This window comes from Arvicanthis niloticus, chromosome 9, assembly GCF_011762505.2.
Source record: "Arvicanthis niloticus isolate mArvNil1 chromosome 9, mArvNil1.pat.X, whole genome shotgun sequence".
Classification (NCBI taxonomy): Eukaryota; Metazoa; Chordata; class Mammalia; order Rodentia; family Muridae; genus Arvicanthis; species Arvicanthis niloticus.
Genome location: NC_047666.1, coordinates 5,333,094 through 5,621,451, shown reverse-complemented (window position 1 = coordinate 5,621,451; position 288,358 = coordinate 5,333,094). Strand labels below are relative to the sequence as shown.

General features: G+C 38.7%; 1 protein-coding gene, 1 non-coding gene and 1 pseudogene across 3 annotated transcripts; 1 reads left to right on the top strand and 2 right to left on the bottom strand.

Annotated features, from left to right (window-relative positions):
• Positions 1 to 75,318: 75,318 nt before the first annotated feature.
• LOC117715904 (U6 spliceosomal RNA) lies at positions 75,319 to 75,425 on the top strand. Its single transcript, XR_004607690.1, has one exon. It is a non-coding gene; the product is annotated as a U6 spliceosomal RNA (small nuclear RNA).
• A 23,527-nt stretch (positions 75,426 to 98,952) lies between these two features.
• Positions 98,953 to 100,394, bottom strand: LOC117715446 (transforming protein RhoA pseudogene; annotated as a pseudogene). The gene has a single exon (XR_013112745.1). The product of XR_013112745.1 is annotated as a transforming protein RhoA pseudogene (transcript).
• A 16,592-nt stretch (positions 100,395 to 116,986) lies between these two features.
• Prdm5 (PR/SET domain 5) lies at positions 116,987 to 275,344 on the bottom strand. The gene is made up of 15 exons (XM_034511827.2): positions 275,139 to 275,344; positions 259,661 to 259,744; positions 217,747 to 217,869; positions 196,768 to 196,939; positions 195,064 to 195,238; positions 193,407 to 193,528; positions 189,874 to 189,953; positions 185,046 to 185,130; positions 183,652 to 183,809; positions 171,554 to 171,647; positions 169,893 to 170,053; positions 167,708 to 167,801; positions 148,051 to 148,136; positions 124,697 to 124,801; positions 116,987 to 117,932 (listed from the first exon to the last, which is right to left on the bottom strand). Exons 1-15 carry the CDS (start codon positions 275,229 to 275,231, stop codon positions 117,768 to 117,770), a joined length of 1,797 nt encoding a protein of 598 aa, XP_034367718.1. The 5' UTR covers positions 275,232 to 275,344; the 3' UTR covers positions 116,987 to 117,767.
• Between the last annotated feature and the right edge of the window lie 13,014 nt (positions 275,345 to 288,358).

The following is a 288,358-nucleotide window of genomic DNA, read 5'->3' as shown; positions in this document are numbered from 1 at the left end:
ATGTATTCATTGCTTCTTTGTCTTGCTTTTCATACATAAATTCATCTTTTAGTCCATACAACATATTTTTAATGAGCTGTCTTGTTCTGATTGTTGTATAAGACATAGATGGACCCTGGTTTATAACCTCTCTACAGATATACATCTTCTGGTAACTTGACTTCAACACATGTTTGCAGAAATCAGAATAATCCTGCCATCAATGCCTATGAATGCACAGTCCTGATGTTGCCAGGAGGCCGACAAATGTGTAGTCCTGACAGAGCTCTGATGTCACTTGTTGCTGATTAAAAGTAAACACAGCCAGAATAGGCTGCACTGCATAAACTGATCCTGAGAAATGTATTCTCTACTGGGAGAACTGTTTTATACGAGAATAATTGGGAATACAGGAATAAGCAGATCTGGTTTGTATTTGAATTGTTGCTCTCAAATAATTACAAATTTTTGCACCACTAGTTGTCTTAGGTGAGAATGTGACAGGACCACATCATTTGTCAAAATTAGTTTTAATTTTGGCAAGAAAGAAAAAGACAAACTCAAATGATCTGGATTTCTGTCTGTTTTCTACTATTTTTTGCAATAACTTTAGATCATTCTTTGAACAACTACAACATGTTGAACATTCTTCTGTATCTGCAGTTTTACTAGAAGCTACAGAAGTCTTGGAGACTTGAGTTTCAATCTACAAACTTTCTATCACTTATCAAGATGAGCCAAATAAGTTCAAGTTTCACAGAAATATAACATATTTCTGTTATTTTATGTAAAATAACAATGATCACATTGATTAATATCTATTGATCACTCACCATGGGCAAGACAATGAATTCGTCATATTTACGTTTATTCCATGTTTATGCCATATTTTAAAAAAATCTTCAATAGATAAATGAGACCAGGAAGTGCTTCCAAAGTTTAGAGCTACACTTTAGAGGAGTGGGGATTCCCCTAACTTTGCCACAAAATAAATTACAAGAGAGATTTTCTTCTCCTTTCAATACGAAAATTTTCAGTAATGTTGCCCAACAGCTCCAGAATGGCTGACATTTCAATTCAAAAATTAAGAAGAGGTAAAAGACAATTCTTAGCTAGATACAGAAACTCTGAAGCAAAACTTTCATTTTTAAATTCATTTCATATTTAAAACTTTCATTGTCCACAGCATATAATAAAATTTCTATTATGACCCACATGCTTGCACATAAACATTTGTATGTGACTGAAACATGTTTTGAATATGTGTCTCAAACATACGACCGTGTGGTCATTTGGGAAATGGTGGTGGAATAGCAAAAGGCACGAAATTCAGGGTGACTCTGGAAAGAACCCTGCGAATCCTTACTCCTTTTAAGTTGTGTTTTCAACCTGTCAGTGTGAAACGATAAGAAAGAAAAGGTAGAAGTGTGCATGAAATGTATGTTAATTTAAGTTATATTTTCAAATTTTCCAGGCTGGATGTATTTGTCATATCTTATCTCTAAGAAATTAGTAAAAACATAGCAAATGTTTCTTATCCTAATAAAGAGTATGATTGTATTTCTCATACATTTTTAATTATTTCTTGGCTCATACAGGTCTTGAAAACGTTAAATTCTGCTTTGGTGTATGCAAGGTCTTCTTGTGTGGCTTCTAACTATGTGCCTGCTTACATTCTGTGCTCAGGCACACTAGTTAACTCTATAAATAGTGACCAGCAGTACCAAAAGGCCTGTGTCCTCTCATGACACGGAGTTATTAACATGGTCATTCAACTCCATCATATCTCAGATCTGAGCTCAGAAGTCAGACAGTTTGTAAACAGTCCTTTGAGTCTTCCCACATCATTCCCATGTGTATATTGTATCATGCCAGCATGTATATAAATATAACACATTTTTTTACTATAAATTTCAAGAGAGGGGCTGGTAAGGATGCTTAGTGGTTAAGAACACTTGCTCTTGCAGACCTGGGTTCAGTTCATTTTACCCACATGCCTGTTTACAACTGTCTATAACTCCAGTTACAGGGGAAACAAAAATGATATCATGCCTTAAAAAGCATAAGGCATGCATGTAGTATATTACATAGATACAAGAAAACTCATATGCATAAAATAAAAGTCAATAAATCTCTAAAAATTTTCAAGAAAAAAAAAAAGAATGGAAGGTGAGCTTTGACCTGCAACACTTTTCTCTGTTATTTCAAAATTAAAAATGATTCTAAAGTTTAAGTATCAACTAAATCTACATATTTTAATAAGAATAAAGTAATGATTTTTTCATCTTATAATACTGTATATACAATAATATAGTATATACAATATTTCAATTTGTGTTGTTATTAAAATATTAAGTATGACAATACATAAATAATGAGATTCATCACAATTCACAATTTTCTGTTTACATTTCTATGCTTAGATTCATTTATTATCAATTTCAGCGAAACATAATGATAGATTGTTTAAAATTGAAAGATCATCTATCAACAAGCATCAGGATCTATATCAAATTGTTTCTCCATAATTACAAAATGAATAATAATGTAATAATTCTTTTATATTGGTCCCCTGCCCTGCCTCACAAATTAGAGTCTGTTGACAGCTGGTATGCACTTCCTGCATCAGTGAGGACTTTCTGTTAATGGCTCATGATTGCTCCTTTCTGGGAGAATTTCCCAGGTCTCATTACATTCTACTTTAAGGGGGATTTTCAGCAAATGTAGAAGCAGTCTGAGAAAGCTGACTAACATGGGTTGTTAAAGTTAGGTGTATTCAACTCTGTACTTTAATTCATCCATCAGAGTTCTGCCAGAGTTCGTACAAGGCTGATTCTATATCCCAACTGATACCACATCATCAACCAGTTTTTCCTATGGCCAACATTTGTTTTCTTATTCCCCATTTTTCTTCAATCACATCCCAAACAACTGACATGTACCCTACTGTCTTCTTCATGCTTTGATTTTCACGATGAGTCAATGCCAAGGATATGTTTTCTACCATTAAAATTTGACTTGGTCATGCTATATTTATTAAAACGTTTGTAGTTGGGTTTATCTTGAATCAGATTCATTTTTGTGTGACACTAAACTGTCTTTGAATGAAGCTATTTTTGATATTCTACATTGATGTCATAGGGTAATTGCTAGTCTGAGAAATAGGAGCCCAACTACCCCTCTTAAGAAACATGCAGTATCTTATAAACAATATTTAAAAGAAATCCACAAAACCAGGCAGATTCATTGTTAGCAAAGTTCAAAGAAAAACAATACCACTACTGCTTAAACAGCAAAACATCTCAAAATGAAAAAGGAAGAAAAAGTCAAGCTCATTCTACCAAGTCACTATCACCCAATATTGCTAAAACAAAATAAGAACAAAACACACACACAAAGCTCTCGGCTAATTTTGTTCATGCACATAGATGTAGGAGTCAGAATATTCTGACCAGCAGCCTGCAATGGCCATGCATACAGTAGACTTTTCCATATTCACTAACCTGGGAATCTGCCTGACACCCAGAGATGAACAAAGACAGCTGTGCAGGACGAACAGTTACAGGACTTGGGTGGAGGGTATAAAGGCATTCCCCACTATTAGAATAAACAAGTCTGCTTTTGCTTCTTGCCTGACTCCTGGAATATGTGTCATTGATTCCAGGGCTTCTTGCTATCTATCTCTGAGGATCATCCCAGGCACTGAGCGCTGGGGTAACATATAGACACAAAACTTCTCCACAAATCATTCGTAACTGAATTCAAGATCATATTAAATTGATTCATTTGACTAGATTGTTTTTTCTCTAGGGAGGGGGATTCCGTCTTATCACAATGAGATGGGCTAATATCAAGAAAACAGCTAACAGATACAGCAAGGGTGTAGGAAAAGAGGAATTTATATTCACTGCGGGTGTGATTTTAAACTCGTGCAGGCACTGTAGAAATCACTATTGCCAGTTTCAGTGAAATAAGAGTAATGTAGAAGAGATAAGAAGGTAATGGAGAAGGACTAAATGAAGTAACCAACTCCTGAGTCGGGAAGAAAACAGAAAGCTAATTGTTATTCTAGTTCTGACTCTGTCATGCATTTTTCATTGCTTTTCCTTTTCACATTGGACAAGTACATAAAATATATTTGATAATGAAAGTGAAAATTCAAATCTAAGCAAAGGGCAATTCTAGCTATAGAAGTTCATTGAGATGTTTAGACTTTGAGCCTGGTTAATTTTGGTGTATGATGCGTTTTATTTGCAACTTCTTGATAATACAGTTTTAATTTTAAAAGAAACCTAAAAATAGATAAACTATATAATCCAGATGTGCCATTCCTGGACATAGAAATTAAAATTTTAAATTTTACCATAGAGACACTTGCACATCGAAATTTATTGCTGTATGATTTCCAGAATCTAAAAATAAAAACAATATAGATTTCCATCAGTGGATAAGTTAACAAAGAATGTTGTATATATGTACAATGGAATTTTATTCATCCACAAAGAAAAATAAAATTACAAATCTTGCAAGCAAATAGGAAAAACTGGAAATTATTATATTAAGTGAAATGATCCAGACCAAGAGAGACAAATTTCATATGTTTTCATGTTTTCTGTCAAGTGTGATCATAGGTTTTAATTTATTAACAACAATTTATAGTACATTTATACTTTTTAGTCCTATGGATTATTGTTGAAGTATAGTAGGTTACAACTGACCTTAAGTATTTCTCTGTCTTATATGGTCTAGTATTGCTGCTGCTGCTACAGAAGTTTGTTTACTCCTGACTGAGTTATGTTATGGGCTAAGCATCCAAGGGTAGGCTGTTTAATAAGATTGCTGCACTAAATACAAAACACACAGTCAAACCAACAGATGAGGAAATTGCAAACAAATGAATACAGAATCTTCAAAAAAGCAAGAAAATGAAATTCTTACCAAGATCATAATTCCTTAACGAATAAACTGAAAGATGTTTAAATTGGTAAAATGACAGAAGATGATTTCAAATTGTTCTACTGAAGATGATCAATAACATGAATGAGATACTTACTAACAGATTGGCCCATTCTCTAGAGGGGAAAGTTGGCCACATGGGAAAAAGTAAGCAACCTGGATGAAAAGGTCAGCAACAAGGCAGAAAGTCGAAGCAAGTAAACAGAATTTTGGAAAAAAAATAGAAACATTGGAAATGAAAATTTTCTTGAACAGAACAACAATGGCTTATGCTCTAAGATCAATCGACAAATGGGACCTCATAAAGTTGCATAGCTTCTGTAAGGCAAAGGACACTGTCAATAGGACAAAACGGCATCCAACACCTTGGGAAAAGATTTTTACCAATCCTACATCCGACAGAGGGCTAATATCCAATATATACAAAGAACTCAAAATGTTAGACTCCAGACAATCAAATAACCCTATTAAAAGATGGAGAACAGAGCTAAACAGAGAATTCTAATTCTCAGCTGAGGAAACTCAAATGGCTGAGAAACACCTAAAGAAGTGTTCAACATCCTTAATCATCAGGTCTAGGTGGGCAGCTTGTATCATTATCAATTGGCTCTAAAATTAATGTGCGGACATCTTATAAATTGAGAATTTATTGACATATAAGTCTGACTAATTAATTATAAGCTTCTAGAATTTTGGTTTACTGAGTTAAGGGAATTTGTGACATCTACCTGTAGGGGGTAGATGACTGTGAAGGTATAGGCAGCTCTGAGGCAGGTGAACCAGAAAAGGGAAGACCACTGACTGAGGCTAGCCTAGAGATGGTGAGACCATGGGCAGAGAGTAGCTTGGAATAGTGCAAGATGCTACCACCTTTTTAAAATATTTCCTGCTATAATCAGGGAAATGTAAATCAAAATGTCCTGAGATTTCACCTCACAGCAGTCAGAATGGCTAAAATTCAGGTGACAGCAGATGCTAGCTGTGGGGAGCCGACAGAAGGCAGATATCATCCTTGCAGCCATCTTGAGTCATATACCCTAATAAGAGATTTGATTACAATAGCCTAAAACAGCTGAGCACACTCTGATAACATCTTGTATTAGATACCCAAGATCTTCCCTTGGGTGTGTGAGACTTAAAGGTGTGTAACTTAAGGGCATGACTTAGAGATCTGATTTAGAGACAAGACCCAAGGGCATGATTTAAGGGCGTGACTTAGAGGCGTGGCTTAGAAGTGAGACATAAAAGGCGAGAGGCAGACAGAGCAAAGCAACAGATTACTTGACAACAGTACAACTTGGAACTAGGAATTAGGTTAGAGAGTACAACTTAGAGTACAACTTGGTAGTAGGAATTAGGCATTAGGCAGTACAACTTGGAACTAGGAATTAGGTTAGACAGTACAACTTACAGTACAACTTGGAGTAGAAATTAGGCATTGAACTAGGGACTAGGAACTCAAGACTTGGGACTTGGACTAGGAAGAGAAACTGAAGAATAAACTGGATTGAATCACACTTTGTCTGGTCTCCATTCTTCAAGTCCATCTTCACTCTCTCTCTTGCTGGACCCACTTGTGGACCGGAGCGGGCCCCAACATTGATAGAGTGGTCCCCAACATTTTTGGCCCCCAAGTGTGGAGCAGCTTAGGCCACAACAGCTAGCGAGGATGTGGAGCAAGAGGAACACTCCTCCATTGCTGTTGGGGTTGCAAGCTAAAACAACCATTCTGGAACTAGGTCTCGTGGTTCATCAGAAAACTGGACACCTGAGGACCCAGCTATACTACTCCTGGGCACATACGCAGATGATGCTCCAACATGTAACAAGGACACATGCTCCATTATGTTCATAGCAGTCTTATTTATAATAACCAGAAGCTGGAAACAACCCAGATGTCCATCAACAGAGGAATGGATACAGAAAATGTGCTACATTTACACAATGGAGTACTACTCATCTATTAAAAACAATGACTTCATAAAATTCACAGGCAAATGGATGGATCTTGAAAATATCATACTGAGTGAGGTAACCCAGTCACAAAAGAACACACAAGGTATGCACTCACTGATAAGTAGATATTAGCCCCAAATCTCAGAACACCCAAGATACAATTCACAAACCATATGAAGCTCAAAAATAAGGAAGACCAAAATGTGGATGATGCTTTGGTGCTTCCTAGAAGGGGGAACAAAATACTCACTCATAGGAGGAAATATGGAGACAAAGTGTGGAGCAGTGACTGAAGGAAAGGCCAACCAGAAACTGCCTCACCTGGGGATCTATCTCATATATGGTCATCAAACCTTGACGCTGTTGAGGATGCTCGGAAGTGCTTGATGACAGGAACCTGATATGGCAGTCTCCTGAGAGGCGCTGCAAGAGTCTGACAAATACAGAGGCAGATGCTCACAGCCAACCATTGGACTGAGCGCAGAGTACCAGATGGAAGAATTGGAGAAGCGACTAAAGGAGTTGAGGAACTTTGCAGCCCTGTGTGTGTGTGTGTGGGGGGGGGCAACACTGTCAATAGGCTAGACTCCCTGGAGCTCCTGAGGACTGGACCACCAACCAAAGAGTACACATGGAGGGACCCGTGGTTCCAGCTGCGTATCTGGCAGAGGATGGCCGTGTTGGACATTAGTGGGAGGAGTGGCCCTTGGTCCTGTGGGGGTTGGATGACCCAGTGTAGAGGAATGCCAGGGTGAGAAAGTGGAAGTGGGTGAGTGTGGTGGGTGAGCACCCTCATAGAGGCAGGGGAAGGGGGATGGGATAGGAGGTTTTCAGAGGGGAGACTTGGAAAAAGGATAACATTTGAAATGTAAATAAAGAAAATATCCAATAAAAAAAAGAAAAAGAAAATCTCAATGCACCAAATGAAAAAATATACTGAAATGGATGAGAAAGAAGTAAACTTGATGAAACGCTGTGTTCAAATGACAAAGGGGAACACTGAGCATGACCACTTGCTTAAAAACTATTACATATGATCAAGAGTCTAAACACAAGAATCCATAGTATAGAAGGAGCTGAGATAAAATTTCCCAAATACAGAGAAATAGACATTCAAATGAAAGAGACATTTGGGAGTCCAAATAATGATGACCAAAGAAAAAATTCTCTATAAAGTCCTATTATCAAGATATCAAGATATCAATAATAAAAAGCAAAAGAAACAGTATTAAAAACTATAAGGAGAAATTCACCTAAAGTCAGAGATATCACTAAGAGATCAGATATGTCATTAGCAACCCTCACAGCCAAGAAAGCATGGAATTATATATTTCAGGCTTTGAAAGCAAATAGCAAACTAAAAATACTGTAATCAGAAAAACTATCTCATGAATTTGATGAAAAAATAAGGGCATTTAAAGACAAACACAAACTAAGACAATTCATGATCAGTACTACAGAACAACCAAAAGTAACAGTGTACACAGAGGAGATAGAGAGACTGTCTCAAGTATGAGAAAGAATAAGTTCCATGGAAGGAATGACTGAACAGAAGAGAGTCACAAGGAATGCAATGATGTCCAGAAAACCTCTAATGATAGTTTGTATCCTCAAACTCCAAGCCAAAATAAATCTTTCCTCCTAAATTTGCTTTTGTCAGGGCTATTGGGATCACATCAACAGAAAAAGTAATTCATAAAATTGGTGTCCAGAAAGGGGCTGATTTTGGTGTAAATTTTATCATATGTGGTTCTTAGGTTTTTGTGGAAGGAATATGGAAGAGTTTGTAGCTGTGGGTTACAAACCCCCAGAGTTCTGCAAGCAAAATGTAGTGGGCTATTTAGGGGAAAGCTTGGAATGTAAGAACGGTAACAAAATATGGACAGTATAAGTTCAGCTTATGAAGTTAGAGGGAAGTACAAGAACTGCCATCTGCAAACTGGGAAAGGAGTTTTTATTATATTAAAGTTTTAACAAAGTACATGGCAGTATTCCACCTGTATGCTGAGGACTTGAGTGGGGTTGAATTTGAATGGAGAGAAAATTTCAAGACAGGATAGTATTTGGATGTGGTACGGATACTCTTCATTCTTTCATCCATCTGAATGGTTAGAGAAATCAAAAAATAAAAGAAGAAAGATGAAAATATAAAGTTTGGTAACTTAAAGACCACAGACACATTGAACCTGACAGAAAAGGTGTGTCACAAAGCAGTTGAAACTGTTGGAGAGATCAGAATCTGTCTTAATTTGTTTTTGCTACTGTAATAAAATACTATGACCAAAACCAACTTGCAATTGCATTAGTTACTTTTTTATTGCCATAAAAATACCATGACTAAGGCACCTTATGCAAAAAAGTTTGATTGGGCTTATGTTTGCAACGGGTTAAGAGTCTGTGATGGTAGAGCAAAGGTATGTCTGGAGCAGCAACTTAGACTGCACATCTATATGCTCTATCAGGAGACAAACAGGTAGACAGACAGACAGAGACTGGGAGACAGAGATACACAGAGAGGACGAAAGAGACAGAGAGACAGAGATAGAGTGTAATGAGTCTTTTGAAATTTTAAAGCCTACACCTGTGGTGCACACCACTCTCATCCTTCAATCCTGTTCCATCAATAGGGGATCAACTTTTCAAACATGTGATCTGATGGTGGGCATTCTCATCTAAATACTGCAGGCAGAGCAGGATTTGCTTCACTTATAGCTTATAGCCCATAATTGAGAAAAGCCAAAGGAGGAACTTGAGGCATAAATATGGAGCCATGAAATTTATGGAGCTCAAGAATACGTGATCTAAAAATATGGTTTTCCCTAGAATCTTTTCTTCAGTGATAATTTGCAATGTTATTGAATCTTGTCATAATCGTTATTTGAGAGACCTAATTTTTCAAAACTCTCTCTCTCTCTCACTCTCTCTCTAGGTTTAAGCTTGGTGACTTTAGCAGGAGTTTTCTAGTATAACTGCTAGAGCCTTTATATTGTCTAAGTTGAGAATAGTGGGTAGCTATTCTTGAACTTGGCATATTGTGCTTCTATGACATCTATCACAGACAATTTATTTTGTTCTAGTTACACACAGTTAATATACAGCATGCTTTATTTGGAACAAATCTACATGTATTTGACATAGAAATCATCACATAGAACTATAGAGTGTTGGCAAGAAAAAGTACATCTATAATTTATAATCCCAAATTTATTTATCAATTGTAAAAAAGACCTACAAGTGAACTTATGAAATGCTCACCAAAAGCACTTAATCCAATAATTTCTCATTCACTTTTATGTCTTAATAATATTCTATTATATGAATATTATTTTATTTCTCTCCAGTATTTGATAAATATTTGTGTTATTGTAACTTTTTGGCTCTTAGAAATATGCTATTGTAAACATTCATGTACACATTTTCTCAGTGTACATTTTCAGTTCTTTGAGAACATGCCTGAGAGGAGAATTGTTGAATAACAGAATAGCAGTGCTTTATATTTTGACCAACCACCATATTCTTTTACAATCTCATCATGTCCTTCAATTTTTAAGGGCTCTGGTTTTCAAACAAAAACATTCAATCATTCTATGAAATCAAACCAGTAAAGGTAAGGAATAGTTCAGAGCATTCTGTTCCATTTACTCTGCAAAGGCATTCTCTGATGTGTGTAATTTTCACCCCTAGTGTTCATATATATTCTCTATTTTCTGTCAGTCTTTACTTCTTCCTCTAACAACCACCTTTTCAATCATGTTAGAATCTTGGTGCAGCCATGCTCTGAAACCATTTCATGATGAATGAGCTCTACTTGTCCCTAAGACCTGCTATGTCACCAGAGATCAAACTGAGAGACCAGATCTTTTGTGTTCAGCCTCCATCTTAGAGAACCTGACCTACCTAAGGGTAAACTCAAGTTAACTAATAGACCAGTTAGCATCAGCTTCCAGGTTACCTCCCAAGATTTAAGTCTAACACCAGTTTCCAGGTTATTCCCCAACAAATCTGTACCTCTAGGTTACAAGCTTGCCCCTGACACTTCACTTCCTAACAACCACCAATCAGGAGGAAAACAGAAGTTAAGTTTATGGTTTAGCTCCAAGCACCAGCCAACAGTGTTAAAGGCCATAATGGCTGCTCAATCAGATGTGTACCAGGCTAGATCCCCCCCCCCCCAATTTCTTGCCTCTATAAATGCTTGCCTGAAATTGGGCTCAGGGGCCCCTCCTTTTCTCTTGCATCAGAGAGAGTAGAGTGGCCCAAACTCAAGCTTGAATAAAGAGTCTGTAAGGCGATTGCATCAGAATCGGCTCCTTGGTAGTCTTTTGGGGGGTTCATGAATGTTTCCTGGCACAACAAAACAATCCTTGATAAATAACCAGCTAGGATAAGCATCATGGCTCTTGTCTCCCCTGCTGTGGCTGGTACATGGTCAGCTATAGTACAAATGCTATAATGATTTTTTTAAAACTTGCTATTATGATTTACAAAGCCTTGACTCCCGGCCCGGAACACTGGTCCCTTCCGGTCTGGGCCAGAGCACTGAGCAGATCTTGGGTGGCAGCTCTGCCCCCAACATCCAAGAACCCAGAGGAAGTGGGGATCCCAGGCGCTTGAACTCAAGCAGTATCTTAGGTAAGCAGACAGCAGGGCCTGCCCTAAACAGGGAGTAACTGGGAATCAAAGGTACCCAGGAAGTCACTCCCGGCCCGGAACACTGGTCCCTTCCGGTCTGGGCCAGAGCACTGAGCAGATCTTGGGTGGCAGCTCTGCCCCCAACATCCAACAACCCAGAGGAAGTGGGGATCCCAGGCGCTTGAACTCAAGCAGTATCTTAGGTAAGCAGACAGCAGGGCCTGCCCTAAACAGGGAGTAACTGGGAATCAAAAGGACCCAGGAAGTCACTCCTGGCCTGGAACACTGGTCCCTTCCGGTCTGGGCCAGAGCACTGAGCAGATCTTGGGTGGCAGCTCTGTCCCCAACCTCCAAGAACCCAGAGGAAGCAGGGATCCCAGGCGCTCTAACTTGGACAGTGTCTTAGAAACTAGTTCTCGGATCTGAGGCCTGGACCAGACCTCTGCCAGGTCTGCTGTTGTGTGGACCCCGGATTCCACCTGAGACATACTGGAAGGTCCACTCAACCCAGAACCACAGAGGAACAAATGAACTCAGAGCGTCAGACAACATATCCTGAGATATTCTAGAGGAGACACTGCGCCCAGAACAGCAGACACCTAGCTGGACTACTACCTTGGAAGCACCATATCCTGAGGCATCATAGAGGTACCACTGTAATCATTGCAGCTGGAAAAGATCACAGAGACATCTGGACTTCTAGGAGATCAGACACAAGCTAGATAACTAGAAAGACAGTCTTCAGTCAGAGACAGCAAGTACAGGCAGCACTAGAGTTAACCAGATGGCAAAACGCAAGCGCAAGAACATAAGCAACAGAAAACAAAGTTACATGGCATCATCAGAACCCAGCTCCCCCATCAGAGCAAGCCCTGAACACCCCATCACACCAGAAAAGCAGGAATCAGAATTAAAATCACTTCTCATGATGATGATAGAGGGCTTTAAGAAAGACATAAATAACACTCTCAAAGAACTTAAGGAGAGCACTGGTAGACAGATAGAAACCCTTAAAGAGGAAACACAAAAATCCCTTAAGGAATTGCAAGAAAATGCAACCAAAAGGGAAAAGGAATTAAACAAAACCATGCAGGATCTAAAAATGGAAGTAGAAACAATAAAGAAATCACAAAGGGACAATACCCTGGAGATAGAAAACCTAAAAAAAAAAAGATCAGGAGTCATAGACACAAGTATCACCAACAAAATACAAGAGATGGAAGAGAGAATCTCATGTGCAGAAGATACCATGGAAAACATTGACACAACTGTCAAAGAAAATGCAAAATACAAAAAGCTACTAACCCAAAATATACAAGAAATCCAAGACACAATGAGAAGGCCAAACCTAAGGATAATAGGTATAGATGAGGGGGAAGACTCCCAACTAAAAGGACCAGTAAATATCCTCAACAAAATTATAGAGGAAAACTTCCCTAACCTAAAGAAAGAGATGTCCATAAATATACAAGAAGCTTACAGAACTCCAAATAGTTTAGACCAGAAAAGAAATACTTCCCGCCATATAATAGTCAAAACATCAAATGTACAAAACAAAGAAAAAATACTAAAAGCAGTAAGGGAAAAAGGCAAAGTAACATATAAAGGCAGACCTATAAGAATTACACCAGACTTCTCACCAGAGACCATAAAAGCCAGAAGATCTTGGGCCGATACAGACCCTAAGAGAACACAAATGCCAGCCCAGACTACTATACCCAGCAAAACTGTCAATCATTATTGATGGAGAAACCAAAATATTCCATGACAAATCCAAATTTACACAGTATCTCAACACAAATCCAGCACTTCAAAGAATAATTGGTGGAAAACTCCAACACAAGGAGGGAAACTACAACCTAGAAAAAGCAAGAAAGTAATCTTCCAAAAACCCCAAAAGAAGATAGTTACACAAACATATCTCCATGGATGTTAGCCCAAAAGCTTGGATTAGTGAAGACTCAACCCACAGACCACTTGAAGCTCATGAAGAAGGAAGACCAAGAGGGGATGCCTCAGTTCTACTTAGAACGAGAAACAAAAATGCTCAAGGGAGCAAATAGGGAAACAAAACATGGAACAGAAACTGAAGGAGGGGCCATCAGGAGATCATTCCACCTGGGTATTCACCCCATCTACAGCCACCTAATCTAAACACTGTTGTGGATGGCTGGAAGTGCATAATATGGGGAACATGATATAGCTGTCTCCTTAGAGGTCAGCCAAAGACTAAAACACTCAGAAGACAATGTTCACAATTAACCACTGATATGATCAGGGGTTTCCCAATGGAGAACTTAGTGAGAGGACTGAAGAAGCAGAAAGGGTTATTGATCCCAGGTGGAAAGCAACAATACCAAACAACCAGAGCCCCCCAGGGTCTAAACCACCAGCCTGGGAACACATAGGGAGGGACCCAAGACTTCAGAGGTATATGTAGGGGAGGATGGCCTTGTCCTTGTTGGATATAGGTGGGAGAGGAGTTTCTTGGTCCCATAAAAAACAATGAACACACAGTGGGGGGGGGAATGTGAGGGCAGGGAGGGGATAGTGAGGGGGGGTAGGTGTGGTCACTGCCTCATAGAAGCATGAGGAGGGAGGATGGGATAGGAGGTTTCTGGGTGGTGGGAGGAAGTAGGCTAAGGGGATAAAATCTGAAACGTAAATACTACAACCAATTTTAACAAGCAAAAAAAAAAAGTCTTCAGAACCAACATCTTTAAAAAAAATGTCAGCCCCCTGGGGGTGGGAAATTTTTTTTTCTTGATACTAAAACTTGTTCTGAGAATTGTATATTGCAGAATACACAGCCTTGGTGTATCTACTCATCAAGCATACTGAGCAGACCTGCCCAAACCTCTGATGTCCTGGAATTCCATCTGGATTCAGTGAAGACACAGCATCAGAGGCTTATCAACTTACTCTTCCTCACACCCCTCTTCTAAAATCTCAACACCCTTAATCAGCTTGAAGAAGTTAAAGAAAAGAAGAGTCAGCGCCCCTATTCCCTGAGCTTGGGGACTAATGTGGTTAATAATGGTCTGTCTTTCTAGGGAAAAGTAGTGGTTTTGTTGGAACAGGGGGGATTAGCTAGGACTTATTGCATAGCCATAACCTATTGGTAGAAATCTGTATAATTATTATCAAGATGAAGTTAAAATTTCTTAAATGGTACAAAATTTACTTTGATCTCAAATTTAAGGTTTTCATTGGTACGAGCCTCTTATTAATATAAAAATGAGATGAATATTGATACGCTCATGGGCATTGTGCCTGTATAACACATTTAGAAATACAATGCCTAGACCCAGCCCTTTTATAACTTTTTTAACTGATTTGGGACAGTTAACCTATGAGTTAAGGGACTATAGCAAATTCATATTTTTGAGTTTATTGTTAGGGTGTTTTCCATATTTTATTTAGAAATAGCTGAGAGGAGTGAACAGACAACAGTCCAGGTTACCTTACATGGATAGTTGGTTTTCAAAACATCAGAAGTCCATAGAACTGACGCTACAAATATTTATATATTAATGTTCATATTGATTAGAGATCTGTCTGCTCCTGACAGCTTCCTGTCGTGGATTCTAAGAAGAAATTGAGCATCCTTGGAGTTACTCCAGTTGTGTGGTAACTGCCACTAGGCAAGAATTGCCTCTCTCCATCTACAGACAAATTACTGTCCAGAAAAGGACACACATGCAGAATAGTCGACTGATTATATCTGCCTAGACAGAGTAATCAGTCCTTAATAATCCTGCATCACTAAGGTTTTTCAGATGATTCTGGGCCAGAAGGCTGAAGATTTGATGCTCCAACGTTGAGTAGTATAGGGGCTTTTCAGGTGTTCAGAGGTCTTTATAAATTGGCTAAGTTTTAAAAGCTATGCTTTGTGCTTCCCACAATTATAGTTAACTCAGTCATTCTGGATTTCTGACAGGGTTGAAAATTTATAGCTATTTACCTTAAGAGAAAAGATTTGAGTGGATGGTCGTCAGCTGACATTCATCCTAAAGCCACGTTCAGAACTAAATGTTTTAGTTAGGATAGATGACAGAGGAGCTGGTTAGTCAACAAAAGGATGGACTGGGTATTAGGACTATCTTGTACCTCACTGATACAAATTGGCATAACTATGCTCTAATTGTATTTTGAGAGAAAAGTTTCATTTTAACAGGAAGGGTGATGTGTAGGAGGAGTACTGAGAGGAAGAAAAGGAGTAAGAAGAGGAGGAGAAGAAGGATAGGAGAAGCTAGGTGATGAAAGAGAGAAAGAGGGGGGAGACAGGGAGGCAGATATTCATGTATCTCCACCAGTCAAAGATAGTTGTTATATCTAGGTTGGTCAGTGGGTTACACCTCTGATTGAACAATTCCAAACTTAAAAAGCTTATGATTAACGTTATTTTTAAAAATGTATAAATGCAAAAAGGAAAAGGGGGCATGGGGTAGGGGTTTTCTAAGGGGGAGGATGGGGAAAGGGGATGGCATCTGAAGTGTAAATAAAATATCTAATAAAAAAATAATAATCCTCAAAAAAATGTGCTATTATGATTTACAAAGCCTGCTTAAAATACTGAACAGAAAAAAAGAGACAGACAGAAAGTGAGCATGCAGCAAGAAGAAAAGGTGGGATGGAGGAGGTGATAATGAAAAAATGATCAATCTCTTTTTCTTGAAGTTAGTTTTTGCTTTCAAGTAATTAAAATATCAGTTAGAGACACTCACCTAATAGTGTAAAGAATATTTCTACTCACTGATTTTAAAAAATCATACAATTTGAACATTTTCACCATTTTTACTGTATACCTCCCCCGGGTTTCCCCTTTCAGAAGAAATGCATGCTATAGAATGGTATAGAAAAGAGAGAAACAGGAAGGTTTGTGCTTGTTTTGTTGCTCCTCTGTTCTCTGTACATATACCTATGTATGTATGCATAGGTGCATTATTTATAACAATTTATGTAATTGAGTCCTACAACAATGTTGCAAGTTATTTGATCATGCTGTGAAGCCCGAGATTGTGATATTTAATGAAAAAAATCTTTTCTACTTTTGTGGCTCAACAATAAGCACACAACTTTATTTTTGTGGGGAGCCGACAGAAGGCAGATATCATCCTTGCAGCCATCTTGGACCATATACCCAGATAAGAGACTTGATTACAATAGCCTCCAACAGCTGAGCACACTCTGATAACATCTTGCTTTAGATACCCAGGATCTTCTCTTGGGTGTGTGAGACTTAAAGGTGTGATTTAGAGCTGAGGCTTAAGGGCGTGACTTAGAGATCAGATTTAGAGACAAGCCCTAAGGGCATGATTAAAGGCATGACTTAGAGGCATGGCTTAGAAGTGAGACATATAAAAGGCAAGAGGCAGACAGAACAGTACAACTAGGAAGAAGACACTTGAACTAGAGAACTCATTACCACTTGGAACTAGGAATTAGGCTAGAGAGTACAACTTAGAGTACAACTTGGAGTAGGAATTAGGCACTCAGAAGAGAACAGGTTATTATTATTAGGTATTAGGCACTTGGCACTTGGAAGAAGAATTAGTCATTAGACATTAGGCACTTAGCACTTGGAAGAAGTAACTTGGAACTTGGAGGCACTAGGGACTAGGAACTAGGGACTAGGAACTCAAGACTTGGGACTTGGACTAGGAAGAGAAACTGAAGAATAAACGGAATTGAATCACACTCTGTCTGGTCTCCATTCTTCTCATCAGTCCTCATTCTCTCTCTTGCTGAACACCAACCCACGGACCTGAGCAGCTTGCGGCAGAGCAGGTTCTAAGAATTTAGCCCCCAAGGCTTTCTGCAGTGCAGGTTCCAACATTGACAGAGCGGTCTGAAACATTTTTTGGCACCCAACGTGGGGCATGAAGAATGAGAGACCCAGTGAAGGACGTTACTGGAAGAAGGATTTACTGAAAATTCAGAAGTGAAAGAAGGTGATCACCGCAGGAATCTGTTGCTTCGAGAAAGGTAAGTCATGTTAATGAAAATGGGGCAAGAAATAAGTCAGCCTTAACTCAACTCTCTGTTTTGATTTTGTTGTTTGCTGCTCACATGTGTTAATTGTCTGTTTTTGTTTCGTTGTTTCAGTGCTGTCTTTCATGTTCAAAACAAAAAGAAACATATTTATCCAAAATTAGAATCTAAAATACAACTAAAGGTTGATGACGATTTGTCAGAGCCAAATTGTGCTGATTTAGAGGAAGAGGCTGCCGAACATTATGACCCGAATGGCCCTCTTCTGGAAGACCCCCACCCTACGCACTTCCACCTCCAAGTGCTCCCCCAATGGAGATTTTGGTAATAGATCCCAGATGGGAGTTACAGCAAAAAAATATCTGTTCTTAAACAACAAATAGAGTTAGAAAAAGAGTATCAGGACTTAATTAATCAGCTACAAAAATTAAGAACAGGAAAGATGTCTCGAGAGGTAAACTGCGAAAATCCCCAGGCTCCTTGCATTCCTCAACCAGGAGTCCAAAGGCAGTCCCTGTAAACTAGCTTAAGATTAGCCACAGATCATCCAGAGAAGGGAGGTGCTGAGGCTTTCCCTGTATCAGAGACCAGAGACAATCAATGGGTTGCTTGAAGACATCACACAGGGTTTAATTTTCAAATTATTAAAGAATTAAAAAATGCAGTATCACAATACGGTGCCACTGCTCCCTTTACTCTTACAATTTTGGAGTCTGCTGCAGAGGAGTGGCTGACTCCTAGTGATTGGAATACGTTAGTGAGAGCAGTTTTTAGTGGTGGTGACTATCTTATTTGGAAATCAGAGTATCATAAGAATTTTAAGGAAACAGCTAGGAGAAACATTCAGGCAGGCAATGGTTGGTCCTTTGATGCCTTAGTAGGAGAAGGGCAATTTGCTTCTAGTGATAACCAGATGCAATATGACCCAGGCTTATTTGCTCAAATTCAAAACGCAGCAATGAAGGCTTAGCGTAAACTCCCGGCAAAAGGAGAGCCTGGTGCATCCTTAACAGCAGTCAGACAAGGACCTGATGAACAATTTTCTGATTTTGTTCATCGATTAATGACAACAGCAGGGAGGATTTTTGGTAATGTAGAGGCAGGTGTAGATTATGTGAAAAAACTTGCATGTGAAAATGCCAATCCTGCCTGCCAAGCAGCCATTAGACCCTACAGGAAAAAGACAGACCTTACAGGGTATATCAGACTCTGTTCTGATATAGGTCCCTCCTAACAACAGGGATCAGCTATGGTGGCTGCCATGCAAGGACAATCAGTAAGAGATTTTTTGGCTAATAGAGACAAAAAGGCTTGTTTTAAATGTAGCAAGCCTAGACACTTTGCAAGAAATTGTGAGGCACAAAATGAGTTAAGCCAGAGACAGCCCAGAAAACAGCCTGGGTTCTGCCCACTTTATAAACATGGAAAGAATTGGGCTAGTGAATGTAGGTCCAAAGAGATGCACAAAGAAACATGCTTTCCCATAATCAGGGAAATGTGAACAGGGGCCAGCTCTAGGCCCTGAACCAACACAAGCCAAAACAGGCTTATGGAGCACTTAGTTTCTTACCAACAAACAACAATCCTTTTCTGAACTTAGTCGAGCAACACCAGGAAGCACAGAATTAGACCTCAGATCTTCTACCTACACGGTATTAACCCTAGAAATGGGACCTGAGGCCTTACCCACCAAAGTGGCTTTATCAGATTTGCAATAGAACTTAGATTAGGCCATAAAGGCTCATAAGTTACATCACCTTAATTCTAAAACTTTAAAAATTATGTTTAAAATTACCAGAGAACAAGCTAGACAAATTGTTAAACAATGTCAATCATGTGTTACACTTTTACCAGTTTCTCATTTGGGCATAAATCCAAAGGGACTGATACCAAACAGTATCTGGCAAATGGATGTTACTCATTATAATGAATTTGGCAATAAAAAATATATACATGTATGTGTAGATACATACAGTGCTTTCATTTATGCAACATTACAATCTGGAGAAACAAGCAAGCATGTGATCAATCATATGCTTGCTGCAATTGCTGTATTGGGTATGCCTAAACAGATAAAGACTGACAATAGCCCAGGTTAAACAAGCTTCAGTTTCCACCAAATCTGTGAAAAATTGGGAATACTACATAAAACGGGTATTCCATATAATCCACAGGGCCAAGGTATGGTAGAAAGGGCACATCGAACCATTAAATGTCAATTTGAGAAAATTAAAAAGGGGGAATGGTACCCTACCAAGGGATCCCCCAGAAATATCCTTCATCACACGCTCTTTGTTTTAAATTTTTTAACTTTGGATTCTGAAGGAAAATCCGCTGCAGATAGATTCTGGCATCCTGATACCAAAAAGAATTTTGCAACAGTCCTCTGGAAAGACCCATTAACTGGAACCTGGAATGGGCCAGATCCAGTGCTTATCTGGGGAAGAGGTTCTGTGTGCATATATTCCCAAACTGCAGATGCCGCACGCTGGCTGCCAGAGAGACTGATTAAACAAATAGACAACAATAACAAATCCAGGGAGGAGAAACCCCCTGAGAAGTGTATTTTTTCTTTGCAGGAAACATGAAGATGCTTCTAAATTGCCTTCAAACTTAAAACAAATCAACCAGCAAACCTGACTTGGGAAGTCCCCAGTGTGGAAGGAGGCATCACCACCCATAACTCCAGGGTGGCTCTATTGAACTCTTAGTTCCCCAACTTATGATTTAGAGGGGAACATTGTTTAGACCCAGGATACCCACTACCATAGTACTATAGTTAATTTTTGGGTTTGAGATTGACTGAAGCAGGAACAGGGATTTCCTTACTTGTTTTGTTAAGATCAAAGCTATGATCAGTTCTGTATTTCTATAGATTTAGATTCTGCTATAACACATTTGTAAACAGAATAGAAGAGGCTTATACTTTTTACTCCTCTGATAGAGGGAGTTATGTATTGCACTTAAAAAAGAGTGTTGCTGTTATACTAACTATTCAGGCATTGTTAAGTCTCTTGTCTCTCGGGTCCATGCTGTTAAACAAACTGATGGCTTTTGTATGCAAATGAAACCCATACAGGTCCATTATTATAGGCTGGAAGTAGAGGATTGTAAAACCTCTGTCATCAAGACTAATGAGGATTATTCCCTAATTTACGCACTAAACCGGATAGTCAATGATGGGTAAGAGAACACTTCAAGACCTTTGCCCCTAAAAACGGAGGCCTCACCATCCTAAGACAGGATGGTTGAAATACAGAGATGCCTTTAGAACATACCTTTAATCCCAAACAGTGAAGGTAAAGTTAGTTTGTAGAAGAGAACACCATATTTAAAAGTGATGTCTAATGAAGTGGCAAAGAGGTGACTCCAAGAAAGATTTGACAGAATAGGATTCCATTCTTCTGTTGAGGGACATCTGGCTTCTTTCCAGCTTCTGGCTATTATAAATAAGTCTGCTATGAACTTAGTTGAGCATGTATCCTTGTTATAGGGTTGGAGCATCTTCTGGGTATATGCCCAGGAGTGTCCTCAGGTAATATGTCCAATTTTCTGAGGAACTGCCAGACTGATTTCCAGAGTGTTGTACATATTTGGATTCTGGGCCAACAATGGAGGAGTGTTCCTCTTTTTCCACATCCTAGCCAGCATCTGCTGTCACCTGAGTTTTTGATTTTAGTTATTCTGACTGGTGTGAGGTGAAATCTCAGGGTTGATTTGATTTGCATTTCCTTGATGACTAAGGATGTTGAGTATTTCTTAAGGTGCTTCTCAGCCATTCGAGTTTCCTCAGTTGTGAATTCTTTGTTTAGCTCTGTACCCTATATTTTAATAGGGTTATTTGGTTGTCTGGAGTATAATTTCTTGAATTTTTTGTATATATTGCATATTAGCCCTCTATTGGATGTAGGGTTGGTAAAAAATCTTTTCCCAATCTGTTGGTTGCCGCTTGTCCTATTAACAGTGTCCTTTGTCTGAAAGAAGCTTTCCAATTTTATGGGGTCCCATTTGTCATTGTTGATCTTAAAGCATAAGCCATTGGTATTTTGTTCAGAAAATTATCCACTGTGCCCATGTGTTTGAGGCTTTTTCCCACTTTCTCTTCTATTAGTTTCAGTGTATCTGGTTTTATGTGAAGGTCCTTGGTCCACTTGGACGTGAGCTTTGTACAAGGAGATAAGAATGGATCAATTTGCATTCTTCTACATGCTGACCTCCAATTGAACCAGCACCATTAGTTGAAAATGCTGTCCTTTTTCCACTGGATGATTTTAACTTTTTTTGTCAAAAATCAAGTGACCATAGGTGTGTAGATTCATTTCTGGATCTTCAATTCTATTCCACTGATCTGCCTGCCTGTCTCTGTACCAATACCATGCAGAAAATATTTAATGTCCTCTCCATGCTTCTGCTGGTTGGGCACCTGAATCTGCACCTGCCCAAGAGCTCTGGATTTATGAATGAAGGACACGCACACACAGCCATTATATTTTAATACGCCTTAACTAACTCAATGGCTGGGCACTTCCAAACCTCCCTGTGCTTAGCACACACTCCATTCTGGTATTCCTGAGTTAACATTTTCTAAACTTATATTTTATGTTTGCTGCACTGTTTACTTCTGTGCAGCCTTCCCATGGGGCCACTACATTTCAGTGGTCTCACCCTCCTGCTCCCTCACAGCACAGTCTATCGTCACCCCTCTCATCGAAGATTCTTCTCTTCCCCTCACTGTGTTCTTTCCCAGGAATCCTCAAAGTCCACCTATGTCTCCCTATCCCTTTTGCAACCTGAAATTCTTCTTCCTGTTCTTCCATGAGAGTGCCCAAGTTCCATCCACTGTTTGGCTGTGGGCAGCTGCATTTGTCTGAGTCAGATGCTATGTCAAGCCTCTCAGAGGACAGCCATGCTAGACTCCTGTCTGCAAGTATAGTTGAATATAATCAATACTGTCAGTGATTCTATTACTGATGCTATGTTGTGCTGTAGACAGAAACCTAGCATGCCTGTCCTCTGAGAGGCTCTACCAGCAGGTGACTGAGACAGATGCAGATACTTACAGCCAAAAATTGGACTGAGGTCAGGGACCTTATGGAAGAGTTAGGGGAAGGACTGAAGGAGATGGCAACCCCATAGGAAGACCAAAAGTGTCAACTAACCTGACCCCTGGGAGCTTCCAGAAACTAAGCCACCAACCAAAGAGTATACTGGTCAGAGTATACTGGTCAGAGGCCCCAGGCACTCATGTAGCAGAGGACTGTCTCATCTGGCCCCAATGTGAAAGGATGTGCCTAGTTCTGTAGAAATTTGATACCCTAGAGAAGAGGGATGCTTGGGGAAGGGAGCACCTTCTCAGAGGCAAAGTGGAGGGGCTCTGGAGTGGAGAACTCTGGGTGGATACTGGGAAGGGGCAACATTTGTGATGTAAATAAATAAAATAATTAATAAAAAATAGTATCATGGATTGGTACTTGCCCATGGTATATGTTTTAAGTTGGGCCAGTTATTGGTTGATCATTCCTTCCATCTCTATTCCCCCCTCCACCCCTGTCCCTTCATTTCCTGTAGACAAGATAAATTTTGGGTCAAAAGTTTTGTGGATGGGATAGAAATCACACACTCAGAATACTGGATTTAGCTAGTACAGAACCACGTTTTTAATTCTGGCTTTTCTTCTTCCCTCAGACGCCATTTTTAGGATTGAAAAGCCTAAAAACAAATTTGGAAAGTAAAGTAAATACTGAGCAATCCCAGAAATGTGCAGAAGTGACTCAGGGTTCCCTGGTCACCTCTGCTAGCTCTGTGGGGCTGAGGCAAATAATGAAACCCAACTCTCCAGATGGTCCCAAGAGCTACCAACTTCTCAGAAAGAAATTTTCAATTCTATGAACTATTTTCTTGTAGGTGCTTTATGGCAGAAAATGACACATGAATATTTTGAATGTAAGTTTGCAACCCACCCCTTTAAACCACCTGTTAACTTGTAGGCTTTGCAGACCCATGCACAATTCTTCAGTTTCAATTTGTCTGACTAAATTTGTAGATTCTAGTGCTGCCCAAGAACTGAGCCCCAAAGGTTTAAGTAGGTGTTTACAGTGGAATACATGTATGCAGATAGCAATCTTTATTGACCTGCCACCTCTTGTTTACCCTGAAGTTTACACACTGGATCTCTTCAATAAAATTCCACAAAGGTCATAGGTCTGATTTCTGTTTTCAAGTAGCCCCATTGCCAAAACTGAGGTAATAGAAAACAAAACAACAACAACAACAACAACAACAACAACAAAAAACAGACAAAAGGCAAAATTATCTGATTAAGAAATTTTATGTAAAGAACAAAGAACATTAAATATGTTTCAGGCCACTTAATATGATGAGGTGTTATGTAACATTGAAGAAAAGTTTGAGGAAACATTGTAGTGTTGGGATCAAAGGGACATAATTACAAAGCTGTGCTTTGCTTTTTGTCTTTTTATAACATGATTTGAATTTAAATATGCATGCTTCATTTATAGCATGATGAGATAGTTTACAATTGAAAACTAAAATCTGATTATTTAGATTACAAAGATGAGTACAGAAAATGTAAGTATATATCACATAAACAATATTTGGATAAGTTTATTAATAAATGTGAGAGTTCTTGTGATTAGATTAACAAAACTTGGAATAAAAAGAGGTTGCTTTTTAAAATTGCCATCTATTTAAAAATGTGCATACATCCCAATGCATATGCTAATTTTATAGTATACTGTGTGGCCTCTTCAGACCATTTGTGAATTTCAATCTAGTTCAAAATGTTTGCTATAGGGTGAGAAGATATTAATGCATAGTATAACATAAAATATGTTTATACTGGAGATTCTCATTTTGAATTTAAAAATGCTTTGGCTGAGTTTTTGTAAATGTCCACATGTTATTCACCATCACGAAAAGAGGTTTCAATTCTGTTTTCAGTCATAAATAGTCTTTTTCCCTCTATTTCAATCCTTTCCTTATTTAGTGCTGAGGAATTAACACAGGGGCTTGTACATGCTAGGAAATCCCCTCTCATGAATTTAGACGTATAGCTTAAAATGTACTACTCTATTATCAAATATCATTTATTTATCTTCACTTTTAAGAGACTGACCCATAATAACGATACTACAAATGCTGCCGGGAATGTCTCTTTAAAGGTATGAAAATAAGGTAAGAGGATAGGGGGTTCTAGGGAGGGGAAATGGGGAAAGGGGATGACATCTGTATTGTAAATAAATAAAATATCCAATTAAAAAAAGAAGAGAAAAAAATTAGGAACATATAAGAGAACTGAGGAAACAAAAATTTCTGTGCCTTACTAATAAGCTAACCAAAAATTGCATAGAAACATTTTAAGTATTTCATTTGTAAAAGCAATAGCCATAATTAAGATGAGATAAAGTTTATTTAGCTTTTTAAAAAAATAATAATGATATGAAAAATGTCCAACAAAGCTTATCAATAGAAATATTATTTCAATACTCAGTATTTATCAATTAATGTCCCTAATGTTTTGAACTTCAATGAGTATAAATATTTCATACTTATCAGATTTCTCTAATGCACAAATTATTCATTCTTCATTTGAAAATAGCTTCTGAGCATTCTAAATAGCAGCAGTTGTGGTACCACACTAAAAATGATGTGTGAAACCTGCATTTTAGAATAACCACATTGTTAAAGGTGAGGAGAGAAAAGCCCCGTAGCTTTGCATTTGGTCTATATATCATCAGTGAGTGTTACTCATAAAGGATTTGCACTCTCTACACACATGTGTCCTTTTCACCGTTAAAATGGATTCAGGTGCTTGGCATGGCTGCCTTGAGACAGGCTTTCTGTAAGTAATTGATGGTGGTGATCTCACTGCTCCATTGAACTTTTATCTGGATGCACTCACATTGCATTTACAAGACACTCATAGATCTACCTGGTCTGCAGAACATGTGGGGAGTACCTGATGAATTATTTTATTCATATAAAGCATTTTCACTTTCTCGAGTGACAAATTGTCTGAAATTAGTTGTTTTTTTTTTTTTTTACACCATGACTGAACATGATGAGAAATTCATCTGGAAGCCACAGCTGTGTGTTACAAGAATTACTGAATCTTTGTTAGTGAGGAAGGCTACTGCCACAACAGAAGAACCAAGAAGAAAGTTATTTTTTTATGGGAGAGAGAAATTGTACTTCTCAAAATTTCCTCCAAAATATAAAAGATTGCCTGTTGACATTTGAAAATCTAAGTTAAAACTCTATCCCAAGTGTATTGTTTCTGTATATTTTGAGCCATTTCATTTTTTTATAAAAACATACTCCTTTATAAGTGCTTCAGTAGTTACCAAATGCAAGAAATGCCATAAGTATTGCATACAGGAGGAATAAAGCCCAGTGCATGCACCATTCACTCAAAACAGGAAATGGGCCTTTGTGAGGATTGAAATGTAGCACATGCATGTACACATGCCACATGACTCCACACACTAGGCACACACTCTGGCAATTACTCCCACCCATTATCCATGGATGACAACTGCATCGAACAAAGCCTGCCAAAGAAACATAATGGATGACTTTTGAAAGATGTCGGCAAGCACAAGAAATGTAAACAAATAAAATGCAACACTAACATCAAATAAAACCTTGTAGTAAAATTTGGAACACCATTGAGAAATAGCAAATAACTTTAGTAATATTTACAGGGGAAATAAGCTTGTGCTTTTGTTGGTCCATTTATGCAATTATTGGGAAGATTTGAACTGACTATTCTTCTCTGAAAAAAAGAAAAGAAAGCGCATTTCTCCTTACTATTAGTAAGACTTGTCATCAAATGAAAGGTCAAGCTAGTATTGAGGTTTTGTGACATGGCATCATATTTCACCATATTGCAAACACTGTGGGCGTGCTGAGGTAGAAGAGTATAATGAAGCTGGACCAATGGCAGCGCAGCAGGGCAGTCGTCACTCAATAGTCACTTCCTAGAACAAAGACTAGAGCTTCAGCTTCAAGCATGAGCATAGAATATGGTGGTTTAAATAATTCGCTTTAGGAAAAAACAAAATAGAGGGTAGAGAAATGACTCAGCAGTTAAGAATGCACACTGTTCTTGTAAAGGACCAGCAGTCAGTTCTCAGAACCCACATAGCAGCTCAGAACTGCCTCTGACTTCAGGTCCCGAGAATCCTACAGACTCTTCTGGCTTTCATGGGTACTGCATGTATATGGTGCACATAAACTCATTCGAAGTTCAAGCATACACATGAAGAAAACAGAAACAACACTTTTAAAAGGCAAAACAAAATGTACAATAATGTATATTTATGAAAGTTCTAGTATAGTTTGCTTTAGTTATTATCATAGTTTAATCAAAATATAATATGAGAAAGCAAATAAATGATAATTTAAATTTGCCCATATAAATGTAAGTGAAGTGCTAATTCTCATCATTAACTCCCTTAAATTTTGTTTCAATATAACAATATAATTATCATGTTGTATTCATTTTTATTAATTTTACTTAAATATTTTAAGGAATTTAATTGGCTACCAGAACATTTCAACACATTGCAATTTTAAATCCATTCTCATGACCTAAAAATCTCTTCTTGTAGAAGTTAGTACATTAGAAAGATTTCAAATTTAATTCAATATAATGTATCATAAAATAAGCACAAACACACAAAATGGTCAGCCCTATAGAAAGCTTAATAATGAGTTAGTTAAATTGTAATATATTTTACTGGAAATTTAAAAGAAAATAATTACAATAAAAATCATAATCTCAAAAATTATTTTTACTCAAATATAATAAGAACATTAAACACAAACCTTCAAGTTTTAAAAAAAAAATGCATCAAGGGATTGGAGAGATGGCCATGTCATTAAGAGCACTGAATGCTCTTCCAGTGGACACTGGTTCAATTTCCAGCACCCACATAATGGCTTACCACCTTTCATCATCCAGTTTCAGGGGACCTGATGCCCTCTTCTGTCCTCCATGGCACTAGGGACAAATGTGGTGAATATATATACATACAGGCAAAACACCCATACACATAAGATAATATAATTTTTGAAGTATTATGATAGTTTTAAAAATCAGAATATTAGATGGCTTTTTAAATTTCAATTCTTTTGGAATCATGGACAGTAAAATAGAGATGAACTCTTCAAGGTGGTCAAAACAATTTCAAACTATTTCTTAAAATAAGGTATATACTATATATAAAAAGGAAATAACAATTTTAGGAGATTTAAAATTTTTTTCTATAGGATAGAAATCCTGAAAATGCAGGAATCTTTTCCCACATATGTTTCCAGTACTGCCTATAGCCACACACTCATCAAATATCCCTCCTGAAACAAACCAGTATGATCACCAGGTGTTCAAAATGAGACATGGAAAAGTATTTCAATAAATCACCTTGAAACAAATTTTAAAGGACTCTCTTGTCAGTTTGGCCCTATATGAGGTATGCATGGTTGGATACAAATAATCAAAATAAAACTTTAAGGATTGAGACTTTTTCAACCAATCACTTTTCTTCTTATCAGGTGTAAATACAACTCATAGAATATGTTAAATCATCATAAGCAAAGTCATGATATTAAAAGCTTCTTATGGTAATTTATATTCTGTCTGCTAAACATTTATTAACATTTAATTACATGATATTTATTAGAAAAGTTTAGCTGGACAGCATTATCTACAGGGCAACCAGGACAGCCAGGGCTACACAGAGAAATCCTGTTTCAAAAAGCAAAGCAAAAAAAGTTTAAAAGTTGTGTTTATAAATAAAAGCAGTGATCTGGAGTCCTTTGTTATATATAAAGGAAATTTGTCAACAGATTTTAGCTTACACAATTTTTTAATTAAATGACACTACACAAAGAAGAGAGATTATACCACAAATGGCATTAGATTGGTCTTAGTAGTTTTTATGATCTGTCCTGTCACTTGTTCCTAAAGTTAGTGTAGAAACACTCATGGTAGCACTGCTGTCTACATGTGTTCACTGTAACATGTGTGTCTTGTCACTCCTTTGGTATACATTTCCCACCTCAAGAACCCTTGGATCAAAAGCAGAATTTATCTTGTAGTTTGCGGGGTCAACAGCCCTTAGCTTCTGGGATCCTGTGTGTGTGTGTGTGTGTGTGTGTGTGTGTGTGTGTGTGTGTGTGTGTGTGTGTGTGTGTGTGTGTGTGTGTGTGTGTGTGTGTACCATGGAATATGTACCTAAGGTTTTATTTTGTAATTACTTATCTTATGAATTAAAAATAAAGTGAAAAAGATGATGTTTTGTCTTCCCAACTCAGCAAGAACTAATATAATACTCAATGATGAATTCCTGTATGGGAGAAATTTAGCACATTTTTAATTCACTCCATTGTAGTTAGAAATGGATCTAGGAAACCCAAGTGAATCTTTCTCAGAAATATCTCTAAAAAACTAAAATGATACATAAATTAAATAAAGAGGATATTTTGTTCCAAAATATCATCGAAATCTATTTGACCACTTTTATTTTTACTAACTATAATCTTTAACAATTTTTCCTGAATACAAAAAATTCAAATCAAAGCCCTTACAATAATTGTAAGGTTTTCTTCTGCTCACCTCCAGCCTGGCCTTAGCGTTTTGAAGATAGAACAGTCCACAAAAAGGAAGCCGAATCCTGTGTGACATAAAAGGGAAGTCTCCCACTCTTTGTATCCCCAACTCAGTTGTTTAATTTACATTTAAAGCCATTGCAGTCTTGGAGCAAACACGAAAAATTTGAGCTGGTAGCTGGTACCTACATAAGGCCTTCAACCTGTGTTCCAGCATCTTTGGTATAAGAAGATGTTATAGGAGTTCAACTAAGATGACAACTCAGACACAGTGTATAGCCAATTGAAAGTCTTTATTCTAACCAGCTGGGACCATAGTCAGTATTATGGGGATCTAGGTGTGGCTTCATGTCCAAACATGAAGGGGGTTTTAAAAACAAGCCGTTTGAAGCAAGGATATTTTAAAAGAAGCTAAGATAGGCAGTTAGCTAGCCTGAGAGGGCATTCTGCACAACAGGCAACTAAGATAAGCAGTGAGCTGGAGGAGTTTCCACACAAACAAGCAGGTTTAACAAAGGCAAAGGTAAGTTAGCTAGGATTTCTTGATCTTTGTTTCCTAGAGCAAAATTGAGTAGTTTTCCATGGAATTCTTCAACCAAAAGGTCAGATTCTAGTTAGACCTGGAATGTTCTCAGCAAGAATACAAGATGGAGGAACCTCTGTACTATCTTGCCCAGTCACAAAAATATTCTGCATGCTATAAAAAGGGGGAAGGGGGAGAAGAAGAATATATATTATATTATATTATATTATATTATATTATATTATATTATCATTGTTTAGTTATTATTCTAGAATTGTCATTTTCTTTTAAATTTGCTTTTGGAGAAATTTGGTTAAATTTGAGGCTTAGAGTCAAATTATTTGTGATCAAAATATATCTGAGCTGAAGTTTACCTCAAATGGAAGAATGTTTATTTACCATGTACAATGACTTAAGTTTCTTATCCACCACTCCAAAGAAGGAAGGCAGTAATAGAGAATAAATAGACAGGGCTTTTAGAGAGAGGGAAGAGAGGGGAAACCAGGAGATAAAGAAGAAGCCAGTCAGTCAACCAGCCAGCCGTACACACACACACTCACACACACACACTCACACACACACACACACACATGCATACACACAGAGGTAGAGTGCGGGGGATGTGGAGATACAGAGACAGACAGAGACAGACAGAGACAGAGATACAGAGACAGGCATAGACAGAGGAAAGCTATATAAACTACTACCCCTATTTCATGGATCAGTTTTTTCTCAGGCAAAACAAGCTGCCTTCTGCTTCAATCCCAGTGCTGAGTCTATCTTGCTGCAATGAAGCAACCACCAACCAACTGATTTCATGTGTGACTACTTAGCTGTCTGGTTTCCTTGCTCTCACTGGATCTGCTCTATTGGTTAGACTAACCAGGCCTTTCCAGAATTGACATATTTCCATTCCCTTGTCAGAGATTTCTTTATAGCTGACCTTTCAGCAGGTGACATGGTCTGAGTGAGAGGACAAATTAAAGATAGAAAAGCTTGGGTCAGAAGGTCTTGCACAAGCTAATAACTTATGCCAAGCAAGTTCATTAAGAAGTACAATATCTTATATACTATCTGTGGGATAGTCAGCAGAAGGGTGTCATAAAATGGAACAAAGTCAGCAAGAACCTAATGTATCAATGAAAGAGAACACAGGTTATCTTAAGGGCATCAGAGACTGAAGTACACAGTGGCCTTGGGAACTCCAAACATGGGAAAAGATGGTTTCTCAGGATTTGAAGCCTCAGCTTTCCCACGGTTCTGGCTCCTCTTCATTGCTGACTATACAGAGCGTATTTCTGGTTTAGAGAAGAAGCTATGTTTCTTCTGCATATATCAGGACCTCAGGAAAAGCCGGAGTTAATTTAGTTCTCAACAGTTCCCTCCTCCCCTTGACTATTGTGAGGACAACGTAGTTACTTGTGTCTGAGTGTTGAAGGGATCCCTATATTCCCTGAGACAACAAATGCTCCCCAGCATTGCTGAAACAACCACCATGTAATGATTTCAATGATAGTATTGAGTCAATTTTGGATAATGTTTAAAGGGGTTGAGTTGCTATAACTTGTTGTGTAAGGAATGTTATCAAAGCAGCTGTGGATGTCATACCAATGACCACTACAATATTGCTAGTTAAACTCTGACCTAAAAATCTTTGCTCCCTAATAAGGGCCTGATGTAGTTCAAGGAGAATCTGCTGTCCAAAATTACCATGCATTTTATCTTAAGATGCATGGGACCCAAAACAAAGGATGGCTATCAAAGCAAGAAAAGCCTCCCAGCAGCAGAGAAGACACACAAATTAAATAGAATAAAATTGGTGCAAGTAATTTGAAGTGTTCCCCATTTTCTTAAATAGAGAGACTCCCAGTCAGTAACAAATATGGAGGGTTAACACAAGCACCAAAACATAATAACATAATAACACAAACAATCCAAACATAAAAATATGTCCATGTCATAGTTGTTCAATTTTTCCAAAAGTCCTATAACTGACTATATTGCCTAGGGCTACAGCCAACAACCAAAGCTTTGGTTAAACAATTCCTTCTGGAGATAATATCACAGGTCAATGAAGGGACCCTAGGAAATTTTCTTTATTCAGACCAGGTACATGCCTCTGGGACAGGGTAACTAACACCTCAAGTTGGACACTCAGAGGAACAGAGTTCTTTAAAATCAGGAACATGCCATCCAAGAGAGAATGCCATTATGAAACTAGGACAGAGTTTTTATAATGGGAAGCATCCATCCAACAGGGTACCTGTGGATGATAAGAAACTGGAAAACTCAAATGATGAATGAATTGATTGATGTCTGAGAAGCGATACCTTATAGGTCACTATAAGAGAGACACATATCCATATTTACCCATCAATGACAGACAAATAGAAATGCTGAGTTATATTCCAGTATAGTTAAAGAAACCAGTATAGTTTGCCACATGGCAAACACCCAGAAGATCAGTTATGGCAGTGTGATATTATGACCATTACAAGATATCTTAATAGCCAAATATTTTTAAATAAATCTTGATTTGACATACATTCGAACCAGTATTTTATAATTGTTGATTTTAGACTTGAAAGTGCTAATCCTCAGATTCACCATAGATAAGCAAGTTCTACAATTTTAAGCCAAAATTGAAGCAAGATTTAATTAAATGCTAACCAGAATAGACTTTGGTCAGGACCACTCTCTGAGATTCGCAACAAGTGATGACTAGACACATGTTGTAGAGGCTTTTTAAGGACAAAACTATTCTTCCACCATATTTTCCCATGTGGCTTTGTTATTTTCCAAAGACTACAACTCACAGCATTCCAGGAAGTTACTTGGCCTTTGGGCAGGTGGGAATTACAGGTTGACTTTTGGTCTTACAAGAAACTTAATATTGTATATGATATTCTAAGTCTGAACCTTGATATATCTTATATACCTTTTATCATTCTCTATGTACCTCAAATAACTCTCCTGGACCTTTAAAACTTATAAAACCTTTATTTATTTATTTTTTATCTTGTGAACATATGTTCATCTAAGTTTTTACATATAAATTCTTTTTTATCTATATATAAATAATATATACATAATTTTATCTATCTATATAAATCCTCCTTTTAAAAATAATTTATATCTTTTTAAAACCAATTAAGTTTTTAATCTTATATATTTATAACATTTTTGTTTTTAATTCCTTCAGACTGTATAATAAAGCTACAACTCATCTTTTGTACTTTTTGTCAAGAATTGGCTTGAATGACCTGTTTATCTCCTCTTACTGTGAAGAAGTATTAAACTTTAACAAAGCTAAAGGAAGAGGACCATAGTTTATCTTAAAGAGAAGAAACCCTGTACTGGATCTTAAAAACTCAGTTTGATTATTAGGACATACTTAAAAGAGACTGAAGAGGTCAAAGATATCTTTAAAATCTTTGAAATGTATATTGTATACATGACATACATACTTTAATGTCATGTATACTCCATCAGGGCTCATGAGTCTGAGATGTCACTTCATCTGTGTTTTGACTATTCTTTCTCTTCATTCTCTTACTGCACCTGTCTGTAAAATGCCACACAGCAGTAGGGTACCTGCCTCAGCTAAACAGATAGGAGTCATTTATAACTTGACACCTGTAGGTGATATCCTGTCTTAAAACATTTACCCACACATTCTGATGTATCTAACCTTACAGATCCTTCTTCACAGAACCAGGATGAGATTAAAGAAAATTCCTAAGCACTTTAACAATTAGTTACAAGATGACAATGCAGAAGCCAATGAAACATCTAAGGGGAAAAAGCTCTTCAAAACTGTTCTGTCTTATACTTTACTTCTGATTCTTTTTTGCCTTTTGCTGCAAGCCATTCTCCTGGCCTAACTTCTCTTATTTATCTAAAAATTGTAGCCATTTTTAATTGTCTCCCATTCTTAGAAGTCCTCATTCTGGCACCAGCTGCAGGGACAAAAAAGGGCATTGGATCCCCTGGCTCTGGAATTACAGGCGGTCGTCTGCCACCACGTGGGTGCTGGCAGTTGAATCTGGGTCCTCTGGAAATGTGATCAGGGTTTTACCTCCTGAGCCATTTCCTCAGCCCCTCTTCTTAAGGTCCAAATGGAAGCTATAATTATTACAATTATCTTTTTATTTATTTTTTCAGTATTTTATTAACAAAGTATACCTCTACCCTACCTATACCCATACGTACGTACACCCACACAAATGGACACACACACACACACACACACACACACACACCTTTCTGAATGGAGTGATACATCCTCTAAACCATGACCACGGTGCATGCTTGGACTGAATCCATCTGTACAAGTGTTCAAATAATAATACAAGAATTCTTCTTTGTTTTCTCTTTGTGAAGTGGTGAAAATGTAAGAGTTTGCAGTAGACATGTTTTGCCATGCTATTGGCTAGCACCTATCAACTTACTAAAAGAAGAAATTGGGTTCTGAGAAAGGACTTGAAGAGAGGAAAGCAACATGGTCTTACCTCAGTTATGATTCGGGTCACCATCTTTTCTCACCCTTAGTTATCTGAGCTAATATTTTCCCTTTCTATTTAGTCAGAATAACACACTAAAGAGATTTTACTAAAAACGATTTCTTATCGGGGTCTGCTTGAAGGGTTTATATTTGTCATTATACTTGAGGCATAAGACATCTTAGTATCACATCTTGGTTGAACATTCTGATCCCTGTAGTATTTAATCCTAAAAATATCCTTATTTTATACCAGTCACATATTAGTTCTTATTTTGTTATCTCATTTATTTATGCAGCTAAATAAAGAAACACTTTTGTGGCACTGTTGTTCAACCATGGAATCAATGGGCTAAGTACCAAGGTGTAAATCTCCAAGCTCAGTGCTGTGATCTAAATTTTATGTTGATTTTTTCCCCCTCGATAAAGTCATAGGCTCTCACAACAGAACTTCTTTATTCACATTACAAGATTTTAGTTAATACTGCAACAGTTCAAAACAATTGCTTTGTGTATTTTTATAATTATTTTTCTTTGATTGACAAAACGTATTCCTAGCTGTGATTCTAAAACTTAGGAGATGTCTTATGGAGATGCTTTTAGTTTTGTGTATGTTGTTAATTATGCAGTCATCCATAAGTCTGTGCGTGAATCCAAAGCTAAGCTGATGTTTTCTTCTAAAAGAAGGTTGAAAGCAGAAAGAGCTGGCAGCGGTACCCACCTAGAGTTTGTTCCAGCACAGTGACATCTTAAAGGCATAATAGTATCCTGGAGCTTTCAGCATACATGGAGAGCCAAGGAACTTTCCTCTGCTTGCTGGGCAAGTCTAGCCTGCTACACAGCTAATCTGGCACACAGCTGAGAAACACCGATTCCCCGGCAGAGCCCACTCCAAAGTGTCTCCAGAAGCTGGAACAAACAGCCTGCTCATTCTGCCTAAAGCAGAAAACCAGCCCACAGTCTGACATTTGAAGTTAAAGACTGCCGTGTAGCTTTCATATCTTTCTCAGATGACTGGAGATGGAACTGTAGACAACCTGTTATTTCTTTTTATTATTATTATTTTATTGGATATTTTATTTACATTTCAGATGTTATCCCCTTACCCCATTTCACCCTGCCCAGGAACCCCCATCCCATCCTCCGTCCTCCTACTTCTATGAGGATGTGCCCCCACCCCCACACACTTCCACCTCCCCACCCTCAAATTCCCTCACACTGGGTGTCCAGCCTTTATGAGACCAAGGCCATCCTTTTCTACATATACAGCTGGAGCCACTTGTTATTTTAATATCTTTTTTTCTTTTCTTTTCTTTCTTTTTTTTTTTTTTTTTTGGAAAAGTTTCCAGTGTTCTTTGGAAAAGTTGTCAAATAACCCTAAGCCTGACTTTATCACCTCTTATCTCAAAAAGAAAATGCAAAATTTCAGCAACTGGGTAAAATGACATGCTAATTTGTAGGTCTAAATATACTTAAAAACAAAAGAGGTTCTGTTGTTTTAAGGTGCCTAATAAACAGAAGAAAGAGTGTCACATAGAATTAACTTCTCAGGCTGGCTAGTCAGAGTCCAGTAGGTTTCCTTCCATATGGGAACAATTGTATTTAATAAGGATACTGATGGGGTGTTTATAGTATCACCAAGGAACTGTGGAGTCCACTTGGCTTGGGATTGTCTATATGACTCCAAGCTAGGCAGCTTGCCAATATTTATTTCAGTTTAATTATCATCTACACTGTGACTTGGGAAACACAGCAAGCTCCAAGGTTTTCTGCAGTGTGGTTCTATTTGCCTTTTGGCTGCTTCCCTAGTAGGCCCTTCAGATACAGCTCCAGGCTTTCACAGGTATGGGTACTTTGAACAGTAAATACTTTGGAGAACTTTCAATAGGTTCAGAAGTCAGTTCTGGCCATCTTTCACAAGAACTTCTCAAAGCCTGTCTGTTAGTAAGACTATGACAATTGAAGTCAATATTTCAGGAGATGTTCTTTTAATATTATTTTCTACATACATTAATGCAACGTGTTTAATGTTTTGGCACAAGAAGGTAAGAAGGCAATCTTTTATTTTATCTGAAGAGTTTTCTAGGTATAAATCAATTTCCAGTCTCCTCAGCTTATTGAGAGGAGATGGCACCTCCAATCCTTCCTCCCACATAGTAGCTATGAACAGAATGGACCTCCCAGGAGGCTGCTGAGTTCTGTTTGTCCAATACAACACAAGTTATTTGCAAAACAAAATCCTCTAGTAATAACAGGGCTAGGCAAGACTCTGAGTTTCTTTAACTTCCTTTTCCCTTTAGATAGTTACCTATTTTGATTCCACAATTCCACAGTGTGATGCTCTTTGTACATGGTCTTTTTCTAACATCCTTTTGTAGCTATTCAGAGTCCCATAGGTTTCCTTCCATATGGGAACAGTTGTATTTAATAAAGATGCTGATGGGGTGTTTACAGTATTACCAAGGAATCAGAAACTGTGGGGTCCATTTGGCTTGAGATCGACTATATGACTCCAGGCTTAGGTAGCTTGCCAATATTTATCTCCATTTAATTATCATCTACTAATTGCCCACACTGAAGGGCTTTGCTCTCTTCTTCCTCCCAAGCATGGCATTAATGACCACATATCAGACAACACTGCCCAGATCAGTTTTCTCAGGTACTTCTTTTAAAACCTTCATGCACATGTGATTCTTTGATACTTGCATTTATTTCACCCTTCACAGAACCAAAGCAGAGATCTCATGGTCCACTACTGTCTCAATAGAACTGTTTTATGGACTTTTCTCCCAGTATAATGACATCACCAATATGTCATATTACTTCAGCCAAATCCCTTATGCTGGTTGAGCCTCAGCTTCAAACCTGTCTGCTTCTTCCGAGACTACTTTGGATCCACTGTCTTATGCATCCACTTGCTCCTTCTCTCTGCTCACTCCTTCATCTACTCTTGCTCTGCTCGTATACAGTTTCGTCTCTTCGAAATGAAAGTTAAAGTTTTTTTCTTTAAACTTAAATTATTTTGTCATTGAATCCTAAATAAAAATTCACCATAGACTACAATATCCTGCATAATTGATCTTCTATACCCCTCTAAATTCATGTAGGACTTACCTGCCCTTGATCACTAGTCTGCCCCCACATTTACCTGCCCATTGTTAGAACATCATTGAATTAGTCACTTTTATTATTACTGTAACAAAGTACTTGGTGTGATGGTTAGTTTTATAACTGGCAGGCAATACCTGCATTTTGTGTTGTTGGTCAAAGAAATCCAAAAGATTACCCAAACAATATAAACTATTGCCATGGTGCCCAGTAACCTGCTAGAACATAAAGATAAGGCCTTACAGCTTGAGACACCACACACACTTCGGTCCCATGACTTAAATAAATAAAGCTAACACTGAACTAGAAGCCTCTTCCTGACGGTAGCTCTCAGAGTGTCAGAGGAGATAGAAAAACTCCTAAGGGAGAAAAGTTATCAACAGTTGTATCCAGTTGTAAAATCGATAACCATAACAGTGGGCTGGCTATAGTGCAACAGTCACACTTGTATCTTGAGGTACCCAATAAGTTTATAAATTGGATCTAAACCTCACTTAGTTGAAGAAAACTCAAGGCTAGTACTGTAAACATAGTCAAAAACTCATGGTTGGCAATGTTATAGGCCCATTAGGAGAACCTACTAATACCATATTCCTAAAGTAGTTTATATAATACCATATTCCTAAACATATAATACCATATTCCTAAAGTACATATAAAGTTATATAAAGTATATACAAAGTATATATAAAGTTATATAATACCATATTCCTAAAGTAATGTAGTTTCCAACTATCTTCCACATATTAATTCTTATATCTTCAAATAAATACAGCCCTCACAAGTCATCAAAGACCCTTCTTTTTACAGCAGATGAAGCCTATTATTAAGAAACACATCTTGCAAAAATGTAGAGAACAAGTGCCTGTGGCGTGCCCACTCCCAAATCAGACAATATACACAATCATCACACCTAAGGTTCATGTATCTCTGTGGAAGAGGGAACAGAAAGACTGTAAGCCTAATGACCAGTACATCTGTTGTGACAGCGTCATCTGGACAAAGCGACAGGGATGCTGATCGCATTGACTATTCATAGTGTGGCTGTCTACACAAGACCTGCAGAGACCACAGCTAGAGCAGCTATTACAATCTACTTCCCTGCCAACAACCCAGTTATAACTTGCCATGTTCCATCTGTGCAGCTCTTAACTCCAATTGGCTAGCTCTCAATGATCATGTTTTCATGACTCACCTACCCCATAGTGCCTTTTCCTCTCTCCACATACCCACTTCCTGCCTCAGACCACACCCCCACCCCAGCCCAGGAACCAAAGCCCCACCTACCTATCTTATGCTCAACTATAGAATGGACATCTTTATTCAACAAATGGTTTTAAATGAAGGAAAAAGGTATGTGAGGATTCTCTCATCCTTGAGGGACAACCAGGCCTTGGGGACCAGTATTTATTATTACAATACTTAGTAAAATACCAAACATCAGCACCTATCATTAACTCATTGGACTTTAATCAAAGAATAAATTTCCAGTTTCTGGTGTTAGTCTCTCTTAAAAGGAAGAAGCTTGACTCTTATCAGATGCCTGACTTTTCTGAGACTGGAAATTCCATCTAGGTAATCTTCAGTGGTTAATTTTCTAATGTGTGAGGAAAGTTTGAGGACTCTGGTTGTAAACTTAGAGTGCATGCCTTCCCATCCACTCTGCCACTGGCCTAAAGTAAGCCGACATTTGACATTAGTACTCCAAAACCTAAACTTTCCCCAGTGTCTGTTTACAACACAGCAGTCTGAAGTCAGGAATGCCCATCTTGGACTTCATACCATTTTCTAGCTATATGATCTGAGCAGAAGTTCAATTAACAAATGGGACCTCGTAGAACTGAGGAGCTTCTGCATGGCGAATGACATCATTATTCATACAAATTGGCAACCTACAGAAAGGAAAAAAAAATTAATCAACTATTCATCTGATAGAGAGCTAATTCCCAAAATATAAAAACTGAAAAAACTGGATAACAAGAAAACAAATAACCAAATTTAAAAATGGGGTGTAGGTCTAAACAAAGAGTTCTCAAAAGAGGTAATTTAAATGGTTGGGAAACAAAGAAATGTTCATCATCCTTAGCCATCAGAGAAATGCAAATCAAAACTCCTTTAAGATTTAATCTTAGACAAATAAGAATGGCTAAGATCAATACAAATTATATCCCATGCTGGTGAGGATGTGGAGTAGTGGGAAGAAAATAGTGGTGTTTCCTCAGAAAGATACGACTTGATCTACCTCATGGTCCAGATATACCATTCTTGGGCATATACCAAAAGGATGCTTGATCCCATCACAGAGACACTCAACCATGTGCATTTCTGCTCTATTCATAATAGCCAGAAACTGAAAACAACATAGAAATCCTTCAACAAAGGAATAGACAAAGAAAATGTGGGACATTTATACAATGGAGTATTATTCAGCCTTTTAAAAAATGAAATCATAAAATTCACAGGTAAACTCATGAAACAACAACAAAAAAATCTTGAGTGAGGTATCCCAGATCCAGAAAAATAAATATGCTTTGCATTTGCTTATATGTGCATATTAGCTGTTAAGTCAATGATAACCAAACTATAATTCATAGAACCACAGAGGTTAATTATAGAGTAAGGGACTTGGGGTGAGGTGCAGTAAATCTCCCTAGGAAAGTGACACAGCATAGAATATGGGAACAAGAATATCAAATAGAGCATCTTTTGGGTATATGCCCAGAAACTGTATAGCTGGGTACTCAGTTTGTATTATGTTCAATTTTCTGATGAACCACCAGACTGATTTCTAGAGTGGCTGTATCAGCTTACCATCCCACCAACAATGGAGAAGTGTTCCTCTTTCTCCATATCCTTGTCAGCATCTGCTGTCACCTGAATTTTTTATCTTAGCCATTCTGACTGTTGTGAGGTGGAATCTCAGGGTCTTTTTGCTTCACATTGCCTTAATGACCAAAGTATGGATGTCTCAGTCCTACTTAGAATGGGGAACACAGTAATCGCAGGAGGGAGAGGATGAGAGGTGAGAGGGACTTGAGAGGAAGAAAAGAGAAAGAAGAAAAAACAAGGGCAGGATCAAGTGTGGGAGGGGAGATGTACAGTGGTGAGGAAATTTAACAGAAGTGGGTATCAGGAATGGGGAACTGGGAGTACCCAAAAGAAAGTCTCAGACCCCAGGAAAGCAAGAGGCTTCAAGGACTCAATGGGGATGACATTAGCTAAAATACCAACAAAGGGGTGAGAGAACCTGTAGAGACAATATCTAGAGGCTAGGCATGGCCCCCGGTTGAGGGATGGGACTACCCAACCTTCTCTAAATTTTAACCCAGAATTGTTCCTGTCTAAAGGAAATACAGGGACAAGGAGTAGAGTAGAGACTGAAGGAAAGGCCATCCAGAGACTGCCCCACCTGGGGATCCATCCCATATGCAGCCTCCAAACCCAGTCACCATTGCCAATACCAAGAAGTGCTTGCTGACAGAAGCCTGAGATGGATGTCTCCTGAGAGGCTCTGCCAGAACCTTAGCAATACAGATGGGGATTCTTGCACCCCACTATTGGACTAAGCAGGGGGATCCCAATGGAGGAGTTAGAGGAAGGACTGAAGAAGATGGAGGGGTTTGCAACCGCATAGGAAGAACAATATCAACCAACCAGGACACACACCCCCTCCACATCCGCAGAACTCCCAGGGACTAAAACACCAACCAAAGAATACACAAGGAGGGACCCATGGCTCCAGCTGCATATGTAGCAGAGGATGGCCTTGTCTGGAATCAATGGGAGGTGAGGCCCTTGATCCTCTGAAAGCTTGATGTTTCAGCATAGGTGAATGCTAGGGCAGTGGGGTGGGTGGGGAAACACCCTCACGGAGGCAGGGGAGGGGTGTATTAGAGGGGTTTTGGAGAGGAAATCTGCAGGGAAATAACATTTGAAATGCAAACAACATAACCAATAAAATATTTAAAAAATAAAGAATATCAAGTGGAGAGAAAAAGGGAAAAGAGAGGGCTAAGTAGGGGAAGAAAGCGGTAAAATTAAGGGCCATTTGAGGGATAGTATAGAAACCCAGTACAGTAGAAACTTCCTAAAATACATATATGAATTCAATCTAAATTGAAATCACCAAATAATGGGGGAGAAAGAGCCCCAGCTGGTCATCTCTTATTACCAAATGAAGCTTCCAGACCTGGGATTAGATTATGTCTAATTGAGTTGTTAACCAGAAATGTTGCTGACCATTCTGTCAATGTTGGGACCCGCACTGCCAAAAGCCTTGGGGGCTAAATTGTTAGAGCCCGCACTGCCCCAAGCAGCTCCAGTTAGCGGGTCTGGGTTCAGCAAGAGAGAGTGAGGACAAACTCAAAGAATAAAGACCAGACAGAGTGTGATTCAATCCCATTTATTCTTCAGTCTCTCTTCTTCTCTCCAGGTCCCAAGTCTTGAGTTCCTAGTCCCTAGTTCCTAGTCCCTAGTGCCTCCAAGTTCCAAGTTACTTCTTCCAAGAGCTAAGTGCCTAATACCTAATAATTCTTCTTCCTCAATGCCTAATTCCTACTCCAAGTTGTACTGTACTCTTCTGTCTGCCTCTTGCCTTTTATACGTCTCACTTCTAAGCCACGCCTCTAAGTCACGCCCTTAAGTCATGCCCTTAGGCCTTGTCTCTAAATCTGATCTCTAAGTCACGCCCTTAAGTCTCAGCTCTAAATCACAGCTTTAAGTCTCACACACCCAAGGGTAGATCCTGGGTATCTAAAGCACGATGTTATCAGAGTGTGCTCAGCTGTTGTAGGCTATTGTAATCAAATCTCTTATCAGGGTATATGGCTCAAGATGGCTGCAAGGATGATAGCCACCTTTTGTCGGCTCCCCACCTGAGAACATGCCCCCATCCAAAACCCATAAGTAATTTCCAACTGATAACCACTTGCAAATGAAAACTGTGTTTACTCCAAAAGAGTCTCATTGTGAAAACAAACTACTCTTGAGACTAGGCAGAATGTCCAGTGGTAGACGGTCAACAGAAAATGAATTCAGTGGCAGCTTTGCAGGGTCCTTGTCTCCTAATGTTGTGTAAGGGCTCCCCAGCCCCATTTTTTCATTGTTTCTATTTTTTACTTTTACTTTTATTTTTCTTTCTCTGTTTTTACTGCACAAGTTCTTTGTGTATATAGTAGAGCTTCCAGTTTAGTGTTTCTATGGGATTCCTCAGTATGAGAATGAATGGTTCTGTCTTATGTGTTTCTTCTGGGCTCTTTTCCTTTTGTTTGTTTGTTTTGCCTAATTCCAACTTGTTAGTCTTGGTTTTATCAGTATGTCATGTTACATTGCATTAGATTGTATTATATATTATTACCTCTTAGAAACCTGTTGGTTTTCTAATGAGAGATGAAAACTGGTTGGATCCAGATGGGTGGGAATGTTTGGAAGAACTGAGAGGAGTAGAGGGAGAATCGGGATACATATATATGTATATAAATAGATTTTTTCCTCATATATATGTATATGCATAAATGAAAATGATCATGGTGTTATGAAAATAACTCCTTATATCAGTCTGCCTTTCATAAAAACAAAGTTTAAAAGCAAGGACTGATTCATGCAGGATTCTTCCTAACTTTCTTTTGTCAGGAGACATCAGCAATTTGCCCATGTGCTTGGTAAAAGGTCTCTTCTATCCCTAAGAAGGAAGGCTGCAATGCAGCCTCTCAGCCCCTAGAATTATCCTTAACAGCCATCTCCGCATTTATGCTGCGGTTTTCTGTTCACTGAACAATGCCCTGATTTTAGTTGAATTTCTCAAAGAATAAAAGGAGAAAATAATCCAGACTCCATGTGTTCTGGAGAGTTACATGTTTCTTTTCTTTTTAGATCTATATTTGGGTGTACAGGTGCCCTTGGAGACCAGAAAAGGGTGTAGGATTCCATGGGGCTGATATCACAGGTGGTTATGAGCCACTGCACGTAGGTGCTGGGAATAGGATTTGGGTGCTCTAGAAGAGCAACAAGTGGTTTTAACCTTTTTACTGCTGAATCATCTCTCTAGACCAGTGGCTTTCAACCTGGGGACCAATATCCCTTTGGAGGTTGCATATCAGATATCCTGGATATCAGATATTCACATCATGATTCATAATGGTAGCAAATTACAGTTAGGAAATAGAAACAAAAAAATTTTATGTTGGGGAACCATCATAACACAAGGGACTTTATTAAAGGGTCACAGCATTAGGAAGGTTGAGAATCACTACTGGTTAGGTTTAATTAGCAACTTGATCAAACCTAGAATCATATGTAAAAGTAGCTTCATTTGTTGAAGTACCTAAATCTGCCTGGTATGTGGACACGCCTGTGGAGAACTGCTAATTGATTGCTGACTGAGGGAGAATACCAACATTGAATGTTATTAGCACCATGTCATGGCCTGGCTGGGTCCTCGACAGTGTAAGAGTAAAGAAAGCAAACTCAAACAAGAAGGAAGTATGGATGTATTTACTCTTTCTTTGCTTTTAAATGTGGATGTGATGTGACTAGCTACTTGAGCTCTTTCCCCAACTTTCCTAAAAACCTGGAATAGAAAAAAAAGGTGGGGGGGGAGACCAAAGAACTAAACTTTCTTCCCTGAGTTGCTTTTAAACAATTTCAATAAACTTAATTATAAAATTCTTGCTCTTGGTTGCCACTCCCAACCGCCCCCCTCCAGTTTTGAAAAATAAGGCCACAGAGCTAAAGTCAGCATGCATTTCAGAAACAGGAGTCATAAGTCACTGAGATGGGCCTGACCCAAATGTCCTCTCTCTGAGCACTAGCTCCCATGTACCAGAAGGTGTCATGCAATCTTTCCAAGAAGGGATGCAACCAACCGTCACACCCAGCTATGCCTTCTATGAGCCATGTCAACAACCAGCATGGTACAGTAAGTTTATGGGTGCAATAGTAGCATACATATCTTAACAGCAATAAACTGCTATTTAATTGGATGTAAGACTTCCTCAACAAGAGGGACTCCCTTCCCAGTACTGAAAACCTAGCTAACTAATCAGTGCTAATGAAATAATGATTATAGATCAAGGAGAATCTACAAACACTAGTTTACTAAACCAGCACAATCCCTAAATACAACAATCTGTAAACATTTGTTCGTATACCACAGATACCTGTAGTCTTCAGCCTTTGTCAAAAAGAAATTTTTCTTTGAAACAAACATGAAACACTACAAAAGAATCATAACCTATCAGTATGCAGACTTGTGAAGCCCAGTCCCAGTGGATATATCTACAAAATACTCCCACACCTAAAGCTCAGGGAACCTTGTGGAAGAGAAAATGGAAATATTGTAAGAGCCAAAGGATCAAGGACTCTGCTATGAGATTGTGTTTCCTAGTACTATCAGAAGCTATAACCATATATTCTCATCAACACTCCCACCCAAACTGAATGAAGCTGAGAGTGGAACAGGTAGCCCTCCCTAGGGAAGAACATACCTATTGGTTGTCCAAACAGCCTGAAAAACATACTTACAAGTAAGATTATATAGGTTATATTTAGGAATATATATCTATATTCAAATGCAACAACAATTGTTTTTTTTTAAGCCCATGAATTTGAACAAGAGCAGGGAGAAATAAATGGGAGAGTTGGGGGAGAGGAAAGAAAGGAAGAAATTTTGTAGCTAAGTTACTATCTCAACAAAATCTTTAAAAATTGTGCATCAGATTTAACCAGATTCAAAGTATATACATCTCAAAGAATTTCAGTACAATTAGAGTAGCCATTTTGAACAGAAGCTGTGTAGCTCTCCATCAAATTTTGCATTTTCACTCATAGATATAATTTTTCATCATCAAAAGCAAAAGATCTATCACAGTTATATTAGAAAATCATTAGCTTTAAATTCCTCTTTTATGACTTGTGCCCATTACCTGCATGTAGTCCTTCTTCATGCTCAAATATTTAACCTTTCTCATTCTCCTTTCTATTTGATATGCTGTTGCAAGACATTTGATAACACTGAATTCTGAGATTGGTTTACTTACCAGAAAAACCTGTTTTTAGTTGTGGTGTGGCTCCTACTTAGCATGCACTTTTAATCCAAGAGCTTTCTGCCTGAATATTGTAAACAAGACTGAAGAAAGTTAACCATAGATCAAGTGGCAAAACAAGCAACCAGGTGACAGGCGGTGAACATAGGACAGTTGACAGGCTGTGAACATAGGACAGTTGACAGGCGGTGAACATAGAACAGTTGACAGGCGGTGAACATAGGATTATTAAGAAAAAAGAAACAGAGTAAGAGACAGTCAGAAGGATGGATAGAGACTCACAGGAAGTAGAAGAGAGGGGCATTCAGTTTGAAAGGGGTTTTTGGAAATGGTTCTTGAGAAGGGCACTCCTTCTGGGACATTGGCTGAGTGCTTTGTCTCCCTCCCTAAGTCAGCATGCTTTCACCCCAGTATCTGGCTCCTGAGTTTTTCAATTGGTAAATTCAATTGGTAAAATTGAATGATTGATATTTTGTTAGAAACTAATATTTTGTTAAGAACAATAATATACTGTACCCACATGTGCATTTGTTTACACAGATACATATATACTATTGACTAGATCCCATTTACCATTTATGAAGAATATGCAGGGTTTTATTTTTTTTCAGAGATTATATGACCTCCACACATTAATAGGACTAATTTTAAGATCTCTGCAAATTTTGTGATTACAATTTTCTTTATGGATGAATTGTATTCAATTTTATATCTCATTATCCTTTCATTCATTGCTGGACAAATAACTTGATTCCTAAACCCTTTAAAATGTTTTTTTAAAATAGAAGTCACCATAGTTTTCTTTTTTTTGAAATTGCCTCAGAGCTCATTGGGATAAGAAACTACTGTTTCTGTTTAGTTTCTTCTCCAGACAACAGTGACAGTGATGTCAGTGCAGCTTTTTTTTAAATTTTTTTATTTTATTTTTAAAATTATTTTTATTGGATATTTATTTACATTTCAAAGGTTATTCCCTTTCCCCGTTCCCGGAAACTCCCTACCCCATTTCCCCTCCTCTGCTTCTATGAAGGTGTTTCCCCACCCACCCACCCACTCTCTCCTTTCCCTACACTGACCCAGGGACTAAATCACCAGTCAATGCAGCTTTGATACAATAACAGCCTTGGCATAAAATTTACATCGTGTTGCCACTCACTGAACTACGGCACCATTCTCTCACATGTTTCTCCTCTCTTATATTCATTTACATAAAAATTTAATCTTATTCAAGGACATTGAGCATATATATCCTTGTACTTAATAATTCTTATTAAAACATATTTTTTCAAAATCTGTGAATGCATGTTTTACAGTATACAAGCCCAACATACAATGCCCCCTCCAAAAAGTTTTTGAAAGCAAGTTGTTAGTTTAAAATATTTCCCTGAAACTCTTCAGGGAGCTATTGAGATTATGCAAAGATAATGAGAATTCTTATGACTTTTTTTTTTTAATGACAACTGTTAAGGTGCTTAAGTGCAATTAAACTCAGCCCGATTGTCTTTCATTTGCCTTTTAATGGAAAAGCCACAGGGTGACCATGTGTTTCCATTGTAAAATTATAGCTCATTCCCTTTAGCACAGTTGAAGGATGTAAAGTGCATGACATCCTCTCCTGAGCACAGGAAATGAACACTCACCTAGGTGATTAGCAAAGTGCTTTACTAGAGGTCGAGAAAAACTACATTTCCATTGAGAATCATGTTTGTGCTTTTTCAGTTGTTTCAGCTCTGAGTTTATGCCCCTTGATACAAATGAGTACAAATTTCAAGTATAAGTGTAGACGAATTAAACACATAGGTAATTAAATGATAAGAGCTAGAGACATGTTATAGGCAGTGGATGTGGAAGGCCTAAAAAAGAAAACCAGGGAGCTGGGGCAATACTGTAGTAGGAAAAGAAAAGCGTGGCTACCACTGTCTTCCAGTCTTAATCATTTACCAGCCCTTGGGCAAACTCAAATTCCTGAGCCCTATGAGCTAATCACAAAATGGAGAGGGTGCATTATGAGCAAACACTCACCAAGAGACATGTCATTTGGAAACGAAGTCACCCTATGAAGCTGACTCCTTTGGGGCATCTTCTGTCCCTTAGCTTTGATGAGATGTACATTCTACCTGAGTGAGTGAGATTCTGTGACTGTGTTGGCTTTAGCTGCAGTATATCACATGCACATCTGTCCTCCTGCACAGGTTCCAGTTCCTTAAAATCATGCCTAGCAGTATGGCAAGGCCTCCTTGCTCCCTAAAACACCATTCCGTGGTTTTTTGTTTTTTGTTTTGTTTGCTGAAACCTTTTGCTGAAAAGGTTTCAAAAAACACTATTCAACTGGGTTATGATATTATCTCCTGTGTGTGTGTGTGTGTGTGCCTGTGTTACTCCCCTCCACTTGGAAAATTCAGTCCAAAGGTCATTGCATAGTACACAATAGGAAGCTATAGAGTCTCTGTTGCTGCCTTGGGATTCCAGGACTTAAAATAACACAAATGGCCCCTTCTGCCCGGTCCTTTCTGCTGGGCAGAAAACTAGCTAGTCTGCTCCTCTGAAGACACCATATCCTGAGTCAACCCAGAAGATCCACTGCACTCAGAATATTTGACTGCTAGCTGCTCTGCTCTCCTGAAGACACCATGTTCTGATCCATCCCATAAGATCTGCTGCACCTAGGGTAACTGACCCCACAGCCTAAGGCATCCCAGGAGATCCACTGCCAACAGGACAACTGGCAACCCAGGAGATCTGCTATATACAAGGCAACCAAGCAACTGATCACCAGTTTGTCTGCTGCCCTGAAAACACACAGCTTGAAGGGATCCCAGGAGCTCCTCTATACACAGGGCAAATGGGCAACAGACACCATAGTCTGAAGACCTCCTGGGGGCTCTGTGGCATGCAGGGAAACTGACCCAACAGACTGAAAGCCTCCTTAGAATTCTGCTGCACACAGGGAAACAGAAACCACATTCAGTAGACACCCCTGGAGAACATCTTCACACAGTACAATAGCCTGACTATTCCTCTGAAGACCCAAAAGTCTGAAGGCCTCTCAGGAGATCTACTGCAGCCAGTGCAACAGATCAGCAGCTTTTCTGCCCGTCTGAAATGACTTCAGTTGGAAGACCCTACAGGTGGTCTGCCACAGTCAGGGCCACAGGCCTATCAGGAGACATGAAGCAACCCAGAAACAAAAGAGGCAGAGTCGAGATGTCACCCAGACCATCAAATACCAGGGACAACCAGATGGCAAGATGAAAGCACAAGACCATAAGCAACAGAAGCCAATATACATGGGCATCAGCAGGACCCAGTTCTCTCACCACAGCAAGTCCTGAATTCACCAACACATCTAAAAATCAGGAAGCTGACCAAAATTCTATCTTATGAAGATAATAGAGTCTTTTAAGGAGGATATAAATAACTCACTGAAAGAAATACAGGAAAACACAATCAAACAGGTGAAGGAATTGAATAAAGTAGTCCAAGACCTAAAGGTGGAAGTAAAAACAATAAAGAAAACACAAATGAAGGCAAACCTAGAAATGGAAAACCTAGGAAAGAGGTCATGAATTACATATGTAAGTATCGCCAACAGAATACAAGAGATAGAAAAATCTCAGGTGTAGAAGATATTGTAGAAGAGATTGATACAAGTGTCAAATAAAATTCAAAACATAAAAAGCTCATAACTCAAAGCATCCAGGAAACTTGGGACACAATGAAAAAACCAAATCTAAGAATAATCTGAATAGAGGAGAATGAAGATTCCCAGCTCAAAGGACCTGAAAATGTCCTCAACAAAATCATAAAAGAAAACATCCCAAACCTAAAGAAAGAGATGTCAACAAAGGTACCAGAAGCTTATAGAACATCAAATAAATGGGACCAGAAAAGAAAATCCTCTCTTCACATAATAATTAAAACACTAAACCCACAGAAAAAGAAAGAATATTAAAGAGCTGCAAGGGAAAAGGACCAGGTAACATACAAAGATAGACCTATCAGAATTACACCAAACTTCTCAACAGAGACTATGCAAGCCAGAAGAGCCTGGTCAGAGGTCATGAGGACTCTAAGAAAACACAAATGCCAGCCCAGACTGCTATACCCAGCAAAACTCTTGTCAATCAACATAGATGGAGAAAATAAAACATTCCAGGACAAAACTAAATTCAAACAGTATCTATTTACCAATCCAGTCCTATAGAGGATCCTAGTAGGAAAAATCCAACACAAGGAAAAACACCAGAGACAAGATATTAAGCATCTCATAACAAAGCCAAAAGGAGAGAACCACAAGCACATAAAGCCACCTACAAAAACAAACATATCAGGAACCAACACTAATCTGTTTTTAATATCTCTCAGTATTAATGGACTCAATTCAACTATGAAAAGACATGAGCTAAGAGATTGGATACACAAACAAGATCCAGCATTTAGCTGCATAGAAGAAACACACCTCAATAACAAAGACAGATACTATCTTAGAGTAAAAGTATGGAAAAAGTTCTCCCAAGCAAACTCCTAAGAAACAAGCTGGAATTGCCATCCTAATATCCAATAAAATAGAACAAACCCACACTTTCTACCAAAAGTTATCAAACATTATAAGGAAGGACAATTAATATTCATCAAAAGGAAAATCCAAGAGAAAGTCTCAATTCTGAATATGTGTGCCCTAAATGTAAGAGCACCCAGAATCATAAAAGAAACTTTACTAAAGCTCAAAACACCCATCAAACACCACACAATAATAGTGGGAGACTTCAACACCCCCTCTAACCAATGGACTGGACACTGAAACAGAAACTAAACAGAGACACAGTGAAACTAATAGAGGTTATGAACCAAATGGACTTAATAGATATCTACAGACCATTTTACCCTAAAACAAAAGAATACATCTTCTTCTCAGCACCTCATGGTACCTTCTCCAAAATTGACCATATAATTGGTCAACCCTCAACCAATAGAAGATTGAAATAATTCCATGCATCACCATGGAGTAAGGCTAGTCTTCAATAACAGCAAAAATGACAGAAAGCCAACATACATGTGGAAACTGAACAACTCTCTACTTAATGATAACTTTGTCAGTGAAGAAATAAAGAAAGAAATGAAAGATTTCCTGGATTTAATGAAAATGTTGACACATCATGGCCAAACTTATGGGACACAAGGAAAATAAATTCATAGCATTAAGTGCCCTGGTTAAAAAAAAAACTGGAAAGATCTTACACTAGCATCTTAACAGCACACCTGAAAGCTCTAGAACAAAACAACAACAACAGCAAAAAGAAGAAGGAGGAGGAGGAGGAGGAGGAGGAGGAGGAGGAGGAGGAGGAGGAGGAGGAGGAGGAGGAAGAGGAAGAGGAAGAGGAAGAGGAAAAGGAAGAAGAAGAAGAAGAAGAAGAAGAAGAAGAAGAAGAAGAAGAAGAAGAAGAAGAAGAAGAAGAAGAAGAAGAAGAAGAAGAAGGAAAGAAGAAAGAAGAAGAAAGAAAGAAAGAAAGAAAGAAAGAAAGAAAGAAAGAAAGAAGAAGAAGAGGAGGAGGAGGAAGGAAGGAAGAAAGAAGAAGAAAGAAAGAAGAAAGAAGAAAGAAGAAGAAGAAGAAGAAGAAAGAGGAGGAGGAGGAAGAAAGAAAGAAGGGAGAAGAGAAGGGAGAAGGGAGAAGGGAGAAGGGAGAAGGGAGAAGGGAGAAGGGAGAAGGGAGAAGGGAGAAGGGAGAAGGGAGAAGGGAGAAGGGAGAAGGGAGAAGGGAGAAGGGAGAAGGGAGAAGGGAGAAGGGAGAAGGGAGAAGGGAGAAGGGAGAAGGGAGAAGGGAGAAGGGAGAAGGGAGAAGGGAGAAGGGAGAAGGGAGAAGGGAGAAGGGAGAAGGGAGAAGGGAGAAGGGAGAAGGGAGAAGGGAGAAGGGAGAAGGGAGAAGGGAGAAGGGAGAAGGGAGAAGGGAGAAGGGAGAAGGGAGAAGGGAGAAGGGAGAAGGGAGAAGGGAGAAGGGAGAAGGAGAAGAAGAAGAAGAAGAAGAAGAAGAAGAAGAAGAAGAAGAAGAAGAAGAAGAAGAAGAAGAAGAAGAAGAAGAAGAAGAAAAGAAAGAAGAAAGAAGAAGCAGCAAACATACCCAAGAGGAGAAGAAGGTAGGAAATAGTCAAACTCAGGGCCAAAATCAACCAAATAGAAACAAAGAGAACAATACAAAGAATCAACAAAACCAAAACCTGGATCTTTGAGAGAATCAACAAGATAGATCAACCCTTAGCCAAACTAACTAAACGGCCCAGAGGCAGTATCCAAATTAACAAAATCAGAAATGAAAAGGAAAAGATAACAACAGAAATGGGGGGAATTTCAAAATATCATCAGATCCTACTACAAAAGCCTATACTCAACAAAACTGGAAAATCTCAATGAAATGGATGGTTTTCTAGATGGATACCACATACCAAAGTTAAATCAAGAGCAAGTAAATGATCTAAACAGGCCCATATCCCATAAAGAAATAGAAGTCATTAACCCCCTCCCTCCCCCCCCCAAAAAAAAAGCTCAGGGCCAGATGGATTTAGTCCAGAATTCTACCAGACCTTTAAAGAAGACCTGATACCAATATTCTTCAAATTATTCCATAAAATAGAAACAGAAAATACACTACCTAATTCATTCTATGAAGCTACAATTACTCTAACGCCTAAACCACACAAGGACTCTACCAAAAAAGAGAACTTCAGACCAATTTTACTTGTAAATATTGATGCAAAAATACTCAATAAAATTCTTGCAAGTTGAATCCAAGAACACACCAAAATCATCATTCACCACAATCAAGTAGGCTTTATCCCAGGGATACAAGGTTGGTTCAATTTATGAAAATCCATTAACGTAATCCACTATATTAAAAGAAAAACTCAAAGAAAAAATCACATGATCATCTCCTCAGATGTAGAAAAAACATTTGACAAAATACAATACCCCTTCATCTTAAAAGGGGAGATCAGGGATTCCAGGCCCATGCCTAAACATAATAAAAGCAACATACAGCAAAAGAACAGCCAATATAAAATTAAATGGAGAGATACTTGAAGTCATCCCAGTAAAATCTGGGACAGGACAAGGATGCCCAATCTCTCCCGTTCTATTCAATATAGTACTCGAAGTGCTAGCTAGAACAATAAGACAACAAAAAGAGATCAAGGGGATACAAATTGGCAAAAAAGAAATAATTTTTTTTTTTATTTTCAGATGATATGAGAGTAGACATAAGTAACCCCAAAAACTTTACCAGAGAACTTCTCCAGCTGATGATAAACAACTTCCGCAAAGTGGCTGGATATAAAATTAACTCAAATAAATTAATAGCCTTCCTTTATACAAATGATAAGCAGGCTGAGAAAGAAATTAAGGAAATAACTCCCTTCACAATAGCACAAATAATACGAAATATCTTCTTGTAACTCTAAACGAGGGAAAGATCTGTATGAAGCTATGGAGTTCTTACAAAAAGAGACCTATCATGACTGCCCTCTGGAAGACCCAACACGCAGCTGAAAGAGTCAGATGCAGATGTTTGCACCCAACCGATGGACAGAAGCTGCTGACCCCTGTGTTTGAATTACAGTTTAGTAATTTCTTTTCTTAGTGGAAAGCTAGAAGAAGCTGAGGAAGAGGGCGACCCTGAAGGAGGACCAGCAGTCTCAATTAACCTGGAACCCCTAGATCTCCCAGATACTGGAACACCAACCAGGCAGTTTACACCAGCTAATATGAGGCCCCCAACCCATATGCAGCAGAGGACTGCCAGGTCTCGATTTAGTCAGAGAAGATGCACGTAACCCTCAAGAGACTGGAATCCCCTAGACGTCTGGTAGGGTAGGACTGGGGGTAGGGACATCCTCATGGAGACAAGGGGGTGGGAGGAAGTATGGGATGTGGAACATTTGTAGGGTGGACAGGGAGGGGACTAAAATCTGAAGGTTTAAATAAATAAATAAATGTAAAAAATAAAATAATAAAATAACACAAATGTATTATTTCACATTTCTAAAGTTCAGAAATTAATATGGAGGGCTAAGGTTATAACTCAGTGGTAGTTTACCTTATGTGCATGAAGCCTTAGTTTCATTCCCAAGAACTGCCTCCACCAAAGCAATAACAAGATTAAACTAGGAGCATAGGATGTGTTTTACTGGGCCAAAGTCAAGATATTAACATGGTGGCATTACTTCCTGCAGCTTCTGAGGAAAGTACACAGAGCACACTCTCTACTTCATTCACAAAAGTCCTGTCCTGCCTCAGGAAGGACACATCAGTGCTGAGTGAAAGAGCTGAGGTCCCCACCCCTTGTGGACTGTTAGAAGTCTCAGTATGGTCTCTCTTACTCTGCATTTGGCACTATGGTCTGACTGGCTTCACCTGCCATGTCCAGCTCCTTCTCAAAGCACAATTCCAGGACTCTGTTCTACTCCTTCATCTTCACTGTCTCTCTAGGAGAATGACACTTGGGTGTGATCAGGTCTCACATCATTTGTTTTTCATCTTTTGGAAATGACTGAAATATCCAGTATCCAAGCTTTGTGCATACGTCTACTTGCTGATTTCAGTTAAGACAGTAAATTGGTCTGTTACTTTTTCACAAATAGGGTCATGTCATTCAGTATTATTCCAATGAAAAATAAATACTGGGCTGATTTAGGGTATATGGCATGATATTTATGTATGCACTGTGGAGTGGCTTTATCAATATAATACCTTACACATTACCTTAAGTACTTCCCATGGTTAGAACCTTTAGAACTTACCTTCACAATTTTCAAGTTTACAACAGATTACTCTTAACTCTATCAAGCATATACAGGCTTCCTTCTCTGACAATATACATCCTTTGACTACATTGTGCCAGTTACTAGAGCCATTACATAGCTCTAGGTAACTGTCATTTACTTTATTTCTGTGTCAGGTCTGTGTGTTGTTTGCTTGTTGAGATTATAATATACATCACATCATTTCCCTCTTATATTTACTTGTTTTAAACCTCCAATTTATGCCTCCTTGGGTATATGTATGTAAGTATGTATGTATATAACACACACAGTGTGTTTGTATAATGTGTGTGTGTTTATAGTATAAACCTGCTCAGTTGTGTATTAAAATAAATAAACCAAACAAGAGAAGTTCACATTACCTAATATGCATGTCTAAAATAGACCACTTATGTTGGTTCTTCAATTGTTCATCTGTCTATATTTTCTTCCAATATACAGCCAAGAGGCTCTTTTGTCTTGACATTTGAAAAACTCCTCCTGAATTAAAAGCTTCTGAAAATAAGAAAGAACTGTTCTTCATCAGAGGTGTTCACGATCAGCATAGGATGGTTGGGGTCATTCGCCATGACCTCAGATGCATCACTCTTAACCTGAATAAATAACTATATGTAAAACACATGAAGTGTGAAATAGTTGATTGCATTATACAAACACAAGTGTTGGAAGTTTTGAGCATTGCTACCTTTGTTAAATTTATACTTAAATTTCAGTAAAATGTAAAGCTACGTACCAGCTTTATCTAAATAATTTATGTAAATTTTAAACAACTGATCACTTAATTTAAATCACATAAAGAAAAGTTATTTTATAAATATATGCACTATTTACTAAATTTTTATTGGATACTTTATTTACATTTCAGATGTTATCCTCTTACCCCATCCCCCCCGAACTCCCTATCCCATCCCCGATCCTCCTGCTTCTATGAGGATGTGCCCCCCACCTAAACCCCCAACTCCCATTTCCCCACCCTCGAATTCCTCCCCACTGGATGTCCAGCCTTCAAGGGACCAAGGATCTCCTTTCCCACCTATGCCCAACAAGGTCATCCTTCCCTACATATACAGGTGGAGTCATAAGTCCCTCCCTATGTGTTCCCAGGCTGGTGGTTTAGACCCTGGAGGCTCTGGTTGGTTGATATTGTTGCTCTCCCCATGGAGACACAAACTCTTTCAGCTCCTTCAGTCTTCTAACTCCTCCATTGGGAACCCCTTGGTCATTTCAGTGGTTAGTTGTGAGCATCTGCCTCTGAATATGTCAGATTCTGGCAAACCTCTAAGGAGACAGCTATATCAGGCACCTGTCAGCATGCACTTCCTGACATCCACATCAGCGTCAACCTTTGGTGACTGCACATGGGATGGATACCCAGGTGGAACAGTCTCCAGACAGCCCCTTCTTCAGTTTCTGTCCCACACTTTGTCTCCATATTTGCTCCCTTGAGTATTTTGTTACTCCTTCTAAGAAGGACCGAAGCACCCACACTTGGTCTTCCTTCTTCATGAGCTTCATGTGGTCTGTGAGTTGAATCTTGGATTTTTCAGGCTTCTGGGCTAATATCCAATTGTCAGTGAGTGAATACCATGTGTGTTCTTTTGTGATTGGGTTACCTCACTCAGGATGATGTTTTCTAGTTCCATCTATTTACTTAAGAATTTCTCAAATTCGTTGTTTTTCATAGCTGAGTAATACTCCATTGTGTAAATGTACCATATTTTTTGTGTCCATTTTTTAAAATTTTTTGTATCCATTGTATTTTAATGTTTTCCTGACATATAATAAATATATGGAAAGTATGCCTTCTATCTCTATAGGTTTGACCAAAATGCACATTTCCCAGTTACCCAGTTACCCAGAAACCTCATGTTTTCCTCAGGGTTGTAGTAGTCACCCAAACAATAGTTATTACCATTGAAATTCTGTCATCTTCCTACATGTATTCCATGCCATCATTTCTTAGACAATATGTTCTCCTCATCAAGGAGTCATTCATGCCCACAGGAGGCCACTCTATAACTGATGCATTCCAGCCAGTGGGATTCAAAGAGACCTTACAGTTTTGACTGTGATCTTAGATTACTCATTTAACAGGAGTAAAGTAAATTCTTCAATGATGAAACCAGAATGTAAGTATTCTAATGCTAAACTCAGTAATCATTCCTCAATATTAGTTGACCTGCCTGATGTCTTCCAAGTTGACATTTATATCCTATCTTTTTTTTTTTTTTTAAGACATGCTGGCCAGTAGTTTGGGATTCTTCTGTTGTATACTCTCATTACTGGGGTTATAGGCATAAATAACCATACTTAACTTATTGATATTTTAATACTGAGGATTGATTCTAGGGCTTCATACATGCTAAGTAAGTACTTTACCACTGAGCTATATCTTCAGTATCATTTAATACATTTTAAATATCGCAGTTGAGCTAAACTTGGAAATTGGAGGCAGAATGATCAAGTTTGAGATCAGTCATAGTGAATTTGGAGGCAATGTGAGCTATATATAATGAGTTTTATGTGTCATTTGGAAGAAACGGTTTTAAGGCTATGTAGTCATGTATTTAAACATTGTAAAAAGTTCAAGATAAAAAATTCCTTACAAGAAAACTAGTATTTTCTTTCAGTTTGACTGTAGTCAATAATGATTGAGCCAGTTGAATAGTAAGTTTTAACAAGTAACTCTGTACACTCTGCACATCTGATTTTCAGTCAACCCAAATCACAAGTTAGAAAATACCACAAGAGGTATCTGCCCATTACCCACTGAAATTGTCTCCAATGTTTTGTTTTAGTGTGAATTTATATTGGCTTTACAATCTGTCCTCTATTTTAATCACCAAATGCTAGCCTCCTTCTGCAAGTCTGCTCAATGAGAAACACAAAGCATTTCTGAGACCTCTGGACTTAGGGCTCCCATCCCATGGGAGATCCCAACTGTTATGGTTGCCAAAGGAAGATAATGATGGGGTAGGAGACAGCACAGAAAATTATGACAGGTTGGCTGTGCCAGCATGCAAAATACACTCAAATGCCTCAGATGCTTCTGAAGCAGCCTTGGAAACACCATCCACTGGATCTCATCTGGAAACCACAACTGCTTCTTATAGAAGATTCAATGGCCAAAGCTGCCAGTGGTAAGTTTCCACACAGCACACAGAGTAAATAAATGCAGATTTTTGCTTTTGGAAAAGTTATCTAACATCGTTGACTCCCAACTGTGGGTAGAAACACACAGTTGTCAGGACTCTCCTGGGAGGACTCCCATTCTTCTATTTCAAGAAATTGCTGCTATTAATATACCCAGCATGGTTAATCAACATGCCCAGAACATCAGAGCAAGCATGACAGACAGAATTCTTCCTTGGAAATAAGTAAAGCATTGTCTATACCCCATGGCTCTTTCCACTCATTTCCATTCTCTGCAGTTCTGCAGATGTTAGAGCTGGAAGGAGCTTCTAGATCATTAAGACGCCCTGTGGCCCTTACTATGCAAGAGAAAGAGGCCACAATGAGTAAAGTCACTTATTCAAATTCATAAAAACTAGAGTAAATCTATAACCAGGACTTGGTTTTCTTGTTGCAATATAGGCATCTATAGTCAGCAAAACAGGGTGGTGTTCTCTACTCCATTCAACTGAGAACTCTACCCTCCCTACTATGATTCTGATCCCATTTACAATAAATAGCTGAATGGTGAAATTCACTTCATGTTGCTCATATCACCTGCACCAGTGTCTCCTGTAATTTAATCTTTATTCTCTACCGGATTGCCAGTAGATCCCAAAGTGATGGTGATACATAATTTCTAACTTTCCTTAAACTCTATTATCCAGAGTGTCCAGTTTCTTCTGGTTCTGATGTAGTCCACAAAACCAGCATCCTGAAGAATGTCCTAAGAGTCTGACAAGAATTCAAGACAGAACTGTGGCGGTTTAAATGAGAATGGGCCCCATAGACTCATATATCTGAACGTTTTGTTCCCAGGTAGTGGACTGCTTAAAAATGAATATGAGGCATCATCTTGTTGAAGCAGGTATGCCTCTACAGGGAGGTTTTAAGATCTTAGTCAAGCCCAGTCTTTCCCTACCTGCTGTCTATAGATCAGACGTAAGCCTTCAGCTGCTGCTCTAGCACCATGACCGCATGTCTGCCTGCTGCCATGATGATAATGGATTAAGCTCCTGAAACCATAAGCAAAGCCCAATTAAGTGCCTTATTTTAAAGGTTACATTGATCTTGTGTCTCTCCACAGTAATAGAAGAGTAACTAAAACAAGGATTAACCACTTTAGAAGTTCTGAAAAATTCTGGTCTTTCTAGAACAATTTTGAAATGGCTCAAAAAAGACAAGACTTCTGGTCAAATTATTTTCCCTAAATTCTATTTTCATTAAATTTTATCATTATTGCTTCAATCCCCCCTTTTTACCTTATATGAGAGTCCATTGTTTGTTTTTCCCAATGCTATCTTGTTCTTTTTTTCTTCCTAGATATTTCCTAGATCATCGTTTTTTGTGTTTTAAACCTCCAATTCTGTTAGTCCTAGCAAGAATCCTCTGTAACTAGGTGCTAGTAGTTGTTTAGCAGATTGCCAGCCTTGTTTCTTGGCATGGGCAGTGAACTAAATCACAGGGAAATACAGAAGACTTAGAAACCAAGAAAAGAAAATTAGCAACTTTATATATTCTGAGTAAGAGAAAACTGAGGCTAGATGTCTCTAAAACAACTCTGGCTTAGAGGGCTCTTGGACTTTCCCTTGCCTTCTTGGTCTTACCTAGATACTCCAGTTGATGTCATAATGATCAGTTATAAGTATCTCTATAATTTAGTCATTCTTTCTTTTCTGTCACTATGAAATAAATAGTCTTTTGGCAGAAATGCCACATGCTGTTTAAGGATACAGTGCTGATGGGCATTCCTACTAGAAGAAAATATTGTTTCAAGTTTATTTCATTATTGTCAGTAGAACAATAATTTGAGCAAACACCCCACAGTTCCAGTGGAGTTTCTGGTGAATGAAATTCTATGCTGGTATTGATTATAGCCCTCACCTCAGATTCAAGGTCATTATGACACACTGAACATTTCTAGTTTTTCAAAAGGCTCCACTATAATTGCAGATAAGGTGACTTGTTACAATGGGTTGTTTACCACACTAGTATGAGAGACCACAGTCAGAGATAAATTTATAAAAGAAACTTAGTATTCATCTTGTGACATTCAGGCAGAATAATTAATTTGGCATGTTTTTAATCTAACTCTATTCAGCAAAACCCTTTAAGCTAGCTTTTGTGATTCCTTTCAACAATAAGTCGGTTTGCATGTAGGCTAATTTTAGAGACAACATTCTTTAGTTCAGTGGATGTCACTCTCTGGTGAGTATTTAAAAAAAAAAAAAAAAAAAGCTGTGTTTTGTTGCTGCAGACAGCCTCTACCCTGAGGTGTAGAGTTGCCACACAGGGCTGAGTACTTCCAGGACATTCAACTTTACTGAACATCTGCTTTTCACAACCTCATTATAAGAAAAAAAAATCTAAGAGACAAAAAAAAAATATTCAAAATCCCCAGGACAGGAAAAATAAAACAAAATATAAAAATAAAACAAAACAAAACAAAAACACCTTTCTTCTCATCCATAAACTAACACCAGATTTCCTTGTGAGCCCACTGGCCACATGAGGGCTTTAAGTTCTTTTCTTGTATCACATCTTTGGTGAAACAGGATTTGGTATGAACGTGTCGTTCAGAAAGTATTCTGTAAAAATCAGTGTTCCAAAAGCAGAGCAGAGAAGGAGCCACCAGGATCAGCCACCAAACTCTTCTCCTTCTCTCAAGGATCAAGCCCTCTGCTTTCTGTCTACCTTGTGTTGCTCTCAGTCTTCAGCCATATAAGGAAAGACGGGAAATAGGGATGCTCAGACAGAAAAAGCTGCAGACAAAACATTGGCTGTCAAGGGAGTGTCAGAGCCAGCCAGAGACAGTGTCCTTCTGCAAATGAGAGGAAAAATGCTTCTCTGTGGACTCTGAGGGACTTGTCTTCTCATCATTTCACAGGTAATGAAAGTACTTTCCTGAAAATAAACGTACACTCCCTGTTCCATTCTGCAAATAGTAAGAGCTTACCCAGGGTTTCTGGGGCTAAACTTTCTTCCAGAAGACAAGCATCAAAACGCTGTCTGAGTTAGTTATGGGGTATGTCTGAGTTACTTGGTATGCATTAGTGAAAATATTCTTCCTTTGCATTTAAATTTGTGGATTCACTGTCCTAACATGCTTTGTTTGGCCGAAATCTAGAACTGCATTGATCAGAAAAGACTCATTCTGCATGATTTAATATCAATCCATTTGCATATAGGTGTTCCTCAATTTACAATGAGACTACATCTAATAAAGCCTTTATATATAAAAATACATTGTAAAAACATTCAATAAAACTCAACCCATCAACATCATAGCTCAGACCAACCTTCCACACATGAGTTCAGATCATGTAAAAAGATCATGGCTAGTCTAAAGAGTTTACACGAATCTTACTATGTAATAAAGTGCTGAATATTTCATGCAATACTGTGCTTACTCACTCACTCATTCAGACTCCCACTTCCTATGGGGCCTGAACTCACCACCTCCTGGATGCATACACCACACATGTACCATTTATACACACACACACACACACACACACACACACACACACACACATATGCATTCACACACACAAAGTAGAAAAAAATCTTAAAAACAACTGAGAAACCTTAAGATGGTGCACCTTGAAGAAGTGGGGAAGACAAACTCACTTAGAAATAACATTTTTATTGGGAAAGTATATCTGGTTGGACATATTGAACCACTGTTGCCAACACCAAAAGAATACAAAACAATTAGCCAGACACTATTTTTTCCTGTTAGAAATGTAAAAATAGAGAAAATTACCATTATATGAGCAGCTATCAAGTAAGTATAGCTGCAAAATCAAAATGATTAAAACAAAAGTAGACAATATATTTATTCTCAAGTGAACTCAAGTAAATTATTGTAGAGACATTCAGAATAGCTGGCTAGCTGAGGCAAAATGATTGAGACACAGCTAAAGGTAGACAGACAAACATGAAAAAGACAAACTCTTTCACTCAACGTCTAATATCGAACTCCAACACTAGACTATCATATTTTCATTTGATCAGCTCACCTATTTTCCTTCAAGATTCATATTTAACAGAAAAAACCTCTGTGCCGTTGCATTCTAAAGCACCTCACTTGTTACACGGCACCTCATCCGCAGGACCATGGCTTCCCTTTCGGTATTAGAGACTACTGAGTAACAGTTGATGATTCAAAGCTGTCCAACATCTGTTTATTATCTGAGTCTTCATACACAGAGCAGCACTGAGAAGAATGGACTACTATTAGCAATAAGACCAAGGGGAAAATAGAGATTCCCAGAGGGTAGAAATCTACCAATCAACAAGAAACAACGCTGCCATTCAAATCTGTGACATCATGACCTGAAGTGTTTCCTCAACACTTAGGGAGCTTTCTCCAGGAATATAGGCAGGGATTGTGAACGAGATAGAAATATGATTGGGTTATGTAAAGCACAGGAACCCTGTGGAGAAATAATAGACTAACAGATACCCTGTGGCCTCATGGTTTCCATAAGCATTTATGACTCTCACTTTCTCATTCTCTCACTGACACTCCCCTCACACCCCATTTTTCTTTTCACTCTTCCTACAGTAAATTCAAATATTTCCAGAGCTGCACTTGTAGGCCACGCAATCTGACAAAGACACTGAAGAATTCTCCTTTATTCCTGGAGGACCGCGCCCCATTTTAAGAGCAGTAATCAGAATTCTGTTCTTGAGGAATTACTGGCATGGTTGATAAAGTTTTAGAGCTCTGGCATCTATATAGTGAGATCTCAAATGTGGTATTAAAATAGCACCGTAGCTTACCTTTTAGGACTTGCCACGTGCATTATACCGTCTGATCTGACCACATCTCACACTTTTACACTTTGCTGTTGCTATTATAATGTCATTATAGATAATATACAATGATATCTTTATTCTACCCATGAGGGTCCAGACATGTAAGTTAAAAAAAAAAATCTGAGAGGATCCAAAAACCTAAAAAAGGTAAATTGTACTGAAATAACCCAGAACAAAGAAGTGAGGAGCTAAAGACCAAGGTGTTGGAGACTGGGAACGTGAGGCCCTAGGAACCTGACATAGATAGGCTCAGAGTCCCAATGCTCAGCTGATTGCTACTAGAAACCAAATGATGAGAAGGATACTGGAGAGCTGGGTTCAGAGCTGTGAGGATCAGATATCCATCAGCTGCCATTGTGGAGACATCCCTACTGTCATCAGTGACGTTCCAGTCATGAAAGAAGTATGAGGTGAGCCAACATGCCAGCTGATCTGTCTAAATCCAGCTCTTAGCCTTCAAACACATAGAGTCTCTGCACACAGCTGCCGAAGTGTTCGCTCCAATAACAAAACACATCTGCCCAATCTTTCCTAAACTACAATCATTTCCAGTTGAGTGGTGTTTGAAATATGGGTTCTTCCCTCTAACGTAGGGGGCTTTCTAGAAGGACCTTTTTCTTCTGTTCCTTTTTCTCTGTTCCTTTAAGAACTGTGTGCTTTTAAAATTGAATGAATTTCTATTTTCAACATCTAATACATCATAAATCTCACCCTCATATTATCCCCAAATTTGTTTTCCAAATTAGCAATACATACATAAAAAATTCTAAAAATATGTCGTTGGTTTTCATTCCTAAAGGGCCATTGCCATCATGAAACACACAGTGTCACAATGAAAATGTATAGTTTCAGAGAAAAGGAGCTATTTTCTTTGCCAATTAAAACTTAAGTGAGGACTAAATGTGTATGAATGTCTGAAGGAATTTAGATGTTAATGCAACCTTGTGACACCTTTTTCTGATTTTTCACAGATTTGCTAGACTAGCTCAAAGGGAAATTTTCAGCAAATCAACAAGGGGTTCTACTTTGGGGTCCTATGTGATGTGTGCTTCCTGTGTAGGGGGCTGACTATATCCCACCACTGAAGCTTCTAAAGTAAGTTTCCCCATTTGCCCTCTGAGTTGCAAAACCAGTTCTCAGCAGGAAAAGAAAAATCGAAAAATCGCTACTTACCCTTGAAAAGTGTCTCTTTTATGTGTGAAAACACAGAGGTGAAAATGTCAAAAATTTCACATTGCTTTGAGCCTGTGAAATCTAAAGGAATGTGAGATTTGCCCATGACCCAGATTGGAGTGATGGGTGCTTCTTCTGTCCATTGGAAGAAATCCTTCTGCTGAGTGTTCAATATCATCTTTCAAGGGCAAAATATTAAAGATGTTCTTTCCTTTCAGATATAAAACTATTCTCATTTTCCTTCAAACAAGAAAAATTCTGAAGTGAAACCATCAATTATAAAAGGCAAATCCTATATGACATCTTATGCCATGCTTAGAACACCTTAACTACAATTTCTTTCTGTAACTTCCAAAACCAACTTCTAAATAATAAGACTCTAAACACAGTATTCTGGATTGAGCTTTAAGTTTTTATTCTGCTAAAAGTGTGTCTACATGTTAATTTGTAACTTAGTTGAGTTCAAGAGCCTTTTTTTTTATTCATTTAACCCATATAGGTGCCTCCTGCCACCTGCTCTATTTAATGTGTCATTTCTAGGACATTGCTAACATTCATTACTCATGGTGAGCACGACACGGGCGATCACTTGTTTGCAGTGACGCGCCGCACATGCCGGCCAGTGCTACCACAAGTCACTTCCCCTCGACTTTTAGTGCACGGTGTCCGGTACAAATTTTGTTTCCTTTTGAAAGTGCAAGATAAGTAACTGTCATTTGGATCGAAGAAATGCTTGCCCAGCTGGTAAGTGTTCCTAGAACTGGGAGGTTTCTATAGATAAGCATGGTCTTAAAAATAATCAGTATAACAAGCCACAGAAAGTAGAACTAACCAGTATCTTATCAAATAAAACTAATCTCAGTTGACTTTTAAACTTTTTGAGATTAAAATCTAAATAATTTTTATTAATGTCTATTAAAGTAGTATTGACTTCTCTCTACACTAATTTTTTTTTTTTTTACTTTGAAGAAAATTGGTATTTAAAACATGAAGTAGTTCTGGACTTTCCAAGCTGGTCCTGCCACCCACCAGCTCACAATCAGAACCTGTGCCTTCTCCAAAGCTAAGCAGAGTTCTTACTACTCCTGCCTTATAATCTCACATGTTACCATGAGCTGTATCAGAATAATGCTTTTTGGTTTATCATGGGAGGCATACCATTTCTTATTGTTCAAAGAGAGCAGATCTTTTAGTGTACCTTTTAGAGTAGTGATATATATATATATATATATTATTAATATGTATATATTAATAAATCTAATGCAAAAGGTACACATAGTCACAGACTGCCACAGTTTGTAGTTTATATAAATAAAGGTCAGAATCTTGTCAGTGTGAACTGGATGACAGCTTTTTGCATTGATGGCTTCTTCATACTTTGTAAGAAATGGTAAGAAATTCAAGCTTAAAATTACTAAAAGAAATAAAAGGCAAAGGAAGTAAGGAAACATTTTAATGTAGACTCAAAAGAACAGTGGAAGCAGAAAGGCTGTTCTTTCTTTATTCTGAAAGGCAGCCCTCCTGCAGAGATTTTTCATTCATTTTTTAGTAATGTCACACCAACAATTTTCTGTTTACTAAATACTCTTTATCCATGAAAAGCTGTTGGGATGCCTTGGGGATGTTTTTTTTGTTAGAAACTCCTATGCTATTCATGCTTCAAGATTCTGCATGCCACCTTCTCAGACAGTACTATTCCAGTTCCTCTTTCACATGAAGCTGGTAATTATCATCTCACTGGAAATTATTGCTTTAAGCATTTGGCAGTTACTACAAAGATAGTTCCTCGGTGTTCAAGTAAAAAATAAAGACTGGTTTATCTATTTCCTAATAACTATGCTGAAATAACATCTTTATTTAATCATTGTAAGGATTTTAAGAATCATGTTTGAAATTGTTCTGTATGCATTTTATATATTCCAAAAATATTTCAGCATACATTTATGTGTGTGTGTGTGTGTGTGTGTGTGTGTGTGTGTGTGTGTGTGCGCGTGTGTGTGCACGCGTGCATGCCCAAGCATGAATATGTGTGTATTCCTATTTTAGAAAAGTTGTTTAGGTCTTTGAAAAAGCAGAAACTATAGTTTCTTATCTTACTCAAGTTTTATTTGTTATTTCTGTGTTTAATCCCTTGAAAATGCTTATCCTACCTCTCTGCCGAATGCTATTCGTTCTTCTAATGGTGTTTAAGTACAATTAAGAAAACAAGAAGCTGTGAAGAAATGGCCATTGCTTTCATGAAACATATTTCCATACCTTTTTGCTTCACACTTCTATCATCCAAATAAGTGTGCAAAACAGTTTTTCTAAACACATTTTTTTTCTCCAGGTTCTCATATATACACGTTTTAAAGTTAGCTATATTCTTAATGTTTATGGAAGTTTAAGTGTTTTAAGGGAAGCAGGGAGAGAATCTTTAGACCGTTACTCTTCCTCCTCTTCTTCAAACACAATACCCTGTCTCATCTCCAGCTCTAGAGCAGATCATCTGCTGCAGTCTCCCCTTTCTCTCTTCCCCCATCTCTAGAAGATCATGCAGCTCATCTCTCACGGCCACTACCACATTATCTTTATCTCATCCTCCAACTCCTGCAGTCATTCCCTGGGAATTCATTGGCCATACTGGTCAGGGAAACAGATATAGGATAGGAACACGTGTAGGTGATTTTCAGATGTACACTCTCGTTCTTTTCTAAATCTAATCCAAAAGTTTCATTCTTCAGTTCTTTAGCAGACTACCACCTGTGTCCTCTCCTCCATATCTGGCCCAATTCTGAGGGAACTAACAAATCATAGTAATATATTCTGCTTCCGTCCCTCCTGTGGAAGCCATCATCCCTGTCACTATAGCTGATCTCCATCCTTAAGAAGAGGTCCCAATACCAAGAAATACACTCTAATGAAAGTCCCCAAAAGCCACACTTGGTAGGATCTCAGAAGCATCCCTTAATTATTAAGCATAGCACATCTACCACACTCCTTTAAGACGCAGAAAGGGCAATAGAAACAAAAGAACATAATGTCTGTGAAAGAAAACAATACCAGATATGAGCACCTAGAACTACGATCTGCTCCAACCCAGATGCCTAGATAGCAGCATAAAAAGAGTCAATAACAGCCAGGACAACATGTCACCACTAAAGCCCAGCAACCCTATGACAGTAGACCCTGAACAATGCAGCATAGCCAAAAGCACAAACAGGAACTTAAAACTAGTCCTTATAAATATGTTTGAGGTCCTTAAAGAGCAAATGAATAAATCCATTAAATAAATATACAAACATGCAAACCAAACCAACAGTGGAATGAGATGAAGAAATCAGGTTAAGACTTATAAGAAAAAAAAAGCAGCTATAAAGAAAACCCAAACTGGATAAAACTTAGAAACATAGACACAAAACTCAAAGACAAGGGGCTCACCAACAAAATACAAGGGGTAGAAGAGAGAATATCAGACATCAAAGACATGATAAAAGAAATGGATACATCCACAACATCAGCTGAAGCTCCCTGCTCCACCAGAGGTCATGCCAGCAGACAGAATTTCCAGGTAAAAGTCCTGCCCACAAATGGACAACACTCAGTGCTTGCCCAGCCTCCTGCCAACTGCCCCTTCTTCTCATCACTATATTTCAGTCCCTAACTCTAGTGGAGGCACTTTGCTAGATAAGAGGCCATGCTGACTACCAGAACCACAGGTAGTCTGTATTTACTGCCCCTATTCAGTGCCCATCCAGCCCACTTGCAATCACCCCACCCTTCTCCATCACCCTATCATGGCTGTCATCTTCAATTGAGGATACCCTTGTTAAACCAAAGGCCACACCCACCTCTAGAACTTCGGTACCCAACTTCCATGGAAAACTTCTGATTAACCAGAAGCTACCCCAGGCACCAAAAGTCTAGCATCCAACTAGAGTGGAGACCCTCTACTCAACTATGAGCCACTCCATCCAGAAAACTAAAAAAGAAAACAGAAAGCAAGGAAGAAAACACCTATTCAACAAAGACAAACTCAGATTTGTCACCTAAGCCTATAATCACCCCAAAACCAGATGTCCAGATTCCAGTTTAAGAACACAATAACAGCTAAGACAGTATGTCACCACCAGAGCCCAGTTCTCCTACTACAACATGTTCTGAATATGCAGTGGACAGTAAAAAACAACAATTTTAAACTAACTTTATTACAATAATAGAAGTACTTAAAGAGGAAATGAATAAATAATATATCACTTAAAGAAGTCAAGGAAAAGACAGAAAGTGGAGGAAAGGAATAAATCCCATAAAGAAAGCAAGGAAAGTAAAACAAACAAACAGTTGAAGGAAATTAATAAAACTTTCAAGAGCTGAAAATAGAAATAGGAGCAAGAAAGTAAACACAAACTGTTGTAGAAATCTTATGTTGTATAAAATACTTAGTCCCAGTTCAGGATTTCTATCCTGTCTTTGACAATTTAGTTCCCAAATAAAAGTTGCACATAATCTTTATATTTATAATAAGCCTCAAGCAGCACATGAACTTGGCAGGTATCCACTTTCTATGCTATTAAAATCTATTTCCTATCAATAACTCCAACTCAAAGAGGTTAATTACACCCATGAAAATACAGGAAATAATCTCACACCAACAAAACCAAAAGAAGACACACACACACACACACACACACACTCATACACAGACACCACCACAACCAAGAACAAAGTAACAGAATTAACAATTGACCATTGATATATCCCAATAGTAATAGACTCAATTTCCCAATAAAAAGACACAGAGTAACAAAATAGATGCCAAAATAAAATCATCTTTCTGCTCCATATAAGAAACACATCTCAACATCAAAGATAGACATTGCCTCAAGAGTAAAGGGCTAGAAAAAAAGATTTTCCAAACAAATGGAACTAAGAAACATGTGGACATTTTAATATCTACCAAAATAGACTTCAAACCAAAATTAATAAAAAAAAAATAAGGAATGACACTTCATACTCATCAAGGGAAATAACCACCTGCTTTTTATTAGAAAATGATGGGATTAAAACTGGATTTGAACAACAGAAAGTCTACACACTCAAGGAAAATGAACAACTCTACTGACTGACCACTGAGTCATAACAGATATTATGAAAGAAATTTCATAATATCCTATAATTTAATGAAAATAAATCAACAACATACTCAAATTTATGGGTTACAATGAAAACAGTGCTAAGAGAAAAATTTCATACCGTTTAAGTGCTTACATAAAGTGTAGCGATCTTATATCAACAATTTAACAGCACACCTGAAAGCTCTAGAACAAAAAGCAAGCTTACCCAAGAGGAATAGAGGGCAGGAAATAAAGTGAGGGCTAAAATCAATAAAATAGAAACAAAAAAGAAGAGAACCAATACAAAGATTCAATGAAACAAACAGTTCTTTGAGAAAATCAACAAGGTAGGCAAGTCCTTATCCAAAATCACTAAGAGACACAGAGAGAATATCCAAACTAACAAAATCAGAAATGAAAAGGGCAACATAACAACAGACAATGAAGAAATCCCAAGAATCATTAGGTCATACTTTATAAACTTATACTCCACAAAATTAGAAAATCTAAAAAAACAAATAGACAATTTTTTGTAGATATTATTTACTAAAGTTAAATTATGATTAAACAATTTAAATAGGCCATAATCCCACAGAAACAGAAGTAGACATTGAAAGTCTTTTAAACACTTGCCTCCCCGAACCCCACCGCCACCCCAAAGAAGACCCAGGGCCAGACAGAGAATGTGTATCTGCCAAGTACTACAAAGGGACATGTGTCTGTCAGGAACTGAAGAAGGATAAAGATCTGTCAAGGCAGAATACTTACCCCATGTTCTCACAGTTTTCCTACATGAACTGAAAACTGAAATATAAAGGGATAAGCATCTACCAAAGCAGAATGCCCAGCCCACACTCACATAAAAGTGCTTCCTAGGTCAGCCACTAACGCTTCCCATTGCTCTTGCAACTTTAAGCCAAATGGTTAAAATTCAAAGTGTTTCCCTTAACATCAAAAACAAGACAAGGTTCTTCACTTTCTCTATACCTATTCCACATGATACCTGATATCTCTGATAGATCAATCTGACAACTAAAGGATATCAAGAGGATACAGATAAAAAAGAATTTAAAGTTTTCTTATTTGCAGATGACATATTTTACACAAAAGAGACTAAAGACTTCAGTAGGAAATACCTGTATCTGATAAACACGGTTAGCAAACTAGCAGGAAAAAAAGTTAATACACAAAAAATCAGCAGCCTTCCTATATACAAATAGTGAAAAGATTGTGAAAGAAATTAATGAAAGAGTACTTTTTTTGCAGTAACCTAAAAAAATGGAATAAACTACACTGGAATAACTCTATTCAACCAAGTGTAAGTCTTAAAAGATAAAAGTATAAGATTTTGGTGTTAGACACTATCTCCTAGAAGAGTTACACACATTAAAGCTCACCAACATGGATGCAGGAATGGAACAAGAATAACAACAATAGATGTTCTGAAATGGACAATGACATAGTATTGTAGCCATAGATCAGTGCCATCACTCACCCTCATCAGAGAACCTTCCCCTTAGAGAAGACGGTAATGGATGCAGAAAACTGCAATTGAGTAATGTGAAAAATGGAAGACTTGGTATCATTCAGAGTTAAATGGGATGATTTCACTGAACTCCTCCATCAAGGCTCAGGGATATATGTGCAAAAGGAGATAAAAAAAATTGAAAGATTGGTATGAGCTTCTTATTGATATAAAAGTAAGATGAATATTGATACTCTCATGGGCATTGTGCCTCTCTAACACATTTAGGAATACAAGGCTTAGACCCAGTCCTTCTTTAACTTTTTTAACTAATTTGGGATGGTTAGCCTATGAGTTAAGGGACTATAGCAAATTCATGGCTTTGAGTTTATTGTTAGGGTGTTTTCCATATTTTATTTAGAAATGGCTGAGAGGAGTTAACAGATAACAGTTCAGGTTACCTTACATGGATAGTTGGTTTTCAAAACGTCAGAAGTCCACAGAATTGGTGTGACAAACATTTCTGTATTAATGTTCATTTTGATTAGAGATCTGTCTGCTCCTGACAGCTTCCTGTACTGAATTCTAAGAAGAAATTGAGCATCTTTGGAGTTACTCCAGTTGTGGTGAGACAGCCACTAGACAAGCCTCTTTCCATCTACAGACAAATTACTGTCCAGAAAAGGACACACTTGCAGAATAGTCGACTGATTATATCTGCCTAGACAGAGTAATCAGCCCTTAATAATCCTGCATCACTAAGGTCTGTCAGATGATCCTTGGCCAGAAGGCTGAAGAACAGATGCTCCAACGTTTTGTAGTAGAGGGAGTGTCGAGGTGTTCAGAGGTCTATATAAATTGGCTAAGTTTTAGAAGCTATGGTTTGTGCTTCCCACAATTATAGTTAACTCAGTAATTCTGGATTTCTGATGGGGTTGAAAACTTATAGTCTCATAGCCAATCCTGGCTATTTACCTTGAGAGAAAAGATTTGAGTGGATGGTCTTCAGCTGACATTCATTTTAAAACCAAGGAAAAAGCCAGGTTCAGAACTAAGTGCTTTAGTTAGGTTAGATGACAGAGGTTCTGGTTATTCAAAAAAATGGTGGACTGGGTATTAGGACTATCTTGTACCTCACTGGTACAAATTGGCATAATTATGCTCTAATTGTATTTTGAGGGAAAAGTTTTATTTTAACAGGAATGGTGATATGTAGGAGGAGCTAAGGGGGAAGGAGTACCGAGAGGAAGAGATGGAGTAAGGAGAGGAGAAGGTGAAGGAAAGGAGAAGCTAGGTGATGAGAGAGAGAAAGAGGGGGGGCATGGAGGCAGATGTTCACATGTCTCCACCAGTCAAAGATAGTTTATATATCTAGGTTCGGTATTGGGTTATGCTTCTTTTGGTTATTGAGCATAACCAAACTTATAAAGCCCTTGATTAACATTTTTAAAAAATTGTATAAAAGCAAAAAGGAAAAGGGGGCATGGGATAGGGGTTTTCTAGGAAGGGGAAATGGGGAAAGGGGATGGCATCTGAAATGTAAATAAAATATAAAATAAAAAGAAAAGAAAAAAAAGAAAAATTGAAAGAACCGGAGGTAGCAGTTGCCTCCAAGGAAACAGCAGCTTTCAGGCACAGCAGGACTGATATGCACAGACAATGTGATGGCACACACAGCACCTGCACAGATTTCAACCAGACAATGTTGCAGTGCTGAAAAAGAATTAGTGGACACAGGGCCCAACTCCAAGTCAATAAGCTATTTATAATTGATGTATACTGGGAGAGGAAAAGTCAATTTTCTCTATGAGAGTTTCTCAAAGTATATTAACTACACTCCAGAGTAGGCCCCAAACCCAGAAGCAGTTGGACAAAGAAAACAGACTTCATGCTTTTTTATGTGCATTTTGTTTTGTTTTATTTATTTATTCAGTTGTTTATTTATTGGTCATGCTGACTTTCTTATTTTTTCTTTTACTATTTTTGTAGTTTTTCTCTTGCTTTCTTTTCCCTTAAATTTAAAAAAGAGAAAACATGGTATTTGATGAGGAGGAGGTAGAAAGGATATGAGAGGAGTTGGGAGAAGAAAAAAAATATGATCAAAATACATGTTTGAAAAAATTTTAAAGAAAAAAATTTTAAAGGCTTTGAAACCAATTTAATCTCTAATGAAAACTCACTGAGAGGGCCAGTGTAATTTTGCAAAGCAAGGGGGAATTTTGTTACATCATAATATTAGCTCTTACATGCTGATATCTTTAACAGTACTCTATAGTTAATATTCTGACATGTTTTACTTTTTTATTACAAACATGCATTGCTTGCTTGAGTGTTAATCTAGGGGTCAATCTTGCTATCTGTCATCACACAAGATGCAAGTGACAGTTCAACAGGAATTTGGAAGAATATTTGTCATTAAAAATCTTAACCAGAAAAAAATATTTTACAGAAACAGAAAATAATCTTAACTTTCATGGAACTGCAAAAAAGAGAAATTTTAACATTAAAAGCAACTTTGAACAAGAAGAAAATATATGGAATCATTCTACTTTCTGTTTTCAAATTACATTTTACTCTAATTTACAAATTACTCTAATAGTAAACAGTGCCCTCTGGAGCGGCTATAAACACACAGAGACCACTGAGAAAAACTAGGAAGCTCAGAAATAAAGCCACATGTCTATAGTCAGTGTTCAAAACAGTTTCAATAGTAAAGCATGCAGGGTCTGTCATCATTCAGGGAAGCCAAGGCAAGAACTCAAGGCAGGAACCTGAAAGCAGGAACTGAAGCAGAAGCCATTGGGGTACACTGCCAACTGGCTTGTTCTTCATGGCTTGCTTTTCATAACTTGGCATCCTGCTTCTTTATATAATCCAGGACCACCTGCCAAATACTGACCCTGCCTACAGTGGGATAGGTCTTCCTACATCAGTGATTAGACAAGAAAATGACTACCAGACTATAGACCAATGTGATAGGCAATTAATCTATTAAGATTTCTTCTTTTCAGATGACTTAAATTTGTGTCAAGTTGACAAAGACAGGCCAACACAAACAGCTAATGTTCCTTTCATTTTCCAAGAATTGGATAATGGGGCAAAGATAGCCTCTTCACTGAGTGTTGTTGAAATACCTGGGCTCCACTTGGAAGAAAACCAAATCAGACTTTAATATTATATCATGAACTAAACTCAACAGAGCATGGTAAATTTCCACTTCAGACCTAAAAGCACCAAGATACTAGAAGAGCAGGGTCTATGACATTCATCTTGACAATTAATTCCTGGCTATGATACTAAAAGCATAGGCAGCACAGAAAAACATAAGTGAGATTCCTTCAAAAGTTAGTTACAGCAATGTAGACAATACCACATGTAAAAAAGCAACGTAGAAAGTAGAAAATATTAAAAACCAAAAGTCTGATAAGAAATTAATAAATGTTTCATGTACCCTAGTAGCGAGAAAAAGGAATAAAATTTTAAAACTAGGAAAATAGCTTGACTAAATATTTCTCCAAAGGAAACATTAAAATGGTCAAAATTTGTCTGAGTTCATCAACAAATAGGGAAGTATATAGTTGTTAAATGATATCTAAGATTTCCCATTGAACCTACACTTGTACCCCAATGTATATGTGTCCAAGCTGATTCTATGACCAAACAACTTATATCTCATAGGAACAAAATATTTATATTTTCATTTGTAACTTTTCATCAGCTATGTGTTATGAAGCAATACATAATTTATAAATCTAATATATTTAAATGCTTATACAGTTAATGAGTTGGTTCTTAATTTTTAATGAAACAACAGAATGGCACTCCTTGTATTCTTGTAACTATTACAGGTTCTAAATAGGGGGGGGGGAGCTAAAAAAATGTCTAGTCTCCTACAACAAAGATGTAGGGCCTTAGGCTGCCCCAGTGCCGATTGCGCACATCCAGCTGCAACCCTTGAGTCTCTGTTGACACTGATTCTGAACTCCACTAGCTGCTGGTAAAGGGGGACATGACCTTAGATAAGCCTGTTCCATATTGAGAACAATCAACAACAGATGGCGATAATGTGCTACCAGGCTAAGGAGAGCCCTGAAGGGAATGTAAGGGGATGAAGTTTTCACTTAAGGACACTTACTTCCAAACCACAAAAAGCATATGTAGTATAGCTGGGAGGAAAGATGCTTCTGATTAGAGAGGTAACACCATCCAGTTTAAGCTCAATTACCAGGAATCACTCTACATCAGCTTCTATATCTACTGTTGCCTTTTTGTCTCACTGACTATTAAGCCACATCCCAGAGCTTTAGATGTACTCAGGATAGCAATTGTGAGGGAAAGGTACCCAATATGTATGGAAGATATCTGGGGAAATTTATACCTTTGAGATCTTGCTATTAGTGTTGAGAATGCACAAGATTTTTTTCTTTGTTCAATTTAATGTTGTTGTGTAACTGAAATCCCATTCAAATACTAGATATTTTAAATGAGAGTTGGGTGGTTTCTTCAAACTTAGATAAGTAAGGGACAGTAGCTAGTACCACTATTCTAAACATCATGCATGAATTATTCCAAGAACCTTTAATTCAAAGTATGGACAGTGTATCAGCATCATCTATCATTCATTGTTCTCACAAAATTTCTAGTGTCTGTGTGTGGTGGCACATACCTGCCATCCCAGTACTTGGTGAGTAGAGTCAAAAGGATTGGGTGTTAGAGAATCACCCGGAATAGCAAACTACTTCAAGGTTAGCCTGAGCTAATGAGTGACAGTGATGATGATCTTGTGTGCACTTGTTTGTATAAGAATATGCATTTAAATACTTGGTCTTCAGTTAGTGATGCCTTTGGGGAAGATTAGGAAGTATGGTCCTTTTGGAGTGTAACATTAGACGTGAACTTTGAGAGTTCAAAGACTCACCTTTTCTACTTTACCCTCTCAGCTTTGTGCTTGTGGTTCAAGATGTAAGCTCTCTGGTTCCTGTTCCTACTGCTATACTTTCTATGCTTCCCTGCCATGACAGACTCATCTCTCTGGGATCATAAGCCCAAAACAAACTTTGTTCCTTCCATAAGTTGCCGTGGTTGTGATGTTTTATCATAGTAATAAAAAATACTATGTAGGATCTTAGATTTTGATTCCCAGTCTTTCTAAAGTCAAATCAGACTAAATACTGACTAAACAGAGATTTCCTTTTCATATAAGTTTTAAGTATATAATAAATAAAATAACTATTTTAAAACAACTTTTTACTGAAAGAAACACATCAGTTTAGTGAAAGTTTAAGTTTGTCATCTTCATTTTCTCTAAAAACATTTCATGACACTTATGTATCTACAGCTATTCTTTCTTTGAAAATATCACATGCAAAGTACATGATCACATTACCAAATATGTCATTCATCTATTGGATATCTATAACTTCAAAACATGTTTTTTAGTCATGAATTGAAACTGTGTTTTTGTGTTTGCTTTGGCAACATACATGCTAAAATTGGAACAACACAAAGAAGATTAGCATGGTCCTTGAATAAGAATGATGTACAGATTAATGAAGAATTTTATATTTTCCACTTTGAATTGCAAAGTAAAACAAATGATGTTAAAAAATGCATCTTTAGAAACTGTTCATAATATTATTTCTGGTATTTGCAGATGTGCAAAAATTATCAAATGGATATTGCTCTTGACATAATCAATAGTGTCTATCAAGTGTCCTCTTGGAAAAAAATAAGGGTCACATCCAGGTGATGATTATTTGTTGTCTGAACTCTCACCAGTGAAGGACATGGCAGGATTCAAAACAAGTATGGCTCTCCTCAAAGTGTCTCAATAGTGATTCAATACTTCTACTCTTGTGGTATCAAAGAGGGTTGTGATCATTTCATTGATGATGTTTTCTGCCTTTTAAAGAGCAACATCTAGTCTCTGCTGAAATATTTTTTCCCCAATATCATGTATCCCATGGATGTATTACCAGAAGGCCACAGTCCATCATGACAGAGAAAGCATGGCATTAGGAACAGGGGTAAGCTAATCATGTTACATTGGCAGTCAAAAAGCAGAGAACCCTATAATGTATATTAGCAGATTCACTGTCACGTACTATATGCCAAATGCTTTGTAATATGGCACTGTAGATACTATCATCATGAAGTAAATGTAAGTGGTCACTCCTTTATCTGAGATGAATTTGTGACTTGTTTTGTATGAAAAACAACAGTAGAGTTGAGTTCTAAGATGGCATATTATTTTATGGAAGGGGAAAAAAAGAATGAAGCCATTATAGGTAATTTTAATAAAGCCACAAATATCAAGAAATAAATATATGTAGAAAAGAGGATAATGATTTCTTAGAAAAGACACAAAATGCACTTATCACAAAATAATAAAATGTGTATGTATAGCCACTTTCCTCAAATATTAATTGAAGAGCAATGACTTTTCAAAATATTTACTTACCCCTGAATTTAAAACTTTCTCTAAATGATACATCACAGGTTAAATATTCACATTACTAAAGTATATTATAAAGTGAACAAAAAAAGCCACAGAGAGGTAAGGCTATAGAAAAACATCACTTGTAACAAAAGACTGGTGGTTAAAATTTTTAAAAGTTCTTTAAAATGCAGAAAGAAGCGAGAAAAAGACAGATTAAAAAAATGAAAAACTCACAGAAAGAGTTAAGAGAGCCAAGTGACCAGAAAGTACATTTTCACATTCTTAATCTCATTAACAAGGTAGAGATTGAAGCCGCAATAAAATACTGTACTACATCCAGTTACCTTCAAAAATAAGAAGGCAGACAAATCCATCTTGCCTGCCTGAAATCAGAGTTCAAATTATCTGCTGATAAATCACTTTGGGGACCTGGTTAAGGCAGAAAATATTCCTTCCCTCTGACCCAGCGGGTCCTTTCTTTGTTGTCTCTTCTGGATCCTATTGCCACCCAGCCTGTCAACATCCAAGACAATTGTGACCTCATTGACCTACAGAGTAACTACAGGGCAAGGAGCAGGAATTTCTGTTGACCCAAGTTTTCCATGTGCTTCTTATGGAACTGTAAGAAAACTGCTTTAGACAGGATAGTTTCTATTTTTTTTAAGTACTATTATTCAAAAGAGTTCAGACTGAAAGACCTTTCAACAAAGGTCATATGGATGATAAATTAGGGAATCCTCACATAGTGGAGTATTCTTTCTTATAATGAAAATGAACCTTAGTTTCATGCACTAACATGAATAAACATCCAGAATGTAATTCTGAGAAGAAATATTTAAAAGAAAATGCATCATTTGAGTCAATTATGGCAAAAGTGAAAGATATCTGGGAAAGTGAATGCAAAATTTCTAAGAAATTTTTATTTGATTTCTAAGAAAGCAAAAAAAATATTATCACAAAACCCTAGGTAGTGTTTAGGTGTCTGGTGTTATCAAAAAATGGTGGCAACAGTTATCTTTATTTAATGGCAATGTTCTGCTTCTTGCCTTAGAAAGGCAATGGAAAGTTATTTCCAAATACTAACCACATTTTTAAACATTCTTATAGACTGACACACATACATAGTATAAACCAAACTTACAAAAAATGTACACACTTCCAAGATCTGTTCATTACCAGGAGTCTAGGGCACTACAATTTTCATTCCAGTGATAACACCACAGAAAAATCTCAATAATGTGCTCAGCTCACCACTATGCAGTCTTCTTTAAATGTTAACTATTATGAATATTAGTATACTACAGATGTTGATTGAATGTTAAAGTTGTATTGGATGGACTGTACAGTCTAACAAATTTTTCTCTACTGAGTACATTTTAAGTACACACACACACACACATATGCATTTATACATAACATAATTACTCATATGGAAAGTACAGTGAAGGTGTCAGTGTTTAACAAGTAGTATTTTGTCAAATAACTTTTTAGTTGTTCTACTTTTTTGTTAATTAAAGATGAGAGTAATTAACAATATCTACAACACACTCTTGTTGTTTTATGGCAATAATATGGTGGGTTTTCCAGCTTAGCTCTGATACACATATGCCATTTATAATTAATGGATAAAAGTTGCCCCTCGGAAATGACTCATGAGACAAGAGGGTAGAGGAGAATAGCATATTAGCTCTGAATTAGAAACTGCCAAATAAGACCTGTCATTAAAAAGCAATGCCAGACCTAAAAATCTAGGTTTACTTCCCAGAATCCACATAAATGTGACTTCACACAATTATCCTCTGATCTCTATATAAGCCAAGACATGTGTACATATATGTGCACATGTCCACACACATAATAATGATTATGATTGATACTTTTTAAAAGTATCTATTATGTCATAGAGTTAATACTGAACATTGAAACACAACATAGACTAATATTACTACTACTTGTTTTATCATAATGCTAAGAAAAGTTGTTCTTTGTAATAAATACTACTCACATCTATATGCTTTTTTGATGCATTAGTGGTATTGGTATCGAGTTAATGTTCATGTCTCGAAATAAACAGCTATTGCAAAGGTTTTTGGTGATGTTTGGAAATGGCCTGTGATATTCAAAAGAAAAGACCATAAAAGGTAAGCCTTGAGTTTCCCCTTCTTGCAAAGATCAAAAGGAAATATGGGGGGGGGATGGGATATCTCTTTGCAAGCTCTAATGTTTATGAGAAACAAGTTTTAGTGTGTATATATCAGAAAGAACTATAAATGCTAATATTTGAAATGTTCTGGCCTAAATCACTCTTAGTTTTTAAAATTTTCAATGGTGGTATTAATAAGAAACATAACTTCTGTTGGAGAAAATGTGACCCAGTGGTATAAAACATGATAAATAGAAACAAGTAAGTTGTATGTTACAATATACTTGAACTGACTGCTAAAATTGTTCTTGAATATATATAGTGCTCATAAAATATTAACTTCCATGCATAAATTACACCTTGAATCTTATAGCTTTTAATATGAAACACAACATTTAAAAATGACAGCATTCAATAACATAATTCACAGTGATTTTTAATCATTCTCATATGCATGAGAAAAATCTGCTGAGAAAAATTACTTTTAGACTCCAATTTTTTGGGGTTAATTTTCTATGAGTAACAACTATTACTTATACAAAAATTACCTCCAAATTTAGCGTAATAAGATGGCTGTTTTATTAGGCCTTTGGATTCTGTGGACAGCAGTTTATACAAGACCTAGGTGGGCTGGCTGGCTTCTAACCACAAACCTCAGTGGGAGGATGTGAAGGCTAGCGGGAGTGGGACTTGGAACCATGTGGAAGGGTTTTCACTCCTGAACTGAGTGACTACTGCTGACTGTCCACTGAAATTACAGCTGGGATGTCAGCTGAAGCATTTACATATGACTCCCTGCTGTGATCTCTTCATGTGAGCTAGTATGGGCTTCTTTGCAAGCATAGCAGTAAATCAAGAGTCCAAAAAGATTCAGGTAAGTCTCTTGTTTTTTTGTGCAGTAACGTGAAAAGTTGCACTTGGTTCAAACCACATAACTTACTGTTTTAACCCTTTTGACAGCATGCAGGGGCAGTCAGATACGGTCTGAGGGAGCTGCTAGGACCGACATCTGAAATGGCTTGTCACACACATAATTGGTCCTAGCAGTCAACTCATAGCCCAGGTGAGCTGTTGTCTGTAACATACTTCAGGCCTTGTAAGCTCAATAGCCATCCTTCCGTGAGAAAATCAAGTAGAGGGTATGAAAATATATGACTTTTTCCAACTCAGCTAGGCTGGCTACCGGACCCCTCAAGCCAGAAGATCTGTAATGAATATATTGCTTTAATATTGCAAGGCCAAATCTACAGATATGATTAAAGAAGGCCCTTGGCATAGAGAGATTGCATTGAGTTAATTATAGGAGTACTGATATGATCACAAAGGTTCTAATAAGAAAAAGGAGAAAAAGGCAAGAGATCAGAGACAGCAGAGGAAAGTGAAATGAAAACAGAGGTCAGAAGGGCAAACCGAACAAAGTTGGGAAGGACCCCTAGAAGCTACGAACTGTGGACTCTGCTTCATCGTCCATCTTCCACGGGGAATACCGAGGTTAGCCCAGGAAATCTAATTTGAACTCTGAAAGGCTAAACTTTAAGCTAACAAATTCATGTTATTTTAAACCACCAACGTTCTGGAAGTTTGTTCCCAGACACAGCTTGAAAATAATATATTAATCTAGCTGCATTTGACTGGTTATTACAAGCCTTAAGATTCAAGGAGAATAATACAGGCCTTGCCTATTGAAGTGAGGAAGGCCCAAGAATTTGTAAGTATATTTTTAATTGTCTTATTAAAATAACATTGATCATGTATAATTTAAAGCCTGTCAATTTAATTATCATCAAATTGTGATATTATAGAACTATTAAAAATAAAATAATTAGCAATGCTATGGACAGCCTGGACTCTTGTATATCAGTGTAATTTTCCTGATATTAAGTCTATGTACCACCTTTCTCAGAGAAGTCACACTACTGGAGTAGTGAGTCTTTAGTGCTTCTTCAAAATAACACACCTGGAAATCTGGATAATCCTTCCAGACAAAACAAAAACAAACAAAAAAACCCTTAAGTTTCTCTAAACCTTAGTTTTTGTTTTTTTTTTAACAGTAAGTAGTTATAAGAATTAGTAACTCAAATTCATGGTGTTTCTGTTAAGATAAAGATGTAAGGTGGGGCACCTGTATAAGGCAGCCTCCGGACAGGATTGATGCCATGTAATCAGTTGTCCAGAATGGGATTTCCTCAGGATAGGCGCCACTTCCAGAGATGTATTCAAGGGAGAGCATTATAATTTTTTTTTCTTTCCAAACATAAATCCAGCCATAAGTCTAACTTTTTCTGGTAATATAGAGGATAATGTGGGCCACTGGATTCAAGGATTGAATTATGGGGTTCAGAGTTGGATGGAGCTGGGAAATTACTCTGGGGGTAAGGGTGCTTGCTCTGCAAAGTTGGTGACATGCATTCAATTTGCAGGATCCATGTAAAAACTGCATGTGGTAGCACATATCTGTGATCCCAGTACTCATGAGGTGGGAGCCATTTTTACCTATTTCTATGAAAGCCTGCCTGTTAGGCAGAGTCAAGGCAGGTCAAGGTCTGCTGGCAAATTTCCCGGCCTGCTGACATCCCAATAAGAGGGGATACACTCAAAGTTCAAGGTGTATATGCATTGTGAGAATAATCAGACATGCAGAGAAGGCTCTGAACAATATTGTTTACAGAGTAGCTGCTATGATAGATGTATCCATGTATGTATAGCAGTGGGCTGACACAGATTTCAAAAAGATCCTGATAGCCTTCCAGATATTTTGGAAAGTTAGTAATGAATTCACCTACATATTCAAGAAATAGCCAATGCATATACAATGCAAATACAATGCATATACAATGCTGTGCAAATCTAATAAACAAACTTTACTTCAGGGAGCAGAACACCTGTTATAACCCAGGAATAGTTGAACCAGCTAATTTGGTGGGAATATTATGCTACCAATGAATTATGCTACCAATGGCTTCATCATGACCTCAAATGAGGTGCTAGATTTGATTAAGATTGATCAATACCTGGGCCCTTCTGCTTGTTGACCTTCTTGAGTTCTGTGGATTGTATCCTAGGTAATTCTGTAATTTTTGGCTAATATCCACTTATTAGTGAGCACATATAATGTATATCCTTATGGGTCTGAGTTACTGCACTCAGGATGACATTTTCTAGTTCCATTCATTTGCCTGCAAAACCTCCTTCTGTCTTTGTTCTTTATAGATGAACAGTATTCCATTGTGTAAATGAACCACATTTTCTGTATCCATTCTACTGCTGTGGAGCATCTGGGTTGTTTCCAGCTTCTGGTTATCACAGGTAAAGCTGCTATGAACATAGTGGAGTATGTGCGCTGTGGTATGGTAGGGCATCTTTTGGGTATATGCCCAAGAGTAGTATAGCTGGGTCTTCAGGTAGATCTATTTCCATTTTTCTGAGGGACCTCCACACTGATTTCCAGAATGGTTGTACAAGTTTTCAATCCCATCAGCAATGGAGGAGTGTTCCTCTTTCTCCACATCCTTGCCAACATGTGTTGTCACCTGAGGTTTTGATCTTAGTCATTCTGAGTGATGTAAATTGGAATCTCTGGGTCATTTTTTATTTGCTTTTTCCTGATGACTAAGGATGTTGAACATTTCTTTAGGTGCTTCTTGGCCATTCCATATTCCTCTGGTGTGGGTTCTGTCTAGCTCTATACCCCATTTTTTTGATTGGATTATTTAGTTTTTTTGAGGTTATCATCCTGAGTTCTTTATATATTGGGATATTAGCCCTATATCTGATGTGGGGTTTGTGAGGATTTTTTCCCAATCTATAGGTTGCAGATTTGTCCTATGCTTCAATCTCACTTGGGAGTGAGAAGGAAACAATCATGGGAGGCAGAGGGAGGGCGGGACTCATGTAGGAGATGGAGGGAAAGGGGAAATGGGATATATGATAAGATATGGAGGGGAACAGGAGAGAAACCCTGAGGGCCAGCAGAATGAATGGCAATATGTAACCTTAGAGATAGGTGGTCAGGGGACCCTCTAGAAAGTACCAGGGACCTTGGAGGTGAGAGACTCTCAGGACTCAAAGGGAGGGACCTTAGATGAAATGCCCAACAGTAGAGAGAGGAAACTGGTAGAATCCACCTCCAGTAGAAAGAAGACAGGGCATCAAGTGGAGGGATGGGCTTGCTATCCCGCAGTCAAAAATTCTGACCCAGAATTGTTCCTGTCTAACAGAGCTACAGAAAAAGAAAAAGAAAAAGAAAACACTGGAGAAGAGCCTGAGGAAAAGGAGTTCCAGTGACAGGTACAAATTGGGGTCCATCTCAAGGGGAGGCTCCAAAGCATTACTGATGCTATGGTTTGCTTACAGATAGGAGCCTTGCATGGCTGTCCTCCAAAAAGCCCAACAAGCAGCTGATTCAGACAGATGCAGATACTTACACCCAACCATTGGACTGAAGTCAGGGACCCTTTTGGTTAAATTAGGAAAAGGCTGGAAGAAGCTGAGGAAGAGGGCAATGTCACGGGAAGATCAGCAGTCTCAACTAACCTGAACCCCTGTCAGATCTCTCGACACTAAGCCACCAACCAGGCAGCATACACAAGCTGGTCTGAGGCTCCTGACATATATACGGCAGAGGACTGCCTAGTCTTGCCCCAGTGACAGAAGACATGCCTAACCCTCAAGAGACGTGAGACCCCAGGGAGGAGGGAGGTCTAGTGCGGGGGTTGGGGGGAGATAGGGGCATTCTCTTGGAGACACGAGTAGAGGAGGAAGGATGAAGAACCTGTGGGAGAGTGGACAGGGAAGGGGCAATGACTGGACTGTAAATAAATAAATAAATAAATACATAAATACATAAATACATAAATAAATGTAATTTTAAAAAATCTGAAGGGTTGAATTTTAGGATCGTTGAACCAGATGTAGCAGCATATACTTGTAGCAAGCAAGTAGTGGATCTTCTGAGCAATGAGAATTTATTCTATTGTGGATAGTATAATAATCACTTTACATAAGTACAGAGTAATCAGATCTCATTGGCACCTAAGGTGTTTCCAGCTGGACCTACTTTCATAATTTTTTGTGTTCAGCTGTCTATATTTGGCTGGTGAGTTACAGTAAGTAGGGTACATACAGACGGTTCCAGTTGATGTTCTACTGAAAGTTATTGCTCTTCTATTTCATGGTTCACTGTTTATAAGTTCAAAAGCATATAGACAAAAATTCTAATCTGTCCTTGCTGTTGTCCCTGGCTTTAAGTGTTAAAATGTGTAATAGTCCTTGATTATTAAATGGGAGTGTGGGTGACAACAAGAGTACTTATGTCTTAGTTACTCACTGTAGTTTGAAATCCTTAAGGTAATTGCTGTAACTGAACAGCCTTCAAGCAACTCCCAGCTCATGATTTTTTCTGCTTAGCCCAGGAAGTGCTGTAACGTCTGGAAGATGGAGAATGTATGGATGTGTGTATGTGAACCTGTATGAGAACCATGCAAAGATTGAGGCACAGACTCAGGACACATCACTTACGGCAGCAACTGACTTTTTATAATTCTGTTCATGAAAGAGATGAAAAAACATGTCACTAATTAATTTACACTTTGGGTGTTACAATATCTCTCTCTCTCTCTCTCTCTCTCTCTCTCTCTCTCTCTCTCTCTCTCTCTCTCTCCCCTAGATGTACAAACTTAATATACATTGATCAAAAATGAAATATGTTGTAAAATTTAAACATAACCCTATGAGCTGGGATAGCTGTATTCCAAATAACAAGTAACATATCCTTTGAATTCACAAAACTTTATTCATTTAATAGTTGGACTATTTGAAGGTAATTCTGTCAAGTAAAATACTTTGGATTCATTTCCTATAAATAAAAACAGTTCTATCATGTGGCCATCCATTACATCAGAAATTAGTATGTTCTGTTTAATTTGTGTCTGTTCTTTCCAGAGTCAGTCTTTTGCACTTCCAATTACCCAGTCTAAGTGTGACATTTAACAGAGTAAAGTGTTGCAGCCATTTGCTGAGAAAGTCAGCTTCTTAAGGTGTACTATTCAGGATATAATGTACTCCAACATTCTCCAACTAAACTAAGTTGTTTAAATTTGTTATCATAGTTAAAATTCAGAATTCCGGATTACAATTTCCTCCAAATACTATTCTAAAATAATGTGCAAATCATTTTTGTAGCAAACAATGAAGTTTCGTATACTTAGTAGAACATGAAATAAGATTATAAATGTGAATATTTTGACAGATTAAAAACTATCCTCAACAACTCATCATTGTAAACTTGGATACATAGAGTCACTCACTATATTATATACATATATGAAATGCATGCATATAACATATATCCATATACCTGCTGGTAATTTAAAGGCCAGGATTAAGAGGCTCATAAAAGTAATAAGAGAATTAGTTTCATATCATATCTACTTAGCAGAATGGTAGTAGGTTCTCTCTTAAGATCTAGAGCCTATCTAGTCACAAGGTCTTAGCCCAACTATAGAGTAAAGTATGAGTGTCATCTTGTAAAGTGTAACTTAAATTCACATAAAGCATAAAGTAGTTGGTTACACCCATGGTGTTAATGCCACTATTGCATTAACAGTCACATCTTACCAGGTCAAATATGGACAACAAAGGGAGGCATGAAGTATCACACTTAAGAGAGGACTATTGTCAACTGATACATGGAGAAAAAAAGTTAGTTTTTTCGAAGAGTGTGGGCTCTTGCAAGTCAACTGTGATCCAGTGGAAAGTCACACATCTTAGGATATTGGACATCATAAATTGCATGTGATCAGTAGGGAAAAAATAAAAAAATAGTTTGGTGGAGAGTGAAGGGACCATCAAACTAGAAGCACTTAGAAAGAGTGAATATATCAGGAACATTATATGGAATTCTCAAAACAACTAATAAAAAGTGAATAAATGAAAAGAAAAAGGAGAAGATCCTAGCAGGAAATATTTTTACGACAACAAAAGCAAATTTATAAACTCAGACTAATAGATGTGTACTTAGTATAAACCAGATAATGAGTACTTTAAAACTTATAATGTATTCATAATATGATTCTACCTTAGGCTCACACCTTGCCAACAAACCCTTAGACCATCTATCAAAGTATATTGACTTTACATTTTCACTTAATTCTAAAACTATTATAAATTTAATTTTCCAAATCATAACAAGTTTCAAGTAGCAAATGCAAGGCTACAACCACCTTAATAATCCACATTATTAAGGTGTGTGAATGAATTATTTCATTTTAAAATATAGTATGCAGATTTTAATACATGATGTTTGAGAAGAAAACAAAAAAATTCAACATTTTAATAATTTCAAAAGTGTATGCATGATTCCTAAAATATTCACTTGTATAATCTCTTAAAAACTGAGAAATTGGCTTATTAGATGGACCTATAGGCATACTAGTAAAACATTTTCTTGGATAATCAATGTGAAAGATCCCAGCCCACGGTGTACAATAACAATCTTGTGTAGGTGGCACTGGGTTATATAAGAAAATAAAGTGAGCAAGCCATAGGGAGAGTGTCAGTAAACAGATTTCCTCCATGACCTCTGATCCAGTTCCTGCTCCTAGGTTTCTGTAGTGAGTTCCTACCCTGTTTTCCTTGAGGATGGACTGCAAATTCAACAAGTAAATCTTTTCTTCCCCAGGTTCCTCATGGTCAGTGTTTACCACAGCTATCAAGGGGCAAACTAGAACAAAGTATTTCAATTTTTAATTATACTACTTCTTCTTTCCACAAAACAAAGAATAAATTAGGAACTGTATTTCCTATTAAGACATGTATTGTCAATAATGACAATATTATTATTGTCATTTAGTAAAGCAATTCATCAGTGGCTGAATATACTTTGTCAAACTATAGTGTTAAGTGATGTCTTTCATGTAGTTTCGGAGCACATTCTTCAGGAAGATGATAATGGAGATGGCATCTGTGATTTATAGTGATGTTTAGTTAAAAATCATCACTGGAAAAATCTAATGAATATAAAAATGAGGAAGAGGGTTCTAATATCTTTAAATTATAAGTAGAAGCCCATTTATTGTGCTCTTCCCTGAAGCCCATCAAGCAAAGCCTTTTGTTTTTTATAAATGCTGATATATTAATATAACTAAATGTGTCTGAATATCTAATGATAATGAGAAATTTTGTACATTTTAAAGAAATATCCACATAAAGAATATTTTTTACTGAGCCACACACTAATTTTATGAGTTTATAAAATAGTCACCTTTTTGTGTATTGCATTACTTCTGCACATTTTTCTTTAATCCAATTTGTTAAATTGGTATAAGAATCATAAAATGCTCTTCAGTTAAGGATTGATTTAGCTGATCCACAAGCTATTATATCCTAGGCCAAGAGTAAATGATGACTTTTCTTTTGGAATTGTTGTACTGTATTTTTCACTAATACAAATCTCTCTATATGTTCATTCGCCTCAGCTGTGGGAATCACAGATATTAAGCCATTGTGACCAGGCAAGACAGCAATCTATACACTAAACACTATAAGCTAGTGTGTAAAGAATCACCCACCTCCAAGGCCCTCACTGTTACTTCCATCTTACAAGGTTCTCTACAGAAATGTCTTTTCTGGTCTTTCTGCAGATATTCATAAAGTGACATGTTCTAGAATCCATGCTTCCTAGCAACTTCCCACAGTAACCTCACTATTTTATAGTAGCTTATTTTTAAAAATTCCACTAATAAGATAAGATCATAATGATCATGTGTCTGTCTATCTATCTATCATGAGATGGTCAGGAAATGGACCAGTCTAGATGGTTTCAAATGCAAGTGCTTTAGTAAGAACTTTCAGATGTTTCTTTTAATGCAGGTGATGAGTGGGCCTGGGAAGTGATGGCTGTGGCGGTTCTTTCGGCAACATGGAGCAAATGACAGAAAGGTCACCACTTGTGATTTTCAGTACAGCATCAATGTGATCGAGTCTTAGGTAGGCACCCCGATGAGGTATACTCACCCGGGACACACACCACAGTCTATGTCTGTGACAGCTTGGAGAACAAAGTCTCATCCTTCTCATCCGTTCTGTATACCCCAAGTGTAGGGCCATCATCTAAACTGTATGAAACTGGTTTTCTACAGTTTTGGAGATTACTATACACAAACAGAGGTTATCCGTCTCCTTCAGCATGAGGTGGGTTTCAAAGGATAAGGTGTGGGTGGATATTCAAACACAATAATTGACCTATCTTCACTATTTTCTTAAGTAACATTTTTTTTTCTCAAAATTCTGAAGGTTAGAAATCTTGTTAAGCTATTGACAAGGTCATCTCTTTTGTGGCTGATGAGAGTCTACTCTGTGCCTTTCACATGGATTCATCATTAGTAGCTCACTTTGATACCCTTGGTCTTGTAAAAGTATCAGCCTAATTTCTGTCCTCATCATTACAAGTGTGTGTATGTGTGTGTGTACATATGCATGTGAATGCCTGCATACACATGTACATATGTCTGTTTATGTATCTGTCTGAGTCTGTCTTTAAATTCCTTCTCTTTATAAGGATACTTGTCACACTGGACTGGATTCTACCCTAAGGATTTTGTTCTAACTTGACCACCTGTGTAAGGACCCTGTCTCAGAACAAGGCTGCATTCTGACATGCTAAGGGTTAGAATTTCAACACAATTAATTTTATAATAGTCACCCAGTATAACCAATGGCTTGTGTTAATACGTTTATTATCACTCGTGATTCCTGTAGCCAGGAACTTAAAAGTGAGCTGAGTGTCCATAGATCTCTGTACACTGAAATCTGAGTTCTCTAGAGTTTACATGCCAGTCAGGAATGCAGGCATTTAAAGGCTTGAATGGGGTTAAAAGACACTCTTTGTGGTAACATGGATACACGGATGCTGCTTGGAAATCTCAGTTTCTCCCCTCTGACCACAAGCTTGTGTCATATCCTGGAAGATATGATGAACCTTCCCTGATTCTGTGTTGACCTGGATACTATACTTTTTTAGCAAAGGTTTACTGGTTCATTAATTGCTACCTATATGCTGTTGTGAGGTTGTGGGGCTGAGAATTCTCATCTATCATCTACACAATTACTAGTGTCATTTTTATAATCTGTCTAACTGCAAAAATCTTCATATGTCTTCACTATGATGAACTAATTTTTGAGGAGGACTTGCCTTATGGGTGCTCCTAAATGACTCTAGAAGTAACTAGTATCTATGATTCAGATCACAGTATACACATGAAACATTTAAAACTCTTCAGGAAATAGGAGGTCCTGTAGTCCTGCGCAATCTTTTCCTGGAAGTTTAATTTAGTGTCAGTGCTATAGGATATTCTATCTGATGAGTTTCAGGGATAAGTGGAGAAAAGTGTTGGTAATATTTACTTATTTACTTTATAAATAAAACTGTATTAATAATACTAACTAAATTCGTCTCAGTCTATGTTTGGAAAAATGGCATGTGAAAGCTGGAATACTTTCTAGTAACAGCTTATAGCTCAATTTTCACATTAAATATTTAACTATTAAATGTAAATATAATATTTACATTTAATATAATTATTTATATTAAATTAATTATGTGAGTTAATTATATACTTATTTATAGATATAAATATTTACATTTAATATAATTATATAAATATATAAATATATAATTATGTAATAGTAACTACATATACTTTAATAGAATTATTACATAGAATGCACATGATATAATTTAGATTCATATAGCATACATATATAATATAATATATCTATTATATATAATTATATATAATATTTATATAATTATATAAATATATAGATATTATATAACATATATGTTATATATAATAGTATTTTAGTATCTATTATATATAACATATATAATAGGTATTTTATAAATAATTGATATTTATTGTATCTATAACACAAATACAAGTGGGTAACATAAACTGACAGATGATCACAGCTTGTAGTTTGTCAGTAAAATATAAATATAGAATATTGTATGCTCATCAACTATACTTCACATTCCTGGGAGAATTCATGATTAATTAAAGAAAGATAAAAATAATCAAAATATGAATAAACGCAGAGAAAAGAGAAATTTTAAAAATATGTAATTATGAGGAAAATAAATGCAAACAACAAAAACAAAGATATTTAAAGGGCAAAAGAGATGAGGGAAATGGTGTCAAGATATTATGTAGACTCAATTACAACAGAAACAGCAAAACTTCACTAGACTGCAAAGTACCAGCTACAGTGTGTTACATACAGCACAGCACAGGAATGACAAGAACAAATAGTAGACTGCCATTACTCTGAGTGTGTATTCATTTACCTATTCAGTCATCTTTTGAACATAAACAAAATCAGGCACTGAAATTTATGTAGAATTAACTGTGGATCAAGGAATAAAGAAACTATTTTCTATTGAGATATATTACACCAATTTTAGATAAAATGTGGGTTAATAAACTTAGTAATAAATAAGATAAACATAGAAATTATTATTGATACATTGGAAAATAGATAAGCTTTCTCATTTGTCTCTTCAAACATTTTACATTGGCAAGAAGAAGATGAAGTGAATCAAATGTCAATCAAATGGCATGACAAATAATAGACTATGTTGTCATGCTCCATGCTGTATGCAAGACCATGGGTTTATTGCAAATCTGAACCACGTTGCAAACAAGTTCACACTGACACATTTGCATCATGTGTGTCTTATTAATGTATCTTTAGGAAGCATGTTCAATAAGCTGTATCTAGCCATACATATTTTTCCCATATGCATATTTGAAATAAAATGCATAAAATCGTAATTCTATAAGCAAAACCCATTTTCTCACAAAAAGGGTTTGCAAACTCTGTGTACCCAGCAAAGAGCCAGATCTGGCTGTGTTGGCAAAAAAAAGATGGGTCTGTGCTGTTGAAATAAACCACATTAGTTAGCACTGTTTAGTTTATGCTGTAAATGTGGGCAGATAGATAATGTGGGTTAGAAACATTATTGCCTCCACAGGCATATGGTAATTATACTCACATTAAAGCCCTCCTGTTCATCACGTACAAACACACACATACACTCATACACACACGTTTGCAGCTGATGAGATACGTCTCTCATGCTGAGCTCATCAGTTCATCTGTCTGTGTGTATCTCCTATCTAGGGGGCTGTCGGAGCTCTTCTCAAATGGCTCTTTTCTCCCTCACCTCACTATATAGAAGACTACAATGTAAACACAAACCTAGAAAAGAAGTGCACCACTTCAGAAAAGCATCGGATGTGAAAAGCTATCGTTCTCCCTGAGGCTGATCTGAATTGGGCCACCTGAGTTTTGGTTTGTCATGGCCGGCCCATGATATGAAGAGTCACAGGTGCACGGAGTTATCAGCCAGAACGCAAACACAGAGCAGAGCACGGTTATCGGCTAGTCCACGAGCTGTTTTAACTTTCTTCTATATGCTACTCTTTGAGCTGTCTTAAATATGCTTTTAAAAAAATCCCCATAGTTGTATAGTTATAGATAATTATTTATATTTGCAGACAAAACACAGAAGGAAGACAACAAAGGAGTAACTTAAATCAATTTTCAAAGACTGGATAGTTGAGGAGTTGTGTTTTCACCATTAGACTCTCAGCTATATTCAGAGGCATACAATTAAAAAATAAAAATTATGCCTCATAGCACCCAATCCACATCCTAGTACAGAAGAAAAGTAAAACTCCATTAAAAAACAGATCACAAAGTTCCTGTATAGTTGAAACTAAACTCTCCTCCAATGTAGATTGCCATGTCTAGAGTCCTGGGTAAGCGCGTCCAATTGTGTTCTGTAAACTCTGTTTGCATTTGATATCCTTGTTTGCCCGTGCCCTGAGTGAGTACATGGCAGCCTGACGGGAAGTCTGGCACCCGTTCTCCCGCACTGCTGCCTGCCCGAGAGGACAATATTTTAATGTGCTGTTTATAATACAAATAATCCCGAGCTTCACATGCTCTCACCAGTGTTTTGGGCTTTTCCGCCTACAGAATCATCTGAAGTCACATTTGGTGTGCTTATTTTGATGTTTGCCTTGATCCCTGTGGGGCTTAAAGAGATTAAGACCTTGTGATAGCCAGATCGTTGGTATTTAATGCTCCATTACTCAGCTTTCTGCAGGGCTCAAAGTCAGTTGGCAGCATAGTTCCCAGGAAGCCAGCCCAGCCCTGATGCTCTCCAGCAGGGAGTGTGTCAGGGTGACCTCAAAATAGGAAACATGTGCTTTCCAGGAAAGGTGATGTGGAAATGTCCATACATTAGACATGCCTTGGTGTTTTTGTTTTGCCTTTAGAGAATTAAAGGCCAGATGATTCTGATGAGCACTGCCAAACACCCTCCTTATTCCATATGCTGGGAATAAATTTTCTGGCATGGTTGGGAGACAAGTCTCTCCCATTTCTGCATGTCACGGGAACAGAAACAGTTACTCTTTTTGTTCTGAAATAATAGTTTAAGGATGTTAGAGTAGCAGCCTTGTTCCATTGTAATGCTCTTCGTCAGGAGTATGGGGCAGGTATGTTTGTTACTAAGGCAGGCAGAATGGCTGCATATAAAATCTGGGGTTCTTGAATCCCTGTGTTCCCCCTTGATAACACAGCCTAATATACCTGCAGAAATACAAGCATCGTCTCATAGAAACTAATACTCAGGAGTAAGCTTAAAACTGGTGGATCTGAGTAAAATGTCTTTTGTATCTAACCAAAGAATTCCATGTCTTGTTGCTGGGGGAAGGAGTTATTTTGTCTCATAATTTAAAAGTTCCATCCAGGTCCTTTGTCTTGTTGATTCTAGCAGAATGTCATGGTGATGGGACTGTATGGTTGACATTGCAGCTGGGGTTACTCACCTCATGATGGACTGGAAGCAGATGTGTGTGGAAAAAGAACAGGAGAGAACAGGGGAATGAAAGGGGATGGAAGGACAGGGGTAGGAAATATGGAGGGTGGGACTAATGGAAGTATAATCTTTGAAGGCATGCCTGCAGTGAACTGCTTCTCGAGGTTGGCCCTAGAGATTTTGTAATGTCTCCAGATAGCCCCAGCATCAATGGACAATGCATTGGTAGAATTCTAAATGACAGGCTAACCAGTAAATAAGACAAAATCTTACATTTCTATCTACCTCTCAAAGCATTTGTTACTTGGTGCTTGCATGTGTGTGTGTGTGTGTGTGTGTGTGTGTGTGTGTCTTCATCTGTGAGTCTATGTATATAGAATACACCTATAACATTATATGTAAACATGTTTTCAGAATAATCTTTGTAATTTATTACAATAGGACGACCACCATGATTTGAAAAGAATGCTTAATTTTGCAGGAGCTTTTTATAAAAACAGAAGTCAGAACTATACTAGTTTTCTGTACATTTTTAATTATCTTTACAGGTACCCTTATTACCAATCACAATAACAATAATTAGTCCCTGAATGCCAAAGTGAGGTAACAACTGACCTTGTGTTAAAACTCGACAGCAAATAAATATACCTTTACGTTATGTATACGGACGTTCTTGAAGCACACCCATCAAATACTTACCATCAAATCCTCTCTTAACAATAAATCCCCCATAGCCCTGAGGGTAACATTAGCTTCAGCACAGGAAACACACCCAGGAGACAGCGGCTACAGGCCCTGCTGCCTTCAGTTCACGTTGTTTGTGCAGTGTAACACTTCTGGTGATGAAGAGAAGCTGGTGTATAACGCCATTGTGCACCACTCTGCAACTTTCCTTACGCCATACCTCAACTGAGTTCACCCACACTCAAACTAACACTACTGACTTTAATAATTGGTTGTATTTGGGAGGGGTTGATTTTGAAAGAAATATAACAATTCTGTGCTAAATTGAATCCTTTAATTTTACGTAGTTTATTAGGTTGTTAAGGTCCTTTGTATGATGTAACTGATTCACATGAATCCTTATTCACGACTCTACTTTATTTCCAAGTTGAAAACGAGAAAATTTTATAATTCCTGAAGTTAGCTATAAACTAACACAAAAAAATCTAAAGTTCTTCTCTATGGACACTGGGAAGCTCAGCAACTCTTAGTAGTTGACTGTATTTAAAAGTCTATTGCAAATGGATATATCTATATTTGAATGTGTCTTTGCCCACTTAGACTTTTGGATGTTTAATCCTCAATTCTTGGTAAGATATGCACATATCCTACTATATCAATATGCTACATATTGCAAAACATACAAAAATGCATCTGAAATGAAGTTGAAGTTGAATATTAAAGTCTTAATTTATTTAAAACAGTGAATTCCTATAATTATGATAGTTTCAAATTTCAACGTTGTTATCTCATTAGCCATCTTGTCGTGTGAGGGCACAGAAGTAAGCACAGAAATAGGAGCAATACGACCATCTTCTATGGTGGTTGCTTTTGCTTGCATTAATAATTTGTTGTTAATTATTTTCTTTTAGAGATTTTCAATGCATGTAGGAGTTATAGTGATCAGAATTAGATAGTGATCTAGCTTTTGGATAGCTATAATGTTTAGCAATATCATTAAGTAGTCCAGATTATGAAAGGTCACATGATATACTCAGTGTGACATCTGACAAATGGACTCATGATTGTGTAAGAAAGCTAATGTCAGTTTCTATGAGGAAGTGAATGACCCATTGATAGAAGTTGTATTGACTCTGTCATGCAATCCCGGGCAAATGTGTTTTAAAATTTGTTCTTGTTCTAAAGATCTGTGTTAGGAAAAGATTTATGCCATATCATGTGTGGGACTTGGAAGTATGTTGAGCTGTGTGCAGGTCCTCATTATTTAAATGAAGCAAACTGCTCAGAGTTTAAATCAACTTTTGTGTGACTGCATAGGCACATTAAAGCTACCTCTAAAATTACAGAAGTAACATGCCCTTCTTTGAACCAGTAAAGGCATGCATACATCATTGCATTTGCCTGAAACACTACTTATTTATACATTTGATGCTTACAAGTCAAGCTTCTAGGAATCTGAATTATGGCATCTATGCACCACAGGTGAATTAGCCCTCATCTTGTACCTGGGAAAAGAACTTGTTACACAGTTTGTGGAAACAGTGTAACACATAGCAGGAAACCATACACTTGATGATTTCTGCAGTGCGTTGTGATGAAGGCTTTGTCCTAAAAACTCTCAAGTTTATCAAGGGCTGTTCTGAGTAGTATCATAACATGCATGAACTTGGTAGTTGTTGAGCAAAACTGAACATTTCTCATTTCATTTAAGTCCCAGATTGTACTTCAGGGGGAAAATCAGTCACTGCTATATTTCACCAGCTGTGACCATGGTTAATTTAAGAAAGCCAAAATGCCGTATGGCTCATGTCACACACTTCTTTACTCTCTGCTATTTTCTTCACAGTGTTGACCAACAAATTTCACTTTTATGTCAACACAGAGGTCAGCATCTCATAATGAGTAGAGAGAGTCAATCTACATGCAGAAAATATGTCAAATTAGTGAATGAAAAAAAGTGATTTGGTAAAGAGGCAAATTGTAAAATATTCATGTGAGCTCTAGCCTCTTCAAAGATACAGAAAATACAGAGTGCCAACCTTAGGCTGGCTCTAACTAATGTCTATGAAAATGATGAATCCTATATATTATCCAGAACCCAAATCATGGATAACAGCTTGACTACTGACAAAATAATGTTTAAAATGCCAACAGAAAGGCAAAATCAACATATGGAGAAGATAGTTTGATCTTTGGTATGGTCTCTCTCTCTCTCTCTCTCTCTCTCTCTCTCTCTCTCTCTCTCTCTCTGTGTGTGTGTGTGTGTGTATTCAAAATGTATGTTTTACACATGTGTAGCAAACCGTCCCATTGTGCAGTGGATGCTGTCTTGGGAATGGTCCTCCAACAGAGGCTGTCTGATATTTCAAGTCATTTAATGCTCATAGTTAACCACTGTGAAACATTGTCACACGGGAAATGCTTTATAAGCCGTCTAAATACTTTAAAAAAAGAAAGTCAGAGGTTTAGTAAAAATAAAATGACAGTGTCATGCTTTGCAGTTGCATCTGTATTCAAACATATAAGCAGACGTGGTAGCTTAGACATACTATAGCTCTGTTAGGTGGGACTTTGTTTGTTTGTTTTTTAGGAAAATAAATACTGATTGCCACACCATCTATGCCAACATACATTTCTCAGAAGTATATGAGGGTTTCTCTTTTCCTACATCCTTACCAGCATTTATTATATTTTCTTGATGATAGCCATTCTTCTTGTGGTAGTATGGCATCTTAGAATAGTTTTAGTTTGGATTTCCTCATAGCTAAGGATTACTGACCACTTCTCCCGTGTATTTCTTGGTTACTTCTGCTGCTTTTCAGAACCATCTCATTAACTTTCTCATTTATGAATTGAATTTTTCTTTGTTCTTCCAGTGTTTACTAAAAATCTAAATATTAAGCCGTTCAAAACCTTAATTGCTGAGAATTTTGTCTTACTCTGTAGGCTAACAACTATTCTTATTGTTTTTTCTGCCATACAGAAACTTTGCAACCATACAATCTCATTTGTAAGTTCCTTACAAGTATTGACTGTGTGATTGGAATATTTCTCAAAAACTTATCTATGCCAGTATCTTGGGAGTGAGCATTTTCTTTAGATTTATCTCTAACACTTTTAGACTTCTTTCCAGAATAAGAGTTATGGATCTAGTTTAATTTTCTATGTTTGAATATCCGGTTTTCCCAAAACAATTTGTTGAAGAGGCTGTTTGGCCAACCTGTGATTTGAGAGTGAACATCCCAATTTCTATTATTTTCTTAAATACCTTTAAAATAGCATTAAAACAGTTTTACAGTTTTCACTAAAGGTCATTCACTTACTGTGGTGGCTTGAATGAGAATGGCCTCATCTGCTTATATGTTTGAATATTTGTTCCCCAGATTGGTAGAAATGTTTGGTAAAGATTAGGTGTGGCCTTGTTGGAAGTAAGTCACTAGAGGTTTCAAAAACTTACACCATTTCAGTTAGCCTTCTCTGCCTCCTGCTTGTGGATCACATGTAAGCTCTCAGCTACTGCCCCATAACCATGCCTTCCTGCCTGCTGCCATGGACTGTAAGCAAGCCCCCAGTTAAATGTTTTCTTTTATAAGTTGCCTGGTCATGATATCTCTTCGCAGTAATATGGAAGTCACTAAGACATAACATTTATTAGAATTATTCCTAGATATTTGATTGCTTCTTTTTTTTTTTTTCTGTTGTGGATTTGTAGTTGTTTTCTTTTGATTGAGAAAGTAGCTATTGGTACAAAAAGGATTGAGATTTAAAGCGTCTGTTTGTAGGTCTGTTGAATGTGGGTGCCTGAGTGCCCACAGATGGAGGTGAGAGGACAGTGTACTGTGGCTAGCTCTTGCCTGCCACCTTGTTGAGACAAGACTTCTTATTCTTTTTGGAACACCGCATAAGCCAGGTTAGCTGGCCCATGAGCTTCTGGCAGATTCTCCTATCTCCTCCTCCTATATAACTATAACCATGTGGAATCTTAGATGCTCACCACTACATCCAGGTTCTTGCTGAAGTTAGCATGCTTACATGCTTTACCCAGTGAGCCGTTCCTGACTTGGAGCTACTGATCTTCGTGTGTTGATTTATGTTCTGCTATTTTACTAAAAGTGCTAACAAATTTATGATGTGTTTCTGGAAGCCATTCAGATATCTTTTTTATTGGATATTTTATTTACATTTCAGATGTTATCCCCTTTCCCCATTCCCCCCCCCCAGGACCCTCCATCTAATCCCCCCTCCTTCTACCTCTATGAGGATGTGCCCCCAACCACCCACCAACTCCCACCTCTCCACCCTCGAAGTCCCCTACACTGGGGCATTCAGTCTTCACTGGACAAAGGCCATCCTCCCCTACATATACAGCTGGAGCCACGCCTCCCTCCCTATGTGCTCTCAGGCTGGTGGTTTAGACCCTGGGAGCTCTGGTTGGTTGGTATTGTTGCTCTCCACATGGGAACACAAACTCTTTCAGCTCCTTCAGTCTTCTAACTCCTCCATTGGGAACCCCATGATCAGTTCAATGGTTAGCTGTGATCATCTGCCTCTGTATACTTCAGGCTCTGGCAGACCTCTAAGGAGACAGCTATATCAGGCTCCCTTCAGCCTGCACTTCCTGGCATCCACATTAGTGTCTGCCTTTGGTGGCTGCATGTGGGATGGATACCCACGTGGAACAGTCTCCAGACGGCCCTTCTTTTAGTTTCTGTCCCACACTTTGTCTCCATATTTGCTCCCATGAGTATTTTGTTACTCCTTCTAAGAGGACCGAAGCACCCACACTTTGGTCTTCCTTCTTCATGAGCTTCATGTGGTCTGTGAGTTGAATCTTGGGTATTGTGAGTTTTTGGACTAATATCCAATTATCAGTGAGTGTGTACCATGTGTGTTCTTTTGTGATTGGGTTACCTCACTCAATGATGACTTGGTCGAAGAAGAAATAAAAAAATTAAAGACTTTTTAGAAGGCACATCATACCAAAACTTATGGGACACAGTAAAAGCAGTGCTCAGAGGAAAACTCATAGCTCTAAGTGCCTACAAAAAGAAACTGGAGGGAGCATACACTAGCAATTTGATAGCACACCTGAAAGCTCTAGAACAAAAAAAAAAAAAAAAAAAAAAAGCAAGTATACACAAGAGGAGTAGACAGCAGGAAATAAACAAACTCAGGGCTGAAATCAACCAAGTAGAAACAAAAAGAACTGTACAAAGTATGAACAAAACCAGAAGCTGGTTCTTTGAGAAAGTCAATAATATAAACCCTTAGCCAGACTAACCAGAGGGCACAGAGACAGTATCCAAATTAATAAAATCAGAACTGAAAAGGGAGACATAACAACAGAAACTGAGGAAATTCAGAAAAATTATCAGATCCTACTACCAAAGCCATTCAGATCTCTTAAGTATAGGATGGTGTTATCTGAAGTAGTCATAAAATGAATTTTTCCTATTTGTATACTTTTTTATTTTTTTGCATTTGACTATTGCTATGAGACTTCAAATATTGTACTTAATAAGAGAGGAAGAGATATACACCCATGTCTCACTCCCTATTTTAGGGAGAATGTATTGTGTGTAATGTTGGCTATAGGTTTGCCATATACAGCCCCCTTCATACATACACAAATATTCACACACACATGCATTCAGAAAACTGCATTTATTCTTTTATGTGGAAAAATTAAGACATAGAAGAACCTTCAGTCACCCGGGAGAAAGAGCCTTAACATCCCGTGCCATCTGTAAGAGCAGGCGGCTCTCCGGAAGGTAATTTGAATAATGTGTAGAGAACAGGTACTATGACTGAGACCCAGACCCTGCAGACCAGGTGAGAGGGGCTATGCCACCTGCATGGATTCATTGCCTTACGTGTGAAACCAGATTCCTATTGACTTAGCCCATTTCTAGAAATGGGTACCAGAACGTGAAAGGCTACAAAGAGGGAATATATGGTTGCAGTTTAACAGAAAAGGGAAAAAATGAAAACTGTAAAAATTAATTTTCCATACGACTTTATTTCCAAATTCTTTCTTTCAACCAGTATACTTGCTGCGGGAATGACAAATATCAGTATCAGAGAATCAAATATACCAAAAATGCTACATGTAGTCTGGGGTAGATCTTCTTAGTTCTGGTAACATACATTAAGTGGCACTATAAGGTAACTATAAGGTAACTAACATGAAACCTCAGAGCTGTTACTCTACCACAGCTGGATGGAGAGAGATTTCAAAGAGAATAAAGATGGCAGTGAAAGTTGTTATGGAGCAAACTCTCAAGTGGTGACTCAACCGCTTCTTCCCAGCTTACAGATGGTAGATTGGCCAGGTCAGAAAGCAGTTACAGTCTAAATGACCAAGTTACCATTTCTCTTTCTAGAGATAATAAATTCTTCAATTAGTGCCTGGTGTCTCAGGTGGAGTGCAGAATGGGCTGTTACAGAAGAGTCAGGACCCTGGCAGGTCAGACTGACTGGATGTCAATAGTAATCACATCACGGTTGCTTTATAAACATTGGTAGCAAGATGACTTCTGATTTGTAATCTCGGACATATAAATAAACAAAAGGGCTAGCAATTACACAATAACATTTGTAAATAGCACTTGAAAATTAACTGTACCAGGGCTGTGTTTGTGCAAAACTTTCAAAAGACAAAGCAACCAGTCTTTTTCTTCACACGGTTCGTTTGCAGAGCAGCCCTTGTGGCCTTTTCAAAGACCTTCCTCACTCCATCTTTGGTCTTTGCCGAACACTCCACATATTCGAAAGCACCAATGCTGTTCCCCAAATCTCGGCCTTGTTCAAATTTCACCGGTTCTTGCTTCCTCTTGGCTAACTCTTGTATTATGTGTGGGTCGTTCCGAAGATCCTTCTTGCTCCCGACCAGGATGATGGGCACGTTGGGACAGAAATGCTTGACTTCTGGAATCCATTTATGTGGGATGTTCCCAAAGCTATCAGGATTGCCAATGGAGAAACATATCAAGAGGACATCAGTGTCCGGATAGGAGAGTGGCCTCAGGCGATCATAATCTTCTTGACCAGCTGTGTCCCACAGGGCCAACTCCACCTGTTTTCCATCCACTTCGATATCAGCCACGTAGTTCTCAAACACTGTAGGCACGTAAACCTCAGGAAACTGGTCCTTGCTGAAGACGATAAGCAAGCACGTTTTTCCACAAGCTCCATCTCCCACGATCACCAGTTTCTTCCGGATGGCAGCCATTGCCTAGGATGTTTCTGCTGCTGTACACAGCACCTAGGACTTCTCAGACCACAGGCTCTCAGACTACACCCAGGTAGACCGATTAGTGCAGAGGACACCTATCCTGAGCCACCACCCCTGAGCCCCAGCTCAGCAGGAGGTGGCAGACTCAAGAGAGAACCAACTGAAGAAGGTGTTGGAAGGCCGGTGGTGGAGGGAGGCGGGATACGCATGCGCCTGAATGCCCACCTTGGCTCGAGCCTGCCAGCCCCACATACCCTCACTCTTTGACAGTTCAACATGGTTGCATGTGAGCGGTCTTTTGCCCTGAATGCAAGGTACTTAAACAACCATCTCACCTATATGAACTTGATGAAAATCTCAAACCACATCGTTTCTATTGCTGGTTTCTTCAAGATATACTGTTCATAAAAAATGCTAAATTTTGTCAAAATTGACCTTTTCAAATTGTTGTGTGGTTTCTCTTCTTAAATCGATTTAAATGCTTTGCCACATTTATTGATTTGCATATATTGAATGGTCCTTGGATCCTTGGAGTAAAAATTCACTTGGCTCACAGATCGTGATAATTCTTTTTAATATGCCCTTGAATTCAATGTGCAAGCATTTTATTGTGCGCGGGGTGGGGGTTGGGGGTGGTGTTTCCATTTGTGTCCACCAAGGAAATTGATGGATGGGTTTCTTCGCTATTCTTTAATCTGGTTTGGGTATCAGTGTACTACTGGTTTCACAGAGTGAGTTTAGCAGTTCTCCTTTCCTGTCTATTCCAAAGAACAGCTGGGGAGGCGTGGCGTTAACTCTTTTAGTGATTTGGAGAAAGTCCGCAGGTAATTCTTCCAGGCCTGGGCTTTTCTTTGTTGGAAGGCTCTTCGTAACTGTTTAAATCACATCCGTCTCCTGCTTCTCTGTAACATGCTTGCTCATACCTTAATTTTGTCAGATTAGTTGTGTAGAGAAACATCCATTTAGGTTAGGTTTTCCATTTTAAAAAAATGTAAGTTTTCTGAGTGATACCCACTGGGAATCCACTGTAAGCATGCCCATTCTCACCTCTAGCTTTATTGGTTTCACATTCTCTTTCTGTAGGCTAATTTTGTTAATGCTTTGTCAATCTTGTTCATCTTTTCAAAGAACCAGTTTCTACTCTCACTGATTCTTTACATTGCTTTTTAACCTCAATTTTATCACTCTTTGCCTCAGTGTCTATTGTATCTTTTCAGGTTTTGGCTTGAGGTTTGGCATCTTTTCCTTTGAGATATTTATGATGTTTTAGTGTAAGTATTCAGCTCTAAACTTCTCTTTTAAAACTTCATTCCTGTATCCTGATAGGTTTAGATTTTATTCTAGTAACTTCTAAATTATTTCTGTAAAACTGAAGTTACCAATAGCTAAGTAACTTAAAAGTGGAAAAGGAATGGGGAGGTGGAGAGAAGAAACAGGGAAGTTTGTGTAATGACACAAGAAAAACAATACAGAGAACACACTAAAGCAAACACAAGAAATAGGAACAAAATAACAAGTAAGATGGTACAAGCAGTGCTTTTTGTCTTTTAAACTTTTGTTTGTGGTGGTGGTGGTGAGGGTGAAGGAGCCATTTTCTTTCCAAATTTCAAATAAGTGAGACCAGGCCAGGACTACATGCAGCTGAGCCTATCCCTTTCTAGGCCTGGCAGAATTTTATATTTATAAAGCCTGGAAATTCAGGAAGTTTCATATTCCATCTCACACTGCCACAGACATCAGAATGTCCCCTTATAGAATATGTGTTCTACCTGTGTAGCTATGGATGTGAGAGATCTTTCCAGGCCTTTAATAGAATCCAGAGCAATAACACTAAAGCAGCCTGTCCTTGAAGAGCAAAGCCCAGAACAGTCTTGTGATCCTGTTTTCTCTGCTGACAGCGTTCTCTGTCCGTGCACACCAGCTGGACTCTTTTCTCTCCTCTCACTAGCATTTCAGCTGCAGACCCTCCAGCCTAGGGATGCTTTGCTCTGCATCCCTGGTTACACATCATACCCAAGTAGATCTGTGTCCATGGATCTGAGTGTGAGTTACACTGGGTCCACATTTGTCCTTTCTTACTCATTTGTTTGGCCAGTGGAGAGGGGAAGGCTTGAGGCTTAAAATCATCAGTGTTCTGACATCTAAGCTCTCATTGTTTCTTCTTGGCTTCCACAAACATAACAGCTCAGCCAACCCTGCCTCTTGCCTCTGACTCAGTTTTTTCTTGTTAAGAATTAACTATGTTTTCCTAATTTATTCTTCCATTAATGGATAATAAATTGGCATCTTCCTGTTGAAAAGAGCGCTGTCTTGAAAAGGTTTAGATATTTCCTCAAGATCTAGTTTCCAATTCTTTTATTTGTTATTGTTTGAATATGTTTTTCTTTGAAATTTATGTGGAATGAAGTTTCTGTTGACAGTATTAAGAGGGGGATATTGAAGAGAGGACTAGGGCATGAAGTCTCTTCCCTGAAAAACAGTGGCAGAACTGTGGAATAGATCTTGCTTTCCTGTACTTCATCACTGATTGGCACTCCATCATAACAGTGCAAGAACATCCTCACAGGTGCCAGTATCTTAAACTTGAAATTCCATATCTCCAAAACCATAAGAAACAAATTGCTGTTCGTCAAAAATTATTTACTGTCAGGTATTTTTCTACAGAACAAAATAGAATCAGATAGCTATATACCATGAAGTGAGATCATGAGCCATGTAGTAATTTTATTTTGCATGGTTTTAAGAATATCTATAAGCTGGGCGGTGGTGGCGCACGCCTTTGATCCCAGCACTTGGGAGGCAGAGGCAGGCGGATTTCTGAGTTTGAGGTCAGCCTGGTCTATAGAGTGAGTTCCAGGACAGCCAGGGCTACACAGAGAAACCCTGTCTCAGAAAAAAAAAAAAAGAATAAATATGAAATTGTCCCGGGTATGTGTATATATATATATATATATATATATATATATATATGACTTTTTCTACTGTACAATAATTTCTAATTTCTTAACATCTTCATCAGCACTTATGTATTATTATTTCTTCTCCTTTTAAATGATGGCAGCCCTAACTGGTGTGACTTAACATCTCACTGTGGTGTTGATTCCTCATAACTAGTAACATTGAACATCTTTTCCTGTGCTGATTAGTCTTTGGATATTTTGTTTGGAGACATGTGTCCTCAAGATCTTTGCCCATTTCTTAGTTGAAGTATTTTCTATTCTTAGTTAAGTTAAGAGCTCTTTATATACAGTGTGGTGTTGACTCCATACTCAGACTGCTGTTTGTCTTTGCTTCCTTTGCTGTATAGATTTGTATTTTGATATAGTTCCATTTGTCTGTTTTTCCTTTGATTGCCTGGACTTTTGATATCAACATCAGAAACAATGTCAACACAAGAAATCATTGCCAATTCCAGTGACAAAAGTTTCCATGTTATTGTTTAGGTGCCATATGTAGGTCTTCAATTTGTTGTGTGATTTTTTTCATTGGGAAACATGAAGCAAGAACCTTCTTACTCCAAATAGGGCCCCACTACAGAAGCAAAGAAATGATCCCAGTTATGAGTAAGATGGTGAAGAAATTAGTTGAATTACAGTTACAAATTGTGGATGAGAGGTTACTATGGAAGCATGAGCCGCTGTATAGAACTACAGAAGCATAGGGAGCTATATCATGGAAGGAAAAAAAAAAGTCCCTCTGACAATAGCAAACTCTTTATTTAGTTTTCATGTGTGCATATTATTAAACACACAATGCTCCGTCTGTATAATGCAACTTGTGTTGACCACTTGATATTGAAGAGATTTGTGTGATCTTCTCCAGGAAGAGTCTGTCTACTCCTCTCTTCATTCCATACTTGCCTGTAGTTCTTTGTGTAAGGTTGAGGCCTCCTGGACATTAACATATTTGCTTTGGTATGCATGTTATTGTTGTTCTTATTCAACTCATGTTTAGACTGTCGTGTTGGTGTTGGTGATGGCTGTAGTAAGAATTTGAGTTTCGTTAAAAACCTAGTTATGTTATGTGAATATGTTTTTGTTTTAATCCCGGGTGTGGAATAAGAGGCTTCTCCACAGCAGGTGATTATAATTTGCCTCTTTCGATAGTAGGGGTGTGATTTTTGCCAACTACAGATAGTTTACTTCTGGGGACTCTGGAGAGGGGAAGTTAATAAGTGGGAGAGCCCTGAGAGGGCCTGTAGAGGGAGGCTGCTGCTACCCATGCGGCTGATGGTTTCTATTGTTCGGTTGTTAGTAGGGTGAGAAGAAGTTGGAGACAATTTGATGATGAAGATTGGATGTGCTACAAAGAATTCAACTTCCCTAATCATCAGGAAGTAATCAAAAGAGGCCTACGTTTCCTTCCCCCCTCTAACCTTCTTTTTCTCCTACCTAGAGTTGAGGGGTTAGAAGGCTTGGGTTGGTTGAAGGGTTGGAAGGGAGGGTGAGATATATAAACCCTGCAAAATAGCCCCAAAATAGTGTCAACAGATGGGTGTAGCTTCTGACATTCTCAAGAGATATAATCTCATAGTAAACTCTTCTGCTCTCATAATCTTTCTGTCCCCTCTTCCATAAAGCTCCCTGGGTGCCATGACTCTGGGTTCCATAACTCTGCAATTTGATTGGATCTGATTTTCTATAATAGTCTCCTTCTATTGAAAACAGATGATTATTTGATGAGGGGTAAGGATGGTACTGATATTTGGGTATAAGAATAAATATTTAAGATTTACTTAATGATTATGCAGGTTTAGTAAAGTGACACTTGTATGTTCTCCTCCAAGATCCATGATTTCATTAGCACTAGCTATTTGGTTAGATTTCTATAACTAGGAATAATTTTCTTTGTGTTGTACAAGGCTGAAGTTCTATTACAGAGTTGTTGGTCCCTGCCTAATATGTGTCCCATTACTGCACCCTTCTGGGTATTATGCAAAGCCAGTCATTGCTGGTTTTCATAGGCAGCATACCATAGCGAGGTAAGACTGTTAGTTGTTTCTTTTTTGAAGCTTTCATGATGCCTTCTGGTACCATGAAAGTTAATCTTCAAGGAAGATGATTTCATGGAAGTTCTAGATCAGAGGTCTCTGGGCCCTGTTTCTGAAGTTTACTGTGTCTTCAGGGACTTAATTTCTACCTCTGAGGTGCAACCAGGGTCAATAGCAGTATCCGATAATGTCTAGGGTGTCTCTTAGACAAACAACTGGCTATAGAGGTGTTGGAGTATATTTTTTAAGCTGGTCTTTGGCTCTTGGCAGGAGCATTGTCAATTCAGATGAAAAAATTTCATGTAAAGTATATATATTTACATACAGATATAAGTATATTATAAATTTTGGACTAATTGTATAAATTAGGGTTCCCTCTGATTTTTTAGACATCCTTACTTTTTTATTGGATATTTTATTTACATTTCAGATGTGATCTCCTTCCTCCATTACCCCCCCACCCAGGTACCCCCTATACCATGCCCCCTCCTCCTGCTTCTATGAGGGTGTGCCCCCACCCACCCATGAATTCCCCCACACTGAGGCATCCAGCCATCACTGGACCAAGGACTTCCTTTCCCACCTATGCCATCCTCCCCTACATATACAACTGGAGCCATGGGTCCCTCCCTATGTGCTCCCAGACTGGTGGTTTAGACCCTGGGAGCTCTGAGATACCCTTACACTTATTCTACTTCTTCTTCTCTCTTCTTCTGTATTCAATTTCCCTCACCAGTTAAAGCGTGCCAGTTTTTTTTTTTCAGTTTCCCCCTCAGATCACATGGACCTTGTTATTTCCTTCTCTATCGCAGAACCCCCAACACACACACACACACACACACACACACACACACACACACACACGATGGTTCCTTCTTACTATCTGGGTTTCTGTAGTTGCTCTAGGATATATACTAATATATGATTATTTGGAGCTAGGGGCTTCAGATGAAAGAAAGCATCCAAAACTTGTCTTTTGGGGTCTGGGTTGCCTCATTCAATACAATCTTTCCTGGTCTTAACCATTTACCTGCAAAGTTTATAATTTCATTTTTTTAACAAGTGAATAATATTTAATGCTATATGTGTCACCTTTCATCACCCATTTTTCAGTTGAAGGATTCAGTTATAGTCTGATTCCATTTTCTAGCTTTCATGAATAGAGCAGAAATGAACATGGCCAAGTGTGGGGAGCCAGACCAACCCAAGACTTTTTCAGAGGCCCTGATGAAAGAAGGAGGGGAATGTTAGTTTTGTGTCTTTATTCAGGAATTGACTTGGCAAGGCCAGTGTAGTGCTTGGAACCATTTTCTCAAAAGAGTGAATGCTACCACTTCTGGGAACCCAAATCCTCTCGTGGGCTGTGGTTATCAGTCCTGGGCAGCTGTGTTTGAGGTATTTTGTATTCTTCTTGCCAACATTGTCTGATTTAGCTCGCTGCTAACTTTGGTGAACACCACAACAACATCATCACCGATGACAAAGGGTAATATAATGCTGTACTTCTTAGTAACCTTGCTTGGCTAAGTCATCATTAAATAAAATCTCCTCGTCTAAGCCAATTTTTGTCATTTTATTTCACATCATGACTATTACTGATGCCCAGTCCTCTTAACATTTGAGACTCTATTCCTGGTCCAGGTCACTATGGATCTCTTTTGTGCCAGTACCATTTTGTTTTATTACTATGGTTCTCTGATATACCTTAGATCTGGAATGTTATTACCTCTTGTGTTGTTCTTTTTATTTAGGATTGCTTTTGCCATGTTTTTTTTGTTGTTTGTTTGGTTTTTGATGTGGTTCTACATAAACATTAGGATAGTTTTTCTATTTTTTGTGAAAGATGAAATGTGAATTTTCACTGAGATTGTATTAGATACATTAATAACCTTTGATAAAACAGTCATTTTAACAATGTTGATGCTTCCAATCTAAGATCATGGCATGATTTTGCAATTTCTAGTGTCTTTTTCTATTTCCTTCTTCAGAGGCTTTAAGTTTCCTTTGTAGAGGTATTTTACTTACTTGGTTTAATTCTGTTTACTTTGAGGGTATTGTGAATAGGAGTTTGTCCATGGTCTCCTCTGTGTGTTTGTTGTTGGTGTATAGAAAAGCTATTGATTTGTACATATTGATTCTGTTTTCTGTCACGTTGATGAATGTATTTATCATTTCCAGAACTTTCCTGGTAGAATTTTGGGTATTTTAAAAATGTATACTATCATATCATTTGCAAATAAAAATAGTTTGACTTCCTTATTTGTCTCTTTAATTTTAATTTCCTTCTTTTACCTTATTGCTTCAAGTAGTTCTTAGGACACACTATTGAAAAGGAGTAGCAATAGTGGACATATCTGTCTTGTTTATTACTTCAGTGGGATTGCTCCTAGTTTTTCTCCATTTAAAATGATGTTGGCTATGGGTTTTTTAACCAGTCATATTTTATCTCTGAGCTGTCTTGTTTCTGGTCCTTAGATACTCAAGAAATGTTGGATATGGGTTCCTTCTCTTAGAGTAAGCCTTAAGTCAAATAAGACATATGTTGGCTACTCCCACAAGTTTTGTGCCACCATATTTTAGGACAAATTACAGGTCAAAGGTTTTTTGGATGAATTGTTTTCAGGTTTCTTTTTCCATAGCCTGCAGAGTACATTTCTTCAAAAAAGAGACATGAATGTAGGGGTGAAGGCTCCATGAGGCAGAGCTGGACTTCTTTATGTTCAGTGAGTTTTGTGGATGTTGTCCTTGGAAATGGGGCCTAATTGTCGATTTGCAGAGAGTAGACATTTTATTTAGTGTCAGCCTGGGTTGATTTCCATGGTGCCACCTTGGGCAACAATTCAATTGAATGTAAACCAGTTCCTATACTGGAAGCTTCACCTGCCTAAAAAATATGGCCACCTGAAATTTCATATCCTGCATCACTAGGAATTCTAATTAGGATCACCTTCATAGTGGGAGTTTCCAGTGCACTAGGCTTCCACACTATACCTTGTATTCTGTTGGTAAAATTTACCTCTGTAGTTCCTGTTCAAATTCCTAATTTTTTTTATTTCATGGATTACCTCAGTTAGTATTTTCTTTATTGCTTCTATTTCCATTTTTCTGCCTGGAAATAGTTTTGTTAGTTTTCTTCAACTGTTCATTTGTATTTCTTGACTTTCTTTAAGGGATTTATTATTTTTCCTCAGTTGTTTGTGTTTTCCTGATTTCTTTAAGGGATTTATTTGTTTCCTCATTAAGGACCTCTATCATCTTCATGTAGTTGGTTGCAAGGTCTTTTTCTCGTGCTTCAGCTGTGTTGGAATATTCCGAGACTGCTCTGGTAGGATAGCCTTTGATGGAGACATTGCCCTGGCCATTACTGATTATGTTCTTATACTGGATTATATTCTTATACTGGATTTGGACTGATTATATAGATCTGGGTGCTGATCTCTGGGTTTATCTTGTTGTATGGGTGTTTTGTTCCTTGGTTGCTGTTTCCTCTTTAGACTTTTGAAGTGTAAGATGAGTGTGTTGCCTAATTTAGACCAGCTCAGGTGGTGTCTTTTCAAGGAATGGTTGTTGGTCCTGGAGGATATGGCACACTGATGAATGGATGAAGGAAGTTTAGAAAGAGAAAGCCTGTGAGATCTCTAGGAGATGTAGGAAGGGGGAAAGGGAGGCTGCGTGAGGTGATCTCTTGTAGCCCTAGGGATGAGACTAAGGGATTGTTTTCACAATTGTTTTGCCTATCCTGAATTTTTGGTGTTTCCATATGAAGCTAAAAATTGTCCTTTCAAAGTCTATGATCGATTGTGTTAGAATTTAAAAGGAGATTGCATTAAATTTGTAGATTGCTTTTGGTAGAATGATCATTTTTATTATATTAATTCCACTGATCCATGAGCATGGGAGATCTTTCCATCTTCTGATACTTTTCTTTCTTCAATGACTTAAATTTTTTTTTTTTTTTGTCATACAAGTGTTTCAGTTGCTTGGTTATAATTACCCCCCAAGATATTTTCTATTATTTGGGGCTATTATAAAAGATGTTTCTTTCTCAGCCACTTGTCATTTTTATATAGGAAGGTTATTGATTTTTCTGAGTTAAGTTTGTATCCAGTTACTTCGCTGAAAGTGTGAACAGCTGTAGAAATTCCCTGGTGGAATTTTTAGGGTCTCATGCATTCTATCATAACTATACTTTTACTTCCTTTTTCCAATTTGTATCCTTTTGATCTCCTTCAATTATCTCATTGCTCTAGCCAAGACTTAAAGTACTTATTGAATAGGTATGAAATGAACAGCCTTGCCTGTTTCTGATTTTTAGTAGAATTACTTTGAATTTCTTTTCATTTAAGTTGATGTTGACTATACATTGCTTGCTGTAAATTGCCTTTATTGTGTTTAGCTATGCCTCTTATATCTCTAATCTCTCCAGTGCTTTTATCATGAAGGATTGGATTTTGTCAGAGGCCTTTTCTGTAGTAAGGCCTTTTCTAGTGAGATGATGATATATATTTTTTGTTTGTTTATATGGTAGATTGCACTTATTGGCTTATGCAGGTGTTATCCATGCATCTCTGCAAAGAAGCCTACTTGGTCATAGTGGATGGTGGATGAGCCTTTTGATGTGTTCTTCCATAGGGTTAGCAAGTATTTTATTGAGTATTTTTGATACACACACACACACACACACACACACACACACACACACACACACACATATATATATATATATATATATATATATATATATATATATATATATATATATATGTTGGTGAGACTTTACAGGTTATTTTCTGATGTCACTAGAAAACACAACTTCACAGCAAAGTCTCTGCTGTCCTTGAACTCACTATATAAACTAAGTTGGCCTGGAACTCACAGAGATTTGCTAGCCTCTTCTTCCTGAGTTCTAGAATTAAAGGCAAGCATCACTACTGCTGACTTTAATCAGTGTCCTTAAATCTAGGAGTGCATTTTATAGGGTGCACCAGAGTTGGTTGAATACATAGTTAGAATAGTAATATCTTCTTGGTTAACTGTTCCCTTGATTACAATGAAGTGTCTCCTTTTTAAAAATCTCTTCTGATTAGATTTAGTTTGAAGTCTATTATATCAGATACTGTGATATCAACAATTCTTTGCTTCCATTTGATTGGAGAATTTTTGTCAGTCTTTTCACTCTAAGGCAGTGTCTATCTTTAAAACCAGGATGTGTTTCTTGCATCCAAAAATTAGAAGGATTTTGTTTCTTGATCTATTAAATAAGCCCTTGTCTTTTGATTGGAGAACTGAGGCCATTGATATTATAGTTATTATAGAAAGGTATCTGTTAATTTTGGTGATTGTGTTATAGATTTTAGTTGTTGCTGTTGTGTTCTCAGAAGTAATTTGTGTTTTAATAATTATTATTTTAATTATGGCTTCATATTTTTTCCACAATCACTTGGCTATGATTTTTATTCTCTTTATCCTACAACGTTACTTCCTATATTTTCTTTAGATTCAGTTTAATGGACGTAAATTCTTTTAGGCTCTGAATATTATGGAAAGTTTCTTTCTTCTTCACTTGGGCTTATTGTATCTGGGAAGCTTTCTTCAAAGATTTTGGGAAAGACTTAGACTATGTCATTTACATTCCTCTCCTTCTTCATTGCTTATAATTCAAGGATTTGGTCTGTTTTCATAGTATCTGAATTTTCCTGTATGTGTCTTTCTAGTGTTTTAAAGTAAATTGTCATGATACCCCCGCCCCCCTTTTAGGTTAGATCCTTTGCTTTGTCATCAAGGTCTGTTATTTTTCCTTCTATTTGATGCTTTCTACTTGTAAGGCTTTCCTTTGAGTTTCCTGTGTGTCCTAAACAGAGTCATAGCTAATGGTGCCTACAAATGATTTCCCTTTTTGCACTTCGGGTATAAACCTGGAGTTCAACTTCTTTGATCCTGATTACCCTGCAGCTGTGGGCATTGATGCTTCAGGTGTCCTGGTTGCCTGAACTTAAAGCAGGCATTATTCGCTAGACCTGTACCTCGAGTCATTTGCATCACAGCAGCAGCTAGCCCTGCATTAGATAAAGGTCCTCCTATTTCCCTACAAATTTTCATATTTAGACCAAACAAAATTTTCTTGTCTTTCTAGCTGTAATTTCAAGAGAAAAGCACCTTGTCACTGGGATTTTTCTAAGAAAGACAACTCTTCTTTATCATAAAAGCCAAAAAGCTGCTGGGCCTTTTAACAGTGGCTTATGCTGACAATCAGCTCCTGGAAAGGTTTTTCCAGCTCAGCTCGACTCTTAGCTACAGGTGTAAGGTAACTTATCAACCTCTGCTGTGCATATTAAGACTGCCTTTCAAACCAAGGTAAACTAGATCAAAGGCTGGATCAAGCAGTTTCAACGATCTTTTTTTTTGAACCTGAAACATAGAACACCATAAAACATAGACCATCAATCATTCAAACAACAATTGGCACACGTGGACATTGGTACACCAAGGACAAGACAATAAACAAAGAAAGCAGAACTAAGGATTTCTCCTGTGGAAGAGAGAAACTCAAGACATCTCCTGAATTTTCTCTTGTTCCTAGGAGAGCTCTGAAACAGCCTTTTCATTCTTTTTTGCTGTCACAACCCAGAGAGAGAACAACTGCTTTTCAAAACCCTTTTTCTCTCTGATATTCAAGATGGTCCATCTACCTTGTCCTAGATCCCTCCCAAGCTTATCCCAGCTTCTAAGTGTCAAGTGACCTGAAACAGCAAACCATGGGGCCACTTTATCAATTTCTTGTAAAAATTTTTTCTAATGTAGAGGACTTTATCCCCAGCCCCTTTGCCTTTAACTGCTCTCTTAGGGCAACAAAAATTGGGTGACTCTGAAGTTCCCATCTTATAAGAAACTTGTCCAAAAACCCGGAACTTTATCGGCTAGTTTCACTTTTGCACTTTATGGTCTCCTCCGAGAGCCTGACTTGTCCCACTTACCTGGGAACTTACCCAGTCGACTGTCCTGAAGCCTCAAGAAGTTCTGAACATGTCCTGAGAGGTTTCGGTGGATCCCGGGTTTCAGCACCACTTGTCTCTACCCACGTCTGACCCATGGAATAAGGCAATGGCAACTGTGTTCTTCTTCAAGTGGTTTATTCAGCTATCCCTGTACAGCGAGCTTCTTCTCTCTCTTCTTCTTCTTTTTCCTCCCCAGCTCCCGCAGCCCCTTATAAGCATTGCCTTAATCCTATCAGCAGCTGCCACGAAGTCACTGGAGATTGGCCATTCTCAATGATGCGAGGTGGGGTGATAGAGTAACCACACCTCTCAGTGCATACAACTCCATATATGGAGTTGTCTTTTCTCTCAAGCAATGCCTATGCCAAGTGCCACCTTGTAATGGCGAGAGCAGAGCCGCTTCCCACACCTACCTACCTTCTTATTTATTATTGATCAATTATTGATCATTCAAATGTTGGTTTTCCTTAAGTACCTTCTCCTTGATTTCATAGAGCTGTTTCTTTGTATATTCTTTAAATGCCTTGAATGCTTTGATGAAGTTTATGATTTTTTTTTTTTAAGTTCTGTGTCCTTGAGTTCACTTAGGTAATTCTCATTGGCAAACATTTCTACCAGACTGGTAGCTTTGGAGAGGAGATACTGGCTTGATATTTCCTATTGTTTGTACTTTTGCAATGAGATTTGGGGATATGAATCCTTTTGTTAGTTCTACCTGACATAGACAGAGCATGTTGGGGCAGAAGAGAGGATTGCAGTTCTATTGAGCCTAGGAGTTAAAAATGGCTCAGCTGAAAGGAAGTCAGTTGGGAAGAGGGGATTGAGTGTGTATCTTAGGATCTATGTCCTGTTCTAAGCCTGAAGTGTAGGGATAAATATACCTGGGTAGAATGGTTGAATATATTATGAGAGGAGTCTACGGGTTGGGTTATAGGCAGTGTGTGCCCTGTTGGAATCCTAGCAATCAGTTGAGGAACAGGCAGGGGTGGCCAGACTAGACCAGGACAGTGGATATAGGGCTCAGACTAGGTTTCATTAGGGTACATGATGGGGAGGGTCAGGCAGACTCACTAGGCTCACTAGTTAAGGATGTGCAGGATTTGGCAGGGTGAAGCAGTTGGATGTGGTGTAGAAGGGCTACACTTTCTCCCCCCCCCCCCTTTTTTATTGGATATAATATATACATTTCGTATTTTATCCACTTACCCCATTCCCCCCACCACCCAGGAACCCCTTATCCCATCCTTCCTCCTCCTGCTTCTATGAAGGTGTGCCCCCACCTACCCCCCACTCCCCTTCCCCACCCTCAGATCCCCCCCCCACTCAGTGTTCAGCCTTCATGGGACCAAAGGTCTACTCTCCCACCTATGCCCAGCAAGGCCATCCTCCCCTACATATACAGCTGGAGTCATGGGTCCATCCCTATGTGCTCCTAGGCTGGTGGTTTAGACCCTGGGGAGCTCTGGTTGGTTGGTATTGTTGCTCTCCTCATGGGGCCGCAAACCCTTTCAGCTCCTACAGTCTTCTCTGTAGTTTCTCCATTGGGAATCCTTGATCAGATCAATGGTTAGCTGTGAGTATCTGCCTCTGGGTATGTCAGACTCTGGGGGACCTCAGAGGGGACAGCCATATCAGGCAGCTGTCAGCATGCACTTCCTGTCATCCATATCAGCGTCTATTTTTGGTGACTGCACATGGGATGAATACCCAGGTGGATTGGTCTCCATACAACCTCTCCTTCAGTTTCTGTCCCACACTTTGTCCCCATATTTGCTCCTTGGGTATTTTGTTATTCCAAGTAAGACCTGGGCATCCACATATGTTCTTCCTTCTTCATGAGCTTCATGTGGTCTGTTAGCTGAATCTTTGTTGTTTCAAACTTTTGGGCTAATATCCGCTTATCAGTGAGTAAATACCATGTGTGTTCTTTTGTGTTTGGGTTACCTCACTCAGGATGATGTTTTCTAGTTCCATCCATTTACCTAAGAATTTCTCGAATTCATTATTTTTAATAGCTGAGTAATATTCCATTGTGTAAATGTACCACATTTTTTTGTATCCATTCCTCTGTTGAAGGACATCTGGGTTCTTTCCAGCTTCTGCCTATTATAAATAAGGCTGCTATGAACATAGTGGAACATATGTCCTTGTTATATGTTGCAGCATTTTCTGGGTATATGCCCAGGAGTGGTATAGCTGGGTCCTCAGGTAGTGCTATGTCCAATTTTCTGAGGAACCGCCAGACTGATTTCCAGAGTGGTTGTACCAGCTTGCAACCCCACCAACAATGGAGGACTGTTCCTCTTTCTCCACATCCTCGCCATACTGAAAATGTAAGCAGAACCTCATGCATGCTAGGCAAGGGCTCTACCACTGAGTTACTTCCTCATCTTTCTACTACTTTCAACTGCAACCAAGGTCTTGCTGTTACCCAGGCTGGAGTGGACCTCACTCTGTAATCTAGGCAGGTCTTGAATGCAGCATCTATTGCTATTCTATTTCAGTTACCCAAGCAGGTGGGATTCTAGGCCTTCCTCTGGGCCCAGCTACAAAATATCACTTTCTAAGGCAACAATCGCTAAAGCATAATGCACGACTTTTAATACTTTAAGTTATGTTATGAGCAATGGGTTTTGTTTTCTCAGAGGTGATGGAATGCTGCTATCTCTTGCCGGTTCTTAGTGATGATCTTTTGTACGACATGGCCCAGAATGGAGGGAAAAATGTATTACCTGCTTTGTCTGTGTGCCAAGAGACCAACATGGTTTAGCTTTAGAGATATTTTCTAGGCCTAAATATACTTGGGTCAACACACTGTACTAGCTTGAGGTCTGGAGGCAATCACAATTGTATTTCAATCAAATATTTTAAAGTATTCAATCAAGTTTACTAAACAAATATCCCAACTAAAGTAAGGTAGAGCAAAATGCTCACATCAAGTCTGGCAGTGTTTGTATATATTTATTGGAGTTTTATAATAAAAATGCTTTTAGGGTTCTGCTATATACATATGCTTCATTTACATACATACAATAAACCTCAGTATCAGTGGGAAGACTTTAGGGTTTCTGAGGCACACACACACTTCAATATACTTCCATGCCTGTGTTGAGTTTTCATAAGCAATATACATGTAGTTTTGTGATTTAAAAAAAAAGTAGAGTATTTCTGGTTCCCATCCTCTCTTTGTAGATTTGTGAGAGTCACAGGGCATGACATCTAATGCACTGTCAACGAGTGATCCATTTCAGATAGACAGATACTGCCCCCCAACACACACACACATAGGTTGTATGATGTAAGTTTTATGAAAGTAGCATTTTAACTACTCTGGGTAAACCCAAGAAGGAATTACCAATGAGCTCAGCTGTTGTTCAGGTATAAACAAAATAGGCTTCTCTACAGCTAATAACAGAGTCAAAGAAGGAAAAGAAAAGAAAGGAAGGGCGGGTGTAGGGGAGAAGAACAGGGAAGGGAAACAAACCAGTGGTTAGGAAATAAATTCAAGATACACAGCTGTTGTGAATGGTAAAACCAAAGGATGGTAAGCATAAAAGGGTATCAGGACTTCCCCAAAGGCTTTTCAATTCTCTTAGCTCCTGGCATGACTTCATAGGAACATGAGTGTTTGGTCCCTTCCCAAGAAAGTTTGAGCCTGAAGCTTTCACCTCAGCAAAGATGAGAAGAGCCCTATAAGCTAGAGCCCTGTCCTTCAGCATCACTGTGCAACCCACAGACTGTGACTACTCATTACTATGTTTAATTTGTCCATTAGCCTAAGGATTTCTCAAGTTTATGCATAATGATTTAAATGTTACCATATACAGGGGCTATTATAGGTGAAACTATTTATTCTATATATCTGTGCTCTATCTGCATGTACACCTGCATGCCATAGAGGGCATGAAATCCCATTATAGATGGTTGACTCTGGTGGTCCCACCATGTCCAGAAGGCCCTGTTTCAGTCTAGTCCTCCCTAATGCTGGGCTCTTTCAAAGTCATCTTAGATAAGTATCTTCAAAGGCTTTAAGTGTCCATAGAGAATCTTTGTGTTTCTTGTGACTCTAAGATTCCCCAAGTTCTTGGGTAACTATTCTCCTTAACTCCTCACTACCAAACGACTTCCTTTTAAATAACTTCCCTCTCTTCAAAAACTGTGCTGAGTAAACAGGACCATGAACTGGACTTCTTTGTATTTTTCTCTTTTAGACCTCTCAGTTATTTTGACATTGTTATTATATCATATCATCATGCCTTGCATCTGGCTGTAAGTTTTGCTGAAACAAACTTAAAGCATAACAATGAGCAGACTCCCCCCCACCCCCGTATTCTGGATTTCTGATTACATGGGATGATTGAGGATAATTCAAAAGTGTTATTACAATCATATCAGTAAAACAAGGCTTTAAGGATGGTTGTGCCTGCATTAACAACGCGCATGCGCCAGGGCCATCTTCACATAACTGGTATGATGAAGGGCATTAACAACGCGCATGCGCCAGGGCCATCTTCACATAACTGGTGTGATGAAGGGCATTAACAACGCGCGTGCCCCAGGCCATGTTCACATAACTGGTGTGATGAAGGGCATTAACAACGCGCGTGTGCCAGGCCATCTTCACATAACTGGTGTGATGAAGGGAAAACAACGCGCGTGCGCCAAGGCATTTTCACATAACTGGTATGATGAAGGGCATTAACAACGCGCATGCGCCAGGGCCATCTTCACATAACTGGTGATGAAGGGAAATGACTCCCCATTTTTAACTGTGTATGTTCACTACTGCTAATTTCTAATAATGGACATTAAAGCTCACAAATATCACTATGATAAAAATAAAATATAGCAGTTATTGTTGTGTCTACTATATAAAGAATTTCTACAGCATGAATACAAGAGTTGGAATGATATGTGAAAAGTGTGTTCTCAGAAATTTATAGAATGAGTAATATTTTAATAGAAACTTTAGTTCTCAACCATCTCTTTATTTTAAGGTAATTGTTAAAAAGGATGAAATCCTTGTCTGTTTATCAAATATTTTCATGCTTGAGAATTTAAAAACACATGGTCTTACTGGTATCTGCAAATAAGTACTTGGCTGTCTTGATTTCTACCTGAATTAGTAAGAACCAGCTGCAATATTTAGTGTTTGCATGTGAGCACCCCTCAGCACACACATGGATAACATGGATAACAACATAACGGCTTAATGGGCATATGTTAATAAACTTCATAAAAGAAAGTCGGGACCCGTAACTCTGTATTTAGATTTTAATCAGTTAGAACACTCTGTAAGCTACAAAGTATTATATTTTTTTTCTATTTGAATTTCTTTTTGGTAAAAGAAGGTTTTTTTTTTTTTGTTTTTTGTTTTTTGTTTTGTTTTTTTACATTTATAGATTCCAAAGCTAGGCACATAAACACTGTGAGATCAATGAATTGGCATTGGCTATTTCTGTTAAGCTGATGAGGCGAGAAGAGTCTGGAATTCTTCTTAGGAGCTCTTCCACACGGCTTGCTTCCGTGCTGGCTTTCTCAGCTGTCGGCTACGCCGTGGATATTGTCCATGTGAACTTTGAGGTAGTCGTTCCTTGTAAACTTCTTATGGCAGAAATGGCACTCTGCCATCGGCCGATTGGGGTTGTGAGTCATCTTGTGTCGGATGAGCATCTTCTTCAGGCTAAAAGCCAAGTCACAGACCTAGAAAAGAACCAGAAACTCCACATATATGATGACAAACCACTCTGTCATATACACAATATACACTATGAAAATTCCTTCTACCAAGCATGTGCTAGTGGGCCTAAGGACAAGCACCGCTCTCAGAATCCATGGAATTTCACACCCAGACAAGGAAGGTAACTGTACTTCCCAGGCATCACGTGCAGTTCATTGCACGGCTCGCACTACCCTCAAGCACTCTTTCCTCTCCATGGCTCTACACTTAAACCATTTCCTAGGAACATACTTTCCTGAGCATAATAAAGTATATTTACAGTTCAGAACAACCCCTTAAGTGCTGTGATTTACAGCCTAGATGACATCTCTTCACAGGGCATAAATACACAAGACATATTTTAACTGTGATGTTTTCAATTCAGTCCAACTTGAGAGGTGACTGGCTATCAAGTCTTCAAGAGTTTAAAGCACTTGTGGTGTGATTGGTTAACAATACTTTAATCATTATAACCACTTGTGGTGTGACTGGTTAACAATGCTATAAGCATTACAACTCAAGGTTATTACCCAGGATTCCACTTCCTTCTCTCTTGTTGTATAATGTTGTTTAACTAAGGCATATAAGCAGTTTATGTCACAGCCTGGCAGCCTGGCTTACCATCTCCACCAAACAACCTGGTAATGAAGAATATACAGTAGCAACATGTTAGTAAGGTGCAGTAGCTTACGTCATACAGCGAAGCCACATTAAATCTGTTTGGAAAATAATATCTACTTCAATAATGCAGAAATAATGTAGAGACAAAAGGTATAATAAATACTGATCACGGAGACACTGAAGAAAGCTGGCGCTCTGCATGAGGCTTGTGAAGTGACTGCAGCAAATGAACACTGTGTAGCCAGCATGGAGGACAGAAGAGTTACTGTCACAGCAACAAGAATCACAGAAAGGAATCAGACCTGAATGTGGTTGGGAGCAGGCAGAGACTAAGGAGGAAGTCACCACAAAGGAGGACTTGAGGCACAGCTATTGGAGGGCTGGTGAGACATGCCTGCCAGGTGCTATTCTCTGCTCAGTTCTTAAAGCAGCCTTTACTTTTCCCACCATGTTCAGCTTAATGACTGATCTGTGTGGTTTCTCTGAATATATCTCTGTATTATCATAAGAAACTTAAGTGCTCAGGTCATTAATCCATAAATATATATGAATTTACAAAAATAAAATGATGATAGATGACAGAAGAAAGGAAGACGGGAAGAAAGATATACATACCTATCCACATATTTATATCTATCATATATCTATATATGTATATATAAGTGTGTGTGTGTGTGTGTATAAGGGGGACTCTTCTGAGCAATATAAATATCTTAAAAACTATGAATAATTTCAAAGAAATTAAAGTGTGTTTTTATGGAACGTACTTTCATGGGAAAGAAGTACCAGACTGTTTTATATGTGTTCTCATTCACATGGCCTACCTCTCTGCTCCCTCCTCTGAACCCAGTGCCGAAGTAAAGAGCTCACACCACTTGTAGTGTCCTCTTACAGATATTACAATCCCTTTCTGTGGTGGAAACTTTCTCTAACCAATGTCACCCTTCACTCCATCCCTTCTCTTTGTGCATCCTCCATCTCCCTCTCCCCAGGATTCCATACCACCTAGCCTATCTATCGCCTCCAAGCATGCTGTTTGCTTTCCAAAATGCTCTTATCCCCATTGCTGACTCCTCATCCTTTAAGCTTAAGTAGATAAATAAACAGAGACACGTAAACACAGATAACTCTTTCCTAATTATTCCTTCGAACTGCTTTGTTTTTGTACCTTCCCTTTTCAATTTTTATCATAAATGGTAATTAGCTATTTTTCAGTGTTTACTTAACATTATATGCCTTACATGATCTCTATAATGTCAGAGGAGGTGTGACCTTGTTCACTTGTCACTTTTATGCCAAGCATGGGTTTCATTATTGTCCAGATGCCTTCTTAGTGATTCCTGCACATTGCTTGATTCAGTTCCCATTCTTGTACCTCTGAGTAGATAACCCCGTTTTCAGGGAGATGTGCAGGTTAACCAGATTCCCAAGCAATTAAAAGTGATTTCTAGAATAAAAGCCAGGCTATCTGCACTCAGCCTGTACCTCTTCCCCAGGACAGATCCTGGTTTGAACTGGAGGTTCTCACTTTAAATTGGGGTATGTGAACCAGCGGTTCTTTTTCCTCTTTGGCTCATACCATTTTAAGGAATAAAAGGGACTTTGATAATATAAATACAGTTTCCAGATATTCTGGCATATTGTTGTGAAGGGAGGGATAGTAACTACAAGTCCATGTCAATAGTCTCTGTGGGAAAATCACAGCAATGGCAACCAGAGAGGATGTAAAGGAAGCTGAGCAAGATGCTGAAGTTACTGGTAATGGCCAAGAGAACTAAGGATGTCTAGAAAATCCACACAGGAGATGGGAGCAGTCCAGCAGACACTGTTCAGTGTGAGGCTGGGCAGAGCATTCGTTGTCCTTGGAGAGCACCTGATGTGACACTTGTGAAATGGACTACGGAGATGTGAACAGATTTGCATTCATTAGCTTAAGTATAGCCATTATAGGACTCTGAGGATGCTCAGGATAAATCAGCTCTATGTCTAGCCATTTAGAGTCACACTGAAAACAAGGGAGAGTTAAAACTTCACAGCAGGGATTCCCAACCCTGTCCCTACTTAGGACCAATTCAAATAACAAAAGTGGTAAGGCTTTATTTTTCACAGTTACTCTAAGATAAAGGTGGACTGATTTTGTTTTAGAATACAGTGAAACAAGATGTTAAAAAGAAAGTACTTTCATACTTGAGAATGGGAAATCTCTATAAACTTCAGTTAAAAATACTTAATGAATCTAATCACCATTCAACTTAGTAATAAAATGACAAAGGATATACTATTTATTAATGGAGTCAGTAGCCTAGGATAAATACTCATAGGGACATTAACTCTGTACCATGTGAGCATACTCAATGGCTGTAAGAGAGAGACTGGGGCAAGCATTAAAAGAGGGGCCACAAGGCAGAGAGGTGGAAGGAAGCACATGACAGTGCTGGAGAAGAATCATCTCCTAGGAGAGGACAAGACTGCAGGAGAAGAAAAGCAAAGCGGAAGTGGGGATGTGCACACACTGTTTACTTGATATTTAGTGTAGGTCATTATAAAAAAGAGTTGAAAAAAAGTTGAAAGCTGGAAATGAACTCTGAGGATCTGAATAATCCTAAAGCAGGGTGGTGATATATCATTAAACTTCCTACCCGGAAGTTGCAGAATCTTTCTAACAGAGTAAGAGGGATGCCATTCGGTCAGCAACCAGAAGATCAAAGCTACCGCCAGGGAGGACTAGGCCATGCTCTTTTCTCAACTAGATTTAAACATGGCTTAAAGACAGTAGTTCACTCATTTAGGTATTCATTCTTAAAAACACTTACAGCATCCTTCTTATATGTGAGGTTTAGTTCTATGCTTGCAAACAGAGAAACCAATACTGAAAAAACAAAACAAACAAACAAAAAAAAAAAAAAAAAGAAAAAGGAAAAAACCTCCTCCTTTCATATACCCATAGTACCTAAAAAAGTAAATAAAGCAGTCAAGATGGCATAGTGCATAGGTTGGCAAACCTAACAACCAGAGTTTGATCCTCAGGACACAGATATTAGAAAGTGAGAGCCAAGTCCCTTCAAATGTGCACACCCCCAGTAATACACAAAGAGACAGTACAGTGCAATCAAACAAATAACTAAAGAAATATGTACTATTTTGGGAAGATACAAGGAACATGGAGGAGACTATGAGGTGAGGACTGAAGGATTTTCATACACATAGTCAAGTGCAACTCCTGGACAGATTACTCTGGATGCCAATTCTTTGCAGATTGTTAGTAGCAAAGATACAAACAGAGATAAGCTTCTTCTGCATCCCAGAGATGGTGGTTGAGCATGCACGTATGGTGAGTCTGTAGAGTCATTACAAAAGCTGAACAGATTTGCTGCTTCATCAGATGATGGATACGAGACAAACAAGAAAGTGGCAACAGTCGGGTAAAGACACATAGTCACGAGTATTGACAGACGAGGGTCATGAAGACAAAGGTCTGCAGTCCAGAAGGCAAGTGGGTTTTATTTTACAGTTTGCTACTCACTTAAAAAAATGAGAACAGCAACAACTCATCAGTCCTATGAAACTTCAAGGCAGTGAATCAAATAAAATAATAATAATAAAGAAAGTCTAGGACTAAAGAATGAATTCTACCAAATATTCAGAGTTATAAGTAATGTCTCTTTCCTATAGTGAGAAGGTCACTTTTAAAATGTATCACTTGGAGTTAGCATAGCCTTGTTACTAAAGCCAGATGAAGACATTAAAATCAAAGGAAAGTAGAGATGAACATTTATGAAATGAGATGCAAGCATCCACAAACACCCACACGTGTGTTCATACGTGCCACACACAAATGAAACAATCACATTTAATGAAACTCTATTGAATGAATTCTAAGCCATGACCAAGTAGGGCTTATTTAAAGATTGCAATGGAGGATCAAATAAGAAAACAAACAGGGCCACGTCGCCTTCCTAGAACAAATAAAAAGACCCAATTTGATGTGAGAGTTAAAGGAACTCCCAGAAAGCTGCCAGTTTTCTAGTTTTCAGTCTAGATTAGAATCCTGAGGAAGTAGGTTCTAACACAGGTAAAGAGATGCTGCACCCACAGGGAAGTTGTCAGCAAGAGTGAAGGCAAGCAGGCAAAACAAAACAAAACAAAGCAAAAACACCAACCAACCAACCAACCAACCAACCAAAAAAACAAACAAACAAAAAACCTTCCTTCTTCAATGTCCCTTTATGTGAGCTGCCATGAAAAAGAGTGGCCCAGATTTAGTGTGAGTCTTCCCACCTCAATGAAGAAAAATCTAAGGATCTAATGAAGAAAAATCCCTCACAGGTGTCCCCAGATGCTTTGATTATAGTTAGTTCTAGATATAATCAAGTTGACAACTAAGATCAGCCATCACAGGACCCACATTCTGGAATGTGGATTCACACAGGTTGCCCTCTGACCTCTACACCTACACCATGACACATAGGTGTCTACACGTTCATACAAATATATAAAATAATTTTCAAAAATACCTCATAAGATCATAATGTCTGAGGTAAATACATTTGATGAGAGAGGGTGTGGGCTCCAGCAGCTAACAGGACTGGGAATTTAGAGAAAGCAATGGATCTGGGAGTTGTGAAGATAGGCACAGAGGAAGAGACAGAGGAGGCTAAGTGTAGGTAGTAGGTCAGGAGAACATGACTATAGAACACTGACAGCCTCTGCTCCATTAAGCAGGGAAATTTAGGAGGCACTGAAAATGTGGATGATAACTGGAGAGTTTTGAAGTCTTAGGAGTGAATGAGGCAGATGTAGACAGAAAAAAAAACACAGACTAGTAAATTAAAGCTTAAAAAGTAACACCATAGAGCAACCCAGAGCAACTCTCAACAAAACTATTCCGGGCACGTCAGAGGTAGGTTGTATATGCTGGAAACAAAGTGTCCATATTCAACAGACCGGTCATTTTAGGCCTGAAACGGTTATTTCTGTGGTTGTACATTCAAGTCACTTAAATTGCTTCTGTCTCTATAAAAGAATCAAGCCAAATGAAATTATTAAACTAGCTCCAGTTCCGGACCATGTTCTATGTGCATGCATTTCTTCCACTACAGGTGGAATTTCTTACAGCGTGCAGAGATGAAGGTATTTTACGTGTAAGAATATACTGCTGCTTTAGCCTACTTGACACTTCATAGGACAGGGAAAGTATCCTGCGTCTGTGAATTTTCTCTCACAGGGACTCCTTGTACCACACGTCCGTCCCTGCTGGAACATGCTGATGGCATTGTGCGCTTCAGTAAACTCGGCATTTATAATGAATTTGTTGTACTGAGGTAGTTCATAAACCACAACTTCAATGTTCTTCTATACTAAATCCCACTGATACTCTTATACATCTACATAAATATATTTTACTTTTTATTTAATCTCTCTCTCTCTCTTTCTCTCTCTCTCTGTGTGTGTGTGTGAGTGAGTGTGTGTGAGTGTGTGAAAAACATGCACCCTGGTGCCTTCTCTAATATTTAGGTTGATCCACTAACATAAACAATAACCATTGGTGATGAAATCATTTTCCCCAATCAATGCTCTTATTAAATTTACCACGAACAGTAGTACTTTTTCCTTTCAAAAACAGTGTAAACAGCAACGTCAACTTATTTTAGTTCAATTCAAGTATCCTAGATCGAAGATGTGCAAAGTAGCTCCGTTTAACCTTAAGGACTCTGTGTGAATATCCTGAAAACTCAGTTTTTACTTAACATCTATGATTAGCTAAATATAGTTTTTATATTCTAATTTTAAAAAGAACTTCAGGCACACATAAATTATATTTCGGTCATATTCATTCTATTGGTTCAACTCTCACTAACTTGTCAAAGACTTGGGTCTAACTGAGTTGCCTCAAACTCTCCCAAATTTATACCCTGGAAGAACAGCTCCATGGAATCAGACACTGAAAGATATCCTGAAGAAAATCACAGTATTTGTTGCTAGAGGCCATGATGAATAGAATATGAATGCAAAGAGTTAGGAGCAGCGCAAGGCACTGACAAGCACACAAATCAAACGCATGCACAGGCAAAGAGAATCCTACAGGTTACCACAGAACACCAGAGAAGAAAAGGAGAACTCAACTCACGTCACACTGAAAAGGCTTCTCTCCTGTGTGCGTTCTCTTGTGTTCATCGAGGCCCCGCTTCTGGCTGAAGGCCTTGCTGCACTCTGAGCACTGGTAGGGCTTCTCCTGCAGGCAAGGGGAAGAGAGCACCAAGAAGGTCAGAGACCTAGTGACTGAGCACTGAGCCTCCAAAGGAAAGGTGACTGCTGATTGGCTGAGTGCTGAAATGGAAGATGCCCTTCTCCAGCTGTGCAGCTTGCTGCAGCAAATGCGCATGGTGAGGTGAGCTGTTTCAAACCCTCACAAGAAATACTAATGACCTTCCCTTCCTCATACAGAGCTCTTTTTATTAAATACAAAAGAATATTTCTATGTGAGACTTTTCTTGTTTTTTTCTCTCCTCTAGGCTCTTAAGTATGTAACTGAAAAGGGAGAAAAGTGCCTAGATTTCCTAGTCACCCTATGCTCCCCTTGAAAAGGATTCTAATCTATAGAACAGCAGGAAAACAGTACGGGAGAATTCCTGATCCAGCAAGTAGTTCCAGCGAACCAGACCCAGCAGCCCTCATCCTACTAACTTCTCATTACTCTTAACCAGCCTTACTGCAAAATCAGCTTTCACTAGTCAAGCACTGATAGACAAGTGACCGGGCTGGATGCTGCAGGGTACCACAGGTCATGGTAGGAGATTTGTGTTCCCGCCTGATCTTTGAGAACTGTGAAGTCTTCATTGTCCCTGGAACATTCCTGGGTATAGGTAGTCTTCTCCTTCTTGTGCAGCAAGAATCCATGCATAGGACCAAAGGTACAAGGGAATTTTAATTTTCTTTTCTTATTCATTTCCCCTTAGGTTCACTGAGGACTGGTTAATACAGTCACACAGAGGCTATCAACAAAGAGCGCTATTATAGTGAAAACTTAGGAAGTCATAAGACACTTAAACCTATGTCAAGTTAATAGACTTGAAGCTGAGTGATCTCTTATCTTCTCAAGGATACAACTGAAGTGATGTAGAGACCCATGTGGCTAAAATAGGTAAGCATATTCAGATATCATCTGCTATGATTTGGAGTAAGTCCTCCATAATTGCCCATATATGAAAGGTTGGGCCCCCATTGGTGCCACTATTTGGGGACAATGGTAGCAGGTAGAAGAAAATTAGGTCACTGGGGCTATTCCTTGTAATGAATTGTGGGGCTCTGCTTTCATCTTCTTTTCTGCTTCCCTAGCCACCATGAGAGGAACTAACTTCACCATGTGCTCCATGTGACAGGATCAGAAGCAGCAGGGTCAGGTGACTAAAAGCCAGAATGCACCGTGTCTTCTTTTAAGCTGACTTTTTTTAAATCTCAGACATTTGTTGTGCTTGTGAATGCATTGTCACTCTTAGGTAGGATCTCATCCACAGCATGCATCTCACAATAATCTCACTGGTTTTCTTCTGTTGTCCACTGTGGGAACTTGACTAGGAACACAATCTGCCACTACGCAGTGTTATGCGAGTTGATTCTAATGTTGTCATGGAGGAATATGTAGAATGAATCACACACTCTGACTCATTAGCTGTATTTAACTAGACATTAATTAACATCAAATGATTAGGTCTAGGTTTATGCTGCGTCTGAATGATTACCCAGTCTAATTGAGAAATAGGTTGTCCTTTGTGACTTGAGAATCAATACTAACTGGAGGCAATCTATTTATCAATTAAATCTGCAATTTGTGAGTGGCAGAATTAATTAGCCATCTAATTATTCTATTCTAATCAAAGCAACATTTGGCAGAGCTCATTCAGAAGGTGGCGTTATGGAGCTTTGTGCCTGGTACCTTGCTTATAGACAGCACAATACCAGTTGTAAGTCCTTGATGCCCTTCTATACAAAGGAGCAGCAACTTAACATGTAAAAACATTTAAACAACTCTCAATGACATCTAGGAAGGATGTGGCAAACAGTTATGTGTTAATAAACCTTGTTGCAAATTCCTTTGAGAAAGAAACTTATTGAGTGCTCTCTCTCTCTCTTACACACACACACACACACACACACACACAAAGTGTGCCTGCATAAACGGTATGTTAGAACATGAAAGTTATCTTTTGTTTCAAATTAATTTCATTTAATTTTATTTTCTAGATTACAGTATTTTATATTTATTAATGCTTTCACTATCTACAGTTTAGGAAAATGATGAATTTTCCTGGACGATCATGTCTTATTACTAATGGGGAGTCTGTGATTATCTGCATGTGCGCACTGTTGCTTGTGTGTAGGTACCCATGTGTGAAGGTCATGTGTGTACTGCTGCTCGTGTGTGAAGGGCTTCTTTGTACACATGTGTGAAGGGCTTCTTTGTTTGTATGCACTGCTGCTCGTGTGTAGGTACACATGTGTGAAGGGCTTCTTTGTACGCACTGTTGCTCGTGTGTAGGTACACGTGTGTGAAGGGCTTCTTTGTTTGTATGCACCGTTGCTTGTGTGTAGGTACACATGTGTGAAGGGCTTCTTTGTCTGTTCTCCACTTTATTTCCTCAGGAAGGGTCCACTGTTATCTGGAGTTCACACACTCAGGCTCGTCTTCTTGCCCAGTCTTCTCCCAACTGCTAGGATTGGAAACTGGCTCCTAGGACTGCCTGATTTTTTATGTGGCTGCTGAGGACCCAAACCTGATCCATACATGTGCATATCAAATGCTTTACATATTGAGTCATCTCCCAGCCCTGATTGTTATTTCTAATTTTTAAAGCTCTGCACATGAGAGGTAGAAAAAGGAGGAACAGGGTCAAGGTCATTCTGAGCTATAAGGAAAGCTGAAGGTTGGCTTGGACTGCTTGAGACTGTGTGAAGATAAAGTAAATAAAAAATTAAATTAACAAATAGTCAAATAAACAAAAAATATTTAAAGTGGCACAAAATATTGCCATGCCAATTATGTCTGCTAGTGAGATGGCTCAACGGGCAAAGGGACTTGCCATTAAGCTGACAACCTGCTTCGTCCCCAGAACACATTCCCACAATGATTCCCACATGTGGTCACACACACACATGCTCAAGAATGCACACATACACACAAATATCAATTGTAAATTCCTCCACCATGAACTTGATGCAGATTTCTTAAACATAAAACATCTATATACACATAGAATTTGAAAATTTTCCCCATTATTTTCAGTAGACTGGCCATTTGTTAACCTTGTAGAGAAACCATTAAAGTTTGTACATAAAAGTAGAATCTTGTAAACTGAAGTTCTGTGTTACACTTTTAAAGGATCTGGAGCAAATTCGGCCTTTTAATTTAATCTGCAAGACATTATATTGATATTCAGGGTAAAATACAGAAGTTACAGTGTGTAGACCACATGTAACCAGGTTGATTCTTTCTACATGGACCACAGCAAGACCCATCTGCCAACCCTTCTGCAGTCAGCTCAGAGGCAAACCTGAATCACTCACATTGGTTTAGGGCAGGCTTCTTCAACTTGGGAACTATTGAAATTTAAGGCCAGGTAATTCTTGGGTGAAGAGACTGTACTCAGTATCCACTAGATGTCAGTAACATACCCATCTCAGCAAATTTCCAGACACTGGCTCAAATCTCAGGAGGAGGGCAAAGCACAGCTTCTATAGAATGCTTTTATGTTTTGTATAGTAAAAGATGGCAGTTGTTGTTTGTTGTAGACTGTTGCAGTGTGGTCCTTTATAAAATACAATAAAAATTCAATAACTGGAGAAAGTATGTGCCTGAACATATGATGATGTTCAGGCACATACAGTGCCAACATGATGTGACTTAACACTCCTCAGCACATTTACACTTATAAGAGGGAGCCACTATAGCTTTGAATTACAAGGACTTAGAATAAAATGCCTTTTCTGATAGAATGCCTATGACTCAATTTGATCATTATCCAGGAACACAAATTCTAAAGCAAATGATGCCTCTATTAGAATATACCCAATGTCTTCAATTTCATACTGCTGGAAGATTCAATAAGGCAAAACTACTTGTGTGATGTGACCAAGGACACACTGGGGATTCATGGCTTGATCCTCTCTATTTTTATAAATCAAAATTTTTCTTATAAAAATTAAAAGACTTAAAACACTGCTTTTGTATTATTGTAAAACTTGAAACAACACAACTCTCCTTCCAAGGTCATGCCTTTTTTATTGAGGAAAATCATTTTGAGTATCAGGAGGATGGACTCTGTAAAACATCAAGCCATGCTAGCTGCTTAGCAATGATTTTATGTTCTAGTGATGGCTTGCTGTCAGCCACAGAAATCATCCTGGTAGGCAGTTGATTTCCAAAATCTGAGCCTGCATGTCTACGGTAAAATATGGAGCCTACAGAGTGTAGACCACATGTAACCAGGTTGACTTTTTCCACCTGGACCACAGCAAGACCTGTCTGACAATTCTTCTGCAGAGGTGTCTGAGGTGTCTGGAGCAAGTCCAGTATGTGTGTCTCCCATGGCACCTCAACCATAGCTTTTGCATGACCTGTAGTATCCTTGACCATTGACCACAGGCCAGCCCTGACCAGTGCTCTTAGCATGGCAGACTCCAGCTCCAGTTTCTATAGAGAGACTGTGTGGTCAAAAGATTACTACTGTGTCCTGTAAAATATCAGGTCTGTGCAGAATCAGAGCTACAATTTAGAGGAGACTTTGTGAGTGTGGCCCTTCTAGTTTCTATTACATACAGCTAATGGGGCAGATCTACAGCCCATAGGACAGCTAGCCATATATCTAACAGCTCCTCTTAATGGCCCCATTTGTGAGAGCACATGTATCACCAGCTGCACACAATCAATGTGTTCTGAGCCTCCCTCTAACAAACAGCCCTGCCGAGCAAGCTCTCACAGATGTTTACAGCTTCTCTCAGTTTTTACTCACCGTCTTATTTTTTATAGCCAGTGTGGTCTTTCAACATATGACAAAACACACCCTTGGACTAGTAAACAAAGCACCTAAAAATTACAACTCATAGGGAACCCTTTGAAAGCTAAGAGAATATTTAAAGCAGGTTTCTACACAGCATGTCTGTAATTGCTTCTGCATTGTAGCTAATGGAAAACACACTTCTTATAAACCAGGAGAATGAACTGCACAACCCACATATAGGAAACTAAAAATAAGCACAGTGAATGGAATCAACGTTTTATATAAAAGTGTTGTAAGGAGACACCTGGTCCCTTCCTGACTCCTTCCTTTTTTAAGGACCATGCAGTAATTTGTAAAACGAGTGGCTAGCCGGGAAGTCCAACTGCATGCACAAGGTATACAAGACCTTATCAGGCATAAGACAGGCAAGGGCCATCCAAACTAGTTCAAAATGAGTTTTTCTAGAGCTTCATGCGTGACATCAGCCAGTCATTGGAGCAGCAAGACAACCAGGAGCAGAGTAAACACTCCCCTCATTCTGTGCTGATTGTAGACCACAGCATTTCACCCAGCCTGATCACTCAGGTTGCCTGGGAATAGTTTTAATGACTACAGATGCCTGGGGCCCACTCCCCAAAAGCCCCACTCACTGAACTAGACATGGCCAGGCACTGACTGTGATGTCAAGTGTAGCCACAGGGGAGAACATCTGCTCCGTGTTTCTCTAAGATGGGCATCCTGAGGGGCTAACTGCAGCAGCATCAATGATGGCGAGGCCTGTTTGTGCCTCCTGCCCTGATACTTCTCTCCCAGTTCACTGCTGGCCTCCCTTCAGGGCCTACTATGTGCTATCTGGCAAGGAGGTGGAATCTCTTAAATATCTCCTTTCCATTAATCTGGTAAGTAATGCTGGTAATTTTCTATGTTAGGCTCAGTTTACAGATGAAGAAATGGTTTAAAAATATGCCAAAGGTCACACTGTCAGGCAGAGAGAACATATTTCACAGGATACAGGATTCAAGGGCACTCTATGACCATGACTGCTGGCTACCTACAAAGCTTCCCTTCCTTCTGTCCCTGTGAGCAGAGCCCGAGTCTGTTGAATGTTCACTTCAAAATTTACTTCACCACCATGAAGGAGGAGAATGATTCCCAGCTCAATTAAGGCAACTGGTGCAGGCTGAGCATCGGCCCATACCTGTTTAAAAGTTGGAATCAACAGAAGATCTCCAAAAATGTTGATGCCTGTAGCCCACCCCCAAAGAGAGGAGGTTTCGTACTGGGGTTGTGTGCCTGGCTTTGGCACTTTTAAAGGACTCTTGATAATTCTAATTAGTAGACATATTTGGGAAAGGCTGAACAAGGTCAAGATTGCACTGGTACTGCTGTTGCAGGTAAGGTTTTACATGGGATCATGAGAAATGACCATGGTCCCGAGTGCGAGGAGATAGTAGACAACAGAACGAAAACACTCATACATTTGAGGAGAATTGTATAAAGGGAGAAACAACAGAAAGTAGAATTCAACACAGTCACCAACTCTCCTATTTAAAAGTCATATCTAACTAGTGTCCAGAGGAAAGAATTAACTCATTCTGCCTGCTTCCAAAACTAACAAGCACAAGTCTGACATGTGATGATGGCAAGTGTAATCCATTTCTCAATAAAACCATACAGTTTATTCAGAGGTCTGTAGGAGAAAAAGATTATGTAAATGCAAGTCCTTACAAAAGAAATACCTAATTCTAAAGAAATAACATACTTCTCCAATGACTCCATTCTGAAAATAATATGAGCACAGTGCAAACTTGCTATTGCACATGTGGTCATTCCCGCGTGACCAGCAGGGTCTCCCAAGCAGCCAAGTCCATGTCAACAGGTAAAAAGAAGCCATCAGCAGTGGACAAAAGTCAGAGGAAGTCATGTCAGTGTGAACTACATCTAGAGCCAACACCCTGCACAGATGGCAGGGAGCTAGGATCAGAAATGCATCTCTTTCAAGGCTCAGAAAATTCTGGGGAGAAAAAAAAAATCCAACTAGCATGTCTGTTTGCACAGGTGAGGACTCAGAGCTGACCTGGTGAAGATTTATTAGATCTGAATTAACTCAAAGTCAAAAAATGATTTGAAAAATATAAAAAGACTTAAAAAATAAGATTACTGTAATAAGTGAAGATGTTTTCATATATCACCTGAAAATAATTAATATTTTTAAAGTCCAAGGGCAACTTTACAACAATTTAAATTCAGAAAATTAATGAGTTCACTTTTTACTGTGTTTACCCAACACTTTGTTTTGGTTAACTATAAGTACATTTGAGCTCACTGTTATTTCACAAATGGGGATTTGTGGAAACGCTCCATCATATTTAGGGATATTATACAAAACTTACCAAGTGGGTGTGTATTTCACTTCTCCTCAACCTTCTAAATTTCGGTTCTGGAAAACAAAGCACTAGCTTTCTTCCAACCTGCTTTAGGTTGTCTCTGTCTCCTTATGAAGGCACTCATTAATGCATTTCAAGAACTACCATAGGTGTGGTCAACTCTGCATATCTGTCCAGGACTAGCCTGAATTTGACACTGACAGTCCTATATTCAAGAAAGTTGTATTTTTCAGTAAAACAGAAGCATAATTATTATATAGCAAGACAATGTCCAGATACCCTCTGAATTCCCCTAAGTCAGGAATGATGGGATGAAGACACATCCCACTTAGAAGGGACTTAATCTAGGGACTGTAGGCATTGTCCCTCAAGTTTCCCTCAAGTGCCACTTGGAAGGATACCATTCTAAATAGAAAGGATTTTGCTAACATAACCCTTCCCATGCTTCGATCCTTCATCCCATTTCAAGACAGTTTCGGTCTGTGATCTCAGTGACAGAAGGAACTTATTTGTCTAGGATCAGCACTCAGGAGATATTTAGTTAACTCTTTCCCCAAAAAATCAAGATGAAGCTTCACAGTCCAACTGACATGGATCCCAGCGCTGGAAGAACAGGGAAAAACCAGAAAAGTGACTTGGGCAGATGAAATATATTTCCTTAGCAGTGGGTGCTTCTGGTTTCTTTTGTTTAAGGATGAACATTTGGCAGAGAGACTATTTATGAACTCGCAGGCTATTAGAAATTGCCTAGCTCTTTCAGAATGTGTTAGGTAGAAGACTGGTTTAAGCCAATGTGTTCATTTTTAGTAAGATAAAAAGGCACAGAAAATCCCATGGGATGGTGCGTCAAATTTGAACTACCCTTTCATACACAGATACGTTGCTTTAGCTCTCAGTGTCTGTTGCTTGGTTTAGAGATACAGTCGCTGCACAAGGAACACTAACACGTAAGAAGAGCTGCCAGTTCGTCATCCCCATCTCCTCGTCCCTGTCCTCTCTCTTTTATTTTGTTTCATTTGATTTTCAAGACAGTGTTTCTCTGTTTAGTCTGGTTGTCTTGGAACTCACCCTGTAAAACATGCTGGCCTCGAACTCAGAGGCCTCTGACTCCCAGGTGCTGGGATGAAAGACATGCATCACCACCACCCAGTCCCTTTCTTTTCATAACTGCAATTCAGATTGGTGTTTTACTAGCACCCAAGTATTCTCATGGCAGGTGGTTATAAACAACACACTCAGCAGAAGATCCAGTTAATATAATTCTGGATATATGTAATATATATTAAAATATAATTTCATACAGAGAAAGAAGCCACAGCGAAGCTCAGGAACTCAGAGAGAATTCAGTGAGCATGTATTTCAAGATGTTATACACCACCAACCCCCAAAACAGGATAACATACCTACAGGTCCCAAATGAGAACTATGAGGGTAATTAGCAGACTCCTGAGACTAGAAGTTCAGGATTACATGAAAAGGAACATTTAGCATTCAGGAGCCTCAGCAAAAGACAGAGGTTGAGATCTCAGTCATGTTTAGCCAATTGGAAAATATTGAACTGAGTACTTTAAAAGTTCAAAATTCTGTCCATGAGTCATATATTAACTGGTGATAAATTGCTCTCCATGTTAAAGACTGTTTTGAGGTGGAAGGACACTTTCTTGGCATTGACATGATCGCTGCTTACATGTGTAAAGACACATGGTTAGACCCTTTAGTCTGTTGCCTCTACAGAGCCAAATAGACACAATAGGTACACTGCATCAAAATGTTAAACTAGACTCACACTGTCAATCGAGAGCCAAGTGTATTCACTCACTAAGGGAGGCAGCAGCAGGCACCGGGCATCACAGGAAGGTGAGAGTACACATGTGCCTATGCTCCTAAATACATGAAGTGTAGCAACAGCGAAGCTTTAGATCTAAGAGATCTAAATGCAACAGAAAGTGGTTTTGGATTCACCTCTACAACACGCGGCCTGTTGTGTATTAACATGTACGGTCGTCAGGAACTTGGGCCATGTCTAGGGTTAAAGCCTACAGAGGTGAGTATGAACAGGTACTTGGTAAATCTCAATGGAGTCCTGATGTTTAAGGAGCTTCTTAAAAGCCCGGCATTTCTGAGCAAAGCAGAAAGGAATCACCTAGGAGTATCTGACTTGGTGATAACTAGTCTTTGGATGAATGGTTTATGTCTCTAGCAATTTGCCCTATGTCAACCACTGACCCAAGGCGAATGACTTCAGATCTGATTACCAATCTCCAGAGTGCTCCCAGCCATCCTGCCCCACACTTTTTGGTTTCCAGAACAGCAAATCAGAAACCAGCAATCTATTCATCTGTTACAATTCAGCATCAAGGACACAAGCAATCAGTCCTATCATAATCACTGTAAATCATAATTCCATAAAAAGTCCTTAGGAAAACAATGTATCTGTCTGATATGACCTAAAAATATAAATAAATAACATTTGGTGATGAAAATCTGTTTGGAAATCTGTCCTTAATTCTTATTCCTATTATCTCCATTTACAATCTTGAAAATACACTGATAAAAGAAATTAAATTACACATGCAGACATCATTGACTCCACATACATTTAACAGTATCAAATCTTCATGATATAAAAAAAGGCTTTCCCTTGTACTCACTCTCCTCTCTGCCTGTGTCTCTCTCTGTCTCTCTTTCTCTCTATCTCTCTCTTTCTGTCTCTCTCTCTTTCTCTCTGTGTAGTGTGTGTGTGTGTACACGGATGTGTGCATGCATTTTTGAGATGGTACCCTACACTACATTTCAGGCCTACATGGAATTGAACTAGCAGCAGTCCTCCTGCCTTAACATCCTGGGTGCTGAGATTACAGATGTGAGTATATGGTGTAAATTATCATCTATTTGCCAGTCAGGCAATGTCTTACCTAATGTTCCAATAGGTTTGCTCTTGGAACTTTGCTCTATGAGCCTTTTACTATATATATCTGAGTATTCTCTAGAGAGGAACAGAGGTCACATGAATACATGACATCTGAACTTCATATTTCCTACTAGGGAGACATGCCATATAGGACACTTATATAGCATATATAATTTTCCTGGAAATTCTCATGAGTATGATTATAAAAGGTAATCTATAACTGAGAACAGAACTGGGTAGACAGACATGTACTTTTCTGAGCATCATATTTATATACTCCTCAGAAGTAGGGGAACCCAAGCCTGCACAGAGATGTGTGAATCTAGGAGCACAGCAGGAAGCAGTCTGCTTGGTAATAAAAGACAACTGGCACAGAGCACACAGATTTGGTCTATGCATCAGACTGGGACTCATGATGAGTCCCTACACCATCAGTCAGGATCAGCAGACCTTACTTCAGCATAGGCTCGGTCAAATGCTGAGTGAATGACTAATGGCTTCCTTTAGAGAGCAAATGAAGACATCCAAATTCACATTTTGAACTGAAACCCAAATAGATGACCTAAATCAGAGGTTCTTAACCTGTGTGTCACATATCAAAGTATCCTCATATCTATATTTATATTATGATTCATAACAGTAGCAAAATTATAGTTATAAAGTAGCAACAAAATAATTTTATGGTTGAAGGGGGTTACCACAACATGAGGTATAGGGTTGCAGCAATAGGAAGGTTGAGAACTTAAATTCTTAAGGTCTCAGTTTTCTTCATGGAACTGGAATAATATCAACAATAAAATCTAGACACTTTCCAAACTCTAAAATATTGGCATGAAAGTGTTTGACAAATGGCTCCAAGAGGTCCTTCAGAGGCTGGGTCACAGGGACATTTTCTGACTTTTATATCAACTTGACCTATGACTTAGTGGTTATGGAGCTGAAGGAGAAACTGACGGTTATTCTAAGAAACTGGATTATATACTACTGAATGGATTGCAGTATAACAGTGTGATAACTGTACAGATGTAATAAAAATTAACATTACAAAGATATATAATCTCTTTCGTTGATGCTGATCACTTCTGGATGACTCTGGATAAACTACATCCTTTCCTGAACCTGAGAGCTTTCAATTTTAACACCTGTGTATAAATTATATAGTATATAGGATACCTGTGCCTCCTCACCGTTACATATGGCTCACAAGAAGACCCCAGGAAGGGTATCTGTATCTTATATTAAACAACTTTTAATTCTAAACTGAATTCTAAACTGAAAAATCCACACAGATTTTGAAAATGTAATTAGATAACTTTGGCGAAAAAAATAAAAGAAAAAAATTATGTATGAGCTTTATTCAGTGTATCATTGCTTTTGAAATCTATTAATGGGTATTTATATAAATAGATATCTTTATTTCAAGAATCCTATGATACTTTGGTAATTAGAGCTCTCTGAATAGAGTAAAAAATAAGTAAAATTCTGTTTGGAAAGAAAATAGTATAGGAAATTATATTATTTTCCTAAGAATAATGTCTATTTCTTTTAAAATTAGCTCTATACTGCCTTTCATAAAACAAAACTCAGACAGCATGGACCACACTTTTCCATTTAATCTTGCAGTGTATTATTAAAGTCTAAAGATAATACAGTGGTAGGAAGGCAGCAATCAGCATAAATGCTAAATATTTATAGAATGTATTTTAGCTAAATCATCAATCTACTCTGCAAGGGTTCTTTGTTCATGTACCAGCTTCATGAGAGCTACTATTGCATCCTTGACACAGCTGGATAAATTACTAGATAGGGACTCTAGAGGGACATGAAGTTGTTCTATGGTACCATGCTACACAGGCCTTTAAAAGGATGAATTTGGGTCAGATCCCGAAGCTGCTGGAGTGTCCCTGAACTGAAGAAACATCTGGAGTAATATATTCCTGATGCCCAAATACAGGCTTTCATGCTTTATAGGCAGCTCGGTACACGCTTAGTGAGTTCCTGCAGTGCACTGGGCAGACAGCTAGGCCTGCTGGAACTGAATAGCAGACCCTTTTTGCTCCAGGATTCTGTAATTTGAGAGAGACAGTGACCTACTGAGGTCAGGTCAGTAAAATGTACAATATACTGTAACCACTCATAGACAAAGTCCTTGGCCAAGGAGTCAGTGATTGGTAAGTAAGGAGGACAGGATTTAACTAAGCGCAGGGCTTTGTTTGTTTATTTTTAAAACGTTATTTCCACATGGGGATGCTAGCAATAAAATGCAGGACATTTAAGTTAGCAAGAAAACTTGCATATGTCTAGAGAGCTGGCGTAGGTTATTAATTTGGCTAATGTAAATATTTATTCTCATCCTTTAATAATAGAAACCTAGACTGTCACTGTGACAAACCAAGAACGACAGGAAGCAATGGTCACAATAGCGAAGACAGGAACCAACTAACTTTAATGTTTCTGATGAAATCTTCAGACTGATCTTGGACCATCTTGAGGTGAGGGTAGGATTTAAGTGGATTAAGAGGAACAACTCCGACGAGGGGAGAGCTACACGTACTTGTGGAAATAAGGATAAGAACTTAGATTGCACTTAGGAATTTCACTGTTTTAATAAAGTAGCAGTGTTTGTTCTTCTCTGTGACCTAGCTAGCCACTGGAACTTGCCTGGATTTATAGTACCAGGGATTTTTTCCATCTTTTTAAAGACCTTAAATCCAATTAGACAGTTGTTTGTTACTGCCAAGATATAAGTACCACTATGCACCTTCTAGGATATCTTTTCATTCTGGTTACTGTTGTGGTTCATAGGGGTCACAGCCTAGTTGGACTATTGATTGTTTTTTTTCCCCCTTGGTAGCTTGCACAGCCCTTTCTGGTATAATGAAAGCTCATCCTCAGGGAGGAGGCTTTTGGATCAGATCCAGTTTAAAATCCTCCTAGTTCTGTGTTCCAGGAGTGTGGTGTCCTCAGCAATGGGGACCTTCAACTTCTGAAAGACAACCAAGTGAAACAGTAATAGCCTACATTGTTTTAGGAGTCTCTAGGACTCCCCTGACTAACAACTCAAATGTAGGTTTTTCATGCCCGGTACTGGGGTTTTTGTTAGATTCCTCTTGGGGGAGGCATGGTCATCCCAAGTGGAATAACTTCATTAAAAATATATAATGTATAGACTTAGAGTTACACAAAGACATGCACACACACATATATATCATGTAACTTTAGGTAAATACAAAATAATATGATTCCTTATAGCTCTTTCAAATAACTTAGTGTTATTTATACCTCTCATCCTTATTTAAAAAGCTTCTTTTGCAGCAATAAGAAATCATTACAGAAAACCATGACTAGTCAAATGCAGAGAACAACTGACCTTGGGGTGTCCATCCCCAGTGGACAGATATACACCACAACATTTATACCTAAGGCTCAGAGAACATCACAGAAAAGAGGGCCAGGAAGTTGTGAGAGTCAGAGGAACAGGAAGTCTTCCACAAGATTTTGTCTTCTAGATATGACAAGGACTCTACACCTATAAATTATCAACAATACAGCTTCTTAAATAAGACTTGAACAATGACAATACTTTGCTGACAGTCCAAAACAGATGGAGAAAACCTCATAGGGCCTCACTCCTAGGTGAAGAGCTACGGCCAATTCATGACTGCCAACACAGGGGAAGCAGTCTTTTAAGTGATCCCTGTGAGCGCTCATCCAGTACCAAGTATTCAGGCCTAACAGCACACAAACAGTAACCCTCAACAGACTTTTAGGGTGCATTTATATATTTATTTGCATATATATGTAATGATAATAATTTTTTAAAAGAAGCCATGAATTGACATGGGGAGGTTGGAGACTGGGACATGGTAGAGAGTGTGAAATTATATAACTTTATTTTAAATTTTAAAGAGGAACAACTCTATTCTTGGTGACAAGATGGAAGTTTGCATGACTGCCAGTTCAATATTAAAAAAAAATCAATGTCACATGACTTATTTTTTTTCTGTTCTTAATACTGCGTACATTGTTCATGTGACTGTTGTAACTTCCTGATTTGACCTCAGACATGTAAGTACTGCTGGGTGCACTATTGACGCATTTAATTGTTAATATCTGTGTATTCATTTTAAAATACACTTGTTTACATCTAACCTTAAATAATATGAGTTATTTATGATTTATATATTCTTGCAATTTTATCTTTTCTAGATTAATAAAGAGTTATAAAGTCTTTAATCTTCAAAGGTCAGGGGGACAAGTTGTCATAGTGTTACTAAATACCCAATACCTTATATTATGGAACCAGATTCCTTATTCCTTCTCAACAGTAACTTTCATCTTTGAGGTAAGTAAATGCAAACTAATATGTGGGGTAAACTCTAAATGAGACATTTAAAAATTACTGTTTGAAATACCAAGCAGCTAGATAATGGTGTACTCTACTGGCTCTCCCTTACACTCTTAGTCAGCTTCAAGTTCAAACAAAGTAATGCCAAAGACAAGCTCACAGACAGCAAGTTTCTTAATATAATCTGTGACAACATGTCACTGACACATTTTCCTTTAAATTCTCACTAAAGTCAGGAACAGGATCAGCTGCCACTTTACATGCTTCCAATGACTTCAGCTTGAACTAATTCATGATCAAATCACAACTTGTTTTAAAAAAATTGTATAAATGCGGTGCACAGGTTGAACTGTATGCCCTCAAAGGCAGGCTTTGAAAGGCTGTATTTCTGGCTTCTAGTACAACTGACAGATGGTGTCCTAGTGAGAGAAACAAAATCATGGAGGGGTACCCTTAGTTTAAGACACAAGCCCCTCACTTCCTTTCTGTCTCCCCACTCACTGGCCATGCTCCCCACTGTGATATCTGGCCTCTTCACAGCCCTACAGCAACAGGGCCACACCACCTCAGGCTCTAGTCTCTCAATCCAGGAGCCAGGAGCACTCTTTCTCCTTTTCAGTTGCTTATCTTAGGGATTTTGTCCCAACAATAAAAAAAACCAAAGTTGCCTCACACCCCCCTATAACTTTGTTCTTGCAGTACCATCAATAACTGCAGCCTTGGAAACTGCGTTAAAGCGGTGTTAGTTTCAACCTGTGACAGCACTTCTGTAATATAAAAAATAATTCAATATACAAAATTTAAGGAGTTCAAGAAAGGGAGAGTTGTTTGGGCTCCACATCTGTTTTTATTTTACAGACTTATTTCTAATGAACAAGGGAACCCTAAGGCTTATAGCTTATCTTATTGCTTCATTCTTTCACTGGGAAACCAATAAAATCTTCTGTGGACTTATAATACTGTGGATTCAATCTTGTCTTCCTGTCTTGGTACAGAAAGCCTCTACAACCCTGCAAAACTTGCCTAACCCCATATACTGTGCTCTATTTCTCCCCAGAACTCCATGCTCTCTCCTCCTTTGGGCTTTCCTTTATCCAACAAAACACTTAGCTTCAGAGCATACAGCTCATGTTCATGTAGCATGGCCTACACAACTTAACATCCCCTCACATAGCACTCAGTTATGTAACGGCCTACCTACCTCTGTGCCTTTTTCTTGAATGCTCATGATCATGGTCTGTGGTCCATTCAGACTTCCTGGCTGCACTCTGCTTGGTCTCCACAGGGTTAAGTTAGCTGATTTGTCTTCCACACTGTTAAGTTCCCATCAAGCACATTGTGTTTTCTATGTGGACTATCCAAATGTCCAAAACAGGTACTTGCCTTGCATCTGGGCATATCTAGATCTGGATTCCTGGCAGTTGAGACTAGGCTGTAAAATCTGGTCCTTTTGATGTTGATGGATATCTATTCAGAGAGTCTCTGTCCTTTTTACAGAAAAAACTTACAATAAGAATAAAATATAAAACCATCTGGCAAGTGTGTATGGAGGAATGAGTGAGCAAACTAAGAATGAAGACATGAAAAAGAATGATATAAAGGTGGAGAGTTGGGCCAACAGAGTGTAGTCAAAAGCACCAGCGATACTGTGAGAGACAGCTGTTAAGAAAACCTGCTAAGAGCTTTAAGGAAAAGTAAATTCGCCTGAGAAAGAGCAGGTAAGGTAATAAGAATAGACAGCTTGCATCATGTTAACTTTATCTTTACATGGTCCTACAGACTTAGCAAATATGGTCAATTTGGGGAAAAGAACGTAGTCATGACTGGCTGAAGCCTACTGGACACATGTGCCTTGGGAAAGAAGGTGTGGAAAGTAATGAGATGGTGGGGAGTCCAGCTTCCTCAGAGGTAGCCACTGAACTGTGAACTATGGGCAGTGAGAAGCTAAGAGGACTGAGTGCCTTTGTTTGTTTTGTAGCAGATTCATGATCCAAGTTGATCTTTTCAAGTATTGCTATGTCTGGGTTAGGTAGACCAGAATTTCTTAAACTGCGCTTCATTACTAGCTCCAGTGAAATGTTAGTATGCTAAATGAATTAGTCTTTTACTCTCTTCTTTGATTATTCACGTTGTACTCCCTCTTTTGCTATTCCAGGCAAATGCTATGTTACGCAGACTACAATAAAATGTATCTTGCACATCTTAAAACTTTTAATATGGTTACATATATTCTCAAACTCCAGGAGTAAGTCAAATCATGGGATGAGACTTTCCCTAGAGATGTTGACAACCCTCTGTCCATTTGCTGTGGCACTACATCATTTCTACTGGTCCCTCAATCTCTTTGAGTTCCAGCCCAGAAAAGCTAAACTATTCTGTTCTTTTCTTCTCATCCCATACATCTATCTCTACCAATCTTTCTCTTTTCTGACCTTTCCTAGATAGCACCTTCCCCTTATATTGTTGACAAGATTTTTCTCAGCATTTCTTGTACCACCTTCACTACCCCTCACCTGATATGACTGTTATAATTCCCCCTAACTTATCCTTCTATATACAACATGTGTCATGGACATTATATTTTTTCAAATCTTAAGAAGATTCAACTGGTAACACATTTGTCAAAGAAGTGTCTTTATGAGTTCCTTGATAGCAACACCTAACTGTTTGAAGTCCATGTTAAATGTTAAACAAAGTTAAATAGAAACTGTCAGAGATGCCCAAGATGAGAAATTTTGCTTTGAGTTATTAAGAAACTGTGAGCTAATCAAAGCTAACTAACCAACTAACTAACTAAAACTAACTAACTAACAAGCAAATCGGAGCCACCATAAGTATTTACAACCTATAACAGATGAATTTTATTCCTATCATATTGCCATTCAAACTTCACTAAATATTCTATAAATACTTGAAATGAAATTCTGTTCACTTTTCATTATTTCTATGTTCAAATTATAACAAAGTCCCGCAAATCCTTCAGTTAAAACATTGGGCATATTTCAGCTGCCACACCAGTCCCCGGGTGCCATTTGACAGATGTGGGGTGGGGAGCAGTAACCCTGACTCTTGCCTTTCTGTGACTGTAGATGTGAGCAGAGTCTTTAGGTTGTAGGCACTAGTATTCACCACTGGTTGTGAAGCACTGGGAGAAGGAGGAAAGGCCACATGGAGTCTAGGAAAAGCTTTTCTCTAAAGGAAAAGATGCTGTTATCCCATTATCTAAACTAAGGCACACAAGTCATAAATGTGTTGCTTGTTATGACTTAACTGACTATATGCATCTTGCTGTGGTGCCTGGGCTTTACAATGGGTTAGGACTGTTGATTGCCTTTCTCTGTTAACAGTTAGCATCTTTCTCAGCTTCCAGCCCGAATCCAACACTAGACCAGGGGAAAAACCAAAGTTAAAGCATGAAGAAAACATCAACTTAAACAGACCCATGACAAATAAAGATACCAAAACAGCCAAAAGCCTTCTGATAAAAAACAAAACAAAACAAACAAACACCCAAACAAAAAAAAATGCCCAGGCGCAGATGGAGTCACTGGACTCTAACAGATTGAAAGATTAAAAGCAGTCCTATGAGTGAAACTTTTAGCTTTACATTCCTACAAAGTTTTCAACAAAGAACTTTACCAATACAGTTTCTAATTACCTATTCTGAATAACATATCCACAGACCCACAGGTAAGTATAACTATCATACCTCATCATAAAAGCTTCTTTTGTTACAGTAAGTCACAACTGTTCAAAATTCTTAGACTGAATGATTTAGGGTGTTCAACCCCATCTGATTCTTCTAGAACACATTCCTTACACCCAAGACTTAGGGAAAATAGTGGGAGATAGCAGAAAGTCTGTAAGAGCCAGAGGACCAGAACAGCTGCTATGAGCGATTATCTTCTAGACATGGCAGAACTACACCCATGAACTCTCCCCAATTTGCTTGCATAATGGCAGTACCAGCTGGCATGCCAACATCAACTTGAGAAATTTCACAAAGCATCACCCTCAGATGATAAGCAATTAATCCTTGTGGAGAGAGGGAGAGCTCTCAGCAGAAGATGCTCCACATCTCTTCTCAGCTTTCAAATCCCATCCAGTAGAGGTCATTGTCTGTAGACGTAATGTTTCAGTACATTGTGTAAAGTTTACCCTTGTGTTACTCAAATGCTAACTTCTGTGCCCTCATATCTTATTACAATCCAGACATAGCTTTGTTATGTTTATTCTTAGATGCTTCGGTCTCAAGGTTGTATAAACATTGCTCCTCATTCATTCGCTACCTTGTCAATAAAAGTCAATGAGCCAATACAGAGCTTTAAAGACAGGAGGTGGGACTTCCGATTCCTGGACGAAGAAAGAGGAAATGAAGGAAGGAGCCAGGAGGAGAGGTCAGAAAACATCAGAAGAGAGCTAGTCAAGAAAGGATGAAAAGATTCAAGCAGAATGAGAATATTGTCTGGGAAGAAGCCTGACTAGTTTAGAGGTTTAGGATAGAATAATAATTGCTTGGTATATGGCTCGTGGCAAGGAGAATTAAGTGGTTAAGAAACACAGCTGCCAGATTAATTCACTATTTCAATTTATATTAAAAATAATTAATTGTACAACTATCTCAGTTCACGACCTTCAGACTGCTGCTTCAGTTCCAATCAAAGCATGACTTCCGGAACTTCCTGAGAGGTAAATCTATGTTACTCTTCTACTCAGAATGAAACTATAAGCATGATCACCTCCTTCAGCTCAGCTTCAGCACCTCCTCAGCCTTTGTGGCCTCAGTGAACAGGCCACTCAAGCCAAACCTGTAGGGAATTCTAACTTTGCTCACCTAGACATGTCTACCTAGCCCACTGTACATGTTTGTCATCCATTTCCTCCACTGGAGTTTCCTTACAATCAAGTCATTATTCCCTTTTTGACTCAAAAGGCTTGCATTTGTTTGCATTTTAAGCTTCTGATGGTTACCACTTCACATGTTCATAAGGATTCGAAGAGGATTCCTTTCCTTAAAAAGATGCTTTTCTGTTTTCAACACGACTCCTGATCCTGCAGGGTCAGGGATACTCTTGTTTTACTAACCTTACCAATCACTCTTCACTCATGATGCCCTAACATCTTTGTTCATTTGGAAGAAACTCGGCTCTTTCCTTCAACACCTACATGATTCATTACCTTGATGCCTTGATAAATATTGGGGTGAGATATATATATATATCATATGCAATACATATACAATTTATATATGTAACACAAATATATATTTTTATATAATAAATATAATAAAATAATGCATATAACATGTACATATATATCATGTGTTATACATAATATATGATACATGATATATGATATATACATGATATATATCTATAATATAATATAATATACATGGTATATATCATGTATCATATATCATATAATGTATAACACATGATATATATGTACATACTATATTGCTTATTTTATTAGATTTATTATTTAAATTATGTATATATACATATATAATGTATATACATATAGTGTGTATATATACATATATATATATATATAATTTAAAGCATCAGATAAATCAGAAATGTGTGCCTCATAGAAATTCTGAGCCACCTATTTCTAATTGGCTCACAAAACCATTTCCAGGCATAAATAATATTCTCTACTATTTTACACACAGCAGCAGCCACTGTGCGTCACAATAAACTCTCTAAATTTCCTTATCCATTGTTGATAGAACAGTCAGTACATGGAGAACAAAGTATGCCCCTATGATGAAGTTAAAATATCTACATATAATAGATCAAAGAATTTAATGAAAAAGTTGGATTATATACTCAGAATATGTTTCTATTATAATGGAATAAAAAGGTACTGAAATGGTGGTGGTGGTGATGGTAAATCTGAAGATGTGAAAGATAAACATAAATATAGAATTGAAACTAAAATGTGCTATGGCACCAGTGTAACAGCATCTTCTCTGAGCTGAGCCAACATAGTGCAAGTAAATCTCAGAAAAATATGCTTGTAGAGATTATCCCTCTACAGCTTCTGTAAAATGTCTTTTGGTTCCTGAGAATAGTTTGACTGTTCTGGGTGATAATCTTAGTATGCTGTATAAAAACTGGATTTGTGTGCAAGGAATATTTATAGTTACTCAATGCTTCAGGATTTTAAAGCAAGGCTGCCTGAGACACCACATGCAGAGAATGAGAAAACAAAGGACCCAAAGAGAAGAGTTAATGTGAGACTCTCTAAACTGGGTGATTCTTTTTAGTCAGTAGTTGAGATTTACTTTCTTTTTGCTGTCAGTACTTGAGAGGAGCACTCAGGCATGCACAGTTCTGCCCCCTGACATCAGTCAGAATGCCTGTTTTAAACTCTAAAACAAGTGAGACACATTTAGTGTTTTTATTATTGGTTTAATTTGGTAATATATAGGAAAGCTTATCAAAATCCAAATATTTAGGAAAAAAACTGTAATTTAATAAAGCCAAGAAAAAAAATGTAGTAGTTGTTACAGCTTGGCTATGAGCTCCAAAGCCTCGTGTGTTGAAGGCAGGGTCCCTGGCTGCCAGTGATGGTAAGGGACTAGATTACATGGATATTAACTTCACAAGAGGGAAAACCCATGGGCGAATTCAAAGTTCAATAAGCTATGGTAGGTGACTTAGGGCATACCTGTGGGGATGAGTCCCCAGCTCCTCCGCTGCCTGCCTCCTCTATTTGGCTGCCATGACATGAAAAGCCTCTTTTATTCCTGTCTCCTTCCACCATGGTGGTATTGCATTGCCTGAAGCTTGAAGTAGCAGACTCAACTAGCCTTGACAGAAACCTATGAGATCAGAAGTGACACTAGTCTTCCCTCTCCTAAATTATGTATCTCAAGTACTGCACCACAGTGATGGACAGACAGGAAGGAGCACGGTAGGTAAGGAAGAAGCTTCTATACGCAGCCTTATGTTGATGAATGTCTGTGCTTTGGTTTTTCACTTTTTCAAAAAGAATCATGGCTCTCAGCTTCTAGGAGGCTTAAATGAGTTACAAGTTAATAAATCTTAAGGCATGAAATCATCACTGAGATGTGTGACTTGGTATGGTTGGTCCAATCTGTACTTACTTGTACTTAACCATTAGTATTTTCAGTAATAACTTATATTAAAGAAATAATGTCACCGAACTCGACATTATTATTTTCTTGAGAGCAACCAAAACAATATACTTTTTCCCCTGTAGCAATTTACAGAGTTTCTTCTATGGTGTGGCCATTCTGTCTCCAATAATCAGTGAAACAATGCAATGTGCACTGTGGTCAACAGCACTTGTTTCTAATATAGACAACCAGAATGCTTTTTGCCTAGATACTAGCATCTTTAATATAAAAAGTAACTTTATTGTTATTGTTGTTGCTGTTACTACTACTATTACTATTTGTGTGTGTGTGTGTGTGTGTGTGTGTGTTCACGGGAGTCCTGTAGCACACATGTATAACATCTCGATGGAGTCAATTTAAGCTTTCTTTCTTTCTTGGGGGAAGGGAGTCTTTAGTTGATTACAGTTTATCAAGGGAAATCAATGCAAAAGCTCAAGGCAGGAACCTGGAAGCAGGAACTAAATCCAGGATCTAGAACTGGCTCCACCTGGCTTGCTTGAGTACCTTTCTCAAACAGCTCAGGCCCATCTGCCTCGGGATTCTTTTTGAAAAAGTGAAAAACCAAAGCACAGACATTCATCAACATAAGGCTGCCTATAGAATGTTCACAGTGGGATTAGTCCTCCTACATTAATCAACAACTGAGAAAGCACTCCATGGTGACAGGCCAATCTGATGGAGGTCATTTCTCAATTGAAATTCCCTTTTCCGAAATATATCTAGGTTTGTGTCAAGTTGACAAAAACAAACCAGCACATCTCTGGATGTAACTTCCTTGGTAAACAATATCAAAAAACTGTTGTTAAATTTTTGCTTTTACAAATGATCAGTTTTCAACATATGGGTCCTGGGAATCCACCTCAAGTCATCCATCTCCTCAGCATGTGCCCATTCCTGCTGAGCCATTTCACAAGTCCTAGAATAATTCTTCAACTGGTTTAGAACTGACATAAGCCTCTTTATTAATGCTCATTGTGAAATAAAGTATCTTGAATAGTATGTATTTAAATTATGTTATAATAAATTATACCTGTTTAATCTTTTACAGCTTACGTTGTATTTTATACTTAGATTTTCTCTCCCCCTCCTCATTCCTTGTGCTAGATCATGTTTCTAGTGCAAGCTGGCCTCCATGTCCCTATGTAGCTAAAAAGAGACTTGAAATCTTTCTTCTCCTGCCACCGTCTCCAGAGTTCTAGGGTTGTAGGCACTTGTGCGGGACAATGAGCAGAGGAATACATGTGAACACAGGACAGCTGGCACACAGCACTTTTAAAACACAGGAGCCCTAAGCCTGCATGTGGAGAAGGTATACATACGAGAGCAACAACAATGCAGTGAGGTTTAGTAACAGCTCAGACAGAAATGACACATTGCATGTGGTTCACCGGGGAGTGTGTTCAGCTACACTCAGCATACCAAGTGTGTTCTCTACAAGAGACATTTTCTAGGACTAAAATATTGGCAGTTTGGCACCTTGCATATTGACTCAAAGTCAAAAATTCTTGATACTTTGGGGTTTGAGTTATTTTCCATTGACTTTTCTTTTACAAGTTTATCTTCAAATTTTATCCTAGTCGTTGACATAACTTCAGTCATAGCACATTTCTCATCTGATAATAAGTATGTTTCCTTTAGAACAGGTGTGGCTTTCTTATGATCAATAGAAATGAGATAGACTATGGTCTTACCCTGGTGTGAGTACGAATGTGCATCTTCAGTCCGTCATTTTTACTGAATCCCTTTTCACAGTATGGGCATTGATAGGGACGCTCACCTACAAACAAAGAAAGTGTCCATGTCAGAGAAGTGTAGGCAGCAGGACCTCCTCCAAGCCGCTGCTCCTCACAGGGGCTCACGGGGGCTCACAGGGGCTCACAGCGGCTCACGGGGGCTCACGGGGGCTCACGGGGGCTCACGGGGGCTCACGGGGGCTCACGGGGGCTCACGGGGGCTCACAGGGGCTCACAGCGGCTCACAGGGGCTCACTGCTACAAAGGTGGAAGAGGCACAGTTGGGCAGGAGAAGCACACACTAGAGTGTTCCCTCTAGCTCAACCTGGCCAACACCCAGAAACCATCAAGTAGCCCAGGGGTTTGCTACATGTCCTTTGAACCCATGAATCCAATTATAGGCACAATCATAAGACCTTGTAAAACTATTCTGTATCCTCATTGTGAAGGCATTTAACTTGCTTTTTAGTAACTTATAAAAGTTTCATATAAATAAAGTTGGATCACATCTGTGGATTTCAGAAAGAGCCGATAAAGCATGTTTAAACAGAATCATTGTTATTTAAGCTACACAACGACTGATCCACACTTTTTGTATATAACCAAATAGTTCTAAATTAAGGCTGTAATTTAGAAAATTGAAAGAATATTTTTCAAGACAAGGAAGACCATGCATGCATATACCCCTCCCCGCAAAAAAACAAAACTGCTATTTGAAAATGATAAAATGTGACAAAGCCTAATATGTAAAAAGAATTCAAGGCTGTATTCATCAAAGCATCATTATTTGCAATAATAACATAGGTCCAAATCACCAGCTTTCTTTATTCTTCCTTGAACAATAGACAAACATGACGAACATTACAAGATGCTAGACACTTGCTATAGTCCAAGATCAGTAAAATAAACTTAACACAAATGTCCTCAGCAACTGTACAATCCTGTCTTTCCTCGCTACAGGACCAAGGCTGTGTAAGAGTCCTCCTCTTTTTTGATTCAACTTGAGCACGACATACTCCATGGCCCCATTAGGGCAGCCACAAGCTCTCTGTTGTTCAGCCTCCTTTTTCTCTGAGTCTCTACTTCACCTCCCCCATCTCTTCACTGCTTCATGAGATGAGACTCAAGACTGACCTAACTTACACTCGGAATGACCATTTGCTGGAAGCTCCAGCAGAGTGGCATTGTCCACTTTAAGGAGATCAGCTTGGGCACTGTTTAATGCACAACCTCATTATACAATAACCTCAGAATGACAGGATCAAAGTAAGGATCAAAGTATGGTTTGACTGGCACCATAAAATGGTTGTAACCATCTATAAGAGAAAGAAAATATAAACAGTATTATCAGCCAAAGCAGGGACAAGTATCTTTAAAGAACTTTCTAACTTTACCAGCTATTGTAAGAGAAATAGACTTTTTACACTACCCAGTACACCAAGAACACTTGAAGTAATAAATATGACTATAGAACATTTCGCCTTTTGTGGCAGAATAAAGATTTACAACTTCTAATTTCACATTAAGATGATAATCATGTTGACTCAATCAGGTCTTTGATTCACTTGGACTTGAGTTTTGTGCAGGGTATTAGATATGGACTTGTATTCTTCAACATAAAACCAAATACAGCGAACCTGATAGAAAAGTAAGTTAGGAATAGCCTTGAACACATTGGGACAGAAGACAACTTCCTGAACAAAACACCAGTAACACAGACATTAAGATCGACAATTAATAAATGGGACCTCGTGAAACTGAAAAGCTTTTGTAAGGCAAAGGACTGTCAATAGGACAAAAAATGGCATCCTGCAGAATGGGAAAGATTGTCACCAACTTCACATCTGAAAGGAGGCTAATTTCAGAAATACATAAATAAGTCAAGAAACTGGACATTAACAAATCAAATAATCCAATCTAGAAATGGGGTACAGATCTAAACAGGGAATTTTCAAATGACCAAGAAGTACTTGAAAAACATTTCAAACTCCTTAACCATGAGGGAAACAAAAATCAAAATGACTATGAGATTCCATCTTACACCTGTCAGAATGGCTAAGATCAAAACACTAGTGATAACTCAAGCCGACAAGGATGTGGAGGGCAAGGGGAACACTGCTCCATTAATGGTGGGAATGAAACTTTGTCGAGCTACTTTGAAAATCAATAAGAAATTGGGAATCCATCTACCACTGCTGAGCATATATCTTAAGGATATGTCATCCTGCCACAAGGACACTTACTCACTATGTTCACAGCAGCTTTATTAATAATAGGCAGAAATTGGAAGCAACTCAGATGTCCCTCAACTGAAGGAAAAAATAAAGAATATATGGTACATTTACCCAATTTAGTATTATCATTCAGCTGTTTAAAAAAAAAAGCAGGCAAATGGAGAGAATGAGAAAATAAATCATCTTGAGTGAGGTAACTCAGACCCAGAAAGACAAACATGATATGTACCCATTTATAAGTGGTTCTTTGCTATAAAGGATAACCATGCTACAATCCACAGACACAGAGAGGCTAAGTAACAAGGAGGGCCCAGGTGAGGATGCATTATTCTTCCTGGGAAGGAGAAATAGAATAGATAGTGCAAGTGGACTGGGGGTGTGTAGGGATGGAACAGGAGGGACCACATGGCAGGGAGAACAGAGGGAGAATAGTAGTGGAAAAGACATCTGGAATTTTGGGGCATTTTGGGTGTAAGGTGGAAACCTGAAGCAATGGAAACTCTCAGGAATCTGAGGGTGACCCTAGTTAAGACTCCTGATAATAGGCAATAATGGGCCTGACCTAGCCATCTCTGATAACCAGGGATGTCTTCGAGGGGAAGTACTGGGACACCACGGCAACCACAAAACTTTCGACCTACAATTTTTTTCTGCCTACAAGATGTGCTCAGTAAAGATGAAACAGAAATTGTAGGAGTAGCTAACCAGTGATTAGTCCAGCTTGAAACCCACTCCTGAAGAGGGAGCCCGCATCTGAGGAGCCAGAGATCTAGGGTAGAAGCAAACATGCCCCACCAAATAATTTGTAATGACATTCTGCTATACTCATAGACAGGAGCTAGAAGAACCATCAGCAGAGAGAATCCATCCAGTAGCCGACAGAAACAGATAGAGACCCACAGTAAGCACGAGGTGGAGCTCAGTGAATCCTGAGGAAGACAGAGAGGAAGGATGACAGGACACAGAGGACACCACAAGAAAACTCAAAAAAATCAACAAACTTAGAATCACAGTGGCTCAGCCAACAGTAAGAAACCCTGCATTGGTCTGACCCAGGATCTCTGCATATATTTTATGGTTGTGTAGTTGATGTTCTTGTGGGAGTCTTAACAGTGGGAGTGAAAATTGTCTCTGATGCTTTTGCCTGCTGTTGGGACCCTTTTCCTCCTATTGGGTTGCTTTTTCCAGCCTTAATATGGGGAGAGGTGCCTAGTCTTACTGCAACTTGACAAGCCATGTTTGGTTGATATCCCTTGGTGGCCTATCCTCTTCTGAAGAAAAATAAAAGAGGAGTGTACTGGGGATGGAGTGGGGTAGGGGGAGGAGGGGAGAAGGAAGCACAACTGTGGTCTGCATGTAATAATAAATGATAGAATAAAAAATTTAAAAAGATAACAATCATGTGCGTATGTTGCTTTCCACATCTACTGGTCCTCTATCTCTCTATACTCACCTGTCTAACATTTGTGTCTCACAAACAACTCAAATTCTGTATCTGTCACTCAAATTTATGATCCTATCGTCTGTTCTCATGTGCTCTGAATACAGCGTCCTGATCACCTGTGTAGATTTACTCAGTCATCAAACAACACCACCCCCACACATCTGCACTGTACAGCAAACCCTAAATAAGATGTTACTTACGCTCGCCAGACAAATGAGCAAAAGTGTGTGCAGCCAAGTGATGTCAGAGGTCCATTTGCTTTATTCTGGTAATTATTTATTATTTTATTGTTGTTGTTGCTATTATCATTGTATGTCTCATAAGAGCATGAATTACTTAAACACGCACAACAAAATTTATAAGGAGAAACTTAAGAACTGTCCAAGATACCTTCCTTTTTACTCAGTTCTGCATAGATCCAGTTTCACGTCATAAGAATGTGGCTTCCTGACTGGGATGCTCCTGGAACATGAGGATAGTCACAGCAATGCACTGATTAGCATTTGCACTAGAATCTGCAGCAGGACCTGGGGTGCAGCAGGAACTGCCATTTATTGAGTTGTGAAGGATTTGACATCCATCCACAGAAGTATAAACACTATTCTAGAGAAACCAGCAGGCATAATGGACATATTCCTGCAGCAGACAAATTCAAATGACTTCAGGTTCTTCCTCATAAAGTCTTACACACAATGTAACAGTTTCTGGTGGTTTTAACTTTTGTTTCTAAGACACTGTCACTCTATGACCATAGAGAGACTGGAACTTACATTCTAGACCACTCTTGCCTCACACTCACAGGCAATTCTCCTGCTCTGCCCTGTGCTAGGATTATAGGCATGAATTGGTATACCCAGATCATATGTAGATTCTGAAAAGTACATTTATTTCAGTTATTTTACTTTATTGATACTAAGGAATGCTGATCTCTTTCCTTCATCTCTTTCTGTTAATAACTGAATTTATTATCAAATCAAAACTAGATGATAGATAAATGACAAAAACAAAAAAGTTGACAGTAGAACAAATAGATTGCTTAGAGGTTAACATTACTTGTAGCTCTTCCAGAGGGCTTGGATTTGATTCACACCACCAGCATGGTGGTTCACAATCATTTGAAACTCCTGTTCCAGGGTACCTGAGATCCATTTCTGAGTGCCACAGGCACCTGGTACGCAATGATACATATACATACACATAATTTTAATTCTAAATATTTAAAGTGGCACACAGATATTTAATAATTTTTCATTCAAACCATTGTGCACCTATTTCTCCTGAGTCAAAACATTCTCCTCTGAAGGGAGGAAGAGGCTAACAAGACTCAGGAAGTGAACCAGTTCATAAGGCTCAGGAAGTCCCTTAGAATTACAGGACTCTCAATGCCCCTCCCCCAGCCCTAAGAGATAACTCTTAGGAGCAGTAACAATTGTTGGGGAGAAACTGTCCTGTCAGCTAAGATGCCAGCATATGATGCAGTAAGCTCTTGTATTGAAACTTTAATGGATTTGATCCATGCTCTAGAGTGAGTTTTACCTTTGATTCCTTAAGGTAACCTTCTACCACATATTTTTTTTAAAGTAAGCCCAGTATGCTCACTGATTCATTAATCACTCATTCATTCATTAGGTAGAACTGTTTCTTTGGGCTGATGTCAGTGTCATGCTTGAGGTAGACAGACACCTATTCACATCTCTACAAGAGAATTAACACAAATTTGTGCAAAAGAACTATCAAAAGAAACGAAGATGACCGTAGTTAGCTTGCCTCAGAAATACGTACTGAAACTTGCTACCAAGAATGATCCATTGTGAGGGGGAAATGTTCAAAGGGCAATTGTGACATAGCTATCTTTCCTCATGTTCAGTGGGATTATGTGCCTCCTTGTCATAGTGCAGTTACACGTTACCTGTCATGGGTACTAAGAAATACAATTAAGTCCAAGCCCTGTGAAAGCAGAAGACCCTTGCAGGGAAATAAGAGGGAAGCTGTCTTCCTCTATATGGTATGGCTAGCATACTTCTTTAACAGGTGGGGTTTTCCTCATGAGGATAGGTACATCTCTCAAATGGCAGATGAACTAGAAAAAGATATTATCATAGCCCATAGTAGGACATCTGGGATAGGAGTTTAAACAAGCTCTGGTGACTACTGAGTGGCCTTTTCTGTGAGTAATAAGAGATGCTTGTGTAGAGATAATTATGACAAGAAAAGGACATGCAGATTCTATCCTCTGCATTAGCTTCTGAGAACATGAAAAGTACAAACTGGGGAAAATGAGACAGCCATGATGCTTGGCCTTTACCTACAGCCAGCAGGAAGGAAGAGATGTGCTCAAAGCCATTCTTGAGATTCTCAGACTGGACAGTGATGTGAAAAGAAAGGTGACGGAAGTGCTGGATGACACAGGTCCATACCCATTAAAGTGAAGAAGGGAAATCCATGTTTCCACATGTAGACAGGGGCTTTAAAAATGGCCCAATAGAGGAAACTATTCTAACTGAGAAATAGTTAGCACCTGACCTGCTCGAATCAGAGAAGATTTTAAATGAGAAATAAGAGAGCAAGTTTGTGACGCTGTGGGACAGATGGACAGAAGAGTCCAGGAGTACCATGGAAATGGAGGAGCTAAGTAACACAACTAGCATTTTCTCCTTAAAAAAAAGCAGCATAACCTGGGGCAATATGAAGGGAACTGAACTTTGAGCCACATGACTTCCAGGGACTGGAAAACAACAGAAGAAGGATGGGCATTAATGATATAAGGGAGAATGGAAGAGTTAAGACTGATAACCAGCTCACTACACCAGATATGTCTGTTCATACACATGAATTACGGAGGTTGAGGACTGGAAAGATAGCTCAGCAATTAAGAGCACTTACTTTCCGTACAGAGGGCCCAGGATCAATTCTCAGCACCTACGTGACTGCTCACAGTGGTCTGTACTCCATCTCTAGGGGATACTACAATGTTTTCTAACCTCCATGAGCATCAGGAACATACACAGGGTGTATACATATATGCAGGCAGAATGCTCATATACTTAAAACTAATTGTTTGTAAGAGACTGAGTCAGCAGGGACCTCAGGACAGGTACAAGGCCTTAGTGGCTATGCTGAGAGCCATGGTGAGCCATGGTTTTATGACGCAGAAGAGGCTCTGGCAGAGCTACATGATTAAACTAGCAATGCATGTAAAGTGCTAATGTAATCAAGACAGGAGAGAAGAGCACTTGAAGACTGATGTGGTAATATCTGTATCAGTTCATCATTCCTAGGGTAAAAAACAGTCAACATCTAAATGTATTAGTCAACTTTTGGAAAGCTTTGCTGCCTGAGTTCATACAAGACAGAAATAACAAAATGGTATAGGCAAAAAAACCAAAAAAACAAAAAACGTTAAGCCAGTCCTAGGGGTCAGCAATTATGCCCTCCAGAGCATGGGCTTTTTCTTCATACAAAGAAAGTAAACTAAGGGTGGAAATTGTTCCCCAAGCTGTGAACCCCTTCAACAGCCAGGTGAAGCCAATGGAGCAACTGTGGTTATGAGGAATAGCATGGAGCTTGTCAGAATCAGAGACCTGACTCAGCAGCAGTGTACCACACTACAGCAGCAAGTATGGCCCTACGCCTTCTTGGGCTGAAGTAGGCCAAGCCCCAGTCAAGTCCTACCAACATCACCAGGGAAAGAGAGATGTACAGTGGCTTTACAGCAGGAGTAGCAGGAGGAGCAGAAGCAGGAGGAGCAGGAGGAGCAGGAGGAGCAGGAGAAGCAGGAGAAGCAGGAGGAGCAGGAGGAGCAGGAGGAGCAGGAGGAGCAGGAGGAGCAGGAGGAGCAGGAGGAGCAGGAGGAGCAGGAGGAGCAGAAGCAGTAGCAGCAACAACAATAACAACAACAGCAGCAGCAGCAGCTGCTCAGAGGAGGACCCTGATAACTGCTGAAAAATGGCTGTGGAATACAGAGCGCTAGATGGAGTAATATCACTTATACCAGGACATACAAACTTACTCTTTGGAGGGAATAATTGATACAAGTAGTGAATCCTTTTGGTGACATATCAGACCTGGCCAACGCTTACTTTTGAAGATTCATTCTTAAAGTACAGTGTCAGGCTTTGATAAACCCTTTGAAAACTAGAGTTTATAGTTTCCAAAGTCAGGTTGTCGCCATTAATCTGCTGTGCTCACTAGTCTCGGTCAACCCTGCCTATTGTTGGTTCAAAGAACAATACTAGCTACTGTCCACATAGTACGAAGCCAAAGACATCTAACAGTTAACAGTTAAATAACAATGATTCTTCTTTGCCTTATGTGTATATTAAAGAAAAATAGCTACTCTTGGGTTTTATTTAAATTGAGAAAATTATTGTAGGGAATATGATTCAAAGGCTTATTTTTGTATGTATAACAAAATATAGTGCTGTGAACAAGTATATATATATACATATATGTACATATATGCATATATATCTTATAAAATAAGATTGTGATCTGAATGTTCAAATCCTTCATTTATAGCTTATAAATGAAGGAATGAAGGAATTAAAACAGAGAAAAGATTATGGTTTTCCAAGACAATACAGTTATTAAAGGATATAATCAGAACTACAACCCAATCAATGCCATTGAAGAGATGATGTGGTTAGTACTCTATATTAAGGGATTTAAACTCAAGTTAACAACAAAATCTGCTTCTGACAACAGAAAAAAGTAAGCAGATCCTTCTGGTTGGAAGATTCAGGCATTCTTTTGGCTATCAAAATTTATCAGAATAAAAAAAAAGCATCGACACATAGGATCAGCTTACTTTTGAAGACAAAAAAACCAGTTATAAAACACACACTGAGTCATTCTCAATGAATGTCAAAGCAAATATAATGTTGGAAGCACTACCCAATCATTTTTCAACTCTAACATTTAATCTGTTAAATGTATGGAATATCTAATAAATTAGAAGAACAGAGCTGAGAGATGAAATGCCACCCTGACAAGTCAGAGCTGCTGGAGTCCATTCTTGACACCTTCCTGTGAATGGAAAAACCTTTTTATTCTTCAGCCAAAGAGTCATGAAAGCCTACGGACCTCCCTGAGCCCTGCCTTGTTAATCTTAGAACGCCCCACTAATCAAATCTGCTATGATGCTGGATCTAACAAGTCAACGGGCACACCTGAAGGAAAAACAGCAAGGCCCTGTGACATTTACTCCTTGAATGATTCAGTCACAAAGACACTATTACTAAAGTAAGCAATAAAATATTAAAGCTAAATATGACCTTCAGCAAGTAAAAGACGTGCACTACATGAATGTAGCCAAACAGATCTTTGTCATAAACAAAAACAAACAAAATCCCTGCACTTTCTTCCTTAGAAGATGTGTTTTGATTTATAGAATCTTATAGAAGATGAATCATTCTTGTTAATGAAGCAAGTAGGATTCTCTGGAAAATAGGGAGAAGAAAGATGTATGTACTCACTAACTTTCCACTCTGAAGTAGTAATAGTAAATGTGGAACAAAACCTCTAAGTGACTGACTTACAAAACCAACAATAGCATTAAAACCAGGGAGTTAATGGAAGGTTAAAAAAAAAAAAAAAGAGGAGAAGGAGGCTGATGAGGAGGAGAGGGGGAGGAGGAGGGGGAGGAGGAAGAGGAGGGGGAAGAGGAGGAGGGGGAGGAAGAGGAGGGGGAGGAAGAAGATGGGAGGAAGAAGAGGAGGGGGAAGAGGAGGAGGGGGAGGAAGAGGAGGGGAGGAAGAGGATGGGAGGAAGAAGAGGAGGGGGAAGAGGAGGAGGGGGAGGAAGAGGAGGGGGAGGAAGAGGAAGGGGAGGAAGAGGAGGGGAGGAGGAGAAGGTGGAGGAGGGGGAGGAGGAGGAGGAAAGGAGCTAATGAATGAGGCTAACTATAATTAGGTATGGAGGAGGCATGACTATTCCCATACAGCATGCTCTGTAGCTCTCCAAGCTTCTATAGAAACGGTCCCTTCATTGTGACTGGTCTGGAGGAAGCAAGAAGTCTTAATGCAGTCCTGGCAAGAGTGCTGCAGGAGCTCAGGGACTGCTCACAACTGCACAGACCTGCACAGCCAGTGCCAAAGCCTGAAATGTTCTGAGCTGTCAAAGTTTCACATGGTTACAGTGAGGGCGATGAATGTAGAGTAGTGTCCCTGGTTACTGATTTGGTTTTATTTCTAGAAATCAGCTTTTGGCATGAAAATCATTAATCTTTTCACCTAGTCGTTTTCCATTTTGAAAATTTTCAACAAGTTTTCTTTAAAATGGTTTTGATGAGCAACACAGCAATGATAGAGCAAATAAGTAGCTGTATCTCAGGAGCCTACACACAGAGGAACGTTTACAAATAGTACCAGCAAGGAATCTAACTTTGGAAGAGTGAAAACCCAGAACTCATTTCTCCGAGGAATCTGGATAAGCTCTAACACTTCCTCGAACTCTGAAGCAGAGTACAGGAACTGCATAAAACAATATGGGGAATTGTTCTTGAGGGATGATTGGAAGAACAGCAGAGAAAGCAGCAAAGGAATCGGCTTCACTACTGCCATGAAAAGAGAGCACCGAGTGTGTAGTTCAGTGGAATGTATACACTTACGACACACAGGAAACTCTGGGATAACCATTGTTGTTCAAACCAAACGTGATGTTAGCAAAGTAGACGAAATACAGGCATGGTACTGATATTACCTAATGATGTAAAATAGATAAAGCTATGTAACAGGGTTGACCAAACATTGTGACCTAAGCTAGAGCTAGTTTTCAGGATCCCAACATGAAGAAAGGGAAGGAACAGGAGGGAGGGATGATAGTAATACAACTTACATGATTGGTAGACTAGACAGTCCACCTAACTGAGTCTCTGTAACTATTACTAACTTAGTCGTAATTTGTAGCACTATATACTAGACAAAGGTCCCTCCATTATTCTCTTTGTGTGTCTTTTTCTACCCTGTGGTAAATCTTGACTTACTAAGTGTTATTATGTAGACCTTAAAAATTAGGGTCTTGGGGTTAGAGAGACATCTCAGTGTTTAAGAGCACGTATTACATAAGCATGAGAACTACAGTTCATTTCTCAATGACTAAATAATAAGCTGACATCTTATGCATCCTCTAACTCCAGCTCTGAGAATCCTGGAACTCTCTTCTGACCTCTATGAAAGCACAGACATGTATACTTGACTACATATGGGCATACACTCAGTTACAGACAGACACAGATACACAGACACACACCCACATGCACGCACGCACACACACACACACACACACACACACACACACACACACACAAATATTTTTTTAAAAAAATTTAGGGTCTTTAAAAGTTTTTTAGTGAAGATATGGATAAAGACATTATTAATGAAATAAAAATGGAGTCAATCTCTGACTGGGCCCAAGTCAATAAAGAATCACTTAGAAAATGAAAGCTGAATAAAATCCTCAGCAGATAAGGTCATTTACTACCTACAAAGACATAAAAGACAAGTTTAAGTTTCATGTGTTTGTAATTTGTTCATTATTGCTTTATATCATCTACAATTATACATAGCTACTAGTTTTATAATATTTGAGCAAACATTTTATTTTTCTGTGTGTGTGTGTGGTTTTTTTTTCTTTTTTTTTCTTTTTTTTCTGGGAAATGTTATTTACATTTCAGATGCCATCCCCTTTCCCCATTTCCCCTCCCTAGAAAACCCCTATCCCATGCCCCCTTTTCCTTTTTGCTTTTATACATTTTTTTTTAAAAATGTTAAGCAAAGGCTTTATAAGTTTGGTAATGCTCAATCAGAAGTGTAACCCACTACCCAACCTAGATATATCAACTATCTTTGACTGGTGGAGACACGTGACCATCTGCCTCCATGTCTCCCCCCTCTTTCTCTCTCTCATCACCTAGATTCTCCTCTCCTTCTTCTCCTTCTCTCCTTACTCCTTCTCTTCCTCTCACCTTAGGTCCTCCTACATATCACCCTTCCTGTTAAAATAAAATGTTCTCTCAAAATACAATTAGAGCATAGTTATACCAATTTGTACCAGAGAAGTACAAGATAGACCTAATACCCAGTCCATCATTTTGTTGACTAACTAGAACCTCTGTCATCTCTCCTAACTAAAATACTTAGTTCTGAACCTGGCTTTTTCCTTGGCTTTAGAATGAATGTCAGCTGAAAACTCAGATTTTTTTCTCTCAAAGTAAATAGCTAGGATTGACTATGAGACTATACGTTTTCAACCCCGTCAGAAATCCAGAATGACTGAGTTAACTGAAATTATGGGAAGCACAAAGCATAGCTTCTAAAACTTAGCCAATTTATAGAGACCGCTGAACACCTGGACAGTCCCTATACTACAGAACGTTGGAGCATCAAATCTTCAGCCTTCTGGCCCAGTATCATCTGACAGACTTTAGTGATGCAGAATTATTAAGGGCTGATTACTCTGTCTAGGCAGATATAATCAGTCGACTATTCTGCAAGTGTGACAGTAATTTGTCTGTAGATGGAAAGAGGCAATTCTTGCCTAGTGGCTGTCTCCCCACAACTGGGGTAACTCCAAAGATGCTCAATTTCTTCTTAGAATTCAATACAGGAAGCTGTCAAGAACAGACAAGTCTCTAATCAAAATGAACATTAATACAGAAATGTTTGTCATGCCAATTCTGTGGATTTATGATGTTTTGAAAACCAACTATCCATGTAAGGTAACCTGGACTGTTGTCTGTTAACTCCTCTCAGCTATTTCTAAATAAAATATAGAAAACGCCCTAACAATAAACTCCAAGCCGTGAATTTGCTATAGTCCCTTAATTCACAGGCTAACCATCTCAAATCAGTTAAAAAAGTTAAAGAAGGACTGGGTCTAAGCCTTGTATTCCTAAATGTGTTATTCAGGTACAATGCCTATGAGAGTATCAATATTCATCTCACTTTTATATCAATAAGAAGTTCGTACCAGTGGAAACCTTAAATTTGACATCAAAGTAAATTTTGTACCATCTAATAAATTATAACTTCATCTTGATAATAATTATACAGATTTCTACCAATAGGTTATGGCTATTTGAGCAAACATTTTAAACATAATGAATTAACTTCTTGAGAAAACTATTAAGGAAGAAAGAAAACTAGTGGCCGAACACCAGCTATGATCCAACTACAATACAACAACAGTCCTTTAATTTTAAACTGATCACAGGTATTTACAAAAAAAAAGTACTTCTGAAGACAGTGATTTATTACCACATTCAAGTAACAGTGTGCACACAAGCAAGGAGCAGAATCTGTTAACACAGAAAGTTCACTCTAGGCACGTAATTAACCTTCTGGCCTAAAGCTTTAAAAAAACCCAAAGAAACTCCTACAATCTCTTTTCTAATTTATGAGCTAATGGGATTTATGTCACAGTGTGTGGGTTCCCCTGCAGAATGAGCTTCAGCTCTCACGGACCCTGAGAAGGTATAAACTCAGTGGAGAAAGGGCTCCAGCACTCCTGCAGACCTGCCGAGTATCATCTCTATGGTCCCCTCATAGGAAAACGCATGATCAGTTACAGAGCAGCCCACCAAATAACAGCCAACAGCTCGCCTTCACTTACAGTGAGCGTGCCCTTCAATCACCCCAGGCCAACACCCATTTGATAGCAAACCTAGTCTGTAGCCTATACATTCTCTCTATCTTCAGTGACCGTGTGTGGCTAAATAAGGAAGACGCCGTGGGAACGGAGGCCCACAGGCTACCATTGCGTTGGAAGATGCCGTGGGAACGGAGGCCCACAGGGTACCATTGAGTTGGGGCTCCTGTGAGTGAATGCCTGCAGAAATATTACACAAAACGCATCCCCATCGCAACGCCCGATCACGCTGTACTACACAGAATTTCACATGCATCTGCAGCTGCTCTTAAAACAGCATCACGCTACTGAGTCTTACCGCCCAGTTTTTCAGTGGAGATAAAGATTTAGAGGGATGGCAGCTGGTTAAAAGGCCACAGACAAGGAATTAAATTGAATCTGAGGTCTCCTGCTTGATGACCCACACTCTGGATATGAACCAGATATTAAATAAGACATTATAACTAATTTTAAAGTGGGAAAGGCTTTTCATACATGGAGTTGTTTGGCCACAGGTGACAGACTGCAGACCTACACATTTCCAGTTAAGATCACTATTCTCAAACAACTGCTATACTAAGAAAAAAATATCACCAAATTGAATGTATACTAAGTTCAAGAATAGCAGTGAAGTAGATGGAATACCTGTGAGTATCAATATTCTCTACCATTTTTGTAACAAGAAAAACAACAAACATAAAAGAAAAAAAAAAAAACTTTAAGCAATCCTAGCCAAAATCAGTCACAGTAAGTTTGGGAATGGTTGGCCAAATACTTACTTTTCCTTTCCTTAACCTGTAACCAGTGGGCACCGCTGCTCTGTCATCGTTCTAGAGTCAGTTTCCCACCAACTGCAGGATAAAGCAATGGGATGACACTGATGGAGAGAGCAGAGGGCATGGATACAGGAGAGGGGCTTGTTGAGAACAGAGAGCTCCATGCTCCTTCCTAACTCTTGGCATATCTCTGAACAAAGAAGGGTCTTGTGTTTATCAATAAATATACCTAAGGTTTTGTTTGTTTTTGTTTTCTTTCACATTGTCAAGGAGTGTCCTCAAGTGTACTTAAATGAGGTATCAGTTAGACATGCTTTTAAGGTGGCGAGAACTTACAGACTTCTAAACAAACTACATTTTTAAAGTATTTTGGAGGTTTCCATGGTTTAATGTCAAGAAAAAATCAGCATCCACAACTCAGTATTCAAATTACGTTTTTAACTGAATTATCTAAATATTTATTTAAAAATCTTAATCAGGAATATAGCTATTTAAAATGAATTTTGTTAAAGTTAACACAGAGAAATTTTAATTATGCTCAGTATGATATCAAACTAATTCTTTATCAGCATTCAACAAAGATACTTATGGAGAATACTAACATATACCAAATTTCAGATTTTGATAAAATTGGAAAAAATAATACAAGCTTGAAAATTCTTTCTTTACTTTTTTTTTGCAAATTCTTGTAAACTGTACAAAGAAATAGAAAACAAATAAAGTGATAATATAAAAAATAAGATATCATTCAATGAGATTTGCCACCTAATATTTAATGAATAAAACTCATTTGACTTTGGAAAAGGCATCTTAATTTTGGTGCCAGTATGACAAGAGAATTTTCAAGACAATGCTTATGATAACTGTGAGGTCAAAGTGGGCTCCCCCAAATGGCAGTCCACAATGTCTTAAATGACAGTGTGGGCTCAGCTCAGGCTGGACTCCTGCTTAAACACAGATGGCTAGTGGGATGAATAAGTTTAAAATCAGTGTCCCTGAGAAACTTGTGGCACAAAATTCCATGTCAGGAAGAGCCACTACTTCCTGTATCTGCCCCTACATCGGACTACATCCAGAAATGGGCATCTGGTTCCCTATTAACATTAGCGTGTTTCAGGAACAGTAAAGGGTAAAGAATTTACTGCCAAGAAAGAGCAGTTGGTGGAGGCAATGTTAACCTGGTTTGTGAAATGGTCTATTATACAGAATGGCCTTGTTGGTTGGGTCCTCATTTGCAGACCTCTTCTAGTTTCTCTCTCTCTCTCTCTCTCTCTCTCTCTCTCTCTCTCTCTCTCTCTCTCTCTCTCTCCTTCCCTCCCCTCCTTCTCTCTCTCTGTATATGCACACAAACACACACACACACTTTTCCTTACATGATTATCAAGAGCTGGAATAGCTGTCTAAAGTTTCTGTTCTCAAAATGCCAAACTAGGGACCTGTACGTTCCCAGGGATCTCTAAGACCATTTCATAGATCAGAAACACCGTCTTATGAAGCTATTTTATCATCTTCCTTTTGACCATGTTGACGTTTAATGAACGGTGCAAAGCTACCCTGGGAAAATTGCAGATTTAGTAATATAGATCTGAGCAATGGTCTCAAAATCTATACCAGCCACTACACTCACCAGAGCCAGACACACTAAAAATAAATGCTGTTTCCACTTGGGAATATATTTTGTGAAATACACAGTGATTGGTCGTATTAACCCTAAACCTAACTGTGGAGGACCGTCTGTTTCAGAAGGGGGTTGGATGGGGAGCAGCGAGGCGCATGATAGTGGTCTCAAGTGGAAGCTTGGGAGACCTGAGCTCCCAGCTTTTTTCATGGAGCATTCTGCTTATATAAAGCAAAAGGACTGACCACAAAGAGTGGACATTGAAAATGGCTATCTGGAGAATATTTTTTTATACTCAAGGAAAGAAAGGAGTCAGAAATGACAGTATAGCAAGCAATATTTCTTACAAACTTTCAGAAGGGAAACAGCAAGCCAAAGGGACTTCTGGATGGGTAGGCCAATGAGCTCTGGATGGCTTTAACAAATGTGGAGATTTGCAGGACTCAAAAAGATGCTTCCCGAATGACCTGCGCATCCTGTTACAGAATCCTTCATGGGTGAAAGGTTCATGCCAAACACAACACAGACTGATAGATTTTAAAGTGACAGACAGAAAAGGGTCACTGATGTGATTTCAGGTTGCATGCGACAGCAATCCTTTTCTCAAAGTCCGCTTCTTGGTTTTCAGTCTACTAGCAGATAATATCCCAAATTATTTTATCAAGACTATTAAAATACTCTGTAGGATTGCTGCATATTCTGCAACCCCAACTACATATCACAGGATGAATGAAGAAACAGATATGAAAATGTTGCTGTCTCCTCAGAAACCAGACAGTCAAGTCAGACAATGTCTTCATTCCCACTAACGGCTTATGGTTGGAAAACATAGTTATTTTCTATAAAAGCATGTCAACCTGGAATGAACTTCCTATAGCGTTTTCAGTAAAATAAATATTTTTACATTTTCTAATAAGACACCTTGCTTAAATTGCTAATGAAGTCAACAGCTGTAGAGAGAAACAAGCACTCCCTAGGGCCCTCCAGAACTGTCAAGCATAAGGTATTGATTGAGGCAGCAGTGTGAGCTCAGTGTGTGCCCAGTAACCAAGCAGCACACTCACAGAACTGTGTGGGTGCCCACTGTGATCAGGCTCCATCTCACTTGGGGTGCTGCTGTTTCACTGAACAGCCCGTAAACAACATGGGATTCTTCACAGCTGGCAAGCTCAAAGGCAACCAGAAATTGCAAAACAGCATAAAAAAAGAGATGAGTGAAATCATATTATTTCACAGAGGAAAATAAAAACAAAGGCAGAGAAAAACATAATTAAGCAAAACCACAAACAGTAGGAGCTCAGCTGCTCTTCTGAGCACAAAGTAGCCCCAGAAGTCAGTGAGCCTGGTGTTAGCTCTTGGGGGTAAGTGGATGCTCCGCTTTTGAGGATGGGACAAAAATCCTGCTTATTCACAAATGGAAGAGAAACCCATCTGAAGATTGGCGCAGTAACCAGCCACCAGCCAGACATCCTCAGCTTTGCCACACTGTACTAGCCACTGCAGGAGGTTATCTCTGAAGAAACATGTCACTCAAAGGAGACAAAGCAGGGTTGGAAATGGGACTCTGAACAGGGTCTTTGTGTTAACAGAAAATATGGTGATAAGAAAATAACCACACAAATAAGCAGTTACACAATTAGTTGCATAAATACACACTTATTTTCTAACTTTTCCTTGTCCTGAATGTTTCTAAAAAAAAAAAAACTATCTACACAAATATATATATTAGCTCACTATGCCTCAATTTGGCCCAGAGTCAGATATATGGTAAACTCCATCCAATGTGAAATGATTACTATTTTTAGAATACTCTTTCACTATATATTTAAATATATCTTTTAATATAATATATTTATAAATAATATATTGTTTATATATTTACTAATCTGTATATATTTAGTTTATATATTTATTTATGCAATATGTACTATACATATTTATACATACTTATATGTTATATATTTATATGTATACATATATAAATATATGTTTGCTTATATATTTATATGTAATTTATTATACTAATAAATATAATATAAATTATATGTAATTTATATTATACATATAAATTTGTATTTATATCTATTTTATATATTTATATATGTATATTATATATTAAATTATATTAATATAGGAATTAATATAGATATAAAGTATCATTAGACAATAGGACGAGCATGACATATGATACTTTGTTACATAAAAATCTTGAATTTCAAAACAACACTTAAAACATTCAAAGTAATGTGTAACATTAGTAATTTAGGCTTCTCTGCTGTTCACTCTTCCTACAAACAAAGTCAGATGAAAGTGCATGAAGTTCACTAGGATAGAGTCATTAAGAATACTCATGTTCTCTTTGACTGGGTCTATCTTTTCTGTGCTGGAACCTCTGCCTTAATGTGTTCTCAACTGTCTACGTCTCTACTTTGAAACACTTGACACCAAGCTTGATTCAGTCCCACAAGCATATCTTTATTATTTACTGTAGGTATATTACTCTAATATGTAGACATAACTCACTTTCCCTAAAAACTCACTGCTCTCCTATTTACAAATAACGCAGGGATACATCTATGCAGACACACAAGCTAGAACATTTTCTCATAGTGGCACAGCAATGTCTACCAAGAATGACTGGCACAGAGAAGGAGGTGTTTTCACTGCCGTCATATGACTGGCACAGAGAAGACAGCTGTTTTCACTGCTGTCATTACTAGACCCAACTCCACATGGCCCCAGTGACACAGTAGCGAGAGATGGCCAAGAACCCCCATGCTCGTTCACACCTTGCTGTCCTAGGGCAATGTGTACAGTGCGGTGGCAAATGAGCTCCAGACATGTGCACTGTGACACCTGTCCCCAATGGCTCTCTTCTGCTCTTTTCCGTTGGCTTCCCTCAGCTTTTCGCCATATTCTAATTGTTTGACCCACCTTGTACTTTGTCCTAAGAGTCTTGCTTTCTCTAGATAACTTCTCAGGCATCCACAGTGTTTACACACAGTGCTTGCTTGTTACTGGTTATGTGTGTCATTTACATGTTGTCAGTGACTATTCTAAGGTTCTAAATTAGATGCAAGTCTTTTAGCTTTGTCCACAAAAGTTTTAAAATATGCTCTAATGTGCCTAATGTCCTTCATGTATCCCTAAAGTCACAGCATCAGTTCTTTGATCTACTTAAACTAATATTTCTTCATCCACAAAACAGTGACTACTCTAGACACTGTGCCATGTGTGGGAAATACAATTTTTAAGTCACATATTATATGGCCTTTGAGTGAGTAGTCAGCTACACAATTCAATTAAATGCATTTTGCTTAATAGGAAGATAATTCATACAACTGTATGATTATTTAGAAAGCAGGATGAGTATAAAAATTATTTTGTCTACCCAATAGAGAAACTGCGGTCAAGTTTTTTTTGAGAATACTTAGGTATTCACCATGCTCCAGTGGTCATATTCTCTTTCACTAGAGAAATTGCAGAAGAAAAGTAAGGAAAATGTTTGGGATGTTTACGAATCATGACATATCACAATCTCCTCATAGCAGGTAAAATAAAACTTGAAAATTTGATCAAAAAGACAGGCATTTTTGAAATTAAGAATGCAGCTTTGGTGTAAGTTATAAGTGACGAGGAGAGGAGGCTTTCAGTCTCCATAAAAGGTGAGGCTGTCAGCACCTGCTCTGCCCAACAAAGTCCTGTACATCACACTTACATTTCAACTGAAAAGTAAGGTCTTTACACCTTAGTATTTTATTCAATTTTAAAGAAAATTGTACAACTGAAATTATTCTCAAGTAAAGAACTGGCTTTGACAACCCTCCCAAGAAGGCTCACTGGTTTGGAAACTCTGGACAGTAGTGTGCTCTGTCCTAAAATTGACTTCCAGTCTTTCAACCCAGGCCACTCCTCATACCTGTGTGGCTCCGGATATGAACTCTCAGGGTCCCACTGCTTGCAAATTTCTGGCCACAATATGGGCAGACTTTCTCTTTCTCTCCTGTGTGTGTCTAAACAGAAATAAAAATGGTTCATAATAAATACATGATAAAAGGCTTTGGTAAAGATGATTAACTACCTCTGACAATAGTAAATCTGTATTTTCCAGGATTATGTTTCATTAAAATGATTTAATGTCACAATGCGACTTTAAACAATTTATCATGGATAATCCCATGGGTTCAAAGACTGCTTAGAAGCATGCATTAGTGTTAATTTGAAAATAATTCTGCAGTTTACTGGTTAAGCCTTTATGTAGTCCTTGTCTAACTAAACATGATTAAGTTATATAAAAGCAGTGCATGGAGCAAAACCACATAATCAAAATGGGGCCAGAGCTGCTCTTGAGTTTTGCCAAGAGACATTTCCTTTGAATCAGTTTCCAAATTCTTTGTGCATATTTTACTCTAAAGGGCAGAATTAATCTCAAGAAAGTCATCTGTAACCTATGGTATGCATGTCAGGATAGATTTTACCACAAAACAGAAAGCATATACATCTAGTTTGACTTTGAAATCCAGTAAGTGTTACTTGGGCATTCAATTGGATAAAGAATTTCTTCCCTCCACATATTTATTTTGCAAGCATAAAATAATCATATCAGAAAAAGTGAAAGACTACCAGAAAAACACACTTTAATGAAATCATACTAGGGCTGGGAAAACAACCCAGTGCTAGGCTGGGAATACAACCCAGTGCTAGGCTGGGAATATAACCCAGTGCTAGGATGCTTGCTTACTACGCAGGAGGCTCTGGGTTCTATCGCCACCAAATAAACAATTAACTAATGAAATTGCAAAACTGCTGACAGCTCTAGAAGGTGGAGTAGACAGAGAACGTTAAGGCCTTAGAGACTCAACAGGAGATTAATTTTTCCACCAACATAAACAAAACAAAATCAAAACCCATCATTCCAGTAAATGAGCAGTCAGAGTAATCTGGGACATATCGGGGATTTTGAAGCTTGGAACAAAGAGAAAAGTTGGGGAGCACTGTCGCAGGGATGAGCAGGAAGCAGTTTCTTCAGTTTTCTGTATGTTCTTTATAAGGTTGCTTTGAGAATATTTTCCAATAGTAGCTCAAAAATTAGTAAAATCAGGTGGTATCTGATACTAGCTGATTATGACCAATTAGTAGTTTTAAGAGTTTCTTAGGGGCTCAGTGACTCCTGCCACAGAAGCGGAGGAAGAGCTGTAGGAGCGAGAAAAGTCAAGAAAACCACAAGTAACCCCACAGAATCATCAGACCTCAGCTCACAGCAGCTCACAGAGACTGATCCCCAAATCGAGGAGCCTGGCTGGCACTGATTTGGTCTTTAGATCAGCATTACAGTTGTATAGCTTGGTGTCTTGAGGGACTCCTAACAGAGGAAGTGACAGGAATGGGGGTAGGGGATGCTGTTTCTGACAATTTTGCCTGTCTTGAGAACCCTTGCTGGGCTGCCTCATCCAGCCTTGACATGATGGGAGGTGCCTAGTCTTACTGTATCTTGATATGCCCCTTTGGTTGAAGTTCCTGAGAGGCCTTCCTTTTTCTGAAGGGAAACAGAGGAGTGGGTGGGGAGGGGAGAGGCTGGGAGGGACTGCGAGGAGAGGAGGGAGGGGAAACAAAGATGGGGAAAGAGTTGCCTAGGAAATTAGTGATAAAGACCTCAATGGACATGTGCAATGGCATTTCCAGATAGATCATGAATCCTTTGACGTAATCCAGTGATGAACTCAAATCTGATGGCCTTATTAGTGGGGAAAGGTAGGAGGTGGGGCCTTGCTCAAGTATGTCTCTAGGGGTTTGTCCTTAGGAATATATTTTGCCCAGGCTCCTCCTGTATTTTCCCTTCATTTATCCTGTCCACAGAAAGGGGAACAGGTTTAGGCTCTACTTGCTTTCACGACTTTGAAATCTTTAGCTTTGCCATTTTAAAGAGATTTAAAATGCATTTATTGTAATGCTGCAAATTTATTTACAGAGAAAACAGGCATTTCTTGGATAGTCAGTATAATCATATATTTGTCATTGTAAGTAAGCATGTCATAAATAAATATAAATTGTCACATGATAGTCATGCCCACAATTCAGTCTGTCTTGCGGAAGTCCCCATTTACCTTCTTGTGACTCCTAAGCACCGAAGGTGTAACAAAGGCCTTATTGCACAGCTCACACCGGTACTTCTTGTGTCTTTCATGGACAACCTGGACATGAACGTTTAACGTGTCCTTCCTTTTAAACGTGGCGTCGCAGTGATGACACTTGAAAGTCCTCTCGCCTTAGAATACAAGTCAACAGTCAAGTTACACCACTAGGTTTCACATTTCATTTTCCCAAGATAATCAGAATTACCTAATTCTGATGTTGCTTCTATCACATTTTCTGTCTTAATTTTATCAGAACTTTTTCAACCTTAACACATACAAGCTAATCAGTATACAAGAAGGAAGCGGACAATTGCTGACGTTTCAGAGCATGGAAAAGTTGTGTAACAATATCCTTCATGTCTTGAAGTTAAACTAGCTGTAATGTTAACACTGTGAAACGAGACCTAGTACTTTGCTCTCTGTGCTTTAGCCAACCTGGTTTTCCTGCTGTCTCTACTCAGGGTCTTCTTCACTCATGCCTGTCTGCACCTTACATTGCTTACTTAGTATTTAAATTTTTGAGGGTGACTTTTTTGGGGCAGATACCACACTGTAGACTTTTTTTTGGCCAGATACCACAGTGTAGCTTCAGAAAGATTCTTCTAGTGTTGCTTATCATCATTGTAGCTACAGAGTACACTGCATAGCCTAGAAGCCACTTCTGTCCCTTCTCTTCTGCTGCTGAGAACCAAGATGATGACATTGAAAGTATCAGATCACTGATGTTACAAATTCCTTGCTGTTACATGAAATAAAATTTTATTTTTCCCAAGAAAAATTTTCTGAGTTTGCCAAAGTATGCCACATGAGTCTTAAAAGGATGAAGAGCCCTTGTCTAAATGCCTATTCTAAAATTCATCCATGTCTTAAGCTATCTAATATAATAAGTCCCCCCTGTGGTGCAACCCACTTTACTCTTTAATTACAAAGTTGTTTATGAGGAAGTGGGAGGTTAGAGCTGTAGTGACCAACCTGCACAGGGAATACAGCCCCATCTTTTCATACAGGAAGCAGCTTCCTTTCTCATGATCACCACCAACATATATAAACATTAAGATCCTATTATTTTTCATATTAGAAACTTAGCTTGAGCAGAGAAACTTTCTTCTAAGTCACCACATTGTACGACCAATCGTCACAGTGCCTTGTATTTGGAATGTAATATTCAAACAGCAGTAGGAGCTTTGCGTTTACAATTTTCTTAAAAGATAGATGTCTGTTTGTAACGTAATAAAACATTTACCTCTGAAAATAAGCACAGAATCAGAAATTTTACATGAAATAGGAAAGGCACCTGCCTATCAGACACCCGGAGGTAATATGGGATCCACTATTTGAATAATTGTCTCCTGTTAGACTCAATGTTTTCAATTTCTCTTTAAGAAGATGCTGAACTAGATGTGCATTGTGACCACTGCACCTGTTAAGCCTCTGAGCTAATAAAACCCTGACTGTGAGACAGCTCCGTGGTTAGAGGCAGATATATTCCCTCAATCATCATAGTTAAAAGTGAATGGAAGGTGATGTTTCAAAACAGTGTTCAAAGTGCGCTTCTGAGATGTCTATTCTTCAACATCTAAGAACACATAGGAAATAACTCTCTGTCCTCAGCTGCCTGGAAGGTGACTTACTGTTGTGGATTAACAGGTGTCTTTGCAGAGAGAAGGGGGTGCGGAACAAGGCTTTACATTCATCACACTGGAAAGGTCTCTCTTCGGAGTGAGTCTGCAGAAGCAAGATACTGACTGAGAAAAGGGAGAATGAGCTCATCACTGCAGAAAGCATCTGGAACATCGTTTCTTCTCACAGCTCCCCGCTACTGAGGAGGGGGAGCATAACCACAATCATTCACAGGGAAAATACTTGTTCTGTCAAACCCTTGAATTCATTAAAAATTTGATAAACAGTGAAGGAAATTGTTATTACTATCCCAAATTGCTAATCTAAACACTATGGAGACTATTCTAGACCTACTTTGTACATTAACATTGCGTATAGTTTGTCTAAAAGACTTAACCTTACATAGCCCTTGTCAGGCTTGATCGTTGTCTGTTCAGTCAAGGGAAATAGTTCAAAGAGGCATACTTTCTACCTTTTCGCTAAAGCTTCACTGAGGCACTGAAAGTGATGTGAATCTTCAGGGCTGCTTTGAATTTAAGTTACAGCAGAGTATGAATTCATGTGGTTAACCTGAGGTAGCACTCGATTTATATCAAGTGTCATGCTCCATATAGTGATTGATGAATTCCAATACCCAAGCTCCTGATTAAAATGCTATTACTGTCACCACTTTAAGATGAAAATAATGAAGACTTGCCCAAGATGTAGGTTTTGTTAAGGTCTATGGTACACAATAAACAGGTATGCACTGAAACAATAACACAGAAGTTGAAGCCATTTTGGAAAAAAAAAAAAACTGTGAATAAAACTCTTACTGTGGATGACAAGATTTAATCTTTTTTATTTTTAGATTTTTTGATTTTATGTATATCTGTGTTCTGCCTGTTTGTGTAGTGCCTGTGCTCCCTGAAGCCTGCAGAGACCAGAATAAAGTATCAGATCTCCTGTAACTGGGATTGTAGTTGGTTATGAACTACCATGTGGGTTCTGCAAAATGAACCCAGGTTTTTCCTGTAGCAACAGAAAGTTCTTTTAACTGCTGAGGCATCTCTCCAACCCCAGATAGCAAAATTTAATAAGGGTCACAAATACATTTTTAAAACCCTTGGAATTCAAACAGTATTCTTTCATTACAAGAACATAAGCTATATATTTGATGGGTTTTATGGTGGAGGCAACTGAAGGATATCACCTTATTCACGTCATATTGAACAGGATTTCACAATTTGATGAGCATTTCAATATTCAAGAGTAAGGAACTTCACGGAGGACTATGCTATGTCATGAATATTATGTCTGTTCCATTGTTAAAATATAAAGGGTGGGGTAAACAAATATTAAAAGTCCAGATGAATTTAACATTTAAATATGTTATCTGGCCACAGGCATTCTAGATGAATTAAAATGGAGTAGGAGAACATTTCTTCCATTATATGACATAAAATAACAATATAAACATGGCATTCTAAACTGGCTATCAGAAGCATGTAGTGTTTACTAAAGGTTCTGATGCAACTAAAGTTGGGCCCATCACTTCCTAAAGTAGGAGAGAAGCTATATAGATTCAGTATTTATTTATCCATCTCTTGCTTTTCTGAGACTGTCTTGCTATGCAGCTCAGGTTGGCCTTGAGCTTGTAACAATGCTTTCTGTGCAAGCTTCACAAATGCTGAGTCTGTAGATACACACCATCACATCTGGCTTCAGGGATTTTTCTAAAGTGAAGAATAAAACACTAAATGTCATAGAAGAAAAATGTGTGTAATTTTTAAATAATTTTTGAGTGGAAAGATTTTCTAAGTATGATGAAAGACTAGATATTCAGATATTTTAAAAAATTTAAATTGCTGTGGTAGTTTGAATATGCTTTGCTTATGGGGAGTTGTACTATTGTGTGAGGCCTTGTTGGAATAGGTATGTCCTTGTTGGAAGAAGTGTGTCACTGTGTAGATGGGCTTTGATGTCTCCTCCTGGCTGCCTATGGAAGACAGTCTCCTTCTGCCTACCTTCAAATCAAGATGTAGAACTCTCAGTTCCTTCTCCAGCACCAAGTCTACCTGCAGGCTGCCATGATTCCTGCTATGATGATAATGGATTAAACCTCTGAAACTGTAAGCTAACCCCAATTAAATGTTTTCCTTTATAAGAGTTGCCTTGGTCATGGTGTCTCTTCACAGCAATAGAAAGTCTAACTAAGATAACTATAAAGACAAAATGTTTTCTAATCACCAAAGAAAATATTTGTGACATCAAATAATATTTGTGACATCAAATAACAGTTTAACATAGCTAATATAAGGTTAATTAAAAATGGAAAATGACAAAAGAAAACTGGTAGAAGACACCTCCGTTGCTGGTTAGTCAACAAAAGGATGGACTGGGTATTAGGACTATCTTGTACCTCACTGGTACAAATTGGCATAATTATGCTCTAATTGTATTTTGAGAGAAAAGTTTCATTTTAACAGGAAGGGTGATGTGTAGAAGGAGTTAAGGTAGGAGGAGTACTGAGAGGAAGAAAAGGAGTAAGAAGAGGAGAAGGAGGAGAGGAGAAGCTAGGTGATGAAAGAGAGAAAGAGGGGGGAGACAGGGAGGCAGATATTCATGTATTTCCACCAGTCAAAGATAGTTGTTATATCTAGGTTGGTCAGTGGGTTACACCTCTGATTGAACAATTCCAAACTTATAACGCTTATGATTAACATTATTTTTAAAAAAAATGTATAAATGCAAAAAGGAAAAGGGGGCATGGGATAGGGGTTTTCTAAGGGGGGGGAATGGGGAAAGGGGATGGCATCTGAAGTGTAAATAAAATATCTAATAAAAAAATAAAAGAAAATAAAAAGACACCTCAGTTGACTTCATTTGCAGGGTGTTTTGTGTCAGGTGCACTGTACAGTGTGCACTATGCTTTTATGGTCAATCCTATTTCAGATTGGAAGGACTCAGGGGGAAGAAAAGCCACAAAAGTTGCTCCCTCACAAGGATTTTATCCTGTGCATATGACAGACACACATACTACATTAGGAAGTGACATGAGCTGCGGAGGAAGATGAAAAGGAGCAGAGTGCTCCAGGGAACAGATTGTCAGTAGTGCTCAAAAGAATTCTAGCTGAGGTGATAGCCGAGTAAAGCCTGCTGTTCTGAGGGAACAATGGACAGAAACCAGGGTGACAGAGATCAGGAGGAAAGGCCAGACGGTTTTACTTTTCCTATGGCCATATAGAAATATCTATGCTCCTTAAAGGGAGAGTAGTAACAGAATAGAGAAAGGTTTTGATCCAAGTGCTGCTTGGTGACTGAGATTGTTGTGGTTGCTTGCAGAAGCACAGGCAATTCAGGTGGACACCTCCCAGAGTCCTCTAGAAGACTTGAGGAGGCTACTGCACCTATAGGAAGGTCCTATAGGAAGCTGTTTGTCTCTTACTTAGCAGTGACTGGAATTTCAGGGCATGCTCACAGAACCCACCGAAGGCCTCCACTAAGAGAATGTGAACAGATAGACAAGTCACATTGGAGTCACGTATGGGTGGTCACAGCTGCTTTGCCTCAAGTTGGCAACAATCACACCTAACCATGATGAAACAGCTATGCTTTGGCCCATGTGGTTGGAAAGATATGGATGAGCAGAGCAGTGGGAAGATGAAGATACAGGCATGGGAGAAGCAAAAAAGAAGATACTAATCACGAGGTCCAAGATGGCCTAAAGAATTTTCAGTTACTTTGAGATATGTTTTTTGGCAAGTGAGTAGCATGTCTAAGACCCTGTTGATGTAAGAAGCTGTAGAAACAAACCAGGCAAGAGGTTAAAGGCTGCAGAGGTTTCCTTGGAGAAGAGAGAAGTACTAGGACAACTGGTATCATATAGGAAAAGAACAAAACAGGTCTTTACATCAACTTGAATATGAAGCAGGAAATGGGAAAGAAGCAAGCATGACGCACAGACCAATAATATGGCAAGTTAAGGAGAACAAGTTTGGGTGTAACACATGGGGTCCAAGTCACTTTAAAGCCATCCCTAGGCAGTAAAATAATTCAAACCTGGATTACAGTATATAGAGTGAATATTACAAGATATCAGTGCTGCAAATGGCATTAATATCTTCTTAATAACAAATTTAAAAAAATTTGTCTTTAATCTCTTATTCATGAGACTGTCACACATGAAGAAAATATATATTATGCAGTGTTTGCCAGAGAAGAAAAGGGAAGGTAAGATAACATAAACTCTGTCCAGGAACATAAACTTTCTGGGTGGCATTTTGGCACAGTCCTGAGACTGCAAATTTGCATACTCCTGGCCTGAGCGATTTCCTTTACAAAATACTTCTGAAAGGTTTAAGAACAAGATGAAAACAATAGAAATGGGCACACTGGAGAGGATAATTGCATTTATATTTATTCGTTTACTTTAGTTTGCTTTATTTAAGAAGGAAAAACTTGCAGAACTTTTATGGTGTCCCACTGTGTAAAGAATACCATTTTGCCATAATCACTTACTCACAAACAACGGAGCCTGGTTGGTTGGTGTAGAAAAGGCCTGCTGAGGTGAGTTTTCATATGAAATCGGGAGAATCTCACAGCATGTTTGCTTTCTTGGCTCTTTCTTTGATATCTGAAGTCTACACAGTGAACTGACACGGATTTTATTATACTACAAGAGCTACTCTGTTTAAAAGCTTTCAGTTTCTACCAGACAATTTCTTTAGCCTTCCAATGACACTATATTCAACCATCAATAATTTTTTTTCAGTATCTTAGACAAAAATAATCACAGATTGGCTAGTAGTAGTAGGACATAGCCAGGAAAGTAAACACTTTCACCAAATACGATCCCGACATACAATCTGTGTTGTTATAATTACAAATACCAGCTGTGAATCCATGTGCTTACTTGACAGGAAGACACCAAGTCATTTAAGAAATGAGTGTGTACAATGTTCACATCATGTAGATAGAGAATTCATGTTCATGATACCTTTTGCAAGTATCAGCTGGAATTAAGCTTCTAAAAAGGTATCATATCATTAAAATTTTTCACTTATTTAATAATTGATCCTTGAGCTCCATAATATTCTTTCTCCAGCTGCCAAGGCACTGATGTCATCAACATCTGCTAATGTGATAGATGAAGTCGCCCTGAATAAATAACATGAATTATCTTTTTAGACACATATATTTTTATGGACAAGGTCCAATTTTTGTTACAGATGTAGAAAACACATAAGACATGTGCTGTACTATCTATACTATCCATTAAAATCCTCAATAATTCCTCAGGAGAGTAGGACAATATCCAGTAAAATACCAAATTCGTATAATTTTAGCCACATAGATCAAATATTAATTTAACTGTAACAGAATAAAATTTTCATCAAGGCCATTTACAGCTAAAATATTAACTTTGACTTTCAATAGTCTACATTGCCTCTTACTAACAGTGCTTATTGCTGGCGTTTTACCTTTGGGACATATACTGTACAAGAACATTAATTAAATCTAACTCATACTCTCTCCTTCTAAAGCGCAGGGACCACTGCAGAAACAATGGAAAGACTGTAAGAGCCAAGGGCAGTAGATGACGATGATAAGGAGAAAATTGTTTTCCAGACACAGTAGGACAGCTGCACATATGAAATCACAGTTACAACAGTTTGTACAAGATCTGCATAAGTTCAAACCAGACAAAATCACAGCAGGGAGGGAGGAGGTAACCATAAGGTCCCACCTAGCTAAGGTGTTACTGGCAGTTGACAGCAGATGGAGAGTGTGTGACCCCTGGTAAGTCACCTGCACTCTAGTGAAAGGCCACATACCCAAGAACATATGGGTAGTATTAATCATTCTTGATGGTTTAGGGAAAACGAAGGACACAAAGTTGAATGTAGGAAAAAGTGAGAGTGGATTCAGGAAGATCTGGGGAAGGGAGCAAATATGATAAAATTACATTATAGGAAATTCTCAAAGAACAAATAAAAGTAAGAAAAATATTAAAACAAATTAAAGATAAAATGTATATAGAGAATTAGAAAAGGGAAGAAATTGTCCGTTACACATACGCAAGCCTCTCATAAGGGCATGCTAACCTTCTGAGCTATATAATAAACCTGAAACTGTAACTATGCTTTACTTAGATGTTTACAAGGTCTGTGGACTAAATCTGAACACCCAGACCTACAACTAGCTTCTTTAAAAGGCTTCCTCTATCTCCTCCTCTTCCTCTTTCCCCTCCTCCTCCTCATTAGGAAATACACTGAAACTAGAGTTATGCCTACAAATTCACAGCTCACTCTACTCAGAAAAGAGTGGGGAAATACAAGAGACATCCTTACAGAATGTCATAGCATTGAGCAGCCAGGCTAATACACTCATCTGTTTATCTTTAGTTTTCTTTCTTATTTTTTTCATCTTTAGTTTTCTACATGCAAAGTTTGTACAAACTTGGGCCAAGGGTATGTCAAGTATTTTACATAAAGAATAAGATTATTTTTTAACTCTGTCAACAAAATCTATTTGGGTTATTAGGATTATATGCTTTCACTTATAGTAATTACCTATTTTTTTTTAGAAAACAATTACTATATATAATAATTAGTTGTCAAGAATCCATAAGACTTGGAAACTCTGTGTGTGTGTGTGTCTCTGTCTCTCTGTCTCTCTTTCTCTTTCTCTGTCTCTTTCTCTGTCTCTGTCTCTCTCTGTCTGTCTCTCTCTCTCTCTCTGTCTCTCTCTGTCTCTCTCTCTTTCTCTGTCTCTGTCTCTTTCTCTGTCTCTGTCTCTGTCTGTCTGTCTCTCTCTCTCTCTCTCTCTCTCTCTGTGTGTGTGTGTGTGTGTTTGTTTGGGTTTTTTTTGGGGGGGTGAGGGTAAATTCAACCTATGATATATACTTGATCACCAAACATTCACAAATGATTCCAGGATTTATTCTCATGAGGTGTCTACTAAAGTAGAAAAAGTTTAAAATTTTACTACAAAAGATATCACTTTCTTCTCTTTTTTCCCAGTGTTTCTCTCTTGTGGTTGTGGAAAGGTTAGGTCACTTAGTCACACAAATGAGAAAAGATGAGAAAGAGTTTCTCAATTAAGGTCCAAGAATAAAAGGACATCACGGACTTCCCAGTGTGCTGTGACCCAAATATTCATCAGAGTAAGGAAAAGTTCAGAAAGATTAGGACATTATGATAAATTAAATAAGCTGTGGAAAAGAATTACCATGTAGAATATTAAAATGTCAGACTCATAAAGGAGAGCATACATGGTGGTTGACAGTAGTGTGGCTGGAAGAAAAGGCAATAAAAGAAGGAGAATAGGGTGATGATGATAAAAGGATGTACAGTTCCAATCACATTGAGTAAGTCCTGGAAACAGACAGTAAGCTGCCTGTAATACTGAACTGTATATACTTAGAATTGCAAAAAGTATAGATTTTTAACTTTTAATTTTTTGTCATAAAAATTACTTATATGTATAACATGATGACATTTTGACATATGGATAAGGTGGTTTATTAACAAACTATCAATTTATATATATTGTCTTTTTTGTTTTGTAGTAAGAATACATAAAATCATAAAGATGGATCTTACATGTTCTTACTACATGAAATAGAAACAGAAAACCATGTTAGGTGAGGGCTATGTTACCATCAGGTGACAGACATGTTGATTAGCTTGACTGTGGTAATTGTTTCTGTATTTGTGGAATTAAAAGATTGCAGTGTACATTGTTAACATGTACAAATTTTGGTAAATGTGCCACCATCATGAAAATAGTTAACTGGAAAGCAAGTTTACACATTGTTATTTCTCCACCCACTGAAGAACAGTGAGCCCCCATGAGGCTCAGTACCTGCTGGACACTATTACTTACAATTCTGCCTTCCCCTCAACTGTGAGCACCAAGCTGCAGTCACCACCATCCTAGGAACTAGAGATGGTTTTGTACAAATGAAAGAATGTGACTATCCTGGGCAGGCCTAAAGAAAAGCTACCTGGCTCAAAAGAGAAGACAGGCAACTGTGGTGCATTTACTGAGTGGCTTTCAGTCCCTACTTAACACATTCCTACAACTGTTTAAAGACTTTTGCTGCTCATGTTAAATTAACTCCTTTTATAAATGAATTTATGATCTTTTAGAGGTATACTTTCCGTTGATGTCCAACAAAAGTTTAGCACAACAAAGTTTGAACTACAGTGTCTTTCAAATGGTTGGACAATGATGCAAGACATATTTATTTTATCAAAACCAATTAGAGACCATCAAGAAGGCTCAGCAGATAAAGGCAGGTGTTACCAAGCCTGAAAGCCTAGAATCAATCTCTGGAACCCAGTTGACAGAAGGAAAAAAGACAACCACACCAAAGCTGTTCCCTGCTCTCTATGTGCAGGCCATGGCATGCACACTCCAATGCAAATAGGCAAATAAATACATGTAATAAACAGTAAGATTAAATGAACAGATTACACGCACAAGTCCATATTTCATTAAATCTCTCTTAACGTTAAGCTTCTATTCATGTCGCTGTAAACAGGATTAAAAGCGAAGAAACTGCACATTGCTCAGAGTCTGACTACAAATGACTAAAACACGACTATAAGAGTCCAACAGAATTTTTCCAGAAGTTGAGACTAGATTCTACAGTTCCATCCCTGGAAAATTACACAAAATACTTTTAATGAGCAGGCACATATTTGACATCAAGAAGCTCACAATGACTTCCTTGGGGCTTTAACAGCTGCTGTGGACTCACTTCTCTCATCAAGCAGATAGGCATCTATCTCACAGAGGAGAAGATCACCAGATACTTTCACCAAAGTTGTGCGCTGGACTAAGTTTGACAGGGAATAATGAGAGAAAGATGATTAATTCACAATTCCTGTCTCCTGTATACTTGGCCAATTATGATTCAAACAACCCAAATCTAACTGGACCCAGAGATGTAGGTCTTATTTTAGCCAGACCTTATAATACAAGTCTGAATCAGATAGAAGGATTACAGGGAAGAGGAGGAAATGAAAACCCTAATAGTGACAGACATACAGAACTGACAATGAACTCGTTAACAATGTCATCCTACGGCACCACAGTCCATCTGAAATGAGATAAGTGGATAAATGAACAAATGCAGAGAGCCAGAGAAATATCTTATTTATTTAAAAAAGTATTTGGATTTGCTAACAATGGAGACCAGACTGACCCTGAATGATTTTCTGATTTTCCTGGCATACTATTATTTTGTAGTTTCCTAACAGACAGTTAATGAGTAATTACGGACCAACAGGTTGACTTAGTTTTTCATATGATTCTTGAATATTTTAGGCATTTTCACAGAACCACACTAACACACACTAGGATCACAATACAGAGATGCATGTGTCAGAGGCAGAAGGACTGCGCATGCCTTCCACTTTCAAAATTCAGCCATCACCATTCTGCCCTCCTTAAGATATCATTATTACTTTCATATGATTTATGGCTGAAAAGGACGAGGGATAGTGCAAAGATCCTCTGCCAAATTCCCATATGGCGTATCACACAAGCCAAACTGTGAAAAACTCATAAATGTGGGGAGATCAGTTTCATCAAAGAAGGGATTTACAGGGTTCCAGAGACTCAACAGGAAACTTGCCAGATACTTTTTACAGTCGTGTAATTCCAAACGAACAACAATGACTACAGCTTGCCCTGATGCAATCCTTCAGTGAAAAGTGAGGGGAGGGAGGAAGACATCAGACAGAGGCACATGAGGCGCTACCAGGCAGCCCTGTTCAGTTTTTTGTATATTCGTCATTTCTTTTTCTTCTTGGACAGAAACTAAAATTGGTATCATGTTTAATGGTTTCACAAGAGATAGCTGTTTCTTGAAAGTCCCCATTTATAATGAAGCCACTACAATACCTACTGCATATTATAGGGATAAGTAAAGAATTCCATTTCAAAATAGTAAAATATTTCCCCTAAAATCAATAAACAAACATTTCTGACATCATATGTGTTTGCACATAAAGTTCTATGATGTTGAGCATTCAGGACAAATTTTCTGAATTTGAACATGAATTATTTACAAAAATAAGCAAGGTAAGAATAAAGCCAACATGCTCCAAAAAAAAAAAGAGTTAAAACAAAGGTACAATGTGAAAAACATAAACAAAATCCAGAGAAACACTAAGACCATATAACCTAAAGAGAAAGGAGCTAAAGACCATCTAAAGAAAAGCAGGTAGCTACTGTCACAGCGGCTAAGAAGAGAAAAGCCTTTGTTACACAGCCTGGACTGGAACCCAGGAACCCACAGTGGGAGGAGAGAACCAAGTAACTCTGACCTCTACATATGCACTTATGATAGCATGCCCTCCAAGTCTAATTATCTGAGTTCCATCCCTGGGACCTACATTGTAGATGGAGAATACCTACTTCTTCAGACTTCAAACTGTACATATCCTACATACATACACACCCTCAAAAGTAGTTTTTAACATTTGAATCCCTACTTTATTTAAATGAGTAGCTTGCCTGTGTACATGCCTATGCACCACAAGTGTGCCTGGTGCCTGAGGAGGCCAGAAGAGGGCATCCAATCCCCTGGAACTGGAGGCATGGCTGGTTGTGAACTGGCTCTGGGAACTGAACTCAAGTCCTCTGGAAGAGCAGCCAGTGCTCTTAACTGCTGAGCCATCATTCCAGCCCTCCTAAAAGCGGTTTAACAGTAACAGGAGAAAGCAAGCATCAAGTTGTTTTAGGTGTGCTTAATGCAAAGCATTGAAGACAAGCTTGAGAAGCAGATTGAGGTGACAGTCCAGAAAACAGAAGACATATATGCACAACAATGTGCACAGCACTTGAAATCTGCATCATAGAAAAGTACAAGAATAAGATAAGAGTTATATTTACAGGTTTGACCTGGTAGGACAGAGTGTAATGAGAAGTCCTAAGTATCAACAGCCTAGTTAGATGAGTTTAAAAGGGATCGAGAGGGAAGAGAATTATCAGGACATTGAAACAAAGAAGGCATGCAGGTAAGGGGATGTGGACCAGTGGACAAGTCCTCGTCAAACATGGGCAAGGCCCTGAGTTTGATTCTTTGCACTGTACAAAAATCAAAAAGGTGGATGGTTGCAAACATTGAAACAGCAGACAGAGATTAACATTTGTAATCTGGTTTCTACATTTATAAAAGAACTAATGGTAGATAGCTATACATTTAAACATTCATGGTTAGGATAAGGAGACGCAATAAAACTATTTCAAGAAAGTAAATTTCCTGGATTTTATCAACTTAGTATCGACAGCACAGAGTCATGGGTATTGTGGGCATCTAGCAGAGAGAGCACAGAGAAGGCTAGGACTTCCTCAAGTGCAGCTGGTGATGGATATGGTGGAGAACTTATCTGTCACTCAAAAGACTCACATGTTGAAGGCATGCTACCACACTGAAAGTGCTTATTGGAGGTAGTGAGATCCTTTAGAAAGTGAGGGTTCACAAAAGATGTCATCATTGAAAAGAATGTCCTCGAAGGAGGCACTGGAGACCTTATCCCCTTTGGCGCCCTAGCCACAGTGATGCAGTGACTTTGCTTTACCTGCATTGCTTTACCTCCAGTATAAAAACAAAAGTTCAAACAACCATGGACTCAAGGCTTTGAACAACGCTCAATAAACCTTTCCACTGAGTAAGCAATTGTATTAGGCCATAGGAAGCTAACACAAAGTCTAAAACACATTCAGAGGAAAGCACAGACCAAGCAAAGTGCACTATAAGAAACCTAGAGAAACGGTGATGGGAACAGAGCATTGAAACACAAAGAGAGAAGAGAATACAAACAGCGACTGTTAACGTCCAGTCCTTGGAGCTGGTTAAAAGCTGAGAATTATTTAATCGACTCAGCCACACAAGGACATTTTCTGTGAGAGAGCAGTTTTCCAAGTGGAGACAAGAAGAGAAGCCAGAGATCAATGGTCTAAGTGAGTGTTAACAAAGTAGACGTAGGATCATCTCCAAGTATCCCAGTCACTTCGTGTGGTAAACCACAGATGTGCCAAATCTGGTAAGAGACCAAGTAAAACACTATCAGAGAGACAGTAAATAACAGATGCCAGTAAGAGTCTTTACCTTCTTGTGGTTCTTGTAAACGTTTCTGTGAGCAAACCCCTTTCCACAGAGCTTACACTGATAGGGTTTGTCCTCACTGTGGATCACTCTGTGGGCACCCACTTGATCAAGTCTCTTGAAGGACTTGTTACAGATCTCACAGTTATAAGGCCGCTTTTCTGGGAAGAATGAGCAGAGACAATATCATACCTATATGAAAGTCAAGGATCAAAAGGAATGCATCCTTTCCTGTACTTTTGTCTTACGCATAAACTAACTGAAGCAGGATCAGACAAGAACAAAAGTGCCTTCCATGTAGCTCATCTGTGTTAGTCATGTGAGTATTCACAAATTGACATGCAAATGCCTTTTCTTTTATAGATATATTTTGACAGTTAAACCTTTGAAATAAAAAAGTTTAAACTCAAAGCATAAGTTCTATTTTTACATGAAAAAAACAAAAGTGTGTATATATCAATCAAGTCCTTAATGCTGAGAGATCTGCCAGTGATAGAAGTAATGAGAGAGCACCAGGCAAGCCCCTTGTAGCAGAGACAAGTGTTTAGAGAGATTATAACATCGACATTTATGAAATAGGCATATAAAGGTAACACCCAAGCAAACAAATGTGCAAATTATAGAAGACCCACCTGAAAGCCAATAGCTTTCAATCATTGACTTTAACTCACTAACACTTAATCTTCCTCCAAACCACACGAATGTGCGAAAACATTTATTTCAATATCTTCAAACTATAGCCTTCCTAAGTTCTTTAAAAGGATGCACTAAGATAAAAATTCTTTTCAGTTCATTTTAGAGTCTTCATAAGAAAAAAAGCCTATTACTTAAAATTGTTTAAATGAACTTATGACTTGAGAAATTTTCCAAAAATATTAATATATTTCTTTATTTTATGAGTATCATTGATAGAATGTAAAAGTATCTAGAAACATAGTAAACACAATAGTTGAATCTCCACTAAATGCCAGGCACTATGCGAGTGTATTATGAACTTATTAATCAGGTGCCAGGGTATCATGCCAAGAATAAAGAAACCAAGCTCTCAAATTAGATGATGATTTTTGAAGGCCTTTGCTTGCCTCAGCCAAACAAACCCAGTTATAGAAAATTAAGAACTTAGAAACCACATGACTAAGCTAAAACTTATAGTGAGGGCTTCTTATTACTCCTCAATTTCTTGAGAAAGATGAAGTAATTCTTTTTTGTTTGTTTTTTGTTTGTTTGTTTTGTTTTTCGAGACAGGGTTTCTCTGTATAGCCCTGGCTATCCTGGAACTCACTCTGTAGACCAGGCTGGCCTCGAACTCAGAAATCCACTTGCCTCTGCCTCCCAAGTGCTGGGATGAAGTAATATTTTGCAATGATTTCAATATACGTAAGAACTATGGAATTCACCTGAATGGGTAATCATGTGGCGTTTCAGCTGATTAGCAGAAATAAACTTTTTCATACATTCTTGACAATCGAATATCTCATGAATCTAAAAAAGAATTAAATTGACAGTTAAACCAAGTTTAAAAACTAATGAACCATAGACAGTCAATGCAAAAATATAAACATGTGGGGAGTTGCTAGTGTTGGGCCAACACTGCCCTAAGTCTGCTTCATGTCCAGTGAAAATGACATGACATATTATCTAGCTAATGTATCCTCAAAACAGTCACAAGACAGCATGCAGTGTATCTGCCTTATTTGTATGTAGTAAATACACAAACTGTAAAAAAAAAAAAAGTTCACAGCCAACATATCAACTTGTTTTATACATAAAATTTAGCGTGGGATGTAAGATACCTGAGATAGAGTTTTCCTTTTACAGCAGGCATTAACACTTCAAATGTAAGAGTACTGAGCAAACTATCAACTGCAGTGCACAGTCAGTATTAACTCTGATCTGAAAACACTGAGTTCACCATGAAGCTTCACAGGGCAGGAGGACCACAATGAAAATGATGGACTATATAAAGTAGCCTGTATATACAATGACTGAGTCTAAAGATCTAACCTTAAACATAGGTGATGTGGCCAACAGTGGTACATTAACAATGGTGTGGTCAGGAAATCGTGGCTGAATGGTTAGATTACAGGATCTCTGACATGAGGTAGGGTTGGATGAATATATGAGATGTGAATGTGAAACTGGTTCACGGTTGTAACTATTCTAACACATGTGTATCTCATGGCATGTTGTATACTTTAAATATAGATGAATAAAATATATTTTTTATAATATATTATTGTATTCAGAGTACAGCTTTAACACACAAGTTAAAATAAATGTTATAATCAGGTACTATATTAGTTCTTTCTATCTCAGACCATAAAATAGTTGATATGGGAAAATAGAATCTCAGTTTATCAGCATGTGGAAGGTACTCAGCTCTAAGAGGAAGACGGCATGAAGCCTGCCTTGAGAAACACTGGCCAGGCAATGAGCAAGGGCTTCAAACTATTGGACTAAGATTCAAAACCGGTTCTGCTGAAGGAACAATAATTAACCTTAGGCAAGCAAATCCTTCTTCAGAGAGCCAAGACTTTGTCTGTTACTGAAGAATAACTAGACGCCACTGAAGGAAGCATCAGCATGACTGAGTCAGTGCATGAGTGGAGGATGACACTGTCTTGGGATCCAAGTAGCCATGGCAGGAAGAGTGAACTGAAGGAGAAAAGCTTGAGGCAGCAAGGCCAACAGATCCAAGTCCTGCCAGCCGGCCTTACTCTATGCCATGTAGTGACAGATCAACGCTTGAAAGCCCTCTTCTAACTGTTTTACTCTTTAGTGAGCCAAACTCACTATGAGAACCTGGAAAGGCATAAAGCAGGCAGTCACTTGCCGACATGAATCATCTGGGGTGTATTAATGCAGAGATCAAGTAATGCCCACTAGGGCGTTAGGGAGCTAGGGGTGGGAGAACAAGGAACACAATCCCAGAGGGCATGTAGGAAGGACATGCAGCCTCTCCCCATCAAACACCTAAGGGAGCATCAGCTAAACACCCAAGTTTAACCAATAAGGACAGGGCATTCAATGTTTATCTAGGGCTAATAAATGCAGATTTATATTCTTAAACACTGTACATAAAAATATGTAATATTTTATTTTTTAATGATGACAAGATAGTGTAAATGATAAATCTTTGCTGTCATATAGAAATGAAGACTTGATTTCTGATATCCAAATTTTATTGATATAGAAAATGTTAAAAATTATTCTATGGATAAAATAATTGTTAAAATATTATGAGGCACTCTTATTTATTCAATATTTTAAAAATATGAGACATTTTTCAAAGTTGAATTAATGGAATAAATAAATGACAGCATTTACAGAACATAAAAGCTTTTTGGAATTAACTATCCTTATTTATAGTGGAAACTTAGGACCATGGGTATTTTTTAAACTTTTAACAAAACTTAACAGACAAGTGACAACCAATAAAATTTAATCATGCCTAATATTAAGAAAACATGTTTTGTTAAATTTACAATTTTCCATGCTTCTTTTCAGGTGATAGTTTACTACTTTAAGTCATAAATGAAACAACTTTAGATAAAAATCATAATATATTTTATCACGACACAAAGTAGTATACTGTAATATAAAAGACTATACTATGCTGTAATTTAGTATTGTCATAAAGCACCATCTGCTGTATAGATCAAATACTACAATTCTATTAGACATTAGAGCTGACCACCTAAAATGATTGACAGTTTGGGAGTTACTATAATCTCCTTTGTATTGACAAGAGCTTTGAAGGGCTGCTCTAGAGTATAGGCAGGTCTACTTGCACTACGAATTTGTTAACATTCTGTTCACAACTTGAAGGCACAGCTGTACCTTCTCCAATCCACCAACAGTTACACTTTTTATTTTCTACCAAGTTATTTATTTTATAAAGAAAGTATCTAAATTAGGAAATAAATGAAAAATAAGGAGTTACTCAGAAAAAAAGATTCCATGACTAAGTTTGTTAAAATAGCCTGTTAAAGTATCTTAAACATCATAATCTAAGATTAAATAAATCCCGACATATGCATTCAAATGAGTGTATAGAAATACGAACATCAACAGACTTAAGATTTTTGCCTCAGACTAAGTCTCTACTCTCCAAGTCCTAGCATTTATAAAAAGGGAGCAACAGGACATTGAGATACTCAGTGGGGAAAGCATGTTCTGTACAAGCATGAAGTACTAAGTTCAATTTCTCGGAACCCACATACAAATTTGTCTGCAACCCCAGAGGTCCTATGATAGCACAATAGGCAGAGAAATGAGATGACTCAGAAACTCAGGAGCCAGATAGTCTGGTGTGTGCAACAGAGAACAAGAATTTCTTTTGGACCAACAATGGAGACTGTCTTCTGGTCTCTACACGTGTGCTGGGAATGTGTGTTCCTGCACTCATGTAAATACACATGCACATGCATGTACATACACAATTTAAGGGATGGAGCTAGAAGTATCTAGACTGATGCTCTACAATTTCAGCACACATACTAAAGTCTGAACACTACTGCGCCTGGCCCCTGTCCAAGAATGACACCCAAATTCAAGAAGCACAGTACATTTTCAAACAGCCCTATGAAGTCACCAGCTGGAAACTGCAAAAACTAAGAGAGTGAGCAGAGAATTCTAATCAATCTAATTTCCCTGTTTAGAGAGGAGAAATGGAGCCCAATTACATGTTACATGGAGAGCTCCTGAAAGAAAAAGAAACAGCCTTTATTTGTAATCTGTTATTTCTCCCAAAGATGATAAGAATTCTCTACATCCAGGAGACAGCTTCACACACGTCAGTATGATACTATTTCATATGTCATAATTTAAATCTATAAACTTGTGGCTAATTGATGAAAAGTGGTAAGAGTTTTAAATCCTGCCAAGTTACTATGCAATAAATCTATATGCATACAAATACGTAAAAGGCATTTTACAAATCACAAGAAAAATAGAATTTTTACACTCATTACACTCTTATAGATACCAAGCCACTGAAAGTTTTGTTCATGTTCTTAGATATACTAAATATCCAACATGTAAAATTAAGAAATATTTTGGACTCTGTCATAACATAAACAAAATCTAAATTTGATTTTGATTCCATTGTATTCATTATCAACTGTTTATTAATTGCTAGACTTGATGCTTAATTTTCACATTAGACTTATATACAAAGCTACAAAGTAGGAAAAATATGGCTGGGGAACCCAGGGTTCCTCCCGCCATGCTGTGGGTAGTCGGCTGGGAACGCTCTGGGTTCCTCCAGCTGGAAGTTGGGCCCCGCTGCTCATTAACTAAAAGCCTCTCCATGGTTCCTCACGGCTCAGCCCCAACACTCGAGGAAGTCCTTGGGTTTCCAAAACCAGTTTATTGACATGGCGGATGGTGGATGGATCTGGATGCATACCCCACAAAACCCAGGGTGGACCTGAGTTAAATAGGGAGGGGAAGAGAGGAAGAGGGGTGAGGGGCTGGGAAGGAATGTTTAATGGGCTCCACACTCTGGCCTTCAGGTACCTCATTAGTATGTAAATCTCTCTAGGGCCTGTTCATCATGCCCTCCATCTGTGTACATGACTGAAGGGTGAAGGCAGAATGGAGATTAGACCTCGTGTTAGGCCCGACACCTAACAGTAATTTTTATACTTAGTGCAAAGTATTAGATACATTTTTTATTAATATAATAATTCATTTCTCCAATGACACTGGGACACACAAGCTATCTATATATATATGCCTTATCACTTTTCTGTAAGAACAGAATAAAGCCAAGAAGAACTGTGAGACATCCAGTGGCGATTGGTCTCATTATCATCACACTAGCTTTAGTCTTCTAACAATCATGTAGCTCTCATTCTGTACCAAACTAAACTACAACATGTTTTCATTTTAATAAAAAAGGCAAAGTCTTCACACAAAAGTGTTTCCAAATCACTGACTTATGTTTCCTGAACAAACACCAATTGAAAACATCCTGAAAGCGTGGTGGGTGCTCTGTGGGAATCAGCTAGACATGACAGCCAGCATTGAGGAATCTGAGCTAGCTATGAACGACACAACTCAGACTCCTCTGCAGCTCACTCCCCTGTACACTGCTCCTGTGTTGTGGCACACATCGTCCCCAGCTAGCTAAGCTGTATCTTAGTATAACATCCACCAAGTGACGGCGGCAGATCATGATGGAAAGAAGGCCTTGCGGCCAATCCACAGGCTCTCACCCACCTTCCTGTGCTCCTGCAGGCTCGACACCGAGGTGCACTTCCTACTGCACACGGAGCATATGAGCTTCCTCTTAGGATCACCTAGGACAGGGAAGAAAGACATCACAGGTTAACTGAGGCTGACCCGGGATCCCTTCGACACAATTTCATGGTCATGATTGAGAAATTTATGCTGTCACAGTCACGTCTTTCTTTTCAAACTTGAAAGTCCCAGCTCATCAGTTTCTACATATATCAAGTCTTCACAATTCCATCTGTTAAAATAGTCTTTAGAGAGAAGGTTTCCGCAAAAAGTTACAACAAAATTTAAATAAATCTAATGTTCATTTTTTTACAGGAAAAATAACATGTTAACTTATAAACTGATTTTTCCCATTTCTTTTACCTTTCATCAAGCAATTTCTTGTTATAATTATTCAGACTATTCCTCAGAACTAAATTCCTGTAGAATGTGAGCCCATACCTTATTAAATAAGTGTTAATGAATAGTATAATGTAAAATCAACCACAATAATAATATTACACTGAAATTTACACTGTTAGAAAACCAAACCAGAACTAAATTTTGTCTTCTTTTACAATGATGATAGAAGCTCATTTCATATTTCAAACTTCACAGTGATTAAAGATCAAAATAGTTTCAAAATGCAATGTCATAACCTTATTTTCTGTACCAACAAAAATTTCCTCAAAATGATATTTTATAATTTTTAAAAAGTTTATTTAAAAACTCTCAAAGTAAATATTTAATATAATGTAGCACACTGTGCCCATCACTTCACTCGAACAAGGGAAACCCTACAGGCATCCTCCCTCTAACTCAACAACAGGCAACCGTGACAGCAGAAGGAATACTACAGTACTGTGTGATCATGTTCCAGAACTATGTTTATGAAAGGGAAACAAACATTTAGAAGTAGAAAGGTAAAAATTTTCATTCTAGTTTTCAAGATAGCAAGACAGTCACACTAACAGGGGGTACATTAAATTATTTAAAGCACTCTAAAGCCTACACAGTCAAGAAAATGTGTTTGTTGGTGACACTAGAGATTCACACAACAAAATGGGCATTATCTTGCATGGACTTGTTCATCAGTCTGTACATACATTGCAGAAAGACTACCAAGAAAAGCAACGTCTCATCTTTTCGAACTTCAGTTAACTGGGACTGGCATAGTTCTTTATGTCCTACTACACCTCTTAGTGAGACCAGGCCCTGGTTTTCCCATAAGGCAGGTGAAAGGAGGGGGGAAGACAGAGAGAGAAGTTGACATCCCCAACATTTTACTCCTGCCTTTGCTTCAGTACCAACCTCCCATCCCTACCATCTCTTCCTCACATTTCTTTCATTTTCAACTGGAAAACTAAATTCATACACAGCAATATAGAAAGAGTTTATGAGAATACAGAAAATGTTAATTCTTATAAATACAATCTTTTTCTTAGCATCCACAGAATCCATAGAATTTTGACTTCCTATATTCAGGATGCATGGTGTATTCACTTTCAGGAGACTTGGGGGTATTATGATAAAGTTGAGTGGTAGGATGGGGCCCTGGGTTAAATCATCAGTACCAGAAAACCAAATCAAACAACACAAAAAAATTACACTAATAATTACAAAAGCAAGCAATGGTCAAGGAAGCCATACAACTTCACTCACCTACAAACCTATCTACCATATGCTACTGCTTCTACAAAAAAAAAGAAGTTTGACCTATTTTAAATATTCTCTTCCCTTCCTTTGCCTCCTACCGGTCGTACCACCTAACGCGACATGTACCTCATCGATCAGTGCAGATGTAACTTGGTTTCCTAGCTCCTTCAGCACCTTTGCGTTTTATACAAAGTCCTCAGCCATACCTTAGTGCTGCTCTGGCTCTAACAGGAAGTACTCTCCCCATCATTCCTACTTTTGTGGAAAAAAGAAGCATAAGAGAGCCTGTGGATTAGAAATGACACCACATGCCAGACCAACTGAGAGCTGTGCATGGAGACTTTTGCTAACATACATCAGTGTTCACATCTTACCACAACCTGCAACATGAGATAATGATGATGAAAAAAACTCTTCATGTATGACTTGTTTCCTGCAAAATCACCACAAATGCCCCAAAGCTGCAACAGTAAGCAACCCAAACAATTACAAGAAGACTCAACAATTATACTAGAAGCACAGCAGGAAGACCATATGCCTAGTGATGAGGACAGAAAAGTTTCCAGAGTTGTAGCATCCATCTGGCTTTTTACTTAGTTCAGCAAAGCTGACTTTAAAACTGACATAAAAGTTTGGTTAAAATACGTTGCAGACAAAGATGGAGAAAATTAAGAGCAGCATTTTAGCCAAAACAGCATTTTAAAAAACTAAAACCTACGAAAGCAAATCTATCAAAAAGTTATGCCTGCTTCTGCCATCATATGAAAGGCACCAGTATATTTTAAATTCAGCAGGGGAAGTCATTTTCCATATACCAGCCATATGTTCTTCAAGAAGAAAGCCACAAAACAATGCTGGGAAGTCTTGATGATTGGCACCCCCTGAAGGTTAGCCTCCAAAGCTTCACCTTCTGTCACCAGAGTGTTGTTCATGGCTCATAGTGAGCAGGCTCAGGCAGTGAGGAAGTGAGGCTCACAGTCACACTCAGGCTAACCTCTGCCACCTTATTATTAGTCAATTATTTTCAGACATCAGAGGTCCTGATGGCAGGTATCAGTCACTCTTTTCACCTAATTGTGAGAATGAACCAAGAAGGAAGAAAAAAGTTTCCTGCCTATACTAAGGCACACTTCTATTCGCTTCCCAGAAGTGAAGGGTAAAAGCGGATGCATGAGAAAAGACATGCAAGAAGGACATGATAGTTTCCTTGAGTCTCAAATTCTCTTACCAAACAGACCGCAAAGAAACAGAAAGGCCTCACAGTGCAAAAGGTAACACAACCCAAAATATATTCACTAACTGGCAAGAAACTATTAAGGACAAAACCATAGGTGACAAGCAAATGTTATATTTGTTTTATTGTTTAGCTAAGGATTACAAGGAGTTAAGGGAATCATCTGCTCAAAATTCAAATATTTTCAACTCCATGGGGGAAAAAAATAAGAATCTTCTCCAGTACAAAAGAAATGCAAGCACTTAAGGCACTGAACGTTCTTGTAAAAATATTAAGGCAGAAGTACATCACTTCGTAGTTTCAAAGTATACCTACAAATGATCAATTTCAACAGTGTATAAAAAAATCAAGTTTATGGACTAAAACAGCGAAGTGATTTAAGAGTATACCCGGGTGACAAGAACAGCTAAGTGTAAGCCTGGTGTACAGTAATAATTAATTGAGACACGGGGAAAATGATCAATGCTGCTGAAATCAACTTGGAAAATTAAGTTTTTGGTGAAACAAGCAAACAAGAAAGATGTGCGTCTGTGTGGCGCACAATGGGAAGCCTGCCCCCCGCCTCGCAAAAGAGAATTAGAAGCAGATCCCATGGCCTGGGGATGGGGGCTGAATTAGTAAGAACTGTGCAATGCCTCCTCACCAGTGTGGACATTTTCCTGGTGCCTTTTCAGGGCATCCTTGCTTTTCAGCCTCTTCCCACAGCTGTCAGCTTTGCACACAAACCTGGCATCCCCTCGGCAAGCCTTCTGGTGCTGCTCAAAACTATAAGACAAGTAGCAAGGGGGCAGAAGAAATGATGAAGACATGCCTGGACACTCAAACATCCCAGAAGGCTTCTGAAACCCATGCCTCCTAGGACATCCTTCCTGCAGGAGTCTGGGAGTCATTTCATGCATTAATTATGTTAATTAATAAGAAAGATGTATCTAAATCCTTCAGTTTACTTAGTATAGTGCTGACTTACTCCAAGTATAAATTATGCACACAAAAATGACCTGCAGAATGTGAAAGCCATTTTATAACCAGACACTAAACCTCAGTGCTGAACTGAAGAGAACTGCAAAGAGAACACTGAATGCTCGATGGAGGATCCTCCAGCTGCTTCTGGCCACTCAGAAAAGAACACCGAGAAGGGTGGGGGAAGAAGCCAGAGTGCCAAAATATGCTCCCATCCTCCTGCCACCCTGCCATGGACTTCCATATTCTTGATGGTACCCTATTTAGCTCCAAATTATAGCTCAAAATCTGACAGAGAATAAATCCATATAAAAGTTGACTAAAATACAAGCTAAAGTTAACATATTAAAAAGTATTATAACTGTCACTTGGCTTTATTTGAAAAAATTTAATAAAATCTCTAAATGTTTAAGCCATCTTTAAAGGTATCAATTTTTTGAAGATTTGTTGCTTGTAAATAAAATTATTTTCAGATTTCATAAGCAAAACTGATGCATATAATATATAGAAATGTCACATCTGTAGATGACAGATACATGATAGGCAGGTAGGTAGGTAGATAGATAGATAGATAGATAGATAGATGATAAAGACAGACAGACAGACAGGAATGAAATGATATACTTTGGAATTAAACATAACAAAACAGAAACATTAAGACATTAAGCCTGGAAGATATTTTACTAATGTAAGATAAAAGTCTTCTAAGTGTGGAAGTTTAGAGTCTCTGATAAAAGTAGAGATAAAAGTAGGAGAATATTCTCCCACTTTTGGTAACTCTGACCATACAAAATGTTAAAATGGAAGCTAATTTTTGCTGCAGACACAAGTGATTAGGATAAGGTAAAGGGTAACTTCCTGTAATTCACCTCACTGCCCCGCTCTGACCCATTATCTTCAAACTATTCTTCCAGTTCACTATGAAACACATGGTGCTTTCTATCCTTCCATTGTTACTACACTGACTTCCTTATCCGTTAAACAGCTTTAAAATAAACTGCAGAGCAAATAAGTGAAACTTGGTAAATAATCTCAAGTACTGGCTAAATTATGCATATGTAAATTTCAGATTAGTAAACCATTAAGCATGATATTCAATGGCAAGTATAAAACACACCTAGAAGGGCTTAGCAGAAATGGTGCTCACCTGTAAGCCTAATGATCAGAGCATTCAAAACTCAGCACGATACACTCAGAAAAGATGAGCTCATAGCCAAGTAGGCTAGCCTCCACTTTCCCACCCATGCATTGGTGCATGCTCACAAACACAGACACACATATCAAACAGAGTGAACAATCTGACTGTCAGTCACACGCTGAACCCCACCAAGCATACGCACTGTCTCTGCAAGGCCTGCCTCACAGGGAATTTCTTCCCGCAGTTCTCGCACTTGAACTCTTTCTCCCCTGTAGGCTTCTGGTGCAAGCTCTGAAGGTGCTCAGTAAGGACTTCCTCACTGGGAAAGCTTGAGTCACACTGTGGACAGGCAACGTCCTCTTCACAGCCAAGATGACCTGTGCAATGTACAACACCGGAGTTCACAAGCCAGGAACTAGCTTGGCCTCTATTTCAATATCAAACTATTTGTGTCTACTACAGGCATTTTTTTTTAATTTTCTCCAACAAACTTTAGCATTGTCCACATTAAACAGAAAACAAAAATGTTATCAGAAAAACTATTTTAAAAATCTTTTTATTATGCTACACAGAAGTATTACAAAATCAAATTCAATCTTCAGTTTCCCTTTTAATGGTAATGTTTCAGATCAGAAATGACAATAAATACTGAACTGCAATGCAAATCTTTTCTTGGAAAATGGATCATCATTATTTTGCTCTGAGCTTTACAAGAAGACCAACAGACATAAACTACTGTGAACTGCCAAACGGGAATTCCACACAGATCTGAAATACGGCACAGCACCGAAAACAGTGAGTGCTGTCTGTACAGGTGCGCTGGGTGAGACACCCTAGTCCATAAGACTGGCAGAGCTCCACCCATATTCTTCAGGATGTCATTAAAGTTACATATCTTTAGATTTAAGATGTATTAAATATAAAAAAAATAAACTAACTGATAATATCACCCTGAAGATGCAGTCAGTGCATACCAAAGCCACAGGTCAGCCTGTGGAGTGCAATGTCTGCCATCAAACTCTCCCATGTGGCTCTTTTTCCCACTCTAACTCCAAGTCATTTACATATTTAAGGTGCCACATTCATATAATTAAATACTACACTGGCAACCATGTGACTGACGTCTTTGTTTCTTTTCCTAGGTATGTTTAACTTCTGTAAATGAGGAAGAAGTCAGACACCAAATGTGCAGGTCCCCCAGCTTGAATATGAACTGCAGACAGAACTGTGAACAAGAAATTTCTGACTGTTTAAAAGTATTCCTTTCAGCCAAATGGAGAAAGATACAGTGTGCTACAACACAGCACTTTCCCTCAAGTTTTCTGCAGGAATCAAACACAGGACCAATAATAATAAATGATTATTTCACACCAGCTGACAACAAACTGGCATCTATCTCCTAGACTACAGGTCTCACCTATGGTCACCTGAAGTTTTTGATCCCCAGAAAAGGACAAATTAGCAATCATACCATCTCCTATGACCAGACTAGAAATAGATTTCCAGAGGTCCAGATTCTCAGAAGATCTTAGAAGACAGATCTCCAGAACACAGCAGAGCTATCCTACAGATCTGGAGTGTACATGTGATGAAATCCTCAGAGCCGGGGTAACCTTACTGGCCACTGTCAGAACCAGTGCAGGAGGAGACAGACCTTCACTGTATGTTACTGTATGTTGTATGACAGCAAGAACCAGAACTGCCCCCCCTTACCTTGGTCATTGTATAGGACACATCTGTTACTTACCCCAAACAATCTTTTCCTGGTATTCAGAGGAGAAGAATAGTTTTGACAAGAACTCTTTTAACAATACCACATCATAACACACAAGTATAATTCAAATAATTCAAGCTACCTTCCTCTTCAATGTCTCTTTCTTCAGATCACCAAACGAAGGTGCAGTACCTTTACTTCCAGCTGCCAACTGTCCCTTAGAGTGGTCAACTTTGCCTTCTCTGGTCATGGTCAGAGCTTGTTGCTCCTCCTCTGCCTCCACATCACTGTCCAGGTAGCCAATCAAAAGCTCTGTATCTGTTTCTATATCATCAACTGCCAAGTAGAAAATATTTTCTCCTTCCTGAAATAAAGTTTAAAAATGCTAAGGCATGATTATCTTCTGATATCACTTTAAGATATATTAATTTAGTATGTGTTATTGACAATATAGCTGCTAGGACTTGAGAATGGAAATGAATGATCAGAGATTCAAGGTGAGGCTCAGATACAACCTAAATTCAAGGCCAGCCTAGGCTACAAGAGACCTTATCTCAAAATACAAACAAGCAAACAAATAAATAAATGCTATAATGAAATAACTAAGGCCCTTGTGCCTATGAAGTTACTATTAATTTTTCTTTATTTCTATGATCTTGATGATGACAAGTATTCAGATATAAAAAGTATGGCACATAAAATACAACTCTACACAAGTTATAAAGATGAATGACGTCATATGAGTTGTATTTATAAATATGTAAGTATGCCTTAATGATTTAGTTCTTATTAATTTTACATATAAAATTAAAAGAGAAATTTTCAAATTCTGACACAAATTAGAGGGTATATATACAAATTTGTTTCAGAAATAATTTCCAAAGAGCTGAACCAAAAATACCAAAGACACTAGACATAGGAGATTTAAGGTACTGACTGAATGATCCTGTATACCTCATCTCTTTGGCCTTGTTTATCCTACAGAAATTACTGAAGGCAAAGGAAAATAAGAAAGGCAACCAGCAGCATACTTTTTTAAAGGAAATTCCAGCAGGCAGGAATCAGTAAGAGCTGAAGTGATAACTACTCTGGAGGCCCTTCAGCCAGTAGCAGACACATAGGAGGAATATTGCAGAACCAAAGAAATTCCCAGAGAATGTTCATTCTTGGAATAACATTGGTTCAAAATGCCTCCCTGAGCCTTGGTCAAATCTTCAAGGAAGCCAGTCCTGGGGCTGCAAGTCTGGCTGTTGCAGAGAGTTGTCCAGAGTGAGTTTCCTCCCATAGCTGGGAGCTTCCCCGAGATAGTTCCTAGTTTGATTGCTGAAGATAAATAAGAATACACAAAATAAATTTATTGAAACTTCTTTCTGGACAAAATGAAGAAAGAGCCAGGAAAATAAGTTCCACTGAAGAGTAGAATTCAATGAAGCACACAGCACAGAGTGAAGCCCTCATTAGTTTGACAATGCGTTATACACTGAAGTTGAAATGCACAGTAAGAAAGAGGAAAAGGAGGAGGGAAGGAGGAGAGAGGGCGTCCAACAGCTGTTTCGATGTACGTGTGCAGTATACACAAGCAGAAACCCTAGGAACTACGGAAAAGTTTACATACATAGCATTGTCAGGAACAGAAAAGCGCTACTCTCTATTGCTTCACTTGAGCTCCCCAACCACCTCTGTAACCCCACTGCTGAGACAAAGCAACTTAAAGAGGGAAGGCTTATTCTGGCAGTTTGAGTCTGATCCATCAGGATCTGGGAAGTCATTGCTTTGGGATCAGGAGGTGGCTGCAGTCAAGAAGCAGAAAGAGAGAGAAACAGAGAGACAGACAGAGACAAACGAGAGAGACAAAGAGACAGAGACAGACGAGAGAGACAGAGAGACAGAGACAGACAGAGACAGAGAGAATACTGTGCTCAGTTCCATTTCTTGTGTTTATTAAGTCTGGGGACCCAGACTGTGAGAAGGTTCCTGCCCACATTCAGAATGCATTTCTCCACGGGACTCTGTTAACGCTCTCTAGAAGGACTCTCACAGACATTTGCAAAGATGCCTTTCTATGCTGTTGAGTATCCTGTCATGTTGACAACAACAATAATAAGCACAGTATTTGGGAAATGTCTCTCTGTTGAATCCTAGCTCACCAGATAGGCTAGGCTGGAACTCGTGACAGTTCTGTCCATGGTTCCCAAGTGCTTATAGGAGTGCACCACTAAGTCCAATTGTCGTTGTTTTTAAGTGTATTTCAAAATTTAAAAATACAAATATATATTTTACTGTTCCCTGAAAAAAATCAGAATGATGATCATTATTCAGCAATAATGAGAGAAAAAAATTCAAAGGTTCAATTTGTGTTTAGTCAGATTTGATGAGACTATGTTTCAGAACAGCCACACCTCCAGAAACAGTTATTTAATCAGTCTACATAGACTACTACTCTTGATGTAACAAGAATAAAGAAACAAAAGGACAGAGTCAGTAGAAGAGACTAAATCAGAACCAGTGCTTCTCATGGTTAGTTTCTCTAAACACTTGAGAACTCCCCTGATGGAAGTCTCAGACACAACCATAAATCTTAGTGCTTATCTGATCAACATCCATGAAAACTAATTGAAACCACTCTCTGACACATCAGTCATTTTGTGATGGTTTGCATAGCAGTAGATAATCTTTAATTTAAAAACATGATAACAGTATATTAAACTATAACTTTGAGGGATGCATGTTTATTGGGAGTCTCTGTAATGAAAGCAGGGTTTAATATTTACTACACTTTTAATAAAAACAATAGGAGCATTTCACAATCTGATGTGCTTGGTTATGTTATAATACAAAGAGAAATGATGTTACGAGGGTAACATGCATCTGTTGAAAAAGTGGGGAAATCCTTCTGTTAATAATTCATACCATTTCCAAGACCTATAGTCTCATCCTCTGCATTTGTGACCATGGTTTTAAGATCACACTCTTAACGCTCTTCCCTGCCAAGGGATACAATGAGGATATTGAATATCTTCCCAAGACCCATGTGTTGAAGGCTCAGTCTGCAACATGTTATGCTACTGAGAGAGGGCGGATCCTTTGGGAGATGAAGGGTAGTCATAGAAAGTTGATTGTGAGTATGTCCTCAAAGAGATCACCTGGATTCTAGACCCTTTCAGTCCCTTCTTTTCCTCCTACAAGGTCCTTACCACATGGTGCCAGATCACAGATAACAGACAAAAGTCAACCAATCAGGAGCTGAAATGGTAAAGCAAACAAACTGAATAGCTACACTGCATTAATTTTTAGTGTCATCATCATTCCTGTAACGTTCTCCATGGTATTTTCCCCTTTCTAAAACTATGTCAGGACCTGCCATGTGACTAGTTTCTAGAACCTGTGGATGTGTTTCCTAAACTATAGATTCACTAACAGCTTTATTATCCCTTGTACTCTAGTGGGAAAGACATAAACAGTGCAGATGGAAGAGCCGGAGAAATTATTCAACAGTCAAGGGCACATACTGCTCTTCCAGAGGACCTCAGTGAGTTCCTCATACATTTGCTGGGCAGCTCACAACCACCTGTATCTCCAGATCTAGATGATCAAATACCCTTGGCCTCCACAGGCACTTGCACACACATAAGCACAGCCTTACACCCAGATAAATATACTTACACACAATAAAAAATAATAAAAATTTATTTTAAAAAGTGAGCATGGCTCACAGGGACTCAGCACTACCTCCCTATTATGAGGAGGCCCATTTTTGACATTCTAGCTCTCATATTTGGTTTTCTTTATTACACTCATTATTTCTGTTGATGACTTAGTTACATGTGCAGAGTCTCTCCTTGCAGAAATCCTTCCAGCTATTTGTATCATGGAAATTCACTTCCTTGGGCCTGAACCATAGTGCTATTATACTGTTTATGGTTGGCCTAAGGCTCTGGGAGATTATCTAGAGATTAGTTCTACAAAACCATATTCTGTTCAAGTATTCCCAAACCATTAGCTTTCACCGGCTTATAGATATGTCATGTAGCACAGAGCTCTTAACTGTTACTCGTCTCTTACATTACTGCTCATTGTGCTTGTGTCTCTTCGCATGTGGCTTGGTTGTATTCCTATTTGATGTCTGGAAAATTGCTTCTGCATTTGGCTGTCTGTAATATCAAAATGTTGCGTCACCCTAAATAATCTGTGTGAAGAGGTAGGTGTTAAGAAGAGAACTTCAAACTGGAGAGATGGCTCAGCATTTAAGAACACTGACTGCTCTTCCAGAGGTCCAGAGTTCAATTCCCAGCAACCACATGGTGACTCATAACCATCTGTAATGGGATTTGATACCCTCTTCTGCTGTGTCTGAAGACAGCTATAGTGTACTCACATACATAAAATAAATAAATAATTCTAAAAAAGAAGAGTTAGGTGTTTAACAACTAGTTTTTAAAGAATTATCAACCCTTACTGTTATGGAGAAATAGAAATGAAGATAGATATTATATAGATATAATCATCTAAACCAAGAGGTCAGTGCTGGCTAGTTTTATACAAATTTGACAAAAGCTGTAGTAACCTGAGAGGAGGGAACCTCAATTAAGAAAATGCCTCTGTAAGATCCGACTGCAGGCGAACCAATACAGCATTTTCTTAACTATTGCTTGATGTGCAAGGGCTCAGTCCATTGAGGGGAGTGTATGCCTGGGCAGGTGGTCTCAGATTCTTTAAGAATGCAGGTTGAGCAATCCATGGGGGAGCAAACCAGTAAGGAGCACTTCTCCATGGCCTCTGCATCAGCTCCTGCCTCCAGGTTTCTGCCCTGTGTGAGTTTCTGTCCTGTCTTTCTTTAATGATGAACAGCAATATGAAAGTGTAAGGCAAACACATACTTTCCTCCCCAAGCTGATTTCTGACGTGGTGTTTATTACAACATTAACCCTTAACTAAGACAATGTTCAGCAGGTCATATATAAATGAGGTCTTTTTTAACGGCAGAGAATCCAAGCATTTTGTAATTTATTTCTGTTTGGCATATATTTTTAAAAAAAATAGTCAAAACATTAAATAATGTATTGCTTTCATAAAAATCATAAGAAAACAAATTAAAGCACTGTTCTGCTGCAAGAGCTGTATATATTCTAAACCACCAAACCATTTCCCTGATATTAATGTTAAATAACATACATTTGAAAGCCAGTGGTTAAGATGTTCATTTTTGTTGGGGACTGCACTGCCCCATGCTTTGGGGCTACTAATTTGCTGTCTACACTGCCCCATGCTTTGGGGCTAAGTGCTCTGGTCAAGAGAGAGGGTGGGAATGGAGGGGCAAGAGACGCCACGAAGAATGGAGACTACAGAGTGTGTAGTCAAGTCTGGTTACTCCTTTATTTCCTCTATTCTCTCATTGACTTCTCCTATTGACTCTATTACAAGGAAATCCTGGGTATTTATAAGCACAAGCAGGAGAACACAGGTGAAGACATTTTACCACGTGCACCATGAAGCTAGGGTCACTAAACAGCAAAACAAGCTATGTGGGATAAACAAGATTTTTGTCAGAGTGTGCTTCAGCTGTTGTAGGCTTTTAAAAAACAAGTCTCTCATCAGGGTATATGGTTCCAGATGGCTGCAAAGTTGATAGCCGCTTTCTGCTTAAAGTCAGCTCCCAACACATTTTATTTTCAAAAGTATCTTAACTAATCAAGGTTGCTTCCAGTTACTACTGTGTCTGTCCCCAAGGTACTCTGTAATAAGCACTCAGGTGTGCTGCATGGAAAGACGCTTACTTAGAGTCTAAAGGCAATTCTGTCTGTCTTGGTACTCCTGGACAGTGTCAATTTGGCAAGTCTTCTTGTCACCCAGGGCCTCTAGTTCAGCTACAAAGCAGTGATGTGGGCATATCTCCTCCTTTATTAGGCTAGAGTCAGTCCCAAGTGGCAGAGGGTCCAGTCAACAAAACAAAAGGAAGAGTATTAATATAATATCGCCTCTCAGATCTTGTCCCACTCAAGAAAGGTTGATATAAATTAACAAAACTATTGAAACAGGATACAATAAGAAACTAGAAAATACAACCTTGTAAGATTAAAAGTCTTCTTTTTAAAAGCCATACACAGTAATTTAAAGCCATCATTTGTTAAAAAAAAATTTAACAGTGACTACCATACTATGACAGTGGTTAGGACCAAATTAACTCAAGATGCCTTCCTGTTGAATTTTTTTCTGATTCTATCACTTACTGAATGGACTCTTTCCTGGAAGTTTGGGAGATAAATGTGACTAGCAGGGCTGGGAATATGGTTCAGTGGACAAGCAGCTGCTGCTCTTTCAGAATGCCCAAATTCTGTTTCCAGCACTTATATTCGGCAGCTTGTAACTTTCTGTAATTCTAGCTCCACAGAATCCAGCCCTCTCTCTCTCTTCTGGCCACCTCAGGCATCCACATACAAAAGGAGCATGTGCACATGCACAAACACACACACACACACACACACACACACACACACACACATACACACAAAAAAATATTAATCCCCACTGTGTGCAAATAAACATAGCACCAGAGGTGGGCACACTGCTTTGGTACTTAAGCAGCATCTGTTTGTGACATAACCTGGTTCTTGTTTACTTGAGAGCAGGCTGCTGTCCACATGTGGACTATATAAGGGATACCACACGATTATACACTTCGCAAAGACACAGTTATTGTATTGAAAAGGCAGGAAGCTGTGAAAATCCACATTATCCAGCTGAAATGACCAGGGGGTAATCCTAATGCAAGAAAAGTCAGCTCCAAAGCAAACCTTAGGGTTACAAATTAGTCATTTGCAGTAGAGTTGGGAAATTTTTGAACTGCTACTTAACTCAATAGCTATTTACATAAAAAGATGAAAGTAAAAAACAGCAAATAAGATATTTACTAGGTACTATCATCTCACTGGAGCCTTCTCTACTAACCCCCTGAAGTCTCAAGCAGCATACAAGCATGATTTCTACAAGATGAAAAACATCAGGAAAACATTTCCATAGGAAAATTAATGACATATATCTACAATATTAATCTAACAAGCAAAATATGTTAAAGATGAGACATAACATTTATGGATGAAGCATTTTACCCTACTCGCTTCTTGCCATGCACTCCAGCAAACTGACACATGGCTCCAAACTCTCTCGGAGTCCCTGCTCCCTAAGCATGTCTGAGCAGATGGCATGCACCGACCATGGGATTCCAATGGTAACAACAGGAGTCCCATCCAAGCAAAAGCTTTGAAAGTCCTCAGTACTGTTCTTCCTGCCAATAAAACACACAGCTGCAAACTTTTCCTTTGGATACCATGTGGGTGAAGCATCCAACCTGGCAGCCATACATACAAACAAGAATAAGGCTTAATTACTATAAACTATGAGAGCTGTTTGGCAGACATGATGGTGATACTGTAATCCCAGCCCTCATGAGGAAGTGGAAAAAATCAAGAATTGAAGACCAGTGTCAGCTATAAAGCAGCACTTATGTGGAAAGACCCAGACATAACCAGAAGTGCTTGAGTCCCAACACTTGGGGCATTGGGGGGTTGGTGGGGAGGCATAATACATTGAAGGGGAAGGAGGGCCTTCTGTCAGAGACCAGCCTGGGCTACACCTGAGACACTGAAGGGGAGAGAGCACCTCCTGTTAGAGGCCAGCCTGGGCTATACCTGAGACACTGAAGGGGAGGGAGCACCTCCTGTTAGAGGCCAGCCTGGGCTACACCTGAGACACTGACAGGAAAGGAGCAATGTCTGTTAGAGGCCAGCCTGAGGTACACGGGACCTTGTTACAAAACAAACAAATTTGAGCTGTCTGTTGCACTGGTCTTCACAGTGAAAATGGGTGACACAATAACAGATAGATTAATAGTTTTCAAAACTTTCAGATCAAAAAGAAACATGTGAAAATACCAAAAATGATGTAAGGCAAGAAAAGGACAAGTTGAGTTTAGAATGATGAAAAGGCAGAGCGACGTTGTTGCACGTTGTTCAAGTGCAAAGAAACCTGCCTCCTTTAGGATCATGGTCGGAGATCAAGCACACAGCAGGGAACAGTTCACCTCATCCTGGGGAACAGATGCAATCTTAAAAATCAAGCCCGTGAACAAAGATTCAGATACATCAGTTGCAGCTCCCTAAGCAAATGCAGACCCCCCCTTCTCTGAGACACACTAGATAAGATTATTCAGAGGCAAAAGCAAGGAAACAATCCACGGCTATGCTTAGAGGAAAATTAAAACACGTAAATAAAACTATAGTCCATCTCTTGATTGCATATAATCTGTCTATAACCAAGAAGCTTTAGGATAAAATAGTGTTCCAGGAATAGGAAGCTCGGGGAGCCATGTCAACTGTATACCAGCCAGGGCAGATAGCTCTGCCCTGTGCACACACTCCAGCATTGGAAACTCTTTTAGCTGACCCCACAGATGGTTCTTGAGTGTGGCTGGAACTCTGGTTAAGTGACATTGGGACATTCATCTCAGGCAGAAGGAGGTTCCCTGGTTATCACATTATGTTCTGACACAGTAGTAAATTTTAATGTGCGAAAATACACTCAGAATAAAAAAAGCTTTGTTCATGAATCAAAATTTTGATAAAGAGATGCATAATTATTTTTAAGTTAAAATAAACTATCTGAAATGTAAACTGCATAGGTTCCCAATGGGGCTAGCTTTGTATAACTGACCAAATATTAGCCAATATCACATCAAGAAAAAGCATTTCAACTACATAATCATGCCAGAGGCCAAGGTATCAAGTCCCAGACTGCTCAAACCTCTCTCTTACTACATCTAAATGTATTCACCTGAATCCTTGGTTTGTGATAAACTCCATTAGGGAAGGGATTACACCTAGATTTATATATAGTATTAGTTCCAATATATTGAGTATTCAACACTGTATTAGAGTTATCAAGGCACCCAATCTCACAACACCCAAAGAACGCTGGAGTCCCAGGAGCTCTAACACACCCAGGATTATAGGTGAGGAGGCCACAACACCCTCCCCAAGCTGGATGTTATTGGGATCTACTGGGACCCAGCAACACAGAAAACCCCTCCTAGCCAGTGGCATGATTTCCTTCTGATCTGAGTCAGGGCCCTGAGCAGACCTTGGGTGCCAACTATGCACCCAGTCCCACAACACCCAAAGGAAGCTGAACTCGAGGAGAACACACCCAGGATCATAGGATCATGGGATCTCAGGAACTTGATCACAACAGGATTTCAGGATCCCAGAAGCAGCCTGAGTCCCAGGAGCTCTTACACCCAGGATCTCAGGAGAACAGGATCACAGAGACATCTGGATTCTGAGGAGTTCTGACACAAGCAAGATAACTGCAAAGACAAGCTCCAGTCAGACATGGTGAGTGCAGGTAGCACTAGAGATAACCAGATGGTAAAAGACAAGCACAAAAATATAAGCAACAGAAACCAAGATTACCTGGCATCATCAGAACCCAGTTCTCCCACCATAACAAGTCCTGGACACCCCAGCACACTGGAAAAGCAGGATTCAGAATTAAAATCACTTCTCATGATGATGATAGAGGACTTTAAGAAAGACATAAATAAGGAGAACATAGGTAAACAGGTAGCAGCCCTTAAAGAGGAAACAATAATCCCTTAAAGAATTACAAAAAACAACAACAACAAAAAAAAAAATCACAACAGGTAAAGGAATTGAAGAAAACCATCCAGGATCTAAAAATGGAAGTAGAAACAATAAAGAAATCACAAAGAGAGGCTACCCTGGAGATAGAAAACCTAGGAAAGAGAGTCATGGATGCAAGTATCACCAACAGAATACAAGAGATAGAAGAGAGAATCTCAGGTGCAGAAGATACCATGGAAAACATTGACACAACTGTTAAAGAAAATGCAAAATGCAAAATGCAAAAAGTTCTTAACACAAAACATCCAGGAAATCCAGGACACATGAGAAGACCAAACCTAAGCATAATAGGTATAGATGAGTGTGAAGATTCCCAACTTAAACGGCCAGTAATATCTTCAACAAAATTATAAAAGGAAACTTCCCTATTCTAAAGAATGAGATGCCCATGAACATACAAGAAGCCTACAGAACTCCAAATAGACTAGACCCAAAAGGAAATTCCTCCTGTCACATACTCATCAAAACACCAAATGCACAAAACAAAGAAAGAATATTAAAAGCTGTAAAGGAAAAATGTCAAGTAACTTATAAAGGCAGACCTATCAGAATTACATCAGATTTCTCACCAGAGACTGTAAAAGCCAGAAGATCCTGATAGATATCATACAGACCCTAGGAGAACACAAAGTCATCCCAGGCTACTATACCCAGCAAAACTCTCAATCACCACAAATGGAGAAACAAAGGTATTCCATGACAAAACCAAATTTACACAATATCTTTCCACAAATCCAGCCCTACAAAAGATAATAGATGGAAAACTCCAACACAAAGAGGAAAACTACACCCTAAAAAAACAGCAAGAAAGTAATCCTCTTCCAACAAACCCAAAAGAAGATAACCACACAAACATAATCCAACCTCTAATAACAAAAATAACAGGAAGCAACAATTACTTTTCCTTGGAGTTACCGAAATACAGGTTTCTCCTTCCTCTGCCTCCTCTGTTCCTGAATTAGTTCTTGAATTAATTTTTCATTGCTGTGGTCAAATTTCTGATAAGAATAACATATGAAGAGTTTATTGGGCTTCTAATTCGAGGTGGCACAGCCAAACATGGCAGAAAGGTACAGAGGCAGAATAGTGGGGCAGCTATTCATATCGCCTCTGCCATCAAAAGACAGAGAACACAGGAAGTAGGAATAGGCTAAGATGCTTTTAAGGAAGGTCTCCACTTGCCTACTTCCTTCACCTAAGCCACAGTTAGGACCTGACTCCAGCTGGGATCAAGGGTTGAAACACTTAGAACTAAGGGCATGTTTTACATACCACTTACCATACCCATCTTTGTTTTGAACTAATAAGACAACAAAAATCAGTAATGCCATTCAGGAAAATAGAAGGAGATACAAAAAAATGGATGGCGACTCAATTTACTGTTTTTAACAAATTCTAAATAATAATATGCAATAGCTGGCTGACAGTAGGCTGTGGCCTAGCTTTTGTGATGCTATAAAGAACAGAGTGTCTCAAGACAGAGGTGGAATGGTGATGGAGGTTGTTGAGAAATCCAGCCAAAGGTGGTAGAAAGTATCCCCTGGCTTTATGACACAGTGTACTGTGACCTAGGAATGCCACCAACTACAGCGTACACTGTGCCATAAAGCGTGGAGAGAACCGCACACTGGAGAGAAGGATGTGGACATAGCAGAAGAAGGGCTGGCAAACAGGCCAGGAGACAAGGGCATCAACAAGCTTCACTTAGACCTAGAGGCAGAGCTCTTTCAAAAAGCAGAGAGTACCATTCTCTAAGCGGGGAAAGGAAGAGCAACAGTTAATGTTTGCACTGTAATGTGACGTGGGATATCATGAGTTCAAGATATATGAGTGTTATTTGTACCCCCTTTCTTAACATTCACAAAATAGAGATATGCATCTTAGGCCATGTTTAAACTGTAGTGTGCTTTCAAACATTAAAACAGACAACTTAATAGTTTTCTATAGCAATGTCATCTTAATGAGCAAATTCCCAAATAGGTAACTTCAATCTCAAACAGCCTCTCAGCTATGGTTTTCCTGTAAGTCATACATATGGAAAAATGGACACCTTTCAATATTGCACATAAAAAGATCTGAAGATTAGCGGGGCAACAGTGCTCTAACTGTTCTGGCATGTGAACATCATTTAATGTAGCTTTAGGTTTGTTTGCAAATCGACTACAGGACTTTTGTTCATTTGTCTGAAACAATAACACTAAAGAAATATATTAGATCTTTGAATGCCCTGATGCAAAATCTGATAATGTGATACATTTTGACAAAAACTTGAAGTACTAGAATTTACGAACAATCACATTTTTGTGCTTGTCTGCTTTGATTACCAAATGACTTTCTGGAAATAAAGCATTATCATGGGAACTCATTTAATGACAGTAAACTAAATCAATTTTTAAAAGCACAAATTTTATTCTTTAACAAAGTTCAAAGTGTTTCAAAGGATGATTCTGTGTCAGCATCATATGCATGACATTAGTCTTTGCATGTATATTATGTGTATTATCAAGCACATACCTATCTATATTGGCTTTTAAAAGCAAGATCTATAAATGTGTATTATATTCCAAAATATGGAAATGACAATGCAATGGAGTTGGGGAAGCTCTCAAAGCACAGCTGGGGAAGAACTGGGATAACCCACCGGACTACCCTACTTTCTGTTCTTGTCATCAAATGGAAACAGAGAGATGCATGAAGACCCATCTCAAGGACCTTAGTGAACCACAGGGAAAGAAGTCAGAATACAATGCTATCATCTTTGTGCAAGCCAGAATGCTAAATAATGTTATCACGTTAAGCTAGTTGAAGAAATTATAGGCATGTCAATCAGACAAATGCCCAATTAATTAAACATAAGACAGCACACAGGGTTGTGACATAAATCAACCAAATGACAGACATAACGCCTTTCTAGACATTTGTGAACATCAACTACAAAGCACCCAGTGAAACAAAAGTCCATGCTCAAATCTTACAATGCCCTTTCCCTGCAGTCCACATAATCCTGATGTCACAAACACAAACCTTTACATCCAAGCCCACAACTAAATAGAAGCTTCTTTACACAAATCTCTGGTCTCAAGCTGTCTTTGTAAATCATGTCAGATTTCAGTGGATAACAGAAATACTCAATGTGAGCCAATTAGGGTTCGAAAGCCAACCACTCTCATCCCTCTGCCTCGTGAATCAGTAGAATGCAGACAGAGTCCCCAGAACATACACTGAGTAAGATAAATCACAAGGCTTCTTTTGAACATTTTGTAATTCCCTGATGAAATGCAGGCCTTCCTGTTACGATCACTTTATGAGAAGAGACACATGTACTAGAGTAGTAGTTTTCGTTTGCATTGAATAGAAACTTCCCTAGAAAACACAATAACCATTAACAAAAAGTAAGTACACCTGTTGGGAGCCGACTTGTAGCAGAAAGTGGCTATCAGCTTTGCAGCCATCTCGAGACCCATATACCCTGACAAGAGACTTGTTTTTCAACAGCCTACAACAGCTGAGCACACTCTGATAAATATCTTGTTTACCCCACATATCTTGCTTTGCTGTTTAGTGCCCCCAGCTGCAAGGCGCACGTGGTATCCACGCCTGCAAGGCATGTGGTGCACGTGCTATCCACGCCATACAGGCCCGTAAGGCACACGTGATATCCACATCTGCAAGGCACGTGGTATCCACCAGCCTACGAGGCACATGGCAAAAGACTATAAATACCCTGGACTTCCCTTCAAGGAGAGAGACAATAGGAGAAACAATAAGAGAGACTTGAAGTGAGACAATAAAGGAGACTTGAGACTTATCAGAACCTCTATCTTGTTTCCATTCTTCATGTTTCTTCCCCTTTACTCCCACTCTCTCTCTTGCTAGACTCTGACCCGCAGACCGGAGCGGCAGAGCCGTCCGGGATATACACCTAATTCTAGTATTCAGCTAGTAAATTCATTCCACTTACTTCATTTACATCTGCTTACTACCTTAGTTAAAATTAATAATAGCTGTACCTCTAATTTTGAAAAATACAACAAAGCCATTTCCTTCTTTATGTTCACACAAAATCAATGTTACCCAGCAGCAAATAGCAAGCAAGCTAATTATAGAGCCTGGATGCTAGTGTCGGTATACACACACACTTACATGAACATGCATAGGACTGTTAGCTTAATTTCCTCTCTGGGAAGTGTACTTATTTGGTTTCAATGCATCTATAATAAATGCCTCTTGTGTTACACTTTATAACAGCTAAGAATTTGTAAACTTCCTCTTTCATTCTTACCACAGCTCTTAAGTGTTACACCGTAGTAAGAACAGTATTTTTCTATACCTAATAACATGTTCACAGGTTCTTAAATACAAATATTCATTACTACATCATTAAATATGATTTACAATCCATACTCCTTCACAGCAAACCTAAACTTCACTGTCTTCATCACAGATCTGAATTATTTCAGATTGCAATAGCTGGTGATCTGTAGAGCATTGGATTTAACGGTTCTACCTTTTGGAGATGGTATTTTCAAAATGAAGTGACCACCTTCTCTCTTCTGACTGAGCTGGTTTGAAGTCTATTTTGTCAAGTAGTAGAACATCACTGTTTGCTGGTTTCTCACTCCATGTGCTTGCTACACTTGAAGTCTATTTTGTCAGGTAGTAGAACTTCAGTGTTTGCTGGGTTTTCTCTATGTGCTTGCTATAACTTTTATTCTCCTCTCACCCTAAAGTTTGTCTTCAATGCAGGCATTTCTTGAAGGCAATGAAGAGATGGATCCTGGTTTTTATTCCAATCTCTTAGCTTCTGTGTTTTATTAAAGAATTGTGGATCTTAAATCCAGAGTTTTTAATTGCAAGGCGTATTTTAAGTCTTGCTGTTTGGTGATTTTCTTCAGTGTCTGGTGCTTTCCTATTCCAGTTTACTTAGTGTTCTCATAACATTTATTCTTCCCTGCATCCTCGTGGACATGGTTGTTTCTGTTTAGTCAGATGGACTCCTCTAGGCATTTTCTGGAGAGCTGGCTGAGATGTAATGAATTCCTTTAACTTGTTTTTTACTTTTCTTCAAGTATGAGATAGTCTTGCTGGGTATAGCACTCTGTATTGACTGTTGTCTTTCAGAGATTAAAATACATCATTAGAAGCCCTTACACGTTTGTCTTTTGATTTCTTTGAATATATTTATAATTGTTCCTGTGAACTATTTTGTTAGGACTATATCTATCTCATTTGCTTGGAACATAATTACCATGAAATCAGTGATTTAGGAAAAATCATGTTTCCTTGATTTTTCATGTTTCTTTTGTTTTAGCACAAGGAGCAGCACAGCTATGCTAGATGTTTTTAATTATACTTTTTCTTTTAGTAGATATATCTGCAGTATTCAAAACCAACCAGGTTACACTAGGGTGTAGTGTCATTTTTTCTGTTATAGAGTCATGTTAGGTACATACCAGGCTCCTGAGAATAGGACACAAATACCTTCTTGCTGGTCCCAATCTCAACTCGCTTGTCATTCTTTCCTAGGCTCCTACATGGCTGTCAGATCCTTAAGGTTTCCTTTGAAATATAGAGGTTGGGTCACAGAGTCTAATCCTGTCTGTGAATGGTTTTTCACAAATCAGTTCATAAATGCTGCCATTTCTGTACTCAGTCTCAGTCATCTGAATGTGAATGCGTGTTGTTCTACACTCTAGGAGGTCTGTGGCGATTTGGGCCACAAATGATGTTTGCATGAGCTGGCAGCCATTCATAGGTTATGTCACAGATGCCTGCTAAACCTCTGGGAAGTTCTTCACAAGCTCAGTTAGTCATAAGTGCTGGCCTTGGCCCTGGACAGCCCTTCCCAAAGCTGGCTGTGAGGTTTGGGACCCACATCTGCTTCCTTGCAATTTATACCTCACTGAGTCTAACATAGGTCTAATTCAATATCTTCCACACACTCTAGACGTACTCAGATTTCTGCTGACCATGTTTTGGTATATAGTTATAGTTCTTTGGCACTTGTGCTGACCAGCTAAAAGTGTCAATCACAGACATTCTAGTGCCACCAAGTCACCTACTTAGCAGGCTTTTTCTTAATGGTATCTCAGGTCTGGTTAAGTATCAAGAACATGTTTTTCTGCTCTTCCCCGTCACTGTCCAAAACCTTTCTTCTGCCCTCTTCCCTATTTCTCTTTAAATATCTGTTTCTTAGAGTACATTGTCAAATTTCTGAATCGGTGTATCTCAAGCATAGTTTTGGTCACTCCATCTCACTGAAACATGGGACTCCTCATATGTGCTAATCCCTGAGTTGTTTTTCCCCTGGTCTGTTTCTAGTTTACTCTGCTATCATCTAGTGATCCTCAGCTGTCTCCTACCTCTTCTAAGAGCTGATATCCAACCTACCTGGTTCATTCCATGGTGGAGTTTGGCGTACCATTCCTGCCTAGCATCTGCCATCTTAACAAGCCTCTACTGTCTTCAAGATGCTACTGTATATTTTTAATCTGCACAAGAATCCAAACAGATATGAATGACAACTGACTTACATGAAAAGGAACAAAGTTTTAAAGATTTTTTTTTTCTGCTAAGAATTCAGAAGCTAAATCATCACAGTCCCTCCAGTGCTCAGGACAGGGCCCAGCATAGAGAGCAGATCCAGGAACCTAGAGCAACCTCTTCAAACAAGAAAGGTGGTGTTCTCTCTATTACTTTCAACCATTTTTCTTTAATCAAATGGCTCTATATTCTGTATTTCTTTCTGATTCAGTCATGCATTTGCTTTTACCATTAATCTTACCCCCATCCTTTCATAAAGTAAATGTTCATCCTACCACCAGCCATGTGAGTGCAGTTGGAGGTACACTGTCCAGACCTACACAAGTCCTCAGTGACTTCAATTAAGAAAGACTTCTCTGGCTGCCTATCTGACTGCAAACTCATCACAGTCCAGGGGTCTCAAACCTGCTTCCTCAACCAAGCTGCTCATGAATTTTACTCTCAGATAATATGCAAAAAAGGTACATGCTTACTGTATCATTCTGTTAACTCTAGAGCAAGCTTGTTACAAACAGGAAGCCAACAGAGACACAGATGAATGCATAGGAGCACTATACACCAAAGCCATTCAAAAACGATTAAAAATCCATACTCTTAAAAAATAACTCCTAGAATCTATGAATTGATGGCACGACATTGGTAACATGTTTTTACTGCTCTGAGAGACGACACACTTGCTGGAACATAGAGCAGCCCTTCGGTGGAGGTAGTGTTAACTATTGTAATGGTTTCTGGTGTCAGAGACATGAAAGGTCTTCTCATTAAAACTTGCCCTCCCCCCCCCAAAAAAAAAGCTCCACCAATAATGTTTTATTCATCACTTTGAATGGCTATTTGCAGAGTCTATAAAACCCTGTGCTTAACATTCTTTTTATTGACATAAGATATCTGTCTTAGGCATACACGCTCTTGTAAAAGGAGCTTCATGTTGCCTAAGGCCAAATTTTGTTCCATTGGCTATCAATGATGTGACAGGCCATGCTCTTTGTACAGAAAGCTATTTCAGAGTGTCTTACGGGAGGCGTTTCTTCATCACTATCTTCTATTAATACCTTTTGTTCTGTGAGGATGAAAAATTTAAGGTCTGTAAATGATATATAAAGGACAATTTTTTTCCCCATCTTTGAGTTAAGGTTATGCCAAATGCCAGAAATGTCTAGGTTAATAGGGCCACTTTCTCAGGAAGAATCTTGACTTTTTTTGTGAGAGATCTGTATGTTAACTACTATTTTTAATGCAAGTGATTTGCATGTGGATAATTACTAATAAAACTGACACTAAGTCCCAGCAACCCCCAACACTTCTCAGGCAACTTAACAGGCTGACTCTGCAACTGCACACAGCTCAGAAGGCAGAGCTGAGCGTCCCTGCTACAGTGGAGTAGGACTCTGAACTGAGGTCAAAGGTGAGTGAACTCGTGCTGCTGTTTGAGCTTAGTGTTTAACACGTCATCATTTAGAACAGCTTCACAGCTCAGCCTTCTGCCTTCTTCATGATATGGATGAGAACCCAAGGCCTCCTTCATGTGCCCAGGCTCCATAAACACCAAGTCACTCTTAGACAATAGCATGTAGCAAACAAACCTGGGGAAAGACAGTCTAGAAATGGGTTGTAAAGTACATGAGATGTACTGCTACCTTGGACATTCCAAAGAATTCAGTTTCTTTTCCAATCAGGATGATAACTCACTATTTTAACTGAGTAGTTTTTAACTAAATACTTGTCTATTTAAAAAAACGGAAAAGGAAAACAACACAAAGCCTAGAAAATACTGACTTGTCTTTTTTTTTTTCAAATACTATACACATGTTTTCATTTAGTGGCACACAGTTAACTCTGCTGGTGTCACCATGATTCAGATGCTTAGGAGTGCTTCTGCACTAACAGACTATCTTTCATATTTAGAACTTTCTAGTCTAAGTTAGAAATGCTTCCAAAGTCTAAACACACACTTACCTGACTTTCTGAAAAGGATCCATGTGGGAAGGGTTATTAGCTTGCTAGATCCTTCTTCAGCAATTCATATTCCTAATCATCATTTCCAAAGCAAATTCACAAATATCAAATAAATCTCAGAACTACAAATAAAACTGAGTCTCCATGAAGGAGTTCCAATCATCTGCCAAAACAGATCTGAAATTCTTAATCCCTTTTCCAAAAAAATTGGACCAAGTATTGACGTTTTCCACCAAGCAAGCCATATAGCCACAAATGTTTCCCATTGACTCTACCCCTGGGGCATACGGCTCAAATAAAAAATTTCCTGAATACCCCAAATTTCAGATGCAATTTGGAATGCAAGTGATTCATAATGTAATGCGGGAAACATTATGCTCTTGTTTTTCCCACTCAGTGTCTCTGGAATGTAGCTCTCAGGAGAGCATCCTAACTAATTAGAGGGTTGGCTTTGTTTTCAGTCAGGAGACCCAACTATTATGCTCTTTGCCCCTTGCTCTAATGTGATTTTGAAGCCTTGGGAATCTGTTACTTCAGCTACTGTTCAAGTGAGAAAAATGCTATCTCAAGGGAGCTAATAGGGTTCCTATGTATACGGTGACAAAAGCAAGGTAATGTGTACCCATTCCATTAAGAAAGGGCCCTACAGAACAGATTTAGATCCTAATTAAATCAAGAGTGAAATTTCACAAATGCTTTTTTCACTTTCTAATCCTGTTCTTACATTGATTCCTTTCTGAAATCATCAGTTATGCTCTGAGGCACCACAACTGCCACCGCTTTCTTCCAGAGACTCCTCCTACCCTCTCAAGGAAAGAAATATAGTTGACATAGGGGAAGAAACATTGTCACTGAGTGTTCCAAGCGAGAGTGATAACTGTGCCTTGGGAAAAGTGATGAGTAAAATCAAGGCGAGCAATGTTCCAAATGTGATAACAAAACACAAGGCACAGTAGAGTAGCATACGGATGGGAAGAGATCAAGATCATCACAACCACAACTAAAGGGATTTCCATTAACTAAAGGGAAACTAAACAAAGTACAGATAGGACATCTTCTACAAGAATTATTGAGCTCTAAGGCTCAGTGCAGAGCTCTGAACAAACAACCTGAAGGTTGAAGCAAATAAGGAAAATAACTGATTCTTAGAAACATCAACCAATAAGAAGACAGTTCTCAAGTAAAGAAACTTTGGAAAAATGTTAAACCCATAGTCCAACAAAAGGAGGCTGTGTATGCATGTTTTTACCATGTATGTCTAAAGCACAGTAAGGAGAAATAGGGGGCTTAAAATAAATTCCACAAATAGTTCCAACAGTAACATTTACAAAGGAAGAAATTGAACATGGCAATGATGCCATGAGACTACTTTGATCAGCAACATGGAAAAAACATAAATATACTTGGAAAATAAATGGATGCTTATACATGAATAAAGATGAATCAGATTCAATTGTGTTTAGATCTTTGTGTAAAGAATAGTCCAAAATGTGGTTTGACAATCCCTCCTATCAAAGATCCCATATTCTCTTAGCTGTTTTAAAAGAGTCGGGTGTGTGTTCCCACACAAAGAGATATATTGTTTTTATAACACTTCTATTAACAGAGAAATCACTTAGTAGAAGATAGAAAATTAAATAGCAGACAACTATATATTTTTTGTTGGGTTAAACTTAACGCTGTGAACTTTCCTCACTATATTTTATTTAGAATTAAGTGCAATCAGTATACTAGTCAATACATTTCTACATTATAAGTTCTATAAACAATTGTCACATTTGGATGAGCAATCTAGAACAGTATAGGCAGTTGGCCCCTGTTCTTCCCTTCCATCCATGTTTATATCAGCCATGGCTCCTTGACTTCTTCTGCATGAGAAGTCTGGATGGTAAGCTTTACACAGAATGAGTCAGTTTTCCACCACCCTGTAGTGTCCCCTTGTTTTCTTGACATCTAATTGATCTTTTATGTATAGGACCACTCTAGACCCGCCTCTTTTCCTTTTGCCTTTATTCTCATTGAACAACTGCTAAGTACAAGTCATAATCTCTACAGGAACCAAATGGTATTTGTGGAGTAGATGAGGGTACAGTCAATCAATTTCCTGAGACATGGTTTCTACTTGTGTCAATCAATTTTATAGGGTTGCTTACCCAGGCAAGTAGCTTGTTAAACTATATGCTGTGTGCTTCTATGAAAATGGTCTTGGATGAAAGTGACATTTAACACAGTGGACTTGAGTAAGGAATATTGACTACCACAATGGGAGTGGGTCTCATTCAATCAGCTGAAGGTCAAACAGAACAGAAAGCTACCCCCTAGATTGTTTAGCATAAGAAAATTATCATCTCTTGAGTTTGTTTAATGTAGACTTCTAGGTTCTACAAGAACTTTTGGTTCTTGAATTCAAATTGAGACATCAGCCCTGCAGATTTTGAATTTGCCAGTGTCCACTATTGCATGAGCCAAATGTTTATAATAGGTCTGCATAGACAGATACTTAAATGTATTCCACTGGATCTGTTTATCTAAAGAAATCTCAAAAGCACATGATCCCCAAAAGCCTCAGTCTGACTGTAGGGTAACACACATGAGCAAGTTGTCTCCATGAGGCCTTTCTCAAAGAATAACCCATAGCAGAGTTAGATGATCCAAAGCAACTAGCAATCCAAACTGCCATCAAAAAACATTCACTGAAGGAAATCGAAGTATTTGAAAGCAAGCTCTGCCAAGCACAGTATCAGACCGTGTAATTCATTCCCCCAAGAATTTCAATAAAGCCAGAGATCTGGTTTTAGCTGACAGTTCAGTTGCCTTTTCCTGAATATGCTGACTAGATGATTTCTTTGTTTTTATGAGTTAGGTACTGTTATGTAAAGCTGATCACAGGGAAATAAATTGAAGACATGAAGTAGAGTTATAAATTAATTCATTACTCTCACTGTGCATTGTACAAATATGAAGCCAACAGGCTCACTTGAATGGCAGCCAGGTTCTTCCGCTCCTGAGATGGTGCCTCGTGAACAAAGCGAAGCCAGTTGGAGTGTCTCGGGTTGGTAGCATCCAAAATATACAGAACTTCTCCCTTGCTCCCACGTACCTAAAACAAAACAAAAAGACTCCAGTTTCCAAAGAAATCCATATTAATTATACTAAATTTACCAAGAGTAGAATATTACATATTTTTCTGAAATATGCACCTTTTGTTGATAAGCACTGAATAAATGTTAAATTAACAGCACTCATGGCTTAAACTTATGTCTAAAAAAGCCTACTATTTAATTTTTCAAATAACTGCATGACTCACAACTGTCCTCAAATAACAGGAACACCTCATGTTTTTTGTGTCCTTTTTGCAGGTGTGTTTGAATACATGGTAACAATCACAATTATTCAGGAGATAATTACAATGCAACCCATCTCATTTCTCTACCAAAGAAAGCAGCACTTCCTCCCAAGTGAGAGGAGTGGAGCCCGATGGTTTCTTCCAATTCTCTTCCATCTGCTTGGTGAATTATCTTCAGAAGAAAGAACTGGCCAATCTAACTAGAGGGAGTTGACAGCTCATGGAACATGTGCTTTCTAGGGGATAAAAGAAATACACTCCATTTTGTCTTCTAACAAATTATCCATGAATTTGTGGGGACAATATTTTTAAATTATTTTATTTTATTTAGCCTCTAGCCGTAAGTCATTGCTGGTCAAACATAATCAATATTTTAACAGGGAAAGAAGTAACAAAGAAAGGAAAGGAAAGCAAAGCAAAAGAAAGGAGGGCACAGGAAGGAATCAGTTCACTGAACAATCTTGAATTCAAGATACTTGGAATCTAGTGTCTCCAAAACTCGTCCATTATTGGTTACTTGACACTGCCCACTTTGATAAGACATAGGCACCAATCTCCACTTGTGTTTATGTATCACTGAAGTACACCAGAGAAGGCATGGAAGGATGGTCAGTACTTCAGAGCCAAAAGACACAGGTTTGGGTCTCAGCACCCACACAGTGCCTCGCAACCATCTGTAACTCAGTATTGGAAGGCCTGACATGCCTTCTGGCCTCTCCAAGCACTGCACACTAGTGATACACAGATACACATGCAAGAATAGCAACCATAAACCAAAAATAAAAACAAATTTTAATCCAGCAGAGACGAATTAAATGAGAGAATGAATGGTTTCACTCCAAACATGCAACCCACATAATACAAATGGAAATTCTAGAAATGCACCTTTACAAACTTGAGGTAAGAAAAAAAATTCAAGGACAACAAATCCACGTGGCAGGTATTTTCATGGTACAGTCACGTATTGCTGCTGAGTTCAACACTTCCCAGGACTAAGATTGTTTCAGTTAACAAGACAGAGGAATACTAAGGCTTTGAACTCACACCTCTTCAGGGTAAACAAAGTGAACAAAATGAGTAATGGGGTAAAGGCCAGGAAAGCCTCTTTGTTGAAGTGGCTTCAACTCAAGTGCTCTAAAGGGGTAAAGGAGTTAAAGAAAGCCTTCAAAGGGAGAAGAGCAAGCAAAAGCAGCAGACCAGCTTTGAGTTCTGAAAATAAGCCTGATGTGCACACGGAACAGGAGAACGTTGAAGAGAGTCCAATGACCACAACTAGGAAAATGATGGACACTGAGATCAGCTGTCAAACTCACACACACACACAAACCAGGAAGCCATTTACAGTCACATGGAGGTACATGCAATGATTTCCACCCACAAATCTCATACAAAGTCAGCAGTTGAGTGCATGGCAAAAGGTGACATTTCAAGATTTCAACATACATTTTACAGGGAAAAAAAATCAGTTAGCCCTTCCCCACTATCTGCTTTTCTCAAAGAGCTGTTCTCTCAAAAGCCACGCAGTTTCCAGCCATCCTTTTACAATGTTTCTAATGAGATTTGTAATGTTCATTAGAGAGAAGAAATTTAATCTTCAATATTTTAAGTGCTAAAAGACAAACTGAGGAAGGTAAAAGCCTCAAGTATTTCTCATATACTTAGGTGTAGAACTATGAGAATTAGTTATACCTCCAATTAAATAACAAACTTGTATTGCAATTGCCCTGCCTCCTTGCTTCAAGCCTCATTGGCCAATCACATTGTTCTTCTTGATCTAAAGCACACAGTATACCTATCACTCAAAGAGCAATTTCATTTAACAATTTTAGGTGTTTGGCAATAAAATCCTTCCCTTCAGGTACCATCATATCTACAGTGGGGGAAAAAAGCTTTGTATTACAAATAGCTGAATTAATCATAGCAAGTAGTCATCCCAGTAGATAACTGGGAAAATTCTATTCTCAAGAGAACTGTAATGTAATTTAAAACCACAACTACTGTTGAAATCCACATGAACTGTCAATGAGGGAGAAGATGTGTTTGTCAATGACCCATAAGTCCCTAGTCAGGAATGTAGGTGGGGCCTGTCGGTGATACCTCCATTTCTCAGTATTGCATACCATGGATTCAGATGTACTTGACATTTGAACTCAATGCAGTTGAGTGCATGGCAAAAGACTTTAACAAAAGTTCCTGAGGCTTACTGAAGCAAGCACATTTAAGGGGGAAAGCTGTTAGTTCTTGATGTATTGTACTAAGTTTTGTCTCAGGGCCTTTGGCTCCAACTATTTTCAGTGTATTGACTAGGATTAACTGTCAACCTGACAGACTCTATAACTATCTGGGAGATGGTTTCGGGCGTGCCTGTGGATGATAATATTGATTACAACAACTGCCGTGGGAACCCCATGCACCTGGGTGGCAGCATTCTGTGACCTGGGGTCCTGGTCAGGAGAAGAGGAGAAGGGCACTGAGCAGCATTTGTCCAGCACTCTGCTACTGACTGTGGCGGCCAAGTGACCAGCTTACTTCCTCCCTGCCACAACGAACTGCACTCTGAGCTGTGGGCCAAACAAAAGCCCTCCCTCCTTATGTTGCTTTCATTAGGGTGTCTTTTCACAGCAGTGGAGAAAGGAAAGAAACGTACACACTCAGTATCAGCATCTTGCTTACATTTCTGGTTCACCAGATGTACACATCTTCCAGCTGAATGTTAACCAAACACAATATTCAATCTTAGGAAAAATGCACAATTTAACATCAAACTGAAACTCTTCAGAAATGTGTTACTTTTCATTAAACATTGTTTTATTAAATTTTTGAATTAACAATAGAATGTTAATGAAAATTAAATAACACTATTATTTATATTCTCATAACAAAAGTAATGGTGAGAAATTACCGTACACTGTACAAATCTTCATATTTCATTACCATAGTCAATGCTCATCTTATTGCTATTACATGCATCACAAATTATTATTAAGTGCCTGGCAGGGTTCTTTACTGAGCCATGCCCTGGCCTGCAGCCTACGGCTCCTATAAAGCTGTTTTGTTACCTTTTGTAAGACTGCATCTTCCTGCCCTTGTCACAGTATATTTGTTTATACACCCTCTGAAGGAGACATACTTCCTCTTTTTAGCACACGCCAATTAAGACAACCCCAGACAGATATCTATTATTCAAGTCTCCATTTAACTATCTTATTTGATAGTGAACCCTGAGATAATGCATTCAAAATATTTGCTATCCAGCAAAGACAGAAAATTCTTCTTAGTATCACATCCTAACATCTCATGAGTTTTGCAGCCAAAGCACAAAATTAATCTCCCAAAGACCATCTCCTTTTATTTGAATTTTGAAGGAAGTGAAACAACTTACTACTGTCCCACTTAAAACCATCTTCTACAAACTGGGCCCCATAATGAAGTCAATGCAAAACCTGGCCGCTTTACATCTCTTTGTGCTTAGCTCTGGGCTGGTGAAAATTGCACCCAGACAGGAATGCTCCTGTTTCCAGCCCTGCTCAGTACTGACTGACACTGCTTTTTAAATGTCCTGGGGAACTGTGTGCATTTCTGCTACCACAGGTATGTATCTTCTTCCAGATTCCAGACTAATGAACCCAAAGGAAAACCACAGCCACTACATCTTCCAGCACAGCTCCTTTTGGAGGCTGACAAAACTTCAGTTCAGTCAGTGAAAAGTTTACCATGTGAGTAGAAAATGTAGCAATCGGGTGGTTAGGGTAAACCAGCGTTCCTTAAAGTTCACATTTTTCCTTGTTACATTAGGTCAGCTCTAGACAGGGAGGTTCTTTATTATTTGGATGTTCACTGTTAAGAGAAGGCTCTGAAAACATTCATTCATCATTACGTCCTTCAGTCACTGCAAATGCTGAAGCTTTTCTAAGTCACTGCCTACATACATGCCAGCAAGTCTCCAAAAAGCAGCACTGGTCAGCCAGACTCTCCACAGAAGCAGCAGTGACATGGTACAAGTGAGCAGCAGCGGCGCACAGATACCCTTGATGAGAGGCTTGATGTCACAGAGCGTGACTTACCAGAGAAGGCATGTGTCTTCTCATGAGGCTCTGCACAACAATGGTTGATCACTAAGACTGACAGCATGCATGTCTTTAATGTATAAAAATGTCATCTTCTAATTTAAATTTCAAGTACTTTTCTGTGATCTTTTTAGCTGAAGGAAGCCATATGCCTTGCCTTCAGAGTTTAATTAGTCAAATGTCAAGATACTTTGTGAGTGCTAAAAGGCAAGAGATATTGGAGTAAGATCACACACACACACACACACACAGAGAGAGAGAGAGAGAGAGACAGAGAGAGAGAGAGAGAGAGAGACAGAGACAGAGACAGGGACACAGAGAGAGACAGAGAGACAGAGGCAGAGACAGAAAGACAGAGACAGACAGACAGAGAGAGAGAGAGAACAGAAATGAGGAGGATCATCACTAGCAAAGTGATGATTTATAGTTCCTAAGCAAAGAGTGTGTTTCTCTTAGCAATTTTTAAAAGATAACAACCTGGGGTGAAGGGATGTTTATAAATACCAAGAGTGTCAGCAGGAATTAGGAATTTAGGAAACTAGAGATGTGGGTTCACACTGTAGCTAAGCACCCTGTTACGGGATCTTAATTCTGTTGTCTCTTTAAAAATAGGTCCAGATGAGTGTGGTATGAGTAGCACATCATAAGCCACCAGGAGTAGCAGTACTGGTTCAGGAAAAGGTGCAGGTTTGGACTGTGTGAGAGTGTGGGAGAGTCAGAACTACAGGACATTGATTCTTACTTTGTGTCAGTTCGGTAAACTGATTTATGATCTGAGATTAGAAACACATCTCTGCCAATCAAATATTACCCAATTACTAGTTCTTATCATTATTTAGTAATGATAATGCTAGGCTAAAATACTAGAAAAGCTGTTTCCCTTATTAGTACAGAACACTCATTGTACCTAACATTGATAAATTTAAGATTTTGGAAAAATTTTAGAACATAGCTTTATTTTTAATTAGCATTTTGAATAGTAGTAAGGACATATGAAACTTTACTTAAGGTCATAAAGTATTGTTTTGGGCACTATATAGTCGATATATTATATGAACTGCATTCATAAAAAAATATCTAGTATATATGCCTGTTAAGCGCACACAGGTCATGAAGTGTAGTGAGGAGAAATACAAACCCCAGAGCACACAGAGCATTGTGAAAAGCCCTAAAAGTGTCTACACACCTAGTAAAACCTCTGATGGGTTCTGGACACAGAGACATGACACAGGTGTAGCTACATCTTTATTCCTAGCAATCCTCAGAGGAGGAGGGCAGATGAAGGCTGGCAGTGTGTCTCTCCTCACCCCACCTGCTCCTTTGCTCCTCAGATCTGGCAATACCTTGTTCTGACATCACTGTAAAGAATCTTACATAAAGAACAATGAGGCTTGGGTCCCAGGAGTCCTCCCAGGAAGTCTTCTCACCTCTTCTTGACCAAGACAAGCCACCAGGATTTCCAGAGCCAGACTGCTCCAGTCTGACCCACCTCACCTCCATCAGGACTGCCACAGCTTTTCTTGACAAGAAACATTCTTGGTTTGAAGGCATGTTCCAACAATGGCCCATTATCAGAATATAAATTATCTTTTCATAACTGAACTTTTCCTATATTCACTTAAAATCTATCCTCAAATCTGTACTTTGCATATTTGTATAACTGTCTATCCCCTCATACCAATGGTTGTTTGAAGACCACCTTCTGTTCTATTCCCAGGCTGGCTTGCCCTCTCACCCCATTCTCTCTACCTTCCTTCCACTTCATTTACAACATAAACTTGGCCACCCACACCTAGGCCCAGCCATATAAAAGAACAATGCTCTACCTGTAGCAAGAGAATGCAAGAATGAGACAGATGCCCAAGACTCAAATTCCATAGTGATGAAAAACTCCTTTTTGTTTAACATTTGTTGTTTTTACTCAACATGTGCTTTGGATTTTACAGTCAAGTTCATTACATGAAAACTGAAACATGCCAGGAAAGAATTCTACTCTGAAGAACAAATAATAGTAATAACGATTAATAGTTATGGAGTGTTTATTACGTGCCAAGCACATAGTAACACAATATAAAAAATATAATCTATTCAGTTCTCAAAACTGCTCTATGAAGGCAGGTCTTCTGAAAACTAAGGGACAAACTGAAAGAATATATTGTAGAGAAAAAAAAAAGCCTTCACAGTTATTCATGGAACTTGCAGCATGCCCATCCAATTATGGCACCACCTTGTTACATTACATTAGTATGTGGACAACCTTGTCACCAGTTTCCAACTACTGCACAGAATTCTAAAAATAACATTTTACAATGGTGATGCATGGAAAACTGTCCTATCATATAAGAATTCCTAAAACTTATGTAAAAGAGCAATTCCTTCTAGGGTCCTGTTATATTTATTTATATTAAAAAAACATTGATACTGAAGACCCCCAAACTTGGGAGACCCTTCCTCAATCAAAAAAGGAAATCATGACCACCCAAGAATCACAAGAAACCATACCTGGATGCAATCAGCAGAGGTTTATTGGGGAGTTGGCTAACCAAGGTCAAAACTGCTTGTCCACACAGGAACAGAATTTTGACAAAAGGCCAGCAAGCTGAGGGTTTTCTTTTATAGGGAAAGGGAGGAATTTTCGCTCGGTTACACATGATTGGTTGTATTTTCGAGCAGTTACACATGATTGGTTGCTTTACAAAGTTTGAACACCAACAAGTTGTAACACTGGAAAGACCAAGGGGGGGCGGGACCCAGAACAGTGGAACATTTCAGAGGAACCTACCCTAAACGATCATTACCAACTATTTCAGGTAAACTATTTTTCACTTCTTCCAGCTATAGCCCCACCTAGATGGCTTTCATCTTTCTCTGAGGTCAGGAATGTGTCTTCCTGCCTTGGACTTTTCCACCCACAGGTGGAGTCTATTCCCTGAGGCTTGAGGAATGTAATCCAATAAGTGTCCTCTGATTCAGCGATAATGTCCTCCACCCAGAATGTGTCCCAGGGCAGTGAAAATCTTACATTCAGTCCCCCTTTCTGGAACTTACATTCACTTACATTCTTTTGCTCAGGTCTAGGTCTAGGGTAAAGAAAAAGCATATATATATATATATATATATATATATATATATATATATATTCTCTTTATAATTTTTCACTCTGCATCCCCCCATTTCTTCCAATGAAAGTTTTTTTAATCATAAAAAATTTAGACCTCGGTATCATCATAATTATCATTTTTGACCTAAAGCTCTATATTGGTGGCACAACACAAAAAGCTGAACAGCACTTACCCTTTCTCTAACAAAAGTTACTAATCTATTTAAAATGCAGGGGCCTATGGTTAAAAGCAAAAGTAAAATCACAAGAGGTCCAGCAAGGGAGGATAATAGGGTTGTCAACCAAGGGGACTTATTGAACCAACTTTCGAACCAACTTTGCTGCGCCTCTCTATCTTTCTGTCTCTGGTCTAACCTTTCTCTGAGTTTACTCAGAGAATCTCTTATCACTCCTGAATGGTCTACATAGAAGCAACATTCTTCCCTTAGAGTAGCACACAAACCTCCTTCCTTAAGAAACAGCAAGTCTAGTCCTCTTCTAATTTGTAGAACAACTTCTAAGAGGGAAGTCAATGACTCTTCTAACTTTGTTACTGACTGTTCCAGGGCTCTCAAATCTACATCAATGGCAGTTCTCAACTGATGAAAATAATGAGGTGTCTGTATCAATGTAGCGGCACCTGTCCCCACTCCCAGGCCCAATATAATGGCTAGAGTCAAGGAAACAGGCTCCCTGCTGAAGCGTCTAGGGTGTATCTCAAACTCACATTCAAGAGTACCTGCGGGGTGTTAGCAAACCCAGGGAACTAGCTGGACAAGTACACAATAATCTTTGTTCTCATCTAAGACAGAAGTAGACATATAAAGGGTTAATCTTGAACTGCAAGCTCACCATTTATCAATCTTAGTCACTAAGTATCTGTTAGCAGGGGTCCTCGGGCTCTATTGGCTGGGGGTCTCAAAAAGTTTCTATTTCTTTCAAACAAACTTTCAAAGTTGTCCTCTGACTTTTACATATTTTGTGGCACATAGTTGTCTATATACACATAAAATCATATATATAATAAAGAGAAATTGCAAAAAGGAACAAATCTATATAACTCAATGTTCCACGCCCCTCCGTGTCCCCTTTCGCCCGTGGAAGAGAGACACGAGAGGCAGAATTCGGGTGGTTACTCCAATGAGGCTTTACTTCTTGTATAAGCAGAAGCGGAAAGACGGAAAGACAGGAAGAGGCACAGCTTAAATACACCCTTGAGTGACGTATTCACTTCTGATTGACTATTCACTCATTACCCATAATACGCCCCGGGATGGGCAGTGACTTTTGGTGTGCTTTTGCCTTTGCATCTGCACAGTTAATTGTTTAATAGTGGGGAGGACACGATGTCTGCGCCATCTTGGAATGGCGGATGTAACCGTGGCTTCCTACATCTCTAGATTCACATTTCGATTTCAATCTTGGAATCACAAGCTGTCATTTAACCTTGGGTGTACAGACCCTAAGTCCCACCCTCTAAGGCAGCATTATCCCTGTGTCTCTAGGGCGAGGATGTTACAGGAGTCAAGGCCTGATCTTTGGCCTTGTACAATAGCAGAGGGTTGTTCAGGCATCTGGATGTTCTCAGGTTGGCATCAGGCACAGGTGTTGGTGGATTTCAACCCTAAACAATCATTACCAACTATTTCAGGTAAACTATTTTTCACTTCTTCTGGCTATAGCCCCACCTAGATGGCTTGCATCTTTCTCTGTGGTCAGAAATGTGTCTTCCTGCCTTGGGCTTTTCCACCCACAGGTGGGGTCTATTCCCTGAGGCTTGAGGAATGTAATCCAGTAAGTATCCTCTGATTCAGGGAATATATATATATATATATATATATATATATATATATATATATAATTGGGATATATATATATATATATATATATATATATATATAATTTTTCACTCTACAATACATCCTCTTAGAGGTGAAGGGGAGGGGAAACCAAGAAGCAGGGTAACATTTGAGATATAAATAAATAAAATGGTTAATCAAAATAAATAGAGAGAATAGACAAAAAACAAACTAAGGATTTTTTGTTTGTTTTTGTAAACTGCAGAACTCTCATATCCTCATAAGGAGCAAAGTTCGAGTAGAAACAGTGCTGAGACAGAGGGCCCCAAGGTGGCTTGACCAATGTCACTAAGGGAGCTAAGTATTGAAACATATCTCTAGCCAGTAGACAGCAGTGAAATGAGAACCACAGCCTTAGAATGTAAGGCAGTAGTACTCAACCTTCCTAATGCTGCAACCTCTAGTAGAGTTCCTAATGTTGTGGTGACCCCCAACCATAAAATTGTTTTATGGTTGCTATGTCATAACTGTATTTTGCTACTGTTATGAATTGTAACCTAAATATCTTTGTTTTCCAATAGTCTTAGATGTGAAAGGGTTGTTCAATACCCAAAAGGGCTATGACCCCCTCCAGGTTCAGAACTGCCTGTCTAGGAGAATCAAACGCAGTCATAATGAACAAGCTTGGACAGAAACAGATGGTCACCAGCTGCAAAAAGAACTCAGGCTTGGAGAGATGGCTCAACAGATAACTTGCTGTGCTTGAAGAAGACACAGATGCAGTTCCCAGCACCCACATGACCACAGCTCACAACTGTCTGTAACTCTAGTTCCATGGGAACCACAGCCTCTTCAATCTTCTATGCAGGCCTTGGGTACTAACATGGTACACACAGTTACATGTAAGTATTCATGCATACACATAAATATACAAATGAATAAATGAATGAATGAATGAATGAATGAATGAATAAATAAATAAGAGCCCAGGCCTGCAAGGTCTTACATCTGGCCTGGCTTGGTGAGAGCTGTAAGCAGAGTTACATGTGGGCTTCTCCTCCTTCAGAACTCTAAAATAACAAAAAGGTAGTTTTTTACAAGCCTCTGCAAATTCATGGTAATTGTTATGCAATAATAGAAAATGAATATCTCATTCCTGGAACCAAGATTTCCGTTTGCTATCCTGGCACTGTATTATAACAACCTCATTATGGCAGCATTAGCATAAAGGAACACTTTTACCTGACAGACACTAGGTCACAATTCTGAAATGGCTTACCCAGATGTTGTGTTAGAGCCTGTGGGCGAGTCTGAAACATTCTACATCCACTCAGCCAGCTACTAGCTGACCTTCAGTTCTGTAAGCTATGGGGCTGAGTTCTTCTCTATCTTGCTTCATTTTATTCCAGCTATTAAATGATGGCAATGACGGCTTGTGGTCTCCAAATGTTTCTGCTTATATAATAATAGTATAAAAGCCTTTAAGAACAACACAGAATGGTTTGATGTAAGAAATGAAAGGAAGGGACAAGGGATGGAAAGAAGAGAGGACTGTTAAGCATTCATTGTTAACTCTTAGAATACAACCAATTCCTCCTATTGTGAAAATAATTAAGTCACAGGCTACACTTCCCATCTCATTAGCTATCTCCAAATACTAAGCGCTTGAGTGGTTGGTGTTTTCCCTACTTACATAAAAGCTGTCTAAGGACTTCTATTTATGTCTAAGGACTACTTACTACTATGGATCTAGTAGTCTCAATAATTCAACAGAAAACAAACTACTGGCTGCAAATGTTATCTACAGCTTTCACCTTATCATTTAATAAAGACTTAAAAATAGAGATGGAGAATGCAAGAGAGAGAAATAGGGAACTTTGTGCTCCAAGAGTACTATGTGATGTTCATTTGAAGTTTTAGAGTATGCTTTTTGAATCTAAGGCTGTCCAGAAGAGAATGTTTTTCATGTTGCAACTTCCTACTCTTTAATACAAGTCACCTAAAATAGCAAAGTGACAAAACACTTTCTTTGTCCAGAGCAATCTCATATCACCAGAGAAAAGGTGGCTTATATGCACACACATGGAAAGCCTAATATGAAACTGGAATGCACAGCAAGCTGTTCTCACTATCTCGCCCTCCACACATATTTACTGCATGTCAGGGAACATCACAGGGTTGTTAGGATGAATACTTCAAGACAAACAGCTTCTAAATGAACCCTATTCTCATGAGAATAGTTACTTCTCTGTCTTCATTAGCGGACCTTCCTGACTCTAACATCTGCTGTCTGACCACACACAGTCACATGATTTGATATTTCTGCAAAAACAGCTACAGATCTTGGGCCTTTGCATCTATGTAAACTGAAGATTTTCCTCTAGAATACTGCAATTGCTTTAAAAAGGTGTTTTTAAAGCTGGATTTTAAAGTGATCTTTAGAAAGGTAGCATACTACATATGCTTAAATATTTGGATTTAATTAATTCCAGAGAGGGTCTACGGACCTAGGGGCTAAGACAAGTAGTTGGACAAGCTAGTAAAGTTCTTTTTCTTCAGCAAGATGAGATAAGCACCTTAGGGTGACTCGGCACAAGGAAGCTTCCGATGCAGTAACCACAGGGCTATCAGAACCACGGTTTCCAAGACTTTCTTCAAAGCACCTATATATTTCCACATCTCTGAGTCCGAGTGTCATGTTCATACATAAAAACAGTCCACGAAGTACTGAAGTGTGCAGTCTCTTCTACACTTAGGAATACATTCCTTTACAGATCACCTACAATAATCAAAGTTGCATACAAACTAGAGAAAATCTGGGAGACCCAAGCAAATGAACACAGCCCTCCCCTGAACTTTGAATCCTCCAAGAGTAAGAAAATATAAGACTCGCCAACTGCAAACAAAAGAACATACATGAATTTCAATCAATCTCTAGAGTTTGGCAGATGGGAAGATATCTTTAAAACTGTGGCTCATTAAATCAAAACTTAAAAAAACAGAAAATACATACATCAAAATATTAATAATCTAAGCTTCTCTAAAAATTCTGCAGAGAACAAAAGTAATTCAGAACAGTCATTTATCATACACTGAAGAAATTACCGGCCAAGTCATTAAATGAAATTTATTCAAGTTCATGATCATTAATCTTCTTTATATGCAAAGCAAACAAAGACTGTCAGGTAGTTTCGAGCAAATGTCGAGCCCTGCATGCCAAGCTTCGACTGTGTGTTGAAAGTATATATGTGTGCTGGTGTTTTGAGTTGCAAAAAATAATATTACTAAGTTTATGAAAAATTCTTTAGACTCACTTTTTAAAAACTTGATGTTTTTATGCACATTGGTGTTTTTGCCTACATGTATCTCTATGGGAGGGCGTCAGATAATCTGGAATTGGAGTTACAGGCAGTTATGAGCTGCAATGTAGATGCTGGTAATCGAACCCGGGTTCTCTGGAAGAGCAGGCAGTGCTCTCAAGCTCTGAGCTGTCTCTCCAGCCCCTAGACCGACTTTTTAATGTAACACATAGATCAGAGCTTCAGTTTTCAACTACACAGGCCAAAAGTAAGCAAGCTCACAACAACTCACACAAAGAAAATCAGCACCGCTCTCAGGGAGAGTTGTTGGTTACAGTTCTTACTTAATTGTCCAGGATAATGGCAAATGGCCTTGATGAACACAAAAGTGCAAAATAACCAGAACACAGACATTACCTGTGCTGCTCATTGTTGGTAACCAACCAACAATGGTCCACACCAAGGGACTGCACAAGTACAGGGAGAGAAGTACTGAGACAAGGGAATGTGCAGAAACCAATAAGGGATGCTCCAACCTCATCTAAGCACAGAGACCAACACTAGTAACAACTGGCCAAAGCTGTGAATGTAAGCAATGAAAAGGAAGTAGTTTTAAAAGAACAAGAGGAGGAAGACAGACAATGTAAGAAACAGGGTGAGGAGAGGAAGATGAATGACGTCAAGTTCCCAGACTGGGGGTTGGGCAGAGCTGGGAGAGAGGAAATGGAAACAAGAGTGTATAAAGCAGGAGAACAAGAGAAGGCGCAGGGCAACTTGCCTCTGCTTTTATTTCCTATGAACATTCCAACTACAACTATGGCCCTAATTGAAAGAAACACATACAGCGAGCTCGTCTCTAAAGCCCCGAATCACTACACAGCTACAAGACTTAAAATAAGCAATAGATACATAAATTCCTTTCATTTAATAAATATTGGAGGCTTGCCACAAAGAAATCAAAGATCAACAATAAGTAGTTACTGCTGTGAAAGAGCTCCAAGCTCTTGAGAAAAGGCAAGGGCAGACATCACGGGTGCTGAAAAGGTAGCCTTCAATGAGGAAAAAGTGGGAAATGAGAAGGCACAGGCCAAGTAAAGACAAAACCAGCAACACAAAGGTGGGCTGGGTTAGATGAACCTCAACACAGGGGTAAGAAGTGCTGAAAGACATGAACAGAGAACACAGGGGCAGGAAATGCCAGGGAACCATGATAGAGAACAGAGGAACAAGAATGAAGAACAGAGGGACAGGAAGTGCCGAGAAACAAAGGGAACAGAGGGACAGGAAGTGCCGAGAAACAAAGGGAACAGAGGGACAGGAAGTGCTGAAAAACAAAGAGAACAGAGGGACAGGGCTTCCACATGGCTCTTGTGCAATATGGAAAAAGAGTACCACCCACCTTTTCATTAGTCAGGAGAATCAAAGATTCTAGATTCTTCCTAAGGGGGAGATTTATTCCATTTAACATCTGGTTAGGCTGTGCCTCTGCAAGCAAAGTCAGCTACTACAATGCATTAGGGTGTTTGTGTATAGAAATCATTTGTCTGTTTTCTCAAACTGGTATTAACAGATGGTGGGGAGGAACAGTCGGTATATGAGTTGCTTTGGCCAGATTCTGCCTGTTGGAGGAGCATCCTTTCTGTGCAGGATCCTGTCACCATCCCAGACTTCGAAGCTGCAGGTTTCATGGGGGATGCTTCTCATTGACAAAAGGTTTTCCTTATGTTGATCAGAAACATGCTTCTCCCATTCCAGTCCCAGTATTCGGTCTGCCTAACAGCTAAATTTCAGCAGTTCTCACATGACATCACAGTGAATCACATGATTATAACTATTGTTGTTTTCTGTTCTTCTTCAAGTCTTCTCGCTGACTGACAGGCCAAAAGCTTCAGATCCTCTCCTTGTGTGGCTCATGCCAGCAATGCCAGCTCTACCAATTTCTAAGTCTAATAACACTCCTACCAACAGGAGACACAGTGCTGGAGCCTGATTCCCATTCACAGACATTCTTCTTCTGTTGTAGTCTGTGTTTTTGTTCTGGCTGCCAAATAATACCCGTAATGATAATATACACATAAGTCAAGTTTACACTGAACTCATTTGCATGCAATCAGTATCAAGTCTATATCCTCCATCCTAACTAGAACCCTACCCATGCTGAATTTCTGCATTTGCATTTGCTCTACTATGCTGGTTATTAAATCTCATAAAGTAAGTAAATATCTTATAATCTATCAGGCCTGTGAGATGACTCAGCAAATAAAGGCACTTGTTGCCAAGCATGATGACTTGAATTCTACTCCTGTAATTCATATGGTGGAAGGAAAGAATCTATGCTTACGAGCTGTCCTCTGATACTCGTTACCTGTACTCATGTAATGTGGCATGCATACACAAATACACAATTTAAAAAAAATGTAATAAAGTTTAAAATTATACACATATTACTCATCCCTCATATCCATTAAGACACTAGAACTAATAACAAGAATAAACAATAAATAGCAGTGTCAGTGAGAAAGGGGAAAGGGAACTTTTAAATACTGTTGATAGGTGGGAAACAACAGAGGTCCCTTAGGAAATCAAAACTAGAACTATTTTCTGTGTATGAACTTAGAAGACTTGGAATCAACTCTTTAGAGAGTCATCTACGAACACGTATTCCTATGCAGCCACAATCTCTATCAGTAGATAACCAGGTGCTGAAGACGTGATGCACACTAACAATGAAATCTCAGCCTTCATTAGGAAATCCTACCACTTGCTACAACACACTGAACCTTGAAACTATGGCTAGAGAAATAAGCTGATTATTAAAACAACAATGAAGATATACTGTCTAAGTTCACTTATTTGAGCTATCTAAGTCACACAAATTAAAAGTAGAAGAGTAGTTACCAATGGAAAAGATTTACTGGTACATAGTGCTAGATTTGCAAGATAAAAAGCCAAGGAGATTTATTCCACAACAACAAATATGCCTTTCTCATTATATTAAACTGTATGTTAAGTATATAGGACTGAGAGATTGAGTCCTAGGTTGGATCCCCAGGAGGAAAAAAAGAAAAAAGAAAGAAAGACAGATGATAGCTAAAACTGTACAATTACTATAGTAAGTTTAGGAAAGGCTTTCTGTAGTATGACTTTAATCCCAGCACTCAAGGGTCAAAGGCAGGCAGAGCTCTGTGAGTTTGAAGACAGTTCTGAGTGCTATTCTGGATCATTTGGGGTCACTAAAGCACTTTCTTCCCTAGTAAAAATTCTGTTAAAAATGTGTTTTAAAAATTAAATAAACAAAAGCATTCCTCATTCTTTTCCCATACTATGTGTTCTGCACTGGTCAATAAATACACAGCAGAGTCCATTGTTAGATACAGACAACACGCACAGGCAACGGAGAGACAGTGACTAGACACATACAACAAAGTCCATTGTTAGATACAGACAATATGCACAGGCAACGGAGAGACAGTGACTAGACACATACAACAAAGTCCATTGTTAGATACAGACAACACGCACAGGCAACGGAGAGACAGTGACTAGACACATACAACAAAGTCCATTGTTAGATACAGACAACACGCACAGGCAACGGAGAGACAGTGACTAGACACATACAACAAAGTCCATTGTTAGATACAGACAATATGCACAGGCAACGGAGAGACAGTGACTAGACACATACAACAAAGTCCATTGTTAGATACAGACAACATGCACAGGCAACGGAGAGACAGTGACTAGACACATACAACAAAGTCCATTGTTAGATACAGACAACACGCACAGGCAACGGAGAGACAGTGACTAGACACATACAACAGACAGGCCACAGACAACAAACTACAGACAGATGAAAGACACAGGGACAAGTGGAGAATTCAAATGTAGGTTTGTTCTAAGTCTAAACTACTCCAAAAGGAAGTCTATTTTGTTCATTTCTTAATGCAAAATCAATGTAGACCCTATCGGTTACCTACAGAATATGGTACCTAAACTCCAAAAAATACACATTCTACTCCGCAGCCCACCCAAGTTTATCTAAAACAGGCCACACTGATGAACACAGTACAAATCTAAAAATATATGTATATAACATTGAAATAATTCCATGTATTCTCTTTGATCACAACTGAAATAAAACTCAAAATTAAGAACAAAAAAATTTCTAGAAATTACACAAACTCACGGAGATTAAACAGCCCACTACTGAATGATGAATCAGTTAAAGAAAAAATTTAAAAAATCTTGGAAATAAAAGAAAATAAAAATTCAACATAGAAAATCCTCTGGGACACATTAAAAGCAGAAATTTTATATTTCTTTAAGTGTCTACATTAAAAAATTCGAAAAGCCACAAATAAATAGCTTAATGGTATATTTCAAGAGTTTGAAAAAAATAAGAACAAACCAAATCCAAATTCAGTAGATGGGAAAATAATAAAAACTAGAGCAGACATAATGAAACAAATATATATATATATATATATATATATATATATATATATATATATATATATTTGTGTGTGTGTGTGTGTGTATGTATGTATGTATGTATGTATGTATGTATTATAAAGACTCAATGAGTCTAAGACCTGGTTCTTTGAAAAATAAATGATTGCCAGCCACTTAGCTGAATTAACCAAAAGAAAGAAGAGACATAAATAATAAAATTAGAGAAAAAAATAAGGAAGCATTATAACAAGACACCAAGAAATTCAGAAACTTTTAAGGGAATAGTTTAAAAACTCTACCTCAATTAAGCCAGAAAACCTAAAAGAAAAGATGAGTTTCTAGACACCTCTGAGCCAACAAAATTGATTGTTGAAGATATCAACAATGTAAAAGACCCATAAAAATAAGAATACTGAAACAGTAATGGTTAGAGTGTATCTCAGCACTTAGCACACACCTTTAATCCCAAACAATAAGGATAATGTTAGTTAGTAGAAAGAAGTACCCATGTTTGAAAATGAAGTGTAATTGAGTGGCAGAAAAAGTGAGGAATCAGAGAAAGATTTGACAGAATTGGATGCACCAAACTCATGAGAAGAGAAAGGGCAGCTATTTAAGAGAGCAGTGCAGAGGAGGAGAGAGAGAGAAAAAGAGAGATGAGGGAGGAAGGGAGGGAGGGAAGGAGGAAGGGAGGGAGGGAGGCAGACAGTTTTACCAGGAAAGTTATACAGAGATAGGTTGCAGAGAATGAACAAGCTAGACACAGGTGAAGATAGAATAAGCCAGAGAATGAGAATGAGCAGAAGATTAGAATGAATTGTCAAAGTTAGTAGGAGACCAAGTTAGTAAAGACTGAGCACAGTAAAAAGTCAGAGGCTGAGAGAAAAGTCAGATTGAATCAGTTACAGTGGAGAGAAGTTTTGAGCCAGAATAGCTGAGTTGAACTAGCTAGCCAGAATTCAGAAAAAAACTAGAAAGGGGTGAGCTCATTCAGCAGTTAAGTCTCAGAGGCTGAAAACATTCTAGGTCTAGATGAGATTGTACAGAGGCTAGAAGCTTCCAGGACTAGACCTATGTTAGCAGACTGAAATGGGAGAAATAATACTTTTACACCTGTAGGACATTTTCTTGATCAGGGATTGATGTGAAAAGGCGTAGCTCATGGTAGGCGGTGCCACCCCTGCACTGGTGGTCCTGGATTCTATGAGAAAGTAAGCTAAGCAAACCATGAGGAGCAACCCAGTAAGCAGCATCCCTCCATGGCCTCTGTATCAGCTCCTGCCTCTAGCTAGGTTCCTGTTTGAGTTTTCCTGCCCTGGCTTCTTTCAGTAATGGACAAAGATGTGGAAGTGTAAGCCAGATAAATTCCTTCCTTCCCAAGACTGTTTTGTTCATGGTGTTTTATCACAACAATGTTGATCCAAAGACAAACTCCTAAAGAACAGAGAAAAACCCAAGTACCATTGTGTTTGATAACACGTGTTAAAATACAAACCCAAAAGCAATGATCCACAAGAAAAAAAATCTGATAACTTAGATTTCATAAGGATTCCATGATAAATACTACAAAGTAAATGAAAAGCCAATCCACATGTTAATAGAATATATTTGCTGCTATCCAAAGACTACAGAAAACTACAATCCAAGTTTTCGAATATTTAAAGATAAGAAGACTGAACAACTGAAATGATATGTAGATAGAAAGCAAGCCTATGAAGAATGCTCAGGATCATGCACCATTCGGGGATTGCAAATTCAAACAAGAGATGCCATACCTCCATCCAACAGATGCTGAGAGGGAAATGGAGTGACAGAGATGTTCATTCACTGCTGGAGGTAACTGAAAATGACACAGTGTCTGCATGACACTTTGGTAGTTTCAAACAAAACTGAATATGCTTTACACTGCAGGTAGCTGGTCATGCTACCTGGCAATTATCCAAATGAGTTGAACGTCTGTGTCTATGCAAAATCCTGCTCACAATAGATAGCAATTCTGTTCATAACAGCCAGTTCAGACATTCAACATGTGAATACACACACTGTGGGATATAATAAGCTAATATTCAGTAACAAAATTAAATGAGGGTAAAAGCCTCAAAATTCAGTAAGTTTAAATATGTAGATTTTAAATGAAATTTATTGTCTAAAATGGCTATATAACTCCAAATATATAGCAATCTAAATTTTTTTAAAAAGTTGGGTGGCTGACAGAGACTGTCAGAAGGAGGATCAGAACTTAATGAAAGCACAGAGTGAAGTCTAAATCCCAGACTGTAGTATAATGTTTCCATACCATCTCTTCAACTGAGACAAATGTTCAAAACTAATGAACGATGTTAGTCAGTAAAGAACTGGGGAAGAGAAAGGGGGACATGGGGATGCTGAAGTACTATAAACAACAACGTAATAACTAAAATACACAAACTAAAGCTTTTCTTTCATTCCTTTTTAAAGATAGGATTTCCAAAAAGCTAAGGCTGGTCTCAAACACACCCAAGTAAATAAAGATGATCTTAAAATTCTGATCTTTCATCTCCCATGCTCATGGATTGGAAGGATTAATATAGTAAAAATGGCTATCTTGCTAAGAGCAATGGACAGATTTAATGCAGCCTCCATCAAAATACTCACTCAATTCTTCACAGAGATAGAAAGAGCAACTCTCAAATTCATTTGGAATAACAAAAAACCCAGGATAGTGAAAACTATTCTCTACAATAAAAGAACTTCTAGGAGAATCACCATCCCTGATTTCAAGCTGCACTACAAAGCAATAGTGAAAAAAAACCTGCATGGTATTGGTACAGAAACAGGCAGGAGGATCAATGGAATAGAATTGAAGACCCAGAAATAAACCCCCATACCTATGGTCACTTGATCTTTGACAAAGGAGCTAAAACCATTCAGTGGAAAAAAGACAGCACTTTTAACAAATGGTGATGGTTCAACTGGAGGTCAGCATGTAGAAAAATGCAAATTGATCCATACTTATCTCCTTGTACAAAGTTCAAGTCTAAGTGGATGAAGGACCTCCACATAAAACCAGCTACACTAAAACTGACAGAAGAGAAAATGGGGGGAAACCTCAAATACATGGGGACAGGGGGCAAGATTCTAAACAGAATACCAATGGCTTATGCTCTAAGATCAAGAATTGACAAATGGGACCTCATAAAGCTGCAAAGCTTCTGTAAAGCAAAGGACACCATCAATAGGACAAAGAGGCAACCAACAGATTGGGAAAAAGATCTTTACCAACTGAGGAAACTCAACTGAGGAAACTCGAGTGGCTGAGAAACACCTAAAGAAGTGTTCAACATCCTTAGTCATCAGGGAAATGCAAATCAAAACAACCCTGAGATTCCAACTCACACTAGTCAGAATGGCTAAGATCAAAAACTCAGGTGACAGCAGATGCTGGTGAGGATGTAGAGAAAGAGGAACACTCCTCCATTGTTGGTAGAGTTCTAAGCTGGTACAGCCACCATGGAAACCAGTCTGGCAGTTCCCCAGAAAATTGGACATAGCATTACCTGAAGATCCAGCTACACCACTCCTGGGCATATACCCAAAAGATGCTCCAACATATAACAAGGACACATGCTCCACTATGTTCATAGCAGCCTTATTTATAATAACCAGAAGCTGGAAAGAACCCAGATGTCCTTCAAGAGGAATGGATACAGAAAATGTGGTACATTTACACAATGGAGTACTAATCAGCTATTAAAAACAATGAGTTCATGAAATTCTTAGGCAAATGGATGAAACTGAAAAATATCATCCTGAGTGAGTTAACCCAATCACAAAAGAGCACACATGGTAAACACTCACTGATAAGTGGATATTAGCCCAAAAGCTCACAATACCTAAGATACAACGCATAGACCACATGAAGCTCAAGAAGATGAAGGAAGACCAAAGTGTGGGTGATTTGGTACTTCTTAGAAGGAATATCAAAATACTCAACCAGAGCTTCCAGGGTCTAAACCTCCAGCCTAGGAACACAAAGGGAAGGACTGATGGCTCCACCTGTATAGGTAGTGGAGGATGGCCTTGTCAGGCATCAGTGGAAGAGGAGGGCCTTGGTCCCTGAAAGTTTGGATTCCCTAGTGCTGGGGAATTCAAGAGCAGGGAAGCAGAAATGGGTGGATGGTGGGGGCACACCCTCATAGAAGTAGGAGGAGGGGAATGGGATAAGGGGTTTTTGGGAGGAATGGGGAGAAGGGATAACATTGAAAGGTAAATAAATAAAATATCCAATTAAAAAAACAGATAATTGGTCTGGCAATTGTAGTCAAGCAGTCGAGACTTTTTGTCAACAATTTATTAGGGAGATTTCATATAATCCTCAAAAACAAGGTGTTGTGGAAGAGGCCCATGAAACTTTAAAAAGATTGGTGAGACACACTGTTGCTGAGACAAAGAATGATGCCGACCTGTGAACTTGCTGAGTGCCCTGACAAGGGTGACTGGGGAGCTGTATTGGACACAAGTTCCTAACCCACTTTGCTTGACTATATCTCAGATGGGACAAACTGCCTTCCCTCAAGTTTTTAGACCTTGTGGATAGAGGATCAAAAAGAGAAATTATAATGTCTCTTGTGTTCTTCTTAAAGCTGCCCAGCTACTAGAACTCAATCATGTATTGGTCTAGAAATCAATCCAATATTGGAAAGAACAGTCTACTTTTGGAAGACTAGATCTGGACATTGTCAGAGACATATTTGGATGTTAGCTGTAGTTCACTATGATGTTTCGATAGCAAGAGGTAAAGCTGGGACAGGATCTGGATTTCAAACAAGGGTTAGTGCATGTTTTAAGGGTCTTTTAATTGTCAAATTAAAATTGGTTTTGTCTCCTCTACAGTATTTACTGTAAGTTGCATTGACTGTATTAAGTTCCAGTTGTGTTACTGTGTTGAAACCTGGCAAGTCTGTTACGGGTGTCTATCAACCAGCTTTTGTGTCACCGCTCTGAGTATTAGAAAACCTTGACTTGCTGAAAAAAGAAGCTTGAAAGTACTGGAAGAAGTGAGTTAGGCTTTAAGCAGAAGCAAGAGAGTAGTGGACTTGATTATTGCTGGTATAACAGCTTTAATTCCATTAATTGCTAGCACCACTGCTTCTGCAATAGCATTGACACAAGGAGTTAAGACAACTATTTTTGTTAACCATGTAGCAAAAAACTGTTACTAATGTATTGAGTATACAAAAGAATTTATACAGGTATCTGAAACAACCAATGACACTCTATAACCCATTCAAATTATCTGAAGGAGGTTCAAGGTTCAAGAGTTAGGAGCCATCCCAAGTGTCATGACAAATATCATTGGAGTAGTGTTACTTTTGAAAGTTACAATGACTGTCATTATAATTTTTTAAAAAAATTTAAAGACACCTGTAGGATATTTGGCATAATCCTAACACCTCTCTGGGTGGGTAAACTTTACATACTGAAATTATGAATTTAAAGAATGTTACTCTGTTGAGCTTTGATGCTGCAGATAATGCAGATAAAATTATTCATGGCCTGAGGTCAGTATTTCCATTTTGGTCAAACCTCAGGAATGGCATATATAGCTTGATCAGGCTAGCCCTTCTTGTCCTGGGAATACTTTTATCCCTGCCCACTGTGTTATAGCTTGTCTCTAACTACATCAACAGGCTGGCAAGCCAAAGATGAGTAAGATTCTGCACAGAGCCTTACCAACCAAAGACAGAAATGCATTGCCTTTGATAATGTATATTTCACGATGGGTAAGGAAGGCATTCTTGTCAGAAGGACCTAAGACAGGCTCAGTCTCGTTAATGAAATAAAAAGGGGAAGAGGTGAAGAGCCTTTGGGGCTGCTTGGCAAGAAGCTGGCATGGGCCAAGGACAAGGAAATGGGCTGCTTTGCAGGAATATGATATTGGCCAAGGACAAGAAAGTAGGCTTCAAGCAGGAATCTGACATTAGGCTAGAACAGAGAAGTAATTTCAGGTTCAGACAGGAATCTAAATTTTAGGCTAGGACAAGGAAGTAGGCTTCAGACATGAAAATGACCTTGGGCTAGAACAGGGAAGTAGGCTCAGATACTTTGGTCATCCTGATAAGCCTTTAGAAACAGTGATCACGTGAGTGTTCACGTAATTGGGTTTAATGCCTTGCTTTTTGACTATTTGTGTTTATTGTATTACGTGTTCCTAGACTATTTGTATCTATTGTATTGCTAGATCCTCAACCTAGAACTGACCTTAATACATGCATGTAATCAAAATGGTATAAAAGCATAAAGAAAGAGGGGGTATGGGATAGGGAATTCTAGGGAGGGAAAATGGGGAAAGGGGATGACTTCTGTATTGTAAATAAATACAATATCCAATAAAAAAATTTTTTTTAAATTTTTAAAATTCTGATCTGTCTCCACCTCTTATGTGCTGAGATTGAAATTCCAGCTGTGCACCACTATTGCCTGTTTATGTTGTACAGGGGCTCTGTGCCTGCTAAGTAAGCACTCTACAAAGAGAACTACATCCCCAGTCCTCAATCTAAGATTAAGTGCTAAAATATATAACTATTTAAAAGTCAAAATACATTTTAAAAGAACTATTAATGTCCAATTCCTTTGTCAATTGCCTGCCCTTCTCTCTACCCCTGCCATGAGCCAGTTCTTAAGAAATAACTCAAGCTGTTCTCTACATCCTGCTCATGCTGCCTAATAGACATGAGAGGTGGGCCACAGGAGCTACTTCAATACATCCACACCAGAGTGAGACAGAAATCACCACCCAAAGAATATGTACACTGCCCAAATGCTTGCAATATTATCTCAACATATAATTATTGGTAAGAAATTGATGAGATGGTCCCTTCTTCACAGTTTATGAAAGCTACATATATAATATACATGTTATATATATATATTATTATATATATACAAATATATATATAATATATAAATACACTAGTGTTTTCAAAGAAATGCTGAATCTCACTTTAGATTTTACAAAATTCATTATTAAAAACTTCATGAGAGATTAAGACTATAGTTTAGGTCTAGAATGCTTACCTATGACACCCAATATGCTGAGCTTGAACTCAGCAGTGGAAAAAATAAGTAAGTAAATAAGAAACAAATAAATGAGAAAACATCATTTTTCCAATAAATAAATCAATTACCACAAATTGACTTGCCCTTAATACACTTGCATCAATAGACAAACTCGAATCAATATAGAAAAATTAATTTAACCCTGAAAATTAATTTAAGCCTGTGTTTTGATTTCAAAAGTATATCTATGCAAGTAAAATATATTTACATGCTTTAGTGTCAAGAAAGTAGCAATAAAATTGAATGCAGAGAAGTAATGTATAAACTGAAAATCAATTATAAGTTTCTTACTACTAAAACATGTGCCATGGTATAGTTTTCATAGCAAGTTATATAACACGAAGATCACCTGCAGATGACTTTTCTTAATAAATGTGCAGGAGTATTATTGATACTTACAGGAAGAAGTTTTTCCTTTCCTTGGAGCTCTAAATTCAGCTCATTTATATGCAATAGAATATTAATAAAAATTTAAATAACACTGAGGCAGGGTGTGTGTGTGTGGTGTTTATATGTATCTGTAAATGTATAGGTATATGAATGTGTATATCAGTATGTGTATATATATGTGTGTATGCATATCTAGTACATACATGTGCCTATATGAGTATATGGTTATGTACCTATGTATCCATGTGTGTGTACAATTCGGTGTGGTTTGTTTATGTGTTGTATATGTTTGGGCATGTGTGTGTATCCAAGTACACATACATAGTATGTGTGTTGTATGCATGTATATGCACGTGTGAACACATACTTATGGACAAGTGTTTGCATGTGTGTATGTGTGTGAGTATATATGTTCATTATATGTGCACTGGTGCTGGGTGCATCTCTACATGTATGTGTAAATGCGTGCATGTGTATACATGTGTGTGCATGTGTGTGTTGACATGCAGATGTGTATGAACTCATGTATACATGTGTAAATGCATGTATATGTACATATGTGTACACGTATATAGCTCTGTTTATGTGTATGTACATGTATGCACACATAATAGTACAGCTAGAACAATCGCTTGGTCAGAAAGAAGAGAAGAAGAGAAGTGGGCAGAAAATGCAGGTGAACATTTAAAACAAAGATAAAGGATACTATAGTGAACATGAAAGAAGCCTTGAGCAGTCCAGTGGCAGCAAGAAAATTTGCCCCTATACTAACCCAAATGAATGCATGAAGAATCTCACAGAAAAGACTTACCCCATGTTAAATGATGTTATGGTTGCCATGAAGCTTATTTAAAAGGTTATAGATAAACAAAAGCCTTTAGACAGTTCTCTAGAATTATTTTTTTTAGATGTGAGCAAAGGACAACATACATCAACCCACACTAGAATATGAGAGAGCAGAATCCAGTCCTGTCTTTATTATTACTGACACTTCATAAATAAGTCAATCCATAAACATACTCTTCAGTTTAGAAACTGTGGCCACAAAGAACTCCAAAATCCACCAAATGTAAATACACAGTTCTTTCCAGGACCCCAACACCATCCCATCCCTTATCTACATACAGTACCTGTCCCTGTTCCCTGCTCAGTACCTAGTCCACGTCACACCTCCCTGCTAGTCCTGGACTAAGAAACTCAATTTCAGCCCCCTCACAACTCCTACTTATGTGCCCTTGATGATTACCTGAGTCAAGGCAGCCCCCACCAATTGATTCCTGAGTCAGTATCTCTTCAAGACATAAAAGAAAAAAAAAGTGTTTAGTCTGTTGCCTATGAAGAGCCTTCACAGTGTGTTTCTTGTAGTTTGAATCTAAAATGTCCTCCAAAAGCTCATAATTTGAACACTTGTCCCTGGCTCTCAGAGCTGTTCAGAGAGGCTACAGAAGTACCAAGAGGAACCTCAAGGATAGCAGAGGGCGGTGGGGGGCGCAACAGTGGTCAGCCTTTAAAGGGCCGATATAGCCCAGCCCTCTCTCTTGTTCCTGGCCAAACATGATGTAAATTGATTGTCCTAACTAGTGTTTCACTATGTGATAAACACCATGACCAAAGGTGTCTTGGAGAAGAAAAACATTAGTTGACTTATACATCCCATAAGAAGTCTGTCATGAAAGAAAGTCAGGTCACAAATGCAAGGCAGGAATCTGAAGGCAGGAATTGAAGCAGAAGCCATTGAAGAATGCTATTTCTCATGGCTTGCTCAGCCTGCTTCCTTATAATAACACTCATGTTCTCCAGTCCAAGGGAAGAGGTGCTCACAGTCCTGGGCACCCCCGAATCAAATCATTAAGACTGTACTTAATCAAGTTTTTTTTTTTTTTTTTTTTTTTTTGCAATGGTAGTGTTTATTTTATTTTATTTTAGGCTGATCAAACCATAATTTTTGCTTTTTTACACAGGGATTATATACACAAAAAGGCAGGATGTGGAACCATTAATTGGGTTACTTCTGCTCAAGGAAGTTTCTAAGGGTAACAGGCAATAACTGGCCTACAGGACATTTACATTACATTCTGGTAAAGAACCCAGCTATGTTCTATACATGTATTAAAAATCAGAATGGTGCTAAATTTTAAAATAATGGACTAGTTAGCTTGCTAGAAGAAATTTTAAGGAACAGCATTCACACTGAGGCACAGCTGTTGGCCACTTTCATGCCAAGTTTTAGTGAAGAATAAATGGTAAAACAGAAAGATCGGAAAACCACAGTCTGTGACAATAAATGTAACTAAAGCTAGGGACAACACAGGTATGTGCAAGCATGTGCGGACACTGATGTCCACATATTCTACTCCCGGTCTGTCCTACATGTGTCCACTCATGTTCACATGCTCCACTTTTTGTCATCTCTAGTCCTACATGTGTCCACTCATGTTCACATGCTCCACTTTTTGTCATCTCCGGCCCAGTTTCCTCCTCACCCTGAAGCAACACTCCGTTTTCTTAGTGAATTTCTCCATGCTCACACTGTTGTACTAGGCAACGTAATATACTTATAAAATAATGTAAGCAGTAATTTTATGTATATATTGTAATGTTTCATAGAAATCATATATATATATATTTCCATAAAATTCAAAATTCTAATGTATGAAGATACATTATAGCCTATGCTGTCTATATAAAATATTCAACTAAAAACTCAAAGATCAGTACATTGAGAGTATTTAAATTTTTTTGAATTATTCATAAACACAAATCAGAGATACATTTCTACATAATACCAAAACCAAAGCACATATGCATGAGTTATACACAGCCTTACTTACAACCTGACATTACATTCACAGCAAGTAAATAAAATGTACTTTTTCAAAGTATAAACCCATGTCTGGGCAGAGTGGCACCTGTCAGTTATCGTAAGACAAGATCACAAGTTTAGACTAGGCTATACGGTGAGCTCAGAGCCAGCTTGGGCTAGTTAGTGAGATCCTGTGTCAAAAAAAAAAAAAAAAAAAAAAAAACTTTAAAATACTGCATTTTATGCAAATCAAAACAACTCTGGGATTCCATTTTTTACCTATCAGAACACCTAAGATCAAAATCTCAAGAGACAGCACATGCTGGCAAGGATGTGGAACAATGGGGACACTCTGCTATTGCTGGTGGGAGTGCAAACTTGTACAATCATTTTGGAAATCAATTTGACGCTTTCTCAGAAAACTGGGAATAGTTCTACCTCAAGAACCAGCTTTGCCACTCCTGGGCATACACCCAAAAGATGCTCACCATCCCACAAAGATACCTGCTCAACTATCTTCATAGCAGCTTTATTTGTAATAACCAAAAACTGGAAAGAACCTAGATGTCCCTCAGCTGAAGAATGAATAAAAAAAAATGTGATATATCTACACAGTGGGATACTATTCAGCTATTAAAAAAAAAACAAAGACAACATGAATTTTGCTGAAAAATGAACAGATCTTGAGAATATCATCCTGAGTGAGGTAATTCAGTACTAAAAGGACATACACAGTATGTATTCACATATAAGTAAACATTAGCTATAAAATACAAGATACCCATGCTACACTCCACAGACCCAACCAAGAAGGCTGGACAGGAAGGAGGGCACAAACAAGGATGTTTGGGCCTCACTTGGAAGGGGGAATGGAATGGTTGTGGAAGGCAGATGGAGGGAGGGAACTGGGTAGAAGAGAGGATTAAAAGAGTGAATTGGGATAGATAGGGGATTTGGCCAGATGGCCATAAGAATGAATGGAAATCCACAACTGCCTGCCAGGGCGGAGGGAGGTAGGGGACATCTCTAGGAAGACAAAGAGACCTGGGATGGGGGAGGTGCCCAAAAATCAATGAGAATGCCCTTAGCTGTGACTCAGCATTGGGAATATGGAACCTGGGAAAGCTGTCTTCTGTGGCCAGGCAGGAACCCCCATGGAGCAATAAGGACACCAAACTTTTCCTGTCTACAAGAACTGCAGGCACAGAGGATGGAGCAGAGACCAGGGAAATGTTACAGCTAGCTTTCTCAAGACTGGTCAATATCTCAATTTTCTTTTAAAAAGAAAGTAATGTGTCATCAGAAAGCAATTTTAAGAGAACAATACCCCATTCCCAAGTAGAGGGGTAGGTGGTTTTTGGTCAATCAAGTGGGTGAGTTGTTAATGATCTAGGTCAAGAAGGAAACAAAGTAAGAGAGGTTAGATTCAAAGATTTATTTTTCTCTTTTTTTTCTATCGTTTCTCTCCTGTCTAATGTTAGGAGAAATGGGGGGGGGGGGAGGTGATGAAAAGAAAAAGGGGAATATAAGAATATGAGATAAAAGAGTAGATTATTGAATATACTTTTAGACCAAAGAACATCAACAACCCAAATATTTTACATTTGTATGGACTTTGTATATAGATAGAAATTTAAGGTTACATTTTGGTACGATAGTGTGTGTGTGTGTGTGTGTGTGTTTCAACCCTTGTTTAAGATACTGTACCTATATAATTCTTTGAAATGCAAAGATAAATTCTAGTCCTTTTGAAAGCTGCTATTGTAAACTGTTTAAGATAAATAAGAAATGCAAGTTAATGGTTAACTCAATCAAACTTATGGTCGTGTTAGATTGTAGTTTAGTTAATTACAGAAAGAAGCTTCATTTAGCTTCCTATAGATGTTTTCCCAGTTAAGCAGATAGTAGATAGCTAAAAACAAACAATTCAGACATACTGTACATAGACAGATGGCCTTCAGAACCCTCAGATCTACAGAATATGGCATTTAAAGATGTTTTATTACTAGAAGACTTTTTCTAGGCAGCACCCATTCTACTAAAGAGAAGATGATGAGCACTGAAGAACCTCCATACGGAGTCGCTTCCATGTGGCAAGCTAGTGACTCGGCAAGGAACTGCCCTTTCTTCAACTCTTGACAGGATTCTGTACAAACTGGACAAACGGGATGCAGGGAAGTTGACTGCCGAGCTTTACAAAGACACGTTAGGCAACTCCTTCATAGTTCCTGCTTCAAAAAAAAACATGTGTTAAATATTCTGGGCCAGATGGCTGAAGATGATGCTCCAAAGATTCAGAGAGCCCTTGGGTGACTGACTGTCCAGGCGCCATCAACCTCTGTCATTTGTATTATTTTGGAAGCTGCTAGCTCTGCACTTCCTACATACTCTGGTAATATTTATTCCTTCTCAGTTCTCTAATGGGGTTAAAGACTAAATAGTTATAATCTCACAGTTAAGGTTAAGTTGTTTAGGATTAAAGAAAATGTTTTAAAGTCTAAAAAGATATTTTTAGGTTAGTAATACAAGTTACCCTAGAAAGTGATTTAGGTACAGCTAGTTGGAGAACAAACCCAAGCTTATGGCCTAGGCATTTATTCATACATCAAAAGCCTTTGGGTCATTATTTGAGAATTGGGGCATTGGTGGAAAAGGCTGCAATTACAGTCTCCAAGTATAATTAGCTGAGTTCCATCCCTGGGACCTACATGGTAGGAGAAAACCTACTTCTTCAAGTTGTCCTTTAAACTATACATATCCTATCCACTCTCCCCCCCCACACACACACCCACATACACAAACATACATACACATACATACACACTCACACACACAAACATACACACACAAAAATACATACACACACAAACATACATACACACACACACAAACATACCTACACACACAAACATACATACATACATACACACATGTGCAGGTTTAAAAAAAACTAAGATAATTTACATATGACAAACACATACGTACACACACAAACATACATACACACACATATACACAAATGTAGGCTTTTTTAAAAAACTAAGAAGATAATTTACATATGACTTTCTCATAATTGTATTGCTATCCAAAGTTACTACAAGAAAATTGTTAAAAAAGCAGAAAGCCTGGCTTCCTAGCCTTCCCTGTTCTCTGCTACTGTCTCAAGGCATGACCACTGACACATACAATTGTTCCTATGATAATGTTGACACCAGCCATTTCCTCACCAAAGACCAAAGCAATAGCATTCATAGTCTTGAGTTTAAAATCCTCCAGATAAACCTCTGTTGCTATGAAGTGGGCTGTTTTCAGTACTTGCTGGGGTAGAACTGCCGCACTGATTATGTTTCCCATAGCCTCTGCAATTGGAATAGTCGGTCTTGAATATGTGGAGCTGTTTGGGGAGGCTTGGATTCTGCATCCTTTTTGGAGAGGTAGGTCATTGAAGGTGAGCACTGAGAGCTTAGAGTCATGCCACTGCTAGTGTTCTCTCTCTCTCTCTCTCTCTCTCTCTCTCTCTCTCTCTCTCTCTCTCTCTCTCTCTCAATGCTAAAAGTTTTAAGATGTGAGAGATCTCAGCTTGTTGCTCCAGCCACCTTGCCTGACTGTTGCCAGCTACTATGACTGTTTGCTGGCATGCTTGCTGCTATGATGGGGATGGAATCTTGTCATATCTTACCTCATCTGGTTTCATAAACTCAAATGCACCCTTCCTTTGATTTTGTTGTTTTATTTTATCAAAGCAATAGAAAAGCTTTGTCGCACGATGGTGCTGCATCCATAAGCTCAAATAGAACCTTCCTTCTACAAGCTTCTCTGGCTGGGTGTTTTATTAAAGTAATATAAAATATAAAAATAATGAATGTGAGAACAAAGCTAATGAATATATCCTCCTAGCACCATGCTCTTTGAAAGCCTATGCTTTTTGTAGTATATAACTAGAAATCTAAAAAACTTTTAGAAAATCTGGTAGCCATTAATTTCATTAAAGTGTTTTGTTTTTACTTCTGTAATAAACACAAAAACTGATACGAATCTCTCAATTTTACTACACTGCTGAAGTGCTTACTTCCATAAATGCAAACATTCATCTGTCAGAGGACTTTTTAAGGATCTGAAGTGCTTTTTCAAGAGCTTTTCTTATGGAGTTAACTAAATTTTTACCGTAATGCCTTAATGTGCTTAGGAAATTACTCAGATAAATCGTGTGTCATGTACTATAAGAACATGAACATAAAATTCTCCATGGTATCCGTCATCAGGGAGACTAAGCCATTACCAAAGAAAAAATGTAATTGGTAAAAACTGAACTTCATCCCTGAGCTGGAGTTGGTTACCAAACATCCCTGCAACAGGATCAACAACTGAGTGTCTTCTTTCACATCATGGACTTTATTATTCAACAAGTTGAAGTTGATTATAATTGTGAACAACTGCATCTGTCAGATAAAATCCTGCCATGCTTTAAGTCGGGACTAGCCTACAATGATCACAGGTGTACTCCTCAAATAAAGAAATCCGTTTTGCTTATTTCAATTCTATTTTACGTTTGGCTGAATGGCCAGGAGTTGGCTGATATACTTAGGTAGGAGCCAATGTGGAAAAGTTGACAAAGGACAGCCTCAGTCTAATCCTTCCAAAAGGAACTAACATTCCCTGGCTTGCCTTTCCAGCTAAAAAACCAGAGTCAAGAAGGATGCCCTACATGAAAACATTTGTGTCACTGGTTCTAGCATTTCAAGGCTTCATAGGTGGTATTTTTCCACTAATGTCTCCAATAAGTGGTTCCATTTGGAACCTAAAAATGTTACCATCTGCAAAAGAAAAGCATTTCATAAAAAACCTTCTTTGCTCCAAACACCTAAAAGGATTTCTATAAACAATAAAAAATAAAAGATTTCAAACAGTTGAAAACATTTTTTTTTTTTTTGCAAAAACTAAAACATATTGGAAAACTGGTACTGAATCAAGTTCCCAACAGCAGAGCAGCTGTAACCAGCAGAAAACAACCATGAAAGAAAAAAAAAACATACAAATAAAATGTCTACTTCAATATCCAACCAGGGAGCATCTTTACAGACTGAGTTCCAGTTCAATCTTCTCTTCATGAAAAGAAAACAAGGATGTCTACAACACAGGCAATCAATAAGTTGTTTTTTTTAACTGCCAAATCACATATTTTCTAAGAATGCTAAGTTAAAAGAACAGATTATATATTTATTCAATGTCTCTATTAGATATTGACTATGAAATAAACATTTATTCAAGTATATTTATGTTTTAGTATATATTGTGAAAAGACCATAGCTAGAAAACAAAACAAGATGTCTCTTCAGGTTGTCATCCCATCTTTGTCCAAGTGCCCTTTCATTAAATGTATCACTGTTTTGGTTATTTGTCCTATTGCTATGATCAAATTTCCTGCCAAAAACAACCGTTTGTTGCTTTTGTTTGGCTCATAGTTCAAGGTTCTATCTAGACTATCATGGTTGGAAAGTGACATCAGTATGAGCCTGAGACAAGTGGTTACATTGTGTCTACTGTCAGGAAACAAAGAAATGACTTTTTTCACTGTCCTTTCCATGAATTAAGTGTCACTTTCTATTAGACTGAGTCTTCCCACCCTGATTAACAGTCAACATAATTTTTCAGAGGCATGTCCAGAGGTTAACCTAATCTAAACAACCCTAAAAGCTTGCCTTCAGCATTATTCAGGTCCTTTCAAGCTAAAAATCATCACTAAGGATCACAACCACACTATACCCAATAACACTCAGAATGAACATTGCAAAGTCACTCTTGATTCTTATCTTTCAACACAGCAGCAGCATCAAGCCCTCTGGATATTGGTTACTTCCAATCACATCTCACTGACTCTGTCACCAAGACCCAAATCCTAAGCACGAGACAATCCATACTGGACAGCAAGCATCAGGATACGGCTCCCTCACCACACTCAGGATAGTGCTGCTCTTACCTCACCACAGCCTGTTTCAGAGGCAGTCACTTCCTGAGGCATGCATCAGACTGCACAATTCTCTAGCTTAATCTCCTTATGACTTTTTTCTCCAGCTGAAGAAACCTTGCAATCTGATTTGTCATTACATCTTCAACCCTCTATAGAAACATACAGGGAAAATTGAGGTGGGACAGGTACAAGTCGAAAATCTTAGCATAGCTGATAAAAGGGGATAGTGTACCTTCCAACACACACCTCAGAGACATTAAAATCAACTATGCTCGCTTACACAGAGACAGAATGTGTGTGGCTTTGCATCTAACAGTATTGGCATCCTCTCTCATCCATAAAGCTAATCAAAGTACCTCATAAAACCAACAAGCCATTTCATGCACAACAGAACTTTTGTTAAGAATGATTTTCTCCATTGTTCTTCCAAGCAAGTAAACCCGTTTGTCTCAATTTTTTTTTGGGGGGGGGGTGGGTTGGTTGATTTTGTTTTACATAATTTTAAAACTTGTTTAATTAATCTGTAAACCTGGTTGCAAACCTCATCCTTTAAACAAAATAACTTTAAAATCCACATAGCCACTATGGAGGCACATAAGAATGTCCTCTTTCTGAATGCCCAAGCATCAGTCTACTTTATGTACTCCCTTATCTTGATAAACTCTCCGGTGCTTCCTCCTGTCTTGAAATTCTTTTCTGAGGCATAGCCAAGGATCTGGCTTTATCTATTGGAGGTCCTGAAGAGTGGGAGGCACAACACTAAACCTCTCTCCCTTCTCCGGCTGCCATCCATCCAGTTATAGCCTGGGACTGATCCAAGGAGAATGGTTGAAAACACGACCTAATTCTTACCACAAGTGGTTCTAATATCAGGATGTAAGAAACACTATAGTGTTCCTACTCTTGTCTGGGGTCTCAGTCACATACTCTGTATAAATTTTCTGGAGACACATAAACTTAAGAGTTATTACCCACTCATTAATAATGTGTGGGGCCATGAAAGGATGGCTTGGTTCTTGGCTGGACGCAGGCCTCTAACTGCGACCCTGATGGGACAAATCAGACGACTTCCCCCACGCGTGCGCACTTCTGCTTTTTTCTGCACAGCGCCTCCCTGAGCCGCCTGGGGTAGAAGACACGCGCGGGACCCCACAACACAACAGAGACTCACGCTCAAGTGCCATCACCCCCCCCCCCGCCACCCGAAATAATGTAGAAATTTTCCTCTTCATATGGCTCCTGAGTGTTCTTGATGGAGTAGAATCAGTGACAGAGAAAAGTTAGCAAGTATGGACCACCCCAGTGTGAAGAGATGTGCTGACCAGAGGATTAGAATACAAAGGCAGTCTACAATAACTGCTATCAATAGCTTTTTGAAAAGCCATCAGTTACAGCATGGGGCTCACATCACCAGTGAGCACCATTATTCTCAAATCTATAATCTGCACAAAAACATCTATAAACCTCAAATATTTAAACAGGAATATTTTGAAAACATTTACATAATAATATATAATAATATAATCGTAATAGTAATAATAACATTTACTCTTTTCTGCAGACTAAACTGAGTACAATTACAGCAGTTTAACACGCTGTATCTTATCATATGTGGGAATCTAGTGGGCGGTAATGATTAACGATTCTGGCAATCCCAATGGCATTGAGCTTAAGAAATTACAAAAAAAAAAAAATTGATCTGAATCTAAGTAAGAGATATTTTTTTCCTATTAATAACACTAGATTTTGGATATTTTACTTAAATCCAGTTTTTACTTGATTCTTAGAGAATCTGAACATGAGTTCTTAATTATCTACAATGGGTTCCTTCCCAAGAGGGACAGACCACCCAAAGTTACTGACCTGTACATGACATCTGCTCTGTGCATATGGGATCACTACTGGATACTCAATTGCATTGTGAGTTGTTCAAAGGATGAAGGGCAAACATGAGCACAGTGAGCATGGGACAGAGAGAAGAGAGGGACACACTGAGACCTCTGTCATCTCAGCACAGATGCGAAGCTTTAGAGGAAATGGTGCTCCCGGAAAAGTTAGAACCAAGTATCAAGTTTTAAGAACACGTTTGACACAACAAAATAATTATGACACAAAATTCCTACAGGCAGGAACAATTGTAGTTTTAGGAAAGGAAGGGGAAACCCATAGCCAGCAGAGCAGATCTATATAAAAGATTCACACAGGGAATACTACTGTGCCTACTTTCGAACTTCTACAAATGGTCAAAAAAGTGCCCAGTAAATGCAAAACTGTGTCAAGGTATGTGCTAGAGAGAGGTAACTGAGCTGTGATGTGAAATACCTGAGAAAGTATCATAGGATTGAATGATGAAGGTTTAAAAACAAAGCATTACTGAGAGCTTTGGCAATAGCACATGGATGTATTTTAGTCTTGAAGATGAGTCTAAGAAAATAAAGTGGAAGGAAATGTAGTTCTAGCTCTAAACCCCCTGGCAAAGGAACTCCTAATTAAGTGGAGAGACGACTACACTACAGACAACTGGGCACATACCACCAAATTGTTCATGGGAAACATCTGTGGTCATACACTGGCTCCAAGCTCGGATCACATGGCTGGCCTAAAGCCTAAGCAATGCAACATCCTCCTGAAGATGTATTTCACTTTAAAATAATGTGGGAAATCCTGCTATTTAGAGGTCATAGTCTTTCAAGTCCCAACAGTTCCCCTGAGCTTAGAACAAAATGGAGGACTCCCTTTCCCAGCAGGGCTTCCTCTTCTTTATCTTATCTGGGGAGCTCAACTCCCACACTCTACTTGAGTAATGGCACAAAAATCCTTGGTGAAATTACAGGTTCAACTTCCTCGAATGCTTCTCCAAGCAAATGAGGTATCCTCTGTATCTTAAGCCTCAGCCAATGAAATTTCACCCTAAGAGGAACCCCTTCCCACTTTCCAAGGTTCATATAGTCCTTTTACACCCTGAATAAAGAATACAAGCTGTTTTGTTGAATACCATCTGAGAGAGCTGTTTCACTGACTGTCCTCTGAAAAAGCTATAACACTGAAATCTTGGGATCCTGGCTAACCCACCAGTTCCTGACTTTGATATATCCTTCCCCACCTGGTATATGGCAATGCCTGGATACCCCAGGAAAGAAGTGGAAAACAGAATCGGAGTAAAAAACTGAAGTCATCAGAAAGCATTACGGAGAAACAGAAGTTCAAATCCTGGTGGCCAATACATGAAAATACTGACATTCTATGAAATGCGCAGAAACAGTGGGCCTCTTATATCCTAAGGTGTATTATCAGAGGGAGGAAGAGCTCCCAGCAATGGCAACATTCCCAATAGCTCACAAGATTCCTTTGAGTACTGTCCATAGTCAGAAGCTGATATGTATCAGTAGGCACAATGGCTAATGCCTCCAAAGTTTTGATGTAAAATGGCCATCAGGAGTTCCTGTCTTGTCTATGAAAATCAATTTCACCATAAACACAATACAAATATGAACTGAGAAAGAACTGTGCCTCATCCTGTCTTGTTAGAACATCATTTCCAGATACTATGCTCCTGGCTCATATGGAATAGCTACAGTCTAAGTAGGATGAGTCATCTAGGAACAGCATGGCTATAAACGATGGAGAGAAAGGGCATATTAGACATATTTTCAATAACTGGTTGATTTGAGCCCCAGAACAAGGTATTCTTCTTGTCTCCCTTTGAAAATACTTAAAGGTTCCAGGAAAGACCCAATTGGGAGGCTAGTCATTCTCCTTTCTCTCTGCTCTTTCTGGATCCTGGTATTGCCAACATTAAATGAGTAAAAGGGTTTACCAAGTATAATTGCAGGCTATGAAGCAGCTTATGTACCATAATAATGGACAGGATTAGACCAGGGAGAGTAGGAAATCTATACAGTTTAAAAGGTGTTCTCTGTTTGTGTTTTTGTTTGTTTGCTTATTTTGTTTTTTAATATTCCCTCAGAAAACCAACCACTGACAAACTTTCTTATTTCTGCCAACAGCACAACTGGACAAAGCAGAAACCAGCTGATAACAAATGAATACCAGATGAGAGAGAAGAAAGCGAGGAGGGGAGAATACATGAGAAGGAAGAGCAAGGGATGGGAGGGGTAAGGAGGAAAGAGAAGGGAAAGGAAGAAAAGACAAAAGAAGAGAAAGGAAGAAAAGAAGAGAGGGGAAGGTAGGGAAGGGGAGTGGAGTGGAGGGAAGAAAAGGGAGGGGAGGGGAAGGGAGAGGAAGAGAGGAGAGGAGAGGAGAGGAGAGGAGAGGAGAGGAGAGGAGAGGAGAGGAGAGGAGAGGAGAGGAGAGGAGAGGAGAGGAGAAAGAGGAAAGGGGAAAGGTGAGGGAGAGTTTGAATAGAGGTAGCATTCATACATACATAATGCCAATCTCAGAAGCAATGTGTTATTAATCCCAGTGTTAAGTGTGGGATACCTCTACAGGAGTTGAAAGACAGAAAGTCCCGTGGACCCTTAAAAGAGCCTGCTGATAAAGACACATCCATCTTGGTTGCAAAAAACAGCAAACAATGCTGGAATTGTACTGGCAGCTTCCTTCCACCTGTTAGCCTTTATAGTGACAGACGTTGCTTTGCTGGCAGTTTAAGAAATTTCCATTAGTGTTAAATCAAACTTTAATGAATCAGCAGAGATTTGTGGCTGTTAGAGACAGCTAAAAAGAAATGACAGCAGAATGTTTGGCCTTAAATGGGATATGTAAATCAGTTCCCAAGGCATACTGGGAAAAAGGGGCAGAAAGAATGTAGCCAATGGGAAACAGGCCTTAGGAGCATGTCGATGCTGGGGCAGTCGTGTATTCACAGCAGCTATAGTGCATAGAGTCTGCACAAGACAGCCCATCAAAATTCAGTGACATATAGGGGAAAGGCTCATGGGCTCATGCCTATCTAGGATTAACTAAGAGTTGGTGAGAGCTTTCAGGTGAGAGAAGTCATTGTGAGAGTGATATGGCCACTGGTTAGCTATTTCTTCTTCAGTGCATAGTTCCAAGACCCATTCCCACACAGGCAGCCATGGTTAAAGATATGAAGGTATGCATTACAATCAATTCAAGCTTATCCCTGACTCGCTTACAAATAAATGAGACTCAGTCTATGGTTATTTTATTTGGTTTTGACAATTACTGGGCGATCACACCTAATCTACTCCTCGAACTTCAGGCCTCTTCAGCGACCTACCCCATACTTGCTGTTTCTCAAGGCCATTTCCTCAGGGTTCCTCTCTGCTGATTGCAGCTTCCTCACTCTCAAGTTCTTCCTTCTCCCTCCAGGTTCACTACTGCTAATCCCTCCAGTAATTGGCTGTAGCCAATGTTATTTAACCAATAGTTTTAAATCAAGGAACAGAGTATGCACAACAAAAGCTTGTAAACTGGAGAAGTCAGTCCTAGGCCCATACCTGGAAGTATACAATTTAGCATTACAATACATAGCAACAGATCAAACTTTAACAAAGAAACTTGAAGGAGTACTTGGAGGGAGAAGGAAGAATGCCTTTAGAAAGGGGATAAATGAGAGTTGAGGAACAAAAACTGTCAAAAAATAAACTAATAATAATAAAGAGAGAAGGGAGAAAAAGGAGGGAAAGAAAGAGCATAGAGAGGACTAAGTACAGCAAACCTCCCAGGACAAGGCTAAGCTCGGAAGAGGTAGCTTCATCCTTTTGGCCTTACAAACTGTAACTCACTCGAAGCATAAGTATTAAGTACAAAGTAAAATAAAAATAATATACCAGTCATCGTGTGACTCTAACACCACCAAGCATGAAAATACATAGAGTTGTGAGTAACCGAGTAAGAACAGTGAGCATGCTACTGTATAAAACTAAAATAGTAAAGACAAGAAGGGCCATAGGAACCAACCATCAGCTGCCAAAATACCATATGTAATGCAGAAGCATGGCACACACTTAGTGAGAAGGCAAGGCTGACTCCATGACATGCTTCAAATTGACAGTTCAGGACTGGACAAGTCCAGGCTAGTAGTTCAAGCCTCAGAAGCTGCCCAGCCACCTGGCATAAGGCAAGGACAATGGGTCAGCAGCACTTTCCAGATTGCCTCACCTACTTCCTCAGCAACAGTTTCGACATCAGCTTCCAACCTCCACTGCCCAGTAATAGAATGTCCCTAGAGATAGGGTAAGATAAAGGTCCCCTACCTGGGAATCCCCTAATGCGCTTTAAATCAGGCCTGCGAGCTCACTTGGCTGTCTCTCTGTCTTGGTAATGGGAGACCCAGGATGCTAGGCCAGACTTCTGCAGAATAAAACACTCTTTGCATTTACATACTACTTGAGTCCAAGGTATCATTCTTCTGCAATCATGGACCCTTACATTAGTTTCTCAAAAATTTCTTTTCTGAGTAAAATTAGTCTCTATCTGCTTAAAACTGCATTGGTATCATCACTAAAACTTCCAGACAAAAAATATCAAAAGCCATTAGGAACTTGTTAAATATTGTGGGGGTTTTCTGGGGGAGGAGGGAGTTCATTTGTCACATTTAATTTCTGAAAACCTTATGGCAAAAGAATGAACTGCTGAGAAAATTAAGACCCTACAGAAACAATTATAGGCCATAAAAACATTTTAGATTCATAAAAATAAGCAATTAAAACAGCATGCTAAAATAAGACAGTATCAATAACATTTTCCACTTGAATTACAGTGCAGGTTGTTGCTAGGTTTTGTTCCCCACCCTTGTGTTGCAAAAACCTTCTGGAATCATTTTTTCATTTAACTGCATACCTCACCAACAGTGTCAGTAACAGTAGGACGCATATATGTTACAGTTTTTGTTTGCTGTGATAAATTTATATGTCAGCCAGCTAAGCTGCCATACTAAGTGAATGAACCAAACACTAAACATGACATTTTATGCAATAAGTTCACTTTAAGTCAAAGAGATTACTTAAGGAGTGGAACTTTCACTTAATTGGTCCATTGTTTTAAGAGAAGAATCTCAGGTTTCCAAAAGCAGATCTACCTAAAGACTACAGCATTACCCTTCAGCTTCCAGCCTATGAACCTCATCTCTGTGTTAGTTCCTTTTCTATTGCTGTGATATCACACCATGATCAAAGTGATTTGCAGAAGAAAGTGTTTAGCAGGGCTTTAAGTTTCAGAGGAAAAAGAGTCCACCATGGCAGGAAATGTTGGCAGCAATGGCAGACATGTACACTGGGCCAGTAAGCAGGGTGCAAAGACAGTGGATTGGAAATGGTGCATAGCTTTTAAAACCTCAAAGCCACCACCAAATGACATATTTTCTCTAGCAAGGAACCTACCTAAACAGTGGCACCCACTAGGGGCCAAATAGTCAAACATCTGAGCCTATGGGGGACATTCTCATCAAACCACCATGTGTACATATTTCAGAACCCATTATTGTATGATGTGAACCTTGAAATAAATCTCTTTTAATATGTTCTCAGCCAGCCTTAGATACATGAGATCCTGTCACAAAAGTAAACCAATACAAAACAAAAGCACATTTTCTATCTTAAGACTTTCAAACCATATACACATGCCTCATCTCTTGCCCAACTCATAAAATTCTTGCTTCTAGGTTCTTTTTGTTGTTGTTGTTGTTTTGGTTTTGGTTTTGGTTTTTTGAGACAGGGTTTCTCTGTGTAGCCATGGCTGTCCTGGAACTCACTCTGTAGACCAAGCTAGCCTTGAACTCAGAAATCCACCTGCCTCTGCCTCCCAAGTGCTGGAATTAAAGGCATGCGCCACCACTGCCCGGCACTTCTAGGTTCTTCAAATAGCACTTTCAAATGTCTCCAAGACTCTGATTCCCTTGTCCTGATCCTCAGGCCACTCTCTGAACAACTAGAGGCCACCAAAGAAATTAAAACTAGAATGTGAAATTTGTATGATAAATAATCCCACAGAAGACTTCGTACGGTAAGACGGTTTACCACATCTTAATTATTAACATGTACATCCTAAGGATAAGTACAGGTTAACTAAAGTTTGGGTCCAACAACTAATACAAAATTACTTTTATCTGATTAGAACCACAATAAAGAAATAAAGGCTAAAAGTTAAGCACAATTTCATTTACAAAAATCCAATATTTAATTCAATCGAAAGTTTACTTTGAAATCCAAACCTTAAACACAAAAAATATCATTTCTGATGACAATATTTATATTTCAGAGTTCTCAAAGAATTGCATAGCAGACTATTTCATCAGTCTAATATCTTTAATGCTGAACTGCAAAATGAAGACATTCCTGGTCAGGAAAGACGGCTCCACAACAAAATGCCAAGGCTGCTCTACCACAGGTCAGCAGGAGGATTTAATACCCTCTTCCGGACTCAATATCCACCTTCAGTCACATCTACACACACTCACACACACACAATTTAAAAAAAAATAAATTTTTAAAAACAGGATTTTTTTTAATTTTTTTTTTTTTTTAGGATTTTTCAGTACTTAATCTGGAACTGGGGCCAGCACTCACTCAATGGCCTTTACACCCTCAGTATCATACAAAGAGGAGCACACTCCTCATGTGTAATAGGGCACCCTTACCTCCCACATCAGTCGATAGTCCATATTTTCATCCAAATCTTCAGGCATTCGCTTCTCCCCAGCGAAGGGTCCAAATTTTTCACCCTGTATGGCAATAATTACATTGAAAACGAATCAGTGTAACAATCAGCTAGGACGTTCAACCAGCTCATCCTTTGGAAGCTTCCTCATCCACATCATCATTTTTAAATGTTAACTATTTAATACGAGCTACAACAGAAACAGAAAATGTTTCCATATTTTTTTAAGGTCCAGCTTAATCTGTTTTAGTCTAAAGCTTCTACCCACAACACAGAAGCCAACATAAAAGGGTTAAATGCTCCACTTTCAATTCCGACAAGCTCTGAAGACTGTGCTCTCTGTTTCTACCCTCTTCACAACCTCTGGCAGGGGGTTTCAAATGAAAAGCACAAGTTTTGCCTGACTAGAGAGACAAGCCCACAGCCAGAATGTCACCTGGTTTCCATAAAACTCATAAATTCATTCCTATTTTGCACAAGAAAGAAGTATGCTTACCATTCTCAGAGGAAGGCTTTTCATAAATAAGATTTAAAATTGCCTACCAATCTTTCTAGCAGCCTGATGCTCATTCTTTATCTAGGCGAATCTCAAAATGTGTGCTTTGAAGCCAACTACATGAGAATCACTGGGGCTGTCATTCCAAATACTGAATCTAAGACTTCATTAAAATTGGTATCTGGAAATGGAGTGTAGGAGACAGAATTCTGACAAGTACCCTACAGAGATCCAAGGCCCTGTAAAACCAGGAGGAAAAGATCGCATGGATAGATATACATTCCTGATCTGTTCACTTTGAGGTGTAGACTCTGCCTATCAACTGTGAGGTGCAGACTGTTGCAAGATCCTGCTATTGAAGCCATAGTCTGCCGTGTCTGGACAACTGCCCCTAGTTCAACACTAAATGGAGCCCTTTCTAAGCAGTTTCCTCCTCTCTGCCTGACCTTATCTGGAGAGCCTGACCTGAGGAATATCAGATAATCCTTGGTGAAATTACAGGTTCATCTTCCTTTCCTGTCTGGCAAACACCTGGAGTACTTCTCTGTGGGGCGGTGGGCTATGAGAGGCAGCTGGGTACCCAGTTGAGCTGGCTTTGTACCTCGGAGACCCTCAGGGAAGGTAGGAGTTTGACTTTGTTCCTGGGACCCCTGGTTGCTTTCACAAAGCCACAGCCCTCTACAACCCCTCCCAAAGAGAAGTTTGAGGCCATTGATCACATAGCACAAGTAGAGGGCATGGCTACAGGCCCCAGAGACTCAAGACATCTCCATATTCATGGGATACCTAAAGGCCAGAGGGCATAGCCAATTAAGCATTCCTCCCCAGACCCTCCTCCTTGCAAAAGGTATTTAATCTCAGGCCTACCCTGAGAATACAGGGTATAGCTTCATCCATTTTCCACCATGACGATATAGATCTTAAGACCATATTTTAAGACCATGGACTATCTCTCTTCTTTGGGGCCCGCTGTGGGGAACTGTGAGAAGGTCTTCAACTACAGAGCCCTGAGCCGCCTTCTAACCTCCTGCAGACGACCTCTCTATACTTCCAACCTCGGAGGCCGCCAACTCAAGCAAGCTAGCAGAGCCAGCCATGACCCAGCTGAGCAAGTCACCATGACCAAGAGTCTCATTCCCACCGTGGCCCCATTGAATAGAGATATGTAAAAGGATCAAAACCTAAGAGGGGATTATTGACTAACTTTGCTAATGTGAAAATTACTCAAAGTTCAAAAGAAATTAGATAATTTAGTGAATAGTAAAATTTAATATACCTAAAAAAGACTACAAATGATAAATTAGGCCCTTCAACTTCCACATAAAGACACATCCTGGGGAGCCACAAATAGTAGCAGAGCCAAGATTGTTCTTTTACCATCTTTAAGTTTCATTTATTGATTTATTTATTTTCTTTACACAAGCATGTGCATGCCTCAAGATGCAAGTGATAGTCAAAGGACTACTTTCTTTCCACCATGTGGGTCCTGAGGATTGAACTCAGGTCATCAGATTTGGCACCTTATACACTATGCCATATAATCAGCACAAGACTGTTTCTTTAATGTTGATCTTAGGATAAAAATTATATATGGAACGTTTTCAAAGAGAGCATATTCTGAATAACCTAAACAAGACTGCGGAGACTCTGACTGCTGACTGTAACCATGCAAAGGCCCTAATCTGATCTTTAAAAAACATGTTTGTAGACATGGAAGTCTAAGCATTCCTTCTGGTCCACTTCATGCTGAAATGAGGAGGCACTCCACCTCACACACCCTTCAGACAGATGTACAGCTCCAGAGATGCACTCCCCCTCAAAAACCAACCTTTGGCCAAGAATAGTGGACCGTGTCTGTCATCTCAGCTATGGTTCACAGGAGGCAGAGCAAGGAGGAGTGCCACAGATTCAAGTCCAACCTGGAATACACAGTGAACCACAAACCAACCAGACTACATAGTAAGATTATATCTTAAAAAGAGACCAAATCAGTATTTAATAACAAGCACACAAAAGCTACATAAGAAATGAGACCAGTGAGAGGGAATTAATACCTTCAGAACCATGAAAAGGACTCTCTGGAGTCCTTAGGGGAAACTCCCCTCTGAAACAAGTATGAAAACTGAGTCACAGAGTTTGAGAGACCTGATTATACTCTGTCAGCTAACAAAAACCAGAAGCATTCCTAAACAGCCCATCACTGGCTACTTCATCATGTCTCAGAAAGAACTTGACAAACAGGAAGACCCATGTCCAGCAGGTCTGCAAGGTCCTACTGTCCTCAAAGCATATACTCAGTACTCAGAAATGTTGAAGAAAACAAGTAACATCAATCTGAAAACAGATGGAAAAATAAAGTGCTTTTGTAACAAATTTTAGGATTTGTCATTTGTGAATGTTCAACTTTCAGATCACTCTATCATGTATTTAACCTTTATCAGATTTTGCAAAAGCTAATGTGAGCTCAAGTCCCCAGGAAAACAAAAGCCAAAACTTTATTAGTGTCTCTACAAGGCTGAACGACTGATTAGAACTTCCTGATTGTAGAGAGCTGGAGTACGTGGATCCAAAGCCTGGTTATCTTGCACTGTCTTCAGCTTCCTAAAGGCACACCTTGCTCACTTCAGTGTCTGATTTAGCATCCTTATGACTATCAGGTGAAACCTGTTGGAATGTATTAACTCTGCAGACCACGAGTTCCACTAGCCCAGAACATAAATGTCATTAGATACCATCTGAGTCTGCAATAAAGGGTGCTCCACTTTACTGTAACTGTCCCACTCAAGGTTCCAACAAATGAATTTGAAAACCTTCTTGGCTTATGCTTTTATTCTGTTCCATAGCCACAAACTCTTCATCAATCTCTTTTAGCAATGGAATGCTCATGTATCTGGGACAACCTGAATCTGCTCCTGGAAGCTCTTGGCCTATACTCAGTGTCACACATGCCAAGCACTCAGTTCCTTTCAGCATACACTCAGTGTGGCTCAGGCCCATGCACACCAAGGAGAATATACTCTCAGTGCCACAGATACACATGCGCCAATCTATTAATTCATTTCCAATTAGATCTGCTTGTAGAGTGAAAAATTATAAAGGCCATTTTATGAAATATGTGTAGATTTTTCGCCTTACAGAACTCGGAACTGAAAATAAGATTTCAGGCCTTCACATTCCAGGTGAAGGACACTTGCTGGATTACATTCCTCAAGCCTCTCCCACCTATGGGTGGGAGAGGCCCAAGACAGGAAGACACATTCCTGACCACAGATAAAAGATGCAGCCACCTAGGTGGGGCTATAGCAGGAAGAAGCAAAGATAGTTAATCTGAAATAGTTGGTAAATGGCAGGATAGGACACAATAGCATGGTAAAAAACACATTTTTGAGAAGAATGAGTGTGCAGAGTGATTTTCACATGACTCTAGATCATTTGGGCTAGATTCTCTGAAATGTTCCACTGTTCTTGGTTACCCCTCCCTTGGTCTTCCCAGTGCTATGTTCAAAATTTGTAAAACAACCAATCATGTGTAAGCGTGCGAAAATGCCTTCCTTTCCCCACCCCATGCTATAAAAGACCCTTTAACCCACCACTCGGGGCCGAAACCTTTCTCTTGGAGCTAAAGAGCTTGTAGTTTTGACTGCTGGCTATTTTCCCTAATAAAGCCTCTGCTGATTGCATCCAGGTATGGTTTCTTATGATCTTTGGGTGGTCGAGATTTCCGGAGACTTGAGGAAGGGTCTCCCAAGTATGAGGGTCTTCACGCTCAGTGCCAGAATCCACACATGCCAATCAACATGCCAGTCTCAACAAGAACTCCCAGTGGTACAGGTCCACACATACCAATCAAAACGAAAGGAATCTCAGTGCCACAGATAAACACACACAATTCAATCAGTTTCTCTCAGCACCGTGAGTCCACACGCACCAATCAATCATTTCCTATTCTTCTCCGTACAGGAGAAAAGAAATAAAACAAATTGTTAATTATATTATAGGCAAAGGACTGAAGCTCAGATAAGAACTCAAATAAATACACTAGGATGGGAAAGAAAGAGAAACCTCAGGATACAGGCTGCTGAAATTCTACTGGTTAGATTTGCAGTGCCCTCCAAGTGTTCTCATGACAAAGAGACTTAGTTGCCAGCATGACAGCAAAGAAAACCTTAGGAAAGATGGTACCCAGTGAAAGCTCTTTGCATAATATTGAGGTGTAACCTTGTAGACCTCCTCCCTTTGGCAACCTGGCCATGTGGCCTAAAATATGTCCTGTGGTTATGGCCCCAGAAGGAAGCCAAGTGACTGGTCTCTTTAAAACTGTCCGTTCAAACAAGCCTTTTCACAAGCACACCAGTGAGTCTATCATGATGATTAGATTAGATAAGCCAGTTGTGTTAGCTGCAAGATTATGAAATTGTAAAGCACCAACTCTGAACTGTCCACCTTATTCATAGTAGAAACACAGCAGATATTTACAACAGCCCATGTATTTGGTTTTAGCTGGAGACTCTGCATTCCCCTGTCCTGTTTTCACTGGGAACAGTCTCCTCAGGCAGGGCTCTATGGACTCCCCACTGTATTCCAAACTTTGTTCACTGCTGTCTCCACTATACAAACAGCATTTTCTTAAAATTGATTTTTTTTTTTACTCATTAACAACTTTCTGTGCAACCTAACTTAAATAGAAGCCTTTATATAATTCATGGTTTTAAATCTAGTTGGAATTTTACTTAGAAAAGGAAAATTAGGGGCACAAAACCCACACTCATATAATTGTTTCAGCTTTGGGTTGAATCCCATCAAATTGCCAACATTTAACCATTTTCAACCTACAAAATAATCATTTTTCACACAACTCATTACAAATGAGTTATATAAATGTGTGTTAGTGTATTAAACATCTACAGTTTGTAATTAATATGAAGGGGTTTCTAATACTTCATGCAACAGTCTTAAAGCCTTCAAAACTTCTCACAGACATCATTGGCTTTAGTTTTCAAAATAAGAGGCCTACAGATCTCATTGAAAGCAGAAACAATGTTGCTCTCTCATTTTCTTCCCCTTGTTTTCCCAGTGTTAGAGAAGTCTCCTTTAGAACATGACTGTGTCTCACTGTTAAGGTACTGTACATAAATATGCTCTTGTAATATGATTGGGTCTCCTCTAACATATTAAATGTATTTCCAAAGAGTTTAATGTGAAGCTCACCCAATCTTTTCTCCTTGCTGTGAATGTTAAGGCAGAGTCTAACTACCTGCCTATATCAATTCACCTTACTATTATAACTTTGGCCTTGTTATGAATATTAATGTAACCAGATTAAAAACATGAGAGAACTAATGACCTGAATGAAAACATCACGTGGGACTACCTCAGAAATCCTTAAATGAGGCCAACTATGAAATATATCCAGTGCGTTTGCTAACTTCTATTTCTCCCCACCTGGAACATAGGCATGTCTCCTAGCTACAACTCTTCACTCCTCGATGTAAATATATCACATAAAGTACATGGAAAAGAAGCAGTAGAGAGTTAGGAAGAAGGGATGGTAGAGATACAGAAAGAGAGAGAGAAAAAGAGTTGATACAAGCATATATAAATATACAGGTAGACAGACATAGATAGACATGAGCATAAATACATAGAGATACCAGAAGGCAACATATTTGCTCTCCAACCCACTTTTTTAGATACCTGATTTTCTCAGCAAACAGCTACTACTAGCATCTGTAAGAAACTGCACAACAGTGAGGCCTAAAGATGGAAACAACCAGCATGAGGCTAATGAGCAGGAAGAGAGATTGTAGGAAGGCCTGAACCAGTCACTAAAAACTAGACAGTTAGGAAAAAAACTTCAAAGCTAGAGATGAGAAAGGCCCTTGATGTGCAGGAAAAGTGCATGGAGACCAGAGAGTTGATTCACTGACTTAACAGCCTGCTCTCACCTGCAGGACTGACTTAGCCACAAAAAAAGGAACACTCCCATACCCACTAGAGAGAGTGAGATCAAAGTGAAAAATGAACCCCAACTCTGCAGGGTTAAAAAAAGAAAGACACACAAACTCCTGTGGCAGATGGAATCCTCGATTGTAAGAACACCAAGGGCTGGAGACACAGATAGTGATAGACCCAATCTTTGCACAACACAGCAAACAAGAAAACCAACTATAATAAAACAAGAATGCATAAATTGTCTAATGAAACTTAAAGACATCAAAATACAGCAACTCAGAAGATATTTTTTGATTTTTTTAAATTAAGAATGTGTATGGGGTTGTGGTGTATGAACATGTACGTATGCACTTTCCCGTGTGTATGGGTGTACCTGTGTGAGACTCCACACATGTGTGTGCATGTCTGTGAAGGTCAGAAGTTGACAACAGAGGTCTTCCTCAATCAGTTTATATCATATTTACTTAGTATCCCTCAGCACACTCAGAGCTCACCAATTTGTTTACTCTAGCGACTTGCTTGCTCTGTCAATCCCCTACCCCCATCTCCTGAACTCTGGATTAGAGATGAGCTGCAAAGCCCTCCAACTTTTTTAGATTGCCCCTAGAAATCTACAATCTATTTCTCTAGTATTTTATCCACTCAGCCATCTCCCTATTGCCATTAATGAAAACCTTTAATAATTAAAAAAGATGACTTCACAAATGTCTATTTTTAGAAAATTTATTGAAACATAGGAAGAAACAAGAATCAAATTAAAGTCCTATCTCAAAGGAAAACAAAGAGAGGCAAGAATGAGATTTATGGAGAATAGATCAAGGCCAGTTCCAACCTAGATAATTCAGAGGATATTAAAAAGTAGGTTGAAAGACAGAAATTTGGAAGATGATTTTCTAAAGATGAAGATAAATCTGCCTTAGATCAAATGGTCTCATTCATGTCAAATAGCAGAGGGACTGAAATGCTAGGTAATTTCAGAAGCACTCCATTTGTATCAGGTGACCTTGGAGTCACTCGTGCCTAGGTTAAGTAACATTAAAGTCACTCCCATGCTAGGTGACATCAAAATCACTCATATTGTGTTAGATGACTTAAGAGTAATTCAGAAGGTGGTATTAGAGCCTAGACATACTCTAATAAACTCTCTGAGCTTTAGAGACAAACCAAGACACCTAGCATGATTTCCAGTTAAATTAAAATGTTTTCTATAAAACAGCATCAACCCATATAAACAATCAAATAAGACCTTGAGAAAATATCTATTAAATAGAAAAAACATTGAAAGTCATTTAAACCATCCAATGTAAAAGAACAGCAACTTCCATATACAGATTCAAAGAGAAAATTACACACATGGTTTAATAAGAAAAACTATAAAAACCCATTAAGTAAACTGAACTAAGATAAAAACTCTGGAACTAGAACTGGAATAGCAGTTGTATTCTTTATTCAGTAACGGAGGAGGACGGTGGTACTAGAGTAATGCATACAGTAGTGGTCTGGCTCATAAAATTTCAGAATCAAATGATATTAGCAGATTGACTGAAGGACAGTCCTAATGTTTTGTAAATAATATTACTGCCTTTTGCTCATGCCCTAAGAACTTGCCCAGGGCTAAATATGAAAGAATTATTTCTTTGGTGGAAGCCATTTCAAGATGGTATGGTGATTAGTCTGTGTCACTATTATTATCGGTCACTCTGATGCACATCTACAGTGAAAATGAACAAGTGGGCAAAAAGAATACCAAATACAATTTGTAGAGAAAAAAAATAGCACTATGAAGATTAATGCTGTACTCCAGGCATATGCTGAAGAAGAGGATATGATTGTTAAAAGAGATTAGTACCATTAAGGAGAGGCCTGCTCTGCACTGGAATTAAAGGAAGAGTGCCCACCGGGCAAGACCCCATCCAGTTGAGTCTCTAATCTATGAAAAGAGAAAGTCTACGAGGTTTAATGTTCCCAGGAACTGCTTTAACATACAAAACCTACTGGTAATACAGAGTTTAAGAGAGTCAATGTTCATCCCAAGTAGGTAACCAAACTTGTTATCTAGAGGAAAATAGCTTATTATTTATAAAGAAATGACTTTGTAGACATGAAAAATACAAGAGTGAGGGATCGGAGATTCAAACGCTATGGTTTAAAAGAGCTGCTGAGACCAGGTGATGTAATGACAGGCTCAGAGTCCTTTCAAGAAGGCTCTCAGAACCCAGGAGGCCATAAGATGCCATTACATAAAGGCATGAAGGGTAAGCCTGAGTTTCAGTGGAACCAACCCAAGAAAAGATGGATGTTGCAGGAAGCAACACTGGAAGGGATAGAGCCATCTAATACTTTTAAAACTAAAGTCTTACGACAGTGGAGTTAGAGCTACAGAATTTGATATTTGCTCTCATGAATTTTGGCCTTACTCTATCCCAGTATTTCTTCACTATACTTTCATTATTCTTTCTGTCACTATATGTTGGAAATAAATAATTCATCTTTTTATTTAACAGGGAGCCACACTTAAGAGGTTGTTTTGAGTCTCAGAAAAATCTTTGGGCTTTGAACTTGTTGAATGTGCTGAGACTGTTAGAGACTATGGGAAATCAATTAAATCCATTTTGCATCAGGAGATGGCCATGAGCCCATGGGAGCCAAGAAGTAGAATGTGATAGCTTGAAGGAAAAATATCACCCATAGGCTCATGTATTTGAACACATGGTACCCAGCTGGAGGCACTGTTTGAGGAGGCTGTGGAACCCTTAGGAGGTATAGTCTTGCTATGAGAAATCCATCACTGGGGGGTGAGCTTTGAGAATATATAGTCTTGCTCCACTTACAGTTTACTTTTTCTGCCTTCTGTGTGTGTTTCTGAGTGTCCTGCTCTGGCTGCCTGCCACCATTACAAACTCTATCTTTGGAACTATAAGCCAAAGTAAACTCCTTCCATAAGTCACTTCCGTGCATGATGTTTTATCACACACACACAAAAATAAAATAAAATAAAATAAAATAACTAACATAGTAAATAACAAAGATCCTTTTTTGTTTTTTATTCTTCTAAACTACAACTAATCTAAATGAAAAGTTTGTAACTGCAAAGTTTACACACAGAATAAAATGTATGACAATAATGAATACACGTGGAACGTAGGGTGAGTATATTTTCATCTTGATGCCTCTGACATCTACCAGACATCTCAAAAACAAGCCTGAAATGGAACTCATGCTACTCTACACCATCCATCTCAAACTGGTTTCTCACAAACTCCTCATCTCAGTTATTGACTAACAGTTCAATCCTTCCAGGATCTCAGGCTAAGCCCTTGAAAACTGCCCTGATCCTCCCTGTCCTTTGTCATCCTACTATAGTCTGTCTCCATTGTCTTCCATGTACACTGTCAGAGCTGTCACTCAGGCTGAATCTCATTGCTCCCCATAGATTACAGCCAAGAAAATCCTAGGAAATCCTAGGAAAATCCTAGGAAAAAAACTGTATAATCTCTGTTTATACAGTTTTTTCCATGACAGAGTATGTTCAAAGCTGCAGCCAGAGTAATCCTTGATAAACATACAGCCCTCCTCTACAGGTAGGTCTCCAATACATGCAAATTAATGCCCGTCTTCAGCTGCATGGAATGCTCTAGGAATCGTGGCTGTCCTTCAAGTACCCTCTCTTTGTTAGGTCGTACATCCTCAAGGTACTGTAGGATCTTCCCTGGCTCATTTCTGGAATGCCATACTAGTCTCCTGGGAAACCAATAGGCAAAGCAAGTTTACCTGTCTCAGGATTTCAGACTAACTTGTTCCCTAGCCAAAATGTTCTTCCCCTGGAAATATATTGGGTTTTTTTTCCTACCATCCTTCAAACCATTGTTCAAATCTCACTTTAATGAAAGTTAGCCAGGATACCTAATTTATAGCATTCCTCACTTATCTCGCAGCCAACCAGACCCAGCCGACTTCCACTGTTTTATCAAGTTCCAGTACACGATAAGATTTGCCTACTGGATAACGAAGCTGCTCAAGAGACAGAAGATTCATTTTCTTCACCGTTCTAGTAAAGTATCTAGGATAGACCCTAGCATATAGTGTTTAAGTGACTGTGTGCAATATGACTTAAGCAAATATTATGACAAAACTTCACTATGGAATGTATTCAGCCAGCGTAAAAGGGCTGTTCATACTTATGACATCAGCCTAGGTGCCAATAAACAGAACCACACATGATGAAAGTGTCACATTAATTAATTAATTACTTATACACACACACACAATGGAGTTTTTCATTCAACCATGCACATTGAAATTATATAATCTGCAGGCAAATCAATGGAATTTGGAGACCATAGTGCTGCATAAAACAAGCCAAGCCCCAAAAGATTAGTATCACATGTGTTCTTTCATATGCCAAATCTATATTAAATAATACTAAGACATCAAAGTAAAAGCAGGTTTATTTAGAAAACTGAAAATCAGTGGGTAAAGACAAGGTCAAGTGAAGACAAAGGAGATGAGTGTAGTCAAAGTAAATGCCATCCATGCATGGAAACACCACAGTAAAACCCATTATTTTATGCAGTTAACATGGCCTAGTTAAAAAAAAAAAAAAAAACTGCTAAAATAATTATACTAACAAAAGCCAATGAGGATAAATTAGAGGAATTATTAACAGGCTACTCTAAATGAGAAATGTTTCATTTTAAAGATAAATAACATTATATATTATCATGTTTATATACATTTGTATACTATATGTTTATATTTTATATATTCTCATAAATCATTTATGTTATATATTTAATTATATAAAAATAACAAAACAGTAAAATAATCTTTGTGTTGAGTACATTTATGAACTTAACATTTTTTGATTACAGAGAAAATGCCTTTTTAATAGAAAGATTACAAGCCGATTGACTATTCCTAATCTAGTCTATGAAAAACCAAGTGTTCTGGATTCCACATTTCAAGAGAGGTTATTGTATAGCTATAGATACATAGATAGATAGCTATACAAATATGTGTGGGTGAAAGCCATCTAAATAGAGAATTCATGTTTCATATGCACTTTATACACTGTCTTAAGGTGATTTCATACAATCATAAGTATGTTCCCTTTCTGGTATCATATAGACATACAAAAACTTTCACACTTTTCATTAGGGATGCTCAACTCATACATTGAACTCAGGAATGGCTTGAGTTCATATCTGATGAACCGCCTTAGTGTGAACAGACCTTGCCCTTACATCAGCTCTATGTCACCTAGGAAGCAGGGTTTCTCTGTATGGCTTCAAAAGAACTGAGAGAAGCACTATAACTGTTATCTGTTATTCACCCTCCATCTCCTAACACAGATAGCTCCTAACAATTGCAACAGCTTCATAAATGTTTCATTAGCCAACCTATATTAAATTATAAACAAATTAATTATTGGTAACAGCGATCATCACTGAAGCAAAGTACAAAGTTTCCATGAAAACATCAATTTAAATGGTTCTGTGATGTACCTTTAAAAGTCTGTAAGCACATCAGGAATCATTAAGCCTCACTGGATCTCCATAGTGACACCTGACTGTATAAACCGGGAGACGGTGTCACTGCAGTGATTCTATTTCCAGATTAGTGACTTACTATCAGCCACCAGAAAACGTAATGAACATCTACTGGCAGAGTTTCAGCCCTAAGATAAAAATCCATTTAGAGGGGTCACCTTCAAAAATAATCAGCAAAACGCATTAGTACACAAATTCTAGTCTTCTGTATTAACATGGTAACCTTTCTTCTGCTTGCTTTTCTCTTTGGGGATTTGTTTGTTTGTTTGTTTGGCTGGTTGCTTTGTTTTGTTTTAGTCATATATCTTCCTCCGAACTTCACGCTTTCAACTTACCGTTACATTTTTATTCTATATGTTACAAACTGGGTATTAAACTTATCTGTTGGGGGCTGACTTTTAGCAGAAAGCAGCTATCAGCTTTGCAGCCATCTTGAGCCATATACCCTGACATGAGACTTGGATTACAATAGCCTTGAAATACAATAGACTTGGAATACAACAGCTGAGCACACTCCGATAATCTTGGTTTAGATACCTTGAGATTAAAGGTGTGTGAGATTAAAGGTATGTGACTTAGAAGTGTAGAGATCAGAGTTAGAGACAAGACCTAAGGGCATGATTAAAGGTGTGACCAAAAGGCATGGCTTAGAAGTGAGATATATAAAAGGCAGAGGCAGATGGTAGGGAATCAGACACTTAGAGGAAGAGAGACTGAAGAATAAACAGGATTGAAACACATTCTGTCTGGTCTCCATTCTTTGAGTCCGTCCTCTCTCTCTCTCTTGCTGAACCCTGACCCGCGGACCTGAGCGGCAGCTTGGACCGGGATACAGTGGCCGCCAAACGCTGGGCAGCCCGGGCCTCAACATTTTGCTCGGGCCGCGACATTTTTTGGCCGCCCGAACATGGGGCTAGTGCGGCTCACAACACTTATTTTCATTTCATTAACAGTTTTTCATGACAAGTAAGTATTTCCTTGGACAGAGAGACAGGGAGTTGACATTTGCTAGTGGGGAGGCCATGGGAACCTGAGAGGCAGCTATAATCTCTGGTACGCCCACCCACACCATGATAATGTATGGAATAGATCACCTATGACATTATTTAAAATGTCATTATTTGTAACCTATTAAATCCTGGTCTTTCCTACTTTTGCTCCAAAACACACTTTCTCTTCCCCTTGTTAAAGGAACACAGCCTGGCTTTAATGCATGAATGTTACCTTGTTAAACAATCAAGTGTCTCCTGCAAACAAAGTAAAGCATGAGCAAGGGTACATGTTTACAGGACCAGGACATGGTGAGATGTCACTCAAATGGATCCAGATTATCTAGATTCAGTTGCAGGGTTCCACTGAAGGAAACGCTTCACAAAGAGGTGGGTCTAGAGAAATAAGGCATGCCTTCAAAGGGACTCCCAAGCAACCTGTAGAAGACACAAACATGGAGTTTCTTGGGTGTCTTGGAAGAGGCCTCCAAGCCCTTTCTGGATTCTAGTCTCTTGAACTTCAGATCAACAGAGAATCTAAAGCACTTTGCATCTCAATCACTTTGTGAAACAGAAGATTTATATTAGCACCCCCTGCTATAAAAGTATGCTATCACATCTGTTGTTGGCAACACACGGTCTAAAGTGGTAAATCTCACAATCTGTTTAGAAGACCATGAGGATTTTTAATTGAGGTCCTTAGCATAGCTTCAATCGCAGCTGTTATCATCTCAGACCTCTTGAAATACATTCAGGAAAGATTTACATGGGTGACTTGAAAAACAGTTAAGAAATGAGACATGGTGAAATGGGTAAGGCATGTGAGAACGCTCAGCTCCATCTTACAGTTCAGGTAGAATGTGCTGTGTGGCTTCAGCTTTGTTCTCGGTGGGTAGGGGAGGAAAGAGGTGATGTACAGGCATCACTGAAGCTCTCCATGACCTTGTGATTGAGTATCTTGGAATAATAAATTTGTCAAAAACAGTCTGGATTTTTGTAAGCCACATTCTGCATGGACATCATGCTAGATGCTATCTGGGTGAAAATCTGTGGGTTTGTTTGAGATATATTAGCAACAGAAGATGAATGCCTGCCAGTGCTGCAACAGTACGGCTCCAGATACTTCATCCTGCACCAAGTGGTACTCCCAACACAAGGACATGAAAATGTCAAAGAGAATGCACTGCCCAACAACCAAAAATGATCTGAGTAAAGCAAAGGAGGGATTATGCAGTAATTCTTACTTTTGAACAGCTGTCTGGTGTCCTACTATTCATAAGTACGAAATGACTCTTACTTATAGTTATACCAGAAACCTTCGAGAAAAGTCCATTTAGGAGTTTTTCATGCTATAAGACTTAAACAGAAGCATAATGTCAATGGTACGTGGGAGTCATTTGATGATGGTTGCACTCGGCTTTGCAAGACTGCTGATTTTGACATTTGGTCATTTGGCATTATCTATCCAAGTCAACACTACACTGAATGAGGTATTAACTCCTATGGTTTGTTTGTCACATTTAACATGTGGCTTTTTTTTAACACTTGAGCTATGGAAACTTCTTGTAGGTCATGTTGTGAACCCAGCACCTCTGCTTTTCTAAGTATCTGTTAGCAAAGCAAAGCCAAACAGTGAGGAGGAGAGGCCGGGAACGTGTCAGGGGCAAGGTTTAGAAAGCATGTTGTTCCATAACAGAATGTTCTTAGAAAGAGCATATGTTTTCCATCCAGAAACCATGGGTTAAGCTTAATTCATTAACTCAGCAGGTTGTCTAACTGCAGAATTCCTCTGCTTACCTCTTAAATAATAACTAAAAGTTGGTTCCAGAGAGTACTGAGGGCTAAAATCAAATGATATATATGGACAAAGTACCAGCATGGACCCTGCTCAGTGAACCTTGGCTATGTTTACTCTGGGTGCTTCTGTTCTGCCTCCTCTAGTTCGTTTAAGTATGCTAACCCACCTTAGCTCAAGCCACCACGTTCTAAAATTGTAACTTAAGAGTTGGAATGCTCTGATATTCTGTCTTCTACAAGTCTGCAAGGAATAGCCAACGCCTGTAGTGTGTCATCACACAGACAGGGTAACCTGCGCTTAACCTGGTCACATGCCTGTGCAGTTCTGGAAGATAAACCAATGCCAGAATAAAATTCAAAAAATGCAAAGAAACTAGGCCGAAGATACAGATAGCAACCCCGGGATGGCAATGGGGAAGGCCTCCTTTCTGAGGCTCCCGGGCCTGCTTTGGGCTGCAAGCTGCCAGGGCCCGTCTGCAGAAGAAGTGAGGAGTCTGACCAGACTGCTGACTGCTCAGAATTCAGGAGCCGCCTGGCGCTAGGCTGGGGGAGACTGCAGCCCATGGGAGTCTCTCGCCTCGGCCGCGGAGGGCAGCCGGGACACCCGCTCCCTACAGGCCCGGGCTCCCCGCAGGCCCTGGGACGTGGCGCGGCCTGCGCGGGCCGCTCACCCACCTTACGCACGCGGCGGGCCGTGTACAGCCCCATCCCGTCCTGGACCCGGGACGACTTCAGGGCGAACCTGTCTGGCACGTACATGCCCAGCATCCTCCCCTGCTCGGCCGCGCTCCGGAGGCGCCGCACGTGGAGATGGGGTGCGGGCCAGGGGCGGCCAGGAGGAGGAAATGAGCTCGATTCCCAGAATCCCCACCTCCCTCCTCGGCTCCGGCTCCCCGCGGCCTGGCCCCTCCTCGGCCCGGGCAGGCGCGGCCGGCCGGAGCGGTGGGGCGCCCAGGCCACCGGGCAGCGCTGATTGGCCCGAAGTTTCTGGCGCCTGGAAGCCTCAAACCCCAAGTCCTGGAGCCTCCAGCTCCAGGATGAGGATGAGCTTGTAGACACATCGACCCTCCTCAACATCTCTGACATTGGCAGAGGTTTCTGACATCTCAAATACAGAATAAAGTGGGCCTTGGCATCTCCAGAACAGGCATTTGCTGACCACAGCTGCGACCAACCCTAGGAAACCTTTAAGTCTTAGTGGCTGTGTATTGCGAGGGTCGAACTAAAGAGAAGCCAAGGAGTATAGCCTATTTCAAGATGAGAATTGGATGTAGGTATTTAAGTAATAATGGTAAGAAATCTTCTGGAAAGTGAGTATTACTTTCCAAGGCTTGTGACTACCAAGCCCTGTTACTAGATTTGTTCAGGTCAGACCCTGGGCCTCTTTACATTCCATTCAACAGGACTGGGTCACCAATCCTTAATAGACCAGTTATGTTAGTTAGGTTGTTTTTTTTTGGGGGGGGGAGGGTGTTGGTTTTTGGGTTTTTTGTTGTTGTTGTTTTGTTTTTGTTGTTTTGTTTTGTTAACTTGACACAACCTGGAGTCCTCTGGGAAGCTGGATCTTAAATTGAGAAAAATGTAGCTATCTGATTGCTCTGTAGGAAAACGGTAGCAAATTTTCTTGATTAATGATTGGTGTGGGACAGCCTAACCCACTATAGATGGTGCCATCCCTGGGTCACTAGATCCTAAGTTGTATGAAAAAGCAAACTGAGCAAGCCATAAGGAGCAAGCCCTGTTTTGTTCTGGTCTCTGCTTCAGTCCCTGCTTCCATGTTCCTGCCTTGAGTTCTCAGCCCTGGCTTTTCTCATTGATGGACCAAGATGGGAAACATAAGCCTCCCCACACACATACAACAACAACAACAACAACAACAACAACAACAAAAAAAAAAAAAAAAAAAAAAAAAAAAAAAAAAAAAAAAAAGCCTTTCTTCCCCACTTTGCTTTTGGCCAGAATGTTTTATCACAGAAAATAGAAAGCAAAGTAGAGTAGCTGTTAAAAGGACAATAAAGGATTCTGTCCAATGTGACAACACCAGGAAGATGAATAAACAGAGACAAACAATAACTCCATTAGGTCAGGCTGTGAAATTTAGTTTAAACAGAGGTCAAGAAATATTTGTGAAAAAGCAGGCTGGTCAAAGTGTTGGTTGCACCTACAGAATCATCATTTTGGCTCTGGTCTTTCCTACAAGATAGAGACAAGTTGTCAAAACTTTGTAAAATCTATTCCTGGAAGAAAAGTTCTTCCAGTAGCCCAGCCCTCTTCCAACATGAGATCCTCAGGGAAATCCCCAGGAGCCATTGTTTCAGTGGTCTGATAGGCAGGGGTTCCAAGGAGATAGATAGGGTCTCTAGAATATTCTAAGTACTGCCTTAGCCTGATTTATTTTCTGAGTTCTTAGGCATTGTTCTTCAGACACCTCTTCAATATTGTAGTGTACCCATGTGGGCCCATATGTTCCAGATCTACTTTGATGCCTTTTGTTCTACATTTTGGCTTATAGGAATAAAGCAGTTGCCACTCTTGCCTCTTATTTGGTAATGGACAATTGGTGGCATCTACTTGTACAAACGTAGACACATTCTACCACTACATTCACATCCAAGGTGGATCCAAAGACTGCTGAATGAAATTGAGACACCTAGGATAGGTCACAGTATGAGTACCAGAGTTTCACACTATGGACGTTGCCTTCCACCAGGACACAGCCAGATCTCTACACATTCATCTATTCCACGGGCCCAAGTGAGAAGTCCACAGTCTTTGAACAGCTTTTACCTTGTCTATTTCAAAAAGCTCCCAAATCATCAGTATCTATTATCAGGAATTTGGCTACAGGTTGCACACCATGTTGTATTAAGGCATTCGGTATCCTTATCAATGGGGAGCTCTGAAGATCTATGACAGTGATTTAGAAATACTGATATGGTAGAAAGATGATAAACTGAACAGATATGGGCATCATGCATGCATGCATTGAATGAAAAAAAAAGTTACAAGTGGCTGGGATCAAAATAAGTTACTCTGTAACAAGGAAAGCTGAAACACAAATCAGTGCTCATCCCACCGCAGAGCTAGAGCTGTTCACCAGGTGCAGTATGTGCTGACAGGAAGCCAAAGGAATGTGGCAGAAATGCTAGAGTAAGTTTTCATATTCTCAGTGCCGAGAATATGCCATCCAAGTACAGATTATATGTATCCATAACCCTAAAAATCAGCATGAAGAGAACAGGCAGAGCTGGTAAAGCACATAGTCAGTCAGCAGAGCTGGTGAAACATATAGTCAGCTAGGTTTCAAAAGTACTTTGGGGTTGGCCCAGACATTTCAATGAGAGGAAGAAAGTCCAATATAACAAGTGCCTTCAAATATATATTTAATCAAAGCCTGAGCAAATTCCTAAACAAACTGTCTAGGAGGAAAGACAGCTTTTCAGAACTTATAATCATGTTTGTGCTAGGCAAAGAACTAAATAGATTGCACACTGCTTAACCTCTTTACAAACCAATATAATACAACCAGAAACATCACACCTTTATGGCTGAATCAGATATACGGTTCTCCAAAGAGAGCTTAAAAAGATAAAGCACTCCTAAGACCCAAACCCATTCTAAGAGACAGCCTAAAGAAATGGACTTAGACAACCTCCCCACCTCCAGTGATAGATTATCTGCAAAAAGACTTCAGTCTGGATTTCTCTCTAAACACTTTGTGGGCACCCCAACCTGAAATTACCTACTTAGTCTGACTATTTCCCTACATCTATAACACTTATACTTCACATAAAATTAACAGTACCTCTGTGATAGGCTGATCAATCTCTCTCTCTCTCTCTCTCTCTCTCTCTCTCTCTCTCTCTCTCTCTCTCTCTTTCTCTCTCTCTTACCCCACCCCACGCTCTGTTCCTCATATCTTCCTACTCCTTCAGAAGCAGGCTGAAAATCTGATTGTCTATGCTCTTTCTTCTTGTCAACTTGAATATGTAATGTCTCCCCAGAACTCACGTGTTGAATACTTTTGGGAAGTGATTGCATAATGAAGGTTCTGGCCTAGTCAATGGATTCATCCATAGACATCATTATCCAGTGCTACTGTTGGAAGTTGGTAGAATCTGATAAAACAAAGTAAGTCATTAGGGGCATTCTCTTAAAAGGACATCAAGGTCTCTCTTCATCTTTCTCTGATTCCTGGGCGCCAAGGTGAGCAACTTTTCTCCACCATGCTCTTTATAACTCTGTGTTTATGCCTCTGTGTTGCCATGTGGCATGAAAGTGATGGAGCCATGAAACCTCTGAGGCCATGAAACAAAATAAATCTTGCCTCTCTTCGTTGAGTGTCTCCAGTGTTTCCTTTCAGTTATGCAAAGTAGCTAACACATCAGAATAAACACTAAGATTGTTATACTGTGGTCAGTTCTTAAGCCAATTCATTCAACTGTGTTCAACAGAAGATGAAGCATTGCTTTCTCCAGAAGAACCTATAAGATAAAACCGTGTCTTTCAGAATTTATCTGAACTAAACAGATACTTGTCCTGTTTATACCTATAGTCTAGTTCATTTATAAATTCAAACCTGCAGAAGTGATGCTATTTGAAAGCATTTGTAATTAAACAAAAAGGCAGGGTTAATGTTCTTGTATTATTTTCCCTTTTCTATTATAAAACAAAAGAGTTACTTGAGCTCTGAGTTAAAAGGGGGCTACCTTACCCAACTGTATTAACTCATACATGACTGATACAACTTTTAGATCTGTTTTAGCTCACAGTTTTAGTCAGTTTGGTAAGTTATTGAGAGGAGGCACTTTAGATCCATCCAGTTCACATAATGGTAGTTCTGTAAACAACAAGACAATAGGCAACCTGGAATAATACAGCCAACAAGAGGCCCACTACCCACAGTGTGAGTCTCCTTCTGAATTTACAGAACTTCTCAAAATAGCACTCATTTTCAGACAAATCATGCCAATTATGAAAGAATAGGGTTTATCATATATTCAAACTATAAAACAGATAATTCTGAAGAAGTAAGGAGTTTTCCAGAACCATCTGAAGCCATGTAGATATGATATAGTACTATCTTACTGGTTACTTAATGCAAAGGCAAGACCAACTTGCCAACAGAAAAAAGTTTCAATGTTCCTACCAACTGAAAGCTTATGGGCTGAAGCAATGATGCTATCAGCAAGATATTATCAATGATGCAGTAGTGGCACTTGTATTATAGGTGTAACCAACAGCTGAACCTGAATTCATTGAACCTAAAGTCCACTGAATTGGAGGGAATTCATGTCTGAGATATCAAATCCTAGGGAAAAGCCTACAACTACCATATTCCTAAAGTAAGATCGTTTTCAACTGCTGTCTGCAAAATACTCAACCTTATACCCTGGGTAAGTTCAGCTCCCACATCTTATCAAAGAAGCTTCTTTTTGCAGCAGATAAAAACTATTAGAGAGACCCACAGCCTGTTGTAATGCAAAGAATAAATGACCATGGGATGTGAGACATTTATAACTCCTATACCTAAGGCTCAGGAACACAGCAGAAGAGTGAGTAAATAGACTGAAGAGCCCTAAGGGACAGAACAACTACTTTGTGATAGTTTCTTCTGGACAGGACAATGATTTTGCTCCCATGATCGCTTAACAATATGGATGCCTGCCAAGACATAAAAAAAAAAAACCACACCAGGCAACTTACCACAAGGTGCCACCTCTAAATAAGGAACTACAGGTAATCAATGTTGCTATGAGAAGTAGAACCACCTTTAGTTTTTTTCTTTTATTCCTTTTGTTGTTACTGTTTTTCAGTGACAAGACTGAAACTATAAACACATATAAATGGGTTAACACTAATTATATAAATGTATATATGCAGAAGAAGAGGTCATTGATTAGATAGGAGATAGTAAGTCTCTGGAGGAAGCAGTTGGAGGGAGTGGGCAATGAAAATGGTGCAAATACAGAATAGTCCTACATGAAAGTCTCAAAGTATCTTTTTATTTATTCTATGATGTTTTAAATTGTTTTTATTTATTCTTTGGTAAGGTTATAGATGTATGTGATGTATTTTGTTTGTATATACATATTACTCACTATGCATTCAGGAGCAGATGCATATATCATATCTATATCGCCTATATCAGCAGCTAATCAGATGGCAGCCTCACCCCAGAAAAACTGTACCAAAGAACTTTAGTAACAAACACCTACAGCTTATACCACTGATGCAAATAGACATCACCAATGACAAGCATAGTAAAGAAACAACAACCAATAAAAAAGAAAAAGGAAGGAAAGAAGAAAAAAGAGAAAGAAAGAAAAAAAGAAACACCACCATAACACCCATTAAAAGTCAACAGACACTTCTACAGCAACAGAAATGAGAAAATCCACATACTCATGGAAACTGAGCAATGCTCTACTCAATGATCATATGGTCAGGGAAGAAATAAGGAAATAAATTAAAGACTTTCTAGAATTCAATGAAAATAAAAAGCACACCATACCCAAACTTATGGGACACAACGAAAGCAATACAAAGAGAAAAATCATATCACTAAGTGCTTTCATAAAGAAATTGGAGAGATATCATACTAACAACTTAATAGCATGCCTGAAAGCTCTAGACCATAAAGAAGCAAACGGATCCAAGAAAAATAGATCACAAAAAATGGTCAAACTCAGAGCTGAAATCAATCAATTAGAAACAAAGAGAATATTACAATCAACAAAAACAAAAGCTGGCTCTATTAAAAAAAATTACCAGGAATCTTTTAGCCAAAGTAAATAAAGGCAAAGACACAGTATCCAAATTAACAAAATCAGAAATGAAAAGGGAAACATAACAAAAGAAACTGAGGAAATTTAAAAGATCATTAAGTCTTACTTGGAAAGCCTGTACTCTACAAAGCCAGAAAATGAAAAAAAAAAATGACTTTCTTCACATATACCACTTACCAAAGTTAAGTTAAGACCAGGTAAAGTATCTAAACACTCTGATAATGCCTAAGAAAATAGAAGCATCCATTGAATGTCTCCCAAATTAAAAAAGCCCAGGACCAGATTGTTTTCCTGCAGAATTCTACCAGACTTTCCAAGATGAACTAATAACTTTTGCACACTTCATCTATGCTCAGAATAAATGCTTTTTCTCTTAAGGTGCTTTCATCAGGTTACTTTATTGCAGCAACTGAAAAAGCAACTCAGACACCAGGGAATCAACTGTGGACTGCAAGAGATTCCCTAGAAGAGACTGACTATTCCAGAAGATTATGAATTGATATCTCTAGAATGTTGAAAGAAAAGGAAGCAGACCATTAAAATCCATTGACTCATCACAGGTGTTCTGAAGACATGAAGGAGAAATATATATATTTTTTTCTCAGTAAGGGAATTTAAGAAAACTCACTGACAACTAGGTCAATATTAAGGGGATATCTAAGTGAATTCTAAAGCTAGACATGAAAGGGTAGTGGTTGGCATTGTGAAAATGTGGAATGCAGTGGTAAAGCAGACACACAAATGAAAAAGAATTTAAATAGAATCATTGCAGAAAGCACCAGGCAACAGATGAAGACAACTAAAAAGTAAGAAGAACAAGGATTATTTGGCAACTATTAACACAATGGCAAAGCTATGTCAATATGGTCTCAAAAGCAATTAAATTAAGTTACCACAAAAAGTATGTGTGCTGGCCAGTAAATGTGCTGGTTATGTCTATAATCTCAGCTCATAGGAAGTAGATACAGAAAGTCTGAAACCTGAGGACAATATTGGCATCATAAGGATAGATCAGGCTGGGATAAGTAGCAACATCTTATCTCTAAAATGCAAATAAGCAAATAAATAAATAAGAAATAGAGAAACATATATTCTAGTCAAAGAGGTAAAAATAAAAACACAAGAATAAACATAGCCCGATTGTGTGGTACCTGAATGAAATTCAATACTGAAAATGTGCTGACTGAAACTGTAGGATAGAAAACAAACCCCATACTAACAGAAACCCAGAGGGACAGGGAGAGCTTGTATCCAGGATGACATACCTCAAAGCAATAATCTGAAAGCTAAAAACTATAATACACACAAAGTTATCATTAACATTTAACGTTAAAAATAATGAGTTCAACAAGAGGACAGAACAAATGTATGCACACATATACCTAATAAGAAGGGCACAGTTAAACTAAAAGGGGAAGAGGGTTCCCTGAGACCATACTTATCACTCCTAGAAGACATTTTGGGGAGAAATGATAGGAAGGCATGGGCATTTCTGTTTGTCCCAGGGAACAAGCTATAGGATCCCCTAGATAAATATAAGCACACAAGCAAACACAGATTCTGAGGAAGAAACACTGATATAGTGGTAGCCAAGACCTGTACTCGTACACACACACACACACACACACGCACACACCCTACACACAGCAGACACATACAGAACACTGTCCAATGCTGAATCACACAATCACAGACATCTTTCTCACTAACTCAACTGAAATGTTTTCAGGACAGACTACACCTTCATTTATAAAATAAGTCCCAAACATTGTTTTTAAAACAAAATCTATCATGGAATAAAATTACAAATCGAGGCAAAAAAGAATTATGGAAAATTTATAGTTACTTGGAATTATACTTGAAAACAAAATTTGAGAGGTCACCTCACTCCAGTAAGAATGGTAATTAGCAGAAAAACTGAAGATGGCCAGGTGCATGCTTTTAATCTGAGAATTTGGGAGAAGGGGTGAAGTTCTACAGGAGATCAAGGCCAGCCTGGGCTACATACTGGCTACACAGTCTAAAAACAAAACTAACTGACCATAAGAACTGGTGCAGTGGTGATAGCTCATGGGGTAAAAGCACAAACCTGATTACGTGGGTTTGATCTTTAGACTACAGAAAAGTGAAATGAGAGAGAAACTTTACACAGTTTTCTATGGCTCCCACATGTTCACAGTAGACTATGTAGTTATAATAAAATAACTTATAATAATAATAACTTTTAGATTAACAGTGCTGGCAAAGACATAAAGAACATAAAGAGTGTACACACTCTTGAGTAGGATGCAGATTAGAACAACCATATAGAAAATATGTTGTTGTTTACACTATAGAAAATGGATTGTTTTCTTCAAGTACAAGAAATAGAATTACCATATGACATAGCAGTTCTAATATGAGTATGCAAAGAAACTGAACTTCGTATGTAAAGTGAAAACAAAACAAAATAAAGCCCCTCCCAGATGGTAGGCAACATATGAAATTAATCTAGCTGCCCGTTGGTGGATGAATTAAAAGATATAAAACATTAAACAATGGAATGCTATTTATCCATAAAAAGCACAAACTCTCATCATTTGCAGCATGGATGAGATTAGAGGATATAACATTAAGTGGAACAATATAGGCATACGGGACAAACACTATATTCTCTTATTTGTGTCAGTGCCATTGAAGAAAAGTGACAGTTACAAAGAAAGATGGAAGCAGTTATAAAACGAGGGTAGGCCACAAGAATAGTGGTGCCATAGGCAAGACAAATGATTTGTGCTATATGGAAGAGTAAAGGACAGTGGTTGCAGTAATAAATACTAAAGAACTGTAGATAACAATGATAAATTGTGTATCTCAAAAATAATAGGATTTGAATTATTTCCTCCCCAAATGACAAATTTTTATAGTAGATATGCCAGCTTCTCTGATCATCTGTGTGAATCATATGTACCCACTATCACTTTTAAATTAAGAAAAAAAATCCTATATGGCAATATGGCAAAACATTATTCAAGAAAGCTTTTGCATCCTACATGCCTCCAAAAACCTTAAGCAACATGTGTTAGTTAGGATTTTATTTCTGTGAAGAGACATCATAACCATGGCAACTCTTAAACATTTTTTATTGGATATTTTATTTATTTACAATACAGATGTTGTCCCCTTTCCACATTTCCCCTCCCTATAACCCCATCCTATCCCTCCTCCTTTATGATTTTATACCATTTTGATTTCATGCATGTATTAAGGTCAGTTCTAGGTTGAGGGTCTAGAAATACAACAGATGCAAATAGTCAAACAACAAGCAATACAATAAACACAAATAGTCAAAGAAAAGACAAGGCATTAAACCCAATTATGTAAACACTCCCATGATCACTATTTCCAAGGGCTTATCAGGATGACCAAAATATCTGAGACTACTTCCCTGCTCTAGCCCAAGGTCATTTTAATATCTGAAGCCTACTTTTTGTTCTAGCCTAAAATTTAGATTCCCATCTGAACTTACTTCTTTGTTCTAGCCTAATATTTAGGTTCCTGCCTGAGATTACTTCTTTGTTCTAGTCTAATGTCAGATTCCTGCCTGAAGCCTACTTTCTTGTCCTTGGCCAATATCATATTCCTGCCAAGCAGCCCATTTCCTTGTCCTTGGCCCATGCCAGCTTCTTGCCAAGCAGCTCCAAAGGCTCTCCACCTCTCCTCCTTTTTTTATTTCATTAACAATACTGAGCCTGTCTTAGGTCCTTCTGACAAGAATGCCTTTCTTACCCATCATGGAATATGCATTATCAAAATAAATGCACTTATATCTTAGGTTGGTAAGTCTCTGTGCAGAATCTTACCCATCCTTGGCTTGCCAGCCTGTTAAATTAATAACTCTGTCTGGGGATCTATTTTCAGTTTCAAGTCATATACTTTGGCTGTCAAAATGTTGATGTTGTTGAAGAAAAGCTTTAACACAATGGGCAAGAATAAAAGTATACCCAGGACAAAAAGGGCTAGCATGATCAAGCTATACATGCCATTTTTGAAGCTTGACCAAAATAGAAATACTGACTTCAGGCCATGGGTAATTTTATCTGCAGTATCTACCACATCAACACTCAACAGAGCAGCATTCTTGAAATTCATACGCTCCCTGTGTATCGTTAAAATATCCCAAGAGGTGTTAGAATTATGCCAAATACACTGCATATGTCATCAAACTTCTTCCTAATTATAATGACTACCACTGTAAATTGTAGAACTAACATGAATCCAATGGTATTCAGCATGACACTGAAGATGGTTCCTTACCCTTAAATTCTGAACCTCCTTCCAGTAATTTGAATAGAATAAAGAACATCAATCTGTTCTTTCAAAATGCCTATCTAAATCCTCTGGTATATTCAACACATTAGTGACATTTTTAGCTAAATGATTAACAAAAGTAGCTGTCTTAGCTTCTTATGTCACAGCAATTGCAGAAGCAGTGGTGCTAGCAATTAATGTAATTAAAGCTGTTATACCAGCAATAATCAAGGCCACTACCCATTTGCTCCTGCTTAAAGCCTGACTCATTTCTTCCAGTACTCACAAGCTATTTTTAGAATACCGAGTTTCGGTGATACTCAGGCACTAAAACAAAAGCTGGTTGATAGAACTCCATAACTGACATGCCAGATTTCAAAATACAAACACAATTAGAAGGTATACAATCAATGCAACTTAAATTAAATATTGTAGGGAAAATAAAGTATTTTTAACTTGACAATTAAAGGAGCCTTAACACATGTGCTAACACCTGTTTGAAATCCAGATCCTGCCCCAACTTTGTCTCTTGCTAACATAACATCATAGAAAACTGCAGCTAATTTCCATATATTTCTCTGAAAATGTCCGGAACCAGACTTTCCAATGAAGACTGTTATTTCTAATATTGGATTGATTTCTAGACCAGTCCATGATTGAGTCTGAATAACTGGTCACATTTAATAACAATACAAGAGGCATTATAACTTCTCTTTTTGATTCTCTGTTCCACAAGGTGTAAGAACTTGAGGCAAGGTAGCTTGTCCCATCAGGAGTATAGGTAAGCAATTATGGGTCAGGAACTTATGTCCAATGCAGCTTCCCAGTCACCATTGTCAGGGCACTCAGCAAGCTCACAGGTCAGTATCATTCTTTGTCCTGGCATCAGCATGTCTCACTCACTCCTCTGGCAGGCAACATGCTCCTTAAGCAACCTGCAGAAAAAAATGCAAACATGCCCTCTTCCCCATATTTAATACCCGATCGGGATCATGTCATATGCCACTAAGTGGATCCTTCCCTTTCACCTATGCATAAGTGTGCCTAGTTGTAGAGTGCCATAGACACTCAGCAGAAAGTTCCTTGACATCCAAATTAAAACAAAACAAAACACTTTAAAATAAAAAAAATTTTAAAAATACTATTTAAATAAATTTGTGGTGTACAGGGGTAAATCTCCCCCTTTTTTATTTTATATTGTTTTAAAGTTCCATGGGCCCATTCCACAGTCTCTTGTTTTTGACAATTATAAGGAATCCCTGTAATATGGGTAATGTTAAATTGCTGCTAAATAGTCTCAAATGATCGACTGACATAGCCAGTTCCATTATTTGTTTGTTTCTTTTTCTTTTTTATTATTGGGTACTTTACTTATCTACATTTCAGATGTTATTCCCCTTTCCCCCTTCCTCACACTCAGAAACCCCTTAACCCATCCTCCACCCTTCTATTTCTATGCATGTGCCCCCACCCACCCACTTCCACCTCCCGTCCCTCAAATTTCCCCTCACTGGAGCATTCAGACTTCAAGGGACCAAGGCCCAGGAGTATAGGTGAGTAAGTCACACACACCCTTGCCCTCCAAATGGGGAGTAATTTGGGACCCTCTGGGACCCATGAACTCCCTCAAGGCCAGTGGCACAGGACCCTTCCTGTGTGCTCCATTTGCCTGGAGCAGCCCTAAGACTTCAGCTCTGCACCCAACCCCCCAAAACCCAGAGGAGGCTGGACTCCCAGGAGCTGTAACTCATAGGAACATAGGAAAATAGGATCACAGGATCTTAGGAGCTTGGGCACACCAGGATTTCAGAAGCCTAGAAGCAGCCTGACTCCTAGGAGCTATTACAACCAGGATCTCAGAATCACAGGATCGCAGAGACAGCTGGGCTCTCTGACACAGCCAAGATAACAGGACACACAGGATTCAGTCAGAGATAGTGAGTGAAGATAGCACTAAAAATAACCAGATGGCAAATGGCAAGTGCAAGAACAGAAGCAACAGAAACCAAGGTTACTTGGCATCATCAGAACCTAGTTCTCCCACCATAGCAAGTCCTGAATACCCAATGACACCAAAAAAGCAAGATTCAGATTTAAAATCACTTCTCATGGTGATGATAGAATACTTTAAGAAGGACATAAATAACTCCCTCAAAGAAACACAAGAGAATAAATGTAAACAAGTAGAAGCCCTTAAAGAGGAAACACAAAAAAATTTTAAATAACTACAAGAAAACACAACCAAACAGGTAAAGGAATTGAACAAAACTATTCAGGACATAAAAACGGAAGTAGAATCAATAAAGAAATCACAAAGGTAGACTACCCAGGAGATAGAAAACCTAGGAAAGAGATCAGGAGTCACGGATGCAAGCATCACCAACAGAATACAAGAGATAGAAGAGAGAATCTCAGGTGCAGAAGATACATAGAAAACAGTGGCACAACTGTCAAAGAAAATACAAAAATGCAAAAAAAAAAAAAAAAAAACTCCTAACCCAAAACATCCAGGAAATCCAGGACACAATGAGAAGACTCTTAAACATTTAGTTGGTACTGCCTTATACTTTCAAAGCTTTAGTCCACCATCATCACGGTGAGGAGCAGGGCAGCACGCAGGCAGACATGGTGCTGGAGGAGGAGCTGAGAGTACTCCATCTTGTTCCTTAGACAGCACAGAGACCTTGCACCACACTGGACATAGCTTGAGCATAGGAGACCTCGAAGCCTACCCCCATGGTGACATACTTCCTCCAACAAGGCCACACGTACTCCAACAAGCCCACGGTTTCTCATATTGCCTCTCCCTATGGGCTAAGC

What these genes read in the sequence shown, in the direction of transcription:
- Prdm5 (XM_034511827.2), bottom strand. Translation starts at nt 275,231, where the DNA reads ATGCTGGGCATGTACGTGCCAGACAGGTTCGCCCTGAAGTCGTCCCGG. An exon ending in GCCTGCAGGAGCACAGGAAG is followed by an intron (nt 185,131 to 189,873) that starts GTGGGTGAGAGC and finishes ATTCTTTTTTAG; the next exon opens with ATTCATGAGATATTCGATTG. An exon ending in ACATTCGTACTCACACCAGG is followed by an intron (nt 124,802 to 148,050) that starts GTAAGACCATAG and finishes CCTTGCCTGCAG; the next exon opens with GAGAAGCCCTACCAGTGCTC.